Raw genomic sequence first — 288,358 nt, 5'->3', positions numbered from 1 at the left:
TTGTTTATTGTTCCAACCATGGAAAATGGGGAGGAGCTTTGTATTCACGTATTTTAGAATTTTTTGTTCTGCATCAGGTAGCACAAATAATCATTAGAATAGTCTAATTTGGTCTAATTTCTAGCTAATAATGTCAGCATGCAGGCTTACAAAAGCTTATTTATGCTCAATTTAAGACGTAAAAACTTAGTTTAAGCAATTTTTTAAGCAATTTGAGCTAGTTTTTGAAGTTTTTGGGGCGATTTTGATAATCAATAATTTCAATTTCTGCTACGAAAATTAGAAAAAAAGTTACCATTTTCTTAGTAATTTTTCTACAAATTGTGTTTTCCAATAGGACTATTTTACGATGACTGTCGAATAAGCCTTTTTTTCGTCCTCTCTTTTTATCACATCACACAGAAAAAATGTCACGTACTTGAAAAAAAAAATCAGTTTTTAAGACTATTATTGGAACATTCGGTGCTATTTGTACAGTAACCGGCTATCCTTGTCCATATTAAATCATAGTTGCGAAATTACAAAGATAAATCGTGCTCAGTCAAAAAATACCCGAATTTGGTCTAAAAAGTCGAAACATAGTTTGAGACCTAGCTCGAGACACACCACTTTTAGGATAGCAAATGAAAATTCCAATTCAATTACTCCTGCTGATAACTGAACCGGACTTTTCATTTAAAAGTCTAAAAATGGGGAGTGTCACGACTTATGTCTTGTCTGCTTGGCCTATCTTTCGACTTTCTTGGCCAAAATCAGGTCTGTTTCGACTGTGCTCAACCTATATTTCTACTTTCACGACTATGCAGTATTATGAATAAAATGAAGGTAATTCTTGCGCCATTTGAAATTGGGGAGGAACTTTGCATTCGGGTATGTTTTTTTAAGTTTTTTTTAACCACAAGTATTCATCTGAATAGGTCAAGTGATGCATCATATAAATGCTTTTCAGTGATGATTCGAATACGTTTGAATTTTTCAAAAAGTTATCTCACCGACAAAAAAGACTGGTTTGAAGTTTTCGATTTTTTTTGTCTAATTTCGAGCAAATAGAGCGAGATAGAGCTCGCAAAGTTTTGTTTTTCTTGTCGTGTTTTTTTAAAAACTTCATATATGTCTACTTTACTGTTACCATCAAGTATGCTAAAGTTTTCGGCTTTCGTTCAGAGACTTTCATTGCGCCATGCATGCAAAAACGGTACTACTTTGAGAAAATTTTGTTTTGAAGTTTTGCTCAAGTATATGGTCGGAACATTCTGTTCTATTTGCACTGCACTGCAAACGAATAGCCTTCTTGTTGAGATGTTTACCAGACTGTTTTTGAACCAGTTTGAGTGGCCATTTTCTACGAGCAGCTGCTAAGTACGAAATTTGGAGCTTTGCCTAGTGTAGGTGGTTTTTTCATCTGCTTTGTCATCTGGAATGCTGGTTCGTAGTACTATATACCCTTGCGATTATCATTTTATTTAAATAGCGTATCAAATGTTGCTCATTTTTGCCCTTTTAACGCAGATGAATTGCATATGCTTGGTATCACGATTATTCAGGGCTCAAGTTCGGCCAGTATCTGTATTACTTTTGCAAATTGAACATTTCCTGCTTGGAATGTTTAATATTCTATAGTTGCTCCGCTTTTTCGTCGGCTGAGGTTGACCATTCTTTACTTTTTTTCTGATGAAAAGAATGCTGACAAAAGTTTTCAGCTTTTCGATTGACAGCTGTTTTGATTCAGGTAATTGGGCTGCTGAAATTTTTTGGTAAGAACTTCATGTTTTTGTTTACAAAGACAATCTTCAGCTTTAAATTTATTATAGCATGTTTTTCTATCGCAAATATGCGAAGCTCTGCCTTGCTTCAATATCAGTTTTTGGTTTTACTGGGACACGGATTTTTTCTCGATAATTTCTCCTTTGCTTAGCAAACTTATTAGTTGTGCATTGACTTTCTGATAGTTATTTTTTCTTATAGTTCGTTCAGTCACCTGTTACTAACAAAACTTACTGCAGGGGTTCAAGTTCAAGCTGAAGCATAGTAACGTCAAAAGTTTTATTATTAGCTTAAAAACTTAATTTGTACGGCACTAATTTGAAAAAAAAAATCTTTGTTATGAAGTTTTGCTTAAGAATATGGTAGGAACATTTTGTTTAATTTGCTCAGCACGGCAACCAGTTATCCTTGTTGTTTAAAGGTTTATTCAGATTTTTTGAAGCGGTTTGGGTGGCAATGTTTTTTACAAGCAGCTGCGTGGTACGAAAATTGGTGAATTGCCGTTTGTGGGTGGTTTTGTTATCTTCTTTGTCATCTGGAATGCTGATTCGTAGTGATATATACATACCCTTGCGATTATCAGTTTATTTAAATAGCAAATCAAGTTTTGACTATTTTTAGCGTTATAATGCAGTTGAATTGCATATGCTTGGTATCAGGGCTCAATTTCGGTCAGTATCTGTGTTTTTTTTTGCAAATTAAACAATTCCTTTATGGAAAAGTTTAATTGTCGGACTTTTGTTTTTCTGCTTACTATTGTCGGCTGAGATTTTACAGTTTTGACTTTTCTTCTGATTTAAGTATTTGAACAATAACTGTAAACTTTTTGATTGACAGCTGAAATGATTCAGGTCATTGAGCTGCTGAAATTTCTGGTAACATCTTCAGGCTTTTGTTTACAAAGACAGTCTTTATCTTTAAAGTTCTTGTTATCTTTAAATTTCTTGTTTTTCTACCATCGCAAATATGCGAAGCTCTGAGCTCTGTTTCGCCTCTTAATCAGTTTTTGAGTTTCTCTTAACTGACTGGACCCCTGTTAATTTGTTTGGAATAAGGATGAAGTATTGACACTGTTTCTGAAATATTTTTAACTCAAATTTCTCCAGAAATTTTTAGACAAATAACAGAAAGGAATCTGCGTTTTCTGCGTTTGGACATACCTACGACTGCAAGAGCAAACTGAAAGAGTTACTTTTTCACCTGCTGTCAAAACTACGGAAATCAAAAACTCGGTTTAAATAAAAAACATAAGAGCGTATAGTTTTTTGGAACAATATTATTTGTAAGATTTAGTTTGCGATAGTGAAAGGATGTTTTCTCCTTTTTTACTATCAGTAGATTTCTTTTTATGATCCGTTTATTGTTTTCTAGGTGACTTGGAGGGATGCTACAAGAAGGGTTGATTAACCCGTAAAGCATTCTGTAATATATTGATAACAGCGGAGGTAATAAACTCAAGTAAACTCAAAATGCCATCAATATAGACTCTGGTACACGAACTTTCAAGCAAACTATTAATTGGCAAACATTGTTGTCCGCGGTCAATCTAAAACACATAATCTGGTTAATGTCACTACTTCAATCTAAATAACCTTTACTGCAAGTTCATGAATCTTTAATGCCATGTTACCAAATATGGGAAAATGTATTTGAAAAATATTGTCATAACCGGAATGAGATGCCAATGAGATATATATATAATAATGTAAATTAAAACTTATATAAAAAGGAGCTGAAAATACGAACCGATCACTGGAGAAATCTGTTAATAGAGAGAGTAATCCAATCTTCAAAATCACAATTCTTCCATCATCGAGCCGCAATTCCGAAGCCATAACTGAGCTGGCCACATCCTAAATCTAAAAGTTTAAATAGGCTTAGTTATAGTCTACAGATATAACATGGTCATAGGTATAAATTTGTGATACCCAGAACAAAACACCAAATACTAATGTTTCTCAACCAATCTCTTTACTCAAATTGTTTTAATTCAAATTTATAATTTGATTACCAATCCGGTCGAGCGGAGACGATTGATGCAGTTCCGAAGACACCAGCAATCAGAGAAGGGGCGGCTTGTTGAAAAAAAAAACTAGAGGCAGCATCGCGCACAGAAGGCACTACAACTTTGTGGAACCAGTGGCTGATTTCAAGAGGGAAACGATGTGTTGTGGTTTCAGTCTCCACGCTTTTGATGTACGTGTTTTCACGCAAGAGGGTTTCGTAAATAAATGATCTTAAATTGATACTGGTGCTTTATGAATTCTTGATCCTGGTGCCTACTGGCTGATCCTTGCGATTGCAAATCATTTATTTTTCTCGATTTATGAGCTCTCAAAACAACTGTATATTGCTATCACAGTCTAACGAAAATTATGATAAGTCTTTGGAGCACATAAATAGAGACCCATTATGTATTAAATAACCACAACTATTGCCAATCACAGGTCTCAAAAACAATAGAACTAAGTTATAAAACTGCTCTAACTTTCATTAATCATCTGACTAGCACGAATTACGCGAAATACTCTATAATGCATCTTCAAGTTAAAACATAATAGTACTACAATGTAAGTTAATACATACTACTAGTTTAATGTCAATTGCTAGTACTTAAGTTACTAGTATCTAGAACACTGATCACCTAAACTATCAAAAGCCACGTTTTTAGTCAATTGTGTGAGAACGCGGTTTTTTTATCGCAAACTGTTAGATTTGAATAATTGGAATGACAAAAAAGGAACTGATTTAAATATTATCGCTATAAATTTGAGTTAATTAAAAACAAATCATACTGAAATTAATGATTATTCATATTACTGAAAATGCTGATTGTTAATTAAAAATTGAAATTTTTTGTAATCGAATCTGGCACAAATTTTCAAAACCTATATACTTTAAAAATGGCCCACCCTCATTCAAACGTCAGTATTCGAAAATTTAGCGGTCTTTCGTCTGAAAATTGAACAGAATTTGAATCTCAAATACGAAGAGTCGTAGACGTCGCGAATGTTAATAATAACCAACGTAGCGGATACTTGCAATTGCGCTTACAAACCCACGCTTTACAGTTTTTCTTGACCCTGCCACAAGTAGTTCAGCAGCATTTTGATAACGCTTTAGTAGCTCTTCGTGACCACTTTAACCAACATAGCGGATACTTCAACCAACACCTCATTGTGTTTTATCAGTTTTTTCAAAAGTTCTTGCCAAACTTGAACGAGAAAGTAATGCCATTTTATCTGCTTTTAAGAAAAGCCACAGAAAAAATAACAGGCGAAACACATGATAAAGTTTTAAAGACATTTACTTAAAAAACCACTTGTTTACAGCGACAAAATGACACTCAGTCTGGCAAAACCAGATCAACAGTATGTCATTCTCACAGATGCTAGTTTTCACCAAGCAGGATTTGTCTTAATGGTTGAATTTTATGTTAATAAAAATAACAAAACAAATTAAACAACAAAGTCGTGTGCACCCGTTCTTTTTGGCTGACAGTAGTTTACCCAGTCACGGTTGTTTAAACAGCCTGAGACCATTTTGCGCACTATGTTTGTGGGGCACAAAAACCTGTTTTAGTCCTCACTGATAACTTGAGCCTAATAAGATTTTTTGAAGCCAACAAGATACACCCATCATTATGGACTTTTGTTGATCGACTTCTCTCTTTCAACATTGTCGTAGGGCATATACCATGCAAGGTAAATGCAGCAACAGATTCTTATCACGAATGCATACTGATCCGGCACAATCAATTGTGCTAAAATTGACGGTCGAATTCCAACACGAGAAATTGAAGTTTCATCATTCGCAAAAACGCCAAATGCTTCTGTTTCATCAATTGTTGACAAAAACATGCATGAACACGAAAGAATTACTCCTGCTGCAATCATTCAAGCCATCGAAAAAACTGGAAATATGCATCTCGTTGATGAATCAACGAAACACACAAAAAAATCATGACAACACTGCCACACTTTTTGCCTATAAAATAATAAATGAAAATAAAATTCAAGCTATTGAAACAACAAACCCATTCGATTCTTTTAATGTCTCCTTAACAGGCATTTTGATTCTGCAAAATGAACAAGAAAAAGATACAACCCTCAACATTGTTTAAAAAATGGATAAAAGGTACACTTGTCTTTGATCCTACTTACGCTCGTATAAACAGAAAAAATATGCAGAACAGTTACCACGTCTAAAATTTGAAAACGATATCTTTTATCGTCATTTCTTTTCTGATACATTCAAGTCCTTTTTAATCAATTTTGTCTTCCTAAACATCTTCGACAAGAAGTTCTATACCGTATTGATAGCGCTACAACAGCTGGTCACATAGAAATTGTCCGCATCGCCGCTAAATTTCGTAAACGATTCTATTTCCCAGGGTTTACTGAATCTTTGCTTAATTATGTAGGCAACAGTTTGACATGTCTTTAAACAAAGGTTTCGCTCAATATTCGACTAACGCCGCCTTTAAAAGAATTATCTAGTCTTCAATCGTTTTCCGGCGATATGTTACAGATCGGTTTAGTCGGACCATTTTAGTCACCGGTATTTGCGTACGCACTAGCAGCTATTGATGTTCTTACGAAGTTTCTTTTTGCAATTTCTTTGAAAGGTTCTCATGCAAAAACAGCTGCTAAAGCTTAAGTATCGATATTTTTCAAGCACAGCAACTAACCAGAATCAATACTAGCAGATCTAGGAACCAATTTTACTGCCGAATTAATTCATGAACTAGCACAATTGTTGGAAATAAATCTGAAACACAACACATAAAGCATCCACAGAGTCTAGGACTTATTGAGCGATCACACGGAGCTTTAAAACGTATTTTGAAATTGAACACATCAGAACAGTGGATAGACTGGCATAAATATGCTGATTTAGCTTGCTATATCCACAACACTTCATGCTATTCTACAATAGGATGCAAACCTTCGCTATTTTTTCATGGTCAGGAGCCCATAAGACTTAAGATTCAAAAACACAACAATTCGAAAGTAAACACCAAATTTTGATTTCAATCGGGATCTTCAAGATGTAGTAAACCAGAGTTTTGCTGAAAACAAGCAAAATATAGTCACAAGTTATCATAAGAATAGAAGTTATTTTTATGAAAAAGCAAAAGCGTCATCGGTTAAACTTCACTCGTATGTTCTACTACTCAACCCGAAGCACAACAAAAAGCTCAATACCACCTTGGAATTGATTTCAAGCTTAAATGAAAATGATTGAACGTATTTAAGTTTTTTGTTTTACTCCAAGAAGTATATATTCATGCCTAAAGTTATAAAAGATCAAATAAACACAAATGCCTTAAGACTCAACAAAACAATTCTTTAAGCAGCTTTTGCGTACCGGAAACACAGGAATAGCTAAATTTCCCCTGCAAAAACAATACATAAATAACTCGACTCCGCAGGAAAAAAGCAATACTCGCCGGGCGAAACCAATGCACACTCACACTTTGGCAATCCTCGCGGGAAGCCACCCGAACGAATAAATTTTAATAGCTAGCGCGCAGAAGCCAGAGCCAAATACTGAGAAATAACTCCATTGAAAATAAAAAAAGACATAACTTGGCGTTTTTTAGTTTGCTCGAAGGTGAAACAGTTAAATTTTTTGCGCAATGTGTTAAATTCAAAATTAATTGCTTTCACTACAACGGAAAGCGGTACAAACGCCGCTCTAGGCCAATTAACATTAAATTTTTGATGAGATTTAATGAGTTCCGTAAATCGATATACAGAACTGCTGCCATAATTAGAACTCCAAGTCTTCAGAACACGTTTTGATTTTTTGCAATACTTTACGAACAGTTTTTCGAAATACACAACCACGGTTGAATATATATGGTTCAGCAAGATCTATTGCCAATAAATTACTCATTGTTGCAACAAGTATAAATCCGAGAGCATTCAGAACTGTTGTTGTCAACCTTTTCAGGCTCCAGATATACTTAATAACGTTTTCAGACATTGTTTTAAAATCTAAAACTTAATAATAAACAGAAACGCACAAATGTTTATCTTAAATTGCGCCTTGTATCTTAACATATTTTTTATTGCACCTCACTTAAAAAACAGAAAGAAAAATACAGCAAGAAGTAAATTTGAAGCTAAACACGGAACAGTTCTAGTTTATCAACCTCTACCTGATCAGAGACCTAACTTACAGAAGTTTGTATAGAACTATAGCCAGCAGCAGAATTGGCAAAATTACCAGTAGTATCATTGAACTCTCATCGTTTTTTGGTCTTTGCTCATTGGTCACAGGACAAGCACTGGCAATTTTTTCAGTGAAAGATAGAATGCCCTCTCTTGACCAGAAGAAAGTCCCCTTGGGACAGCCCAAAAGGCCCAAATTTGTCAATGTCAAATTGAAACACAATTGATTTGGACTAGAATACTCGAATAAAACTTAGCTCAAGTCTTTTTTTAAAAGTAAGTGCTGAAAAGAATACATAAAACTTGGATTTTAATGAACAAAAAAACTATACTTAAAACAAAACATCAAACAAAACTCATATACGTGTTAGAGTTCTGTCATCATTGATATTCTTAGCGTATCAAATCATCTAAAGTGAGTCACACTACAATTGTTTTACTGAAACTTTTCTATAAAATCAAAGCATGGGAATCCAATTTAGAAGCGATACATGACAGCGACGAAATGATGACAAATGGAATCATGTTCATTCGATAAACTACCATACTTATGGCCGAGAAGTTCATAAACGTCCAATTTTTGGTCCTTTTCCCATAGTTAAACTTGACAATCATAAACGAGTACAAACAATATTCAAAACATTTAGGCGAAATCTGGACTATGAAAAGCCTTTTTTGCGATCTCGACTTCTTTACGAACTTCATTAAAAACGACTCCTTCTTCAACGTAGAGTGGTTAGTACAACAGTTGGAGAATGAGAAAACCTTAGCCTAAGTCGAACTGAGCGATCTGCAGAGCGAAACAGAGGACTTCCTCAACCCAGAAAAAGGAACAGTTCAATGGACGGCCAGAACAAGCGTTGCCAGTAGCCGCCTTAGCCATGGCATCCATTGGACTTTTTGAGGAGGAGATCTCATGGGAGGAGGCAACAATTGTAGATTAGCTGGCTTTTTTGGAAGCTGTCAGGACAAGTCAAAGAAAAATGCTGAAAACATTTTACGACTCGCCGATTTTGTGGAAGAAGGCATAGCAGATGTCCACAGACTAAGAAAAGACACGAACGAAATGTTTTTCATGGTAAGCCGAGGCTTATCTGAACTGAAAAAGACTCAGGACGAAATCATTCAGATTCAAAATCAAAATTGGAAAACGGTAGAGGAACAGTTCAAGGTGTTCGAGAACCCAATATACATACTCCGAAACTGTGACCAACTTCTCTATTCTCGACAGCAGATAAACTTCAAATTTGATTGCTCATCACTCCTGGCATTGGCATATACAAATATCAAGACTTACAGATCAGCACTTTTTGCTTATAAACTGAACCTCATGACATCGATACCTATACTTGTAAAACGAGAATTGCGAATGTCACTAGTATCGAAAGAATCTCTGTCAACGATACTAAACATCGTAGCAAACGAACAAGTGAGTTCACAGGATAGATTGTCATTAGCAATCCCAACAACAGAAATACTGTCATACTATGAAGCTGAATTACTGAAGGATACAGTTGTGATTTGAGAAGCCCTTTTATTGACTTTAGTCATATCAATAGCCAGCCGTCAATCAGCCTTCACAGTCTTTCAAGCGTTTTCCGATTCCAATGCCTCAATCAGAACGAGATATTGTACTTCAATGGAAAACTGAAGCACCGTTCTTGTCCCTCTCAGAAAATGAAATGGAATCAACTCAAGTGATAAAATATCAATTGGACAAATGCATTGGATCCTCACGATACCAAATATGTCACGAAAATATGGCAACTCAGATGAGACACTCATCATGCCTATCGACATTGTATTTCAAAGGGACATTAGAAGCAATGAAAGGTTGTGAAACGGAAAAAGTTTTCCTGCCTATGAGAGAGCAGCCAGTTAATCTTGGATACGGCGATTGGCTATTATTATCATCCAACGAAGGTTATCCCTTGATCGAATCGTACATCCTCAAGTCCGAAAATACAGGAGTGCGCAAATGGAAAAGATGCCGAATCTGCATCATCACAATAAGCTGATGCCAACATTGATATGTTGAGACAAGTAAGAGAAAAATCAATCAACTACCAACATCACCAACACTTAAAGATTTAGAAGATATTGTAGTACCCATGGCCGACACAATGAAACAACTCAAACCTACTTTGTCCGACAGTTTGAAAGTTATCAACCACTAAAACAGTAATTAATGATAAGCATTTAATCATTCATAATTTCAACTGGACTCCATGTACTCTTCTTTGCATTGCATCAAATATATGCGTCAGAAAGAAGAATCGTACCACCTTTCTTGAAATCGGAGTCAGAAAAAAAATAAATTAAAACTGAAGACTGTCATGTTTTACTATGACACAAAAGGCGAAAAACCTCATCCCAAATCACCTGAACAAGACTGCTACTTCTGGCGAGCATAAATTCAGAAAACTGCTCGATGTAGCAAACATAGATTTCATCTCGGTTGATCATCATGAAATCCCCAAAAGTCGTCCTCAATCATTCGTTGTAATCAACTTATAAACTGTTGATGTAAATGATTTTTAAAATATCGAGCAGTAATTTTGAAACCTGGAAAGTGTGACTCACGTGGCTAACTTATTGCCTAATTTATCTCAAGCCTCGTTTTATGAAGTATGACACCATTCATCTTCTTCTACTACTACACCATCGAGCTTCAGCATGGCACGACTGCTGACAACCATCTTCAGAACAATCTACTTCAATTATGATGTTTTCCTCTGCTTCACGCTGGGGAAGCAAAAAGAAGCGTAGTGAAATATAATGATAACAGCGGAGATGATAAACTCAAGTAACTCAAAATGTCATCAACATAAACTCTGGTACACGAACTTTTAACCAAACTATTAATTGCCAAATATTGTTGTCCGCGTTCAATCTAAAACACATAATCTTGTTAATGTCACTACTTCAATCTAAATAACCTTTACTGCAAGTTCATGAATATTTTATGTCATGTGACCAAAATGAAAAAATGTTTTTGAAAATTAATGTCATAACCGGAATGAGATGCCAATGACTTTTAATAATGTAAAACGAAACTAGTATAAAAAGGAACCGAAAAATACGTATAGAGAAATCTGTTAATAGAGAGAGTAATTCAATCTTCAAAATCACAATTCTTCCTGCTTCGAGCCGCAAATCCAAAGCCATAATTGAGCTGGCTACATCCTACATCTGAAACTTTAGTTAGACTTAGTTATAGTCTACAGATATAACACATTCCTAATGTAGCGTTTGTAATTTAACTGATATAAAAAAATGTACCTAAAATGTTTGTCTGCATCGAAATTCAAGTTCATAGTAAAGAGAACTCCTAATTATTCTTTAGCTTGTCAAGGCATAGATTACACCCTTTGGATGATATCCATGGCTGGTGGAATTTCAAAAATTATGAAAATCGATTTTAGATTCGGCGTTCTTTTCTCTTTCAGACTATGTCTCTCGTTTTTTGGGCTGGGAATGAACTGTGGCGTCGTGTTCACTGTCAAGTTCGGCCGAGTCACTCAGAGGAAGAATGCGGCCAAGGTCATCTGCAGCATGTCTCTCTGCAACATATTCTACCTCTTATTCGTCATCATATTCGCTGTGCCCATGAGGTGAGAGTAAAACGCCTCGCTCATTTTTGAATCTACTTCTAGACCCGGCTTGATGTGTATAAGCTGAGGACAAGCCTACAAGATCCCACTTCGGTAACGGCTGGAGGGGTCCCAGTGGCTTTCTCCTTCTGAAGGTGGAACCGGCTACGGCGGGGAGGTTTTATTAAAATTTACCGGGTGTTAAAAAATAAGAGCGAGGCAACTATCCCCGTTTCGGGCTTTAATCAAAAATTATATGTAGATTTCAATCAGGGTAATTTTATCGATTCTGTCCAAAGAGATGGAAAAAATTGTATTGGTCCTTCATCTCTCGATCCTTAATCAACTAAACTGAACTCGTTTAGTTTTTTCAGTTGAAGATGAAAATTAATTCAACGTGTTAAAAAAAACGAATTTCTTGACGTGAACCCAATTTGCATTTTACTAGTTCCCGTATTTTTGCGAGCAGTTCTAAATGATTGAACTGGTATAATTTGTAGGGCTTTACCTATTTCCGTTTTTTGGTTTTTAACGATAAAAACCCACGCCAAAAGTCGGAACGTAATCATTTGAAAGTGAAATCATTTCATGTGGTTGTACTGATTTTTAAAAACCAACTTTTCTAGTTGAAATTTTATTTGCTCTTAACGGAGAGTTTCGATGGTAAAATCTGCAAGAGGGTATACCCGCTAAATCTTTAAACTAAACTTATTACTGAATAAGCTTCTGTTTGCTATTATATCGGACTTTAGTGGTCCGGGATATAAGCTCAATCATCTCTTTTCAACCCTGTGTGCACCGTAATAAAAGAAGCCGTTTCTCAAATTTTAATTCAAGTCTAAAGGAGGCGCCACTGAATTTTTAATAGGACAGATGACTGTTTAATCGCTCATTGTAAATCTAACCCGTAATCAAGAAGTCATCTTGAATTATTTTGTTGGGTAAGAGCAATAGTAGTAAGTGCAAGTTGTATTGGCTAATTTGATAATTTGAAGGACAAAAATATAAGATGTGAAGACATTTTTTCAGGTAGATTCTTGTGGTCAAAAATAATTGCAAAATTGGAAATATCCCTCCATCATTCTTTTAGCTGTCTGAATAAATATGACAATTAAGGAGTTATACTCATGAAATATATGTTCAACTTAATGGTTATACGAATGAAAATGCCTGTGCTTGGGCCTAAAATACAAGTCTCCTCCCTCATATTCCTGTTGAAAGTTTCCTTTGTTTTTTTTTGATAGACTGTTTACTTTTAAAATGTGAAAGTGTTCCCTTAGTTGGGTGCTTGTTCAGGTTTGGCCTCTCGGGGGACTGGAATTCTTTCTGCCTCATGTGTCACCTGGCCCAGGTGGGCAGCAATGCACCCAAGGCAGTCATCACAGCACACCACTTGGTCATTGCAGTCGACACCTTCTGGCTCATTAAAAAGGTAAAGTAAAAGCGTCACTGGGGAACACACAAAAAAGAAAGAAATGGTTAGAAACTAAGGAATTAGACAAAGAATCGATTACGTAGGGTGTCATTATTAGTAGATCTGTAGATCATTTTACAACTGCATGTAACTAGCTCATCTATTCGTGCTTAAGGTTGAAACAAGTAGTTCGTTGCGCTGAGGAGGAAAACGAAAAGTTTTAATGGAAGAGCGTGTCGAGCGCATGAAGTAATTGATGGGCGGGTTTTTGAAAATTTTTGGCGACTGCTTTGGAGACTTAAATCAAAAGAATCAATTTATTGAGCCCGTAATTCCTGATTAGATTATTGCAAAATGGAGCCAAATGTGTCTTTTGAAAAAATTAGGGTTGGTTCATCATAATGGATTTACTTAGAATTGTACCAGAGGGCAGTTCCTTCAACATTTTTGGCAATCAGAAGAAAGTAGTAGCAAAACTCTCTTTTCCTCGGCACTCCCTTGAGTAGATTACTTGATATATCTGTTCCAGACGTTTCATTCACCATCTTTTCTGTGATCATTTTGGACTCCGAAGTCCCCACGTAATTTCTTATTAAAATATTCTTGCACTCAAGGATGATGGATAATAAACATATTTCGTTTATTATCCTTTCGATTTGCAAGGGTGTTGCAATCACGTAAACAGCTTTAATCGCGCACTTGAAAATGTTACACGTGTTGCAACTTCATAAATAATTTAAATTCAACGTTCGAAATGACAAAGTCTTGTGGTTCGCATCCGGTCAGGACCTGTTTTTTTGCAAACTAGAAACTGTCTGGTTTTTTGGACTATCGTCCGTCTGTTTATTTTTGTTGACTTAATTCCCGTAGCCCGACCGAGTTTTTCTTGGAAGATTCAGCTTTCTTCAAAGTTTCTGATTGCCATTTCTAAAATTCCATTGTGTTGTGGAGCAAAAGGAGTTGTGGTTTTATTTAATGAAAAAAATTTTAATAAAGATTTTTCAGATGAAAAAGATTTTAGAAAAAAATATACTCCGTCGATTTCAGAATTGTTACACATGCGATTATTACACTTGCGAATGCAAATGTATTGTAATAGGTAGATAGATTTTTTTCTGTAAACAACTTTCACAAATTTTCAATTTGCTTTATTATTAAATCTTAACAACTTCCAGGTTCCTTCGCACTTGGATTAGAGGTAACGCCGTCGCCTTTGCACCATGAGCTCCTGGGTGCGTTTTTGGGTCCAATCGAATTTACAGGTTCCGTGAATTTTGTGTGCATGAGCGGCTACGCCCAAACAATTTTTACACAAAAAATACTGGTTCTCGGAAATATTATTTTTTTTTTGGTTTGTTGAGTATTTTTCGGACTTTTCTCTTTTTATCCTGCAATATCTAATATCATAGGTTTAATCGACTCAAGAGGTTGTTTCGAAACAAGAGATCTTATATAGCTACACCCAATTTCTTTTAGAAAGAAGTTATGACCTTCAAACAAGTCAAAGTTTTGAAACTTTGGCCATTTTTTGGAAACTTTTTGACTTAGCTCGAAAACTACCTTCCCAATTCTGAGGTGCAATCGAGAAAGTTTTCCAGTGTTTAATGGAGAAACCCGCTTTGATGAAGCTTTTTTACTTCAGCGACCCGACCTGATTTTTGCAAAAAAAGTTGTGGATTTCAGAAGTCAAGTTTTTGAATTTTTGACCATTATAAAGTTTTTGAGTTCTCTTAAAATGTACCCTATCAAATCTGAGATTAAAAATTTAATCCTAAGAACTGGTCGCGAGAATTTTTCCTGTAGAAGAAGTGATTTTTTAAGTGTTTTTTGAAGAAAAATGTTATGTCCCTGGGAAAATCCAACGTCTCAAAAGTTTTCACTTCTCACTTATTTTAGCAAAGAAACGTCTAAGGTTTTGAGCAGAGCCTTATTTTCAAAATGACGCATTTTGTCCCGCATTAGTGTAACATACAAAAAGTATCAAATCAGTACCTCCAGCTTTAGTTCTTTTTGAGACATACCAAAATTTTGGTTCACCTCGATTTTTAGACTAATGTTCGTTTTTATTGAAATCGTGTACCAGCTCTTTTTTCCGTGAGCAACTTTGTTCATAGAACTCTTATCATCTGGACTCATTTTGCTGGACACTAAACGCTACAGATACATTTTTGAACTATACGAAATTAATCTCTCCTAAAATTATCTGTTAATATTGGTTATAATTTGCCAACTCGATTTATGAAAATTTTTTTCTTTTTTGTTTTTCTTCTTTCTTTTTTGGCTTGGTTGGTTTCAGCCTATTTTCTATCGGCATTGTGGCCTCATAATGCTTTATATTGTTCGACGAGCGAAAAAGTTATTTTCGTGAGCATGTATGTGTTTTGAGTGTGAGTGGGATATTTTTTATATTTTTTTCTGCTTTTTATTTCGGCTTCAATGGTTTCGTTTTTTTTATATCGGCTTAGTGGCCTACTTTTGCGGAATTTGTTCAGCGATTATGTGTGTATGTGTGTGTTGAGGGCGAGGGGGACTTTTTTGTTGGTCGTGAATAAGTTTTTGTTGGTCTTCTTGAATTTTTGCGGCTTTTGTTTTTTTTTGTCTTTTTTGAGTTAATGTGTTTCGGCCTACATTATATCAGTTTAGTTGCGTCATTTTGCTTCATTCGACGAGTTGGTTGTGTTTGTGTATGTGTGTGTTATGAGGGCGAGGGTGACTGAACAGACCTAACTCATTAGTCCTAATTTATTTTTGATTTTTTTGGCTTTTCTTTGTTTTCTTTTTTTGGCTTAAGAGGTTTCGGCCGATATTATATCGGTTTAGTGGCCTCAAATTGTTCCATTTTATGCGCAAGTAGTAATTGTGCGCGTGTGTGTTTTTGGGTGAGGGGCGCTCATAGCATTTTTTAAATGTTTTTTTTTTGGTTGAAAGGGTTTCTGCTAAGGCATTTTCGGCTTTGTTTCCGATTGATAAGTTTTTTCTTACTTTTTTATACATTATTGCTTTGGGACGGTTTTGGTTCAAAACTAGTCTTATTTATTTTGATAGATCTAGTATTTCGACATTTTCTAGGATTTTTTTTCCGACTAAGCTGCCTTCTTGTTTTTGTATCGCAAGTGGTGCGAAGCTCCGCTTCACCTCTGTAAAATGCTAGCGATTAGAAATTGTCATCAAATCAGAACATTTTTCAGTTCGGACTTTTTTCTTTCAACTAACTTGTCCAACAGAATCACTGAATCATTTTCTCAAATCTGCACATTCGGCAGCCAGAAGACATATTTCGATCATGTCTGCATATCAAATATCCGTTCTGTGCAATCTTTTTTTGGGTTGGTTTTATTTTTATCAGACCACCGGCTCCTTATAATTTCCTTTGTTTCCTTTTTCTTGTTTTTTTGTTTACTCGGCATTTTGTTTTACAGCTCACATTGCGTCATTGGATGAGCGAAACAAGTTTCTTATGCGCATGAGTCTTTTGAATTGGGTATTTTTCATTTTGAAAAAGTAATTACGTTTTTATGAAAACATTTTTTTTTTACTCAAAGGTTGTCTGCTGAAAAATTGTCGGCTTTTTTTGGTAGATCTAGCTTTTCTCGACACTTCGAAGCAGCTTCCGTCTCAATTTATTTATACTTATTTGTCTTTTTTTGTTTGTACAGGATGTATGTTTTCCAAAAGAAAAAGTGTCTTTGTATTTAAATAACGGAATGAAAAAAGCAATCTAAGCAAATCATGGCCGAACATTGTGTTCAAGATTTTGCCATAAGCTTTCAGCAGGCTAGGATAACTATTATTATGTTTTAAGTATTTGATACGTGCATGTGCCGAAGTGAAATCGATTGTTGTCCATGGATTGGTTTAGTATGGAATGAGTAAGTACGAGGGTTCTTTAAAGATATTTTTTGAGCTCATTAGTTTTTGCTAATGCTGCTTTGTTTTTCTGTGACGCAAATAATGCACGCCGTTAAATTGGAATATTTTGCTTTCGAAAAATATCAAAACTGACATGAAGGAACTCATTAATTTTTCTTGTGGTTTTTATCCTTTGTGCTAAGAATTCAAGTGAATATTTATGCGGATGAATTGCAAGCGCAGGTTTTTGTTCTGGTGCTTGCTTTATAAGTGTTTTCAAGGGAACTTCAAGGTTGAGCGAAATTGAGCAATTATTTCAGTTGCACTGATTATCTGTCCGCTCACAGACAGCAAGTCATCAATAGATGAAAGTCTCCCTTGTTTCACGTGTTTTTAAATTGGCCTGGGATGTTTTTGCTCCGACCTCGTGACAAAGTTACTAGAGGTAACGATTAATTCGATGGTTTTCTGCCGATTTTAGGTATTCAAGGAAACGCAAGGGTCAATTGCGTTTTAAGCCGCGTGTGGTGTAATTCGGAATCAAATTCGGAAAAACTGGTCTGAATATCCGGTCACTTTTTTTAAAAGTAATGAACGTATTTTATTTTAACTTGTTATTAAAAAGTTCCGAAGTTTAACCCTTCGCTTCCTCTTCCCTCAAAAGTCAGTCAAACAAAATAAGCATTTTTTGATTTGTTTTTTTTTTGCTCTGCAAAATATGGTCGGAAAAGAAAAACCGATCGCTGTAAAAAGAGCATAGAATGTTCAGAGGCAAAAAATTTTAGAAAGTTTTGACCAAAAACTAGCGTTTTTTTGGCGCTTTCCCCTCTTCAAAATTAATATATATATATATTAGCGCCGATGGCGCCTTAAGAAAAGATTTTGGCCAAAAATAGATGTCATAAAATAATACCAAAGGGGGACCCTTTGGTTGGTGAGAGGGTCGAATCCCGGAGGGGGAGGGCTCCCGCCCCCCTAAATCCGCCCTCCTTGGATCATTTCAATGGTTTTGAGAACTCAATTTCAAGTTTGCTAGATTAAAGCACAGCGCAGAAATTTTTCGGCCTGTGAAAATGCAGTCTTGAAATTCTGATGACGTCTTTCAAGAAAACGCCAAAAGCTAGCAAGGAACATAGTATTCAACGCTACCATGACCTGTTGTTATTTCCATCTTCAGTGATCAAACGGCGTTTCGGTCTTTCTTTTCTGATTCCTTTAGTCGAAGTTTTTCGAAGATTTGCTTAACACGAAACTTACGCATGTTAACAAAACTGAAAAGAAAGAGAGCTACGAGGTAATTACATGATGACTTAAAAAAAACTAGCTATAAAATTAACGCTTAAAGAAATGTGATTTTAAGACGCGTCTTATTTGCTCTAATTTTAAAATCGATTCAAGATCCAGTGGAAGATTTTTCCTTCGCGACTGATCAAGCCTGATAGTTTTCAATTTGTAATAGCTGCCCTGTTTTTAACTTTTCAACAGGGGACACCCGCACTCAGCAAAAAGAGAAAATAATCGATTATATTACAATTATAATTGTACTTTTATCAAAATTATAATTAATTATAAGCGCCAAATTTAGATGTTTAAACGATTTATATTACATTATAATGATAACATTTTTCGTGACAGTATAGTAAATTTTAATCAATTATAATTGATTATAATTTTTCTGAAAATCTCTATGATTTTATAATCTCTTATAATTTCTTGTAATATCATAAACTCTTACAATAAATTGTAATATTATATAGATTATAATCCTTTTTTTGTCAAAAATTTCTAAAACTGAGATGTCTTGTCAGTCACTCTTTGGTTCATATGAACACAAAGTTTTACCACGAAACATAAGTTTCATAGAGATCCCTCCATATTAGTTGAAAGAATCCCGTGGTATGTGAAATATAACTCCTCCATATAAATCATGAAACTAAAGCAGTGTGCTGATATTTTGTTGGTCAAAAAAAATTGAAATGTGCATCATGAAACAGCTATAATCAAGAAGAAAAAAATTGCTATAAATTTTATCTGATTTGAAAACTTTCCCATTTTTTACTTAAACCAACGTCTACGAAAAGCATCAAATATAAGCAGTTCAGGTGGAATGTCGAAGACAAAACGGGCAAACAAAAGGGATTATTAACATTTATTATCGATTAAAATGAATATTTTCTGCAAAACAAATAAATTAGAAAATTGGATAAAAATAATTGAATATAATGTATTATAATTGATTATATTCAATTTCAAAAATAGAGGTTATAATCGATTATTAATTGATTATTAACACTTGAAACAGGATGCGGGCACTAATTTAGAATAGAGTTGTTGTCAGAGAGATTTGAGTCTCTATCGCTATTCAAATGAGGCTCGCATCAGTCGAGGTCGTCAAAACGTCTTGTAAACAACATTCGTTCTGCATCTGGTCTTGAAATTTTTTTGAGTTTGTGAAAATTTCGATGACCTGTTTACCTCTGGTACTGTTCTAATTGGATGCTCTGGAGGTTATCTCTGGATGTTTGCTCCGATTTCGGATGAGTACTCTCATTGGTTCTCCGAATTTCAAGTTTTCATCACGGGTGCTGGTTGCTTATCGATCCCTTATCTGCCCTATGCCCTTTATCCTCTGTTAACCACTGCGGAAACATCTATTTTCTCAGATCGCAGGATTTTGTATATGTAAGATTGATGATTATCGCCACGGATTTTGTATATTTGCTCTAAGTGCCAGCTAACGACTAATCGAGAAGTTTATATAGGTTGAAGCATAAGTCCGAATCTAACACAGAGCAGGAGTATTCTTGATGCTGCTTGACGAAAAAAGTCATACCATAGAAGAAATCAATGGCCACGGTCATGGTGATTTTTGGATTGAAACTTAGCTTTTCTCGCCGGTAATTGTGATTTTGACAAAACTTTGGTATACTTAGCTTTAAAGTCTTACGTCTTAAATAGCGGAACAAGTCTAGGGTTGTTTAGCAATAACTTGTTCATTGCCTTCTACCTGTCAAACCTTATTAATTGGCTAAAGTTCGAAACAACCAAATTTAAGTTTAAAATTCTAACTGGTTAGATTTTCCTAGGCTAACAGGACTTATGTTTCAGTTAAGGGATCAGATTTTAAGCCCTGGGGTTCACCTATTTCTCCGGTATAATTTTGATTTACAGGAAACACCAGGGCTAATAGGTTGTTTCAAATAAGACTACCCTTGCCATTTGAAGCCGTGTATAACTCGGTATTCTTAACTTTTGAAATTTAACTGGTTCCATGAAGTCGAAATATAAAAACCATTGCAGACATCGCAACTTTGGATAAGGTAAAACCTAGCTTGGAAAGTTACGATTCTACAGAACACGAAAGGAATTACGACGAATTTCAATACTGACTCGAACCTTCAAAAAGGAAAAGGAACTAAGACTTCCGAACAATAAACAAGTAGAACAAGACTGTTCGTAAATTAAGGCAAAGCCCTGAATGTTCCGACTGCCACTTAATTTTGGGGACAAGAAAAATTTGAAACACTTAATTTTGGACAATATCAAAGATCAAGTGTGAAAGTTTGAGTCGTCCGGAATTAGTACGACCGATTAGCTAGCCTAAATTTGGAACGATTTTGTTGTGCGGGATATTTCGCCACGCATAAATAATTCGCGTTAAGTTTTTCGCATTACGAAAAAAAGTCTTCAAAGCGCGCATAAATAAGTCCAGAAGGTGGCCTAGAACTTTGCAAAAAATGAAAAATGATTGGATGCAAAATATCTTTTGACATTTGATTTTCAGGCGTCGATATCTTTAATGGGGTAAAAAAAAATTTGCTTAAAATCTTTATTTTGATCCCTGAAAGTTGCGATTGTTTTATTTTATTATATTAGAGCCCTTCTAGTCGTGATTTGACCCATTTTTATGGGGGGGTTTAAAAACTACCAATTAACAATTTGGGATAATTAACGCGCGATATATTTTGTACAAAAGACGCGATAGCGGAGACACAACCAGTCTAATAGTTCGTTCAGTTCTGACTTTCCAAGAAAACGGATTATTTATGCTTGGTGGTTTTTTTTTTATTCTGTCAATTTTCGGCGTTCGAAATTGTTTTTAACAAAAGCGTTTGATGCCCCATTAAAGATATCGAATCATATGTCAAAAATATTTTACCTCCGATTATTTTTTGTAAGGTTTTGTGAGTTTGAAAGTTGCCAATTTGGCCATGCTCTGGGTTAATTTTGCGCACTTTGAAGATTTTATCTATAATCCTGAAAGGGTAATGCGAAATATTTATGGGTGGCGAATTTTCTCTTACAAAAAAATGGTTCCATTTTAAATTGTGGCTAGCTAATTGGTCGTTACACTTACGTACGATTTAAATTTTCACAATTGATGTTTGATTTGGTCCAAAACCTATGTTTCAAAATTTTTTTTTCCAAAAAATTATTCGATTTGGATTAAGCTGCAGTCGGAACATTCAGGGTTTTGCCCTGATATACGACGGCTCTTTTTACACCCAAGTTTTTTCTTGTTTAAAGCTGCAAATGATTTTATCATGAGATACTGTTAAATCAAGGACGACTATCACTGCGAGAGTAACTCGGGACTTTACTACAGTCACGAGAAAAATCATGAACTTATTATTTTTACCATTGCGATAAGCAGGGGTATTGCAATTGGGTACTAGACTCTTTTCCCGTAGACAAATTTGTCCACAGGATGACTGAAATTTGGTCATCTTCGAATGTATCTGTATTTCTACTCAAGATGCACGTCTAACAGCTGTAATTCAAAAGCTGGCGTCACTGACTACAGGGATAAATGTTTTACAGCTGAAAAGATCTTCCGATTTAAGTTGATTTTTTGTCGGCGTTTTTGATTTCGACCCAATTTTTGTCGACTTACTTGCCGGGTAATCAATTCTGTAGTTTTATGGTAGATTTTTTGATAGTTTTTTTTTTCGTTTTCGTGAGGGTAATTATGGTTAATGGTTTTCTAGTTTTTATAGGCGCCAAAATTTTGTTATAGAAATAAAGCTTCTGTGAATTTGCTGCTAGAATTTTTTTTGCAAATAAATTTTCAGTTTCTTTTCGGATGCATGGTTTCTGATGTTTTTTTTTTAATTCTAAATTAGCGTGAAATTTGTTTTGCTTTCAATTAGTTGGATGTGTTTTAGGTTTAAGCAATTTTTATTAGAAACTGATTCAAGTTGATCGTTTCACGTTATCTTTCAATTTGTCAAAAAACGTTTTAATGTTTTCTTTTGTTGTGATCTAGCTCTGTCACCGTTGCGTATAAATTTCTCAACTGATAATTCTTGATGTAATTGCGTTACTTGTAAAGGCTTTCTGAGTTTTTTCAGATTTTCTGCCAACTCTTTTTTGTGGCAATCTAATATATATTTAAATTCGCGCTTCACTATTCTGCCATGTTGAAGTTTTTCAACGTATTTTGCATGTTTAACGAAAGAAATTTTTCACGTTTAGCTATATCGTACATTGCAATGGTTAAGAATTGTTGTTTAGGTTTCCAGTTTGATGTCAAGGGTTGTTTCTTCAACTTTGAAATTAGCAACCCAAAAATGGGATGGGATAAGGTTTCCTCAGGGATTGCGAATTTCGTCTCTTTTTCTTGCGTCCAAATCTCATTTCCTAAATCCTTGTAGTTTTCGAGATAGGTCGTTTTATGATTTTTTTCCAAAAAATTTCAAAAACTTAGATTTTAAAAAATCATTAATTTTGAGGATCTCCATCCCTGTAGTTGGAAACTGTGAAGGTGGTCTCAGGGGTTGCGTATTTTGCCTCTAAATATGACTGCCCAAATCCTTGTAGTTTATCGAGATATGACGTTTTTAAGGGTTTTGTTCAAAGTTTTTCAAAAAATATAGGTATGAAAAATTTCACAAAATTTGAAGTTTTCACCTCTATAATGAGGCTCTGTCAGGCTGGTCCCTGGATTTGCGAAGTTTGCCTGTAAATTTGACTGCTCAAATCTTTGTAGTTTTCGAGATATGATGTTTTTTGTGATTTTTGCAAACAAATTTCAAAAAAACAGTAATTCAATTTTTTTTCTCTTCATAATTTTAGGTTTCTATTTTTGTAGTTGAAGCTGTTATAGTACTCCTAGGGTATCAGGGGTTGCGAATCTTTCCTCCAAATATGACTGCTCAAATCCTTGCTGTTTTCGAGATTTGACATGTTTAATGATTTCTTTTTTTTTTCAGAAAACTTTCAAAAGTTCAAAAAAATTGAAATTATCAACCTTGTAGTATCGTACTGCAAACGTGCTCTCTGGAGCTGCAAGTTGCAAATCTTGCGTCCAAATGCGACTGCTCAAATGCTCTTAGTTTCCGAGATGTCACTTTTGTTGTCTTTTTTAAACTGATCAAAGAACTTACTTATAAATAATTTTACAAAATTTGAAGTTCTCATCTCTATACTGAGGCTCTTCCATTGTAGTTCCAGGAGTTCCAATTTTTGCCTTCAAATATGACAGCACAAAGTTGTGACATGACGTTTTAGGTAGTTGTTTCAAAAATTTTCAAAACAAATTTTTTTTGTTTCAAATTTTGAAGCTCCCAAATGAGTTGTTGGGGGTTGCCAAAGTAGTCTCAGGGATTGCAAATCTTGCCTCCAATTTTCACTTCTCAAATTTTCTAGGTATGACGTTTTTCGTGTTTTTTTTCAAAAAATTTTCAAAAACTTGGAAATTTGAAATTCCTGTCCTTGTACTTGGGGACTGTCAGAGTACTCTCAGAGGTTGCGAATCTTGGCTCCCACTGTGACTGCTCATTTTTTTGTATTGAGATTTGACGTGTCTTATGATTTCTTTTTTAAAATTCGATATTCTCAACCTTGTAGTTTTGTACTGCGAAGGTGCTCTCACGAGCTGCAAATTGCAAAATTTCCATTCAATGCGACTGCTCTTCCGTTTTCCGAGATATGTAGTTTTTAAATTACTTTTTACAGTTTTTCACTATAAAAACACCGAGTTTTTTTACTTTTTCAAATTTAAAGTAAAAAAAATTGAATAGAAAGGTCTTACAAAATTTGAAATTACCATTCCTGTAATTCGGTGCTGTCAGAGTTTACACAAAAGATGCAGATCTTAATTCCAATATCTGCGGTTTTCTATAATTTGTTAAAATATGGAAGCACCGGAGATGCGTTACACGCTTAATGTATGTAATTTTTGCATTCATGTTTTTGAAATATGGTATTTCCATTTTTTTCTCATTTTGATCTTGTAGTATAGCAGATAGGGCCTTTATCCGCGATTGCTTTTTTTGGTTATGCCGATATTTGATTGCAAGAATTAATGAAAAGCTCTAAGTACACTTAGGAATTATCGTATTTCAATTTTTTGACCGAAGTGTTCTCTTATCGTTTTCATCTATTGGTTGTCAGAAAGAACTTGATAAAATTATGATCAAATCCTTCTTCTGCTTTGAAGGTAATTGACTTCTTTAACAATTGCATTAATTTTTTTTCGGCTTTTTGAGCATCCGATTTCTCCAACAAATTTCATCCATGTTTTTTCAGGTTTCGTCTAAGACACATTATCTTTGTAGCTTTATTGGGTATCAAAAGTCGTCAGATGATCAGCTTCGCCTCTGTGTCAAATATTTTGTGTCGTTTGAGAAGACAACGTTTGATTGTTTTTTGAAATATTTTCAGGTTGATTGTGTAAAAGTGCAAAGCGTAAAAGTTCAAAGTTATAAAACCTAATTCAAAATTTTTAATGGCGTTTTTTTCGGATAAATCAGACGCTAATAATTTTTTTGTTTCTCTTTCCATGATGGTAGAATTGGATACTGAGGCTCTTCCATTGTAGGGTCAAACAAGGCTTCGAATCGGCGCGGTTTACTAGGTTGCGCCATATTTCACATCAGCTCAGTGGCCCCATTTGGAATTGTTTGATGAGCTAAGAAGGGATAGAAAAACGGTTGTTTTAATGATTGTTAATTCAACTGTGTTAAATTCCAGACTCTGATTTAGAGGTCAAAGTACACAAGACATACTCTTATACTGATTGACCAGCGTGTACCTGCTAGCACTTTCTGGTGATAGAACAAACTCTCATGGGTAAAAATTGAATATGACGGACCCAATTGTTCTCTCCGCTTGATCCGTATCGATTTGTTGGTCACTAGTGAGCTTGACTGGCGACTTTCTCAGTTCTCGGGTGTAGGTTAAGTCGGACCGTTCCTCCCAGTTTGAATGTTGAGAGTAAGCGACTTTCTTGAGCTCAGAATCGTTTTCGTCTAAACAAGAGCATTTTTGTTTTAGAACGTTTTTTCAATCCAAATTGTTTTAATTCGGTTTTTCGGTCAAGTTACGTGAGACGGTATTCGCCTCCCTGTCGTGATGCGCTTCAAATAGGGTTCACTTGGTTGGCGCATTTGTCAAGTCGAGAATCGTAACGCACCTAACGCCTTGTTGACTATTATTAGCTCTAGCGATTTATGCTCCTTTTCACGAAATTTTTAATACTGCCGATCGTTCTACCCACCGGTGAGTAAATGAGCTCGATCCCTTCAGTGCTACAAAAACTTTTAATTTTGTTAAATGTTGAGCTTGACCCTTGGTCTTCATGGATTCTCCGAGGCACACTCTGTTGATAAATGTTTTTCCAAGATTTTGAAAACCTTATCCGACGTGTTCGTTGTTTTGACCATGACGATACTTTTTCTGCACTTTCAAGTAGCTAATTGGATCCCAGAAATCTAATTGTATCCACTCATTAGGTTCACTAGGTTCAGGGACTTTTTCAGCCTCTCCCTTGGGTAGCAACGTTTTGAAGCTCTTACCCGCATCCGTGCATGCCGACAGTATGTCGATTTTTCCGCCAGACTGCGGTTTGAATAGGGATACCATACGTCTCGAGCTGCTTCGAACTTGTTTCTCTTTCCATGATGGTAGAATTGGATACTGAGGCTCTTCCATTGTAGTTCCAGGAGTTCCAATTTTTGCCTTCAAATATGACAGCACAAAGTTGTGACATGACGTTTTATGTGGTTGTTTCAAAAATTTTCAAAACAAATTTTTTTTGTTTCAAATTTTGAAGCTCCCAAATGAGTTGTTGGGGGTTGCCAAAGTAGTCTCAGGGATTGCAAATCTTGCCTCCAATTTTCACTTCTCAAATTTTCTAGGTATGACGTTTTTCGTGATTTTTTCAAAAAAATTTCAAAAACTTGGAAATTTGAAATTCCTGTCCTTGTACTTGGGGACTGTCAGAGTACTCTCAGAGGTTGCGAATCTTGGCTCCCACTGTGACTGCTCATTTTTTTGTATTGAGATTTGACGTGCCTTATGATTTCTTTTTTAAAATTCGAGATACTCAACCTTGTAGTTTAGCTCTAGCGATTTATGCTCCTTTTCACGAAATTTTTAATACTGCCGATCGTTCTTCCCACCGAGTACCTGCCTCAGCGATCATTTACCGGTGAGTAAATGAGCTCGATCCCTTCAGTGCTACAAAAACTTTTAATTTTGTTAAATGTTGAGCTTGACCCTTGGTCTTCATGGATTCTCCGAGGCACACTCTGTTGATAAATGTTTTTCCAAGATTTTGAAAACCTTATCCGACGTGTTCGTTGTTTTGACCATGACGATACTTTTTCTGCACTTTCAAGTAGCTAATTGGATCCCAGAAATCTAATTGTACCCACTCATTAGGTTCACTAGGTTCAGGGACTTTTTCAGCCTCTCCCTTGGGTAGCAACGTTTTGAAGCTCTTACCCGCATCCGTGCACGCCGACAGTATGTCGCTTTTTCCGCCAGACTGCGGTTTGAATAGGGATACCATACGTCTCGAGCTGCTTCGAACTTGTTTCTCTTTCCATGATGGTAGAATTGGATCCTCCATTCTACCGGCACTCGCAGGGGTAGTGCAAATAGTAGTCGTCAATCCAGCCGTACACAGTCGTCTCTTAGGGAGAGATCGTTTGCTTTATTGGGTATCAAAAGTCGTCAGATGATCAGCTTCGCCTCTGTGTCAAATATTTTGTGTCGTTTGAGAAGACAACGTTTGATTGTTTTTTGAAATATTTTCAGGTTGATTGTGTAAAAGTGCAAAGCGTAAAAGTTCAAAGTTATAAAACCTAATTCAAAATTTTTAATGGCGTTTTTTTCGGATAAATCAAACGCTAATAATTTTTTTGTTGCTTTACTGGCCGCTTCGAATTGGCGTGGTTTACTAGGTTGCGCCATATTTCACATCAGCTCAGTGGCCCCATTTTGAATTGCTTGATGAGCTAAGAAGGGATAGAAAAACGGTTGTTTTAATGATTGTTAATTCAACTGTGTTAAATTCCAGACTCTGATTTAGAGGTCAAAGTACACAAGACAGACTCTTATACTGATTGACCAGCGTGTACCTGCTAGCACTTTCTGGTGATAGAACAAACTCTCATGGGTATAAATTGAATATGACGGACCCAATTGTTCTCTCCGCTTGGTCCGTATCGATTTGTTGGTCACTAGTGAGCTTGACTGGCGACTTTCTCAGTTCTCGGGCGTAGGTTACGCTGGACCGTTCCTCCCAGTTTGAATGTTGAGAGTAAGCGACTTTCTTGAGCTCAGAATCGTTTTCGTCTAAACAAGAGCATTTTTGTTTTAGAACGTTTTTTCAATCCAAATTGTTTTAATTCGGTTTTTCGGTCAAGTTACGTGAGACGGTATTCGCCTCCCTGTCGTGATGCGCTTCAAATAGGGTTCACTTGGTTGGCGCATTTGTCAAGTCGAGAATCGTAACGCACCTAACGCCTTGTTGACTATTATTAGCTCTAGCGATTTATGCTCCTTTTCACGAAATGTTTAATACTGCCGATCGTTCTACCCACCGAGTACCTGCCTCAGCGATCATTTACCGGTGAGTAAATGAGCTCGATCCCTTCAGTGCTACAAAAACTTTTAATTTTGTTAAATGTTGAGCTTGACCCTTGGTCTTCATGGATTCTCCGAGGCACACTCTGTTGATAAATGTTTTTCCAAGATTTTGAAAACCTTATCCGACGTGTTCGTTGTTTTGACCATGACGATACTTTTTCTGCACTTTCAAGTAGCTAATTGGATCCCAGAAATCTAATTGTACCCACTCATTAGGTTCACTAGGTTCAGGGACTTTTTCAGCCTCTCCCTTGGGTAGCAACGTTTTGAAGCTCTTACCCGCATCCGTGCACGCCGACAGTATGTCGCTTTTTCCGCCAGACTGCGGTTTGAATAGGGATACCATACGTCTCGAGCTGCTTCGAACTTGTTTCTCTTTCCATGATGGTAGAATTGGATCCTCCATTCTACCGGCACTCGCAGGGGTAGTGCAAATAGTAGTCGTCAATCCAGCCGTACACAGTCGTCTCTTAGGGAGAGATAGTTTGCTTTATTGGGTATCAAAAGTCGTCAGATGATCAGCTTCGCCTCTGTGTCAAATATTTTGTGTCGTTTGAGAAGACAACGTTTGATTGTTTTTTGAAATATTTTCAGGTTGATTGTGTAAAAGTGCAAAGCGTAAAAGTTCAAAGTTATAAAACCTAATTCAAAATTTTTAATGGCGTTTTTTTCGGATAAATCAAACGCTAATAATTTTTTTGTTGCTTTACTGGCCGCTTCGAATTGGCGTGGTTTACTAGGTTGCGCCATATTTCACATCAGCTCAGTGGCCCCATTTTGAATTGCTTGATGAGCTAAGAAGGGATAGAAAAACGGTTGTTTTAATGATTGTTAATTCAACTGTGTTAAATTCCAGACTCTGATTTAGAGGTCAAAGTACACAAGACAGACTCTTATACTGATTGACCAGCGTGTACCTGCTAGCACTTTCTGGTGATAGAACAAACTCTCATGGGTATAAATTGAATATGACGGACCCAATTGTTCTCTCCGCTTGGTCCGTATCGATTTGTTGGTCACTAGTGAGCTTGACTGGCGACTTTCTCAGTTCTCGGGCGTAGGTTACGCCGGACCGTTCCTCCCAGTTTGAATGTTGAGAGTAAGCGACTTTCTTGAGCTCAGAATCGTTTTCGTCTAAACAAGAGCATTTTTGTTTTAGAACGTTTTTTCAATCCAAATTGTTTTAATTCGGTTTTTCGGTCAAGTTACGTGAGACGGTATTCGCCTCCCTGTCGTGATGCGCTTCAAATAGGGTTCACTTGGTTGGCGCATTTGTCAAGTCGAGAATCGTAACGCACCTAACGCCTTGTTGACTATTATTAGCTCTAGCGATTTATGCTCCTTTTCACGAAATGTTTAATACTGCCGATCGTTCTACCCACCGAGTACCTGCCTCAGCGATCATTTACCGGTGAGTAAATGAGCTCGATCCCTTCAGTGCTACAAAAACTTTTAATTTTGTTAAATGTTGAGCTTGACCCTTGGTCTTCATGGATTCTCCGAGGCACACTCTGTTGATAAATGTTTTTCCAAGATTTTGAAAACCTTATCCGACGTGTTCGTTGTTTTGACCATGACGATACTTTTTCTGCACTTTCAAGTAGCTAATTGGATCCCAGAAATCTAATTGTACCCACTCATTAGGTTCACTAGGTTCAGGGACTTTTTCAGCCTCTCCCTTGGGTAGCAACGTTTTGAAGCTCTTACCCGCATCCGTGCACGCCGACAGTATGTCGCTTTTTCCGCCAGACTGCGGTTTGAATAGGGATACCATACGTCTCGAGCTGCTTCGAACTTGTTTCTCTTTCCATGATGGTAGAATTGGATCCTCCATTCTACCGGCACTCGCAGGGGTAGTGCAAATAGTAGTCGTCAATCCAGCCGTACACAGTCGTCTCTTAGGGAGAGATAGTTTGCTTTATTGGGTATCAAAAGTCGTCAGATGATCAGCTTCGCCTCTGTGTCAAATATTTTGTGTCGTTTGAGAAGACAACGTTTGATTGTTTTTTGAAATATTTTCAGGTTGATTGTGTAAAAGTGCAAAGCGTAAAAGTTCAAAGTTATAAAACCTAATTCAAAATTTTTAATGGCGTTTTTTTCGGATAAATCAAACGCTAATAATTTTTTTGTTGCTTTACTGGCCGCTTCGAATTGGCGTGGTTTACTAGGTTGCGCCATATTTCACATCAGCTCAGTGGCCCCATTTTGAATTGCTTGATGAGCTAAGAAGGGATAGAAAAACGGTTGTTTTAATGATTGTTAATTCAACTGTGTTAAATTCCAGACTCTGATTTAGAGGTCAAAGTACACAAGACAGACTCTTATACTGATTGACCAGCGTGTACCTGCTAGCACTTTCTGGTGATAGAACAAACTCTCATGGGTATAAATTGAATATGACGGACCCAATTGTTCTCTCCGCTTGGTCCGTATCGATTTGTTGGTCACTAGTGAGCTTGACTGGCGACTTTCTCAGTTCTCGGGCGTAGGTTACGCCGGACCGTTCCTCCCAGTTTGAATGTTGAGAGTAAGCGACTTTCTTGAGCTCAGAATCGTTTTCGTCTAAACAAGAGCATTTTTGTTTTAGAACGTTTTTTCAATCCAAATTGTTTTAATTCGGTTTTTCGGTCAAGTTACGTGAGACGGTATTCGCCTCCCTGTCGTGATGCGCTTCAAATAGGGTTCACTTGGTTGGCGCATTTGTCAAGTCGAGAATCGTAACGCACCTAACGCCTTGTTGACTATTATTAGCTCTAGCGATTTATGCTCCTTTTCACGAAATGTTTAATACTGCCGATCGTTCTACCCACCGAGTACCTGCCTCAGCGATCATTTACCGGTGAGTAAATGAGCTCGATCCCTTCAGTGCTACAAAAACTTTTAATTTTGTTAAATGTTGAGCTTGACCCTTGGTCTTCATGGATTCTCCGAGGCACACTCTGTTGATAAATGTTTTTCCAAGATTTTGAAAACCTTATCCGACGTGTTCGTTGTTTTGACCATGACGATACTTTTTCTGCACTTTCAAGTAGCTAATTGGATCCCAGAAATCTAATTGTATCCACTCATTAGGTTCACTAGGTTCAGGGAATTTTTCAGCCTCTCCCTTGGGTAGCAACGTTTTGAAGCTCTTACCCGCATCCGTGCACGCCGACAGTATGTCGCTTTTTCCGCCAGACTGCGGTTTTAATAGGGATACCATACGTCTCGAGCTGCTTCGAACTTGTTTCTCTTTCCATGATGGTAGAATTGGATCCTCCATTCTACCGGCACTCGCAGGGGTAGTGCAAATAGTAGTCGTCAATCCAGCCGTACAAAGTCGTCTCTTAGGGAGAGATAGTTTGCTTTATTGGGTATCAAAAGTCGTCAGATGATCAGCTTCGCCTCTGTGTCAAATATTTTGTGTCGTTTGAGAAGACAACGTTTGATTGTTTTTTGAAATATTTTCAGGTTGATTGTGTAAAAGTGCAAAGCGTAAAAGTTCAAAGTTATAAAACCTAATTCAAATTTTTTAATGGCGTTTTTTTCGGATAAATCAGACGCTAATAATTTTTTTGTTGCTTTACTGATGGCTTCGAATTGGCGCGGTTTACTAGGTTGCGCCATATTTCACATCAGCTCAGTGGCCCCATTTGGAATTGTTTGATGAGCTAAGAAGGGATAGAAAAACGGTTGTTTTAATGATTGTTAATTCAACTGTGTTAAATTCCAGACTCTGATTTAGAGGTCAAAGTACACAAGACAGACTCTTATACTGATTGACCAGAGTGTACCTGCTAGCACTTTCTGGTGATAGAACAAACTCTCATGGGTATAAATTGAATATGACGGACCCAATTGTTCTCTCCGCTTGATCCGTATCGATTTGTTGGTCACTAGTGAGCTTGACTGGCGACTTTCTCAGTTCTCGGGCGTAGGTTAAGTCGGACCGTTCCTCCCAGTTTGAATGTTGAGAGTAAGCGACTTTCTTGAGCTCAGAATCGTTTTCGTCTAAACAAGAGCATTTTTGTTTTAGAACGTTTTTTCAATCCAAATTTTTTTAATTCGGTTTTTCGGTCAAGTTACGTGAGACGGTATTCGCCTCCCTGTCGTGATGCGCTTCAAATAGGGTTCACTTGGTTGGCGCATTTGTCAAGTCGAGAATCGTAACGCACCTAACGCCTTGTTGACTAATATTAGCTCTAGCGATTTATGCTCCTTTTCACGAAATTTTTAATACTGCCGATCGTTCTTCCCACCGAGTACCTGCCTCAGCGATCATTTACCGGTGAGTAAATGAGCTCGATCCCTTCAGTGCTACAAAAACTTTTAATTTTGTTAAATGTTGAGCTTCACCCTTGGTCTTCATGGATTCTCCGAGGCACACTCTGTTGATGAATGTTTTTCCAAGATTTTGAAAACCTTATCCGACGTGTTCGTTGTTTTGACCATGACGATACTGGGCCCAATTTTTCCCTACTTTGGTCAGCTCCTCTTTTAGGTTGATTTTCTTCTGTAGTGCCTCTCGTATATTAAGTAGAATAATTTCTGCCGGTATGTTGGAAAAGTTATATTCCAGGTTGATTATATCAGGTAATGAGGTGGCTTTTTGATAACTTTTTAATCGCGATGAATAATTGGCATAACTCGCTGGTTTGGGTTTTTTGCCGGGAATAGCTCGCTAGAGAATTTTTATTGTGTTGATAGAACGATTTTCTTTTCGAGTCGCGTGTATTTTCGTTATGGCTTCAATTTCTGATTGTGACTTCATCGCTGCTATAAAAATTAGGGTCTAGGCTTATCGGGAATTTAATATTTGAAATAAAATTTCAATCACCGAGAATGAGCAATCAGAACTTTCATCCACTTTTATTTTATTTTATTTTTCTTTTTATATATATAACCGTCTTCCAGGTCAACGATATATTGCGCACACTATTTATACCTTAGATTTAGTTGATTTATGCGGTATGCAAATTAGTCAATTTTGATTGGCTGGTTGTCTCGCGCATGACTTTCCACCCTCAACTGTTGATGTGATCGAGCATGTTTGTCGTTCTTGATTCTGATTGGCTGAGCCCCGTTCATTTGTTTAGAACCAATTTCTAGCGTTTTTCGAGACATAATACAATAGACAAGGGATTGATTTTCTAGGTCAAAACCAAGGTTTTTTCTGATTGCGCAAATTTTGATTGCCGTGAAAAGACCATCATTTTGGCTAATTGGTTTCGAGGAGATCGCTCGGTTATCTCAGCAAATCATCGGCGAAAACAATTTTTGTTCCTGATTCGTGTTCTATAACAAAATCGAATGGTATCAATCTGTTTAGCCATCTTGTTAATCTTGAAAAAAGGGTTTTGTTCTTTTTATTTTTTCCGTTTATTATTAAAATTAAGGCTGTATGATCTGTGATAACTGTAAATGGTCTTCCGAGGAATTAGTTTCTGAAATCTTCAGCTTCCACGCGACTGCTAAAATTTCCAAATTGTTCGTTGAATATGTTTTTTAACTGCGTTTAAGAATCGCGAGGCGAATGAGATTGGTCGCCACCCCTGGGGTCATTTGTTCTCTCTTTTGGCCAGTTACCTGAGTCAACGGAAACAGTTTGTCACAATCAATGGCGTATCTTCAAACTATGTATACATCAGTAGTGGCGTTCCACAGGGCTCTATTCTAGGCCCTCTTTTATTTCTAATCTACGTGCTCGATCTCACTGTTGGTCTTTTGAATACGCCATATATGTTTGCCGATGACTCCAAGATCTTCTCAGCTGTCCCAAGAGCAACTTACTGGAACCTGCAGCATGATCTTAACTTATTGTATGCTTGGTCAAATTCCAATAGCTTGCCATTCAATCTGGATAAATGTCAAATTGTAATTTTTACCAATCATCAAGAGCAACTATCATTTTGGGAATACGACCTTGAGTCAAAGTTCATGTGAAAAGGACCTGGGCATCTACATCAGTAGCAGCTTGTCATGGAGTGAACACATTACTTCAAAATGCACAAAAGCGAATAAAATTCTAAAGATGATTCAACGAAACAGTGCCTCCAGTCTTTCTGTTAACTCAAAACTACAGTTATACAAATCCATGGTTGTACCCATTATTACCTATGCATCACAAATTTGTTGTCCTAAAAAAACTGAGATGAAAGTGATAGAAAGTGTTCAGAGGCGTGCATCAAACTGGATACTTGGTTTAAAGACAAAAGTTATTATCAAAGTCTTGACTTTCTAAGTCTTCTTCCTTTGAGTTTATATATGCAATTGAATGATCTGCTGTTCCTATCGAAAGTTTTAATGAGTAAATACGACTTAGATTGGACAAATTAATTGTCGTGTACGTTCAACAATCCTTATCCTGCTCGCAACGCCCCACTATTCAATGTTGAGAACACACGTCTATTGAAAACTTCCAAAAACTTATGGCATCGAACACCGAAATTGGCCAACCGTCTTCAACATTGGGTAAACTTCAACCAACCTGAAGCGCTGAAGCAAAGACTCCTCAAACTTTTTTGGGCCTACTTCAAAGAACGTTTCGATGTAATGACTACATGTACCTGGAGAATAGCTTGCTTATGCTCTGCGTGTAGAGAAAGTCATGTTGATTTAAACTCTTTAGTTTGCTGACTTTCGGGGTTCGGGTCCCTTCATTTTGTAAATTCATAATAATAATAATAATCATAATAATAATAATAATAATAATAATAATAATAATATCGTTTTCCTTATTTTTCGAATGATGCGAAAGCTGGCTAGTAAATTGCTGTTTGAGAAGCTTAACTGAGCCTTCAATTTAATTTCGTTGAAAAGCTTACTCAATGCTCAATTGAGTAAATAGTTTTTGTTTAGTCAGTAGGTGCACATGATGGTTCTTGAAAGGGCTGACGAGCTCAGTCGATGTTTAATTGTGTCTGCTATTCTCGACACTACTAGTCGTTTTCAGACATTTCATATGTAATGTATTTGCTGTGCTGATTTTAAATTGACTGAAAGTTTTCTGGCTAAAGTGTCTCGCCTTAAATATCGATCTTAATGATCTGCAAAAGCTAAATGACATGGAAGCATACGAATTTCAATAATTGGATTTATAAATATAATTGAGATATAAATGACTGAACAACTGTCTAAAGTACCAAAAAAAGGGGAAAGGAGTTGTGCGAAAAGCAAATTGCTAAAAAAGCTATAGCAAATAAACAGAACTTAACTAACACGAAAAGATGATATAATCACATTGCAAATCAAAATTTTTTATAAGTGATTAAGTAATAGTTTCAATAGGCAAATAATTTATAGGTGGCGAATTGTCGCGCTTTATATATTATAATTATAATTAGTCACCGGCCTGCTCAGTGCAGGACCAACCGTGGGGGAGGGGGAGATGTCATCCATTTCGCAGCAGCAGGTCCCATCTTGAGGAGGCGGATGACACTGGGACCCCTCCAGCCGTGACCGAAGCGGGATTCAAACGCATGACCCTCGTGTTGAGAGACATATGCCTAACCCACTCGACCACGGCTGCTTAATTGTCGCGCTTTCATAATTGTTCCAAATGGATATCAGGCAAACGCAATTGCCCATTTAAATCCCATTTACCTATCAAAATTTAGTTCTTGATTATTGATATAGGCTTGATATTTTAAAATTTGATTTACCAAAAACTATTCGAAACCAGGCAAGGGGCAGTCGACCATTCACAATTTTGCCCTGATTTACGAGCAGTCTTGTTTCTGCCTAGTAATTGATGCCAGCGTTTTTGCCGTGAAAGCGTTTGTTGATCATGGATTAATTTTTGAAACAGATATTGCTAATTTTTATGATATATTGGATCTAATTACACGAGCGTAGCGCAGTGTGATAGTACTATGCTATTTTGTTACTAACTCAAATCGCAATTTTAAGCATTACTTTTAGTGACACTATTGAATTAGTAGACTGCATTAGCAGTTATAATAACATGTGCTTCTTAAATTCATCAATTGCACCAGAAAAGCTATTTATTTTATACCCATTTCAGAAATTTTCTACCTCAGTATATTTCGTGAGATTTTCAAAAGGCTTAATTCATAATTTAATAGATGCATAGTTGTTGTAGTGGCCCCTAGTTAATTACATTCCAAATTATTACATGCAAAATTTGAGTTTTTGTGCATTTTAAAGCTTTTGTTCATGTGAATATTTGCCGCTTTCTCGCTCGTGTTTGGGAAGTTGCAGCTTCGCCTCTGCGTTAAAAATTTGTATTGCTGCTTTGCTTTTCTGAGTGGCAAAAGTGTCCAGCTTCACGTTTTTGTGATTCAACAGTTCCCATATGCTCCCTTATTCAATTGCTAAAATGAAATAGAATAAGTATATGGGAGATATTTTTTTAATAGAACCAAATCTGCAGCGATGAAATTCTGTGTCAATTGTGGGATACATTTTGTGTAAATTGGTTAAGTTGAGCATAGCAAATGAGACGACAATCAGATGAGCCGCGACCCCAAACGGCGCATTTACAAAACTGCGATCATTAGAAAATAGACGCTTATTGTTCCAACTTTTGTAAAAAAAAAAAAAAAGTAACGGAATATTTGTGCTCGGGTGGTTTTTCTCCAGACTTGTTAACCAGCTTTTTCTGACGGATTTTTTTTATCATTCAAACGGTAGTGTTGTCTTGAGCTTAAATTTGAAAAGATATTGTCACCTGTGGTCGTTTTTTGTAAACGTTATGGGGGTTTAAAGATTGCCATTTTGGACAATTTGGGACAATTAACGCGCGATATATTTCGCCGCTCTATTAACGCGTAAGCGGAGATTTAATACGTCCAGAAATTGATCCAAATTGGTTGAAAAAATTTTTTGGTCGTAATTGATTTGTTACTAGGAGCTATATCTATCACTTCGTACTTTATATTGCGTGTGGGGGATGATTTTCACAAAAAAATCTCAAATTAAAAAATTCGTTTCATTGTTTTACACTCAAGATTTTCATGTTATTACTGCTCCATAGACCTTTAAAGGTATTCGGAAACTTCAGAGCTTTGCCCTGATACTAGCAGTCTTGTTTTTGTTTGGTGTTGTTATCGCGTGTGAAAAGTCTTGATTTGAATCAAAGAAACGGTTATAGAAGTTATCATCATATTCGGATTTGATGTTTTTTGTATTGTTAATATAATTAGTTTTGATCAGCTTGGAGATGGTAAAAATTTGTAATTGTTCAATTTTTTCTGAATAAAGAATTTTTTTGAGGTTGACCAAGGCCATGGTGGTAAGATAGACAAACAAAGTCGTCATTGATTGCTCAGTTGTGCTCAAATTGAACAAAACATCAGCCTGTTTTGTAGTCGCGTATTAATACATCTGAAGTCTTAACACAGGCGAAATACAAACTAATGGGTACCCACATGTCAAATTACATGACCAAAAGCATCAGCAGTATAATATATTTGAAACACTTGAAGCGAAGTTTGCCATCATTTGCGACACAAAAAACAGCTGCTATTTAAAATATATCTTCAACTGGTAAGCCCGCAACAAGCATCAGATCTTAAAAAGCGGTAATTAGTTAAAGAAATGGGACGTAATCTGATGGTATATCAAAATAGGATAAAATATGTCAATTTTTTCATGTGCGAAATCCTGTCGTTGAACAAAATCTCGTTGCTCCCAGTTTACATATGACTTTAAGAAATAGTGGCTGACTTTGAAGATATGAATTCGCAACTTTCTGCAACTATGTCAATGATTTCATATTCGATTTTTTTAATTTTAGTTGCTGAAGCGAGTTATTTCACTTCTGGTTGATGTTGTCATAAAATGTATACGGACCCTGAAAAACAGAAATATTGGCCAATTTTTAGTGATATAAGTAATTTGCGCTTATATAGACCTTTTTGAGGCAGGTTGATTAGTTTTTATAAAGAAGCATCCTCAATTTACTTTAAGTAGCTCCTCACACTGAGAAACAAATAAAAGAAAGTGTCACAGAATGGTCTCAGGGACTGTCTTTCCAAGGAAAATCTATCAATTTATTTGCTAGTAATTATTGGGCTGTCTAAAAGGTACGCTGATGTTTTGTGCCTTAGTGTTTGGTTTTAATGAAATTTGTTATCGATTTAACAGTAATAAATGCTGGTATGACACCATGTGTTGTGACATTTTATGATAAATAAAAATAGAATGTTTTGTTTTGATTACGCTTCCTAATTGAGTTCCTAAATTTGATAGCTTTATAGACTAATGCAAATATTTTCTCCGATTCATTTTGCCCTTTTCAATTATTCCTTTTTAGCTATTTTAGTAACTGTTTTATGTTTTGCAACTACATTTGTTCATTTTTGATGTTTTGTAGTTTTATGGCTTCATCTTGGGGGCATTGTTATGATACTGAGAACTGACCCAAAAGTGGCGTTATGTTCCCGAGGAGTTTAACTAAGGGATATATGTCTTAAAAAGGTTGAAAGGGACATACTAGGTTTCTTCTCCAAGAACTTAGTCCGAAAAACAATTACAGTTTTTCTTCAGTATTTTGTTTCAATGCGATTGGTGGCGATGGCATTGATTTGTGTAGTGTTTTAAACAATTTCGGTACAGTAACGATGATTAATATAAATAAAAAAAATCGATAGTTTTCTGTTAGTATCCGAAGCACCAGATATTGCAATAGTATCATGTCAATCGATGAATAGAATAAATTGACATCATCGGTTCTGCCGATTCAGAACTCCAGATTCCTTAGAACCGGCATCAATTAATGGTTTACTGTTAATTTAGATGTAGTTTATTTCTGATTGGTGATTGTGTCTTCTCTGTTTAGCCGTTCGAGTATGCCAATCTGAGCATATTGCACATGAGGCAGTATCTTTGGATGTCGTGGGTGGTCCCGGGACTCTATGTGCTGGTGTTCGACTCCCTCACCCTCTGTTTCTACGAGACACTCTCGCTCAACAAATGCACTCCGAGAGCCGACCAGTTAGTAGCCTCTTTATTGCTTGTGCTTTAAAAATATCATACTTTTAAAATCATGCGCTTAAAAATCATCAATTTAAAAGTCATACTTAATAGAGTTATACATAATTTAGTTTTGCGTTATACTTGATTTTATACTTCATTTGGTTTTACTTAATTCATTGTTTAATGTTTAAAAAATTAGTTCAAATTATTTTTGGGCAAATTTTTTGCATGTTGAATTTTGGTGCTTGAACAAAAGCGCGGGAGATTTTTTTTAAAATGTCATAGTTAAATTCAAATTTGGAGCTTGGTTTTTCCTAAATTTATTAAGTCCTCCCTATTTATTTTGTAAATGATTTGAATGAAAGAGTCCAGTTCTTTACAACCCCCCACCCCACACCACCTCGCACGAGCTTCAAATTTATGATGTAACGAGTGGTTTTACATGGTTAATTATGCTTACAAATTAAGCTTGGAATCGCCTAATTAGTCAGTGTGTCTAATTTTTGATAGCAACCTGACATTAAGAACAAAAATTATGGTAGAAAAATTTTGCTGGTCGGGGTGCCAAGAAGCCCTTACGTCTTAAAAAAATGAGGTAATACCGTCATTGGCAAATTCTTAGCTTCTGCGTATGAATGGAAGACTTTTTGAAAGAGGCGCTTGCATTGAGCAATTATCACAAGTAAATGCACCTATCCAACTGATATGATAACATTGTTTCGTCTCTAAATGCTTAATCTTTAAAAAACTCAACGGTTTCTAAAGATTTAAAATCAACAGTTGAAGTGTGAAAAACTGGATGATAATCTACATTGGTTTGCTCTCATGATGTTATCTCGGCTTAAGAGTACTTGCCATTTTTATATCTGACATTTAATTGACTATGGATTTGAGTTTTTAATCACTAGGTTTGGGGAAATCCGATAATGTCACGATAATGCGAATGAGAACGAAAAAATTTTAAAAGTAGCAAGTGGTGTTTTTGGATAACGTTTACTTCAGAACTATGTGAAATAATCAGTTAATCACATTCTGATAACGATAATTTGAAGATGCAATAATCGATCACCTGACGGGAAAATGTCTACAATTATCACACTAGCGTACTGACGCTAATAATGTTTGATTTAGAATAAAATATATTGCCATCACTGTAGATCGGTGCTATCAGGCTTAGTTTCAAATTTTGAACTAGTTTACTCGCCACCTAGAAAGTGTTTCTATAATCACATTCACATCGCATACGATGAAAAATGGATTTTAATATTAAAAATGTAATTATAATATTAATTACCCGAGAGATAAGCAGAAGGGTTTTGCACTCATGTGCTAGACTTTTTTCCCGTAAATAACTTTGTTCATAGGATTCATTTCATCTTCTGGACTCCTTCATCTTCTGATATGCTCAATTGGTGGAAATTCGAATTCAACTACAATAATTTAAGTAGTAATTAGGTAAAGCCTGTTTCAGGTTGTAGTTATTTTTTCAAAAAATTCTCATTTTTTTCGGGTTCAATCAGGGGCGGATCTAGGATTTTCTCGAGGGGGGGGCGGATTTTCAAAAATTTTTACCAATTTTTTTTTCAGGTCGATCAGATTGATTTTCCGAGCTCTGCCAAAGCGGTAAAAAGACCCTGTTTTGGCCAAATTTTCTGCGCCGCAGGGAATTTTTTGAAAAAACAGGACAAAAAAAGCCGTTTTTGGGCACTTTTTGGAAAATTTTGACAAAAAAACGCGTTTTTTTTTGCGCGCGCTCCCCCTCAAAATTAGTATATATTGGCGCCAAAGGCGCCTTTAGAAAAATTTTAGGGTCGATCGGCCAAAATTGGATTTCTTAAAAAGTACCAAAGGGGGGACCCTTTGGGTTGGCAGGGGTTCGAATCCCTGAGGGGGGGGGGGGGCGTCCGCCCCCGTCCCCCCTAAATCCGCCCCTGGGTTCAATATATTCTCATTTATTTTTCGTTTCTTTAAATATTTAAACAATTTCAGTTTATATGGTATCGGCTCATTCAACTTATAGTGCATAATTTCGAGGGCAAATATATTAGCATGCGATTATGTGTTTAGTTTGGAATGGTCGTCAAAGGATTTCTAAACTTATTACCCTTTGCAAGGAATTGCAATCGGGTACTAGACTTTTTTTCCGTAAATAATTCTGTTCACAGAATGGTCAAAGTTAGTAATGGTAAATTTAGGCTCAGTTCATAATTAATTCATATTTTTTGCGTCTCCGGCACAATTGGTGTGGAAGTAGCGGATACGCTTGGGACGGCAAATGTCTTGGGTTGGAATCTGACAGGGCCTGTTTTTCTTTTTCAAACGGGAAATATTCCGTTTCAAAAAAAATGTCGGCGTATTTTTTGTCTGCTTATGTTTTGTCGGCTTTTTGCCACATCCTAGAGTTATGTTTTTCACTGTACGCAAGTTCTATTTAGTTGCTTTTTAAATTTTGATTTTTTTCTGCATTTTTAATTGTACCATCCTTGACTTCGTACTATTTGTTTGTTTTTAACTGTTGTTTGTTTATAACTTTTTCTGCTGAAATTATTTTATCTTGTTTTGTATGGGCTTAGTGACCTGGTTTTTTGAGGTTTTAGGGAAAACGTATTTTTTTGCTCCGCTCTGGATTGCTCAAAATGTTCAAATTTTTCATAGAATTTATAGTTTTTCATGACAACAATTTTTTTTCGTGTTTTTTTGTTTATTTGTTCTTTTCCTTCTTGTTCTGCTTGATAGGTTTCGATCCTTTATAAATCGGCTTAAGTGCCTCATATTGCGTCTTATGAGATGCAAAAAAGTTTTGATGTGTGTGTGTGTGTTTTGAGGGTGAGGAGGACTAATTAACTGTTTATTATTCATAATTTTTTGAGATTCTTTCCGGCTTTTTTGTAATTTTTTTCCGGCTTAATAGGTTTCGGCTTATTTTAAATCGGCTTATTGATCTCATATTTATTCGTTTGACGGGCAAATAATGTTTTGGGTGTTTGTGTTTTGAGGGTGAAGGTGACTTAATAATTCATTTTGATAGATCTATTTTTTTCGACATATTTTTCATGACAAAATAAGAAAGCCACATGACTTAGCGGCTTTCTTATTTTGTATCGCAACTGGTGCAAAGCTCAGCTTCGCCTCTGTGTGAGTTTTTTATGACAACAGTTTCGCTTTCGGTGCAAATAGTTTTCGATCCAAAAACTGTTGCCGTTCGGTTATGAACTTCTTTCTATACAACCTTGAAGTTTTTGTAGCTGTAACTTTTTAGAATTTTTTCAACTTAATTTTTTTAACTTAATTTTCAAGGTAATTTCAACTTAATTTTTAGAAATTTTTTTAAGTTATTTTTCAAAGAAAATTTTATTGATTTTGATACGAAGGTATTGATAGGAAACAATTGATTTACCATTTAGAGCACTACGATCAGAATTTAAACTGATGAAAATGCTTTGATCCACATGATTTAATAGAGCAACGTTTTATTCTGTTATGTGAAGCTGTTTTTTGCAACTGGGCTTTTCAACCTAAAAAGGAGGAGGAGGAGGGGCATTAGTTAACTGGTAATCAGCTGCATATTTTAAGTATCATCAAAAGGCAATCAGGCTTAGTTTCAAATTTTGAACTAGTTTACTCGCCACCTAGAAAGTGTTTCTATAATCACATTCACATCGCATACGATGAAAAATGGATTTTAATATTAAAAATGTAATTATAATATTAATTACCCGAGAGATAAGCAGAAGGGTTTTGCACTCATGTGCTAGACTTTTTTCCCGTAAATAACTTTGTTCATAGGATTCATTTCATCTTCTGGACTCCTTCATCTTCTGATATGCTCAATTGGTGGAAATTCGAATTCAACTACAATAATTTAAGTAGTAATTAGGTAAAGCCTGTTTCAGGTTGTAGTTATTTTTTCAAAAAATTCTCATTTTTTTCGGGTTCAATCAGGGGCGGATCTAGGATTTTCTCGAGGGGGGGGCGGATTTTCAAAAATTTTTACCAATTTTTTTTTCAGGTCGATCAGATTGATTTTCCGAGCTCTGCCAAAGCGGTAAAAAGACCCTGTTTTGGCCAAATTTTCTGCGCCGCAGGGAATTTTTTGAAAAAACAGGACAAAAAAAGCCGTTTTTGGGCACTTTTTGGAAAATTTTGACAAAAAAACGCGTTTTTTTTTGCGCGCGCTCCCCCTCAAAATTAGTATATATTGGCGCCAAAGGCGCCTTTAGAAAAATTTTAGGGTCGATCGGCCAAAATTGGATTTCTTAAAAAGTACCAAAGGGGGGACCCTTTGGGTTGGCAGGGGTTCGAATCCCTGAGGGGGGGGGGGCGTCCGCCCCCGTCCCCCCTAAATCCGCCCCTGGGTTCAATATATTCTCATTTATTTTTCGTTTCTTTAAATATTTAAACAATTTCAGTTTATATGGTATCGGCTCATTCAACTTATAGTGCATAATTTCGAGGGCAAATATATTAGCATGCGATTATGTGTTTAGTTTGGAATGGTCGTCAAAGGATTTCTAAACTTATTACCCTTTGCAAGGAATTGCAATCGGGTACTAGACTTTTTTTCCGTAAATAATTCTGTTCACAGAATGGTCAAAGTTAGTAATGGTAAATTTAGGCTCAGTTCATAATTAATTCATATTTTTTGCGTCTCCGGCACAATTGGTGTGGAAGTAGCGGATACGCTTGGGACGGCAAATGTCTTGGGTTGGAATCTGACAGGGCCTGTTTTTCTTTTTCAAACGGGAAATATTCCGTTTCAAAAAAAATGTCGGCGTATTTTTTGTCTGCTTATGTTTTGTCGGCTTTTTGCCACATCCTAGAGTTATGTTTTTCACTGTACGCAAGTTCTATTTAGTTGCTTTTTAAATTTTGATTTTTTTCTGCATTTTTAATTGTACCATCCTTGACTTCGTACTATTTGTTTGTTTTTAACTGTTGTTTGTTTATAACTTTTTCTGCTGAAATTATTTTATCTTGTTTTGTATGGGCTTAGTGACCTGGTTTTTTGAGGTTTTAGGGAAAACGTATTTTTTTGCTCCGCTCTGGATTGCTCAAAATGTTCAAATTTTTCATAGAATTTATAGTTTTTCATGACAACAATTTTTTTTCGTGTTTTTTTGTTTATTTGTTCTTTTCCTTCTTGTTCTGCTTGATAGGTTTCGATCCTTTATAAATCGGCTTAAGTGCCTCATATTGCGTCTTATGAGATGCAAAAAAGTTTTGATGTGTGTGTGTGTGTGTTTTGAGGGTGAGGAGGACTAATTAACTGTTTATTATTCATAATTTTTTGAGATTCTTTCCGGCTTTTTTGTAATTTTTTTCCGGCTTAATAGGTTTCGGCTTATTTTAAATCGGCTTATTGATCTCATATTTATTCGTTTGACGGGCAAATAATGTTTTGGGTGTTTGTGTTTTGAGGGTGAAGGTGACTTAATAATTCATTTTGATAGATCTATTTTTTTCGACATATTTTTCATGACAAAATAAGAAAGCCACATGACTTAGCGGCTTTCTTATTTTGTATCGCAACTGGTGCAAAGCTCAGCTTCGCCTCTGTGTGAGTTTTTTATGACAACAGTTTCGCTTTCGGTGCAAATAGTTTTCGATCCAAAAACTGTTGCCGTTCGGTTATGAACTTCTTTCTATACAACCTTGAAGTTTTTGTAGCTGTAACTTTTTAGAATTTTTTCAACTTAATTTTTTTAACTTAATTTTCAAGGTAATTTCAACTTAATTTTTAGAAATTTTTTTAAGTTATTTTTCAAAGAAAATTTTATTGATTTTGATACGAAGGTATTGATAGGAAACAATTGATTTACCATTTAGAGCACTACGATCAGAATTTAAACTGATGAAAATGCTTTGATCCACATGATTTAATAGAGCAACGTTTTATTCTGTTATGTGAAGCTGTTTTTTGCAACTGGGCTTTTCAACCTAAAAAGGAGGAGGAGGAGGGGCATTAGTTAACTGGTAATCAGCTGCATATTTTAAGTATCATCAAAAGGCAATTATGTATTCATAGACATCGGTTATATCAAATCGAGTGCCCTTTCCTGTTCCGCTTCCTTGATTGCTCCTACCACCGTCCGCATTTCCTGAATGGGACCACTCATTGAGTCGTTTGACCGGAAACAGGCGGTCAAAACAAATATCAGACGTCTTTTATTATAACAACAACAACAACATGTGTTGCTAAGTGAAAAATAGCAGCACTTAAGAGGTTATTTTAAAAAAAACAAACCTGACTGATACTCTTAATCATCAGTGTATTTTCATCAGATGGCCTGATATTGAATTAAAATTGAGAGCATATTTTTTTGAGTCTTAAAGTCTTCAGCCTCAATACAAATGATTATGCCTCTCTCTCGGTTGTAGAAAAAGTCAAGGGAAATCTCTATCATTGACAAAGAGTTTTTAAACTGAAAAAGGATACTGTGTATGGTAATTGAATGAGTAGTTGTGTGCTTTGCAGTTCACCCTTCACTAATTGTTTCACTTGGAAAAGGAAATTTTATTGAAAGCTCAATACGTAGGAGTGACATACTTTGTTATTAGTCTAACCTCTTGATCGACCCGCCGTGATTTCATTATCCATTGAGGGAGAAAATCTAGGCGCCTGTGCCTTAATTGATGACAAAAGTAGCCTGAAGGTCATTCTTCTTTGAAGTTATAATTTATAACTGTCTGCCTGCCTACCAACGCGTGACATTTCTTGTGCTGAATAAATCATGAAGTAGATACCGTCCTATTCGTTCTTCATTCATAAAGCTACACTTGCAAATCGCACTAATCCGAAGATTTGGATATCCCAGTTTTGTGGGAGGGGATTGAAAAAAAGTCATTTACTCTGATGTAACTAAAGCTGCTATTGAAATATTCTGTAGCATATTCTATAAAATATGCGAATAGGAGGCGTTATCTTAAACAGCTAGTTGCACTAGGTGATCCAATATTAGAATTGCTTATGCACTCAACAAAATATAATTTTTAAGTTTATTGATTGTTCCAACTTTCGAAGAAAAAAAATTGTGCTCGAAAAAATTTCGAACAAGAAACGAACAAATTTCGATTTCTAACTGATTTCTAACTACAATTTTTTACGGAATTGTTTTATACAGTTTGGAAATCATTGATGTTCTGAGCACAAAATTTAAAAAAATGTTTTACCTGCGAAATTGTATGTCAAGTTAAGGGGTTTGGATTTGGCATAATTAATTGGCGCAAAATCTCATTTTCTATCAACTCGTGGTGAAAATCAGCGAACGAATCCGGCTCAGAAACCATCCCTAATTGAGGCAAGCAAATGGATTTAAATGTTCAGTTAACATTTTTTAAGAGTCGATGAACGTCTTGAAGACTTTTATATAGGTCGGATGATTTTTTGCTTTTATTTCAGAAAAGTATTCAAATTTACTTTCTAGTTCCGAAAGTGAATTTAAATTTACAGATTTTCCATCGATATAAAACGTTCACCTATTGACCCACTTTTTTTAAATTGGGTTATTTTTATCAAAACAAGTTTTACCATAAATTGTTCAAGAAGTTGAAAGAACATTTTTTGCTTTGAAATTTATTGTGAATTTTTTAGAAGTGATTTATTGCATAAATTTACTCGTGCAGTTAGCCAGGGTACTGCATTGAGTACTATTTTTTTGCCGCTGACACGTGACTTGCTTCATTAGTATATCAAAAACTACAGCTTCTAGTTTTACCTGTCTAGCGTGAAAATTACGTCGATGCTTGGTTCTGCTAAAGGCTGGGATCGATACCGGCCAGTTTTTTTTTTAGGAAAAGTCTTAAATGCTCTAACAATTAGAGACAGTGCAGACAAATATTAATGCTTTTATGAATGCCCCTAGTTTTATGTGCACTTTTTAAGTTCAATTCAAATCCACTTGCTAAAAGGTAGGCAAAATTCGCTCTCCAATTACAAAAGAGGAAATGGCGAAAAACGCATTTTTCCTGAAATTCAAAGAGTCTTAATGCCAGATTTTTTTCCTTACAACATCGAATTTGAAGTTCTAACTATCTGTTGGCTATGCTTCACAATTTGAGTTTTGTCAGAATAATTTAATTGTCAGAATAATGTTTGGCTGCTTTTTTTTTTGATTTTTTCCAAAGCGTGGACTCAACGTCTGTTTTCATTCACCGAGCTTGCAAGCATTGTGTTTTATTACGATCCATTTTCTAATCCATTTTGCTAAATTTTGGTAGTAAAACGTTTTGGCTCACTTTGTGTGTTTTTATTATTCACTTTTGCTGCATAGCCTTAGCATTTTATTCAGGGTTGGCTTGTTAATTAACACCATGTTAATTAACACTGTTTTTTAACGTTTTTTAACGTTAAAAAACATCGAGGTTTTAACTTTTTTAACATTTTATATTTAAACGAAGTAGTTTTTGCAATACAGCTCCAAAACATTTGCTCGGAATTGGCTTTTGTTTGTTTTCTCAGAAACGCCGAATTGATCACATGCACATCCAATCAAATAGTTGTTCGTTGCAAGCTGAGAATTATACTGCAACCAACTGAGAATTAAATGGCGGCTGAACAGCTGCATTCGGTTATGTGCATTTGTGCGTTCGGTTATGCCTATCAGTATCTTTTTATTAGCTTTTGCTCGATGCGTTTCATTGGTTGGCACTGTTTACCGATTTCATGCGTACCTGGTTGAGATGAAAGGTGGTTAGACGCATAATCTCCAGGTCCGCTATTCGATTCCGGCAGATGGCACTTTTTCGTTTTCTGCGTTTTTCGTTCAAAAATTGAAGTAATGAGTGTTTTTTTTTCAGATTTTCCTGTGGAGTAAAAAGTTTACCCATGGATCCAATTTTCTCAAAATAAAAATTCCAATCAAATTCAATTCATGAAACTTAAAGAACTTGTTCGTGATCTTTTTTCTCCGAGTTTCGAACGTTGAAAATTGTTCAAGTTTTTTCGATCAACTGTTTTTTTATTTACTGATTTTTATACCCTGTAACAACTATTGCCTTTTTCTTATTTGTGTTTGCGAAATGCAGCTTCGAGAAGATGTAAATTTTTACTATAATTGAAAGTTATTTCAATTTTCTGCTGTTATTGGTAAAATAACTTGCATTTTTTTCTGTTATACTTTTATTCTGCTCAATTTTTTCGGCTTATGTTAAATCGGCTTAACCGCCCTATGTTGTTTCATTCAAGAGGCTCTTATGATATTTATTATATAATTATAGGTTCTTGTGTGCTTCCTTGGAGTGGGAGCGTGTCAAAATTTTCGCGTTAAAACTTTGGGGGTTGGGGTTAGAGTGGCTTCGTCCTTTCCAGCGGTCGAAACAAATTTATGGGGAAATTTTAGAATAATTTTTGAAGATTTAATTACCGCTTAGTAAATGTGGTGCTTTGTTAGGAAGGGTAGGACAAATTTTGAAGCTCTAAGTTTTTAAACAATGGGAGGGAATTTTTTTGGGAAAAGAAGTTTTTCTAAAAGTAAAATTTTGTTTTCTGGTGAACGCGCGTCTACTCAAGCCAACTGTTGACGGAAGGCAAATTACGCTCTTCAATTACGCAAGCCGAATCGGCGCTGAATTGATTTAAGATTTGTAGGTTTCTCAGCGGAATAAAAAGATTTACCTATTCATCCAGTTTTCTCAATATGGGTGAATTTTTCTCAAAAATTGAATCAGATTTTGTGTTTGAAATTTCAAAATTTTAAGGGCCTATGTTTTTGCTCCGCCCATTGAAATAGGGGAGGAATTTTGGCTTCAGATATGTTTTAATTTTTTTGGTGCTCAGCCCGTCAAATCAGGTACTCCAAATAATCATTGGAATGGGTTGAGTGAATCGACCTTTTACTGGCACTTTTAGTTGCGAATAGAGCGACAATTTTTTGAAGTGTCGAGAAAAACCGTTTGTATTAAGTCTTTGTTTAATTTCAAAGGAGCAAACCGACCTAGTATGTCTTTTATAATTAATAGGCTCATAGTCGTCTGACTTATATGATTCAGTTTAGACCAGAAAAAAAACTTTTTAGCGCCTTCGTGCAAATTTTTCATCGAAAACAATTTAGCAAAAAAATTTAGGAACCTTTCACTTTTCGAGGAAAACTGGTTTCAAATAAACTCAATTTAGTATTTTTTCGATTGTTCCTAAATTCAAGGCTTTCTTGAGAACCTTTCATAAAACCACAAATAATACACAACACTATTCAGAAAAAAAAATGAGAAACTGTTTTTTTTGTGGTCGGAAATTTGTGCTACCTGTCGTTGTTTTCTTTATAATTCACACGTTTAGTTTTTCACATAGTTTTTTGTTTTAATTGACATTTTTTCACCTGTCTGTTGGTTATGTTCAATTAATTGTCTGTCGTTGTTTTCTTTATAATTCACACGTTTAGTTTTAACATAGTTTTAATTGACATTTTTCCAACTGTCTGTTGGTTATGTTCAATTAATTTGTTCAATAAAATGTAGAATTTTTGATGAAAAAACTTCATTTGCAATTTCATATAAAGTTAAAAACTTAGTGTCTTTACCGATTTGTAATTTTTTTACTGATTCGTTGTTTAGTGGCCATTTATTTGTGCTGTAAACAATGTGCGACTTCACTCGTTTCTGCTATTTCACTCGTTAGAAAAAAATATAATCGGTTTGCAAGATTTTATTACTGTTTTTTTTTTTATGATTCCATGAGCTTAAAACTAATGCGGAAAACAAGAAGTTACTGTTTAATTACATATCTAGTTATACAATTTCCTCGCGCTATGTTGAAACTTTGTTTGACAATAATTTAAGTAGCGATTTTAAAATCGTATGAAGTGAAAAAGACGTAATTCAAAGATAATAAAACTTCAGTTTTCTAAATCGTATGAAGTGAAAAAATAAAAACGTTGTTCAAATATATTGAAACAAACTCTCAGTTCGTAGGTGAGTAATTTTCCAATTTTTTTATGACTGTTTTTATTGCGTGATTTGTTTTGTTTGTGTGTAGACACTACTCGATGGTACCTGACCTGGTGAACATCCTGGTCAACTTCGCCCTCTACTCCCTCGCACTAGGCTACATCATGTTCCTCTACGCCCAAGTATTCAGTGAGGCACTTGGTTAGTGCTATCACATCATCCCTCATAAGCCATGCCATGCCTGTGTTTGTGTATTAAAGTTTTTCCAAGAGTAGAAAGCTTCTGGACATAAAAACAATATGATAGATAACAAAAAAATAGTTTTGTTTTGGAAACCATTCCTTTGAATACTGAGTAAAATGAGAGGTTAGCTGTTTCTCAAATTTTCAAGGCATCTAGGTCTTCAACTATGTTATATCGAAAATAAATAGAAACTTGGATTTATTCTGAGCTGGCTGGATGCAGCCTAATTTTTTATAAATCCTTAGACATGAAACATGACCCTAGAAGTTTTGCCGCTTTGAACCGAAGCAGCAAAGACACTTTGAACTGAAGTTTTGAAATTGGTTCACTAAATTAGTATAAAGCAAGTGCAATTGATAGGTTTTCTTCAGGCCGTTCGACTATCGACACCCATATTACCCCTTTATCAGTTCATTGACTTAATCTGTCCAAACTTTACTGTTTTTGTTTATCAATTTGTGGCGGAAATTCAATTATCTCCTCTGCTGTTTATACTTGCAGTCCAGTGTAATATTGGATCAAAGAAGTTAAGCTTGAAAGAATCACATAAATATTCACTGCATTGCCTTCTTAGTTGACTTTTATTTTCCTGTTTGATCGGTGCAGCTACAAAACCAGAAATCGATTTGGTAATCTTGATGCCGCAGTGGTAGCGCATTGGTCCGTAAAACGAAAAGAAGGATTTTGCGCCGAATACTAATAAGACGGCCTTTAAGTGATGGCCGGAAACCATTTTTGGCGATACGGTTTGATGTGAACCTGAATGTAAATACCATGCTAGCATCATTTGTCGTGACCGATAAGGGTTTCAACTCACACTACGAACAAAAGAAGTCCCATTTCGTAGATTAAGCGATATAAAAACGCATTTTTCATGTAAAGAGATTAATTTTCTGCTTCATGCGCTGTCGTTGTAGCTTGATTCATGTCTCATGAAACATCGATCATCAATCGCCAGTAATAGTCTGCCCTAATCAAAGTATGGTGTTTGATGTAGGTGCTCTTCTAATTGAGATGTAGTAATTGAGTAATAGTTATCCACTGGATCGTTTAGGTCGAATGCGGAGACGCCATTTCCCCCATGGTGAAAGACGGGCATCTTTGACCTCCGACTGCGCAATTGCGTGTATGGAGACTTACAAACAGGAGGTACGTGTTTTTAGAAGTATTTTACTTCGCGCAAAATGCTAAACAAATCTCTATAAAATGGTGTTTCTCAGATGATTACTCCCCACATCAAATAGATCACGTAAAATTTTTCGACCCTTCAAACCGTTTGTTGCCCCGTGTGAATTCTGATGGGCTTGAAATTTAACGGTGAGTAAAAAAAACATCCGTAAGTTGTCTCCGTAAGATCTGCTTGCTCTGGAAAATTCTGTTGTGTAGGCAGATATTATTCTGTGTGAAGAAGTGAAATTAATACACCTGGTGAAAGCTCAATAAATGTTAATCTCAGCTAGTTGATTATGTGTAAAAGAAGGAAATGGTTTTCTTTTATAAAGGCCTTGATGATTTTTCGTTTTTTTTATCAGAAAAAAAGTATGAAAAAGCTTGAATAACTACAGAAGTGCATTCATTAATTTTGCGATAAGCAAGGTTGTTGCATCCAGGTACTAAGTTTTTTTCCGGTAAACAACTTTTGTTCAAGAGGTTTTGCACGTGAAAATGTTACACGCGTTTCAGCTTGCTTTATAATGAATTCAAATTTAATAACTATCTGGCGTAGCGGTATCAGGTACACTTGAGACGACAAAGGCTTGTGTTGTGATTCGAATGCTGTCAGAACCGATTTATTTTTTTTTGAATTTGTTCCCGTTGCACGGACTCGTTTTTAAAATTCAACTTCCTTCTAAATTCTGAAGGCTATTAATAGAAATAATTGATTTACAAAATAATTGACAGAAATAATTGATTTACAAACAAATTTACAGAAATAATTGATTTAAATTTTTGTTGCGGTAAGTTTGTTGCATTTGAAAAATATATCTAATAAAAAAATACATATTTTAAAAAAATGTTTTTTTCTCTGAAAATTTTGGCTTTGTCGATTAAAGAGCACAGATTTTTCTTTTACGATGCAAATTTGGCGTTCAATTGTCTTCTTTAGTATGTTATTTTTGGAATACAAATATTCCAGACAAATTGATAAAGATATGGAAATGTTGCTAGTTCTAGGCCTTCTCGACACTCATATTTTCACAAACGCAAATTTTCCGACCAAGCAGCTTGCGTCTCATATTCTGTCTGCTAGATTGTGCTTATTTGTGTTCCATCGCAAGGTTTTCTGCTTCATAGTTGTCGACTTAATCGCTTTCGGATTAATGTTGATTTTTGTCGTGTTCCTGGTTTTTGGCCTAGTTACCGTCGGTGCAATTCATGTATTTTTCAATTATTTTTTTTGTACTGTCTCTTTCCGTTTTTTTGTTCAGCATAGATTTTATTTTGATTTCCGATTTTCTATATTTTGTCTGATTTTCTATATTTTGTCTGATTGTATATATTTTTTCAATTTAACGGTTTCAGCTCATGTTTTATGGCATTGTGGGTTATATTGCGTTGTTTCCGAGTAAAAAAAAAATTTCATCGACAAAATCATGAAATATTACACTTGAGAGAGCAAGTGTCTTAAATGAAATCGGGAACAAGACTTCCAGTGAACAACTTTTCTTACTTGTATTGACTTTTCTTTATCTTGATTTTTGATTGGACCTTCACAACCTCCAGGTTCCTTCCCACTGGTCTAGAGTTAACGCCGTCGCCCTTGTGCCCTAAGGTCTGGGGTGTGACTCTCGGCCGGACCTTGTTTTTTTCAGTGTATATGCAATTCAAAAAAAATCGGTAAAAAGTGAATTGTTAGACTTCCACTTTTCTGCTAAAGTTTTTTCAGCATAGTTGCCATATCACAAATCTTGTTTGCCCTGTAAACAACTTTCAATGCTAGCGCAAAATTTGTTTTTTGTAGGTTCAGGGAGGTTGAAGTTTTTTTAAGTCAATTGGTTTTTTAAGTCAATTGGTTTTAGCAAGTCTATATAAAAGTTACCATTTTATCTAGACCAGCAAAGTATAAGAATGGTTCAATCTCCCAGGATTGAAATGAAAAAATTAGCACACCATAATCCGCCATTAAGAAATAAACTAAACTTGGATTCATATTTCAGGCTGAAGAGGAAATCTGACTGCTTTTTGTAAATTTTGAGCTCAGCTGTGGCTTAAATTTAGTCTGTCTCTTATAGTTAGTAAACTCGTTCATTATGACAAGTGTAGAATTGAACATGACATAGGTACGGGTCGAACAAGGAAATTCACCCAAATTTAACACAGGGTCAGCCCGAACAAATTTCTTCTGTGGTGCGGATATGTTTCAACTAACTACAATCCAAAATTGCTTTATTGTCAAATTTTTTGTTGAAAGAGTATCAATCTGAGCGTTTTTTGGCTCGTTTCAGTTAAGCATCTCCCGAAATGATAAAAATTTAAAATGAAAGTTTTAATTAAAAGCTGAAGTGAATTGAACTTGAGCGAACTATTCTAATTCAAATTTGCATGGCTGAGTATTTCGATAAAATTCTCTACTTACAGAGCCATTTTTTGTTGGTTGGCTCTCGGCTATTCAGATTGCTATTCGGTAAGGCTCTTGTGTTGTTCTTTTTTTAATAAAATACTGTTAGAATATACTGAAATTATTATTCCAACTTTTGAAGAAAACGGAACTTTTATGCTTGGCGTCGTTTTTCTTCCGACTTTCGAAGAAAGTGAGGAATATATATGCGCAGGTTGTTTTTTTTTATTCAGACCCATTTTACAAAACTTCATTTTCCCTCGGGGGATCGAAGACCTATTTTTTTATTCAGACCCATTTTACCATTTTCCCTCGGGGGATCGATCTCTTGAACTTCATGAACACAGTTGGGTGTGCACACCACTATAGTAACCTGCCATGAGTCTGTCTTAAGTACTCATTTTTTACTTAACAAGTGACGAATTATCCCGCACAGGGGCGGATTTAGGGGGGGGGGGGTGGACGCCCCCCCCCCCCCTCAGGGATTCGACCCCCTGCCGACCCAAAGGGTCCCCCCTTTGATACTTTTTCAGAAATCCATTTTTGGCCGACCGACCCTAAAATTTTTCTAAAGGCGCCTTCGGCGCCAATATATACTAACTTTGAGGGGGAGCGCGCGCCAAAAAGCGCGATTTTTTTGTCAACATTTTTCAAAAAGTGCCCAAAAACGGCTTTTTTGACTGTTTTTTCAGAAATTTGCCTGCGGCGCAGAAAATTTAGCCAAAATGGGGGCAAAAAAGTGCTTTGGGAGAGCTCCAAAAATCAATTTGGTCGACCTAAAAAAAAAAAGGTCGTCAAAATTTTCGATTTTTTTTTGAAAATCCGCCCCCCCCCCTCGAGAAAATCCTAGATCCGCCCCTGATCCCGCACTTCAAAATATTGAGGCAGTTAATTGGTTTTTGATTCCATACAACGCTTAAAATTTAATTTTATTAGCTTTAAAAAATTTGCCAATTTTTATTTTAGCAAACACTATTCGAGACTCTAGTCGGAACATTCAGGCCTTCAGTCAGTTTTTTGGCGAGTTTTTGGCCCTCGATATATTAGTTTTTCACAACATGTTTTTGTGCCCCATTGAAGATATGGACTCCGTCAAATCAAATTCAAGAAGGTATCCAAAGTTTCGTAGTTTGAAAATTGCCGGTTTGGCCATGGTCTGGACTAATTTATGCTTGGCGAATTATCCCGCACAACAAAATCAATCCACATTGAATTGAGGCTGGCTAGTCGTTCGCAATTGCTTCTTATTTAGACCCATTTGGCAAAACTCTGTTCCCTCGGGGGATCGATTTCATGATCTGCATGGGCCCATTCGGGTGAGCACACCACTATATTAACCTGCCATGAGTCTGTCTAAAGTACTCGTTTTATACTTTACACGTGACGAATTGTTCGAGCTGGCCCTATGTTAATTTTTGAGTAACCTTGTTCGGCTCACACCTATGCCATGCTCATTTCTACACTTGTCATAATGAACGAGTTCAGTAAATATGAGAGAAGACTGAATTCCCATTTCCTATGTATAAGGACGGACGTGCTCAGTGCTTTCAGATTCCCAGCAGGAGACGTGGAAACACATAAGGCTTAACGACAACAGAACTGTAGATGCCTTAACGAATATAAATTTATAACTAGCGGCTCTGAAAATCTCTGTTCATGCATCAGGAGGGGAAAAACAGTCTTTGTTGACATTATCAATGTGGAACTTTTCAAATTGATAATTAAATAGATGATAATAAGTAAAATCTTTCAATTTTAAAACTTTCTTATCTTTAGTTGAAGAGCTCATGTTTTGACATACATTTGCAGATATCGTATTTACTTACAACATATCAAAGTAAATGGATTTGGCCGAGTTCACCCAGTGATCAGGTAATACTATTATAAATACTAGACTGCTCGTAAATCAGGGCAAACCGTTTAATGTTCCGACTTCCTCCTACTCCTTATTGAATAGTTTTGTGGGAGAAGAAAATGTTGAGAAATTGTAAGCTTTGGACAATATCAAAGATCAGAAGTGTAAACATTTGAGTCGTGAGAACTAAATACGAACGTTTTGCTAGCCTCAATTCAATGTGAATTGATTATGTTGGGCGGGATAATTCGCCACGCATAATTAATTCGCGATACGTTTTCAGGATTTTGAATAATAAGTTCCAGAGCATGGCCAAATCAGCAATTTTCAAAGACCTATTTTGCAAAACTCTGTTTCCTCGAGGCATCGATCTCTTGATCTGCATGGGCCCAATTGGGTGTGCACACCACTATAGTAACCTGCTACGAATCTGTCTAAAGTTTTCGTTTTTACTTATGAAGTGACGAATGATCTCGTACTTTAAAATGGTTTCAAATTGAATTGAGGCAGTTAATTGGGTTTATTAATTCTATACACGACTCAAGTCTTAACGCTGAAAATTGAACCTATCAGCCTAAAAAGTTTTGCCAATCATTAACTTACCGAAAATTTCCCAGACCAATTCAAGAGCAGTCGGAACATTCAGGCCTTTGCCTTGATACGAGCAGTCTGTTTTTAAGTCATTTTTAGAAATCGAAATCATAGTTTTCAATAGTGTTGCAAAGTTTTGGGAGTTTGAAATTTTTCTGCGCATTTTGAAGATAACCAAAATCTTGAAAGAGTATCGCGAATTATTTATGCGTGGCGAATTATCTCGCACGACAATCAATCCAAATTGAATTAAGGCTAGCTAGTCTTTCGTTTGAAGTTCTTACGACTCAACTGTTCACACTTGTGATCTTTGCTATTGTCCAAAGCTCACAGTTTTTCAATATTTTCTCCTACAAAACTATTCGATAAGGAGTAAGAGGCAGTCGGAACATCCAGGGCTTTGCCCTGATGTGCGCGCAGTCTTATCTTTTTAATAGTAGCACCCGATCTATGGGTGGACTCAATCGAAGTGATTTACTTTAATATGCAGTAAATAAACCATCTGCAAATATTTTACTTAACATGAACTCTTCAAAGATATTACAGCATATTATGATGGTTTTCGTTACAATTGAGATCAACTAAACTGAAGGCTATATTTTGTTTTCCTTCTTTATGCACTAATAGAGATTTTCATAGCCGCTAGGTCTATGTTGTCAACATATATCGCTTAAAGCATCTACCTTTCTGTTGTAGATAGCCTTTTGTAATTCCATTATCTATGAACATCAGAATTAACGTATTGAGATTGCTGACTTGGTAAGGACTTAGCCTTAAAGTAATCATTTGTTAAGAGACTCAAGCTGTTAATAAGAGCACAGTGGCTTGCGAAATTTTTTTTTTATTTAGACCAAGTTAACATCGCCTCAAGTCGCTTGGTGGAAGGATGTTAACTTGGTGTGCGAAGTTGACAATTTTCGGACCAAGTTAACATCCCCCAAAGCCGTTGGGGGAGGGGGGGGGGGAGTACCTACATATTGCATCGAGAATATTTGTGAACAAATCGAGACATGCAGTGTCGAGATATGAAAAAAATCGAGATGCAATTTAAACTGTTGCTCATCTGGTATGAAACACTTGTGAGAAGCTCGAACACAATGTTCGCATTTGAAAAAACTTTCGCGCTTACTTTTGATTGATTGTTCTCACACTGGGGACCGGGGACCGATCGTTTAGCAGACCAATATTTTGGCATCAAAAGTGAAAATGAGTCTTTTAGCAGACCAGCAAAATAAACTGATGCATGATTGGAGGGTTAGGAAATCAGACAAGCAAATCAGACTCCAATAAAACGGAATATAGACGTTAAATAACGAGCATTTTGGACCAAAAGCAAAGAAACTAATAAATTTTGTTGCTTGAAACAAACTTTCAACAACACAAAAAGAATTTATAGTCTTTCTGCATATCAAAATATTTATTATAAATAGTTTGAAAACGTTAATCCAAATATTATTAAACATTTCTGAAATGCATAAATCTATCAATTGCGACATGTTAAAAATTGATTCGCATTTAAGAAAGCTCGAACTAAAGTTAATTATAGTCAGCGAAAGTTAATTGCAGTCAGTTACAAATTTCACTTGGGAACAATACAATTTCGTCTAAATTCCCATATTTGTAGTTTTGCATTGACGTCTAAATTCATTTTCATGGTCACGTCTAATTTGCTTTTCGTCCAATTTCCTAGGCCCCGCATGATTGATTGACAGACTCAAAAAGACGCTCAGCCTTGGGTCAAGCTTCTTCAATTTAGACACTTAACTCATGATTTGTGAACAAAACTCAACTTTAAAAACACTTGTCAAATTAATGGCAAGACAAGGATTTACGCGCATAATAACACTCGTGCCGAATAGAAGCGCAGCGGAGCAGGCGGTCGCTAATTGCTAACGCTGCGTTTGGAATTAGCTTTCTGACTTGGTAATTGTTTTGAGTCTGCTAAAAGATTGTTCTGCTAAAAAACCGGTCTTTTTATTTGAAAACTAGTGCAATATTTGAATATTTGTGCAATATTTGAAGCACTCGTGCATTTTTTAAATATTGCTCTAGTGTTTACACAAGCAAAACTTGTGTGATTTTACGAACTCACTTTTTTCCAACCTAAGTCGCAAATATTAGTGCTCTTTTTGAAAGTGCTCTTTTATTGCAGTATAAGCATAAGATCAATAACCAGTGATTAAGTACAGCAAATGCTAAGGATATTAACACACACTATTGTATTAGAAATAGCAATTTAGCTTCCAGGTGTTATGGTTCTGTAGCGTAGAGGTAGACAAGGAGACCAGCAGCAAAATACGATGGTTCGAACCTCAGCAGGGTCGCACGTTTTTAATGAACTTTTTCGTATCCTAGTTAAAATGCGTCCGCTCTATAAATTGAGGCATGTTAGATGATAAATTTCTTTTCAAATTGACTGGTACTGCTAATGCGTCATAATTGGCTTGCCTCACTGAGCAATTATGTAGACTCATAATTGGCGTGAGTCACTTAAGAAATTTTGTAGACTCAGTAGCGTTGTCGGTCAAATTTTTGCTTGTGTATGCGAAGTGCAACTTCGCTTCTGGGTTGATATATTGCACTTGTTTTTCGGATATTGCACTACTGATTCAAATGTTGCACTAATATTTCAAATATGGCACGGAAACGTACTGAACACTTGTTTTAATTTCTCAAAAAACTGGATTTTCAACTGCATTTTCCAAGTTGAGCTCAAATTACGTTTCCCATTAAGACTAGTGAAAATGGCGATAACATATGGAGCTCAAATGAAGCTCTTGTTTCAAAGGCAGGTTTCATGTTCCACCGAAATGACAATTACCATTTGATGCGGTTTTCTCGAATTGGGTTTGTTAAAAAGAATCTATCGTGTATGTGTTGAAATTAAAAGACCTAGGTGGGATTCATTTTATTCTTTCGGCTTTTTCTCCTTGGATATCTTTAACTATCACCCCCTCCCCTCGGGTACCTAGTAACGAATCTCCCCCTCCCAAAAAGAAGTAAAACAACGATTAAGCATATGAGAATTTTGTACCTAGTAGCGAATCCACTTCTTTGAAAAAGGGGGAAATTTGCACTTAGTAACGAATCCACCTCGTTGAAAAAGGGGGAAATAGTAAAAGAGATTATTTTCCCCACCTCACAAAAGCATCAATTTTATGGTGTAATGAGAGGTTCTTGAAGGTTGGGTATGAAGACCAAATATGTTAATCATAGCCTAATTAGTCAGCATGCCAATTTTTGTAACAATAGGACAATGTGAACAGAGAAAATAATTAAAAAGTCGCAGATGGGTGGGGAAGGAAAAGAGCCATTTTCTCAACTGCGAAAATTGAAAAAATCATTCTTTAAACTACGTCAGTAGCATTTTCAGCTCTTTTCCACTTCCTTGCCCACAGTTCAATTTCAATTTTAAAAACTATTTCAATTTTGTAAAGTTGAAAAGAAATTGTTCACGGTGACTAAAATAATTATTTTGAGTAGATTTGTTCTTCTTACTTAACATTGTAGCATGATGCTTTTAGCCGTGAAACATGTATGGCAACTATGAAAATAAAAATTGTTGAAGTCGGGGGTAAAGAGTCACATTTTGTACTACTTGTTTGTGTTTTTGTGCTAATAATGGTAGAAACATCCGATCAGTGAAATAAATTAGGCCAAAGTGTGAATTGTTTTAAATTGCAGAGATGAAAAAATAGGTCAAAATTCAGAGTTCTACGGTTCCTATGAAAAAGGGCTTTGTTACCGAGTTTAAAATTGTCCTCGGCGAGTTTGTACAACCAAAAATCAAATTCAAGGAGCTCGCGACGTCGGGAAATGCACCTTAATAGCCGTTTTTGGACTTTTGGTTCTGACTTTCCACGAAAATGACGGAATATTTGTCCAGTGGTGGTTTTTCTCCAGACCAATTTCGGCTTTTTAACCAATCATTTTTGAAGCTTTTTATGTCAGTGGAAAGCTATGCTGCCTAGAGCTCAAATTACAATGATGTTTCACCTGCGACTAAATTTTTTGAAATTGGTGGGAGGGGGGTTGAGTTATGTCAATTTGGCCTAAGCGATATAATTAACGCGCGATATGTTTCGCCCTATTAACGCGTGAGTGGCGAATTAAATAATTCCAAATTGATTGAGGCAAACATTTGGGTCTTAACAAAACGTTATCAGACGAGAAATGTATAACTTCTGTTTTGTAAATTAAAACTGGGGTTGTTGCTTAGATGCGTTTGATCCGTGGCTTCGTAGTGCTGGTGGTGGCTGCTCTGATGACTGCATGTATCCGCAACAGCTACTACCTCGTCTGCTTCATCATTGGCTGTGACGACTCCTGCTCATCGGGTACATAACATACACAACACAATGCCTAGCACTCTCCTCAGTCGACATGCACATTTGAGAGAACTACACTTGACATCTTAATGAATTGAGATATTATTAATAGTAATGAAAGTAGTGATTAAGAGTAATGAATTAAGAGTAAGAGTTTTCTAATATTGGTCTTGCTGATTTTTTTTGTTTTTTTTCAGGAATGTCTTAAAAAGTTGATGCACTTGGGTATATATGCTTTTTTTTGTGTTCAATTGAAATTCATCTGCTGAAAGTGACGTAAAAAGCACTCTCCAATGCGAACGTGCAAATGGCGCAAAAATTCGTGAACGATTTCTAGTTTCAAAAATGGAATTTAATTTTTAGATTTTCAGCGGAATAAAAACTTTATCTGTTGATCCAGTTTTCTCGAGTTGGGTTAATGTTCTCAAAAAAGCGCCAGTCATAAATCGTTCTAGAAATTCGAAGAGTTTATAGGGGATCTATTTTTTTCTTTGAACTAAGTCAGTTTTTTTTTATTGTTTAATTGCGTTCATTACTCTTTTCCGATCTTCGATTGGCTATGTTTATGTTTTTTTACTCGTATTCCCATAGAAGGCTCGGTTAAATTTGTTCAGTATTTTAAAGAAACGGGCCGACGCTGGCGGTTTCTTAAGATAATAGATAATTTCGGTCGCTATAGAAACAACGGTGAAGGAATATTTACATCCTCATTAATGCGAAATCTTGTGAACAAATGTAATCCACGCTGTATAAAAAATGTAAGAAAAAATAGTCCACAAATTTTTGCGAACTACTGTTATCAGTGACCAGTGAAATTTTTCTTTATCTCAACTGAAGTTGACATTCACCGAACGTTTTGTGCAACCATTTGATCAAGACAAGCTCTAAACTGGTTGTATAAGTGGAATCTGAGAGTTCATTTTTTTGATTGATCGACATTTCCGCCATCTCTGACACTTATGACTGCAATAAAGCACGCAAAAAAATCGAAAGTGTGATGAAGTTTGAACTATATGAACTACCAACAAAGAGTAGACTTGAAATGAATTGTTTCAAATTGCACCGAAAACAATGCGCAGACGAAAAATCATTTAGGTTGATTCAAAATCCTTATAGTGTGATTTAAAATAGGAAGCAGGGCCTGATCATAAACTTAAAGTTGATTTAAATTGAGAGCTCTGGCTAAGTTCGAACTGTGTTAGAAAAGAGTTTGACCAAATGAGACAAAAATTTTTCTCCTAGCATTGTAACAAAAAGTGTCTTGAATGATTTAAAGGTTCGCAGGGGTTGCCGTTAGGACAGATCGTAGCTGTTTGTTTGCCATGATCTGGAGCAATGATATTTATCGGAATTTTGTATGTGTAGGCGGCAGATGGCGTGATACAGTGTTCAGCACATTCACAGGCTGCAGTCTCCTGCTAGTCACCTGCTTCACCCCCTACGCGTACTTCTATCGCAATCCACTCTTTCAGAAGGCATTCTACGATCTACTTCGCGACAAAGTCTGCAGACGGGGCAACAGGGCCAGCAGACCCCCGTCCACTAAAGCGATAGAGCTGCTGGCCAAAGCATGAGTCATATCTGATCGGAGTGTGGTGATTTTAGAGGAAGTCATTCGGGGAACTATCAATTTGATGTCATAATTCTTCTATTTGATGCAGTTTTAGATGTTCAGTTTTCGATGTTTTAATGTAAAGATTTTCCCTCTGTCTCATTGTAATAGTTCTAAAATCTTTTCCTGTTTCAGTTTTCAGCATTAAAATGTATGGGTTTGTCTTGTCGATTGATAGCAATGTTGCCGCTCTGCATTGGTTAAGTGTTTTGACCAAATTTTTAAATTTCTCTTGAGACTTGTTTCACAATTTTTGTTCGAAGAAAGTGCGGAATATCTATGCTCGGCGTGTTTTTTTATTCAGTCAATTTTCGACTTGTTAACCAAGCGTTTTTGACAGAGTTTTTCTATACCATCTGAAATATATTGTTGTCCTGAGCTCAAATTTAAAAAGATATTTTACCTGTGATTATTTTACGTCAGGTTTCGAGGATTTGAAAATTGCTGATTTGCGATACTTATTGTGCGATGTTTTGCCTTCTTATAACGCCTAAGAGGCACATTAATGCGTTCCAAATTTAATTGAGGTCATAAATTTAATTTGATTTTTTTTTGAAGATTTCATCCGTTTTTTAAAACCGACACTTCTCCATAGATTTTATAATGCATTCGGAACATTCAGGGTTTCGCCCTGATACGATCAGTCTTGTTTCTTTTTCCATGCAAAATCAGGTATTCAAATTATTATCGAACTGAGTTGAGTGATGTATCATATTAAAGCTCTTTCAATCGCCATTTGAACAATACGTGTCGAGAAAAACCGATTTGAAGTTCTTGATTTAAGTCCAATTCGGAACGAATAAAGCGAGCGAGTAGGTATAAAATAGGCTTTTAATAGACACACAATTCAAGTTAAGTCGAGCAAACTTAGCTTTTCTCTGGTAAAATTAGTTGTCTCTGAAATTTCAAAAAACAAATAGATCATCCCTTGTTTTGTATCCCTTTGTTTTAAGGTTATTGCTTGGTTTTTTTGAAGGCTTGAATGTCAGCAATAAGACTGTGAAGGAATAAAACTATCAAATTTTTCATCGGAAAAGTTATCCAGCCTAAAGTTTTTTCGTTTTTTTTTTCAGGTTAAATAAGCTGCTAAAATATTCGATTGCTTTTTTTCTTGGCTCAAAACGATTTGATATCTGAACAAGAAAATGCCATTTTTGGGCAAACAAAAACAATTGTTTCGATTAGTAGAAGATTTTTTTTTGTTTTTCCTCTATGAATTAAATTGTTTTTTCTTGTGAAATTGATATTTGTCTAATTCAGTTTTTAGAATTTTAAGTGCATCAGTGAAAATTGAAAAGCATAGGACATAATTTCAAACTTTATGCTAAAAATAATAATGTTTTCTTGGGGAAAATGTTTTCCTCATGTTACGACCACCAAAATTGGGTTTGTTTTTCGCCAAGCAAATCCAGGTTTCATAAATAAACGCGTGACATGGAGGCGAATGATATCATATTACGGCGCTTTTACTACGTAAATTTACTGGATACCAAGCGAAAACGGATTCTTTTTCAAATACCTTTTCGAAAATTTTATTTTTGTCCCTCGAAACATCAATAGCACGGCGTCCATTTCATTATATGTTTATACATTAAAACTTTTATGATAAATAGGCCATGATTTTGAAGCTAGCACTTCTCACATACAACCAAAAAATCTGAATTTTTCAAATGGATTTTGCAATTTTATGTGTCATTGAAAAATTCTGTAGTACATGCTCTGAAACATTATATTTTTTATCTTAAAAAAAATTGATCCATGAAAAGTTCGTCGTTTTGAAATGGCTTTTAGTTAAAATTGTGAAATCAGTGAAATAACGTTGAAATTGCAAGCGAATTTTCAAAATTGCGTCCACCTGTCAAAAGAGCAAACCAAAACGGTTGCGCTCTTTCAGAGCTCAGTTTTTAATAACTTTAAGCGCCTAACACTTCAGCAGCAATCTGACATGCAATTTTTTAATGGAAAGATAACATATAAAACGCCGAGAAAAAGGCAAACGCAAAGCTTCAAAGAACTGTTTCTAATAAATTTCAGATTGAAGGTCAAATTTATTTCAAAAATTTAAGACGTCCGATAATTTTGTTAAAAGCTATAAGTTTTTGGTGGCACTTATTTTTAATAGTTTGTCAGATATAGTTGAAACTTTTTTAATTGAGTGTTTTTATTAAGGGTACAAGAACGCAATCATTTTCATTTATATAGGTCGTGATAATTTTTTTGTTTTTCAGGAAAAGTCATAAATTTTGGGGTTTTTTCCACTATAACCCCCCTAACCCCTAGTCTTGTAACGAAATAATTATACCCCCGCAAACATCAAGTTTTGAATTTTAGTAGTCCTTAATTAACGAGGGGGGCTATCATGGTAAGACCCTAAAAGTTTCCTGCTCAAAATTGATTTTTCGCGGTTTGGCTTGTAAGTTTGTTTCGTTTTCTCTGTTTAACATTTATTGATTCTTTCTTCGAAATTTGAAAATGTTAAAAATTTTCATTCATTTTTTTTGGCTCCCTTGAGTTCTTTTACACTTTTCAAACTCTCTGTTGCATATGTTCAAATTTGTTAGATCGTTTTAAACCTTTTCAATTTTCTTGACAGTTTGTGAGCTTGGAGTTGCTAGCTTTTTTGTGACGATTATTAAAGCAGTTCTTGAATAAGTGCTGTTGACATTTGAGGAGCATTTATTTCAGGTGAAAATGGTAGGAGTGTTGAATTGTGCCACCTGCGGAACCTCCGACCCAAAACACCTGTTCACATGCAAGAACTGTCCATGTGCCTTTGAGTACGAAGAGCGAGTCGGGAACAACCTCGGAATTAAGTTCGATGACGAAGAACACAGAGTTTCCTTGAACATTTTTGTCTGCAGCAGGGAGTGTCAGAAGGAATTCTGGGATCAACACAAAAAAGAGCATAAATTTAAACGTGAAGCTGAGGCGCCAAGTTTTGTGAAAATTGTGGAGAAAGAACCCCAGTGGTTCGTTGACGTTTACAGGCTCCGATTGGATGATGATTATGCTTTCGGTGACTGGAACTTGCACGGAATGTACGATGCCGAATCCTTATTTGGAAAAGAACATGGACTTGAAAAGGCTATATTCATTATTAAAGATTTTATTGTGTTTGTTTTGCTTGCCGTTCACAGAGGAGAGATCACCGCGCAACCGGATGATGTGAAGTTTTGGGAGGGGTTGCAAGTTGCAGCAGAGGAATCGCTTCAATATGCCTTCGAGGAATGCGATTGCGAGAAAACATGGGGACCACGCGCTGCTCTGATTATGAGAGCGAGTGCTGATAAAATCTACGGTATATCGGCATTGCATATTGATATTTATGAAGAGGAGGAAGGTAGAAATATGAAACATAAAGTTGAGTCGCAAGTTGGTCTTATTTTTGATGACTTCGGTAAAAGCTGGTACTTCAGCATGAATTGGAAAGTATTTAACCATTTTTGGTATAAAGCCATTGCAAACAATCTTCTAAACGAGATTGGTGGTGCTAAAATATACCAGAGGATAGCAGAGACTATGGCCAAAGTAATGTATGCGCGCCAGCATGTGAAGACACCGTTGGACTTTGAACGTTGATTTTGTTTTCTTTAAAAATATTGAAGTATATATTTTGATAGTTTTACGGTTTTGTGAAATGAATGAAAATTTGATATCGAGAAAGAATTGATCTTTGAATCATATTTAGCCAAGAACATACAATTGAATTCTTAATTGTCTTGACTTAAATTTAAATTATTGTTCTTTAGTTTTTCGTTGAAGAAGCGAAGTACAGTTTTTTTGTCATGACTGTAAAGCGGAAGGTGTGCAATACAAGCTGCTTTTTACATTGATTTGGAAAATATCGAGCTATTCAAACAATTTCCCAAAATGCAAATTTTTCACTGATTAGACAAGTATTTGTTGCTTTGCCTATAAAGACATGCGTGAGTAAATTGAGATATAGACCCACGGAATGGTCATATTTCTAGTCAGAAAAATGGAATTTTGTTAGTGTTTTTGGAGAACTCTGAAATTTGATTCAATCGACTCAAAAGAAGGCCGAAATTTTTTTCATTCTTATTTCAACCACTCGTAGAGTGGGAAGGAATTAAAGCTTAGTGAGTGATGGAATTTGGCTACCTCAAAGAAAGATCATAGAACGCTGAGTTGGTTTCAAATTTGAACCCTTTCAGTCATGATTCCAATATTTGAAGAAGTTCAAACAGTTTTCTGCGCAGAGTGAAACTGCCTAGATTTTTCAATTTTTTAAGCTTTTATCGTCTATTTTTCTTGCAGTTTTTACTCTATTCAGTGGCGCCTTTTCACAATTTTCTAAAATTTTTGAAACAACTCCGCAACCATTTATACTTGCCGAACGGTAAAAGCGAAAATTGTTTGTATGATGCATTGTTGATTGATTAGATTAATTTCACAACTGTCACTGCTCTGCGGAGAACTTTATTTTTGAGCTGTATAAGTACAGATCTAAGCTAGTTCATTTGGTTGTTGGATTCGCCCTCCGCTTGCTCCCCATCCTCCTCTGACCTCACAACTGGGTTTCCATCCAGCTTCTGCAACTGAGGCAGTCTCCGCAGTGCCTCCTCCTTCCAAGTCCCATCCTCACATGCACGCTCATACAGGGGGTTGCCCACAAACAACAGATCCTACGATTTAAAAAACTAGTATGAGTTAATCAGCCGAAGTGTAATTGAACCGAAGACGAGCAAAGGATATACAACAGCCGAACGTTGTGTCATTGGTGTAGAGAGTCATGGGACTTCGAGTGTCAAAGAACGTATATTTTTTTGTTTTTGTTTTTTCAGGAAAAATTTTTTTACGCTCAAATTTGCTTTTGTGCGGCTTAACTTTTGATTTCTTTTCAAGTTCAGTTCAAATTAATTTACTAATACCGATAGCAAAAGTTCAAATGCCGCCAAAAAGTGAATGAATCTAGTTTTAAAAATTGATTTTAGTTTTCAGAATTCTCAGCGGAAATACATTAATCTATTGTTCCAGTTTTCTCGAATTGGACTAGTTTCATCAACTAAGTGCCTTAAATTCAAAGAGCCAAAAGGTGGTATATTTTTTCTTTGAAACTCGAAAGGAAACTTGATCTCCTTGAGATCGTTGACACTTTTCCAACTCATGTCTGTTGACAGTGGTGTAATTGTTAGATAATTTTTAAATCAGTAAGTTCGACCGGTTTTTCTGGTTGCTGGCTCTTTTCAATGCCCAAGAAAAAAGCTGTAAATTTAAACAAAAAAATAAAATTGGCTATTTATTAATTTTAAAATTATTGTTTATTATTCTCCATTTCTTAGTAGCATTGCTATTTGCCATAGGATTCTAGTAACTTAAACAGCACTCGGCTTGGCTCGCTCACAATACACAGAATTTACATATTCCAACAAAAAAAAACTGGAAAATCATTGACTAAAAGCTCAGAGTTTGACTAATGTATAACTTAGTAACTCCTGGAGTGAGCTGAAAATAGCGCAGTTAAGATTGTTTCCTGCATTTGTGCTCATTTTAAATTTGACACAGTCACACTTGGTTTATTTTTTTATATGCCAGTAGGCATTACAAAATTCTATCACATTGCACTAATTCATAGAATAAATCAATGAAGTCTAATAGTTACAGCTCACCCAGGAGCATCAACAGACCAAAAGCCCTGATCTTATGCCCCTGAACATCCTTATGAACATCAAAATAAGGTATTACAATCGAAGCAAAAACGTTACATTTTAAACTTAGATAGCAATATAGTTAAAACTTTATTTATTTTTGTTTTTTTTTGTCACTGCTTATTAGGGAAGGCTCCGGTCTGCGATGGGGCTTCTGAGTAATCATTATACATGAGAGTCTAAGTGCACTCTAGAATGATCAGAATGACTTTCGAGTGCTCAATTAAAGCCCCACTGTGATTTAGTCGTAAGTTTCATACCTTTGAGCACTGAAAACACCCTTCACAAACCAGAGACGGTCCTACAATTTTTTGGTAATCACTCGAAGACAATATCAATGATGTAACTCTCTAGCTCATCTTGAACATACATGTCATGTTTACTATTTATTAAACCTAATTTCTGAAAAACAGAAATATATTCGAGTAGTTGAAAACTATAAATACTACTGCTTCTAATGCGTTTATTCTAAATTTTCCCATTGTTGCGGGGTTGTACATCCAGTAATCGCGTCAGCAATGGTTCAGATGAGGGAATATTTTATAGCATTCACGCTAATAAATGGAGGTTAACACGTGTTTTTATGCTATTCGATTAAAGGAGTCTGTTGATTTGAAGTCTTAAGTATTCAGGTCTCGTTCAACGCAATCGATCCAGAATTTTTCAGGCCTTCCTGCTCGTCTTTTCCTTTGAACTGAAACATGGTCTGTTGATTTTAGCCTATGGTCCTTTTCTTTTCGATGAACAGAGCCATACCATCGTAGCTGCGACCGCTTTTGTAGCTTGCCGAGATCATGAAGATCTGTCATTTTAATTACTGCTTCGTTGGTAACTCTGTCTTATAAGTAACTCCAGTAATTCTACGCAGATTGTTCATATCAGCAACCTTAAGAGAGCTTGATATTGCCTTCGTCTGCGCCCAGGTTTCAGAGCACCGCATCAGAAATGGCCGGAGACAAGCTCCGTAGATATGACGCCTTGTAATGAAGTCAATATGTTTATTCGGCAACAGAGGCGCAGTTTGCCTCCATTTTGTCCAGAAAGCTGCTATTCCGACTATGATGCACTTATAGCGTCACTTTCAACGGAAATCATATCACGCAATTAGCAGAAATCTTTGACAGTACTCAGAGTTTCAAACTGATTAATCCGTAGAGTAGAATTCTGATTTGAGTGATAATTGGAAGAATAATTGGATCTTGCACAAATATAATAATCATTATCTTAGGGTATTTTTCTCAGGCTCCTGCTTTTTTGTCCACCCATTGATTAAAAGAATTGCAGCGTATTGAATTAGCACCGACTCCCTTCAAACAACAAGCGCATGGATATTTTCCGGGTTTTTTGAAGAATAGACTTATCTTTGTCTCTGAAGAATAGACTTATCTTTGATACTATGCTTTGTCTTATCCTCATTGATTTTTAAATCGCGTTTTTGCAAATCTTTTTCCAAGTATTAAATTTTTCAATAGACTGGGATTCCGTTTCAGCGGATATCACAATGTCGTCTGCATATAGTAAATCCCATGGTACATGGAACGAAAGTTTCTCGTAGCCTCTACCATTAGTATTATGATTTACAATGGGCTAAGTGCAGCTCTTTGATGCTCGCCTGCGCAGTTTCCATTTAATCATTGCATCCTTGGGGACGGAGAACTCAGGTTTTTGACTCGGTGTACAGACTCATTATTAGTCGTACCAGTTTTTCGGGTACTCTGTTGCCTCAGAGCCCATGGGGTGAGTTCCCTGGGAACACAGTCGGAGGCGTTTTCGGGATCATCAAATATGTGAAGCTGTGGTTTTTTTTTGTCCCGCAATTAGTTCCTTGTATTGTTTATTGATCTACTAATGAGAAAACCAAGTTGCATGTCATCTATTTTTATCAATTGTCTCAGACGTTTTCTAATACTTGCTCGAAGTTTTCAATTGAGTGATCTAGTAATCGGATGCCACTATAGGATCCACATTCTAAGGGATCTCCTTTTCCTTTGTAAGAAGTAACAGTTTCACTTTCGATCCAGTCGGAGGTGATAAGGCCAGAGTGCCAGACTTCCTTAAGGACTTCAAAAAGTCCAACAAGTCTACAATTTCCGGCAAGTTTTATCATGTACGAAATTAGCTCTATTGGTCGTGGGCTTTTCTTAATTTTAATCTCGCTCAGTGCAAGTGCAACTTTCTGGATAGTAAATTGCTCTAATTGGCGTGCCACTGGGGGGATATCTTTCGTTTCAAACGGATTTGTTTCCTTTAAAAGATATGAGAATTAGTTTCGCCACTGCGATAGAAAATCTTGGTCACAAGTCAGGATTTTTCCATCACATTTGATTAATTTTGCTGCAAACACGTTCTTTTGATCGTTTTTCATTTGCTTGTCAAGGCGGAACATTTTATTCCGTGTCTCTGTTTTTCAGAGATCTTGACAACATTTCTGGCGGGATTGAAGCATTGAGCTAGTAGCTACTTTACTTCTGCTTCTGCTCTGTCTCCGATATCATTTCCAGACTTCTGCCAGTTTTTTCTTTTTTAATTCCTTTTGGCTTATTTTCCTTTCCACTATGTTTTTCTTTTACTCACTGGTTTTACGTTTGTTTCGCCACATACGTTTTTCGCTTCTTCTAGCATAGTTAATTTAAAAATGTCCCAGTCGCCCTGGATATGTTTGTAATCTAGCTTCCTTCTTATTGCCGCTTTGTATTTAGTTTGGGTTTCTTTTTAATTCAGTTTCCACGATTTTATTCTTCTAACTGTTTTTGAGTTATGGCGGTAATTGTGAACTTTACAATGGAAATCACTTGAAACAAGTCTGTGCTGAGTATCAAATTTGTGATACAGTTTCTCTGCTACAGTCGTGTTAGAATGAGATCAATCTGGTTGGAGTGTTCTCCAATATGAAACATACAGTAATCATCTTCGCAGCGTTTTTGAAGAAAGTGTTTTGGAAGGCTAGTTTTTGTGACTGGCAGAAATTGAGAAGTTTCTGACCTTCTGCGTTTTGAGTACCAATTCAAAATGGGCCAGTTTCGCATTCAAATTCCTGGCGCTACTCACCGAAGTATTCATTAAAGTCACCACACAGGAAAGTACATTCTTGGTCAGGTAGAGAACATTACACACAGTATGCCCTAATACAAGTCTTAGGCGCATAACGCGTTATTTACTCTACTGACTTCCAGAACAGTTTCAATAAATCGAGCATTGATGGCTATTGCAAATCCATTTGAGCCTTCTGAGTTTCCGTGCCAAAAAAACTTAAATTTGTGGTCGCCATCTCCAAAACTTCTTGTGCTGCTTTCTTTGAAATGATTTTCTTGTAGAGAGCACACCGATATCCTTCTTCTTTCTGGACTTTTGCATACCTCAAGGCATTTTTCTTTTAGTGTACCAACGTTCCACGGGCATAGTCGGAACGAATTTTTTTCTTGGGTGGGTTTTCGTCTTATACATAATAGTATGATTCATATTAGTAGTTGAAGTCGTGAGATTCTCAGCACCTCCTCCCCATTTAAGGGGCACACGGGACTGAGGGTTATTGCTTGTTTGATTTTCCGTGAGTTGTTTGCAGCGGTGCCCTTTTCAGAGCAGTTTCAGACCGAAGTCTTTAAGACGGGATGCCCTTCCTGACGTCTACCCTCCTCCTTTTTCCGCGTTTAGTACCGGCAGTTCTATCTTAAAAGCAAGACAGAATAGGCGGAGTTGAAAACTGTTGATAGTCTACGTCTTATCATTAGTTTCACCCCCGTGCCACTGGTATACTGAAATAAAATTCCCAGCGACGAGCTTCGAAGTTCCCTCTTTTTTTGAAATTATATTAGGTTCGGATTGCTGTTCACAATCATTTTGCACCCTTTCAACCTTAACACTTTCTCGATATCGCTAATTGAAAATATTGCGGCCTAATCTCGGTTGCAGTTTAAGAATTGGGGTCAAATTGCTAATAGATGTGCATCCATACACAAGCACGCCATTTTGAACTACTGGTTTAATTTTAAAAATTATTGAAATTGAAGACGTGTTTTTGATGGAAAATATATTTGATATAGTACATAAGTCCACAATATTAAGCATTTTTGATGAAACAAACTGAATACGAACTATGGAGTTGAATTTCTCAGATACATGTATACCCAAATATTTGGCAGATTGAACCTGTTCCGTTTTCGTACCGTTTATTTTTGTATAAAGGTTTTCTGTTGAGGTATTGCTGAGTTTAATAACTGTTGTTTTATCTTGGTTTAGTGTAAGACTGTTGGGTTTCAAACGTTGGTTAACATTTTCCAGATCTTGTGAAATTGAGTCAATTTTTCTACTGTTGACTTATAGCTGTATCATCGGCAAACAAAACCCCCCTTTGTACCATCACAACGTTTGGGTAAATGATTGATGTAGATTAGAAACAAAAGAGGTCCTATTACTGAGCCTTGCGGCACACCTTAATTTTTTGGTTTTCAGTTGGAAGAAAAATTACCTAATTTGCCTATTGCAATCGGTGAATTGAATTTTCACTAAAGTTTATTAGCATTGCCTCTGCATCCGTATATTTCGAGCTTTGAAAGAAGCTTCTGATGATTCAGTGTCGAACGCTTTCTGGAAGTCTAAAAAGCAGCCCGCTGGTTTAATGTTTTTCACAAAGTAAAGCTGAATACTGTCAATAACAGAAGCAAGAGCGTCAACAGAGGACATTTTTTCACGAAACTCAAACTGACATTCTGAAAGCACTTGAAATTTCATGTCACCGTTTATTATGAATGATTTTGAAACGGGTTGGAATATGATCATGATTGCTTGCCTTGAGGGCTGGAATGTCGTTGAGTCTCTGGAACTCGGACCAGTCCTTGACCTGGTTGTTGCTCATGTAGAGTATCTGCAGCTTCTTCAGCACATGTACTCCCTTCAGTTTCTCAATCAAGTTGTAGCTGATCCACAGCTCCACTAATGTCTCGCCCACTGCCTCCAGACCAGACAGAGCCTAAACAGATTCTCACAATGTTTCAACACTTTACAAAGGTTGCTGATTGGTGTGCAATCAGCGCAGTTGCGACCATGCATCTGCTCTTAAAACAAGCTCTAGAAATCATTCTGAAAGTTGTTCGCCTATCGTTGTTACTTTCTACTTGTTTTCTGCAAATTACCCTGGTAGTCCGAAGGCTCATGGGAGTAGTTTATTGCTTCAGAACTGCTCTTCAATCGTTTTTTTTTACACATTTTGAGTAATTTTCCTTGGCAATTTTAATGCTATGAGTTACGAGAGAAAGAAATTAAGCATTTCACTTGACTCCGTATTCATTAAAAAACACCCATGACAATTGTTTCTATGCAATAGTTTTTTCTGTTCGGCGTTAACGAAGACTCTAGGTCTCAGTATTTGCTGAATTTTATCTAATGCTCAAATAAATATGAAACGTACATTTTAGATTAATTTGACATGAGCAAGCATTGTTTTCGCCATTTATCAAAAAGGTAACTTCATTTTGGTTCTTTGTAATATACGAAATGAAGGAAAAACTAGGTTGGTTGTTTTTCATTTGATGAAAAATGTTCTCAAAAGAAAAATAAGATTTGAAGCTCCTGATGGTTGCCCCATTCTGATTTCTTAGCCCGTCAAATTTTTTCATTAAAATCATTTAATTTTGACCGAAAATTTGCAGGTTTTGTTCCGGATCAAGGTCTACAGTGACAGATTATCCCTGGCTATCCCAACCACTAGAAACAGTCTCCTCCTCTTCGTCCGACCCTCATTTAAAGAGGCCACAGCATGAAGGTCATCAGAGTGCAACACAAGTGACAACACTGTCCAATGGAGTGCGCGTCGCCACGCAGGCAGCAAAAGGTCAATAGTTTGTGTAAATTTTGATCAATATTCAAGCTTTACTTTGTCCGTAAAATAAGATTTGTGAATCACTTCAGATATTATGAGAGACGTTTACGAATGTATTGACTGCTGTTATCATAAAAAGATACGAAGCAAACAAAAAAAAACAAATTTTCGGTTTTTGATTTTTTTAGGGCAAAATGGTCATTTCGAATTTTGATTTTGACAAAATGGCCTTAGCTCCTTTTGATTGACAGAAAATGGTGTTCAGAGTAACATACATCAGCATGAATGTGTAACATAAATCAGCAAACAACTCAATTTAATATTTTTGCTGTTTTTGTATGCATGGCTTAATTAACCGATCAAAATAGTTTTCAGTCTTAGTATTACAGAAAGGATGAATGATTAGAAGCGAAGCGTTTTATTGGCGTTTTAATTTTGTTGCAGGAAACTTCTGTACCCTCGGGGTGGGTGTTAGTGCTGGCAGTCGTTTCGAGATGTTCTCGCCTGCTGGAGTGACTCACTTCCTGGAGAAGATGGCATTCAGCTCCACTGCCAACTTTGACTCCAAAGACCTCATTCTACAGAAACTAGCCCAGCACGGGGGTTAGTCAGCAAAATTGGCGACGGAAGATTGATTGGAATTTACATTCATATTAATGAACCAAATTTAACACACTTTGTTCAAATTTAACAAAATATTTTATGCCGAAGCCATTTAACTATATAATTCGAGTGGTTTAGTATATTTCACTTACCAGTTCGAAACCAACCACGCTACGATCATAGAGAACTTATTGTTCTCCCATTTTTTCATATACTTGAGAGCAAAAGATTCTGGTTGGCTTAAAACTTCACCTCAGATCACAGCCAAGTTAACTTTCTCATACTTTTCTTTTGCCTCCTCAAATCTACTAGTGATTCTCTGAATGTCTTCTTTCATTGTTTTAGGAATCTGCGACTGTCAGTTCTCTAGAGATGTCGCCTTCTATGCCCTCTCTGTTTCAAATAGGGGAGTGGAAACAGGTCTCGACATCCTCAGCCAAGCAGTACTGCACCCCCAAATAACAGAACAAGAAGTGGAAATGGCACGCAGTCTCGTCGATTTCGATCTACAAGTCAGTACTTTGAGATGATAATTTGTTTGAACGTGCTGCTGGGTTTGAGTTCAGGTTTAAATTGAAGGTTCTATTAGTGGTAGCTTGCACTTATGTGAGATCACGGTCTCAGCTATTCTTAACTTTATTGGCGCAGTTTTCTGTTCTGAGCTCATGCATACATGTGTGCTCCCTAGCTTTAATGTTCTGACCCAAATTATATTTGAAGGCGTTAAAGACTCCAAGTCTTTCTTGAATACCCTAGTCTCGATATTTCAGGACCACGAAGAGTCTTTAGCGAGAATGCAGCCGGATGTTCTTCTGCATGACATGATCCACAGAGCGGCTTTCAGAGGAAACACCGTGGGTCTGCCCAAGTTCTGCCCGAAAGAGAACGTGGAGAAGATGCAAAGAGATGATCTGAGAAGCTACTTGGCAACTTACATGCAACCCGAGAGAACTGTCATTGCCGGTGTTGGTAAGCTGTTTCATGCAAACGTCTCACATGTTTTGAAGAGTGTCTAGAGTTTGTATTCCTCCAGTAAAATGAAAATAGTCTATGTATTTCTTTAAAAAAGTGTCTCCTGGATGATTAAATTAGTTTATCTTTTTGGGCTTATTTCGAAATTTTTTGGAATTTCTCTTCGCTACTTGACGAAACGTTGGCTTATCCCCAAAACTTGAGTAGTTGAGCAAAAATCATGCGGCTGTGTGCTTAGGCGTGGACCACGATGAGCTGTGCAAGCTATCCGAGAAGATGTTTGTGTTTGGGGATGCCTCATTCAGAGATGCAGAGAAAGTGGAGGTAGATGAGTCATTGGCACAGTACACTGGGGGAGAGCTGAGGATCGACAAAAGACTCACACCCGTCACAGGTACAATACAAGCAATCGTTTAGCTCTTTCTTTCCTGATGCCTGTGCTTTTTTATGCTCTAAACTGGTTTTTTTTCGATGGTGAAAGAGATTATGTAGTCCCGATTTGGCTCGATCCTTTTCTTTCCTTATTTTTCCGACTTTCGAAAAAAAGACGGAAAATTTGGGCTCGGGCGGTTTTTTCTCCAGTGATATATTTTTTAACTTGTTTGGCTTGCAGTTTTAGTTATTGTTCCGATTTTTGAAGAGAGTGATAAAACCTTTATTCCCATGTCGGCTTTGTTTTCACTTTAGACCTATTTCGACTGTTTAATTAACCGTTTTTTCTGGAACTTTTCACCATCTCGAAATACATTGATGCCATGTGCTCAAACTTTCAAATGATAGTTCACGGGCTATTATTTTTCATAAAGTTATGGGGTAAAAAGGCGAGCTATATTTCCACAGGGTGCAAATTAATTCGGCTCATCACTCCAAATTGTTTTGAGGCCAGCTAATTTGCTGAGAAACTAGATGTGAATTACATTATTTTGTACTTAAAATTACATTAGTGAAAAGATTAACGCAAAAAATGGAGAAAATTTAATCGATTTTATCTAAACCAAAAACTGTTGCAGATAGTTTTAACGGAAGTCTCAACACTAAGGTTTTTGCCATGATGAAGTCTTCTTTGATTTTCAATTCTTGAAAAATATTTTGACCTGCTGTTTCTTTTAATCCTAGGCTGATGTTCAATATCAACTCGTAGAAATCCTACAGGTTCCAACCCAGGAAATTAGTCTCAAGGTCGCTCATTCTAGCCATTATTTTTTTCCGAACTGGATTTGAATTTATTTCAGTGTTCTTCATGTGTTCTCAGGTGTTTCATTAAGTGTGGAAACTTTTCGAAACTAAACTAGATTTCGTTATTCTCTTTACTCGTGATTGTTTTTTTTGCAAGCTAGAGTTGTTACATGATTGGGTTTTGTTCAAGCAGCGTATTAACACTGGCGGGCGTTGTGTTCAATTACGTGGTCAACTTTTTTCCAATCCAATAGGCAAATACAAGTGCTCATTTTGTTGTCAGTTTTTTGCATATGTTGGCAGTTTATTGGCTGTGTTCTCCACTTTAGTGACTAGTGTTTCTGTAGGATTCAGTGGCACAGTTGCATATATAAGTCTACTTTAATGCTTGGATGTGCGAGGGCTGTGCTTTAAGGTCGTTTATTTCTCAAAACCCATTAGGTTTTTTTTGTCTTTTTTCTCTCAATCGCCTTAGAGCTAATTATTGGTCTTTTTGTATGTGTTTTTTTTTTCAATTGCAGCTGCGCCACTGTGTTTGAATTTGTAAAAATTGAGAAAACGTGTTTTTTCTACTTAACCTCCTTATATTTGTTAATTCTGTCTATTTATTTGAAATACGACAGAGATTGTAACTTTTTCCTTTTTCTTCCCCTTTTTTGCTCTGTTACTTAAGCGCGCTCTCGAGTGTAGTAATATACGGTCAGTCCACAATCATAACCGCTCAGTTGCACATTTTAGTGCGAAATATTTGTGCCAATGACATCAAAGTTTAGGTTATCAGGACATGTTTATACTTTTTTGAAGGTATCGATAGCATAAGATCAAGTACAAGAAGGTTTTAAGCTGCGATTAATTTTCGTGAAGTTTTAGAGAGTTGAATTTTGGCAATCTGTCAATTTGATCGACCAAATTATTCCCGGCTGTGTGCTCTAATCTATAACAAGACTGCTCGTATCAAGTAAATTTTCACGATATTTTCTCTATCGTCAGCTTAATGTGTTTTTACGAACCTTCTTTTTTCTAACTTAACAATCCGCAAATGAAAGTGTTCATTAAAAGTGTTCATTTATCTGGAAATTTTATTGCAGCATTGAAAATTGCATAGCATCTGTTCTCTGCTTTATTTGTTGCTGGTGTTTATTCTTCTATCTTCTACGAATTAATCAGCTTCCGTGATTGGTTTGTGTGACTCTTAATCTTAAAGTTGCAGGTTCGAATCACAGATATAGCCGAATTTTTGCTAACTCGAGGCCTATTTATACTTTTTCTTATTCTAGTTTATAAAATTGCTTTTTCTCGTGTTCTGGCTAGTGTTTGCGAAGCGAAGCTTCGCCTCTGTGTGAAAAAATGGTTTTTTCTTTTTAAAATCTTCTCATACGCCCTTTGTAAGCTATAATATGATAAATTTTGCATCTACTGACTTGATATTTGGAGCAATTAACTTGCCGTAGTTTGACTTTGATAGATTTCCAACCAGACTCATTTTATTGCATTTGCTGGGCATTAATGTTGACGTTTTTTGCGCATTTTCATCCTAAATTGGATATTTGTAAACACTAATTAACGAAAAACGTAGTTGAGCTGTTATCAAAGTTATGTCAAAAATGGCAAATGATAAATCTAAATTGGTCTGAATGGAAAAAAAACTCCCCCAAGCCTGCATATTCCGACACTTTCTTCAAAAGTTGGAACAAAAAATGCTCATAGCGTTTGTGTGAGTTATAAAAGCGCGGGTAATCGATCCAAATATCAATGGACTTAGATGATCTTTGTAAATCGAATTGAAGCAAGAGTATTGGTCCCAATAATTTGCTCACTAGACTCAAATTTAAGTTCAATTTTTTGTGAAAACTTGGAGTGAGTTTCTTTCAAGGAATATTTGTGTGAGTTTTATGTGCCTTCTTAGAGCCCCTTTTTGCTCTTTTTTCGCTTGTTTGCGAACGCAGCTTTAACTTGTGTATTAACTTAGCGTTTAACAAAAATTATGATTTAACCATTTATTTTATAAGGTTTGGAGGGAGAGGACTTTGAAAGGACTTTTTTTTCAAATTGAAAAGTAACAATCTATCGCGGGGAAAAAGATACCTGAATAGTCGTTTAAGATTATGTTGATTTATATTAGGTGGTGACAACCCTCTTCCAGAGCTAGCTCACGTGGTCATTGGCCTTGAGAGCGTACCCTCTCTGCACAAGGATTATGTGCCAGCGACAGTGCTGAGTTTCGTCATGGGAGGAGGCAGTTCATTCTCAGCTGGCAAGTTCACAGTCCTTAACTCACTAATTTTCGGTCATGAATCGAAAGCTCAGAATCAAAGTAGAAATTAAATCTGGGTGCCATCAAGAAGATTTATACTCTGAATAAGATAATCAAGTGCCATGCAATTATGTTGCCATTTTGCAGTCAGAGAAGATTTCTGCATTTAATTCTTTTCTCGGTTGCGCCGTTTTTAAAAGCACCGTTTTGTGTAACTGTTATGAAAAATAATTATAAGCTGTTCGACTGTAAGTATTTTCTATTTCGGTAAAAAAAATCCGTAAAAGGTAATCGTTTTTTTGATCATTTTTGAATATCTATTTGCAAGTAAGTTTTTTAATCTTAATGAACGCCTGAGGACGTTCTTATCTTGAGTTTGCTTTTGAAATTTTTTTACAAAAACTGTTGTCCAATTTTCCTATTTTACTAAGACTGTCAATTATTCCTAAATTCAAGTTTTTCGATCAGATCCTTTTATCGCACCACGGAGAAAAAAACGACAGTAATTTGAAAAAAGATTACTTTTTGTTCTTTGTAAGGTCAGTTCATTTCTTTTGTTGAAAGGAGGGCAAACTTCGTGATCGAACAGCAGGTAAGAAATTTACCTATCGATCTAGTGTTCTCAATTGGGTCACTTCCAATCATAAGTAATCCCAATTCAAAGAACTTTGAGAGTATCTATTTTTTCTTCGAATTTCGAGTTGAGATTTTTTCAAAAAACGACGGTATTTTTTTCATCGACTCTTTTCCAGCTGTCTGTTGGCTGTGTTGTATTAAGAGACCAAGACATGGGTTTCAGCCTGATGGCTGAAATCTCTGTCTTGATTTGTTTTCAAAGTACTCAATACTATGTCAAAATTACATGCACAGAAAGATTAGGGTTAATTTACAAGTCATAAAGAGTTCCTCTATTACTTAAACCAGTTTTCTATAAGAATTCTTTTCAGTTCTGGCGAAGAACTATTTTCTCGCACTTCTATTAGCTGCCTTTTACAAGTCTTGATATCATACAATTATTGAAGCCGTCGTCATCCCTTTTTACATACATTGCATACATTGTCGATTTAATGGGTTAACATTGAGTTTTTTAGTTGAGGTGTAATATCTGGTCTTCATCTGCAAAAACCGCAATTTAACACCAGTTATACTCCCAGGCTGAACTTTTCCCGGTAGAATGGGCTAAGCTGTTGTTCCAAATATCTTTTTGATTGTCTCAATAGTCACCACGCTAGTTTTCCTTGCATCAAAACGGATGCTCAATAGCAGCAAACAGTCTTTGTCTGTGTAAAGCTCTTAGAATCAGCATGTCTACTATTCTCACTGGTTTTTCTTGTGTTTTTAAAACTTTTTCCTACACAATTTTGTTCTCCAATTTCAATTGAGCAACTTTTTTTTAAATAAGTTTTCGCACTTTTTCGTCGACGTTAATGTTACTCATCTCCAACTGAAGTAACTGCTGCTCACTTCTATCCGTTATATACTCGACAAAATTAATCAATGTACAAAACAATCAATGTCTGTATATAGTGTGTGTAATTGATTCATTTGAATTCAGGAATCAATATTGATAGTTTTTTAGTTGAAATACTTTGTTTATGATAATATACTCTTTCATTTTAAACAAGTGGAACAGTTTTGTTTCAAGTTTGATTCAAACGAGGCCAAAAAAGTAAGCTGTCGAAAATTCAATTACTCTTATTAAGGTCAACCGACTAGTCAGCTCGAAAGATGTTGCGTCAAGTAATACACTACTAACCAATCTTAATTCATCTCACGAAACCCATTTTCATTAGGAGTGTAAGTTTTCCAAGCATGCAGACTTGCTATTTTATTGGAAATAGTCAATCTCATTTATAACCTCTCGAAACACTTTTGTGTACACTAGCAAGCAGCGAATTGTATTAGTACCAAACTTTTTTTTCTAATTACACTAACCAGCAGCGTAGTGTATTAGTACGGACTTTATTTTTCCTAATCTAACTCGCAAATAAAAGTTTTCATTAAAATTATTCACTTATTTGTTGGCACTTTTGCTATAATCACGATCTCTAGCATTAGAAAATTCATTGCATCTGTTCTCTGCTTTATTTATGGATAGGGTTTGTTATTATACGTGCGTGGCTGAATGGGTAATGCGTAAGACTCACTATCTCTAGGTTGCAGTAGGTCGCAGATCGAATCCGAGACGGAAATACCGGAACAGAAAGCCGATTTTTTTCTACTTCGAGGCTTATTTCTACTTTTTCTTATTGCAGTTTATAGAGCTGCTTTTTGTGTTCTCGCTTGTGTTTGCGAAGCTAAGCTTCGCCTCCGTGTAGAAACATTGAGACTATGAAACAAGAGTGAAACAAAAGGAAGTTGATATTTGCCTAAACAGCATGAATTTATCTGCCCTAAAAAGATAGCGCAATAGACGATGTATCGGAACAGAAATTATTTTATGAAAAAGTAAACTTTTGGACACATCTCAACTTGACAGCCTTGTTTTAAAATGTTCATGCTTCAATTTACTCTAGAATACTTTTCTCAAATCTGTTCGCTTGTTCAAACCCACGTGTATTCGTATGATTTATTCAAACCCACGTGTATTCGTTCGGGGAGCGGTGGTGAAGTGGTTACGTCTCCGCCTCTCAATCGAAAGGTCGGATGTTCGAGGCCCACCATGATCCGTTCTCGTTGCTAGAGGGTGAAGAAACATTACCCAACCCAGAAAAATACCAAAAAAATTGCATGTAGTTCTTTAACAGGGGCACAACAGCGGTTCGCCGTGATGAGCTGTACAGCTCTTGTGTTGGTCCTTTCCCCCGTGGATAAATGGTCTCAATCTTAATTTACTCAAACATTTATTTTGCAAAAAAAGTTCAGAGGAGTGAATTTCAGCAAACTAAAAAGCCATGTGATAGCCAAGCAAACTAAAAAGCCAAGCTGAAGCCCAGTCTATCACATGGCTTTTTAGTTTGCTGAAATTCACTCCTCTGAACTTTTTTTGCAAAATAAATGTTTGAGTAAATTAAGATTGAGACCATTTATCCACGGGGGAAAGGACCAACACAAGAGCTGTACAGCTCATCACGGAAATCGATGAGTCACAAGTGTCATTTCATAAGATTTTTTCAAGATTTTTCTTTTTGTCGCTTATAGGAGGTCCTGGCAAAGGAATGTACTCGCGGATGTATCTGAATGTGCTGAACAGGAGACACTACGTGCAACATGCCTCAGTCATCAACTTCCCCTACCACGACTGCGGACTATTCGCACTGCAGGTGAGATAAAGAATTGTAATCAACTCATCACTCTGAGTTCCTGAATGTTGGTACTGTTGTTCGAGGTAACACTATGTGTACTAATGTGTCTCTTTGCGCTTATGTCCGCTCGCCTATTCTTCAATGAGTTCTTATTCTGGTCTTAATCTCAACTCCTAGAATGCGACCTAGTCAGTATCGAACCCGGCACTTCAATCTCAATGTCACTAACAACCATGCTATGAGGCCCTGGCAGTTCGATTTAATATTATTTTTTATAGAGAAGTGTTTAAAGGTGCGAATAACGAGGTTTACGTTAAATAAATGTTTACCGGTAGAACGGTCCATTGCATTGGATCTTAGAAGTTAACCATTTTTTTGTTCTAGGCTTAATGAGACACCTGAAAACGGGCCATGTTGGCTTAATGGTGTTCTCCCAAACGATTCCAATTTGTATTTGTAAATTTGGGGGTAGAGAAATTGGACGATAAGCAAATTAGACGGAGGCACTTGAAAGGAAATTAGACAATTTTGCAAAACTGCAATTGTGAGAAAATAGACGAAAGTGTGAGAGCGATTAAAATTGTTCGCAGACAAATTGCGTGAAAAAAAAAATATTTTCCAGACAACAATTAAATTTCGGTGGCCAAAAATTTTGCATGTCAATTATGCATAATTTATTCAATGCGAAAATCTCTTGTAATTTTCGGATTTGACATTTTATGTTCATTTTAACTAATTGTTTTGATAGGTATTGACATTTTATGTTCTTTTTGTGACTCTTAAGAAAAAATTTTGTTGGCCCTTTCCTTTTAGCAAATGCCAGATCTGTTAAAAAGTTTCGTCTAATTTCGTTTTTGTAGCATCCGTCTAATTTGCTTATCATATAATTTCCTAGGCCCCGTAAATTTTTTTATAAATAACTCTGTAACTAGATATCGTTTGGAAACAATTTATTATTATTATTTGTTTTCTAGTTACATTGTTGTTCTTTCGTGGAATAAGGGAAATATATGACATAGAGTTTAACAAAGCCTATGTTTTCTCTTGTCTATTTTGATTGGGAAAACAAAATAACGGAAACTATATAACCCTAAAACATAAGAGTCTATGTTTGTTTGGGGAAAGTTTTTAGTAGTCCCTGGATGTGATCCATTTAAAAGAGCCGACGAATTGGATAAAAACAGTGGCCTGTTTGTAGCTCTCATGTGAGCCCCAGTTCATCCGGGACACGGTGAGAGTGGGGGTGCAGGAGTGTCTGAATATGGTGGAGCAGACAGCAGAGGAGGGACAGATGGGGGAGGAGTTGGAGAGGGCCAAGAACCAACTGAAGAGCATGATGTTCTCCAACTTGGAGGTCAAACCAGTCCAGATGGAGGACATAGCCAGACAGATACTCAGCCAAGGTAAACCAACTCAACCTTACTTACATCAATTGTCAATAAATACTCATAATTACTTGCATCACACACTACTAGTTTGGATAATTTCATTTCTTTATGGGTTAAATTTAATTGAATTTAATGAAACTAATGAAATTATAAAGTAATTTTTTTGGCACAACACATCTTTTCTCACTTTGATAAATGGTGTCAAATTTCAACATCATTGAACGATAAGCTCTCGGTCTTCTCAGATGCTCTGGTCTCTTAGTGCAACTGAAGTGTATGCACCTTAAGCCTTAACATGTTGAAAAATTTAAAAAAGTTATCAGTAAGAATATGTTGATAATATCTTTACACTCAATTGTAGACTCTCGGTGATATTATTTTCGCCCTTCTTCTATTCTCTTCTCGTTCATTGTGTTGTTTTTATATATATGTTTGATGATGATATAGCATACATGATTTTGGAGAAATAAATTCTTTCTTTCTTAATTCTCGGCTAACTATCTGTTTTCAGGTTTTAAACGAGAGCCCAAAGAGATCTGTGAGATGATTGACAGTGTGACTAAAGAAGATATAGTGAGAGTTGCGGACCAGTTGATTGCATCCAAGATATCAGTGGCTGCCCTTGGACAGGTGTCAGATGTGCCAACTCAGAGAGACATCACTTATGCTTTCATAAACAATGCAAAACTGCCTGATGATAAAAAGTCCAAATTTAAATTATACTAGGCTTTTTATTCCAAACAGACCATGTCTAGGGAAGCGCTCTTTCAAATTAATAGTGATTAGGGACGTTTTTTTTAATTGCCAATTTGAAGTAATCATTTTGCGCAGATTTCATTTTTCATTTCATGTGTAGCCTCGTTATGTGACAAATAAACCTGGTTCTGCTATCAATCGGAAGTGATTTGAGGATAAATAATTGATCCAACATTTGCCGTAAAAAATTCAAATGTTATCATTTTGTACGTGACATTGCGTGTGATCATTGCGTGTGAACCTCTTGATAATTGCGTGACATTGCGTGTGCGAAGACAAAAAAATAATGGCAAAATTTTATCTTTCGTCCAAAAACACAATTTTTTTGCTTTTATCTACAATGAAGACTGGTTGGAACAATATGTAATAGTTACTCATCGACCGGCTCTTCATGGTACATCGTGAAAATGATTTTTGAGTCTTATTTCTGTGTCCTTAATTAATTCTCCCGTTAATGCCATTTTCGATTTTTTATTTGCCGTTTTTTGCATGTATCTGCGAAGTGCAGCTTCGCCGCCTCTGCGTTTACACAAGCTAGCGTAACTTTATATGGCAAATACTCATTTTTGCCCAATTCGGAAATAAAAAAGCTCATTCGGTGGCTTGTTTGCTGCAAGCACTGGCAATTTATTACCTTAAACGAAAAAACAAGACAACAACAAATTGGAACTGCTCAAAGTACCAAACCCATAAATGCCGCGCAACAGCAATTACGGATGGAGAAAACTTTATTGAAACGAGGGGTCAACATAATCACGATATTTCCACGGGCAAACCTGATGCTCGACTAGTTTTGAAAAACATCAAGGAGCTAAGCGACAGTAACACCCCAACCGTCGCAGTCGCAACCGCCATTCAGCCAATTACAGACAACATTGCCACTCAACTAGCCCTACCATCCAAAGAAAATTTAGTTCGCACCGCACAGCGAGCGCGCAAGCAACGAGAAGAAGTCTTACCAGTCTCCCCAGCAACCAGAAGTTTCGAAATACCCGAACTTTTCAAAAATTTTATAAGATTTGACAGTGGGCAAAATGATCACGAGAGGAGATCACGAGAGAGAAAGCGTAGATTAATTCTGTCGGCGCCAAAAGATCAAGGTCGAAATACAAATGGTTTTGGATTGTTTTGTATATGCACCAATATGAGTCATGTCGGTCGGATTCGTTTTCAAGTTCATATCAAAGTCTAGACTATCGGCAAGGTCATTTCTGTTCAAATCTAAAATGTTAACATTTAGCAGCGTGCATGGTAACTCATTTTGGTTCGCAAAATTTTTCGCAATTAAAGCTTTGATGTTTACCGACGATATGGTTCCGAATCTTTTTCAAGTAACTTTCACTTTGATTCTAACAATTGGTTTTAAAAAGGGGTTAAAATGTAGTGGGGTTATCTGATTTTGGAGTTATATGAGAGGGGGTTAAGAAAAAGGGGGTTACAAAACACGGGGTGATAAGCTTGGGAACCTTTAATAGCATCTGTTCTATCTATATTGATGGCTCGTGTAGACTCAATTTAATCGCCCAGATGCGAGGGTACATGCAAAAAGGAACCTCGGAGTCTCCAGATTGACGGCATGATTCAGACACATAGCAACAGTTTTTGTTTTCAAGTCCTATTTTCCCTTTTCTTATCTTAGTCCACTTGCAGCTAGTTTTCCTGTTTTCTAGCTTGTGTCTGCAATATACAGATTTGCATCTGTCTAATGCAACGTTATCAGCAGAAGCGGTGCCCAACAATACGTACGCTGTTGAGGTTATTATCGCATTCCGTTTTGAATTTGAAATTAAAAATCTTGGCGTTAAAGGTAGTTTACTCAAAATTGTGTGCAGCTACCTCAACCAGAAAAAACAATTCGTGACAATTGACAAAACTCTGTCAGAAACTTTAAACCTGCATAGTGGTGTACCGCAAGGCTCTCTCCGAGGGCTTTTGTTGTTTATCATATACATTAACATAAGCAGTGAGATGCAATCTAAAGCTTTTGGATACGCCGATGGCTATAAATATATTTCAACTAACCAAATGTCATTTCATCATGACTTGGAGACGCTCCTTAGATGATGTGATCAGAACCGTATGACCCTCAATATCGATAAATGTAATCTTATGAACTTTAATGGACAACAGAGTCTTCTGCTTAAAGAGCAACGAGTAAGCTGTCGCAAAAACCAGAAAAATCTTGGTATAATCAGGTGCGGCTTTTTGTGGCATGAAAACACAAAAAGACGCGCGCCGAGAGCAGTGAAAACGCTTTTCTTTATTAAAAAAAATATTTGTGTGTCTAACAATTAAGGGTAAGCTGAATTGTTATGTTGCATATGTAGTACCCATTCTTACATACGGTGCTCAAGAAGTCTTCCTGAACAAAACAGAAATGAAAAATCATTGAACGCATCCAGAAAAAAGCTATGCCTTGGATTTACGGATCCTCAATTACCTATCTTCAGAAGCTTCAGAAGTGCAAACTTCTTTCGCTCACAATGTACATAGAACTACACGATCTTCAACTATTCATCAAACTCATCAATGGGCAATACGATCTCGATATTTCAGAAAATGCCAAAAATGAACGAAACTCGACAAGTTTATAAAGTTTTCATTGTCAGAAAAAAAACCGACTTGCTAAATGCGATGAAAATTTTTGGTCCCGGTCAACAGTTCTTTTCAATGAAGTTACGGATTTGAACAACCTGAGTGGATTAAAACAAAGATTTATCAACATATACTGGAATTATACTAACAAATTTTACAATAAACTAGTGACATGCACTTGGCGTATATAATGCATCTGCAAACAATGCAACCCTCAAAGGAAACTCATAGATTTTTGAAACAGAGGGGCGCAAGCACTAGGGACCTGTCCCTGAAGACTCATCTAATGTTTTGACTGTGTCCTTTTAAATCAATTTTCCTTTTGTTTCTTTGTTAATTCGCAGAAACTATTAAGAAATGTTGTCGCACTTATACCGATACACGAGACAACTCGCTGCAAGTAAAAAAGTGTCATGCGATATTCATTTTTTTTACTTTTCTTAAGCGAATTCTAAAAAAAATAATCCCTTTTCTAAAACTTCGTATTTTCACAGTTTCAAGATCTTGATCGCACGCACCTAGAAGAATGTACAGAAAAAGCTCAATTATTGTAAAAATGCTGATTTTTTCTCAGCCAAAAAAATTAGACTTGTTTTAAATCATAAATTAAAACTCTTCAAGCAAAAAGACTCCAACAAATGGTCATGTCAACACGAACACATACGTTAGGTGTCCGCATATAATTATGGAGCAGTTCAGCAATTAATGCACTGATCTGTTGGACAAGTTCTGCACTGGAAAAAAATTGCTTTTGGCAAAAGTTTGACAAAAAAATTATTAATCGCTTGATCATGCATGCTAAGTTAAATAGCAATAATTGAAAACTTTTCCGAGCAGTTAACTCGAAAGCAACAAAAAATTGTGAAAAAATGGTTCACTGCGAGTTGTCATTATATTTTGGACATGATTTTGCAAGAAGCAGCAGAATGGAAAAACCTGAAGATCGAAATTCGCTAAATTCACAATTTCACTCCAAATTGTTTTCAATTTAATCAATGTAATTAAAAATATTGCTAATTGATGACAAATAAATCACAAAACAAGTAAAACAAAGCAGATTCCTAAAAACAAATTAGGGAAAGAAATCTGTAGCAAACAATAGTTGTAATAAATGGAACAATTTAAACGTAAAGCTGGAAAAAGTTAAAGCTGAACAAAGATTTAGTTTTGAATTTAAAAATTGTTTGATAGAAATACACGGGAAAATTCTTTTTGACAGATCCATTAGTTGTTTTCGAGATTATTTTTTTAATCTAATATTAGTATTGTTTTATTCTCTTTTAATTATACAAGTTATATTTGTATATTTACGTGCCGGTGTACGGTGTAATTATTGATTTTTAACTTATTATAATAACTTCTTTTTGTAGCAGCATGTATGTTTAACCTTAGCGGTTATTTTGAGTATAAGTCTTTGTGAAAAAAAAACGTGAAAGTTTTTCTCTAATCTGAGTTGAAAGCTGATCTTTTCTGATGGAGTTTTTGTTTCATTAATAATACCCAATAATTCCTTAAAGCAGTTAACATGCTCAAAATTGTCATAACTTTAAGCCTTGAAACTTTATGATTAGATAGTACTGAAATTTCGTACCACTTTTTTTTTGCTATTCCGACTTTCGATGAAAGTGACGAAATATTTGTAATTGGTGATAGTTTTCTTCAAGTATTTCTTGACTTTTTAACCAGCAGTTTTTGTTGGGATTTTTTATGCTTTCTTACTTAAATCAAAAGTAAATTAGAAAAAAAAACAAACTCAAAAAGTAAAAGTAACGCTTAAACAAAAAAAAAAGCTTTGCAAGAACAACTCAATTTCGTACTGAAATTTCGTACCACTGTTTTTTCCTATTCCGACTTTCGAGGAAAGTGACGAAATATTTGTAATTAGTGATGGTTTTCTTCAAGTATTTCTTGACTTTTTAACCAGCAGGTTTTGTTGGGATTTTTTACGCGTTCTTACTTAAATCGAAAGTAAATTTAAAAAAAAACATAAACTCAAAAAGTAAAAGTAACGCTTAAACAAAAAAACGCTCTGCAAAAACAACTCGATTCAGTGGTCCATGTCATGTATGCTTATTAATTATAAGACGCAAAATGGCAATTTTTTCAATGAATTGTTAGACATGGGTCTGTCTTCAAGATCTTGATCAAAAGGATCTTGAAGAATATTTTTAAATGATCTATCAGCGTTAAAATTGCTTATCGTTTCACCCAAAAAAAAAGACTTGTATCAGATCAAAAATCTATGCACAAAGACTCCAACAAAAGTACATATCAACACAAACTCACACTTTACATATCTTGTACCCGATTGCAATATCCTTGCTTTTTGCGAGGGTAATAAAAGGGATAAATAATATTTTTTTGATGACTTTTTCAACTTCAATCTTGAACTGAAAAAATTTATGTTGTTGATCCAATGCTCATTACCCTTGCGATAGTAAGGGTATTGCAATTGGGTACTGGACTTATTTCACATAAATAATTTAAGGCACAGAATAATCAAAATTAGAAATGGTAAATTTAGGTTCAGTTCTTAATTAATTCTAAGTACTTCGTGGCTCTGGCACACTTGGTCTGGAGGTAACGAACACGCCAGGGCCGGCCAAGGTAGGGTCCTGAGAACGATTATGACGGGATCCGAATTTTTAAGAATGGAAATATTCCGTTTCACAAAAAAATTGTCGGTTCATTATCTGTCTGCTTATGTTTTGCCAGCTTAGTTGTCATATTGTATTGTAGAATTGTTGTTTTTTTTAAGATTTGTTACATAGTTGCTTTTAGTATTCTCATTAACCTCTGATGTTGTAATTTTACTAAACTTGACTTTCTCATATTTTTTTCTCTCAAAAATTTTTTTCTGCCCAAATGATTTCGGCCTATTCTTTATCAGCTTAGTGACCTAATTTTGATTCGTAGCAAGGAAAACAAAATTTTTATGCTGACACCTGGATCGCACAAAAAGGTACAAATAAAAATTCTAGTTTAATTTTTTCATTACCATATTTTTTTGGATTGATAGGTTTTGGCCTATAATATATCGGTTTGATGGCCCTATTGCGTTGTTCAACAAGCGAAAAATTTTTCTGTGTACGTGTCTGTGTTTTGAGGGTCAAAAGGAATTATTAATTTAAGTCTTGTTAATTTTTTTTGACTGGCAGGGTTTCTGCCAAGGTATTTCTCGGATTTGCTACCGTTTGGTACTTGCTTTTCGCTCATTTCGCATTTCTTGGTCTTGGCATGTTTTTTTTTGAGAATTAGCTTTATTTTTTCAATAGATCAATTTTTTCTTAGCTAGCGGCTTTCCTGTTTTGTATCGCAAGTGGTATGAAGCTCAGCTTCACCTTTGTGTTTAAATTATAATACCGAATGCTTACGAAAACCACCGGACATGTTTTAAAAGTTTCTATAATTGATTTCAATGCATGTTGATTATCCCATTTATGAGTTCCAGTGTCATAAGTCCGATTAAATTCTTGAAAACCCTATGATACTGAAGCTGCAAAATTGATTTAGTTTAGTTAACGAGACACAGAACAAACACGCTCAATTAGCATGGCATCGAAAAATTTTTGAAAATATTTGAACTTAAATTGCAATATAGCTTAACATAGGTTGCTGGTTCTTAGCCAATTTCATAGGCTGCTGGTTATTAGACTGTAGTCAGATTTTGCTCAAACTTTCTCTTCTATATCATACTTTTTTTATGTACGCATGCTCTTAATTATTAACAAAACCTCAAAAAAAAAGATTCCCGCTTTATATAATCATAATCCTATAGATTTCGGGAACAGACTAATATGTTTTCCGTACTGACCGTTCTTTTTTGTTTTGACTTACCAGATAAATGACGTAATTTTTCTAGTCGGTAATGTCGGAGTGTTTCCTACATGATCAGTTTTATTGGCAACATCGATGCCTCAAAACGAAAAAAAATCACCTGTTGCGATTCTTAGGCAAATTAAGGATCATTAATGCCCGACGAACTGCTTTCTAAAAACGCGTTATCGCCAAATAAACCGGCTCAGAAAGCATTCTACTTTGAGTAGCGACAACCTTTTTGGTATTAGTTTTATGTTAATGAAAGCAGAACTTGTCACTTTTTTCTTGAGTTCAAAATGAAAAATATGGTAAGATTGTGGGTAGGCGCGGATCTAGGTTTTCTTGAGGAGGAAGGCAGATTCTAAAATTTTGACGACCTTTTTTTATAATAGAAGTTGAAAAGTAGTCTGCTTGACCAAACTTTTGGTCATTTCATTTCTTTTTATCCGCTGAGTAGGCGCCGAATCAATCTGCTGTGAAAAAATGAGCTAATAGCGCTGTTTAGTAATGTCTCTGTTGGGGTTCATTTAAAAAATGATAAAATTTGTAAAAAGCTCTTTAGAAAACCAACTTACACAAGTAACAGTTTTGTAATGGAACACAGAAACTTTCGTCCAGTCATGTTGGATTAAACTGTCACTTGGCATACTGTCACACAAGAGACTGACCTTGATGTTGTTGCGGCCGAGCGAGAGTATGCGGAGATGTTTGAATCCATTGAGGTTGGCTATCTTCTCAATGCAGTTGGTGGAGAGGGAGAGTTGTTCACACGTAGGGGCTAGGTAGGCCAATGAAGCATCCATCTTTTCAATAGGAGGAATCTGAACGCAGCAAAGGCCAAAGCGTTCTGAGCAACTCAAAGCGCCAAAATTTTCTGTTCAAAAAATGTTTGCTCTACTGGCTTTTATCGAGCTGTTGTAATTGAACAATACAGGTCGCAATTTCTTTTTTGCTCTTTTTATAAACGAAATATTTTCCTCGGAGACGTGAAAATTCGACAGAAATTGTTCAAGGTGCAGAAAATTTAAAACATACAGGCTTGAAAAATTTGATAAATCTTAGAAGTTTCTGAAAACAAGTAATGACTGACTCGGGGTCACTTTTTTATCAAATTGATTTTAATATGTTTAATACTGAACTAACTAAGTGAATTAAGAAAATCAAAAGCGAACATGAATTTTATTGAAGTCTAAAAGTTCAGTGCAATGCATACCTGTGCGTATAGTTTGACCCATCTGACTTCGTTTGCTTTGCACTCGTATTTTTCCTCGAATCGAGTGATTGCATCTTTAATCGTCGTCCCCTTGGAAGACATGATAAAACACAAATGACGTTGCAAAGTAGAAAAAAAGCGTAAATTACACCGTCAATAGAGTGAAATTATACAGTGTGCACTAAAGCCAGAGGCAAATGGAAAGCTTGCATAAAATATAAGGTACTTTTGTTTGTGAAAGAAGAAACAGGTGGAAAATTTTTGGTGGTTGCCGACGCATCTTCATATCAACGGAATAAAGCAGATTATTTCTTCTTCATTTTTTCTTTTCATGCTGTATTGATCCATTCATTTTATTCCTAATTTTGCAACAAATGAAACAGTCAAAAAATGAAGAGCTAGCCCTAAACAGCAAGAAATACGACAGAATCAAGATTTTTACAAATGTTCTGCTCATCTGAACGTTAAGTTTTTGAGATGCTATTTTTGAATTCCTGAAAATAGTTCTCTCAAAGGTTTCGAAGTTAACGAACGATTACAATGTAAATCCAGCGCAGAAGCATGTGAACAAATGGACTACTGGCGGCATGTGGTACGATATTAACGACACAGAAACCGTTCCGATCGTTTCCAATAATTTCCAAATTCGAGATTATTTTGTACTGATAATTATTGGAGGAAAATGGGTCCTCAGAGAGGGTAAATGCCGAAATCTGGGACTATAACTTACTAACTTTTGAAAACGCGACCAGCTATCAAATGACCGGTTGAACAATTTTGAATTGGATCATTTTTGAGGTATAGCGGGTTGCTTTTCGGTTTATTCGTAAAAAAAAGGAGCCTCAGAGTTTCTTTTCAAAATGGCCTTGGAAACTGAGAAAATATTTATATCAACTTTGCGAATAACTATGAATAAATCGTTTTTGGAGAAAACTTTTTTGGATCATAGATTTTTTAAAACAATTTCATCTACTGAGGACGATGAAGTTTTTTCAGAATAGTATAATATGGCAAGTGCAAAATTTGAAATTAGATCAGACATGTGATTTGAGCTGTAAATTTTAGAAAAAAGTGAGAAAAAAGTTTCTTAAAATTTGACAATAATTGAAAATCGTCAGTCACTATATTTAAGAATTAGATCACCAGAAATTTTTTAACGAAGTATTTTCTAAAACAAAAGCTTTGAGATTATGAAATCTATTTGAAAGAAGTTTTAAAAATTTCAAATAATATGTAGAGCACAAATTAAATAGGAAAACTTTTTCAGAAATTTTGAAATGCTTAAGTTTTGAGAAGTAACGAATAATTTGAAAATTTCAGCAGCTCACAATAATAAGAAACCGATGCACATTATATGCATCGTTGTTCTAGATCTTAGTAGTAACTTCAAGAGAACTAGATCAAAAAAGGACTTTGATGATATTCCAATCATAACTTATTGACTTACTTATTTTTTTGGTTCTAAGTTTCTAAATTTTCTATATAGTTTTCTAACATTTAGGTTACTTGAAATAATTTTTTTTTATTATTTGGATGAAAAACGTGCCAAATAATAGCGCCCATTTTTTAATAAAAATAGGGTACCAAACAATTGAATTGTTAAATGAGCTATTTAAGATTTAATTGAACAAAAAAGACATCCAAGGTAGTTCACTCATTGTGGACGAAATTTACAATTGATCTGTACAGTGGAATTAGCAAACGAAAATTTCTGGAACTCGATTCGAAATTTCTATTTTCTTTAATATTCTTCTATGAATTGTTTTTTTACTTGAATTCAAGCACTATTTTTGTTTTACTCAAAATCATGAATTCGGATAACTCGATTCGAAATTTCTATTTTCTTTAATATGCTTCTATGAACTGTTTTTTTTTTTACTTGAATTCGAGCACTATTTTTGTTTTACTCAAAATCATGAATTCGGATGTTTTCTTTTTACTTTGTACGGATATATACGCAATAACTGTTAAATGCTTTATATGCGGAGAAAAAAACGTATGAAAAAGTAGAATGTTAACAGAAAGATGCCAACAATTGGTGTTGTGGCGTATTCGTGACTTTGTAGCCGGCAGTGATGGTGCTCATGAGCCATATGATTGCTCTCGCTAGATAAGATAAAGTAAGCGCTTGCAAGATAGCCTCATTATAGTGGTTTTATCTTGAATCAATGATCTCCAGTCCAAACTTAAGTAAGTAACGTTTGAGTTAAGCCTCCGGCATGATTGAATAAAAAGTAAGGAGCAAACAAGTATAATCCAATTCAGACGGAAATTTTTTCAGTTTTTATCTTGAAATCTTGGTGCTCACTTATAAAAACGATTCAAAAATTTCTTTGCTAGTCTTCATTTTTCTTCTCTAGACTCTCTACAAACTATATAAAAAACGGATGTAAAATTTTGCAAAAAAAAATAAATCTCGTGTTTTCAATTACAATTAAAATGGCTTGGAGCACAACATAAATCCGTACAGCAACAAAAACGCCAAATCATAAGCACACAATAAAAAAGCCGACAAACAGAATTAATCCCTTTTGAAAAATAAGGCCTGATTACAACCCAGGATCTTTGCTGTCTCACGAAACATTCACATGTTTCAACTGGTTTTGTTAATTAAATTGTTTACCTGAAAAATTTCTATATTACGATTAGACAAGTTTATAAACCTATTTAAAAAAAACCTGCCCGTCAAATTCATACGTTAAATTTATTCTCATTCAAAATATTTTATATTTGAAACGTTTTTCACCTGAATTAGCTTTGATTTTTTTCCAACTGAGCTAAACAAATTGATTATTTTCTTTTGATGCAACCTCTTAAACGCTCGTCGATTTAAGAAAAATTTCCCCTGGCTGCCGTGAAAGGTGTCTGTTGGGCCTCATTTTTGGCACCAATAGTTTTTCAAGGATTTGCAGCTCCAATTTCTGATTTTACAAAAAAAAGAATTGACTATAATTGATGACTGGTGCAAAACTTGAACAACACCACCTATTTTGTTCCTAACTTAAGTAGCTCACAACTAATACTTTTGAAAACAAGATTGTAAAATATCCTGAAGGTATCATCTAGTAGAATGCCGTCAAACTAGTCGTATGCTATCCCACCCCATCCCTACCCACAAACTTTTTAACGTATTTTTTATTCTTATTCTCCGGTCTTAACAAACATTGGTATGCGAACTAATTATGCCTTAACAAACATATTTAGACTTCAAAAGTGACCGTTTAAAACCTTTTGATACACCACGGCATTGATCTTAATGCGCGGCTGGGGAAAACTTATGTGAGGTGCTTAGTTTTACTTTAAAATCCGAAGATCTCAAAGTCTAAGTTTCGAGAAATCGCGGTTATAAACCAAAATTTGCCATGACATCGCAATTCAAGTAGTTTGTTTGTATTTTTAAATTTTCTATACAGCTGCCCAACGTGGATTTTCTCCCGAATCTATGCACAAAAGATAAATTTCTGGATAAATTTGATTTTTCATAATCTTGATTTTTTTGTTGCAGTAATTTTGTTTTAAAATGTCTTTGCTCTAGTTTCACGCACTTGTTTTGAATTGATTGAAAATGACTGTAAAGCTATTTTGTAATGCAATTTGAGGGATATGTAAAAAAATAGTCATAATTGTCTACCCTCCATCCAACTTACAGATAGAGCACAAACAAAAACAAATAGAACTAAATATAACCCAGACGGAAAATGAAGCTCTGCATCACTTGCGATACATTCCAAAGAAAGCATTGAAAAAATTGGACTGTAGTAAATGAGAGGAAAACCATGAAACAAAAAGTGAGAAAAATAAGCCCATCAAAAATTTCATAAGCTCATCTCGATTTGTCTCTGTGGTAGCATAGCTGCTACGCAGTCTACAATTAAAGAGCATACGCCTGTTGAGCCGATGAATTACTGCGAAAAATTTTTGTCTTAAAAAATTTTGAAACTCTAATATCCATCCCAGTCCTCAGACGCATTATGGGGATATAAAACCGATGTAAAAATGGTCAGAATCACTTATGCCGAACAAACAGTTTGAGGGGAAAATGAAAGTTTCAAAATGGAGTTAGTAAACTTAAAATCAGTATTTTAAAAATATCAATAAAGTACGGGTACTTAAATGCAACCATTCTTTAAAAATGAGTGGTCTTTGACAAGAATATTCAGTATCACTTCCAGCAGCCTGCGCAAACTTATAGCTAACTTATAACAAAATACTAATACTAACAATACTAATACTAATACTTACAATCATAATAAAAAGCAATGGCAACGTGGAGTTTCCTTTGCATCACTTTCGATAGCTCACAAATGTAGCATGACAATCTATCTGACAGACAATGAGAGCAAGGTGAAACCCACTAAAATAATTTACATTTAAAAAAATCGGGAAAAAACTATTTCTACCAAAACTTGCATATCGTTGTCTCAATTTGTTTTGATTGAATTTCATTTTAAGAATACATGCAAAATTAGGCCGATCACCCGCAAATAACTTGTTTTGTTGATCAAACGCAGGAAAAGGTTTCGTTCATCGAATGAGACGAAATGAACCCAGTAAACCTATATGTTATGAGCCGAAAACTTTTGAGCCGAAAGAAGACAACACAAAAAAACGGGTATTATGCTGAGTATGGTGTAACAAACGGAGTGAGAATGGGGTAATAAACAATTTGAGTAATTTACAATCAAGATAAAAAACAAATATCGAAGAGAACAGGAATAAAAAATCCAGATATGCTCAAAATATCACTATCGGGGGAAGAAAAAGCTGATTTGAATGTATATTCAGTAGTGCTGTTAAATAAGTTGGTTGCAAGAAAAAATACATCTTCCAAAATGTTAGCTCTTGCCTATAGAAAACGGGACACTGGATCACTAGCATGGGTAATAATTTCCAGCAGATTCATCGTTGAAGCAAAAACTTGCAAAAAAGGTTGAAACTTTTATATCAGTTTTGAGTTAGTTTTTTTTTTCAAAACAAAAATGCAAAATAAACAGCCTGAAATTATTGCAGCTCAGTAACTTCTGTTAATGGGACTTTACAAAAGGGATTTAGACCCAAAAAAGAGATGACGTTCTTGCTCAAAAACACAATTTTCGACTGGAGTCGAGTTTCAAACATAAGTCGTCTCAAGCATAGCTGTTACCTCTAGCTCAGGCGCCAGAATGAAAGGTTGAACTTGCAATTATTACCAAACCAGTTGAAAAACTTCTACAAATGTCACGCCGGAACACCATTGCTTATCGCAAAATTGATGAGAGTTTTAATAATCAAATTATTAGCAATCATATTAATCATGCTATTTAAAAAACTTGACGATTTTAATTATAGCAACAGAAAATTATGTTTTTTTTCATAAGAAAAATTGAACTTGTTTTATATCAATTGTTAGCATTTTCTACCAGCTAGGTGTCATGCTAAATTTGCGTTCTATCGCAAGTAATGTCAAGGAAACTCCGAGTTGCCTCTGTTCTTAATTTACTACGATAATTAGTATTATTTTTAATATCATCATCCTGATTATTACGCACTTTTGACAGGCCACTGGAAGAAATTTTGGTTACGGTTTACAAATGCATTGATAGATTTTCACAGGTTCAGAACATGCCTATCTTATTTCAATTACCCGTTTCATCAAAAAAATTTTGCGGGTTGTAAGTTAATCACGCCGAAATGGAATAAGTCCAGTTTGTTTGCCAATACTACACTTTTTTTCCCGTAAAAATCATGTTCAAAGAAATTGCACGCGAAAATTTTTTATATTGTTCAATTTTCTTCAAATTAATTTCAAACACGATCTGTCCGTTTGGTACCTGAGCTATGGGTAACACCTATGCTTGCGACGAACAATACTTCAATATGTTCAATTTTTTTCTCAACTAGAATTTTTTTGGACCTAAATGCCATTTCTAAATTCCCAATAACAAGTAAATGAGCTACACTGTTTTCAAGCTAACTTTTTTTGCATTACTATTTTGCTTTTAATACTTCAGCAGTAATCAAGTTTAACTTTTGCTTGGCATAAATTGCGAGAGAGATTTTGAACATAAGAAAAAACCTTCGATCAGAACTGGAACAAAAATTTAGATACGAGTGTACCAGTTCTGCTCGAAAGGCATTTAGGTCCAGAAAAGAAAAATTCTTGTTTAGAGAAAAAAATGTCGAGCGGATTCAAGTTTGAAGGATTTGTCGTCTCAAGCATAGGTGTCACCTCTACCCCAGGTACGCGAACGCTAGGTTGAATTTGAAATTTTTATAAGCCAAAAAAAAAAACGTGTAAAAATTTCTTCGAACCTAATTTCTTGGAAATCATTATAGTACCCTATCAGAGCACCCTTGTTTATCGCAAAAGTAACTAAAATTTTTATGCAGAGGCGAAGCTGAGCTTCGCACCACTTGCGATATAAATATGAATGACAATGCAAGTCCAACGGAAAAAATCAAATTATCGTTTTGTCAATAAAAACTGCAACAATAGCCCAAAATATCTGAACAAAAAACTGCCTGCATCATTAAAAACTCCAAAGAGCTTTGAAAATGCTATCAAGAAGCCAAGTTTTCAAAAAAGTCCTTTTTGCGGAACTAAGCAGACAAAACTAAGTAGACAGACAAAAATCTAAATTAAATAAAACTTTCTATTTGCAAGAAAAACAGGTCTCAACTGGAATCGAACTCGCAGGCTTTGTCGCCTCGAGCATAGGGGTTACAGCAACTTAGTATAAAGCTGGAACATCGAGCTACTGGAACTAAGTCGACAAAATCAAACAGACGGTCGATAATCCAAAAAAAGACAAAAACTCTAGTTTGCAAATAAGGGCCCGGCTAGATTCGAACTAAAATTTTTTACCTAATCAAGCAGTTGTTCTCATTTTACATCAGATGAGCAGAAGATTGATTGAATGTGAATTTATTTTTACCGAGCGGTAACAAAGCCGAAAAAAACCTGAGCAAAAACCTTTCAAGCCAGAGAAATTCAAAAAATTCTAAAATAAACAAAAATGTTTTGTCTCTTTTCTTCTCAGAGTACATTCACGCGCACAAACTTTTATCGGACGTAACGATGCTGTAAGAGGCCCCTAAGTTGATATTAAATAAACCGATAAGAAAGACGACAAAAATGGAAAAAGTGAAGTTTTAACAAATTGAGCTGGTAAAAATACAACCAATGTGAAAAGGAAATTTCGATTCAGCCGGATTATTAAAATGCTAAAAACAACTGAAGTCAAAATTGCTTAGAGCTTAAATAAACGATTCTTAGATGTGGCAATTAAGCCGACAGAACATTAGCAGACAAATATTTGGCCGAATTTTTTTGAACCGGAACATTTCCCCTTTGAAAAAAAAACTGATTCTGGTCAGATTCGAACCCATAACCTTTGCCACCCTAGGCGTATTCGTTATGAGCAAGCTAAGTGTGCAAGAGACACCAAAAAATTTGAGTTCGATATGAAGCAAGGTACCAACAGGAGTCCAAAGAGTCCTGTGGACAAAGTTGTTCACGGGAAAAAGTCATAATTGGTATGCTTACTAATTAGGTCATAACAAGCATACTTGGTCTTTTTACTTCACTTTTCAAAGCACCCCGATATATCACAAAACTGATATTTAGGAGCAATCGGGGAATTTTATGTGCGGTGCTGAATTCTGCTTTAAGATCGCGGTTCGAAAAACCTGTAAATTAACTTGGATCGAAGCTTCAAAAAGGTTATTTTTTGTATGCTTTTTGATTCATTGACACAGCTGCCCAACGTAGTCTGTCTCGTGAATCTATGCACATAACACGAACCTCTGGATCTTTTTGGTATTAATTAATCTTGATTTTTATTGTTGCAGTAATTTTTCCGTTTTCAAATAACTTTGCAGTAGTTTCACGCTCCTCAATAAAACTGTTTGAAGATTGGGTGACGAATTAAGAAGCAAATTATTGATTGCAATTTCAGGGATATTAAAAAAATGTGGAGATAATTGTCTTACAACAATCCAACTTCGAGATAAATAAGAGCACAAAATAAACATGGTCAAAAGTACGTTTTGAAGCACTTTTCAGAAAATTTTTACCAAAAAACTGCGTTTTGTTGGTGCACGCTCCCCCTTCAAAATTAGTATATTGGGTCGCACGGGGGTCAAATCTCAGTAAAGGGGGCGTCCGCTCTTACCCCATCCCCCCCTAAATCAGCCCCCGGATACATCCCGAACCCAAAAACTACGAAGAAGCTAGGCGGTAGTGGGTAAGAGGAAATCATTAAAAAAAACAAATTCCAACTTTGAATAAGAGTCAGGAGAGAAAGTACAAAGCGGTAAATTACTTTGCTCTAAAAAAAGCAGACTCCTTTTGAGCCGAAGAACTTATGCTAAAATTTGGGCTTTATAAGATTTCGAAAGTTAAATATCCGTCCCAGCACACACTCATAAAATGCCCCCAAACCTAATATGAAGAAATTAAGCCCTTGCAACGAGAGTCAAAAGAACTTGAGCCGGAAAAAATTGAAAGTGGAGTTGGTAAATTTACAATCAACATTTAAAAAACTTCTTATAGAAGGGCAGGGGCGGATTTATGAGCGAAGGAGGGGGGGGGGGGGTGTACGCCTTTTTTCTTAGGGATTCGACCCCCTGCCGAACCAAAGGGTCCCCTCTTTGTAATATTTTAAGATATCCATTTTTGGCTGATCGATCCTAATGTTTTCTAAAGGCACCAAAATATAAAAAAATTAGATATCTTTCAATTATCTCTATCGGTTGGCGAAAAATAAAACTTAAATAATGATTCAGTAGTTCTATCAAATTTTGTTTTCAAGAAAAAAGTCTATGTTCTCAAACACTAACACTTGACAATAGGTCGCGTAACCATAGCATGGATAATATTTTCGAGCACATTAACCGACCAGTAAGTTTTGCATGAAAATTTTCTGGCTCAGTTACTACTATTATTGCGACTTTCAAAATGGCCTTTAGGTCGAAAAATTCTTGTTCAGAAAAAACCACAAGTTTCGACCAGTTTTGAATTTTAAGCTTTTGTATCAAGCATAAATGTTACCTCAACCCCACGCGCGCGATGCTAAATGAGTATGAGTTTGAAATTAACGTAACCAGAAAAGCAAATTGAAAAACGTGTGAAATTATACGAGTTATTTTTTTGAACGTAATTTTTTCGGAAAACACATTGAGAAACTGGTCGAAACACTTATGTGTAATCGGTCATGGTTAATTTAGAAGCAATAAAAAACTAAGACCGTTAACGAAAAAGTTAACGAAAAAAAATTACCGAAATAAATTTAACCGGTAATGGAAATATTTAAAAGTTAAGCGTTCAAGATAAAGGTTATTTAATTGATGAAATGATGCAGTGATTCAAGTGTTTAACATAAATAGAGCTATCTACCTTCCAGCTTGAAGGTGTTTTCTAATGGCAAGTTAGAAAAAAAAACTTGAGTAAAAGGAAAATATTGAGTTTTGTTGTAGATTTTTTTATCCGCCTGACACTATGTAATAACACATCATTAGGAACAAATAGCTTGCATGCTCATGCCAAATTTTGAGGCAGTATAATTTTGTCGTTCATGCAATAATTTTTTTTAAAAGCGGCAATTTACGCGCAATAAACACTAAAATGGCAATTTTAAAACCCCCAAAACTTAATGAAAAGACCACATTTATCTGTTTTGAGGTCAACAAAGATATTGACATTTTGCAGATGGCACAATAAAACAGTATGATAACTGCCTCAAAACGGTTCAAATTTAAGTTGAAATATATCATGCCTTTCCCGCAAAAACAAATCGTAAAAAACGTTCTTTTATTTTAATTTGATTGTTTGACAAGAACAAACGCTAGATAGACGTTCTCTACGCTTTCCCTGTGGCAGCTCAGTTCATATTTAGTGTCAATGTGATTAGTGTGATGATATGATACTTCTTGCTTCAATTTTTGAAGAATGTTAGGCATATATTTATTTGCTTAGTTATTCAGACCAACTTTCACACATCGTTTGTATGTGTTAGAATCTAAAGCTGGGTTTTCATAAACTCAGCAAGGGCGCGCTACCCCTTTTTAAACCTGACTCTATGATCAATCTAAAGTTCTCATTTAGTTTTTCGATGCTGAATTTATAATTTGACTAGTTTATGCTGGGTGAATCGTCTCGCACAAACTATTCCAGACCACTAAAAGGGTAGTCGGACCACTCAGGGTTTTGCCCCGACATACAAGCAGCCTTCTTCAAATGTATACTATTTCGAAACTAAGCTTCTTCTCTTTCCCTCCTTTTTGTACCGACCATTAAAAATGGGGAGGAACTTTGTATTCGGATGTATTAGTTTTTTTCAACACAAAAACAGCTACCACAAATAATCGTCTGACTGGGTTGATGAAATATATCATATTGAAGCACTTTCAGTCGTGATTCGAACGATATTAAAAAATTTCCAAGTGTCGAGAAAAACCTGTTTAAAATTTTTAATTTCTGTTTTAATTTTGAGCAAGTGAGCAGGCTTACATTAGCTTATTAATGTTTTATTTAATCTTTGAAAAATTAGTTTCACCCAAATGAAGTTAGCTTCATCTTAGGAATCAAAAACTTCAAAAATTAAAAAAACAATCAATATTTGTTTGTTTTTCTTGTTATTCGTCTTCAAAAATTGCTTTCCAATTTGCATATTTTACCATGACTGACGAAAATGCCTAAGCTCTCTTTTTTCGCTCAGATTCCTGTATCACACCACGCCGAAAAAACGACAAATTTGAAAAAAAAAATGTATTTTATTAAGACTGGCCGGAACATTCGGTGCTACTTGCACAGTAAGCGGCTATCCTTGTTTTTTTGTTCTTTCTTCCACGATTGGCTTATTTATTGCCGATGCGTTTTGATTTTGTTGTTATAGCAGTTAAGTTGCATACTTTGTTTTCTTGTTGCAAACCTAACTATTTCGAATTTCCGATGTTTGCGCGAAAGGTGGTCAATACATTTACTATCGATCTGCACACTGTTTAAATTATAAAACTATGACTTTGAAAAATTGATCAAAAAGTGAGCTGTATGCATTTACTGTTTGAGCAAGCATCTATCGCAGACTTTCTGCTTAACTTTCTAATAATGCTCGAAAACATATTTTCGGTATCATTTTGTTCTTGACCTTAGGTCTTTCTAACTACAAGAACTTTGAGCTATTTCAAAATTTTTCACCCGTGGCCATTGATTGTAAGGGTATAAGGGGTTTATTAAAAAAATTAGGCAAACGTGAGAAAGCTAATTTACGCGAAATGGCTAATTGATTCAAATAAAAGACACAAAATTTAAAATTTACACAGAGCGACAGAGGCAAAGCTGCACATTGCAATCACTGAACAGAGATGTACAGAAACTGAACACAAAAATGAACAAACTGAGAGACAAAGACTTTAAGAATGATTTCGTATTATAGTTCAAGCGACTTCTTTACCGTAAGCGCCTCACCGCCGACATAAATAGGTTTACCACGCGAACCATTGATAAGAAAACTACTGTGTTTGGGCTTGTATAGTTGTTACACACGCCAAAATTTCAAATAAACGGGCAATCCTAACAGGTTTCTTTTGATAAATATGCACACAGAACGATGCTACACTTCGCAAAAACCTCGGAGAAAACGTTTAAAAAGAAGCTCTATAAAGTGAAATAATAAAAAGTCGAAAACGAGCGGCAAACAGCAATAAAAAGTAGGAAACGAGTGGCAAACAGCAATAAAAAGTAGGAAACGAGCGGCAAACACAAGCCACAAAAAAGCAGAGAACAGATGCTATGATATTTCCAATGCTATAGATCAAGATGATAGCAAAATTGCCACCAAATGAGCACTTCTATTCGCGAGTTAGGATGGAAAAAAGTAGTACAATAAACTACGCTTGCTAGTGTAAGTAGTAAGGCGAAAACGGTCAGCCATCTTCACAAGCGTTTACTTGTGTAATGATTTTTCCTTAAAAAACGAGTGGGGGCAGTTGGCTCCTTTAGATGGTATCCCATTACCATTAAATACTAACTTCAACTTTACGGTGTATTGAGAGAACTTACGAAGTCAAATGGGTATTGACAGTTTGACAACGTGAAAGGTTATAAATTCAAAATTTTCGAGGTGGGTAAAAATAGAGCCGGAAGATTTTTTTAATCAATTTTTGGCTCAAAGAGCAGCAGTAACATTAGGAGCTTCAATTTCCTACGAGCCGCCTGGTTGATTACCGACCGAGATAATTTTTGCCCACGTTTGAGAAACTAACAACAACAAGCACCAATCTCATATTCGATCATTGGCACTGAAAAATAAAAATTTTCTATTCCTTTCCTTGCTACTGTCTAGAATTCGATTAGAGGCTGATTTTCGGATACATCATACCATTTTGTCGCACCAAAAAACCCTTAAGGCAGCAGAGTTCAATAATGAAAGCCCTTTCAAGTTAGATTAAAGTTAATTTGCAAAAATTTCCCAAAAATAACTCCAAGGCACACTTGGAAAAAATTATTCAATCCCATACTGAGATTCCCTCATTGTTTTTCATATGCTTCTTTTGTTTACCCGTATAAGTTTTGCGAAAAACTCTATTTCGACAAAGTACTCTAATTTAATAGTCTTTCTTTCAACTGTTTTTTTCTTCAGACTTGGACGTATAATTTTTGCGAAAAACTCTATTTCGACAAAGTACTCTAATTTAATAGTCTTTCTTTCAACTGTTTTTTTTTCTTGAGACTTGGACGTATAAGTTTTGCGAAAAACTCTATTTCGACAAAGTACTCTAATTTAATAGTCTTTCTTTCAACTGTTTTTTTCTTGAGACTTGGACGTATAAGTTTTGCGAAAAACTCTATTTCGACAAAGTACTCTAATTTAATAGTCTTTCTTTCAACTGTTTTTTTCTTCAGACTTGGACGTATAATTTTTGCGAAAAACTCTATTTCGACAAAGTACTCTAATTTAATAGTCTTTCTTTCAACTGTTTTTTTCTTGAGACTTGGACGTATAAGTTTTGCGAAAAACTCTATTTCGACAAAGTACTCTAATGAAATAGTCTTTCTTTCAACTGTTTTTTTTTCTTGAGCCTTGGACTTGAGATTATTGCAGCGAACAATAAATTTCTACTGCGGTTCAAAATTACATATGAGAACTAAAAAACGGTGATCAATTGTTCGGTTCATTTAGAGTTTTTGCGGTCTTCGTTCAAACAATCGGAAGCCCATCGTGTGCATCTTCCTTCCGTAACTAACTACAGCCAGATCATTGTTTGAAGCAACATCGGCAACAGAAACATTTACTTTACTTTTTCCTCTTTTTAAGTTTATTTTTCTGCTTCTTAATGCGATCTTTCACCAGTTTCTTGTAACTGTGCCGAAGATCATCCAACTTGTCCTTAGTTGAATCATATTCGCCCTCCTTCATTTTAGTTTCTGATTCCGACTCTTCTTCTGCGTCCAAGTTTGCAGTGACATGCAGATGACTAGTGTCGAAACTGATTGGCTCAATTGTGACTCCTAAAACACTATAATTTGTAGGACAATCACCAAAAGAAACAATATTAATTGTATTTTATAGACTACAGATATCATAGCAATAAAGTTATCAATTAAATATACTTTTTGGGATTATAATAGTAAAAATAGAAGCGAAGCGTAGCTCACAGAAAGACGTTCAATTGCATGAAAAATTTCTTAAATCGGAAGAAAACTCCATGCTTTGTTAAAGTAAGCCGACTAAACATAAAAACGATGATTCGTCAATTCAAGTTTCCAAAATTCAATTTTCACAGCTATCGAAAAAAAGGGGTCCGACCGGGATTCGAAACCGTTCTGTTAACGAACTGATCATGAAATTGACTCTCCATCTTCGGACTATCGCGCTGTATGTTATCGCACTGGAGCAAATTCTTCATTCTGATAACAAAGAACCTTAAAATAATCACAAAAAATCAACAGCGTTCCTTACCTGGTATAGAACTAAAATGAGTCTGTTCATTTTCGGCCGAACACGTGGCCAATCGCTTCAAATTGATGTGCTCAGCCTCTGCCTCTATTTTGTCCAGCTCAGCTATCTCCTTCAGCTGCAGTTGTTTCTTCTTCCTGTCGTACGCCCTCCTGTCCTGCTTCATCTTCAGTTTGATCTGGTTGGCAGCCTTCTGGCGTCTCTGGTTCTTCCGCTTGCGCATGCCCTGCACAAACTCCAGTCTTGACGCCTCATCGAACTTCACCGCTGTCTTGAAGCCCTTGACCATTTCTGGATCTGAAAAAACTAGACTGTTTAAATTTTTTATAACGCTAAAATTTTCACTTTAAAAAATTTACTGCACTGCAAAATATCTTCTTAAGACCAGATTAAAGCTTTATTTGGCGGAATATTTTATGTAAGCATAGGTTTTGATTGAACGCAGAATTTCTAGAACAATCCTGGTTGATTTATGAATTGATTGATTTGTTTTCGCTATGAGTGATGGGGGAAGGTATGAGAATAGCAGATATTGGCAAAAACCAGATCAGTCTCACGCACTTCAAAAATTTCAGACATTTTTGCATAATTATTGATAAAATATTGTCTCATTCAACTGGGTCAGGTTATCTTGCAAAAAATAGTTGGGGAATGACCTTGTGTCGATAATGCGAATACAGTTTCATCTGAGAGCCTTTTTATTGAAAATATTGGAGCTGCTTTAAATATTCCATAGAAACTTCCCGGTAATTCTTCGCTTCCAAATAATCTCGATTCAACTGCATGAACAAAAGATCAAAATTACTAATCAAATTCACATAATGAAGAGCTGTTCTATTGGAGATTAGTTTTTCAAATATGAACCAGCTTTTTTTTATCCCTTTCTGAGCCTTTATTATAATAACATTTTTAAATCAAAACAAATTATCCGTAATTTAAGAAAAATGAATTTCTGCGATAAAGTAAGCACGGCACAATTGAGGTAAACGACGGTCTTGGTAAAATCACGATTGTTAATACAAAATAAAACTATAACGGCAGTCTTTGGCTGAAATTTTGGCGTCACGGTCCCAAAATGTTATTATGGAAACGAGCTTAATATTCGAGGTTGGTCAAGTTGCAAGGCTGCTACCAAGTATGCGGCGGAATTGGTTTTGCTCTTGCCATTGATAAATCCGCATCTGCGGTAAACACTGCAGACACCTGTCGGCTAAGACATAAATCAGATTTAATTTGGAGATTTACTTATAACCAAACGAGCTCATACTTTCCAACTTAGCCCGTAACATACCACCACATACCATAACAATACAACACAATTATCTGTTGCTTCTCTAGGCAATAACAGTACATACACAATCGTGAGTAAAGGTTGATGCAAAAACCGTTATGATTATCTTAAACTCAAAAAGAAAGAAAAAAATATTGCAAAGAGCCCCCTTAATTAACCGTATAACTAACTTTTAAAAAAGTTAATATTGACTGCGCAAGGATACTGAGCTCTATATAAATGATCAAAACTAACTAATTATTTGATATTTATCTGAAATCGCAACATTTTTTTTTACCAATTTGATTGACCCTTATGTCTCAGACGACGTACAATTCCATTAATAATGGCGATACCTCCAGCGACAATTTAGACGAGAGTGGAACCTTCACATCTGGCCAATTCAGTCCTGAGAACAGTCTCAACCAGAGCATCACATCCACCACACCCATTTTGAAGAACGCGGGAGGGGCGGCCAATCTGCAGTCTATCATGGAGGAGGGAAGATCCCAAGCCTCCCATCAACCCAAAAACGGACTCTGTGTCGCACAGGGTCACCAAATAACTATTTAGCAAACTTTTGAGAAATATCTTAAGCATAGTTCCCTTCACCGATAAAAATTTTCCCGTCACCAATGCTGTCTACCGTCAGCTTAGACGACCATTTTTAATTGTTACTTTTTGAATTCTAGCAAACCCCTGGATAGTTTTTTTTACAAAACATTTGCTCAGCTTTGCTTAAACTATTTATGTTTACTAACAGGACATTAAGACTTGATGCAATTTGATTTTCCAAAAAATGATAGAAGAGCTGGAGAGCTGGTGGCGTACAATAAACTAATGTAGTATTACAAAGATTTAGAAATAAAACGAACATAGTGAACAAGCAGCCAAATTATTAAACAATTTTCAACTTAGCAATTTCGAAGAACAAAAGGATACCGTGACATGCTGCAGCTATTTTAATTTTAAGCATTTTTGAATGATACTTTTTTTTTCATAAAACTAGCTGATTTCGAGTCTATATGTGGTTTTTAATTGGGCTGGGAAATCTTTAAAATTAAATCTCATTTCAAAAAAATCGTTCAACTTTTTTTTTGCGTCATTTGCATATTGTTATTGGATAGCGTATTTCTCGGAGAGTGGATTTGAAAACTCAATTTAGCAATTGAATAAGATTTGAACTTGAATCAGAACTCAAACATCAAAAAATGAAATTCGACCATGAACAAAAACTGAATTAAAAAAACGGATAACCCATACAAACTGAATAAGTGATAATTCATTTCATTCATTAACGCTTAAAAGATACATAATTTATGGAAACCTGTCGGCAAAAATATAGAAGATTTACAATAAACGCTACTCCGAAAAGCCTTTTTAAACACGTTTTTCTTTCTGGCGCAACTCGCAAGTTTTTCAAGCTAATTGGAAACTTTAGTTTCTCGGGAAAAGGTCGCCGGTGGGCGCGCTACGCCGGCTTTTAACTTCGTATAAAGTCCTAACAACTGTTAGCATGCTCGCAACACAATGACGCGACTGCGGCGGCGAGTATATTGCGAGTTGTCTTTTGATGCGAGTTGTAGCATTACGTAGAATGCCAACGGTTAGAAATAAAACAACCAAAAGTGCCACCAAAAGGGCTTCGTAATATTAAAATACGCTCCGTTTGCGTATATACACCCACACATGCTCAAAAACATGCCTGTTGATTGACGAAAGCACAGATTTGGGGATGACCACCAATTTCAATGATCCGACCACCAATTTCAATGAGAACAAGTTATTTTTGGGGAAAAAGCCAAGCCAGTACACGGTTACAATACGCTTGCTTATAGCAAGTGTAATTATTAGTACAATTGAATTAAAGTACTTTCAATTCAGTAAATGAAAAATTCAGCTCGACTCAGTACTTTTGTTGAACAATGTTTTTTTGGCCGTTTTAACATAAATCCCTTTTTGTTCAGACCACTCTCAACATAGTGGGAATGAAACAAGGCGTAGAGTGGGTTTTTCAGCGCTTTTTTACAAGCTTAACAAAATCTCGCACAGAAACTGAAAAAAATATAGATTTCAAAAAACTCCCGCAGCGTCGAGAAAATTTGGCCGAATTTTTTTTTTGCTATTTGCTTTCAATTAATAACTGATTTTAACAAAAAAAAGCGCAACAGCGTATCTTGCTCTTCTTTTTCTCTCGTGTTTGAATATTTATGCAAAATAAGTGAAATGGCATTATTTGTTTAAAAACATGTTTAATTTGCTGGATGGTTCAAGTTAATTTTGTTTCATTTATTATTTTTTTTTGGTCATCAAAAAACGAATCGTAATTATATTTTGTCACCCTGTGCACTGTCTCGTAGACCATGATCAGGATGGAGTGGAACATGAGGAGGAAATTGAACGCGAGTTGTGGGCCAAGAAAGTTGACTTCTTGTTAAGTGTAATCGGGTTTGCAGTGGACCTGGGCAACGTATGGCGCTTCCCCTACATCTGCTATAAAAATGGCGGCGGTAAGAATGTTCCTGAAAATAAAATAAAATTAATTGATCGCAGCCAGCCAGATTACTATAAATTGCAATCGTTCATTAAAAATACATGGACTTTCTTTTTTGACACCTTCATTCTATCACTCTACCGTGAAAATGTTCAGTAAAAAATGCAATTGGTTTCTGGAAGAAACCAGATGCTCTTAGTTCACAAGCTATACACAAGCATCACACGATTCATGGTATGCAGAACACAAGAAATTTGAGAAACCGGGAAAATAGCAGTACAATAAAACACTTCTCATAGTTTATGTTAACCTACGTAATCATCGCGTATAATGTGAACAGATTTGTCCTCGTCGCAAAAGTGAATTTCAAAAGAACACATACCAAAAGAATTAAGGTCAGTTATTAACAGAAAACAGAGTCGAAGCGCATCTTCGTGCCACAACAAACAAAAAACAGTCGAAATGAAAAATCTTCAATAAATAAGGGAACCAAATGTCTCCATAAAAGAAAACTAGGGGCCCAGCTTAAGTTACCTGTTTGATATTTTTTGAATTTGCTATACTGATGCAGGATGGAATCGGTCATTTCAAAACTATAAAAATTGTTCTTTGCCCAAACCCTCCGTTTATCTAATGAAATAAGTTTTCGAGAAAGTGGAATTATACCAAAGACACAAATTTTGTCTAAAGGAAACGCCGCTTGAACCCTTTATCGCAGATTGCGACGGTAGTTTTTAAGAAAAATGAAAAAAGTTCAAAAAACGGTCAAAAATTTGACTTTCCGAAATGTATATCTCTTTTTCTCTTTTTCTGCATAAAGTAGGTCGTGGCCGCTCAATCAGAGAAGATTCCAAAACTGTCTTTCTGGATTAAGCCTCAGAATTGGCAGGATAGTTTTTGAGAAAATCCAAAAGTTTCCCAAAAACTGTCAAAGTTTCCAAATGATGACTTATTTGAAGGCCATAACTTTTTCGAGAAAAAATTGGTTGTAGCAGCGTATACACGTGACTTTCAACAATCTGTTGTTTCGATTAAACCATTGATATCAGATTTTGTAGCATGATTATCGAGAACGGTTAACAAACAAAGTTTGGACTTTTCCGAGAACCAGCTTTTAGTGTAAAAAAATTGAGCGTAGCGATTTATACAGGGAAGCTTCCCACATCCTATTCTTTGGATTGAATCCAATACCTCAAATTTTGTAGATAGTTTTGGAGAAAAGTTTCAAAAAACGGTCAAAACATCAAAAACTTGATCTTTCCGAGGGCCGTAACTTTTTGTCACAAGATTTGGGAGTAGCCGCTAATACAGTGGAGCTTCCCACAACCCTCCTATCTATTAAACCCAAAATCTCAATTTGGAACGACTGATTTTGAGCGACCGAAATTCCAAAAAAAGATCAAATAATCCCCCACAGATTTTTTTGAAGGCTGTGGACCTTGGGGTAAAAAGACAAGGAAGTTATGCAGGCACAAAACTTACCAAGCGTAAGCAAAGCAGACCATCTTTGAGCAGACACCAGTTGAGACGAAAAAAGATTTTACCAAAATATTGCAGATTAAAACTTGCAACTACCATGATACTTACCAATACAGCTCAAGAAAAATCCGTGATAGGGCACCTAATCCGACAAACGAAAGTCCGACAATTGATTTTTATAAAAAAAAACTTTCTATTTCGTAAATACTGGAAAAAAAAATCCTGCCGGGACTTGAACCCCAGACCTCCAGGCGAAGTGGAAAGGAACCTTGATTTCAATAAAATAACAAGTTCAATTTCTAGTAAATTGTTTACAGGAAAAATCTAGTTCCCGATTACAAGACAGCTCTTGCAACTGTAAGTAAGCATAATGGAAAACACCTCTAAATTTTTTCAATATTTTTGGCGTTACAAAATTCACTAAAAATCACTCGCACCATTCCGATGAATACTTGTGGTACCTAATTTTGCGAAGAAAAACTAAAATGCACCAGAATACCAATTTCCTCTCCATTTTCAATGGTCGGAACAAAAACTTCAGCAAGCCACCAGTGCATGACCAGCAAGCCACTAAAATAAAAACAAAATTGTCAAAGCTCGTTAAACAAACAAATTCTACATAAATTTTCATACGTTTTGAAATAAATTCATTTTGAAAATGAATGTTCAAAAATTGCAAACCTTAAAAAAGCAACAAACAAAAATTACGCAAAAAAATGGATACGCGAAAAATTCAATCGCATAAAAACAGACAGAAACACAATCACCACAATTAGGCAAGCTTTAGGTATGTTCCGAGTGTCCACTAACCCAACAACACGTGGTTAGACGTCAATCAACCCAAAAACAAAAAACCAAAAAAATTGTTGTCATAAGAAAATTCAACATATTTTTGGAAGTCCGAAAAATTCCATCTGAGAAAAACCGACCGAAAACACAATCAATAGCTTTAAGCAAACTTATAGTATTTTCTGAGCGTCCACTAAGCAACAACACGTGACTAGACGCCAATTAAACGAAAATCAAATTTCAAAAAAAAATTGCTGATATAAAAAAATGAGCGAAATATGAACAAAAATTTGAGTTAGAACAAAAACTTCAAAAAGACCGCACAGCGAACTTTTATTTTTTATTAACATCAAAAAATTCTTGGTACCGAATAACTTTCGCCACAAAAGGAAAAAATCAATTTCAAGCATAAAAGAAAACGCTCAAAACAAAAAAATCAGCGCTCTGGGACGAAAAAAAAGATTTTTGCCAGGCCGAAGCAGATCTCCGGATAACTTGCAATGCAAAATAAAGAGCAGACATTAGCTGAAGCGAAACCTGTAAAATTGATATAAAAAAATGAAAATAACGAAAATCTAGATCTACCAAATATTTCCTATTTGTCTTGAATAGAATTCATAATTTTAGAAAGAAAAACATGACAAAAAAATTGAAAGTTACATTTGCATGGAGACTGAGCATTAATGAAGCCGACAATATCTGAGCAGACACCCGTTGAGCCAAAAAAAAGTGTTTTCAAAAGAAAAAAAAATTACCCCAATCATCATAAACCAAAAAAGCCACGTAAAAAAACGAAACAATACCGAACTGGAGTTGTTAAATTTAACACCAGCATAAAAAAATGACAACAGAGGCGAAGCTTCGCTTCTCAAACACTAGCGAGAACACGAAAAAAAGCAGCCACATGAAGTACAATGAGAAAAAGTATAAATAAGCCTCGAATAAGCAAAAATTCGGCTATGTATGATATTCGAACCTGCGACCTCGAGATTAGAAGCTCAACCACTGAAGCTTGATAGTAGACTAAAACTAGCCATAAATAAAGCAGACAACAGATCTAATGCAATTTCTAATGCTACAAAGAAATTTCCAAGCAAGTGAACACTTTTAATGAGCACTTTTATTTGCGAGTTAGCTAAGAAAAAAAGAAGGTTCGTAATAACACACTAAGCTGACGCTAAAGTGAAAAGAACAGTTATTTGAAACGCAAACATGCTTGAATTACGTCTGTTGGTTGAAAGAATTGCAGATGTGAGAAAATAATTTAGTGATTTTATTGGAGATGTTGTTTACAAGAATAGATCTATATTCCAATTGATAACGCTTGCTCATTCTTAGCACCATCATCAAATACGTAAAAATTCAGTGCTTAGTGGCGCGTAACAGATCTTTTAAAGCATGATTTTAATACTTCGTAATTTGAGATGAGAAAGCCCTAAAATGGTAGACAGCATACAACTGCCTTTCAATTATTTCACAGGCAAAATCACTTGAATCATGAAATAGAATTGTTCATGACTTGTTTAACTTGAATCATGACTTGTTTAACTTAGTTCTTTCTTTTCATTAGCATGTACTCATTTGCTGCCATCAATAGATAAATCCAGCAAAAATAATTTGAAAACATCTGACTTCACCCCATCAATGCGTCGACAATTTTGATATTCTAAGTGAAAATTAACTTAATTTTTCCAAAACCATAAAAACGTTACATCTAGGAAAGTGAATCGCGTTGGACAGTCATAATTGGAGTCCAGATATAAGCTTCCCGAGAGTACCTTGACGAAAACCACTTAGTATTGAATTTCAAACTTTGGTAAGTTTTTAATTAGGTTTTTTTGAACGTTTTGAAAAATCATAAAAAAGGGCATATCTCGGAAACTAACATGATTTAGTCAGTCAAACTTGAAAGAAAAAGTTGCGAGTACCCTGAAATTACCCCATTAAAAGGTTGGAAATAAAAATTTCGCAACGCTCATAAATCAGGTTTTCTGAGAACACTTTTCAAAAAAAAAAGAAAAAGCGTTAAGTCTTGAATACCAAAATAACTTGAACAGTCACAATCGGGAGAAAAGATTTGCCTGAGAATACCCGGGTAGCATCCAGCTATAAGGGGGTCTGATTTTTTTTTCAAAATCGTAGAAAACGTCATATCTCGAAAACTACCACAAATTGAGCAGTCAGTCATATTTGGAGGCAAAACTTGCAACCAATGAGTGTACCCTGACATCACCCAACTACAGGTTTGGAAATTTCAAATCGTTCAAGTTTGAATTTTTATATAATTTTTGAAAAAAAAAACATAAATCGTCGTAACTCGTTAAGTATAAGAATTTGGGTAATCATAATTGGAGGCCAAATTCGCAACCTCTGGGGAAACTCTCACTATGGAGTGGCTTATTTCAAAGTTGGTTAAATAATCACTAAATTAACACTAGAAAATCTAAGAAATTCTCAAGCAATGCAATATATGATATAGCTTGAACGTGATTTTTTTTTTCGTTTAACAAGCAAAAATTTTTACGTTTAAAAAGCTTAAACATGGCGAGATAGTGAAGACCGCATTTGAATATATACACAGAGGCGAAGCTTCGCTTCGCAAACACTAGCGAGAGCACGACAAAAAGCAGAAATATAAATAGGACTCGAATTAGCAAAAATTCGGCTACATTTGAGATTCAAACCTGTGACCTAAAGATTAAGCGTCTCACACCCTAACCACTCAGCCATGGAAGCTTCAAAGGCAATAGCCAAACACTAGTCACAAATAAAGCTATGCAATTTCCAATGCTACAGTAAAATTTCCAAATAAAAGAACACATTTTGTGAACACTTTTATTTGCGAGTGAGGTTCGAAAAAAAGAAGGTTTCTAAAAATAAACTAAGCTGACGCTAGTGCAAATAGATCGATAGATAGTGGAACAGAGCAAAAAAAAATCACAACTTATTGAATTTTACTAAAATTCCGCACAAAAAATTGTAACTCAATCACCTCTACCAGTGGAGCTTTATAAATGGCATTCAGGAATTTAGAAGAAATTCACAACTGATGTAAAAAATTCTTGGTACTGAATAACCTTCGCCATAACAGGAAAAAATCAATTTCAAGCATAAAAGAAAACGCTCAAAACAAAAAAAAATCAGCGCTCTGGGACGAAAAAAAAGGCCGAAAAAAAAAATTTTTGCCAGGCCGAAGCAGATCTCCGGATAACTTGCGATGCAAAATAAAGAGCATGACAATCCAGCATAAATTAGCTGAAGCGAAACCTGTAAAATTGATATAAAAAAATGAAAAAAACCGAAAATCTAGATCTACCAAATACTTCCTATTTGTCTTGAATAGAATTCATAATTTTAGAAAGAAAAATATGACAAAAAATTGAAAGTTACATTTGCATGGAGACCGAGCATTAATGAAGCCGACAATATCTGAGCAGACACCCATTGATCCAAAAAAAATGTTTTCATAAAAAATTAATTACCCCAATCATAAACTCACACCACTAAGGCAATCAGCATAAACCAAAAAAGCCACGTAAAAAAACGAAACAATACCAAACTGGAGTTATTAGATTTAACACCAGCATAAAAAATTGACACAGAGGCGAAGCTTCGCTTCTCAAGCACTAGCGAGAACACGAAAAAAAGCAGCCACATGAAGTACAATGAGAAAAAGTATAAATAAGCCTCGAATAAGCAAAAATTCGGCTATGTATGATATTCGAACCTGCGACCTCGAGATTAGAAGCTCAACCACTGAAGCTTGATAGTAGACTAAAACTAGCCATAAATAAAGCAGACAACAGATCTAATGCAATTTCTAATGCTACAAAGAAATTTCCAAGCAAGTGAACACTTTTAATGAGCACTTTTATTTGCGAGTTGGCTAAGAAAAAAAGAAGGTTCGTAATAACACACTAAGCTGACGCTAAAGTGAAAAGAACAGTTATTTGAAACGCAAACATGCTTGAATTACGTCTGTTGGTTGAAAGAATTGCAGATGTGAGAAAATAATTTAGTGATTTTATTGGACATGTTGTTTACAAGAATAGATCTATATTCCAATTGATAACGCTTGCTCATTCTTAGCACAATCATCAAAAACGTAAAAATTCAGTGCTTAGTGGCGCGTAACAGATCGTTTGAAGCCTGTGTTTAACATCTTCGTAATTTGAGATGAGAAAGCCCTAAAATGGTCGACAGCATACAACTGCCTTTCTATATTCAATTATTTCACAGGCAAAATCACTTGAATCATGAAATAGAATTGTTCATGACTTGTTTAACTTGAATCATGACTTGTTTAACTTAGTTCTTTCTTTTCATTAGCATGTACTCATTTGCTGCCATCAATAGATAAATCCAGCAAAAATAATTTGAAAACTTCTGACTTCACCCCATCAATGCGTCGACTATTTTGATATTCTAAGTGAAAATTAACTTATTTTTTCCAAAACCATAAAAACGTTACATCTAGGAGAGTGAATCGCGTTGGACAGTCATAATTGGAGTCCAGATATAAGCTTCCCGAGAGTACCTAGACGAAAACCACTTAGTATTGAATTTCAAACTTTGGTAAGTTTTTAATTAGGTTTTTTTGAACGTTTTGAAAAATCAAAAAAAAGGGCACATCTCGGAAACTAACATGATTTAGTCAGTCAAAATTGAAAGAAAAAGTTGCGAGTACCCTGAAATTACCCCATTAAAAGGTTGGAAATAAAAATTTCGCAACGCTTATAAATCAGGTTTTCTGAAAACACTTTTTCAAAAAAAAAAGAAAAAGCGTTAAGTCTTGAATACCAAAATAACTTGAACAGTCACAATCGGAGAGAAGATTTGCAAACCCTGAGACTACCCGGGTAGCATCCAGCTATAAGGGGGTCTGAATTTTTTTTCAAAATCGTAGAAAACGTCATATCTCAAAAACTACCACAAATTGAGCAGTCAGTCATATTTGGAGGCAAAACTTGCAACCAATGAGTGTACCCTGACATCACCCAACTACAGGTTTGGAAATTTCAAATCGTTCAAGTTTGAATTTTGATATAATTTTTGAAAAAAATCACATAAATCGTCGTAACTCGTTAAGTATAAGAATTTGGGTAATCAAAATTGGAGGCCAAATTCGCAACCTCTGGGGAAACTTTCACTATGGAGTGGCTTACTTCAAAGTTGGTTAAATAATCACTAAATTAACACTAGAAAATCTAAGTAATTCTCAAGCATTGCAATATATGATATAGCTTGAACGTGATTTTTTTTTTTCGTTTAACAAGCAAACATTTTTACGTTTAAAAAGCTTAAACATGGCGAGATAGTGAAGACCGCATTTGAATATATACACAGAGGCGAAGCTTCGCTCCGCAAACACTAGCGAGAGCACGACAAAAAGCAGAAATATAAATAGGACTCGAATTAGCAAAAATTCGGCTACATCTGAGATTCAAACCTGTGACCTAAAGATTAAGCGTCTCGCACCCTAACCACGGAAGCTTCAAAGGCAATAGCCAAACACTAGTCACAAATAAAGCTATGCAATTTCCAATGCTACAGTAAAATTTCCAAATAAAAGAACACATTTTGTGAACACTTTTATTTGCGAGTGAGGTTCGAAAAAAGAAGGTTTCTAAAAATAAACTAAGCTGACGCTAGTGCAAATAGATCGATAGATAGTGGAACAGAGCAAAAAAAATCACAACTTATTGAATTTTACTAAAATTCCGCACAAAATATTGTAACTCAATCACCTCTACCAGTGGAGCTTTATAAATGGCATTCAGGAATTTAGAAGAAATTCACAACTGATGCCAACTGATGTAAAAAATTCTTGGTACCGAATAACCTTTGCCATAACAGGAAAAAATCAATTTCAAGCATAAAAGAAAGCGCTCAAAACAAAAAAAAATCAGCGCTCTGAGACGAAAAAAAAGGCCGAAAAAAAAATTTTTGCCAGGCCGAAGCAGATCTCCGGATAACTTGCGATGCAAAATTAAGAGCATGACAATCCAGCATAAATTAGCTGAAGCGAAACCTGTAAAATTGATATAAAAAAATGAAAAAACCGAAAATCTAGATCTACCAAATACTTCCTATTTGTCTTGAATAGAATTCATAATTTTAGAAAGAAAAACATGACAAAAAATTGAAAGTTACATTTGCATGGAGACCGAGCATTAATGAAGCCGACAATATCTGAGCAGACACCCATTGATCCAAAAAAAGTGTTTTCATAAAAAATTAATTACCCCAATCATAAACTCACACCACTAAGGCAATCAGCATAAACCAAAAAAGCCACGTAAAAAAAAACGAAACAATACCAAACTGGAGTTATTAGATTTAACACCAGCATAAAAAATTGACACAGAGGCGAAGCTTCGCTTCTCAAGCACTAGCGAGAACACGAAAAAAAGCAGCCACATGAAGTACAATGAGAAAAAGTATAAATAAGCCTCGAATAAGCAAAAATTCGGCTATGTATGATATTCGAACCTGCGACCTCGAGATTAGAAGCTCAACCACTGAAGCTTGATAGTAGACTAAAACTAGCCATAAATAAAGCAGACAACAGATGTAATGCAATTTCTAATGCTACAAAGAAATTTCCAAGCAAGTGAACACTTTTAATGAGCACTTTTATTTGCGAGTTAGCTAAGAAAAAAAGAAGGTTCGTAATAACACACTAAGCTGCCGCTAAAGTGAAAAGAACAGTTATTTGAAACGCAAACATGCTTGAATTACGTCTGTTGGTTGAAAGAATTGCAGATGTGAGAAAATAATTTAGTGATTTTATTGGACATGTTGTTTACAAGAATAGATCTATATTCCAATTGATAACGCTTGCTCATTCTTAGCACCATCATCAAATACGTAAAAATTCAGTGGTTAGTAGCGCGTAACAGATCTTTTGAAGCCTGTAATTAACATCTTCGTAATTTGAGATGAGAAAGCCCTAATATGGTCGACAGCATACAACTGCCTTTCTATATTCAATTATTTCACAGGCAAAATCACTTGAATCATGAAAAAGAATTGTTCATGACTTGTTTAACTTGAATCATGACTTGTTTAACTTAGTTCTTTCTTTTCATTAGCATGTACTCATTTGCTGCCATCAATAGATAAATCCAGCAAAAATAATTTGAAAACATCTGACTTCACCCCATCAATGCGTCGACAATTTTGATATTCTAAGTGAAAATTAACTTAACTTTTCCAAAACCATAAAAACGTTACATCTAGGAGAGTGAATCGCGTTGGACAGTCATAATTGGAGTCCAGATATAAGCTTCCCGAGAGTACCTTGACGAAAACCACTTAGTATTGAATTTCAAAATTGGTGAGTTTTTAATTAGGTTTTTTTGAACGTTTTGAAAAATCAAAAAAGGGGCATATCTCGGAAACTAACATGATTTAGTCAGTCAAACTTGAAAGAAAAAGTTGCGAGTACCCTGAAATTTCCCCATTAAAAGGTTGGAAATAAAAATTTCGCAACGCTTATAAATCAGGTTTTCTGAAAACACTTTTTCAAAAAAAAAAAGAAAAAGCGTTAGGTCTTGAATACCAAAATAACTTGAACAGTCACAATCGGAGAAAAGATTTGCAAACTCTGAGACTACCCGGGTAGCATCCAGCTATAAGGGGGTCTGAATTTTTTTTCAAAATCGTAGAAAACGTCATATCTCGAAAACTACCACAAATTGAGCAGTCAGTCATATTTGGAGGCAAAACTTGCAACCAATGAGTGTACCCTGACATCACCCAACTACAGGTTTGGAAATTTCAAATCGTTCAAGTTTTAATTTTTATATAATTTTTGAAAAAATCACATAAATCGTTAAGTATAAGAATTTGGGTAATCATAATTGGAGGCCAAATTCGCAACCTCTGGGGAAACTCTCACTATGGAGTGGCTTATTTCAAAGTTGGTTAAATAATCACTAAATTAACACTAGAAAATCTAAGAAATTCTCAAGCATTGCAATATATGATATAGCTTGAACGTGATTTTTTTTTTCGTTTAACAAGCAAAAATTTTTACGTTTAAAAAGCTTAAACATGGCGAGATAGTGAAGACCGCATTTGAATATATACACAGAGGCGAAGCTTCGCTCCGCAAACACTAGCGAGAGCACGACAAAAAGCAGAAATATAAATAGGACTCGAATTAGCAAAAATTCGGCTACATCTGAGATTCAAACCTGTGACCTAGAGATTAAGCGTCTCACACCCTAACCACTCAGCCATGGAAGCTTCAAAGGCAATAGCCAAACACTAGTCACAAATAAAGCTATGCAATTTCCAATGCTACAGTAAAATTTCCAAATAAAAGAACACATTTTGTGAACACTTTTAATTGCGAGTGAGGTTCGAAAAAAGAAGGTTTCTAAAAATAAACTAAGCTGACGCTAGTGCAAATAGATCGATAGATAGTGGAACAGAGCAACAAAATCACAACTTATTGAATTTTACTAAAATTCCGCACAAAATATTGTAACTCAACCACCTCTACCAGTGGAGCTTTATAAATGGCATTCAGGAATTTAGAAGAAATCTGAGAAAGCTGATAGTCGGAAAAAACAGAAAGTTTCTAATTTGAAAACTCTACGACAGATGCGCTGGCTGAAATATAGCAAGAGTAGTATCTAGTGCCCGGTAGTTAAATAAGAATTTCTATGAAATTGAGCATGACAGCAGCAGCATAAGTGATTCAACGGATTTTGTTAAACTAGTTGTTAACCTTAAAAAAATGCTTTACTCCGATTTGATAACACTCGCAAAACGCATGCGTTATAAAGGAAAACTAAGCATCAGCAAAATCTTGTGAATAAAGTTGTTCATGGGGAAAGGTGTAGTATCGGTTGCAGCACCCTTGCTTATCGCAAGTATAATAAAAAATCTATCATATCATTCAATGATTCTGTTGGACAAGTTATCAACTCGAAAAAGGTCTTCTTCACTCTTACTTTAACTGCTGTAAGTTTTTGAGCAGCGTTTTCTCGACACTGAGAAAACTTTCCATTTTTTCAAATATTACTACGAATGGCAGGGATTAACATGATATATCACTCGATTCCACCTGACGCGCATCTGAGGTATCTGATTTTGCAAAGGAGAAAGAAAACGAAAATTAAATTATAGCGGAAACAAAGTTCCTCCCCACTATCAGTGGTTGGAACAACAATTCAAATCTTTCAAAATTAAGCTAACTCAACCTCTTAGACATTTTACAGCATTTCTAACAGCTATAACGATTGAAGCCTTTATATGCTGCATCTACTGATATAAGAAGCTGTTTCAAAAATGTATTCATCTACTATAAGCTCTCACTAAATATCAATTGGGTGCCGTACTTGTGGGGAAACTTCAAGGGAGAACAATAACAACTGAACAAAAGGATAAGGATAGATATTCATTTGGCCTCGTCGTTTGATTTAATCTGTAACCTCTCTAGTTGAGGTAAGCAATGCTCCAAGCGAGCGCAGAGGCGAACAGACACCATAGCAAGTAAGGTACAAGTAAAAGACCAGCAATTTTGTCAATGATGTAGAATTCTCTGATCGTCCAAATCACCAAACCAATAAGCACTGTGCATATAACTGCGGCCTAAAAAGTCGTCACGTCACTTCGCCTTAAGACAAAATTGTCGGGGTTGAAAAATTAAACGAAAGTTTAATCATGTATGATTCGAACTTACCAGAACAAAATTTTGTAGTCCGAAAAACGCTGGTGTGAATGTCAAGTTCACGAGCAACTGGACTCCATAGAGTACCAATGCACAAACCACTTTACTCTCATCTTTCATTTGCACAACACGAAACGACGCGTATCCCATCATAGCGTAGATCACAGTCCACACTGGGCCAAAGAGCCATGAGGGCGGATTGAAAAACGGTTTGTTGATGTCATCATACCAGTCCCCAGGAGCAAATGCAATCCCAACTGCCGACCCCAATAAAATGGGAAGTGCAATCAAGCCTATGGCCAACAACCACTTTTTCAATTGCATTTCTGCAAACAGTTTTTACCTGAGAGAAAGGAATAGATTAAAAGAGAGAAACTAGATACTGTAAAAGTCAGCAAAAATAGTCAACCATGAAAGAGCAGAAGTAATTATAAGACTACGCGCTGTTGTTCACCGATAAATTCCTGAGCTAAGATGCACTTAATTCATAGTACGAATCCATGTTGCTGTTTTTATGCCAACAATGAGGAAAAAGTTTCTCAGCACGTCACGAAGGCGCAAAGCGAAACCGTGCATTATTTCCTGTCATTGAAAATATCAACTTATGTTTTCTGTCACGCCAGCAGCGGCAGTTACTAATTTCTTTCAGAGCAAAACTGCTTAGTAAAACAGCCTTTGATACCACGAAGTTGTATCAAGCTCAGGTGCAATTAGAAAGAGTTCAACTGCATTTAAAAACCTGAGCAACAGTTTATAGAGAAAAGCAATTAACGTGAGTGAAATCATGCTGCAAACATATTTTTTTCTTTTTTTCCTTTTTTGTAGGTAATCAGAAGGTCAAAAGTATCATAGTAACCGAGGTTACAGTCAGGAGTCCCTTCATCACGTATTCCAGTCAAAATCCTTGGAATTTTCTAGATATGGAAGTGATAATGATAAAAGAAGATGACAAGTGTTTAAGTCCTTTTCAATTAAAGTCGACTGGCAATAAACGCACCTTCGGTGCTTCGAAATTTTTCGACAACTCATGAAAAACCGCATATATTGGAAACAACATCTGCAAACTTTTAGTGTACTCTGACTGCACCCAATTACAGGGTTGGTAATTTCGAAATTTTAAATTTTTTTAAATTCCCATTTTCAAAGCGTCATTTCCAAAACTTAAAGGGCCTCTGGAGAAATTTGGAAGCCAGATTTGCAACCACTGAGAGTCCCTGAGAGCACCCTACTATAGGGTTAGGAATCCAAAATTTTGTTAAATTTTTTAAACCTAAGTTTCCCGAAAAAAAAATGAAAAATCGTCTTATCTCGAAAACTAAAAGGATTTGAGTATTCATTTTAAGAGGCAAGAGTTGAGACGCATGGATGTACACTGACAATAAGATAGTGTCTTCATCAAGTTAGTAGTTTCAATTTTTTTGAATTTTTTTGTAGATAAGTTCCTAGAGAAATTTTGAAAAAATCGAAAATCTTCACATCTCGGAAACTTAAAGCTTTGAGCAGTCGCGTTTAGCAGTCGCATGTGGCAAGATTTGCAACTCTTTAGAGTACCCTGACAACACCGAACTATAGAGTTGGGAAATTCAAATTATGAAAAATAATTAATTTAAACTTTCTGTGGTAAAAACGGCAGATCAATGTAAAATAAATTCCAGAAACGTTTTCGATATAAAAGTCATCATCAGCCAATCTAAAAAACAAAGCACCTGTAAAACCGTAATGGAAATGGATGTGTAGAAATTACAAAAAAAATGTATAAAAACTAACACTAAAAAGAATATAAGAACAGCGTCAGTTAAGACCCGAGTTAGTCATTTGACTAAAACAAACGGACTTAAAAAACCTCACAACTTGACTGTGAGGTACCGCTGCCGGTATTCCTCATGCGTGTTGAGGGCAGGTCTTCTCCTCGAAATATAAAGCTCTCCTAAGGTCAAAATTTTATTCGTGTCTAAGCATCTGTCTAAAATTCTCGCCTCAACTGCAGCCGTGTCTGCTCCGCATTCCTTTAGATGACTACCCACCGGGACAGAGTCCCTAAGGTGTTCAATTTTTCGGGTGATCAGGTATCGGACGGTCTGTCCAACATAGCAGGAATAGCATCCTGGACAACATATCTCATAAACCACCCTACTCGTCAAATACCTAGGGAGCCTTTTCGCGAAAATATCAGACACTTTTCCTCGATACTGGAGCCGGATAACTGGTTTCTCGATACTTTCAGGCTTTATTGAATTGGTTGTTGCTTGTGTGGTCGTGTCCTGGTTTTCCTTGATTTTAAGAAGAGAATCTGTCACTATGGTTTCATGAAAAGCCGAAGAAAACTGATTTGCTTCCCAATCATTTTTTGCTTTCCTCAAACCTTTATCAAAGGCCTCCCAAGTAGAAAAGGAGTGATCAATTCTGTGCAAGGTGCCCTGAACAATGTTTCTCTTGTATTTTGTTGGCGCACAGGCGTGAAACCCAAAGGCGAGTCCAGTGTCTGTAGGTTTGCTGTACCATTCTGGGCTGATAGTACGGCCGGACTGTCTAATAAGCATTTCGAGAAAAGGAAGCGTCCCAGTGAGCTGTAATTCTATTGTGAGCTCCAAATTTGGATGTAGCGTATTCACATATGATAACAAGCGATCAATCTCAGCAATCTTGACCGAACGCAGGATGTCATCTACGTACCTGCCAAAAATTTTTGCTTTAGGTCTGGACGTTACTGCACCGCAACCACAATTCCAATAATTATCATCCATACCTTTGAGCTGGCGGATGGTTAAATTGGTGCATTTAAGATGAAACCATCGGTCACAGTCATCACAGCAAATAGAAAAACCTTCATCTAGGACCTCCAACATGCACGTGCCACAGGGATAGCTGTCTTGTGAACCATTGCTGTGGAAGTTATCAGGTGGTTGTCTGCTGATTCTCTCTTCGAAACTTTTCATCAAGATATTGGCAAGAATGACTGCTAAAGGAGAACCCATCGCTACCCCATCAGTTTGGGATGTACCATCTGCCATCACACATAAAATTAACGTCTGTAACCGCCATTCTCATGAGATCTTTAAAAGTTTCTTTATCAACAGGAGGAAGTTACTCCGAATTATAGAGAATATCTGCTGCTAACTCGATTGACTCTAGGACAGGGACGTTGGTATATAGGCTCTTGACGTCGAGAGAAACAATAACTTCGTCTTCCTCTAAACTCACCTCCATCAAGTCACGTTTGATATTGATAGTAGACGTCTCTATTTTGGCTTCTCAATTTTATCAAACCATTTACTCAACTGGTTGGTAAGATTCTCATAACAGCTACCCGGGAGAGACAGAACTGGACGGAGAGGTGTTTTCTGTTTATTTACTTTCGCCAGGCCATACAGTCTCGCCGGCTGAGCACCCGTAGATCTGCATTTACTGTATAAATCGGATGAGATCTTCCCCGCACGAACTAGTGACATGAGGTTTCTATTGAACGTTGACTCAATCGCAATTAAAACATCCTTCTTTCTAGAATCATCGAAAGGCTTGAACTGTTCTCCATTCAGAACTTCTAAGAGTCGTTCGCTATAATCTCCGGCAGACATCAAACAGTAGCCAGCACCCTTATTAAAAGGGACAGCCTTCAAGTTGTTCTTTTTGAGATAAGAGGTAACCATTTTTACTGCGCGGTCAGGCCTCTGTCTCTTCATCTGCTTGAGATAACCAACAGTCAACGCGTTTACTTCGTTCATAGCATCAGTATTTGAGTCATCATTTTTCATTTGAGCCAGTACTTTTTCGATATCTGCCAAAAAATGCATCTCATTGAATTGGTCCAGAACAGGGTGCTTGGGACCTAATGAAAGCAGATCAATAACAAACTTCGGTGGCTTCAAATCACCCATAATTTTGACAGTATTTCCCACAGATCTCAAGGGTTTTTCCTGTTTGGCAGCCAGTGCCATAAGTTTTTTGTTGTGTCTATCATGAATAGTAAGGCGTTCCGCTCTGGTGTCCCTACGCGAATGCCAAGCAACAGAGAGAAGTAAATAATCTGGGCATTTTTCTTTCAGAAGTTGTCGGGCGTTGCGTAACTGGTCCGATCTCATGATCATTGTCCGGTGTGCTTCCGACACCTCTCGTCGTAGTAGTCTTCTTTGAAAGTTATGGACCATTGTTGCCTCAAAGCAACCATTTTCAGGAATACGAAACTTGAGGAAGCGGGGAATTAAGTCATTGCTCAGACACTTTTTCAAAAATAAAATACGTTGTTGACAATTTGTCGCTTTTAACAAAGCCGCTGTGTAATCCAAATAAATCTTCCAAATCCCGTCTTGCTGTAATATTTTCTTCAAAAAATTAAAAGGGATAACACACATTGATATGTAGACAGTGGTAAAAACGGCAGATCAATGTAAAATATATTCCAGAAACGTTTTCGTCATAAAAGTCATCATCAGCCAATCTAAAAAACAAAGCACCTGTAAAACCGGACTGGAAATGGATGTGTAGAAATTACAAAAAATTTAGAAAAACTAACATTAAAAAGAATATAAAAATAGCGTCAGTTAAGACCCGTGTTAGTCATGTGACTAAAACAAACGGACTTAAAAATCTTAAATTTTTAAAAAATCACAAAAAAACGTCACATCTCGATAAAACTACAAAAAATTGAGCAGTGATATTTGGAGGCAAGATTCGCAATCCTTGAGAGTACTTTGACAGGACCTAATTACAGGGTTGCGAATTTCAGATTTTTAATGATTAATAATATTTTAAGTTTTCTGAAAGTTTTTGAAAAAACCATATAAAACGTCAGATCTCAAAAACTACAAAAAATTGAGCAGTCATATTTGGAGGCAAGACTAGCAATCTTTGAATTACTCTGAGAGGACCCAACAACAGGGTTGGGAATTTAAAATTTTGCGAAAAAAAATTAATTTAAGTTTTCTGTAAATTTTTGAAAAATTCACAAAAAACCACATATCTCGAAAACTACAAGGATTTGAACAGTCATATTTGGAGGCAAGATTTTTAACTCCTTAGAGTACTCCGATAGCACCCAACTACAGGGTTGGGAACTTCAAGTTTTGTGAATCATTTTGTTATTTGAAATTTCTGAAATTTTTTTGAAAAAGTCTTAAGAATCGTCTTATCTCGTTAACTAAAACGATTCGGGCATTCAAAATTGGAGGTCAAATTTGCAACCCCTAATTCGATATTGGACTGCTTAATTTAAACTCGGTAAAATAACCACTAAAATCAAATTGGAAAATCGAAAAAATTCTTAACCATTGCAATATACGATATAGCTTAAACATACAAAAATAATACGTTGAAAATGCTTAAACATGGCGAGATAGTGATGCCCTCATTTAAATACATAATAGATACGTGTTACGTTTCTTCAATAAGAACACGCAAATCGGCACGAGAAAATATAATACACAAATGTTACAAATAAAAAATTTCGTCGAAATTTATTTTTTCATTTATTGTTCCGAGTACGCAAGCGGCGTTCGCAATCTGTATTGCCAGGGGGATTCTCTGTTTTAAAAAGCTGCCTGCTCTGGGTTCCTCAGTGCATATGCTTAGGTTCTTACAAAGCTTGCTCAAAAAAAACCTGTGCTGGGGCCGGCCGCGCCCTCAATTTCAAAAGCTTAGCTGTTGAAAAAGATATCCATCATCTACAAGATCTTTATACTTGTCATTTTTTCGCTCTTCAGCTTCAACGGCAGCCGTACCAGGGTCACAAACATACCCGGAATTAATCCTACAAGGAGCTAAGGAGTCTACTACCGTTACATCCCACAAAAGCTGCTTACCAACAGCCCATGGAACGAGCGTCAAACCGTCTGGTCGCTTCTGATCGGTCTTGTAGATGTGTCGTGGTTCTAAAACAGACGGAATGTGAGTAGAAGATAAACTCTGCTTTACAAGGGCATTCAGGTTTGAATTCCTAGAAAATCTTCTTGCAATTTTGAGGCAAGAAAGGCCATGCCAACCATCCTCGGTAACGTCTTTTCCGCACACGCATTTATGCCGTTCGCATATTTTTGAGCCTAATCGAAGTCCAATCGCAATTCTGAGTTGTTGGTTTGACAGTTTTTACCTTAAATTTTTGCACGGGCTGAAGTTCAACCATTGGGAGCCAAACCTATCTTGGAACCTAATGAATCTTTTTACGTCCGTTGGTTTGAGTCGTAAAATCAAGTCTGCAATTTCGCTGTCAAAAGTTGGCTCCGTCCAATTTTTTTTGGATTTCATTTTCCGGAGCCATTTCAATTTCTCCAAGTTCAAAACCGATTAAGCGCATCATCATAGATTCCATCCACATGCTCCAAACCAAAAATTTTGCTCAAGGCATCTTTTTCTCCTACTGCTGAGGCTAAGAAAGCGGATAAAGCGAGAAGACGAGCGGAAGAAACGCCCAAGCCACCTTTGGCGGCCGGGAGAGCTGCTTGTAAAAACTGGTTATCATCCAATTTCATGTTAGTGACCTTGCATAACGAATTTCTTAGTAAATTGTCGTAGCGTTCTAAAAAATCTATTTGCAAAAAACAAGGTCTCGTACGCAAAAATTATAGGAGTTTTGGCATGCTAAAGCATTTTTTCAGGAGCTAAAAACCATAATGGGCGTCTAGTTTGTCAGTGTTATCCGATATTTTTTCAAGCTCGTTTATTTTTTCGTCGATCAATTCTTTTCGGCAAAGTTCGCCGATTGGAGATCCTAAAATGAGGAGTTCTTCTTTTGTTTTTATTTTTATTTTGGGGCAAATTTTTCGAAATTTTGTTAAAATTGAATTATACTGTGTACTAGTAGTCGGTCCCAAAAAACAAAGTTCGCACTTCTCAGTGTTCAAGAGGAGGCCGTAAAATTGTTCCAATTTCAGAATGTTTTTAAGGTTCCGGAGTACTACCTTATAGTCGTCGGCTAAATTTCCGTCATCTAAATACCAAATTTTAATTTTCGACTCCAACTGTTTGACTGTGTATGAATTGTTTCCGCGAAAAGGGGTGGGGCTTCAGGATCACCCTGCTGAGTTCCGTCTTCTGACATTAGGACAGAGCTTCCGTAAAAAAGGAAACTAGGTTTACCATACGAGCAATGGATGTAATTATAAAATTCGGGGCGATTTGAATAAACATGATTCAGCATTGTTTCTCTATTTAGAGAGTAAAAGGCAAACTTAAAATCTAGTTTTAAAAAAACAGTGGATTGTCGTCGCGTTCAATTAGGTTTCGAAACGAGTGTGCAGCTATTTCTGCTCCTCGTTTGGTACCGCATCCTACCTGTACGTTTCCGAAAAAATTTTGTCGCTCGGAGAGGGCCTTGCTTCCAGCGCATTTAGACGCAATACGTCTCAGCGTGTTGCCCATGGCAATCAGTCTCAACCCTCCGTCTACTTTATGAGGGCGATAAGCTTTGCGCCAAAAACGGAAGGTCTTAGGGGTTTGGGTATTTTGCCATCTCCAATGAGGTTTATCAGCTTAGTTAGCGATTTCAGAAAATTAAGTCTTGCAGTGCCATTCGACTTACTAACAAGATCTTTAAAAAATTGAGGATTTATTTTATCAGGACCTGCTACTGATCCGTATGGAAATGACATTATCGCTTTGTATAGGTCGAAATCGGTTATGAAAAAACTATCCAAATTTTCTGGGTTTGGCGCTGCAAATTTGGCTCGCTGAGGGTGCTTAGACAACTATTTTTGATAGTTATCACATGAAAAAGGAGCAATTTTGTCATCCGAAGCCGCAAGCCTTATTCCTCCCTTTACATTTCCTTCATCGAGCTTACTACTTATTAGCTTCATTCTCTGCTCGAGGTCACTCAGAGGCGGGCTTGAAACTTGGGGATGGGGTTTTGGAAGTGACACGTCATTTGCTCGAATTTTTTTATTTATCAAAGAGCTCATGCTTGTGGTCTGTATGCGTCCCCTTCTTTTCGGTTGCTCCAAAAAAATAAGAACGACGTTAGAAATTTTAGCCAATTTGTAAAATCTTCTACATTGTAGACGATGTCATTTTTTTTGTCCGACATACTTTCCGCCAAGGGAACACGCGAGTCTTTTGGTACTCTCTTGAGTACTCGGACATTTAAGATGGCTGTTTTAACATAAATGTCTAGCACCAAATCATTACCTATTGTTGCTTTATAAACATATTTTACATCAACGCATAAAGGACACTGAAACCATTGGGTTTTCTTAGAGTCGCTAAGAGAAATATTTACACAACTGATATGATACAAGAACAACAATCACATCTGATCCAATAACATCTGATCCAACTAGAACAACAATCACATCTGATCCAATTTATCAGTCCTGAAGGTTTTAAGCAATCTCTGCTTGTACACTCTTTGTTGTTTTTCCTCATCTTGACGCAGCATAAAGGTAAAAAAAAGGATTTTGATTGGAAGTTAGGGGTCTGAACTAACCCATGATAAGCGGTTAGTGGGAATTTTATAAACGATGTTTGAGAACGGATGGATTGTTTCAAACAGAGCCGAAGCAAAACAATAGTCTGAAATCTTCCACATTTTTCAAAAATTTTAAGGGAATTCAAGGGTAGGCTCAATCCAACCATTCTCAAACATCGTTTATATCAAAAAATAAAGAACAGATAAAATCTTGATTTGAAACAATTCGATTATGGTAGGTGTCAATTTTCATACAGAACGCCAAACAGAGCACCAAACGCTTTATACCATTTGCATTACCGCGATTACACAATATTGCTAGGTGGCATACAGAAACAAAAGGATGTAACATTCGCCCGGAAGTACATATCGACGGAAAATAAAGCTAGGTTCTAAGACGACTGGCCAACATCTAAACAGAGCTCTACATGCTTTTCACCGTCTTTACCAAAGCCAGTTCTTTTGGTGGTCTTTCTAACATCGGGTCGACAAAAACATTACTGTTCTCCGGCTTCAACCAGAACGCTCAAGTTTACTGGTTTACATGCAAAATTAGTGAGCTCAAGGCTGGGTCTCAGTATCCCCAGACCACGAGGTCACTCCTAAAAACAGGGCTGCTACAACTCGGAACGGTCTCTGCTAACTCTGCTATTCTTCGATTCTGATCTTCGGTTTTTTCGTAGTTATCTCCGTCGCAACTATTGTTGTTCTGATTTTCTTCTGTTTTTTTTCCAAAATGGCGGTTTTTGCCGTTTCTCCGAAGTGCGACTTCTCAGTTCGCGTTTTTAAATTTTCAAAATACCAGAATATCTTGACTTTCACCGTTTGACTAATCGTCACTAATCTCTCAAAACTGTCAATTCGGAAGGTTTGCTGCTAACTATTCGAAAATTCCGAATCTGCATTTTTGTCCATTCTGGTCGAATGTCACATACTGCCCAGACAGCCCGGTCAATGTCCCCATTGAATTTCGTAATGTTCGTAAAATTGGTACAGTGTCATCGAACAGAATTTACAAAATACACGAAGTTACTTTTATCCGCGTCATATCGGCTCACTGCAGAATATAAATGGCATCATACTACACTACTATATCCTTCCAAATTCTTTCACTAATCTGCACTTTCGAGGATATGACCTAAGATAAAACATTTTTTTTGACTTCCAATTTTTTCTCCTAGGTTTTAAAAGGTGTTAGTTTGCAGGACAGTCCTTCCACCCAACAAGCTAAAATTATCCTACTATGCTCCTTCCCTTCGGAAATTTTGGTTGTTTTTGGTCCTAAATATTGAAACTAAGGAACTCTGTGGTTAGAAAGAACAATGAAAGAATCTGCCTTTTCGAGAGATTACCCAAGCCTTTCATGTCACCACCAAGTGATCAGTTGTCCTAGTTGATTAGAAACAATCATGCAGGCCAGAATACTCAAATATACTCTTTACTCAAGCCTTTCTAAATAAATAGTAAGTGTCTCTAAAGCCACTAACTAAAATCAAAATACAAACTTATAAATGCACAAACTCTTTAATGTTCAAAACTCAAGCAAAATGTTTTCTTTCAGTTTTCAATTACAACTTGGTTGCTTAGTTTCTCACTTGAGTTTTTGTCACACATACAAAATGATTCTGTTTTAACTTCTTCTTTTTCGTCACTTCTCTGTTTCCTTTTTTTTTCATCGTTTAGAAGTTCTTAAACTTCTAAATTCTTCTAATTTTTTTAATTTTCTTTCTTTTCGCATCTTGTTTTTCGGCCATTTGTCAATGCTCTATCTCCTCCTCCTGCGACATTGACTCTGCACTCTCAGTCTCTAGGTCTTGAAACACATCGGTAGCTATTCTGACGCTGTTGGAAGTAGTCCTCCAACACTTCTGCTCTTTTCCCTTTGTTTACAACAAGGTAGGGTATCCATGTTAGATTCTCTGTTCCTGCAGAAGCTGTTGTGAAGACACAACGTCACGTTTCTCTATAAATCTTCCTTCAACATCTCTTCCTTCTCTCTTCCATTACGTTCACTTGTCCTGAAAATTCTCTTTACGGCGGTGGTCACTGCATTCCGATGATTCACGAATTTTTACACGAAAGCTCCTGCCCAATGTCCAGCTGATATACACTGTACACTCTGCCGTGCTTCGACATATGCTTCTTGGCATACTCATACAACCATGCAGTCATGTTGGCTCTAAGCCATGGCATCAGTCGTCTCCTTGCCCATTTCTTTTTCACTTTCATCGGAATGTTCAGGATGTTGCACATTGTCTCAAAAAAATCTAATTCTTTTAGACAATCCAATACGTGCAATTGTTCTCGCGTTGGTGCTTCCTGTCTATTGTTCTCCTTCACGTGAGCTTTCGGCCATCGTATCGCCATCATAACTCCCACTATCACGATTGTTATGGGCCGTGATGAGTCTGGTAAACCCATGGAGAGCAGCTCTCCAGAGTCCCAGATCAACACGAGATTACTACGTTCGGGGTACCACCATGTTTGCAGCAAGCAATGGCAAGGAAACTCGTCATGTGTCAACATGATGCTCCTCCAGTTACGATTTCCCGAAGCTTCCAGTAGTGGTTCCACTTCCATCATCACTCGGTGGACTTCATCATTCTCGTCTACTGTGTTGTAATTCGTAACGGTTGATCCTTTCTGTTTTTGTCTTTCAAAGTCACTGAAGTTCCCACTGACGTGTCCCATGAACTTCCTTCCCGGTATTGATTCTAACTCCTTCTTAGTTCTCTCCGGTACTGCCGAGAATATCTTGCACAGTAATTCACAAGATTCTTCCGACATTCTTGCTAGTCTTACACACTTTGGCACTGAGAAGGCTTGATCCACGATCGTTCTCGTACTTTTTACATCCACAGCCACGAAATGCACTGGGTATCTGCTCATACACATGGGAGCTAATGTCGATCCCACCAAATATTGCGCTCTTGATGGTCTGCAATAAATTTCACTGTGTCTGATGTTCATTGCCGCCTCGATCGCTTCTCTCCATTTTCCTATGTGCTTCTGTTCAGTCTGCAAAACTCCTGGGAACAATTTCACACTGATGGCCGTGACCATCTCATGTTTCTGTTTTAGATTCAATAGTGACTCTAAAGAACCAAACAGACTGTAGAATCCTAGTGCAGTCACTAGATTCACCGCGGTTCCTCCATGGCAATCTGCGATCAATTCAGTTTCCGTCTTCGCTTTCATCACAAAGTTCCCAAACAATATTGTCAACTGTTTGTGTTGTTTCTCCAGGGTTTTCACGCAAACTAGACTTCCACAAACGTGACCTTCCAGTCCACAGACGTCTGCCAGACAGCTACCAGGTTTAGCCCAGTCTTCTGGTCCCCAGCCAGGCAACTCCACTTTGTCTTCCCCGTTGCTCTTAGAGGCTGTTGTCATCGCGTTATAGACGATATTAAGACATACCGTCATTACTTCTTTGACTACTGTTTAATCGTAATCAAAGAAGTGATGGCGTATGTCTTCACTGAGAAACGGGTTGTAAGCTATCCCTATGACTCCGGACACGTAACTGTATGACTTCTCGATGATTGGATTTCGGCAGTGCTCCCATAGATCCCTTAGTGAGCCTCAGCTCCTTGTTTGAGAATCTCCTGATTTCGTCTATTTTCCTCATGGGCTCTAGTTCTACAGGTTCTTTCATGTTCACCCTCATTGGTTTACTTTGATGTATATCCAGCAGTGCTAGCAAGAGTAAGGCTTTCGCTCCTTCATCGATTTCTCTCAGCATCTTGACACAGGTGTTCAAGGCTGGCACTGAAATTTGCTCTATCATGAATCGAATGAAACAGAGAGCGTCTCTTCGCTTCGCGCACGCTACTGCCATTCCCTCCTGGATTATCAGATCCCTCATGCTCGTCATCAGGAAGACCTTTTCTTCTTTCGATCTCTTCCTTTCTTCTGAATCAATTCTTCGCGAGTCATTCCGATCATGCACCAGGCGAACCTCAGTTGTAATTCAGTCCTCACGTAAGGTACTGCTATCAGAGCGTGTATCCTCGGTGTAGTCCTCACCTCTTCCTCAAAGTATCCTAACACTACAGCTTTCCACGGAAGGCTCACCAATTGTTCGATCGTTCAGCCTGCATCTCAGACGACGCTAGAGTTCCGTATGCTTTCTGCTTGAGGGTCGTGCCCTGCATCATTGTCTCCAGATAAACTTCCATGGCACTCTTGTCCTCCAGCGCCATTAAGTGTCTTCTGGCCGAGTTTCTGTACTCCAACATCTCCATGTATCCACCGGCGGGTTCATCTATTGATACAGTCTCTGACAGTGTCAGTCGGTTATATTCCACTGGGACCAGTTGACTTCCCTTTCCGTGGTTCATGGGAGACGGTTTGAAGTCTTTCATGGTACTCTCTCCACATTGGCTGAGTATTTCTATTTCTAACGTTGCTTCAGTCAGAGTTAGGTCACTCCGTTTGGATTTACAACCCGTTGATTTTATTCCTGCCATGAGAATGGGCGGCACCATTGCGACATCCGTTAACATTTTGTCTGTGCCAGGCAATCGATCATCACCTTGTCCCAAATCTATGACTTCTCCGACTCGTTTCCTTTTCGCTGAGTTGACAGCTTTTATCGATATTTCCGAATCCACCTTCGTCTTTCCCGCTCTCCTCGGTATCACTTTACTGCCTAGTTTCATCTTCATCTCATTGATCTTATCAATCACCAACTTCGATCGCATCGTTGCTTTCCTAGTTCTCGACAGATATACAACTTCTCCTTTATCCTCTTGCGGTGTCATCTTGATAGGAGAGTTTGCTTCACTTTCGTCAGTGGCTGAGTCGATCAACAACTCACTCAATCTCCCTTCACACTCGTCGAGTCGTCAAGGACTTCCCGCATCAGTGGTCGGTTGAGACCTACTTTCAAAATGGACTGGGTTCCGTAGCTCTGAACTACCGTCCAGACTTCTTCCTTGAAGGTCACTATGTCCAATCTACATCCCATCCTATTCCCATGGTCTCGATGATGTACCTTCCACTCTTCTTTGGGTAATGTTCTCAAGAAGGGTACTCTGGCAGCGCCTTCTATCCTTCTTCTCCTTGATGATTCCATGAGGAATCTTTGTTCATTGTCTTTAGAATTGCCCGGAGAGCTGCTCTCCGGCAAATTCCGTTTCATTTCCGCAAAAACTGACGGAGGTTCCAGTGTCGAAGTATCTTCGTTTGCTGGTTCAGTCGTTTCCAATGCGTCTGCGTTGTTTTCAAAGTCACTGAGGAAATTGAAATCCAGGCTGGATATTCCTCCTGTCGATGCTTTATCGTCCTCCTTCTCTGCTTGATCGGGATCCTCTTGCATAGACTCGTCCGATCGACGGCTTCCTCCCTGCCCATCATCTCCTCCTGGTGTATCTCTCGAATTTGAGTGTCCTTGCCTTTCAGTTTTGGCCCCTTCCGGAAATTTCGGTATGATTAGCCTGCCGGCTGATTCATCTTCCTCATCTCTATGGGCCACTTTGATTTCCTCATAGCCGAAGGGTGCCAGGAAGGTTCTCGTCTGCAATGTTCCTCCCACTGTTAACCCCTGTTTCACACTGTTCAAAATCAGGGAGGCCTCAGGTAATTCGGCTCTGCCTCTCATCCTCATAGGCGCTAGGTTTAATTCCGTCCATTCCGTGTCATACGCTCCAGCCTTCGGAGTCGCGGCATTGCCAATGCGCCTCCTCGTGGTTTGATCTGTATAAGCAAATCGTGTATACTGTAACACTGCGGCATTCCTGCCCACAAAAAACGGATCCATCGTTTCCGAGAATTTTGCTACCCTCCTTTCATTGGTCGCAAATACTCTCACCCTAGGAATTTGCACTACGGAGACTGCTCCGAGCAACATCCTTCTTATCAGAGGGAATTCAGGGATTTCATCTGACAGTTTCTCGTAATCACCGCAGTCTTTCGTCTCTTCTCTCACTTTATGGTATGCTGTAGTGAGACGAGGAATTCTTGTTATCTCACCATTCGTCTTGTCATAGGGCCTTAGATTCCAGAGCTTCGGAAATACCTCAATATGCCCCCTCTCTACTTTTCCCATACAATCACGGAAGTGACCGTCAAAATTGACGACCATCATCTCTGGCTCTGCTATCTTTCCAAACAACAGATCTTCGCTCATGAGTTCCCTCGATACATGCTGCTTACACCAGTTTAGCACACTCCCGTCCACTGCTGATATGAGGTTCAGGTGCAGCACCGACCTCCTATACGCTTCCACCTTAACATCAGGGAACGCAAACTTGACTGCTGGTCCATAGATCACTGTCACAAACTCCGTGGCTCCTCTGATCAACGCTAAGGGATCGGTCCTCATAGCTAAGCTTAGATCAGTTAGCAGGGACATGCCCTCCACATGTCGTTTCACGTCTTCCTCCCTCTCAATCGTCTCATCCTCTCCTGTTCCAAAGCGATTCTGATGCAGGAGGTACTGGATAAGAGTATGTCTCAGATCTCTTATTTGTTCTACGAATCCGTGGCTTTCTTCACATCGAATCTCCTCACATTCTCTCTCATCTGCTCTGGGTAACGTGTCAGGTTCATCAGTCCTTCCAAGTTTCCATGTGTTATTGCAATCAATGTTAGAAGTCCATCCAACCGCAAGTTCTGAACTCCTTCGGTGAGCAGTACTACCGGTCCTTTCACGAAATGTTCTGCTCCAAAAGTCACGAACAAGGCTAGTAGTTCAACGATTGATACTTCCACGACTGCTTGGAGGACTTCTTTTATCAAGTATCGAGAGAGTTTTGAGTAGACTTTTGCCAAGAAGGACGCGGTCCATCCGGCTCCCAGCCCTTCCAGCATGCTGTCAGTCCTTTCAAAGCCTTCGTCTCCCTTCACCTTCTGAGTCCAGAAAGTTTCCAGGGTAACTTGGCACACTCTGTTTACAAACTCGGCTGCCTTCTCTTCGGCATTTTCCGCCAAGTTCACCTCCTTTACAAGGTAGGCATGGATCTTCCTGATCATCACTGGGCCTTGCTCAAAAGCATCAGCACCCAATGCCGCTACTCGAGGAGTTAGGTGCAGCCACTGGTTAGCTTCTGGCTCGGTTCTCAAAACCATCGCCTCCAAGTGAGCTCTGGTATCCTTGGAGTTGTTTCTTCTCTCTCCTTCCTCTTTCATGTCCATTCCTCGGAACCATAAGTCATTCGACATCGCTACAATTACTCGATGGTCGTCATCTATTCCTGGCTTCAACTTGAGCTGTCGACTGAAGTTGGACAGTTCCAACCCCAGCACCTCGTCCAACAGTAGTATGTGTAGTGAATGGTCCTTGAATCCTCTCATCGCGTTCGAGTTATCCGACCGCACCGCCGGTAGTTCGGCCCTGAGTGGTCTCAGATTCTCCATCTCTATCTCGCGATTTGGGGCCGATATGATTACATCATCTTTCCCTTCCGAGAGCAAAGCCACCATCGCATACACGAACTTTAGTCCATCCGGGAGACGTGCACACCCCGGAGACAGCGCGAACACGGCTCTCAGTGTCATCTTGGTGAAGGAACCTTCTTTCAGGGTATCCACTACTTCACCCATCGACTCGAGTATGTCTTTTAACGCTGGCCAGAAAACCCCTACTGTGTAAATGGTCAATGATGCCAGCAAACACACTTGTGATTGGGTTCATCTCTGTCTGTCTTTGTACCCCGATCGCCATTGACACGGATTGCATAACGACCGCTGCCAACATTATAACGTCCGGCCAAAACAGAGACTTGGAAGTGTGTACGAAGTCTGAATACGCTACTATCAAAATCTTGGCATTCCTCATTTCCGCCTTGTCATACGCGGCAAAGATGGTCTCATCTTTCTTTATCGCTTTCAACCCGTCGTATCTTTGGACATCACCCTCCTGATTCACTTGTTTCCGTTATACTCTTTCTTTCATATGACCTGGGGGTGTTTTCAGCTGCTTAAACATCTTCACATGTTGTCCAATCGGCGTCCTCGTTGTCAGAAATCTTCCAGGTCCCTCTTCTCGATTTCCTTCATAGTGATTCAGTTTCACGTCTTGTAATGGTCTTGCATTCACTGGGACCATTGTGTTATTAAAGGGCGGTCCCTCTCGACTGGTGCTCGTCGTCTCAGATCTCGTATCCGATTTAGAGGTGCTGGTCGCTTCCGCTGTCGAGTTGACAGGCCCTAATTTTCGTCTAGGATTAATGGTCTTCCTCATGGGCGCTTCTCCCAATCGATCTCGTACATCCGTTCTGTGCCCAGTTTCGCTGGAACTTTGCGACTTATAGATGGTCACGGCTGGGACCGCTCCCAAGCGTGTTTCCAGGTTAGGAGGCACAAAGGTGGTAATTGTCGGTTCTTTGGATGCTTCCTCTTCCTTCAGCACTCCCGTGTCAAAGAGTTCTACTTCCAATTTATCCAATCGCTCTTGGTAGGCTCTGTTCAACCAAGCCTGTCCTTCTATGCTATCAAAGTGGATGCCGTCAGTGGTCAGCCTGGCCTGATCCATAACCCTCAGCTCATGTTCGATATCCATAAGGATCATCCTTCCGGCATTCTGACTCCCAAGATTCCTCAGGATATGTTCTACCTGATTATTCCTTCGTTGTGCCTTCTCCCTGCTGCAGTCAATGTCCTCGTGCTCATTGGCACAGTGCAAACGGTCAGAACCGCGCAGTTGAACTTTTGCCAGAGGGTAGTAAATCATTGATTCCCATAGTGCTTCTTCCTCATCTGAGCCTCTCGAGATATTATTTGTCCCATCTAGGATCGTTACATTAGGGATTCTCCCTGGGTTCATCAACTCCACCATCCGAAATAACTGGGCTATCGTCGCGCCTCCGAAAGCCATCACTGTGGTGATCTAGGAGGTCCTCAAGTTTGAGAGCACTCTGACCAAGCTGTATCCCAGTATCAGATGTGATGTCCCCAGTGGTGGTTGCTACAGTTAGTCAGTCGCAGTACAATAGTCGAACTTGTATTTTTAAAGAAAGAGTTTTCCCTGCTTGGTGCTGCACCAAACAGACAAAACTTGAAGGCAGTAATTTTCTCAAGTGGGCGTCTATTGCACCCACCGAGTCTCCTGTTACCTATCTGCCTTCGGACTGCCCGAGCTAGATCTACTAAAATCCTCAGGGCAGTCACTTTTCTCAAAAAAACGTTTTGGATTTCAATCCGCACCAATGAGTTACACACTCTTTTTTAGTTTAGACTTAGTGTCGCGAATATCCGAGTTTAGACCTGTTTTGTTTTGGTCGGGTCTTTTTTGAGAGGCAAGTTACCAGTGCCGTCACTGGTTCCTAGCCTGTGTCTTAATAACATAATACCTCTCACTATTGTCTTTTCTTCTGTTTACCTAAGTCCTTAAACAAAAGTAATACCCCTCCCGGTTGACAAAAAACAGTACCCCTCCGGATTGGCAAAATTGAGACCCCTCCGGATTGGGACCCCTCTGGTTTAGCAAATGTAAGATCCCTCCGGATGGGACCCCTCCGGTTTTGGGAAAACAGGACCCCTCCGGATTGAGACCCCTCCGAATTAGGAAAAATTTGGACCCCTCCGGATTGGGACGCCTCCGGTTTTGTAAAAATAGCTTTTCCGAGACTTCCTTGATTTCCTACATATACCCCTCCGGATACGTTCTCCGATGCTATTGTGCTGTTTGTATCAACTAGGAAGGTTATGTGGTCCTTCCTTAGACCTTTCCGGATTGAAGTTAAGCCTGTTATTTGACAATTCACGCTAACGGTGAAGGGTCTTATCGCTAGCCTAATTTTGGCTGGATCAAGGTTTTCTGGTGCCTTTAGCCTTCCCTCTTCTTCTAGAACAGCGTAAAATTGCCTTATTCAACCGTTTCTACCCTTTGGTAGGGGTGTAAGGGCTTTCCAAAAACAAATTTTATAAAACGTGAGGGTTCTACCCTCCCGAATTGGTGAATTTGTTTAAAACAACCTCAAAAAATTTTCACGCTTTTTTTTGGATAATTTTTGTTCCTATTAGTAAGCTCAGCTAATTTCTGATCTAATGGTACCAAGATCAGCTCGATTTGTCCAGTCGTTCCAAAGTTATTAACCAAAACGTCTTTTCTCTAAATTCAAAAATTTTCTCAATTATAGGTTCCGTCTTTTTCAGCAATTCTGTTCTTTTCGACCTAAAAATTATTGATCTGAAATCAAAAGGCCTATACTCTTCTAGTTCGATGCAAAAAAATCCGATCTGAAACGCTTTAGTTGAAAAAATTTGCGAAAAACTATGCTACTTGGACCCCTCCGAATTGATGAATCCACTGAATCAAACAAGTTAAGTTCGATTTCTCTGTAGTCTGGAAAGCTTTCAGGAAACTGGTCTTAAAAACTGTAGATTCACTAGTGGAAATTGTCCGAACAACTATTTCTACTGTCCTAACTCAAAAATTTCAAAAAATTTTTTGATTATATTGTGTTCCGTTTTCTCAAAAATCGCGAAAATTCGGTTTTTGGTACCAAAATAGTTCCAACCACTTCTGAACTGAACTCAACCGGTTCTACCTATTACCGATGTAACTCACTAATTTAGTGCTTTTTTTCGTTTCAAAAAATATCGAAAATTCAAAAATCGCGATTTATGGGGGATCAAAATATCGCTGTTTTTACCCTAAAAACCGGTCCGCTTACTGTGTTTTTCACTGAAAAACGATATAGTAGTATTAATATAGGCTATATAAGTAATCATATTAGTAATAATATACCCCTCCGGGTTTGTTCAATATCCGAATTAAGGTGCTTAACTCGGATTTTCGCAGTTCGGTGAAGGGTCACTACAGTGCAGCACTGTCGAGATTCCCCCACAGATTACTATCTTATTTTTTGTACCAAAAGGGATACAAAACTTATTAACGATACCCAACAGTCGACTGTCGTTGTTGTTGAGCCCCTTCTTGTTGCTCTTTGTTCTGCTTGCCGGATTAGTTTTCTCCAAAGACCCTTCCGGATTGAGCGCAAATCAGCAGACACTTCCGGATTGAGCGCAAATTAGCATTAACGTGCTTAAATACTCAAATAACCCTGCAGTACAAGCCTCAAAAACGGGCTACAAAATTAATCGTAACAATCCTGATCGATATAAAAGCCTGTAACAAGAATATATCTAACAACAACAAACGGGAGGGTCGGATCACATCTTGTCTGGGGGGATAATTTCTACTGATTTTTTATACTTCTTTACTGTTTTTGGTTTTTTCGGATATTTTTTATATTTTTTGTTTTTCTTGGGTACTATACTACTTTCTGTTTGGTTTGATATATATCTTTAAGTGTTTTTGGTCACAAACCTCTCAGGGAACGAGGGGACGGCCAATCCCCCCACCCTTTCTGGAACGTGAATTTTCGGTCTTAACTAGGTTAAAAAGCTATTCACGGTAATTCGGAAGACTTCCGCGTTCCGAACTACCCTTCCATCCCGGCGGTTGAGGCCTATTAAGGGCGTTATTATGAGCATCCGTTCGGCGCGGAGTGCTCGTTAACGGTTCTGCCGGTCATGATGTTAAAAAAGAATAAGACCCAGGAGCGCCATAAAAACATCAATGTAACATTCGCCCGGAAGTACATATCGACGGAAAATAAACCTAGGTTCAAAGACGAAAGGCAATGTCTAAACATAGCTCTACATGCTTTTCACCGTCTCTACCAAAGCCAGTTGTTTTGGTGGTCTTTCTAACATCGGGTCGACAAAAACGTTACTGTTCTCCGGCTTCGACCACAACGCTCAAATTAACTTGTTTACATGCAAAATTAGTGAGCTCATGGCTGGGTCTCAGTATCCCCAGACCACGAGGTCACTCCTAAAAACAGGGCTACTACTATTTATTATATTACTATTGTTTTTGTTCAGTAGATAAAAATCATCATCTCCATCGAAGATGGATCAACCCTTTCCCCCAACTCCTAGCTTCTCATCGTCGTAAAATGAATTCAGATGTTAAATAAATTCAATTCAGGACACAATAGGGAAGCTAAAAGGAGGTTATATAAAACAGTTGTAGTTCAAATCCCGAGACCCCTCCGGATTCCTGAATCCGGGGAAATAACAACCTTATCTTCTTTCCGGAAGGCTGTTTTTCTACCCTTCACCGTTGATGTGAACGGCTTTGCAACGATTGCAGCGACACAATCGTTGCAACTCGGAACGGTCTCTGCTAACTCTGATATTCTTCGAGTCTGATCTTCGATTTTCTCGTAGTTTTCTTCGTCGCAACTATTGTTGTTCTGATTTTTTTCTGTTTTTTTTTTCCAAAATGGCGGTTTTCGCCATTTCTCCGAAGTGCGACTTCTAAGTTCGAATTTTTAAAATTTCAAAGTACCAGAATATCTTGACCTTCACCGTTTGACTAATCACCCAATAACGTCACTAATCTCTCAAAACTGTCAATTCGGAAGGTTAGCTGCTAACTATTCGAAATCGCCGAATCTGCATTTTTGTCCATTCTGGTCGAATGTCACAGGAAGCCACTACGTTACAAAGTCAAGAATTCCAAGAATACGTATTCTAAATAGGTATTAGGTATTCTAACACCGAGGTTGAATACGTATTCAGAGAAAAAATTTCAATCAGCAGCTGAGCAGACAAAAATTAGAGTAAAAACTTGCGTGAACACAATAAGGATAAAACTGACACGCACAAAAGTGTGAGAACATTTTTTTGCGAACAAAACAAGCTTAAATTGCACGACTAACCATTTGTAACAATTTGTTACCTTACATTTTACGAATAAAGTGTTTGAGACTTTTGATGATTTTTGATCATTCTGTAAATAAATTACACTGGCGTGCCCGACTCCAATAATGAATTGGCTCGCAAAAAAAATAGTTGATGCTCTTATCAAGCCATCCAAGCAAATAAACTTAGAAGAACTTCAAGTTAGGCTATATCTATAAGAATATTAAAATGTTAATTCAAACGTTTTCGCACAATTTGTGCATCATCAGGATAAAAACTTTTTTTACAATATTTACAAAACGATCAAAGATCTGAAAAATGAGAAACACATCTAAAAAGGCTCTAAAACTTTTTAACCAATCAAATTTAAACAACTGTAATTACTTAATAAATTACGTAATCATGAATCACATTTTCCTGTAAATTTTTGAGATTTTTCATTATTATTATTTTTTTATATATATTTTTATTTTTTTAAGCTATATCGTAAATCGGTTTAAAAATCTTTGCGGTACATAAAACGAACTGTTGTGATAAACTAAATGAATAGTTTGAGATTGGAATGTCAATGAAAACGAGAAATGGATCTGTGGGAGCTCAGGCAACAACATCAGACGACGAAGATCATTGTCTCACTTAAGTACAAGAAAGGGGGTGGTGAGAACTGGATTCAATGCGATATCTGTGATGGCTGGTTTCACAATGCATGCTCCGGTCTTCCTGTGGATCTTATCCCAAGATAAGACTTAGGTTGTTGCTCTTTCACTGCCTGATTTGTTTCAATAAAAAAGCTTCACTTCCCTATGTTGAAGAAATTATAAATACAATCACGGAAAAAGTTCCTGCGATCATTGAAAAGGCAATAACCGAGCCATTTAAAGGCGACGCTGTCGTTAAATCAATGCCTACCAATCCAAAAACTGAGCCAATTTCTGTTAATTATCCTAGCAGTAAAAATTTGGAAATTAAATTGGACGGTATACTAGAGTTAACAAAAGAGCCTGGTCAGCACTCCTGGGTTAAAAGGATGAAACATGATGAGAAACATCTGGAAACCACATTGGAAACATTTGATGAATGGGACAAAAGTAGTCTGGCAACTGATTTTTGTTGGAATTGAGAATTGACAGGGTCACAGGAATTGGAAATTGGAATTGGGGTCAATTCCAGTTTCGGGAATGGGAATTGGAATTGAATTTTTGGCTGGAATTGACATAGAATCAAAAATTGATAGAAGTAAAACTGATATCTTGAAAAATGACTCGGTCTAAATCTTAATAAAGGTAAAAATGCTTGAATACGAACTTAATCTACATGATCAATCGTACTATTATAATATAATAATCGATACAATCAATACACAGCAGATACAATCAATACGCAACAAACTATGTTAGAAATAAATATTAAAAATTCTAAATTATAATAAATATTGTGGCAACGGAAAATAGCCAGGAATTGAAATTGATTTTTAGACTCTCCAGGAATTGGAATTGGAATTGAATTAAAAGGAATTGGAATTGACCCCCCGGAATTGGAACCTGAATTGAACTCCCTGGGGGCATGATACTAACAAATATTCCCTGCGAAGAACTGAAAATCAGAAGTTTAAAGTTGTATCACAATGATATTGAGGTTCCTCTCGAAACGTGACTATCAAATCCTTCTATTTCAAAAAATGTTTTCTAAGCAAGCTTTTAAAGCTATGAAACTTTGAGAAATGTCAAGTTTTTTCAAAAAACGACGAAGTTCGCAAAATTTTTTTCGATGCCTGCAAATCATGCTATGAAACGTTGAACTTTTGCAGGTTATTTCATGAACTTAATCAGTTCGCAGAAAATTTTTTGAATCAAACTTTTCGAGTTATAAGACTTTGAATTATTTCAATTTATTTCAGAGATTGAATCAGTTCTCGATAAACTTTAAGTTTTCTAAGCAAGCTATTCAGTCTATGAAACTTTAAATTTTTCCAGGTTGTTTCTTGGACTAAATCGGTTCACGAAAATTTTAAAGTTCTTGCAAGCAAGCTAATAGAGCTATACAACTTCAAAATACTTCAAATTATTTCATAAACCGAGGCAGTACGCAAAAAGCTATCAATTTTCTGAGCGAGATTGAAAAATTTGAAATTTTCAACTTATTTTGAGGACCGAATCGGTTCGCGAAAATTTTTTAATTTCGGAAGAAGCTTTTAATGCTATGAAAATACTTCGTAGATTGAATCGGTTCCCAATAATTTTACATGTTTCAATACAAGCTTTCAAAGCAAAGAAGTTTTGATTTATTACAAGTTATTTCCTAGACTGAAATAGTTCACGAAAACGTTTCAGTGTTTTAAAGCAAGCTATGAAGTTTTGAAATAATTCAATTTTTTCGTGGACCAAATCGGTTCGCAAAAAGCTTCTGTTTTGCTGAAGAAGCTTTTAAAGCTATGAAACTTGAAATTATTAAAATTTTTTTATAGACTGAATTGATACGCGAAAAATTTAAGGTCTTCTAAGCTTGCCTTAAAAGCTGTAAAACTTGGAAACATTTCGAACTATTTCTTGGACCGAATTGAATTGCGAAAAATTTCGGTTTTTCTAAGCAAACTTTTGAAGCTATGAGTTTGTGAAATATTTCAAATTTTTTTCATAGATTGAATCGGTTTGTGAGAAGTTAGTTTTTCTCAGCAAGCTTTCGAAGCTATGAAAATAAGATATTTTACAAGTTTCTTCAAAGTCTGAATCAAATCGCGAAAACCCTAAATTTTTTGAAGCATTGTAGTCAAATTATGAAACTCAGGTTTTTTCTAAAAGTTTCAAGTTTCACCAAAGAAAGCTTTTAAAGCTATCAAACTTTGAAATAATTCAAGTTATTTCTTGGACTGAATCAATTCGCCGAAAGGTTCAGTTTTTCTGAAGAAGCTTTTAATACTATAAGATTTTGAAAAAAATTACAAAATTTTTTATAGACTGAATTGGTTCGCGAAAAATTTAAAATTCTTGTAAGCAAGCTAATAGAGCTATACATTTTTAAAATACTTCATAAAGTTATTTCATAAACCGAGGCAGCACGCAAAAAGCTATCAATTTTCTAAGCAAGCTAAAAAAATTGAAAATTTCAACTCACTTCGTAGATCGAATCTGTTCGCAAAAGTTTTAAGTTTTTCTCAGCAAGCTGATAGAGCTATGCAACTTCGATACACTTCAAGTTATTTTATAAAACGAGCCAGAACGCAAAAAGCTATAAGTTTCCTAAACAAGCTTAAAAAAATGAAACTATTCAATTTATTTCGCAGATCGAATCTAATCGCAAAAAAAAGATTTTTCTTAGCAAGTTTGAAAATATGCAACTTTGAAATGTCAAGTTTTTTCAAAAGCCAATTAGTTCGCAAACATTTTTTCGAAACAAGTTTTTCAAGCTATGAATTTTCGAAATATTTCAAGTTTCTTCATGGATCGAATCAGTTCGCGAAACGCTTTAAGTTTTCGAAGCAAACTATTCAAGCTATGAAACTGTGAAATATTGCAACTGAATTTGTGGAATAAATCGGTTTGCCAAAAACTTGAAGGTTTTTTATTGAGCTTTTAAAGCTATGCAACGTCGAAATATTTCAAGTTAATGCATAAAAAGAATCGGTTCACGAATTTTTTCAATAGAAGCGTTTAAAGCTATGAAGTTTTCATTTATTACAAGTTATTTCATAGACCGAATCGGTTCAGGAAAACTTTTCAGTTTTTTGAGCCAGCTAAAAAATTTTAAAAGAATTCAATTTTTTTGAGGACCGAGTTTTTTGAGACCAATTTTTTTGAAGACAAATTTTGAAGACCAATTTTTTTGAGGACCGAATCGCCAAAAACTCAGTTTTTCGGAAGAAGCTTATAATGCTATGAAAATAATTCATACTTTGAACTGATTCGCAATAATTTTGAATGTTTCAATACAAGCGTTCAAAGCAAAGAAGGTTTGATTTATTGCAATTATTTCTTAGACTGAATCGGTTCACAAAAACTTTTCAGTTTTTTGAAGCAAGCTATGAAGCTTTGAAATATTTCAATTTATTTCGTAGACCGCATCGGTTTGCGAAAATCTTCTGTTTTGGTGCAGAAGCTTTTAAAGCTATGAATTTTTGCAAAATTACAAAATTTTTCGTAGATTGAATTGGTTCGCAAAATTTCAAATTTCCTGTAAGCAAGCTAATAGAGCTATACAATTTTAAAATACTTCAAGTTTTTTCATAAACCGAGGCAGTGCACAGAAAGCTATCAATTTTCTGAGCGAGATAAAAAAAAATTGAGAAGTTCAACTTATTCCGAGGACCGAATCAAATCGCGAAAATTTTTGTTTTTCGGAAGAAGCTTTCAATGCTATGAAAATACTTCATAGATTGAATCGGTTTGCAATAATTTTAAAAGTTTCAATACAAGCTTTCAATACAAGAAGTTTTGATTTATTACAAATTATTTCTTAGACTGAATCGATTCACGAAAACGTTTCAGTTTTTGAAGCAAGCTATGAAGTTTTGAAATATTTCAATTTATTTCGTGGACCGCATCGGTTCGCCAAAAAATCTTCTGTTTTGCTGCAGAAGCTTTTCAAACTATGAGTTTTGCAAAATTACAAAATTTTTCATAGACTGAATCGGTTCGCGAAAAACTTAAACTTCTTGTAAGCAAGCTAATAGAGCTATACAACTTTAAAATACTTCAAGTTATTTCATAAACCGAGGCAGTACGCAAAAAGTTATCAATTTTATGAGCAAGCTAAAAAAAATTGAAAATTTTAACTTATTCCGTAGATCGAATCTGTTCGCAAAAAGTTTAAGTTTTTCTCAGCAAGCTGATAAAGCTATCCAAATTTGATATACTTCAAGTTGTTTCAAAAAAAGAGTCAGTATGCAAAAAGCTATAAGTTTTTCCACTAGTTAAAAAAATGAAACTTTTCAATTTATTTCGCAGATCGCATCTGTTCGCAAATCATAAACTTTTTCTAAGCAAGTTTGAAATAATGCAATTTTGAATTATGTCAAGTTTTTTTAAAAACCAACTCAGTTCGCAAAATTTTTTTCGAAGCAAGCTTTTCAAGCTATGAAACTTTGAAATATTGCAACTGATTTTGTGGACAGAAGATTTTATTTTCAATATTCATAAATGATCTGCCAGAGCGAGTTCTCTCTTCGATTTGCTATATGTTCGCTGATAATTTAAAACTTCTTTCAATTTCATCTACGATCAATTTTCAAAATGATATTGATAATGTTTATCAATGGTCTGTCGGAAAAGGTCTGATACTCCATCCAGATAAAACAAAACTTATTTGCAACACGCCACACGAGTAATTTTTTAACAGTCTAGTTATTGAACGTGTACCTTCTATAAAAGACCTTGGCTTATTTGTAACACCAAATCTCTCCTGGACTGAACACAATAATATTAAATCTGGTAAAGCTCTGCTTGCTTCTTCAGTTTACAACGCAATATCCCATATAACACTCCAATGATAAAAAAACTTCAACTCTATATATCATGTGTCAGAAGTACTCTTCTTTTAATTTCATCCATATGGCAACCAAACATTGCTTCTCTTCGAAAACTGGAAAATGTACAACGCAAAGCAATAAAGTGGATTTATGGATTAAATGAATACAAAATATCTATTGCGTCTACTAAACTTTTACCTATCTGCTATCAGGTTATCTACTCGGATCTTATTTTATTCTGAAACATCTTACAAAACAGTTAGGATATCAAAGTTGATGATTATGTAAATTTTTTTCCTAGACCTGGCAGTCGCGCAGCACACAGGACTTTGTTCGATGTTCCGAAAGTGTGCAGAACTTCAACATGAGGGACATATTGTATCCTGACAACAGCTAATGCCAAAATCCTGTCAGCAAAATATGGGATTGATCATCGCCAGGAGAAACCCGCCAGTGCACAGAGAAAACTCCTTTTGACTTCTTTTTAAATTTTTTGATATCAGATTTCAACCCTGAAAACTCATGTACCTTTTTTCATCAATTGTCGCTGTTTAACCTGTAGATCTTAATGCTCATACTTGTAATTTTGCCGCCTATATAAGGAATAAAGTCTTTTAGTAGTAGTAGTAGTAGTAGTAGTAGTAGTAAAAGTGGTAGTAGTAGTAGTAGTAGTAGTAGTAGTAGTAGTAGTAGTAGTAGTAGTAGAACAGTTTGCCGAACAGTTGAAATTTTTCTTAGCCAGCTATTCAAGCTAAAAAAAAGTTGTGAAATATTTAAAGTTGTTTCATACAGCGAATCAAATTTTGCAAAAAACAAAGTTAAGTTTTTCTAGACAACCTATTGAAGCAAAAAGATTCCCGTTGTTTTATAGAGCAAATCACCTGGCAAAATTTAAAATTTTTTTGGTAAGCTATTCAAGCTATGAAAGGAAATAAATCAAGTTATTTCACAAAGCGAATTGGTTCGCAAAAGATTCAAGTTCTTCTTTGCAAGCTATTCAAAACAATACCAACTTTTAAACATTTCCAAGTTATTAAATAGATTGATTTGGTTCTTGAAAAAATAAGTTTTTCTAAGCTAACTATCAAGCTATGATACCTTGAATTATTTCCAATTATTTCATTCATAGATTGAAAAAATTTGCAAAAAATTTACTTTTTAAGCAAGCTGCTTAAGCTATGGAACTTTCAATAATTCAAGTTAGTTCGAAAAGTGAACCGGATGGCAAAATGTTTTTCTGTTGAAGCCTTTAAAGTGATTTCCGGGTTTTTTCCTAATTTATAGTTAATTTTTTTGCGCGACCGACGGAGCAAAAAATTTCGAAAACATCCAAGCTATTTCTTAGACCGAATCGTTTTTGCCACATTTTTATTTGTTTTCCAGAGCAATTTAAGCAAAGAATTTTTGACATATTTGAAGATATTCATGAAAAACAAACGATTCACGAAAAATTCATTAAAAGCAAGTAATTCGACATTTTAAAAATTACGACATTTTGAAAACGTACGGAGTCATTTCAAGCACTAACTCGGTTTGCAAAAGCCTAAGTTTTTTCTGAACACGCTAATAAAGGCATGCAACCTTGAAAAACGTTTAGCAGTCGCATGTGGCAAGATTTGCAACTCTTTAGAGTACCCTGACAACACCGAACTATAGAGTTGGGAAATTCAAATTATGAAAAATAATTAATTTAAACTTTCTGTGGTAAAAACGGCAGATCAATGTAAAATAAATTCCAGAAACGTTTTCGATATAAAAGTCATCATCAGCCAATCTAAAAAACAAAGCACCTGTAAAACCGTAATGGAAATGGATGTGTAGAAATTACAAAAAAAATGTATAAAAACTAACACTAAAAAGAATATAAGAACAGCGTCAGTTTCGATTAGTTTCGTGGACTGAATCAGTTTGCCAAAAAATGTTTTCTAAGCAAGCATTTAAAGCTATGAAACTTTGAGAAATGTCAAGTTTTTTCAAAAAACGATGAAGTTCGCAAATTTTTTTTTGAAGCCTGCAAATCAAGCTATGAAACTTTGAACTTTTGCAGAAAATTTCGTGAACTAAATCAGTTCGCAGAAAATTTTTCGAATCAAACTCTTCGAGTAATAAGACTTTGAAATATTTCAATTTGTTTCAGAGATTGAATCAGTTCTCGACAAACTTTAAGTTTTCTAAGCAAGCTATTCAATCTCTGAAACTTTAAATTTTTCCAGGTTGTTTCTTGGACTAAATCGGTTCACGAAAAGTTTAAAGTTCTTGTAAGCAAGCTAATAGAGCTATACAACTTTAAAATACTTCAAGTTATTTCATAAACAGAGGCAGTAGGCAAAAAGCTATCAATTTTCTGAGCGAGATAAAAAAAATTGAAAATATCAACTTATTTCGAGGACCAAATCGGTTCGCAAAAATTTTTTTTTTCGGAAGAAGCTTTTAATGCTATGAAAATACTTCGTAGATTGAATCGGTTCCCAATAATTTTACATGTTTCAATACAAGCTTTCAAAGCAAAGAAGTTTTGATTTATTACAAGTTATTTCCTAGACTGAAATAGTTCACGAAAACGTTTCAGTGTTTTAAAGCAAGCTATGAAGTTTTGAAATAATTCAATTTTTTCGTGGACCAAATCGGTTCGCGAAAAGCTTCTGTTTTGCTGAAGAAACTTTCTAAAGCTATGAAATTTGAAATTATTAAAAAAATTTTATAGACTGAATTGATACGCAAAAAATTTAAGGTTTTCTAAGCATGCCTTTAAAGCTGTAAAACTTGGAAACATTTCGAACTATTTCTTGGGCCAAATCAAATTGCGAAAAGTTTCAGTTTTTCTAAGCAAACTTTTGAAGCTACGAGTTCGTGAATTATTTCAATTTTTTGATAGATTGAATCGGTTTGTGAGAAGTTAGTTTTTCTCAACAAGCTTTGGAAGCTATGAAAATGTTAAATTTTACAAGTTTCTTCAAAGACTGAATCAATTCGCGAAAACTTTAAGTTTTTTAAAGCAATGTAGTCAAATTATGAAACTCAGGTTTTTCTAAAAATTTCAAGTATTATCAAAGCATTTAAAGCTATCAAACTATGAACTTTTAAAGCTATACAACTTTGAAAATTTTCAAAATATTGCATAGAATGAATCGGTTCACGAAAAGTATAAATTTTTCAATGGAAGCTCTTAAAGCTATGAAATTTTCATTTACTACAAGTTATTCCATAGACTGAATTCGTTCAGGAAAACTTATCAATTTTTTAAGATAAAAATTTTTTGAAATAATTCAATTCTTTTCGAGGACCGAATCGGTTCGCGAAAATTTTTGTTTTGCGGAAGAAAGTTTTAATGCTATGAAAATACTTTGAATCGGTTCGCAATAATTTTAAATATTTCAATACAAGCTTTCAAAGCAAAGAAATTTTTATCAAATTTATCAAAGAAAGCATTTAAAGCTATCAAACTATGAAAAAACTCAAGTTATTTCTTGGACCGAATCAATTAGTCGAAAGTTTCAGTTTTTCCGAAGAAGCTTTTAAAGCTATAAGATTTTGAAAAAATTACAAAATTTTTTATAGACTGAATCGGTTCGCGAAAAATTTAAAATTCTTGTAAGCCAGCTAATAGAGCTATACAATTTTCAAATACTTCATAAAGTTATTTCATAAACCGAGGCAGCACGCAAAAAGCTATCAATATTCTGAGCGAGATTGAAAATTTTGAAAATTTCAACTTATTTTGAGGACCAAATCGGTTCGCGAAAATTTTTGTTTTTCGGAAGAAGCTTTTAATGCTACGAAAATACTTCATAGATTGAATCGGTTCGCAATAATTTTACATGTTTCAATACAAGCTTTCAAAGCAAAGAAGTTTTGATTTATTACAAGTTACCTCCTAGAAATGGTTCACAAAAACGTATCAGTGTTTTTGAAGCAAGCTATGAAGTTTTGAAATAATTCAATTCATTTCTTGGACCGAATCGGTTCGCGAAAAGCTTCTGTTTTGCTGAAGAAACTTTCTAAAGCTATGAATTTTGAAATTATTAACAAATTTTTTATAGACTGAATTGATACGCAAAAAATTTAAGGTTTTCTAAGCATGCCTTTAAAGCTGTAAAACTTGGAAACATTTCGAACTATTTCTTGGACCAAATCAAATTGCGAAAAGTTTCAGTTTTTCTAAGCAAACTTTTGAAGCTATGAGTTTGTGAATTATTTCAACTTTTTGATAGATTGAATCGGTTTTTGAGAAGTTAGTTTTTCTCAGCAAGCTTTCGAAGCTATGAAAATGTGGATTTTTACAAGTTTCTTCAAAGACTGAATCAATTGGCGAAAACCTTAAGTTTTTTGAAGCAATGCAGTCAAATTATGAAACTCAAGTTTTTCTAAAAATTTCAAGTCTTATCAAAGCATTTAAAGCTATCAAACTATGAACTTTTAAAGCTATGCAACTTTGAAAATTTTCAAGTTATTGCATAGAATGAATCGGTTCACCAAAAGAATAAATTTTTCAATGGAAGCTCTTAAAGCTATGAAATTTTCGTTTACTACAACTTATTCCATAGACTGAATTCGTTCAGGAAAACTTTTCAATTTTTTAAGATAAAAATTTTTTGAAATAATTCAATTCTTTTCGAGGACCGAATCGGTTCGCGAAAATTTTTGTTTTTCGGAAGAAAGTTTTAATGCTATGAAAATACTTTGAATCGGTTCGCAATAATTTTAAATATTTCAATACAAGCTTTCAAAGCAAAGAAGTTTTTATCAAATTTATCAAAGAAAGCATTTAAAGCTATCAAACTATGAAATAACTCAAATTATTTCTTGGACCGAATCAATTCGTCGAAAGTTTCAGTTTTTCTGAAGAAGCTTTTAAAGCTATAAGATTTTGAAAAAATTACAAAATTTTTCATAGACTGAATCTGTTCGCGAAAAATTTAAAATTCTTGTAAGCAAGCTAATAGAGCTATACAATTTTAAAATACTTCATAAATTTAATTCATAAACCGAGGCAGCACGCAAAAAGCTATCAATTTTCTAAGCAAGCTAAAAAAAAAATTGAAAATTTCAACTCACTTCGTAGATCGAATCTGTTCGCATAAATTTGAAGTTTATCTCAGCAAGCTGATAGAGCTATGCAACTTCGATACACTTCAAGTTATTTTATAAAACGAGCCAGAACGCAAAAAGCTATAAGTTTCCTAAACAAGCTTAAAAAAATGAAACTATTCAATTTATTTCGCAGATCGAATCTGTTCGCAAAAAAAAAGATTTTGAAAATATGCAACTTTGAAATGTCAAGTTTTTTCAAAAGCCAATTAGTTCGCAAACATTTTTTCGAAACAAACTTTTCAAGCTATGAAACTTCGAAATATTTCAAGTTATTTCATGGATAGAATCAGTTCGCGAAACGCTTTAAATTTTCGAAGCAAGCTATTCAAGCTATGAAACTGTGAAATATTGCAACTGATTTTGTGGACTAAATCGGATTGCCAAAGTTTTTCTATTGAGCTTTTAAAGCTATACAACTTCAAAATACTTCAAATTATTTCATAAACCGAGGCAGTACGCAAAAAGCTATCAATATTCTGAGCGAGATTGAAAAATTTGAAAATTTCAACTTATTTTGAGGACCGAATCGGTTCGCGAAAATTTTTGTTTTTTTGGAAGAAGCTTTTAATGCTACGAAAATACTTCATAGATTGAATCGGTTCGCAATAGTTTTACATGTTTCAATACAAGCTTTCAAAGCAAAGAAGTTTTGGTTTATTGCAAGTTATTTCCTAGACTGAAATAGTTCACAAAAACGTTTCAGTGTTTTAAAGCAAGCTATGAAGTTTTGAAATAATTCAATTTATTTCGTGGACCAAATTGGTTCGCAAAAAGCTTCTGTTTTGCTGAAGAAGCTTTTAAAGCTATAAAATTTGAAATTATTAAAATTTTTTTATAGACTGAATTGATACGCGAAAAATTTAAGGTCTTCTAAGCTTGCCTTAAAAGCTGTAAAACTTGGAAACATTTCGAACTATTTCTTGGACCGAATTGAATTGCGAAAAATTTCGGTTTTTCTAAGCAAACTTTTGAAGCTATGAGTTTGTGAAATATTTCAAATTTTTTTCATAGATTGAATCGGTTTGTGAGAAGTTAATTTTTCTCAGCAAGCTTTCGAAGCTATGAAAATAAGATATTTTACAAGTTTCTTCAAAGTCTGAATCAAATCGCGAAAACCCTAAATTTTTTGAAGCATTGTAGTCAAATTATGAAACTCAGGTTTTTTCTAAAAGTTTCAAGTTTCACCAAAGAAAGCTTTTAAAGCTATCAAACTTTGAAATAATTCAAGTTATTTCTTGGACCGAATCAATTCGCCGAAAGGTTCAGTTTTTCTGAAGAAGCTTTTAATACTATAAGATTTTGAAAAAAATTACAACATTTTTTATAGACTGAATTGGTTCGCGAAAAATTTAAAATTCTTGTAAGCAAGCTAATAGAGCTATACATTTTTAAAATACTTCATAAAGTTATTTCATAAACCGAGGCAGCACGCAAAAAGCTATCAATTTTCTAAGCAAGCTAAAAAAAATTGAAAATTTCAACTCACTTCGTAGATCGAATCTGTTCGCAAAAATTTTAAGTTTTTCTCAGCAAGCTGATAGAGCTATGCAACTTCAATATACTTCAAGTTGTTTCATAAAACGAGCCAGAATGCGAAAAGCTATAAGTTTTCTAAACAAGCTTAAAAAATGAAACCATTCAATTTATTTCGCAGATCGAATCTGTTCGCAAAAGTAATATTTTTCTTAGCAAGTTTGAAAATATGCAACTTTGAAATATGTCAAGTTTTTTCAAAAGCCAATTAGTTCGCAAACTTTTTTTCGAAACAAGTTTTTCAAGCTATGAATTTTCGAAATATTTCAAGTTATTTCATGGATCGAATCAGTTCGCGAAACGCTTTAAGTTTTCGAAGCAAACTATTCAAGCTATGAAACTGTGAAATATTGCAACTGATTTTGTGGAATAAATCGGTTTGCCAAAAACTTGAAGAATTTTTGACATAATTGAAGATATTCATTAAAAACAAACGATTCACGAAAAATTCATTTAAGCAAGTAATTCGACATTTTAAAAACTACGACATTTTGAAAACGTACGGAGTCATTTCAAGCACTAACTTGGTTTGCAAAAAGCCTAAGTTTTTTCTGAACACGCTAATAAAGGCATGCAACCTTGAAAAACTATGCAACAAAATAGTTTATAAACCAATTCAGTACGCGAAAAGCTCTAAGTTGTCTAAGCAAGCTTAAAAAAATTTGAATTCTTTCAACTTTTTTCGTAGATCGAATCTGTTCGCAAAAAGTAAAAGCTTTGCTAAGCTATGTTGAAAGCTATGAAACCTTAAAAAACTGCAATTAATTTCGTGGACTGAATCAGTTTGCCAAAAAATGTTTTCTAAGCAAGCATTTAAAACTATGAAACTTTGAGAAATGTCAAGTTTTTTCAAAAAACGATGAAGTTCGCAAAATTTTTTTCGAAGCCTGCAAATCAAGCTATGAAACTTTGAACTTTTGCAGAATATTTCGTGAACTAAATCAGTTCGCAGAAAATTTTTCGAATCAAACTTTTCGAGTAATAAGACTTTGAAATATTTCAATTTATTTCAGAGATTGAATCAGTTCTCGACAAACTTTAGATTTTCTAAGCAAGCTTTTCAATCTATGAAACTTCAAAATTTCCAGGTAATTTTGTGGACTAAACTGGTTCACGAAAAGTTTAAAGTTCTTGTAAGCAAGCTAATAGAGCTATACAACTTTAAAATACTTCAAGTTAATTCATAAACAGAGGCAGTACGCAAAAAGCTATCAATTTTCTGAGCGAGATAAAAACAATTTGAAAAAATCAACTTATTTCGAGGACCAAATGGATTCGCGAAAAATTTTGTTTTTCGGAAGAAGCTTTTAATGCTATGAAAATACTTCCTTCATAGATTGAATCGGTTCGCAATAATTTTAAATGTTTCACGCTTTCAAAGCAAAGAAGTTTTGATTTATTACAAGTTATTTCCTAGAAATGGTTCACAAAAACGTATCAGTGTTTTTGAAGCAAGCCATGAAGTTTTGAAATAATTCAATTCATTTTGTGGACCGAATCGGTTTGCAAAAAGCTGCTGTTTTGCTGAAAACGCTTTTAAAGCTATGAAATTTGAAATTATTAAAAACTTTTTATAGACTGAATTGATACGCAAAAAGTTTCAGTTTTTCTAAGCAAACTTTTGAAGCTATGAGTTTATGAATTATTTCAATTTTTCGATAGATTGAATCGGTTTTTGAGAAGTTAGTTTTTCTCAGCAAGCTTTCGAAGCTATGAAAATGTGAATTTTTACAAGTTTCTTCAAAGACTGAATCAATTCGCGAAAACCTTAAGTTTTTTGAAGCAATGGAGTCAAATTATGAAACTCAGGTTTTTCTAAAAATTTCAAGTTTGATCAAAGCATTTAAAGCTATCAAACTATGAACTTTTAAAGCTATGCAACATTGAAATTTTTCAAGTTATTGCATAGAATGAATCGGTTCACGAAAAGAATAAATTTTTCAATGGAAGCTCTTAAAGCTATGAAATTTTCATTTACTACAAGTTATTCCATAGACTGAATTGGTTCAGGAAAACTTTTCAATTTTTTAAGCTAAAAAATTTTGAAATAATTCAATTTTTTTTCGAGGACCGAATTGGTTCGCAAAAATTTTTGTTTTTCGGAAGAAAGTTTTAATGCTATGAAAATACTTCATAGATTGAATCGGTTCGCAATATTTTTAAATATTTCAATACAAGCTTTCAAACAAAGAAGTTTATATTTATTACAAGTTATTTCAGATGCTGAATTGGTTCACAAAAACGTTTCAGTTTTTTGAAGCAAGCAATGAAGTTTTGAAATATTTCAATTTATTTCGTGGACCGCATCGGTTCGCCAAAAAATCTTCTGTTTTGCTGCAGAAGCTTTTAAAACTATGAATTTTGCAAAATTACAAAATTTTTCATAGACTGAATCGGTTCGCGAAAAATTTAAACTTCTTGTAAGCAAGCTAATAGAGCTATACAACTTTAAAATACTTCAAGTTATTTCATAAACCGAGGCAGTACGCAAAAAGTTATCAATTTTATGAGCAAGCTAAAAAAAAATTGAAAATTTTAACTTATTCCGTAGATCGAATCTGTTCGCAAAAAGTTTAAGTTTTTCTCAGCAAGCTGATAAAGCTATCCAAATTTGATATACTTCAAGTTGTTTCAAAAAAAGAGTCAGTATGCAAAAATCTATAAGTTTTTCCACTAGTTAAAAAAATGAAACTTTTCAATTTATTTCGCAGATCGCATCTGTTCGCAAAACATAAACTTTTTCTAAGCAAGTTTGAAATAATGCAATTTTGAATTATGTCAAGTTTTTTAAAAACCAACTCAGTTCGCAAAAACTTTTTCGAAGCAAGCTTTTCAAGCTATGAAACTTTGAAATATTGCAACTGATTTTGTGGACTAAATCGGTTTGTCAAAAATTTTAAGTTTTTCTATCAAGCTTTTAAAGTTATGCAATTTTGAAAATTTTCAATTTATTGCATAGAATGAATCGGTTCACGAAAAAAATAAATTTTTCAATGGAAGCTCTTAAAGCTATGAAATTTTCCTTTACTACAAGTTATTCTATAGACTGAATTGGTTCAGGAAAACTTTTCAATTTTTTAAGCTAAAAAATTTTTGAAATAATTCAATTCTTTTCGTGGACCGAATCGGTTCGCAAAAATTTTTGTTTTTCGGAAGAAAGTTTTAATGCTATGAAAATACTTCATAGATTGAATCGGTTCGCAATAATTTTAAATATTTCAAAACAAGCTTTCAAAGCAAAGAAGTTTTTTTTTATTACAAGTTATTTCAGATGCTGAATTTGTTCACAAAAATGTTTCAGTTTTTTGAAGCAAGCTATGAAATTTTGAAATATTTCAATTTATTTCGAGGGCCGCATCGGTTTGCCAAAAAATCTTCTGTTTTGCTGCAGAAGCTTTTAAAGCTATGAATTTTTGCAAAATTACAAAATTTTTCATAGACTGAATCGGTTCGCGAAAAATTTAAACTTCTTGTAAGCAAGCTAATAGAGCTATACAACTTTAAAATACTTCAAGTTATTTCATAAACCGAGGCAGTACGCAAAAATTTATCAATTTTCTGAGCAAGCTAAAAAAAATTGAAAATCTTAACTTATTATGAAGATCGAATCTGTTCGCAAAAAATTTAAGTTTTTCTCAGCAAGCTGATAGAGCTATCCAATTTTGATATACTTCAAGTTGTTTCAAAAAAGAGTCAGTACGCAAAAAGCTATAAGTTTTCTCAACAAGTTGAAAAAATGAAAATTTTCAATTTATTTCGCAGATCGCATCTGTTCGCAAAAACATAAAAATTTTCTAAGCAAGTTTGAAATAATGCAATTTTGAATTATGTCAAGTTTTTTTAAAAACCAACTCAGTTCGCAAAAATTTTTTCGAAGCAAGTTTTTCAAGCTATGAAACTTTGAAATATTGCAACTGATTTTGTGGACTAAACCGGTTTGTCAAAAACTTTAAGTTTTTCTATCAAGCTTTTAAAGCTGTGCAACTTTGAAAATTTTCAATTTATTGCATAGAATGAATCGGTTCACGAAAAGAATAAATTTTTCAATGGAAGCTCTTAAAGCTATGAAATTTTCATTTGTTACAAGTTATTCCATAGACTGAATTGGTTCAAGAAAACTTTTCAATTTTTTAAGCTAAAAAAATTTTGAAATAATTCAATTCTTTTCGAGGACCGAATCGGTTTGCAAAAGTTTTTGTTTTTCGGAATAAGCTTTTAATTTTATGAAAATAATTCATAGATTGAATCGGTTTGCAATAATTTTAATTGTTTCAATACAAGCTTTCAAAGCAAAGAAGTTTTAGTTTATTTACAAGTTATTTCATATACTGAATTGGTTCACGGAAATGTTTCAGTTTTTTGAAGCAAGCTATGAAGTTTTGAAATAATTCAATTTATTTCCTGGACCAAACCGGTTCGCGAAAAGCTTTTGTTTTGCTGAAGAAGCTTTTAAGGCTATGAAATTTTGAGTTATTAAATTTTTTTTATAGACTGAATTGGTACGCGAAAAATTTATGCTTTTGTAAGCATGCCTTTAAAGCTGTAAAACTTGGAAACATTTCGAACTGTTTCTTGGACCGATTCGGTTTGCGAAAAGTTTCAGTTTTTCTAAGCAAACTTTTGAAGCTATAAGTTTGTGACTTATTTCAAGTTATTTCATAGATTGAATCGGTTTGTGAGAAATTAAATTTTCTCAGTAAGCTTTCGCAGCTATAAAATTGTGAAATTTTACAAGTTTCTTCAAAGACAGAATCAATTCGCGAAAACCTTTAGTTTTTTGAAGCAATGTAGTCAAACTATGAAACTCAGGTTTTTCCCAAATCTTTCAGGTTTTATCAAAGAAAGCGTTTAGAGCTATCAAACTATGAAAAAATTCAAATTATCTCTTGGACCGATTGAATTCGCCAAAAATTTCAGTTTTTCTGAAGAAGCTTTTAAAGCTACAAAATTTTGCAAAATTACTATTTTTTTTCAAAGACAGAATCGGTTTGCAAAAAATTTCGTTTCTCAGCATGGAGGTTGCCGTTTTTAGGTGATTCATTCCAGACTGAACTTTGACAGCTCCAGATAGAAATGAAATAAATTTTTGGACAATTTAGGTAGCTAACGTCTAGCCTTGAAGTTCGATCGCTGGTTTATCTTCTGATGATTGCTCTGAATGCTGTTTAAACGTTACGCTCGATAGTCTTTTAAACATTGTCTCCTACTTAAGCATTGTGTTCAGTTAAACCTTGCGTCCATAGCGCATTGGGAGTTATATTTATTTTATAAGATTACATTTTTACACCACAAGATGCACTAAAATTATGCGAACACGTTAAGCTTGCAATTTAAACGTAATCGATGAAACGTTTTCATTCCGCACGACATTTTTATCAAACAATTTTTTTAATTCATGTATTTTTAAATACAATAAATTTTTTTAAACATTTCTTCTTTTCTCTATGGAAATATCGTCTGTGTGCCATTCCTCCGGACTGGCACAGTAGAAATCGTTGATGCATGTGAAAAATGACGTTCAAGGCGTTAATATTGTGATGAAAAGGAGGCTAAGAGTGTTCTTATATTAAAAATTTCTAAGTTTTGATTTGAGCTAGAACAGATCTGAGAAACGCAAGAAAAGGCCAATTTGACCAAAAAATAGCACACACAACGAGACACACAACTGGATTTACAAGACAGAAATCAGTCGGAAGAAAATTAGAGAGAATCGAAGCCACTGTGCCAGTCTGTCATATTTGGAAGTTTGGCCTTGATTTGGAAGTTTGACCCTAATTTTGGGGACAAAAGTAATTTTTCAAAAAATCGCATCGACCTTGTCATGCTCAAGTTTTTTGTAACAACTGAAAATCAGAAACAAATCAAATCAGAAGACTCAAATTGCCGGAAAGTAGATAAAAAGTCATTCTAAACTAATATTGCGTTCCACAGAAGCGATTTCACAGAAGCTCATCAGTTCGAGTAGTAGAGCTGTCTTATTCCTGACAGAGACATTTGGAAGTTCCAACAAGAGTACCATTGCTGGGCAAGAGAGAACCTTGACTGGGCAAGCAGACGAGTGAAGCTGTCCGATGGTCCAAAAGAATAAATTACTCGAAATAACTAGTTCTAGAGTTGCATCCCTATATGAGTATCTAATTTACATTTATTGAGTGCATTTTATGTGATTATGTTTATATAAATCGGGTTTTAGTTCGATCCATCTGAAAAAGATCAAAGGTCCGCTGTCTAAAAAACTTACATTATACTTCAACTTCCAGCACTGTTTTAATAGTGTTCGCGTGCTTAAGGTATTTTCGGTTTTTAGAGGCCGAGCCATGGGGACGTTCTCGTTTCTAGAGTGGGGGTATTTTGGTAGTAGCCTTTAAGCTGTAACACGATTGATAGTCTCATGTCTTACGCGTATTGGTTCCGACTGATTGAGATATAAAAGCACTTATTTTTCTTAATCTCATCTGTGACATAAATATGCGACTGTTACACTCTCATAGTGATATCACGACACGATAAGGCGCTTACCTGAAGAAGATGGAACAAAAAGAAGGTCCAGTGTCATATCCGGAACGGATCCTAACCCTGCCGTGCCACGAAATTGGAAAGAAAACGACGTTATCTACGGGAGAACACGGATATAGAGGTTCGGTACCCAGAGATCGTGAGAAACTTTAAAAACACATTTAAGCTTCTGTAATGCCATGAATGATTTAATTAACTCCATTATTGTTTAATATTTTAGAGCATGAGTAGTTAGAGTAGAGGAAAATTTAACCCATCTCCAATAGATTCAGTATATAACTGTCACTAAAATCTTATCTAATTATGGTTTTCTAGCCGTGTAATCACGTAGTCTGGGGATCCAAGACCCAGCTATATGGTTGTTTTTGCATAAAAAAGGAAAGCTGATCAAAAATCGTTTGGCTGATGGCCTGAAAACAGTTAATTTTTGATTAGACTTTCACAGACCGGAAAATTAACGGGCTAAATCTAGGCTGTTGAAAACGAGCACAATTAAAGTAACTGACGTCAGCCAAACGTCAATAGGTACTTTTTCTACGCTCAGTCACTGTGTAATGTCTGGGCGAAACTTACACTGAGGTAATTGTATGTTTTTTTGTTTGTTTTCGAGAAAACTCTAAAGTGAAGTTAGTTAAGTTACTTTCTGCTTTCAGTTTAAGAGAGAGAGAGAGAGAGAGAGAGAGAGAGAAAGAATTTCATATTATCCAGCTTTTTGCGTTTTTTTCAATATTTGCAAAGTAAAAGAAACTAATGAGTGTATCACTGTGATTGATCGTTATCGATCTTTCTCAGCAGTCTAAATTTTCAATTATTTGTTGAAAGATATTATGATCGATAAAATTATTATTTTGCGAAAGTTCAGTATTGAAGAGGAAGAACACTTCAAATACTGTATAAAAGTCTAAGAAACAATATTGAGTGTAATAAAAATTAGTTCAAAATTCAGATTAGGTGCTTAAATAGTATATAGTAAAATGAAATATACAATCAATTAAAATGCGAGTACAATAATATGGAATAAAAACATCACATTAAGACTTAAAAAAACTTACAAATTAAACAAAAATTAAAATCAATTGAATCTTGTAAACATCGGAAAAAGAACTGGTGACATTTACAAGTCACTTCATGAAAACGGAACGCAAGCTATGCATTTGTGAGCGTACATGCTCGATTAGATATCAGTTCATTCTGAAGAGAATTTTTGTAGAGTAGCCGTTGAACAGTGAGTTTTAAAAAATATAAATCTGTTTATTGCGATCAATATTTCTGTAATTTGCTGTCGGTAATTTTATTGCTTTCGTAAATTTTTGTCTCGTATGGTTAGTTACTGCTATAGATAAGTAGCACATTTCGTTTCAATTCTGTTTTCATTTCCGACAAAAATCTTTTTTACCCAGTGCGGTAAATGGTTTCAAAAGAATCTGAAAAATATGCTTTTCACTGCCAAGTTCAACTGCTTTTCTAGAGACAGCAATCACTTCGCAATGATTTGTGGCAAAAACACTTCTGCGTGTGTTATGTGAGATGAAAGTAAACAGTGAAGCAAGACAACCAAAGCTACTGAAGGCAATTGTGTTCAATTGTATTTCAAAATACATTTCAATGATAATCGAATTTGGTACAGTATGTACCCATTTCGATTGGTCTCGAATTCTTGAGCCATATGTACCAAATTTTATGGTCTCGAATTCTTGAGCCATTTTTTGCAAAAAATTCTTTGTTCGAGTTAGAAATGAAAGATTAGAATCTAGAATCAAACCTAAGTTTGTGCATTCAGAGTTTTTCTTTACAATGATTGACAAGACGGTATGATTTTACATTCTGATTACCATTTTTTGACACAAAATATAAATTCTGATCTCGACGCTTCTAGATTTAACAGATACTCAGCAAAAAAGGAAGCGAGATCGTAAAAAGATTTTTATTCGCCTCAGAGCATTACATAAAAACACAGATAAAGCAGGCACGATTCAATTTCCCTACATACTGTACCAAATTCGATTATCATTGAAATGTATTTTGAAATACAACGGACACAAAATTGTTCCTAGCGGCACACCTCTTTTTGACTTCAATCCAAACCCAAAATTTTTTTCACCTTGAATCTTTAAACGCGTTCATTCAAAACTATTTGAATAGAAGTATTAGTTGTTGTTGAAGAACCAAGAAAACGTAATTTTCCATTACAATATTAGAAGATCCAATAAAGCTGCAAGAACACCTTTAGTGAAATCGATTTCTTTTCGAATACTTCCAGTTGCGTATAGAAGCGCATCTTGTGCGGAACGTTTTTCGAGGAAACCAATTAAAAAACAAGTCATAGTTTGATGTTTTTCTATGTGGTCTGTCATTTAATTTTGGGTCATCTTTTTTGAATAAGGGAGTTTCATTTTCGGATTTTTTTCATTTCAGTGCAAAATTACTTTCATCTATGCAGACATTAAAAACATATGTTGAAACTGAATGGGGCACAATTATCGATTGGCCATCAATTATTGCCCTAAAACAAACAACACAAGGTCCTAGAGGTTTTCGGATAATTAGTTCCCGAAGTCTATCATAAAATTGCTTCACTGTTAAGTGCTGAAAATTAAGTTTTGGTAATACAAAAGTTCCTGGATTACATAACTGAGCTTTATCAGAGCCAAAAAAACTCACCTAAATTTGAAAAAACGTATACAAAGTGATTGGATTTTTAAAAGTGTGGTGTGATCATTTCATTGAATGAGATACCTAGAGCATTATTTCTGTAATTGATGGAACCGGATCCTCGAATTTGTTTAAAACATCATCATTTTTGCTAGATTGTGCTGAGAAATGAATAGCATCGATGCGAATCTTTTTCTTCTTTATCTTTCCCCGTTCTGGCTACTTCGTCACGACAATAACAATATTTTTGCCATTTTTCTTTTTAATTTTTTTTTTCGCTACGCTAGAAGTGATTTTTGTTTCTGTTTCAGTTTTTTTTTATTCTGAATCGAACCAATCCGTTTTTGCTTTAAAATTACAAGTAAATTTCTTTTTGGTAGGGGGATGTTTCTGAAGAGCAACATTTACTAAATTTAACAGCATTGAATACATGTTTCGTGCGCCTGTTCCTTGATATAGTTAAAGCCAAGGAAAGTTGGATACATTTTGTCAAACTCCAATTTTTGCTATTTATCTTCTTGAAAAAAAAATAATTTTTTGGCATGTTTTTTCACAATTGATTTTTGTCAAAATAAATTAAGCAAAACAACATTTTTTGAGGCGTATCATAGCAAAATTTATTTCCGTTGTTACAAAGTTGTCAAATAGATAAACAGTACGGGTTTTCGCCGAAGCACTATGTCGGATTGCATCATTTGATCACAAGAAAATTGGATTCTATTTGTTTTTTCTCCGACTTGTTTAAGTAATTAACAGGATTATCGCCCAATGAAAATATTTGGTTAAAAACAGAAAAAACATTATCATTTACCGCAGGAAGTTGCTCAAGAAACTCAAAATATCTTGATCTGTTTTGGTTATAACAAAAATAAATAACATTATTTCCTTACTGGCAACAATGAAAATAGGTTTGCAATCAGCCCATAATGAATCAAAAACTTCGCTATTAAACAAGTTTATGTCGACCCTCAGTTTCGGGGCCTATTTAATTTGTATATATAATGAAAGTCCTTTGCCTTTTTCTCATCATCGGTTGTCTTCATATCTAAACATCACATTTGTATGAGGTTCAAGGTTTCAAAAAGAAACATCATCTTCTTTCGTCAGCCGACTTTCAAAAATCTGTGGAACTGTTTTTTCACCCATGTCATGAAGAATTTATAAATCCTGCATGCGCTTTCGGATGATAATTTGAAAATTTAAAAGACAAATTTCAAACTGTTTGCTTTTTCGAATTGTATATTAGACCAACTTTGTTAATTGTTTGGGACCTGGATTATGAATTAGTTTCTACGTCCACGCTTCCTTTCGAGTACCAACGCAAAAAAGAAAACATAATACAACGGATTTTTGTTCCACCCAACTCGTTTTTCATTGCTTACCAAAAACTTTTTGCGGCTTAAGTTACCCAATAAATTTTAGTCATTACAAAAAGTTTTGTGTTTACGAACTTTTTAAAAACACACAAAACTAATGAACACATTTTGTGTGCTTATAGAATTTTGTCTTTTAATAAATATTTTAAAACAAGTATACTCACACAAAATTTATAAACACAAAAAAGTTATTGAACATATTATATTGTTTGTTGAGCCAGCAATACAACGTATTGAGCGAATTAAATGCCCAATTGTTGTTGCGATTTATTTTTTAACATTTCGCTGCCTTGCAATGTTAATTGATGGAAGAGACATTTGCAATCGAATGTATTGCTTAGGAGATACTGTACTGCTTAGGAGTACTGCTTAGGAGATTTCTTGAGATTATATTATCTTTTCTTTGTTTGAATGAAAAGGTCAAAAAAAAATTCTTTTTGCCTCGATGATTTGTAATTGTTTTTTGCAAATAATGTTAGTTTTCTGATGTTTTGGTATCACTTTGCTTAGAGACGGATTTAACGAGTGTTATTGTGTATTTACTGATATATAAAGAAATTTAAGAATCTAAAAAATAATTTTTTTGTGTTGTGAAAAAACTTTATCGCTCGTCAAATAAGAGAAGGCATTTCCCCTTTGTCTAGGTAACAACCTAGTTGTGAAAAATTGTAGTTCAAAGTTTTCGTCAATTTGAAATTCTTCGTTAATGGCTTTCTAAAAAACAGTTTGAAGAAAAATGACTTTTCTGATTTAGTTTGAGTTTCTTGGCTCCTATATACTTTTCCATTTTTTACTGAATGTCATTTTCCATCTCATAATTCCTTGAAAAGTCTCTGATTTTGACAGATTGCATACCTCAAAATTAAAAACCCTGTCATCTCATCAGAAGGTTTTTGTTTCTTGAACAATTCCCAGACAGGCTTGAAACTTCCGATAATGAGTTTTGGTATTTACAATTTCATCTTTGGATTTTAAAAATGTCGGCAATCTAAGCTCAGCTATTTGCAATATCATTGATTGATCCATTCAAATTAGAAGATTGAGGTTGAAGATGTTTGTAATAGTTTTTAAAAGAGGTCTTTCCGAACGGTTGGTTGCAGTCAGAGCACAAGCTGGATACTGGATATCGGTTTTTCAGAAGAACCTCAACATGTGTAACATTCGCCCAAATACTACATAGCGACGGAGCGTAGAAAAAGAACCTATTGACGACTGGCCGGCGTCAGTTACCTTGTTTCTACTCGTGTTTCGCCGTCTAGTTTCAGCCAGTTAGTTTTCTGGTCTGTTTAGGGCTTAGTAAAAAGTTACCATTTTTAGGCCCTCTGTAAAACGACTTTTGATCAGCTTTCGTTACATGCGGAGATAACCACATAGCTGGGTCTCGGATACCCAGACTACGTGCTCACCATTAGAAACAGGGCTCGAAAATCATAATTTACTGTGTTTTTAGTGACAGTTATATGTTAAATCCATTGAAGATGGATTGACCTTTTCCTCTTTCTAGCTACTCATGCTCTGATATACAAAATAAGATTGGAGTATATTCAGCTATTCAGGGCATTACAGCAGCTAAAAAGTGTATATTACAGTTAACTAATTCTCTGGGCACCGGGCCTCCGATTCCGTTCTCTTCCTGAGATAACGCTCTTATCTCCTCAATATCGTGGCAAGTGAGTGTACGGATCCGCTCCGGTTGTCCTACTGAAGCCTCCTTTATTTCTATCTGCTTCAGTTACGTGCCTTATCGTGCGTGATCACCACGATAAGAGACTCCATATTCTCTTTTGTTTTTCTTGACTTGATCTTCGAAGTTCTCGTCCGTTGTTGTTTTTCTTCCGATTCTGGTCAAAATGGCCGTTTTCTACATTTCGAGAAAAAAATCTGTTGAAAATCTAAAATATTCTGGACCTCCTTAAAAGTTCCAGAATATTCTGAACCTACTTTTCATCACGAATTCGTCTTTAATGTCACTAACGTCACCACTCCGGGTTATCTTCAAGTGATGATCAAGTTTTCTATAATAACTTACAGATCGCATTAGAAAATGAAATTTATCTATGTCAACTCAACTCACTGCCTGTCATAAATGGCATCGTACTACATTTCACTGCTTTCTAACATTTTCACAAAATCTGCACTATGAGGAATGTTCGAGGTAAATTTTTTTTTCGACTTCTTACATCATTTCCCAGTAAAATTTCTTCTTGCTCTCGCTCAATTAAAAAGGTTTGAGACGTGGCACGACCACACACCCGTTGAAATTAACTTAGTGTCAAAACAAGAAACTGAGGAATCATTCTTTAAGGAATCAACTTAAAATAATCATTCCTTTATGTCGTTGCCCTCAATATTAAAAACAAGGAACTCTGTGGCTAGGTAAGGCAATGAGGTACTCAACCTTTTTGAGCTAGCGTACCAAACCCTACCAGGTTGCCACAAAGCGAAGATGTGTCCTACACAAGTTAAAAACTTCAATCAGGTTTCGATAGGTAAAAATAATCTTCTAAGGTCTATATAGATGATAAATCATGAAGCAAAATTTTCTAACAGTATCAAACTCTGGTCTGGTCAGAAGTAGAAAAAAGACAATAATCAAGTTTCAATAATCAATCTTGGTTGCTTAGTTCAAGTTTTTGCACACTACAACAAATAATTTTTCTATCTCTCCTCCCTTCTACTTCGTGTTCCGTCTTCAATCTTCACTCCATTGTTTCTTGTTCTTGCTCTCCTGTTTCACTGTCTTCCAGAACCTTCTGTAGCATGTCGACAGAGCTGCGGGCCGTGCCCCATTTTTCCTGCTCCAGTAATCTTTGATTGCAACAAGGCAGTAAATCCACGTTTAACTTCTGCTCCCTATTCCTGCAGAAGCTGTTATGCAAACACAGGCTCACGTTTCGCTCTAGCTAAGCTGGTACGACCTCTTTCTTCTATTGTTCAGTGGCACAAGGCGCTCCAGCTACACGTTTCACAGCGGTAATGACGCGGCGTTCCTAACCGTCAGGAAAAACCTCATATAGGCTCCCGGTCCTAATTTTAACTGGAAGGATTGAAAGGCCTCCGTGTTCCTGGACAAATGACGCTTCGCACGTTCATAAATCCACGACGTCATAACCGCACGGAACCAAGGCATCAACCTCTGCCTCACCCATATCCTCTCAATGGCTTTTGGTTTCCTCAGAACCTTGCAGGTGTTCCTGAAAAGATCCAAGCTGTTGTCGAAATTTACGCTGCTTAGTTGCTTAGGCGTCGGCAGTGTCATCTCCTGTTCGCTCCTCTCTGTGTTGGCTTAAAACCTCCTCACCACCATCATGGCACTAATTACCAAGATCAATAACTGCTGGATTTGGTCAGGCAATCCCGTAGAGAAAATTTTGTCCACGTCCCACTCTGACATCAAGTTTACGCGTTTGGTGTACCATAACGTCTGAGCCAGGCAGTGATAAGCATGCTCCCCATGGGACATCAAAATGTTGCTCCAGGTCCGGTATTCTGAAGCTTCTAGCAACGGTTCCACTTCTGTCATGATCTGATGCATTTCGTCCTTCTCATCTTTTGTGGGGTCTTCTCTTCTGGAATTCACTCACATTACACTCACTCAATTTCATGAAATTTTCACCCACTACTTCTTGCAACTCGCCTTCTGATCTCTTCCGAACGGCCCGAATGATCTTTGGTAACAAATCATGCGACCTCTCGGACATTCCGGCCAACCTCACGCATTTCGGTACCGAGAAGAGTTGATCGATCATCACCTGTTGTGTCCTCGCATCCAACACCACCATACGCGTTAGAAAATTAATGTTGCAGTATGGTGCGGAGCTTGAACCCACCAGTTATTTCGAGCCAGTAGGTTTATGATATGCCTCACTATCTTTCAGATTTATCTCGTTTTCCAGAGCTTCTCGCCCGCCTCCAATTTCCTGCTCCGTCTGTAACGCTCCACGGAAAAATTCCACCTTCAAGTACGTAACCACCCCTTGGGCATGCTCCAAGCGTTCCAATGACTCAATCGAGCTGGTCATGCTGTAAAATCCCAAAGCGGCAATCAGGTTCACTTCCGTTACTCCATAGCCATCCGCAATTAACTCCATCTCATTTTTGTCCGACATACTCAATCTTCCATTTTAATTCGGCTAGTTGGTGGTGTTGTTCAATCAGCGTTTTCAAGCAATGATCAGTCCCACACAAGTTTCCTTCCATCCCACAGCTGGAGCCATTAAGTGCTCTGCTTCATCCAATCGGGGCACTTGATCCGTGGTTGTTCTGGCATCCGGCTTCACTATCTTCAGAGCCAATATATGGTGTATCACGGCTAAATCATGCAGACTTCCGTCATCATCCAAATCAAGTGCGACGTCCGCCGTCATATCCTATATCAAACCGGCGTTCGGGTGCGGGCACCATGAAAGCATCATGAGCTCCCACATGGTTACTAAGCTGGTTCTGAAGAGGCCGTCCTATGAATCATGTTCAAAGCTCACCTGCCCTTTCAACTCCCGAACCGAGGGTTCAACCACTCGTTTCTCTAAAATGATTCCCAGTCTTCGCTGTTCAACTGTTAACATGCCGATTTCTTTCACTCTTTCGGCCCAGAAATTGAGGATTATGACCTGTTCGAAATCAAAATACGCATCCCTTGCTTGCTCGTCCACAAAAGGTTATACACCATTCCGGGTATGCCTGACATGTACTGAAATGATTCCAGTTTGCTCAAGGTTGCGTAGTCTTTTGGGTCTTTCGTCTCTCAATTGATTCACGACTCACTCTGAGTTGCTTATTAGAGTATCTCCTTCTCTCATCCAGTCTCAGGTAGCTCTCCACATCATTAGACTCCATGGTTGGTATTTGTAGCGCCATATCCTGATATAACTCCAGCAGAGCCCTCAGAAAAATCCGTTCACGAGCAACTACCCCTTGCCGAATGGCTTTTATACTTTCTTGCAACACAGGAGTGGGGATGCGATCAACCACGAATCTCACAAAACGAAGGGCATATTTTGTTTAGCCCACGCTATCGCAGATTCGTCTCTGCTGATCAAGACTCGCAGGGCTTCCATCAGTTTGCCCCCTTCTCCTTCGATCTCGAATATTTACTAGCCTCATATCCGTATTCCGATCTTTTAGTTCCCATCAGGCATCATGCTAATCGTACTTGCATTGCATATCGATCCTCACGGATGGGTATGCCCGATACGTCGCCACCGTTGAACGTGCGTTTATGGTCTTGTCGAAGTACCTCTGAAGGGCGACCCTCCAGAAAATTTTTAGAAGCTGTTGCAGTCCATTTTCATTTGCCTCCGATTGCATTACAGTGGCGTACTCCTTTCGTTTCAGATTGGAGTTCTCCGTCAACTCTTGTAGATATTCTTGCATTGCTCTCTTTTCACTCCAAGCCATCAATTACTTTCTCTCCGAGTTTCTCGCCTTGAGCATCTCCAAATAGCAGGATCACCCATGTGGATTAAGTCAGGTACTGTAACCCTTCTGTACTCGACCACGTCGAGTTGTCCGTCCAGCTTCATTCGTGCCTTGTTCGTTCGCGAGGGTTTATAGTCATCAAGCCCACCAGACCCACACTGGCTGACGACTTCCATTACAGGTTTCGTGTCTGCCAAGGTTCGTGTGCTTTTTCTCGATTTTGAGGCTGTTCAGATCAAGCAGGCCAATAACATAGGTGGTATCAGGTTTTCTTTCTCTCCCCACCCAGGGCAAGACACTTTTGCTAAAGAGGTCACTACTATATTCGCTTTTGACTTTATTACCCTTTGCATTTTAATCGTTTCACTCTTTTGCCCCCTAATTTGTCTTTCAATCTCTTCAGCCCTTTCTTGGCTCGCCTGACGGGTTGCTTTTTCCTGATCTGGTAATCATCGGCACTGTCCTCCGTGACTGACTTGGTCAGACCGTCAGACTCTGTGGAGCTCATTAGTTTCCCTAGAACTTCGCGCATAATGGGTTGATTCAACCCCACTTTCATTACGAACTGCGTCCCGTACCTACGTATCACGTCCCAAGTCCTCTCCATAAAAGCCACTCGGTTCCAAGTTACTCCCGTTTTCCGTTCCAGTTCGCTTTGGTATCTCTCCCATTCCTCCTCTGGCAACGTGCCCAGGAAAGATACGCTCATAGTCTCTCATAGTCGACAGAGCTGCGGGCCGTGCCCCATTTTTCCTGCTCCAGTAATCTTTGATTGCAACAAGGCAGTAAATCCACGTTTAACTTCTGCTCCCTATTCCTGCAGAAGCTGTTATGCAAACACAGGCTCACGTTTCGCTCTAGCTAAGCTGGTACGACCTCTTTCTTCTATTGTTCAGTGGCACAAGGCGCTCCATCTACACGTTTCACAGCGGTAATGACGCGGCGTTCCTAACCGTCAGGAAAAACCTCATATAGGCTCCCGGTCCTAATTTTAACTGGAAGGATTGAAAGGCCTCCGTGTTCCTGGACAAATGACGCTTCGCACGTTCATAAATCCACGACGTCATAACCGCACGGAACCAAGGCATCAACCTCTGCCTCACCCATATCCTCTCAATGGCTTTTGGTTTCCTCAGAACCTTGCAGGTGTTCCTGAAAAGATCCAAGCTGTTGTCGAAATTTACGCTGCTTAGTTGCTTAGGCGTCGGCAGTGTCATCTCCTGTTCGCTCCTCTCTGTGTTGGCTTAAAACCTCCTCACCACCATCATGGCACTAATTACCAAGATCAATAACTGCTGGATTTGGTCAGGCAATCCCGTAGAGAAAATTTTGTCCACGTCCCACTCTGACATCAAGTTTACGCGTTTGGTGTACCATAACGTCTGAGCCAGGCAGTGATAAGCATGCTCCCCATGGGACATCAAAATGTTGCTCCAGGTCCGGTATTCTGAAGCTTCTAGCAACGGTTCCACTTCTGTCATGATCTGATGCATTTCGTCCTTCTCATCTTTTGTGGGGTCTTCTCTTCTGGAATTCACTCACATTACACTCACTCAATTTCATGAAATTTTCACCCACTACTTCTTGCAACTCGCCTTCTGATCTCTTCCGAACGGCCCGAATGATCTTTGGTAACAAATCATGCGACCTCTCGGACATTCCGGCCAACCTCACGCATTTCGGTACCGAGAAGAGTTGATCGATCATCACCTGTTGTGTCCTCGCATCCAACACCACTATACGCGTTAGAAAATTAATGTTGCAGTATGGTGCGGAGCTTGAACCCACCAGTTATTTCGAGCCAGTAGGTTTATGATATGCCTCACTATCTTTCAGATTTATCTCGTTTTCCAGAGCTTCTCGCCCGCCTCCAATTTCCTGCTCCGTCTGTAACGCTCCACGGAAAAATTCCACCTTCAAGTACGTAACCACCCCTTGGGCATGCTCCAAGCGTTCCAATGACTCAATCGAGCTGGTCATGCTGTAAAATCCCAAAGCGGCAATCAGGTTCACTTCCGTTACTCCATAGCCATCCGCAATTAACTCCATCTCATTTTTGTCCGACATACTCAATCTTCCATTTTAATTCGGCTAGTTGGTGGTGTTGTTCAATCAGCGTTTTCAAGCAATGATCAGTCCCACACAAGTTTCCTTCCATCCCACAGCTGGAGCCATTAAGTGCTCTGCTTCATCCAATCGGGGCACTTGATCCGTGGTTGTTCTGGCATCCGGCTTCACTATCTTCAGAGCCAATATATGGTGTATCACGGCTAAATCATGCAGACTTCCGTCATCATCCAAATCAAGTGCGACGTCCGCCGTCATATCCTATATCAAACCGGCGTTCGGGTGCGGGCACCATGAAAGCATCATGAGCTCCCACATGGTTACTAAGCTGGTTCTGAAGAGGCCGTCCTATGAATCATGTTCAAAGCTCACCTGCCCTTTCAACTCCCGAACCGAGGGTTCAACCACTCGTTTCTCTAAAATGATTCCCAGTCTTCGCTGTTCAACTGTCAACATGCCGATTTCTTTCACTCTTTCGGCCCAGAAATTGAGGATTATGACCTGTTCGAAATCAAAATACGCATCCCTTGCTTGCTCGTCCACAAAAGGTTATACACCATTCCGGGTATGCCTGACATGTACTGAAATGATTCCAGTTTGCTCAAGGTTGCGTAGTCTTTTGGGTCTTTGGTCTCTCAATTGATTCACGACTCACTCTGAGTTGCTTATTAGAGTATCTCCTTCTCTCATCCAGTCTCAGGTAGCTCTCCACATCATTAGACTCCATGGTTGGTATTTGTAGCGCCATATCCTGATATAACTCCAGCAGAGCCCTCAGAAAAATCCGTTCACGATCAACTACCCCTTGCCGAATGGCTTTTATACTTTCTTGCAACACAGGAGTGGGGATGCGATCAACCACGAATCTCACAAAACGAAGGGCATATTTTGTTTAGCCCACGCTATCGCAGATTCGTCTCTGCTGATCAAGACTCGCAGGGCTTCCATCAGTTTGCCCCCTTCTCCTTCGATCTCGAATATTTACTAGCCTCATATCCGTATTCCGATCTTTTAGTTCCCATCAGGCATCATGCTAATCGTACTTGCATTGCATATCGATCCTCACGGATGGGTATGCCCGATACGTCGCCACCGTTGAACGTGCGTTTATGGTCTTGTCGAAGTACCTCTGAAGGGCGACCCTCCAGAAAATTTTTAGCAGCTGTTGCAGTCCATTTTCATTTGCCTCCGATTGCATTACAGTGGCGTACTCCTTTCGTTTCAGATTGGAGTTCTCCGTCAACTCTTGTAGATATTCTTGCATTGCTCTCTTTTCACTCCAAGCCATCAATTACTTTCTCTCCGAGTTTCTCGCCTTGAGCATCTCCAAATAGCAGGATCACCCATGTGGATTAAGTCAGGTACTGTAACCCTTCTGTACTCGACCACGTCGAGTTGTCCGTCCAGCTTCATTCGTGCCTTGTTCGTTCGCGAGGGCTTATAGTCATCAAGCCCACCAGACCCACACTGGCTGACGACTTCCATTACAGGTTTCGTGTCTGCCAAGGTTCGTGTGCTTTTTCTCGATTTCGAGGCTGTTCAGATCAAGCAGGCCAATAACATAGGTGGTATCAGGTTTTCTTTCTCTCCCCACCCAGGGCAAGACACTTTTGCTAAAGAGGTCACTACTATATTCGCTTTTGACTTTATTACCCTTTGCATTTTAATCGTTTCACTCTTTTGCCCCCTAATTTGTCTTTCAATCTCTTCAGCCCTTTCTTGGCTCGCCTGACGGGTTGCTTTTTCCTGATCTGGTAATCATCGGCACTGTCCTCCGTGACTGACTTGGTCAGACCGTCAGACTCTGTGGAGCTCATTAGTTTCCCTAGAACTTCGCGCATAATGGGTTGATTCAACCCCACTTTCATTACGAACTGCGTCCCGTACCTACGTATCACGTCCCAAGTCCTCTCCATAAAAGCCACTCGGTTCCAAGTTACTCCCGTTTTCCGTTCCAGTTCGCTTTGGTATCTCTCCCATTCCTCCTCTGGCAACGTGCCCAGGAAGGATACGCTCATAGTCTCATTAATTCTTCTTCTCCTGGATGACTCCCCTCTTCGAGTTCTTCCCGTTTTTGTGCATCTCCTCTCCGAGAGTCCAATGCTAGGCCTACTTTTTAGGGGACATAAATGAAGATAGCGTCATCAACAATCGATGCCCATCGACTTCCCATTTGATACTCCAGCAAGTTCCTCTCCAACGCGCCTAAATCTAGTCCGTTCGTTTTCTCTTCTTTCCCTTCCATTAGATCGTCGTCCCCTCCGGTGCATCATCATCATTTTCATCTGGTTTCGATCCAGTCCCGAAGGGCCCTGGCGCATATCCATGCCCAAGTCGGGCCAAGAAGGCACAATCAGGTCTCCTGCATGGTAAAATAAGTCATCGTTCATCAGGAATTTCACCGAAACATCGCCATGTGGCGCCAGCTCGTCCACCGTCATGTAGATGCCTCCTCTATACTCCCTTGACAATTCAAACAACACCACTTTTCCCCTCCTGGTAACTTCAGTCTGGACCAATCAAGAGCTGGTGCGTACACGTTATTCCACACATCAGAGGAAACCCAGAGTTTCCTGGAGGGTGGGGCTTTGATCTTCTTTTGGCCCCAAGCATCAGGAAGACTGAATATTAAACGTATGCATCGCCGCAACATTTCAATTGATGAAGCTCGGATAAATCCCATCAATTCACTTTCTCATTCTCTATTCTGCGAGGATGCAAAGGGCAATGAAAGGAGACGTGACTCCAAGCAGCATCCCCCTTATCGGCGGGTACCGAGGGCATTGGTCCGGTAGTGGCATAGACCCTGCAATGGACACGTGCTGATTCTCCTGTGCATACCCTTCAAGCAAGGCGGGAACTCGCATCGCCTCTCCCAAAACCTTCACTACTGGTCGCAGATTCCAGATCTTAGGGTTAAACTGGATATGGAGAAGGCCTTCACCGCGCATTCGACACTTAAGGTTATTGTTGAAGTCTATAAAAATCCATCCCGACTCTGCTATTCTTCCAAACAACCTGTCGCCCTTGGCACGCCCTCTCAGCTCCTTTTGTTCCACCCAATTCAACACAGAACAATCCACTACTGAGACTAGGTTGACCACTACTGAGATAATACTGAATTCCTGTACGCTTTCACCTTTACGTCAGAAAAAACAAGCGAGATCATCGGTCCATACACTAATTTGATGGATTCTCTCAATTCAAAGACGAGAGCCAGCGAATCAATCCGCATCATCTCGGCCAGATCTGTTAGCAGAGGCATGCCGCAATGCTTCTTGCACTCACTTGTTCCCGTTGCGACCTTTCCTCTGTCGTGATACTCCTGTTCTGTTGTAGGTAATACTGGACCAAGAGCATTCTCTAATCTTTCATCTTCCGATAGGAAGCGGTTTCCAACTGCAAATTGAGCTCTGTGTTCGTCCCCTGTATTTGCTCAGGGTAACGCAGGAGCACGCACAGGTCGTCCAATCGACCGTATGTCATCGTGAGTAGGGTGAGGAGCCCATCTAACCTCAGGTCGGCTAGCGCTTGAGTGAAGAGATTCGCTGGTCACTTCACGAATTTTTCATGGCCAAACGTCACATACAATGCCCACACTAGGCCGATCGACAGTTTCTTGATATCTTTCACGAAGCTCGCGAACACGTTCCTGGAGGGCCCCGGATAGAGGGTGGACAAGAAGAATGGCGTCCATACCACTCCCATTCCTCCCAGGATTGCGTCAGATCATTTATATTGTGCTTTTGTGGCTGAAACGTCAGCCTGGTACTTGCCATTGACACCGTGTTTACACTGCATCATTTATAGCACCATGCGTCTAGCTAGCTTCCTCTCGTTCAACAAGTTCTTCAGGTACACGTGTAATTCCTTAATTACTGCTGGAGCATGTTCAAAAGCGTCTTCTCCCAATATACACACTCTCGGTGACAATTACAGCCATGAGTTGGTGTGCGGCTTTGTCTTCAAGGCCAGTGCCCATGAGGTCTTCTTCTGATGATGTCAGATTTCTTCTAACCATTCTTTCCTGTGCATTCTTTACGTGATCCACTTGCCTGAACCAGAGGTCATTTGCCACATGTTGTACCAATTTGTTGTCGTCATCCAGTCCTGGTCTCATTTTCAACAACCTGGCGAAGTTGGACAGTTCCAAAACCAGGACTTCATTCAGCACCACACGAGTTGTGCTATGCTCCTTGGATCCCTGGATGGCGTTCGAGATGCCCGCCCAGAAAGCAAGAAGTTCAGAGCGAAGAGGATAGTAGTTTCTGTGATCGACAGATCTGTTCGGCGCGGGAATGATTACGTTGAATTGTCCTTATGTTAGCGTGGTAACCATCTTGTACACAAACTGCAATGGTCCCGGCAGTGCAACAAATCCTGATGATAACACAAAAACAATATTCCCCACATACTAGTCAGATGCACCACGAAAACAGTCTCCACCTCAGTCATGGCCGAAAGGAGCACCATGGTTGCTTGTCCCATGACCTCATTGCTGTGAACTGATCCATCCGTGAGTCGAGTCAATAATTCTCTGCTTTGTAGGAGATCATTCGAGCCAGCTATTATCATTACTTGTGGATCCATACTGACAGTCAGGTTCACGTTTATCGCCATGCCCACTGCTTGCCCACAATCCAGTTTGGAAGCCGTTAGGAAAGTCACGTCCGGCCAAAAGAGAGAGCGAGGCGTGTAGAGGTTGTCCGAACTAGCCATTATCAGATACTTAGCACTCTTGAAATCGAGGGGGTCATAGGCAGCAAACGTACTATCACCCATTGGTGTCTACAGTCCTTTATCGTCCCCTTCCACCGAGGTCGCTCGTGGATAATCTCTCGAATATTCACCAGGCAATTGTCGATACATTTTATGGTGTTTACTGTTGGGCTTATTTTCGGCCATGAAGTTGCCCTTCCGGAGAGGTATTGTCAACTCTCTGGCCCCTCGACGGACGTCCGTCAGGGATCGGGTATTCATGGGTCCGAGGGTATTGTCCTGAGGCAACCCATCGAGACCCACAAACCTGAGCAAGGTACCGGAGCTGAACTGCTCCTGCTCTGCCTATAGCCAGTCCACGCCCGATACCGGTAAAATCCCGACACCTGGGGCCATCTCCGTTTATCATTCTTCTAGCGTCTGATCGTCATGTCAACGTTTTCATATTCAAACTCGCTAACATGTCAGCCTTGTAATGTCTCCATGCGCTGGGATCTGGACGGTTCCAGAGCAACACACTGGTTGATCCAATTCCCTCTCCGATGGTTGCCTTCGAAAAGGGGGAGCAGTCCCTAGCCTTTCTCTCACGTCTGAGCTAGGAGCCGCGGGAGCAGCACCACTCACTTCTGTTGCCAGAGGCCCAAAGCGACTGGCGAGTGGCTCTGGCACATTGCCCCTCACTCTACCTCCGCCAGTTGAACTGGTTCGAGGCAAGGATTCGGTCGTCCTAAGTTCTTCTTCTATCTCCTCGATATTTGTCTGGAAGACGTCATCGGGTCACGTTGCCATTCTTGAAATCAGCCACTGGCGTACCCACTTCCGGATTCTGCGGGATCGTCTTATAATTTTTATTTCATTTAGTTCAAAAGTCAAACCAATAGAGGTTCCCACCTCCTCTCTGGGGTAACTGGAGCCCTTGAAATGTCGTTAGTGCCCAGCATTATCATCAACGTGTCCAACTGATCCTCGTTCTGGAATTCTTTCATTTCAATGGCTTCGGCCACGGAGGCCACTCCAAAAGATAAAACCGTGGTCTGATCACTCACAAAGATCTCGTTCAGATCAGTCGTCAAGCTATCCCACATTACAGCTATCAGATGACAACTCCCTGAAGGAAATGCTTAATTGCTATAGGCTGGGTTCCAGTTCATCCCGTTCAGGCAAGCTCGAGGGTACTCTGCGGCCACTTGCAGGAAGAAATTGCGAACCGCAAGATTCTTACTGATATCCATCACACGAGACCTCAAGGCAGTCTCGCAACGTGTCGGGCCCGCTGACACAATAGCCCGTGATGTTCACTCTGAGTTACTTGACGAGCGGTCCGTGCGTTGGGAAGGGACGGCCTTAGCCAGTGCCCGTCCGCTGGTCCTATTGCTTTCGTTCATCGGTGCTCTGGCTAGTTGATTAAACGATTCTTGGAATTGAGGAGCCATATAGGTATCGAGGGGTCAGGTTTAGTATTCCTAGAACTCGATGCAGATTGCGACGCCTGCGGAGGGGCCACGGGCTCCCTGGAGGTGCACAGTTCCTGTGCCTCCATCCTGGAATGCATGGTCGCTAAAACCTTGTCCATGTACAATTCCCTCAGGTGCTTTATTTCCTCCTCCTTGAGGCTTATCTGCAGTTCATCATGTCTCTTCTTCCACTCGTCTCGTTCCCGGGCTATTGCCTTATATTAATCCAATTTGGCTTGCAACTCCTGCCAATACTTCTCCTTCTTGTCCAAGGTCTCAATAGTTTCGGAAGTCTGAATCTCTGTCTCGCTCATTTTGACTTTTCGGTGGAGGAGCCGCTGTTGGGGAATCTGCCGAATGTGATGGGACCAGCCCGTCACGTGATCGCTTCGCTCCAATGAGAGACTGCGTAGGACGAACAGGTAGGGGCATCTCCCCTGACCTGTGATCCCTTTGCTTGCCAAGACCTGGCTCACGAGCTAATTCGTGACCAGGCTTTTCCAACAGGCCAACATCAATACTACTTCCTTGGGGCGGCCCCACGGCCTTCTCTTCCCATTGCATTGAGGAGTGCGTCTGTGAACATCGCCTGCTCCGGGTCTTCTAGAGCCAAATTACAATCCACCAAGCGTTGATATATCTCGTCTAGAGTCGTTCCTAGGCTCGCTGAGATGAAATCCATGAGGTCGTTCGTGTCACTCATGTTCTTTTTGTGTCATTCGTTTTCTTTCAATTCCAATTCTTTCGACTTATTCGATTGTTGATACCAGTATCACGTTCTAAAAAACAAGTCGCAATTTAGAATCATTACGAGCTATTCCATCTCCACGACAAAATGTCATTCATATCTTTTAAAAGCAGTAAGTTGAAGTTCTCTTTTGTTCTTAGTTTAAAAGCTAGCACCAAGGTGGGTCTTGTCAATGTAATGTAATTGAACGCTGTCACTTTTCGCGCCTGAAGTGATCCAGGTTACCATAACATAAACATCATTAAAAAACATATTCCGATAAGATAAGATACAAGTATCATGCATCAACATTATTTCATAACAACCTAGTACCTAATAAAAATCCAAAAACCTAATCCTAATGCCTAAGAAGTAAACCTAATAAAAACTAATTAGCACTGAACGTGGCTCTAGCATCTGCTCAGGTAATTTTTTTAAAGTAAGTAGACCTCTATGTTTGTTTTCGAAAAAAAAATTAAATGTACTAGGGTATATAGCTCTCTCTCGAAAGCAATTTTCCTCATTGGTATTATAGACTGGTAAAGATAGAGAAAAGAGGTCACTCCCCTCTCAACCAGGAAGTCCCTGAGTCAAGTTAAAGCCAGCACTAAGCTCTCGGGGTTCACGTGTTGCCTATCAGTGGCCTCAGTTACCAGGAAGCACAAATATTTCCTTGGTATCAGTGATGCAACAAGGGGCAGCGCTATCGTCCCTCCCACACCAGGCCTCTGTTTCCTTTAAAACTCGATATTTTTGTACTCTCTTTTAAAGTTGACCGCTAGTGCTGTTTTAAAACGTACATCCGCGGTTATTGCTATAGCGCACGTACGTTCCGTGAGTACGAAATCACTGTCTGTGACAATGATGTTGGCTGAGTAATGATTTGGTAGATCAAAATAAGATTCAAATATTCGTCCAAAAGCCGGTTTCTTAGCGTTTTTGACCTCTGTTTCCAATTCTCCTGTTTCTCTAGCGCAATTTTAATTTTTTCATCATAAGATTTTCGGTGTGGGTGAGGCCTACACCCACTCCCCGGACAGAAATAGCCATCGACGTCCACCTCGGTCGCCCAGGATCGAGCAGACCGAGATTGGATTCCGGAACCCATAGGCGACCATTAGAGCGACCCAGTTGGACTCGGTGTTGTCGTGACTGATGTATTTGATGCTAATCTGATCGACATCCTGAATAGTCAAGATTGTCTCCATGGGATCTGTAGGTAGACCATGGAGCCATTCGAGTACTAGCAAAAAGTCAACTCTTGGTTAATCATCTGTTCTACCTCAGGTTCGAACTCCACTTCCGGTTCCGAGCGATCGTCGATCCAGTCCTGTTCTATATTATTGACCACGTCGATCTCTTGTGTGAACACTATTTTGTTCAAGCCCACTATCGTGTCGGCCACGTTGCTCAAGACAATTCTGTCTATGGAAAATCCTCATCATACGGGTTGTTTTTCTTTTTATTCTTTACCCTCTTGCCCTGGCGCGTCTCCATGGTGAAGGGAAAGTCAGGCTCTACTCTTTTATCAACTGCGGTCTGCTCTGGGTGGTCCCAGTCTTCCTCGACATATGGTATGGTCTCATCATCAACCTCCATTCGCTCGGTTAACTTCAGGTCAAGTGGTAGACCAGAGTCATCTATCACCTCATGCACGTCGTTTTTGTCGCGTGTGCCTCTCTCATTCACCTCGAAGGAAGGGTCAACTATCAAGTAGCCCTCCTCATACATGTCAGCCGGAATGCACCAGTTCTCCGATGAGGCACTGTTCGGCGTTATGTTTTCATAGTGAGCTGCCCGTCAGGTGCTCAACCAAAAAAAAACGTCTACCTTGGTGCACTTCAGTTATTTGAAATGTACCACGCCATTTTTCCAGCAATTGTTTCGTTCCATTTGGTGGAACCACCTCCTGGAACACCCAAACATAGTACCTGACTGAGAAGGCTTTTGCATCCGCAGTCTTTTTGTTGAACATTCTTTTCTGTCTGATTTGAGCTTGTTGCGTGTTCCTCCTGCACAGATATTTAAGTTCCTGTTGCCTCCTAATCACATCATGCACGTATGTTTGTGGTGCTGTTTTCCTTTCTTCTTACTCAGGATAGAAGAACGTTAATTAAAGAGCTTCTCGTGGCCCGTTAACATCATTTGTGGGCTTATTTCCGTAGTGGAGTGTTCAGTTATATGATAAGCGCCTATTACTTGCGGCAAGTGCTTATCCCAGTCATCTATATATCGTGAGCAATAAACCCTCAACATGGACAGTAGTGTACAATTTTGCCTCTCAACTAGGCAATTCGTTTGTGGGTGATAAGTGGTCGAGTGAGCCTATGCCACTTGCGACCTCTTCATTGACTTCTTTATGAGATCACCGACGAATGCTTTACCACTGTCTGATTGGAATGTGGTTGGGCAGCCGTGTCTTGCTATCCATACATTTATCAAGTGGTCAAACGTTTCCTCCGCTGATGCTGTCATGCAGGGAGCTACATCTGCGTATTTTGTAAATTGATCGATCACACCAGCATTTGGTTGTAGCCTGTGGTCGTCATGCTTATTTTCTAATAATCGATTTGCACCTTTCATTGAAACGTGATGACTCTATTGATCGAAGGGGAAATCTCAACTTCCTGGGATCCTTTACTTGCTGACAATCATGCAGATATCCACTTTTCACAGGTTTTCTTCAGTCCAGACCATTCAAACTTTTCTGTATCCGGTTATACACTTTGTCCACGCCTTGGTGGCCCATCTGATTGTGTGAGTAATTCAGTTTGATACAGCTGTTGAAGTACTATCGAATTGTACTTGTACAGATTTTTTCTTCTTCTTGCATGCGGAAATAATCGAGTCGGACGTTTTGACACTGCTATCAATTCGAGTTCATCTGCGGCATTATCGACTACAGTGCCCTTCTCATCGGAAATATATCTGTCCCTGTCTGGGTCTTGATGCGTTTCTCTATCCAGCCCGCGCTAAGTCCATTCTACTAGCTAGGAAGGAATTGCAATCTCCGAGACGTCGGAATTGAAAGTATTCTCCGATTCATCCTCCCAGGACTGAGGTTTCGAGTCATCAATCAAGCTGACGGCGTCTGCACCGTCGTCTTCTGATTTGTTTATGATGTTTCTCGACTGCCCGGACAAAATTCTGTCCCTTTGGTCTCTCTGACATTGACTCCGCAGACAAGTCATCCTGGTCGGCTTCGAAAGTGCATGACTCCCCGGACAATGTTTCATCCCCAGATGAACAGTCCGAGCACGGCTCGTACTCCTCCTTCGCATCAGTGAAGTGAATCCTTGTTGTAACGCTGGACTTTGCTTTGACACTGAATTCTTGAGTAGTTTGAGTACCGGTTGCTTCATGACGTTCCACATTCGAAGTCCTCAAATTTAAATCTTTCCGTATCGAGTTCACTAGTTGGTTCACTTCGCATGACATCCGGTTCTACGTTCACCGTCTTATTTAGCAGGGCTATGCTGTTGATGCAGAGCCTGGTAAGTTCCTGCTGCACAAGGTTTGATCGAACAAGCAAATCCAACGGAACCGGATCACTTTTTGCCAACACGTTTATCTCAGCGGCTGTTTCCACAGGAAATTGGAATGTCCTGGTATGGGGTGTCCTGACTTCTCAAGCCATCTGGTGGGTGGCACTGTGTCATAGGTGTCTTTACCCAGAAATGAAAAATCATCATTTATTTCTGCCTGGTTAGCTTGCTGCTCCACTATTTGCTTAGGCTGTCAGCATTCTGGTGCCTATCGCGTTTCCGGTGCTCAATAATCATCTGATAGTCGTCCAGACGAACAATCCAGCGACCGATATAGCTTTGGTCGAACAAATAAGTCTATAGGCAGGCCAAAGCTCGACTGTCTACGCGCAAATTAAAGGGGACACTCCCTAAGTAGGCTCTGTACTTTTCAACAAAGATAATCACCTTAAACATCTACACTTTTGGTGCGCCGTATTTCATTTAATTGTCGCTCAGGACTTTACTCCCGTAAGCTATCGGTCGGAGAACAGTCCTCCCGTTCCACTCTTGTTCCTGGTGAAGTATGCCCGATATCGCAACTACTGATGCGTCTGTGTCTAGCCCAAACAGCAAGTTCTCTGTGGACATAACGAGGACCGGAGCCTCGCAAAATTTGCTCTTGATGTTCTCAAAAACGAATTGAGCCTCGCCAGTCCAGCTGAATTTGTTACACTTATTCCCCATCAATTGTTGCATAGGAAACATCTTATCAGCACAGCTTTTGATAATCTCTCGGTAGTAATTAGCGAATCCGAGAAAGCTCATCAGTTGCGTGTCAGTGTTCGATGCCTTCCAGGTCTGTGCCGCTTCAACCGCTTCAGGATCTGGTCGGACCCCCTGCTTATCTACAAGGCGACCCAGATACTTGATTGAGTCTCTCAGGATCTCGCACTTGTAGATTTTACATTTCAGGCCGGCCTGTTCATGCAAGTAAAGACTTCAACCAGTCTCTCTATGTGGTCCTCTAGGGCTGGTGTTGCGATCACCACATCATCAAAGTAACACATGATGAGTTTCCCATACATTTTAGTGACATTCGTGAGTGCCTGGGCTCTTAATCGCTGAAATGTAGATGTCGGATTGCACAGTCCAAATGGCATCTTTTTCCACTAGAACAGTCCCAGTTCATACGCGAAGCCCGTTTTCTCTCGATCTTGAGGGGCACTTGGCAGAAGCGGAGCCCAAATCCAACGTCGTGAAGAGTTTTGCGTCTCCCAACTTTGAGAGGCTTTCATCGATGTGGAGGGTTGAGGATACGTCCTTTATCGAAACCGCTTTCAAGTAACGGAAATCAAAACAAAACCTAACTTGCCCCCTTTCTTTTTAGCCATGACTACGACACAAGCTAACAGGGAGTTCGGCGGCTGAATCATTTCATAATCCAATAACATCTCGATATTTTTCCTGTATGCTTCTGACTTGTGTGGGGTCATTCTCCTAGCTCCCTCCTTTTGAGGTAACGAACCTTCTTCTTTTTCCATCTCATATTCTACAAAATTGCATGCAACCTATGTCAACCTTGCGCTTCGATTAAACGTCTGCGTTCCAATTCAACCACGCTCTGCGGGAGTCCAGTTCTTTATCCGATATTTTGCACTTTGGGTATTCTATCTCAGGTAGAACTGTTTTATTTGCCGCTATTTGTGTTTCTGTTGGTCTCTCAGGAAAAGCCGAGCAACTGGATAGCCCATCATCTGTTTCTGATTTCATTGAAAACACTTTTTTAAAAGACTTTAAATCATTTATCCTCTTTAATATGCACTTTTGATTGACCTTTAATGGACATTCAGTTACTTTATAACTCTTGAAGTTCTCCACACTCTGATATTCGGTGTTTAGAGGCCATGCATAGTCAAGCTACTTCCCTGGTTTTATTGTCACCGTTGTTGCCCCTGTGTTCAAGAACACACTCACACACAGTCCGTTCTGAGTGAATGAGAAGCTTCTCACTAAAATAGCTGAGCTCTTATTGTTTGGGTTGGGTACCAGACACACCTGCCTGTTATTGCTAATTTCATTCAAGTTCCTCATTCCTAAACGTTGATACTACAGCCTGATTTGGTTTCAACGTCACTTTCCGATCTAGGAAAATTGGTACCTTTGCTTGGTTAATCAAGATTTTTTAAACATGTTTCTTATCATACTTCCTCTCTGGGTCTTTAATTCTTATCAACCCGTCATTGAGGTCAATCGTGACGTCAAAGTAGCCCACAAAATCTCTTCCTTGGTTGAGCTGGTCGGAATCGTCTGGGTTTTCGACATCCAGACATTCATCCAAGGATGCCTTCCTCCTAGGTGCAGTGAGATGATCGGATTCCGTCCTGCCACATAGATTGCGCCCTGGTTGGCCGCTGCCAGTCTGATATTAGTCAGTATCAGATCCGACCTGTCAAAGCCCATGTCAGTCCAGGTGCTTACAGGCATGACACTGACCACTGCTCCGGTTTCTAGCAGTCCTTTCACGGAGAGTTGACTGCCCTGCACATCCACTACGTCCGCAGCTAGATCGGCTTCACAGCCTATGCCTACTGCATCTGGTTCAAGTATGGCGTTTTGTTCGATTCGTCGCACGTTAAGCTCTTCTAGACCGATATAGGTCCGGTCTACTTGGTCACTTGCATTGAACAATTGAGATTTCGGGTAAATTTTTATGCCGTCCACATTCATCAGAATTGGGTATGAGCCATAGACATCGATGTAATGTCCATCTACTCTCATCAGTCTCGGTCGACCTATTGAGATTAATGCTCTCACGGCCTCAGAATCGAACTTTGGATCTTTCTCTCTCAAGTAGTCCGCATACATATCCAGGTGTACTAGCGTGGTATCAGACGGTTCACTCAAGTTCTTCACCACCTGATGACCTGTGACCGATATGATTGACATTATTTTTATCCGCTCTCTTGTCACGCCAAAGGCCTTCCTTGAGATGATGTTGAACTTCAGACCCCGTTTCTTGGATTCCTGGTTGTCCTCGTTTTTCGCTGTCTTCTCGACACAGCTCTGTATTTTCCAATTCAGACCTTACCCATTGTTCGACTTCCTTCATGGCCAACTCTTGCTGAACATTATGTACTGCGGTCCGGGCCGCTATGACATAATCTATCTTGAGCGCACTGGCCGACTCAGCCTCCAGCTGAGACCTTCACCTTCTTAGTCGTGAATATGCTTTGTGTCACCTCTTTTTTTCGCGTCTCGGCTTCGTTCATTAGACGTGCTTGGCTAGCCTTGCACCCTGAAAGTTCCTCTTTATGGCAGGGATGCTTCGCATCCACCACTGCATCCCAGAACTGAAGGCGGTCCAATTTCCTTCCAAATTTTAAAAGATGCATCTCGATCCATACTTCATTATGAGCCCTCTCAAATGTTCTTCGTGGTTTTTGTCGGTTGCGTCATTGTAGTCAAGAAAGTAACCTATCGCCTTCCTGTTTTGCTTATAAGTCGAACAAGCTGAAACGTGTGGTCCGACGAACAACAATTAGCACATGACCGTCTTTTATCCATGTCATCATGGGTGTATGCCAACTGGAGTTCGCGCCAGTGTTCGTTCCGCTGTAGTTGCAGTAATTGATGTCCAAGGATTTTGCGTCCTCGGTTTTTTGAGCAAGTACACGCGCGACTTCAAGTGCAAGTCATTGTTGTGGGCATTTGTTCCAGCGATAGGATGAAATGAGTGTCAACATGGTTTTTAGCTCATCACTTTTTACCATGATTTTTGAGGCAATAGCCAAGTTCTGCTCTGATATCCTCTCGTCAGGGTTGCTTCTCCTTCTGAGTAACTCGAGGTCATCCAAAAACTTGTCTATGGATTCATCTTCTCTTCAACGCCTCCCTTCATTTTTCACCATAGCTTGATGCCCCTGTACACCCAAGCCGAAACGACTTAGCAAGATGTCGAATATTTTGCGAGCACTGTCTCGTTCATTAGTCCTTTTCGTCATTACACAGCTTAGGGCCGTGCCCTCTAGGTTGCTTGTCAGTGCGCTGCATTCCTGCTTCTTGGAAAGATTCTCTTCCTCAAATTGTAACTTCATCACCTCTATCCAGCCATCTGATTCGTCCTAGTATGATATCGGCTTTTTGAGCGTCCTTCTTGACCTCTCTCCTCTCTCGGTTGACTTCGAGAGTTTGGTGATGAATGTTTCAAGAGATCTATTCAAAGGCTCAAACATTAAAGCGAGATCGTTGTGTCCTGCGAGACGGTAGTCAGAACTGGCACTGATCTGACTTGTGGCATTGTCCGTAACCTTGCCCCCGAAGTGGCATCCGCTTCTGGCGGGGCCGGATTTGTCCAACCCGCCCTCAACGGGGCTGCCCTGGGTCTCTCCCTATAGTTAGACTCGAAACTCGCTCTTGATCTCGGTTGGGCCCCTGTTCTGGCCTGAGTCCTCCATTGGAGCGGGACGCTTCTCCCGGCTGCCAACGCTCAAGATCTCGTCAAACCACCGCATCATCAGGTCAACTTTGGCATCTAACCTTTTCTCTAGGCTAGTCATCATATGAGCATATGTGTTGTCATGATCGTTCAAGAATCGCTCAATCTCTCTCGTCATTCTAATGTCTCTATCTTCTGGCTCCTTGGTTGCTAGAGCCAAGCTCTCCGCCAGGCACTGATCGGTGTTCCGAATCAACTGGGCCTGATCAGTTCTCGCTTGTGAATTTACGTCCGTCAGCTCGTCTTTCAATCTTTCATGGACTTGCTGAGCCTTTTCTTCAACTCGATCTATCCCTTGGTCATTTTTAGTCGCAGTTATTCAAGGCCTGTCATTACACCGACAAACATGTCACTCACATCGCGAGCCATTCCCAGCACTGGGGTGTAAAACCCAATCATGATGAGATCAACTGAGGTTGTAGCTTGATGCTTGATGACGCACCACCATTCCTTCGGCCCATCGACATCATCAGCCTGTCGAATGTCGAGGATGCTTCCACCGTTATCCCATCAGACATCGGCCTGGATGGCGAGTTCGAAACGCTTTCTTGCTCTTCTAATGCCTCGGGCTCGGTGTGCAGTCCACATCCGTAGCACCAGCCCCTCATGATCATAGCTAGAAGACAATACATCAGTTCGGAGCGACGTCATGCGTTCATCGTATGAAGTCATGGAACTTTTCATGGCTTTTGATTTCGCTTGCTCCTCCCATGGACTTATGCTAGACATCATCGCATTCTTGCCCTGTTTTACTAGAGAGGGTTGTTCCTTTCTCCACCAGTTGCTCTTCGTCTCCGATCCGGACGTCCCCTTGAACGAATGTTCTTCTCGCGCTTCAACCTCGGAACGCTCCGAGGTCTCTTGAGCTTTCTCAACTTCTTCCCGCTCAAGGTCCTCGACTGGCTCCTCCAGGTCCGCGTGATGAAGGTGGTCGGGTCGGGTCATCGTTTGCTCTCGTTCCTCGAAGGGGTTCGTTGATGACACGTTCACCGGCCCGGCATCAGCACTTCGCCCTTCATCACCATCGAGGTTTTTGTCGCTTCCCAGTTTCATTCAGCTCACTGAAAGATCAGCTTGACCTTTACTCGTTGCTTCACCAGCAAAGACGTCGGAAACGCTGCTAATCGAGGATTGGTTACGGCGTGGTTTAAACTTCCGCGTGCTTCCTGTGCTCAGCCTGGGAATCTTATCTGTTTCTCCTAACGAGTTTCTAGGTTGCATGTTTAGCGATAGAAAAAACAAATTTTGTGTAAATTGACGACAATGCACAAGTGCCTCAAAAAACTTGAGCAAACTTGCTCAATTCCTACGCGCTCAATTTCTTCAATATCAAAAATATCCTTTCAATCTCTTAGAGATGCTATTAGTAACTTAGCCAAAGTTACACAGAGGGCCTGCCTAGTGTTAAGTTATTACTAACTCCACTCAGTTACCTAGTATAACAGTACACAAAACACAATTGATAATCAGATAAGAATATCCTATAGGTGACAGTGATCTTTTGTTCAGTATCACTTCACCGCCACAGAGGTATCAAGTCACTGCTTGGCTAAAAACCAAACAATTCTTTATAAAAGAGCAGTGATGGTTTCAGTAACAGACAAATCGAACTTAAAGAAAAAGACTTCCTTCGATTGGAACACTACAAATGAACAAAGCCCAGCAACTGTCTTCTCAAGTGAGTGTGTCCTGCCTAGTACACTCACTGATGTCTTCTTTTATGTGTCCCGTGGTTGCCCGAGCTGTCCTACTAAGTCGCTCAAGGCAACCTCTGGTGGAAAATTTCTAGAGTCTAAGAAAAAATTCTCCCACACTCGGACAGTTCCAAGTGCACAAGATTAGCGAACAATTTTCTCTTCTCAAGTGAGTGTTTCTTGCCTAATAAAAACACCGGGGCCTTCTTTTATATAATGCCGGATTGCCCGAGCTTTCCTTTTAAGTAGCTCAAGGCAACCACACAACCAAAATAATAGTCAAAAAAAATTTTGTTCGGATTCTTCTGATGAACCCGATCTAGAATCCAAAGTTGACCGCAACTTACCGGTCAACTGGGCTCATATTTTTCCAATATATACACCTCGGGAGCAGTTGAGTTTCTATTTTGACCTTAAATGGATATCTAAGATGTTCAACTTGTCCCGGAGGGTACCTCCAAATTTTCACTAAATCAAAAATAAAAATCAAAAAAAATTTTGTTCGGAAACTTCTGATGAACCCGATCTAGAATTCAAGTTGACCGCAAATTATCGGGTCAACTGGGCTCCTATTTTCCCAATATATACACCTCGGGAGCAGTTGAGCTTCTATTTTGACCATAAAGGAATATCCAAGATGTTCAACTTGTCCCGGAGGGTACCTCCAAATTTTTACTAAGAAGCGTTCTTAAGGGGCTTAAAACACCTCGACGGGTTGCTTCGGAGGGTCATTAGAGCACTTAGCTTACTCCGGAGGGTTACTTCGGAGGGTACCTTAAATACCTAAGTAATTTCAGAGGTTCCCTTCCACTAAAATCACTAAGGAGGGTCAATAAGAGGCTCAGTACGCTCCGGAGCGTTGCTTCGGAGGGTTCCCTCAAAATTCTAAGTTTTTCAAGTCTCTCTAAGAGGGGTGTCCAGCTAGTCTCAACAAGAGACAAAACAAGCTAAATTCACTCATGGTTTTATTTTAACTGTCTCGGAGGGTTGCGTGAAAAATTTCTGCAAAGGAGGGTTGCTAAGGGGCTTAGCTATCTCTGGAGGGTTGCTTCGGAGGCTTCGCCAAAAATGATGAAAAAGGATAATTTCACCGCTGTAAAGCCTCCAATTGCAGTCTAACTTACCTAAAACTAGATTGGCTGACTGGGTCAACCTTCCCAATAGGATTAAAAGGTGAGTTTATAAAAGTTTCTGCCGATCGGAGGGTTCCCTAAAAATTGGACCCTCCGAACCAACTATTTAAAAAAAATTTTTCCTGAAGTTATCAACCCAAAAACGATTGTGGTGAAGGAAAACCATACAAAACGTCGATTTATGGTACCAAAAACATTCCGATCGGTTAGCTAGTCTTTGCGAAATCACCAAAAATGTGTTCGTTAAGTTGGCCATTTTCACCACCTATATAGATTCTCAGAGACTTTTTTCGCAATTGTTACTGAAAGTGCCTAAAAAACTTAAAACGAGAGCTGTAGCCCTGTATGACACTAGATTAACGCAAAAAACCAGACCAAAATCCTCTTCCTACATTTAAGTCTTTAGCTCTATCCACGGAACATTCGGAAAGTTACTCTCTCCTAGCACGCTCCTAAGGCAAACATTTTGGTCGCTTTAACTCTAAAAGCTCAAAAACTCGATCCTCAAAACATTTCGATCAAAATTGGAAAATTACCAAAATTTTGATCGAAAACAATTTGTTTTCGCCAACTTCTACGTGCGATTTCTTTAGTTAGGTAGATCAAACTATGTAGTAGCTCACTGCAAAGAAGCTTTTTACTGTTCGGAGAACTCGGTTATCCAAAATTCTGGGGTTTAACAGTTTGGTCGAAAATTGGTGTTTTTCGACAAAATTGTGGTGGTTCTCGGGTCTAAATGGGAGATAAGCAATTTATAGTAAGGATAATAATCTGTTAGTAGTCGCTAATTAATATTACTATACTCTCCTTTATATCAAAATACCCGAATTAAGACCCTTAACTCGGAAATTCGCAATCGATGAAATCTTTGATCAATTGTGCCAATTGTGCCCCCCACCACTTAAGTTTTAATGAAATAAAACCCGAACGACACTAAAATTGTATCAACGATACCCAACAATCGTTGTGGATGTTGTCCCTGATGACCCATGTTGAATCTGGAACAAGTCTGTCAGCTTGCCACTCTACCCTCCGGTCGCCGGCAAAATTATCATTAACGTGCTTAAACACTCAAACAACACTCAAGGAAGGGTACCTAACCCACCACCAAAAACGATCGACCCTTCGATCAGAATTTATATAAATCAATTTGAAACAACAACAAACGGGAAGATCAGATCACAACTCGTCCGGAAACAATAAATAAACTGTCATTTTATGTTTTTTTTTTTACAGTTTTTGGTCTTTTTTGGATTTTTCATAGTTTTTTTTACTTTTCTGTTTTCAAGTAAATTTTTTTTGGCTTTTTTTGGCTTTATACTAATTTTGTTCGGTTTTACGCTTGTCTTTGAAATTTTTTGGTTCCAAAGCCTTGGGATAATTGGGCTCATGACTTCCCACTTAACCCTCCGGCAAAAGGAATTTTTGGTCTTAACTAAGTTAAAAACTTAACAGGACCAGGCGGAGGGTCGGTACATACGCCTAGTACAACAAAGAACATTAAGGCCTCTAACTCGGGTATACGCCCGGAGCGGAGAGTTCGTCGCTGAAACGTTTGCTGACCCTGAGGGTTTTATGCTTTTAACAGGCCCACCTTGGAGCGCCATAAAAATGTCTATGTAACGTTCGCCCAAAAAATACATAGTGACGGAGCGTAGAAAAAGCACCTATTGGCAACTGGCCGGCGTCAATTACCTAAATTATACTCGTTTTTCACCATCTAGGCCTAGTCAGTTCATTTTCTGGTCTGCTTAGGGCTAAGTAAAAAGGTACTATTTTTAGGCCATCAGTCAAACGACTTTGATCAGCTTTCATTACAGGCGAAGATAACCACATAGCTGGGTCTCGGATCCCCAGACTACATGATTATCATTAAAAACACGAATCGAACATCCTATTTTACTATGTTTTTACTGAAAGCTATGTACTAAATCCATTGCAGATGGATTGACCCTTTCCTCTTCCTAGCTCCTCATGATCTAAAATAACAAACAATGTTGGGGTTAATTCAAATGTTCAGGGCATCGAAGTAGCTAAAAAGTCAGTTTTTTTTACAGTCTCTCCGCATATATCAGTCTCCAGGCACCGGGCCTCTAATTCCGTGCTTCTCTGGAGGTAGCTTCAATGTCTCTTTAATTTCGTGGCACGGTAGGGTACCGTTCTACTCAGGATACTCACTGAAGTCTCTTTTCGTGTGATCTTTTTCCGCTAAGTGTCTTATCGTGTCTCTTTAGAACGAAAAACAGTCGATAGAAAACATGAGAGTAACAAGAAGTTACTCTCATGTTTTCTATCGACTGTTTTTCGTTCTATATCCAGTTGTGTGTTTTTTCGTCTGTTTTCTGCCAAGTATGGCCATTTTCTGTATTTTTCGGAAATCAAGGCCAAACTTCCATATCAAGGTCAAACTTCCAAATCAAGTTCTAACTTGCAAATATGACCGTCTCGCACATAACTGAATTTCAAATCAATGCAGGTCACTAGGTAATTTGGTTGACTCTGATCTCCAACAGTAATCAGAAGGTCGAAAGTATCATAGTAACCGAGGTTACAGTCAGCAGTACCTTCATCACGTTTTCCAGTCTAAATCCTTGGAATTTTCTAGAGATGGAAGTGTTAATGATAGAAAGGAGATGATAAAAAAAGTGTAGAAACAAAATGAATCTGATCTGTTGTTTAGATCATAGAATCCTTTGATTTAACGTTTGTTTTTCAGGTGCTTTTCTTTTACCTTACTCAATATGCTTCCTATTTGGAGGACTGCCTTTATTTTTTATGGAGCTGGCCCTCGGTCAGTATTATCGGACAGGATGCATCACCCTATGGAACAAACTATGCCCAGCCATGAAAGGTAAAAATTTAAGTTTAGAAATATATACTGGGCGACATTGAAAACGTATCTTCAAGTTTTTTGCTAATTCTTTTTCACATTTCAGCCGCTAAGTTTCATTTTAATCTGTTCTATATTGTAATTTCCTTGTAGGCTTGAAAAAAGTTACGCCTTAAATTTACCAGGAAAACCCATTTTTGATCCGAAGGAAAAAGGTACGTTGATTGCTTATCCTTCAGTTTTTTTTACTTTATTGACCTTAAAATGGCGAGGATTTTAGTTAAGGTACCTTAATTAGTTAAGGTACCTAATTTAGTTCCATGAAATGAATCAGATAAAACAAAGGTAATATTTTTTCTTTTTTAAGCCCATTTTAAAAAAATTTGCTATCAGAAAAAGCATGTTTGCTTGAAAATTTCAACTTAGAGTTTTTTTGCATCATCGAAATTTTGCTGTTGCTTTTTCAATGTCACCTAGTATACATGATAATAGTTTGAATTTTTTTGAATGCTGTTTTGTTTGTTCAGGACTGGGCTTCGCGATTATTTTTATAAATATGTACATGAGCTTTTTCTACAATACTGTTATTGCAACAGCCTTTTATTATCTGTATTCATCATTCACCCTTACTTTACCCTGGGTCTCATGTGGAAATCCATGGAACGATGAAAACTGTCTAGCTATTGGACAAACTGCAAAAGCAAATCAGACCTTTACAGAAACGCCAGCCAGTCAATACTACACGTACGTCGATTGAATTTGTTCTTGATAGAAGGTTCTGAGTTTTGGTTCAAAACCAATTCTCCCTCGCACCCAAAAACTTCTTCAATCTCAAAATAGTAAACAGTGGAATCCTTATGCTCATACATATTTGTTTTAGGAGGTATGTACTGGAGAACTATAAAGCAGCGGGTCTCCATGACATGGGAGGTCTGAAATGGGAACTTTCAGTATGTCTGATGTTCGTGTTCATCGTTGTTTATTTCTCTCTGTGGAAGGGAATCAAAGGATCAGGAAAGGTAGTGGACAGTTTTGAATATTTTGAACGGCTATAGGTTTTGAACGCCTAACAATTTGTTGGTCGACTAATTATATCATGAAAAAATGCGAAGTGAAAATATAAAACTTTAAATTCGGAAGCTGGACAAAGCTATAATTTCTTCTGCTTTTGCGTCGATTTAAACTAGCTAAAATGACTTGGGTTTCCCTTATGAGATTAAAAGAAGAAGCCCTGTTACTTAATTGGAATTTAGAAGAAACGACCCTTTTCTGATATATAGATTGTCGAGTTTCTTGAAAAAAAAATGAATGAGCGTGTAGTGACTGAACAGAAAAATGGCGCGTAAATCGTGAACGATTTTTTGCTTTGAGAATGGATTTTAATTTTCAAAATTGTCAAAGAAATGAAAATTTGACACATTGATCCAGTTTTCTTCATTCGGGTCATTATCGACAAATATGAATCATAAATGATTCTTGAAATTCAAAGAACTTAAAGTCCATAATTTTTTATTTGAATTTCGTAGTCTATTTAATTTTTGTTTCCCTGAGTTCATTGGCACTTTTTCAACCGCTGTTGGCTAGAATTGTAGTTTTTCAGACGTGGTTGTTTTGTTAGAATGCCAATTTAATTTCTAATTTCTATGTATTGCTGAATGTAAATTCATACCTGCCACTTGTGCTAATATATAACCTTCAGTCTCATTTGCTATTTTTTGGTTTGTTTTGCTGTTTTTGTTTACAGATTTAAAGTTGTTTTACTTAAAAATTCAAGGAGTGCTCTGCGCATTTGGTGCAGTGGTAACACGCATGTTTGAGACGACAAACCCCAGAATTCGATTTCAGTCGGGATCTGCTTTTTTGTGGAAACTGAAAAATTGCGAGTATTTTAGGCTTTCGTGTCTGCTAATTTTAGTCAGCATAGGCCCCGAAGAAAAGTTCGGTTACTTTTTTTTGTAAAGTTTTAAAAGCTCTCTGTAAGTTTTCTTTTTGTGTAGGTAATTTTGTTCCGGAGAGTCTTTTTTGCAATTTTTATAACGTAACAAAAAAAAACGATTTTTTCAAAGTTTTTTTTTCAATTTTTGATTTGTCTGTTTATTTGCTGGTAATCATGTGTATTCAGTTTAGTATCGCTTCGGTTTTGTGTCAATTTTTAAAGTATTTTCTTGCAGGTTTTTTCGAACCGAATAAAAATTTCTTTGTTTATTATCTGAATGAAAGAAAAGCAGCGCTCAGGAATAAAAGTTTAGCGCCGAACGAGATTAGTTCCATCTGGATTTTTTTTTTAGTTTTCAGACTGAAAAAGAATTTTGCCTAGCAATCCAGTTTTTTCTTATTGGATTAGTTAAACAAACAAGTGAAACCTAAGTTGAAAAATGAATAATTAGAAAAAAAAATCATTTTTTTTGTGGTTCGAGTTTATTGACAGGTTTCCAACTGTCTGTTCGCTATTTGTTTAGTTTGTAATGTTAACTGTTGTCGAAAGATTCTCTTTTGCTTGCACAGTGACCGTTTTTTTTGTGAAAAACGTATATTTTTGGCCTCTAATTTTCGGCTCGGGCGTTTTATGCTGGACGGCATCAAAAACGCAACAGCGAAATTTCAATGAGTCACAAAACCTATTATTTTTGAGAGTTTTCAAAAGCCATATGCTTCTTCAGACAAATAGCAAGTGTTCGACGACTCGCCTAGAAAATGATTCTTTAAAGAAAGTTTTTGAGCGAAGTTAAGGTAAAAAATTGCTGGTTTTACCTCTATCATCTGAAAGAAATAGCTTTAGTGCCTTGTTTCAGTCACACTTCTGGAAAAAAACTCGTCTTTATATGACCAATAAATTTTTTATGGTCAATAAACTGAAAGTTAAGCCAATAACTTCTTTTTCTGCATCAAAACTGAGTTTTCAAGCATTCTAGCAAAATCACAATCATGCAAGATAAGCCTGCGAAATGTGATTACCATTGCGATAAGCAAAAGTATTGCAACCGGGTACTAGACTTTTCCCCTTAAATAACTTTGTTCACAGAATAGTAATTATTTACACAGTTTGAAATGTTAAATTTACAAATATGTAGTTTATGCAGCGTGCTTGTTTTGCCTGTACATTGCATTGTAGCGGGTAGCTGCAAATGTTTTGTGATATTTTTTACTGAAAATATATCGGCTGTTTTTTAAGCTTATTAAGTGTCGGCTTTCATTCTGTCGGCTTATTTGCCTATTGTTTTTTCAAATTTGTTTCCAGTCGTTTCTTCAATTCATTTTAACTTCGATAAGGTATGTTTGGCAAATTGAAATCACTTCTCCGACCTTCTTCGGAAAACGTTAGAAAAAATTATGAAACAGTTTTCGAATATTTTGTCTAGTTTTTTCTCTTTTCAATAATTTTTTTTCGGATTTTGTCCTCGATACTTTTTGATCGGCCTGATGTTCTTATCGTATTCTTTTTGGCAAAGGTAATTAAAGTCATGACTTTATTCGCAGTTTTCTTGGTGTAATTTTCAATCAATTTTTTAGTCCCTTGATTTTTATTTTACTTCTAATGCTTTCTAGCCTCTGTTTTTTTGCAGATCGAATAATTCTTTTTGTAGGAAACCCGGTTTTACGAGGCCTTAAGTGCTATCAAATCACAAACTACCTGTAAGTTTTTAATTCATTTTTTGTTCATAATTTATATATTTTTTTTATTTAAAATAACAAATTTGCTTTTTTGCGCTTTTTATTTCTAGTACACGTTATGTTTTTTTCCTCTTTCTATATAGTGTGTTTTTTCTCATTTGCTGTTCAAGTTTAGGCAGGCTATTCTGATTTAGGTGTTCCGTTTTTATTCCTAACAAAACTTGCTGATAGCGAAAAAATTGAAATGGACAACTGTTTTTTCGCCAGCCTTTTTTTGGATATTTGTTTTAGTTTGTTTGGACTTAGTTCAGAGCAACTTTTCGTCTGATTCCTTGTGATGTCTGAGAGTTTTTGCGTGCTAATCTGCTAATCGATTTATCCCCGTCTTTTCAACGTAGTTACCGCTCGGTAACTTTTTATGCTAGTTCAATGCTCGATGTTTTATTCCACCACAGGTCTTCATCAAAATGAGTTTCCTTTTCAGACAAATACATAAAAATTTGGGTTGTTTTTTTTAGCGTTTTTTCAATTTTTTCACGATTTGATGGCTTTATGTATCGCAAGTGGTGCAAAGCTCAGCTTCGCCTCTGTCAAATTTTCTTCAAAGGCGTTAGCTTATTAAAATCCAGTTTCTTCAACAATTTTTTTTGTTAAAATTGTATTTAGAAAGTTTTTGATGATGCGTTTTCAATGTCGCACAGTGTACTTTAATGCCTTTCTTAATAGGTCAGTGCAACTGTTTAAGGTTGTTTGGATTACGGCAACTGCGCCTTATATCATTCTGTTTTGTCTGCTAATTCGAGGTCTGACGCTACCTGGTGCAATGATGGGAGTCAAGTACTACTTAACTCCAGTGCCCGAGAAAATTCTAGAAATTACGGTAAATATTGCACATGAAATATATAAAATTAGTTGAAAATGCCTTCTAGATATTCTAAACGGTATTTTCATTAAAAAGTAATTTGTGTCGTCAATAGGTGTGGAAAGAGGCGGCACAGCAAATCTTTTTTTCCTTGGGACCCGGTTTTGGCGTCCTCCTGGCTCTAGCCAGTTACAACCCCTTCCACAACAACTGCTACCGAGACGCCATTGTGACTTCAGTTATCAACTGCCTCACCAGTTTTTTGGCTGGATTCGTCATTTTCTCCGTTCTCGGATATCTGGCAGTCAAGCAGGGAAAGAACATAGAAAATGTGGCCAAAGAAGGTCTGTTGCATCTGAATGATTTTTGCAGTTTTGGAAAAACAGCTAACATTCTGAGAACAATAGATAGTTTCTCAGTGATGTATGAGGTGTGTGATCAGAACAAGAGTCGCCAAGAACCGATAACAACCGTTGAAACATGAAATTGCAATGTTTTTCACGGGCGTTCGTTTCGCATATTGTGTAAGAGTCATGAATGTTGTGAATACTCTTATATAATAGGTCTTTGTGCTTTTTTTGTTTTTTTTTTTCAGGAAAAAGTCTTTGATTTTAATTTTTGCGGTTTAGTTTTTGATTGCTTTTTAAGTTCAGTTCATTTCCTTTGTTAAAAGGAAGGTGAACTCCATCATGGAACAGCGAAAGTGTAAAGGGCACAAAAAATGTGATCGACTTCTAATTTCAAATTTAATTTTCAGATTTTTCAGCGAAGTTAAAGTTATACTTACTGATCAGGTTTTCTCATATTGGGTTAATTGTATCAAAAAGTAGCAATCATATCTACCAATTGCCCGAGAAAATGAAAGAGCTTTAAGGCAATATATTTGTTTCTTTGAAATTTGATATTTTTTCAAAAAACAAGTCAGCATTTTTTTCTCTTGCGTTCATGACTCTTTTCAAAGTGTCTGTTGGCTATGTTTTTCTTTTCAGGCTCTGGTTTGGTGTTCGAAGTGTACCCGGAGGCAATAGCTAATATGCCCTGGTCCACCCTGTGGGCACTTGTGTTCTTCTTCATGCTGATCACACTCGGCCTCGACAGCACAGTTAGTAGTTAACTCGACGAATGAACAGCCAACCTCAGTTTGTAGCCTGAGAGATTTATACTTTCGTTTCCATCTTGTAAGTGATCACTTTTGTTTTCATCATGCATAAAACTTGTGTTTAACGTAAACATTCCTGGAGAAGTGTGAAAAATATATATCAAGTTTGTCATGATGTGCGAAAATTGTAGAAGAAAAGTTAAACAAATGGTTACAACATTTATCTATGTTAAAAATCAAATCTCGATGTCCAGAATCACAGGCTGCCCTGGCGGAAATGTGACAGTATTTTGGCTGTTTAGTTTGGTGGTCTGGAGTCGATCATCACTGCACTGAGTGACCAGTTCCCCAACGTGCTAGGCAAGCACAGGGAGTGTTTTGTTCTAGTCCTCATCACCTGCTGCTTCTTCGGGGCACTCCCAACCACCACCAGAGTAAGTTCAGTCCGCATGAATGAACAGGGCTGCGACAAAAACGACATCGCTTATGTATAAACTAGCGAAACTAGTTTAATTCTACAGTGAGTCCTAAAGAAACTAAAGTATTTATTTAATCTCTTTGTTTGCTCTAAAAGTTTGCACATTTTCCAATGTACAAGTAGCTGAGATAATGGTATCTGAAATGTGTGTGTATTACAATTAACAAAAAATACATAGTAAAGATAATCGTATTCTTAAAAAGTGTTTATTTAGGGAGGAATGTTCATGGAGCGCATCTATGCGGAATATGGGACTGCCAACCCGATGATTATTGTCGTACTATTGGAAACATTGACTGTTTGCTATTGCTACGGTTAGAGCTGAGTCTTGGCTACTTTTGTTGCCCTTTGATTTTTCTACTTCATACTCGAAGATAACGAATGATTAGAAACTCTCTCAAATTTGTAATTCAAAATATTTTGTGTTCTGATGTAGGATTCAAACGTCTGCGAGATGATATCACAGAGATGATTGGGATGACTCCTGGCCATTACTGGGTATTGTGTTGGGCATTCTTGGGACCAGCTTTTCTAGTCGTGAGTATCTTCTTCATCATAAGCTAAATAGGTGACTCGAGTCAATAGCATTGAATGTGAACAAATAGTTTTCTTAGCAATACTTAGCATAATAGTAATGCGTTCTTTTTAAGAGCGTCAGATCGTGTATTCGATCTCCTGACCTAACATTGATAGTGTGTGAGCTCTCACTTACCACCAGCTTCAGGTCTACCACAGCCTGACCGATTCAGGATTCAGGCTGCAATAGTGTTACCACGTGAAAGTTCTAGTTGCATAAAACGGCCAAAGTGGTTCTAAGCGCAAAAAAAACTTCGGTCATAAAAATCAGTGTGGAATGTGGAGAGTTAAAACAATTGGACATCTTTAGACGGGTCTTTAAGCCTGCTGATAGTTCCTCTGCGATTCGCTGAAACCACGTTTGTTTTTATTTACAAAAGCGAAGCGTAGTGTATTATTACGAATTTTTTTTCCTAAACTAAGTCGTTCGGTGGCAAACTAAGTACTCATTGGGTGGCACTTTTGGTATTTTCAATTTAATCATAATTAAGTTTATTTAAGCATAAACAATTTAATGGTATATGTTGCTGCTTTTTTTGGCTAGTGCTAGCTCTTGTTTGAAAAAAAAACATGTGTTCCTGAAAATATATGGGATTTGCTGTTTTTTTTTTGCGACGCTTTCGAAATTGCTTCGCACTCTTCGCAGAAGTTTGATTTTTTTCCTAAAAATACTTAAAACGTTTCAAAAATGGTACCAATGGAGAAAACGGCTTCTCTTTTAAGTTCGTGCATATTTCGCTAGTATCTTTTCATTTTACCGCACGTTCTACGGCCTCTGAAAGTTTCATTAGAGCAATTTTTGGCCTATTTGTTTTGAAACTTTTCATTTTCTCAAAGATTAAATGCACCAATCTGAGAGGAAGGTCACAATCAAAAGAACCAAGTATAGGGTTTTCGCTTGCACAAGCGACTATTCCTTAAATTTTGGTAGAAAAATTATGACCTCTCGAAAACTGCACTGACAAATCGGAGATTAAGGGTTTAACCGAAAAAAAATATGTTATGCGAATCTTTAACACTGCATGTGACTACGCCTTGCGTTTTGAAAGAAATATGGCCTTAGAAAGTGTCCAATTGTTGGTAATTTTGGCCGTTCACAAACTAGCCTGCTGATTCTGAGGTTGATTTTCATGACGAACATGGTGCTTAGATTTTCCCCGCGTAGTCTGTTTTACCCTGTTTTTCTGTAGAAAAGCTGATGTGGACTTTGGAAAAATTCCTATGCAAATTTTTGTTCCTTTTTGTAGAAATTTTGTTACGTTTCTCGAAAACTGCTTGCTAAATTTGATATTAAGGGCTTAATCTAAAAATGTTGGTGCGGAAGTCTTCATCTAAAAACTAGGTCGCTGGTGTTTGCGGAGCGCAGCTTCTCCTCCGTGTATTATTATTATTAGTATTACTTTGTCTGTTTGGACGATCTTTTAAACTGCAGTTGTTGTGCTGACCAACTTAATCAATAAACAAGTTCGAGAGCGAAAATTGAAATTAACGTTAACCTTACAAGTTCAGTTTTTGTTGCAGTTTTGTATATGATATAGCTAATGGTTGGGCTTTGTTCAGATAATAACGTGTTTCTCCATCCGAGACTTGAGTTTCCTCTCCCAACAGCCGGACAGCATGGAGGTGTACCCCTGGTGGTCGGACATCGTTGCATACTGCATCTTCTTCTCTTCGCTTATCTGGATACCTGGATACATGATATTCTGTTTCTTCACCACACCTGCACCCACCATCTCACAGGTAACTCATTCACGCCATTTAAGTTTTAGCTCCTCAATTGTTTTTGGTGTTTTCGAATTTTGTGACAGCTGGAGATAATAATTACTTGAATGGGAATTAAGTCGACAAAATTTCGAGGTCATTTTTTCTCCGTAAGAAGTTGAGCTTGTTTATTCTTGCAACTTAAAAACTTCCAGGGTCCTTCCCTCTTGATCAAGAGGTAACGCAGATAACTTTGCACCCTTAGGTCTTGGGTTTGAGTCACGTCGGAATTTTTTTCCAGCATGCATGAGAATGCTTTTTTTTCTGTGAAAAATTTAATTGTCAGACTTTCTTTTGTCTGCTTATGTTTTTCAGCTTAGTTGGCACATCGCGGATGTCGATGCTCCTTGCGGTGTAAGAAATTTGCATTTTGATTGCAAGTGCGTTGATTTAATCCTTTAATCTGTAATTTTTCTATCCCTGAGATTTTTTCGCTTAAAATCTGTATTCGGCCTAAATAGTTTCGGCGATGTTTTGTCGGTTTAGTCAGTTAATTTTGTGCTGTTCGTAAGACAGCACTTTATTACTATTATTTTAAGATAATTCAAGTATGTTGTGGTGTCAAAATTTTGAAAAATCTAAAACTTATTCGCTCAACATTTTACAACAATATCTTGTGGCGTTTTATAAGAGTAATGAACGTAGTAAGTGCTCTTATATAGGTCATGGTAATTTTATAGGTCAGTGTTTTATTTTCCTGAAGTTTTAAAAAAATTTTACGAGCAAATTCGATTTTTTGCGGTTTGACTTTTGATTTAATTTTGTTTACTTCATTTCCTTTTTTAAAAGACCACTCCCGAACAGCGAAAGTGTGAAAGTCGCGAAAAACGTTATTACTTCTAATTTCGAACTTGAAATTTAATCATCAAATTTTGCAGCGATTAATTGTTTTTATCAAAAAAAGCCTTGCGTTCATTTGTGCATTCTTGCGTTCATCGCTCTTGTCCAACTGTCAGTTGGCTAGTTTTTTTTGTTTCCGGATCAATGGACATCTATCCACGAATTGTCGGCTTAGTGGCTGCTCGGTTATTAATCAACGCTCATTTGATGGCGGTTGCGTTTCCCGACTGTTTTTCTGGAATTGATAATTTTCATTTTACCATAAAAAAGTTTGTCTTAAAAACTCTCGTGTCATTTTTTATTCTGTAGCTTGCAGTGTTAGAGTTGCGTTTTATTACACTTGAGATCAGCTTAGTTTATTATTACGAACCGCCTTTTTTCTAACCTAACTCTTAGTTAAAGGTGTTCGCTTATTTGGAAATTTCACTGAAGCATTGGAAATTGCATAGTATCTTTCTCTCCTTTATTTGTTGCTGGTGTTTGGCATCTATTAAGCTTCCGTGGCTGAGTGGTTAGTGTGTGGGCCTCTTAATCTCCAGGTTGCAGGTTCGAACCTGAGAGGTATGTCAGTTTTACTAATTCGAGGCTTTTTTCTATTTTTTTGAGCTTTATAGAGCGACTCTGTGTCGAAATTGATGAAAAGCTCTACTTCGCCTGTGTTAGAAACGTTCAAAATCAGATTCACGCGCGTGATAATCCTTTTCACCCTTGCATTAACTCGGCTAGATTGAACTCATTGAAGCGCTTCAGAGCTGAATAGATATGATTTATTTGCTATGAATAAAGTGATGCATTTAGCGAGGTGGACTGATTAACTTTTCATAAGTCATGTCTTGTTGATTTTTTTTCGGGTTGAAGGGTTTCTGACAGGGCACACTATCTACGATGTTTATTTCACATTCTATTGTCTTCACATGTTTTTGTTTCATAAGTAGCCTTATTTTTTTGATAGATCTATTTTTTTCACTTTTTCGATTTTTTTTTGAATTTTTTTCTTGTTTTGTATCGCAAGTGGTGTGAAGCTCAGCTTCGCCTCTGTGAACAATGTTGATGGTGTTTTTTTTTATTTTTAGAAAATACAGAAGATGTTTCAAGCTGTCCCTGTCAGACGCAGGGTAGAACGGAAACCCGACGGGCAGCCTGATTCAGCAGGCGTTGGAGGATTGAATCCAGGTGGGACCAATGCTACTGCAGGGATTGAAAGCACACCAACGAGTGAACATTTTGTTGCGGGATCAAAGTTCACAGAGCATGATAAACAAGTAGTGAGCAGTGTTTGAACATATTTGGGACAAAGGTCGTCAGCCTGAGGGCGCCAGTGGCGGAAAGATGAAAAGCAATTAAAACAAAGGAACAAAAGATTTTTATCTGATAATTTATTTAATCCAATTTGAATAAGACCGAGTAATTTGTGGAATATTTGATAAGGACATAATGCACCTTCCCCAGGGAAGACCTTCAGTTTCGTAGGATAAAAAATTGTACCAACCAATTACTCAGTTCTCCCTTGCTCCATTACCTTATTCTAATTCTCGCATTCTTTTAGATTGTAAACTAAAAAATAGACCGAACTATAATCCTACTACTTCTGCTACTGTTATTGCGTATCTTTTGTACTTCCATAGATTAGCTGTAGGGCTCACTATTGATCAAGGTTGTTCCGTCTTGGAGCCGGAAATTGTAAATTTCAACGGATTTATATTTAATTGACCTGAAGTTTTGACGTATAGATGAGGTGATTTATATTATTAATTATATAGACATAGAATGAAAATACTAGTAGGTGACGTGTAAATTTGTAAATCTGTAAATGTACTCTGAAACCCTATTATGTAAACTGTATTTTATTGAACACTTAAATATAGCTCCTATTTGAATTTTTATTATTCTTCAATTGATTTTTCCGTGAAAAATAATGGAAGTTCCAGAATTTACGACAGTTTCACAGCGCGATCGATGAAGGGCTATTATTGTTTGCGTGTGAGGTGGGGGGGGGCTTTTGTTAATGAATGGCGAATAAGTGTTACCGGGGACTCATTAACTCGGCTAGATTGAACTCATTGAAGCGCTTCAGAGTTGAATAGATTTGATTTATTAGCGATGAATAAAGTGATGCATTTCGGGGGTGTTCTTGCCTGACCGGTGGCGTTGTAGTGAAGTTAGTTAGAGCTTATTTGCATCACTATCAGATGCCGTTCGGATTTATAAGGCCCCCCTAACCCTTTTTGATGGTGAATTAGAAAACATAAACGCTAACCAGGAAATGATTTCAAATGCATTAACTACACACACGTTTCTGCTTTCTCTCTTTATGGGGCGAAATTATTCCACTTTTGTCCTATACCCTTAGCCGCTGCAGCGAAAAATGCAGTTTTAACCGTTGAATGGGCGCCTCTCATTTGCGGAGAAAAGTGTCCTGAAAAAACAAATTTAATCAACCGCCGTAGCGAATCGAATAAATCTGAATGGTAACTGCTGCAAACATCTTAATCAACTCTTAAATATCTGAGATTTAATTTATGTCGTACAGTTGACGATGAAAAAATATCAGCATCTTCAATTGCTGCAGACTAGTTGATAGCGTACAACCCAACAGCATTATTCAGTTCTAGATTAACAGTCAATTCAGACATAAAATTTTCTTTGCAAATTAAAAATTCCATCTTAATAACCCAAGAAGCAACGTGAACAAACAGTAAGCCGTTCATTCTCTACGAAGGTAAGCGTCTTAATCATTGCTATTAAGTAGATTAGATATGCTATTTTGGCTACCGAAATTTGTGAAATAGCGAGATCGATTTATTGAAAAAAAATTACCGCAGACCATTTTCTACTTGTCATTCGATCCAGCTCATTTCCTTACTTTCTTGAACCATTGTTTGCTAAGTTCAGCGCAAGATGAAAACAGCTTTAATCAAACATTTGCGGCGCAAGTGTTGCTCAAATTAATAAGATTTTTCCTGTATATAGAAGTTGAAATAACAAATCATTTCCATCAGCATACTTTACGTTTCCTGTGGACTTCGGTCTACCAATTCATTTTCTTCCTAGAAGCTCGCTGCTTTCTTACTGTATTAATGATTATAGCAGACCATATTACATCGCTATAGAAGAAGCAAAAAACAATAACGGCTGCAAATTATTGACCTGCCCGCTGATTTCGACTGGGCTTTTGTGTTGCGGGGGACACCTTTTGATTTTGGGAGGCTTTTTTGGCGATTATCAACTTTCACCTTGGAATTAGTACAGTCTTCAAAGTGGCGTCAACATCAGGTGGCGGTGGATTCTGGGGTGGATTGCTGCAACTTGCCAAAGTCGTTAGTACCATTTCAATGGCTTCTATCATATAAAAAGATGTTGAAGTCTAATTGACTTCTATAAATCAGTTTTTCTCATTTTTTTTTATCGAATTGCTTTTATTGCGTCATCTAATTGCGTTTAAACGAGCGAAGGAGAAAAAACCCGGTTCAGAAACAGACGACAAAAAACCATCATAGTACAAATCAATTTGCAAAAAGTTAGTTTTCCTATGCATACTATTCAAGCAATGAAACTCTGAAATATTTCAAAATGTTTCATAGAGCGAAAAAGCGTGCGAAAAGTTAAATTTTTACTGAGCTAGGTCTTCAAGCTATGAAAGTTTGAAATAATTCAAGTTGTTTCATAGACCGCAAATCGGTTTGCGAGAGGTTTTTTCCAAGCAAGCTATGAAAGTTTGAAATAATTCAAGTTATTTCATAGACCGCAAATCGGTTTGCGAGAGGTTTTTTCCAAGCAAGCTATTCAAGCTATGAAAGTTTCAAATATTTCAAGTTTTCTCTTAGACTGAAATGTTGTGCAAAAAGTTAATTTTTCCAAGCGAGCTAAGTGAGCGAGGAACTTCGAAATAATCCAAGGAGTATCTTAGACCGATTCGTTTCGCGAAAAGTTATAATTTTCTTATGCAAGCTATTCAAGCAAAGGAAGTTCGAAAAATTTCTAGTAGTATCATAGAGCAAATCAGTTTGCAAAATAGTTTATTCAAGCAAGCTATTCAAGCAATGAACTTTTGAAACATTTCAATTTATTTCCTAGATTGAATTGGTTTGCGAAAAGTTTTCAAGTTAGTTTATAGACTGATTCCATTCGCTAAAAGTTGAAGTTGTTCTAAGCAAGCTATTCGAGCTCTGAAACTTCAAATTATTTCAAGTTATTTCATAGACCGCAAATCGGTTTGCTAAAAGTTAGGTTTTCTGAGCATAGTGGTTGCAGTTTGATTCGTTTCAATCTGAAATCAATCCTTAACTGCAAAATCTTGGACAATAGGTGGGCAGGTATTTTCTAGCCTAGCAATTGAAACGAGTTTCTGACTTTTGTCAAAAAAAAAATTTAAGAATATTCCAGACCTTAGAATATTCGATGGTTGCTCTGAATAGCTCTTAAGCCTTCTTTTATGTTGTGCTCGGTGGTTTTTCTTAATCATTGCATCATATGACTACGAAAAACATGTCATTTCATTAATATATAGATAGACTGGAACCATCATGGAATAAATTATGAAGGTCTCAACAAATTAATTTCTCCTTTGGACGTAATCAGACCACTGAACTTTTCAAAATCGATTTATTACGCAATCGTGGCTGACGTCAAAAAGAAAATGTTGAAAGAAAATTTTCACTTTTTGCTCTAACAATTTATAAAAAAAAACATTACTTAGCAAAAATGCGACGAATATTTCAGCAGAGTTTGTGCAATAAAAACCATGCATTTTTGCTCTTCGACCAAAATTGAAAATTTTATTTCAGTATTTAAATGCTTTACCGGAGACTTCTGGCAATCGAAGCGTTTAACTTTAATTGTTGGAAAAATCAAACACTTTTTATGCTTGCGAATAGCAAGCTTTATCAAATCGGATTACAGGTTTTTTTCAGGTTAACACTTGAATCATTTGATAGCTTGATTTAGAAAAAAAAATGATTGCCACGTTACATAATTTTCTTGTGCTGTAAGCAAGTTTCCTTGTAGTTGCAATTGTTATGATTTACTCTGTGATGTAAATTTACTACCCCTGACTTAGCATGTTTTCTTTATCGGTTTCGTTTAATTGAAAGAGTTATTTGGCATCAATGGTTTTGGCTTTGTTTTATTGTCTTAGTGACAGAATTTTATGTAGTTTGATGGAAAACATATTTTTTACGTCCCTCAGGAATCACAAAGGATGAAATTTTCAATATTGCAAAAGGTTAAAGCTCAAAGTTTTTCCCGACAGCAATTTGTTTTCGGCTCAACGAGAGTTTTACCGGCCTAGTTGACGCTCGCATTTTGTACCTGAATACTTAGTTCACCCCTATGATTGTGTTGCGGGAAGTGTTTTTTTTGTCAAATTGAACATGAAGTTTATGAAATTTATTTCTTCGACTTTTAATTTTTTTTCGACTTGAGGGCTATCGTTTTATTTTTTGTCTGCTGTTTTGCCGTATCTCAAGTGTTGCGAAGTTCCGCGTCGCTTCTGTGTGAAATGTTTTGTATCAAATCCTAACCGTTAGTTGAAGACTCAAGCGAAGCGTCTTGCAGACCTGTTCTTGAGAAGTTTCTGGTGCGGAACTTTCAGAGAAGACCCCATAGTATTCCAGTGCATTCAGCAACTTGACTAAAGATTAATTTGAGAAAACGCTCTCATAAACGTACCGCACTGATATATTGTGTAGCCATTTGATTGTAGTCATCTGAAAAATGTCTGGATTTTGTGCAAAGCGAGGCAGTTCTGCAGATAGAATTTATGCGTATTTCAATTGGGCCTATAGTCGTCTTTTATCGAAGCCTTCTTTTACTGTTGCGAGTATGTGTAAGTTAGACGTGCTAGTTTTTTTAAGCCTATGGGTTGACTTATTTTTGAAGCTGTTTGTTTTCTGATCAACCGGAGTTTGGCGCTTGTGTTATATAAAAGTTCATTTTCTCCATTAAAATTGCACTTTCATTGGCAAAGTTTTTGTGCAAAATTGTTTTGCGTTTTTATGAAGTCGCAGAAGTTATAATGTTCAATTAAAGCACCTCAATAAAGCCTAATGTTTACTATAAAATCTTGCGTTAGAGCTTTAGTTGTCAGAAGTCTGGCCTGCTGGTCGAATCTTATGCTTGTTCTCGGCAGGTTGCGGGATTGATTCCCGGAGCGGAACGCTTAAGTTTGGTTTCTATTAGTCTTCAATTGTTCCGATTTTCGATACGAAAGTGACGGAATATTTGTGCTTGGGGTGCGTTATTTTTTTCTTCAGACAAATTTCGACTTTTTAACTAGCCATTTTTGACAGAATTTTATTATATCATTGAAAAGTTATTGTTGTCCTGAGCTCAAATTTGAAAAGATATTTCACCTGTGATCATTTTTGGTGAAGTTATGAGGGTTTAAAGATTGCCAATTCGGACAATTTGGGACAATTAACGCGCGATATATTTCGCTCTATTAATGCGTAAGCGGAGATTTAATCCGTCTTTGAAATCGTTCCAAATTGGTTGAAAGAAACTTATTTGCCATAATTGTTTTGTTACAATGAGCAAAATCTATTCTTTTAAACTTTATATGGCGTGTGGGGGTGATGATTTCATAAAAAAAATTTCAAATTTTAGAAAAAAAGGATTTCAATTTTTTTTATAATACTTAATTTTTTTATGTTACTACTGCTCGATAAACCTGAAAAGGCAGCCGGAACAATCAGGGCTTTGCCCTGATACGAGCAGTCTTGTTTTTTTTTTGTAAATTATAGCTCCATTTCGCTGTTTTTAGCGCGTGTTGTCGAGTGCAGATTTGTTTCAGTGTAAAGCTTCGATTTTTTTTTCATGAACTCACACTTGTGTATCAGAATTGCAACTTCGCCTCATTTATACTGACGATTCATATAAACAAGACTGCTCGTATCAGGGCGAAGCCCTGAATGTTCCGACTGGTTTTTAAGGTTTATGGATCAGCAGTAATAGCATAAAAAAATGAAATGAAATAAAATAAAATGAATTTTTTTTCAAAAATTTGAAGTTTTTTATGAAAGTCATCCCCCCACACGCCATATAAAGTACAAAAGGATATATTTTGTTCCTTGCAACAAATCAATTATGGCAAATAAGCTTCGTTCAACCAATTTGGAACGATTTATAAGACGGATTAAATCTCCGCTTGCGCGTTAATAGCGCGAATTATATCGCGCGTTAATTGTCCCAAATTGGTCAAAATGGCCAAAATGGCAATCTTTAAACCCTCATAACTTTACGAAAAATGATCACAGGTGAAATATCTTTTCAAATTTAAGCTCAGGATAACAATACCTTTTGAATGATATTAAAAAATTCCGTCAAAGATGGCTTGTTAAAAAGCCGAAATTTGTCTGCAGAAAAAAAACCCACCCCGAGCACAAATATTCCGTTACTTTCGTATCGAAAGTCGGAACAATAATTGTTCCCATTGTAGTTTGTTCCAGTAAATTTTGTATTTTCTACAAAAATGAATCGCATTTTGCCTATCTTTGGTTTTTTTGGATTTATGTAGTTTTCTGTCGCAGTAGCTGCCCTTCGGCCATTGCTTCTCAATGTTTGTTATGGCTGTTTATGAACATCATCCGGGACCAATTTTTTTAGATGTAGTTTTATCGACTTATTTGTAAATTGTTCAAAAAATTGACTTCTTTTTTTCCATTCAATATCTTGTTCTGCAAGTTTTATTTGTATCGCAAGTAATGCGAAGCTCCGCTGTGCCTCCGTGTCTAGATTTAGGTTTGAGAAATCATTAAGTTTCTCTAAAAATATGTTTGAGGATTATTAATTCCACCCCAATATGTTTGAGGATCTTTAGTTCCAAACAAACACTAAATTCTCCTATGATTCTCTAAACAGATCGAAAAAGGTATACATAACACATAAGATCTGAAGAATTATACTGTCTGACAAACATATATTTTTAACTTAAATTAATTGAACTTAAGTTCAACATATTTCGCCGTATGTAACGAGTTGGGTCCTTCCTAAATTGATTTAAATTTTTGTTTTGTGTGCTTATTTAAATCAGATACATTTTTCAATGGAATATTTTTGGCAAAGAAGAACGTTTTTTTTTTGAATTATAGTTTTATCAATTATCGGACTATGCGCTGATTGAACTTAAGTTCACTTTCTTGATTTTCTTCTGAACACTTTGCTAGAGATAATGTCTATGCATGGAACGATAAAGATCTTGGGTCTAAATCCGGTCAGATTCTATTTTCGAGCTAAATTTTTTTCTAATGGTTATTTGCCCAATTGGGTTAGCTTGAAGAAAAAAGGCCCAGCTTGAAAAATTATTGATATTGGAAAAACTTTGAAGATCTGTAATTTATGAAACTGAGAAGTTGAAAAAAGTCCTTTTTTTGATATCACTGACGCGTTGTAACTGTTTGCTATAATGACATAATGTTTGTGGAATTTTTTGAAAAACTTCCTGTTGTTACTTTATGAAATTTTTTAAACTAGTAATGTTTATGAATTTTAGACTTGAACTATATCAACAGAAACTAAATTTAAATGAGTTTCGGAAGCGCTTCAAATTGGCATTAGAATTGAAGCGTAGTATAGAAAGCTTGCCTTTTTCTTTAACGGGTTGAGTCAATTATTCAGAGTTAATTAAGACTGATTGCCTGCATTATTTCGACTTTTTTTGCTAATGAAGCATAACGCCGATGTTGTTGGCGCGTAACTTTAGACATTTTTAAGTATAATTTACACTTAAAAAGGCAAATTCACAAAATATAATTTGCGTACCAAATGGTTGGGCTCAGCAGACTGTAACTAAATATTTATGCATATGTGTTCGAGCGGTAACAGTGTGATAAAAAACGTAAAAACTAAAAAATGTTTTTTTCTAGCTATAGTTTTTCATCACAACTGTAGGTACCAGCTAGATGGCTTATGAATTCCAGTGTTTCAAAACTGGGATCGCCGATACCGAAGCTGAAATTGGTACCGATAATGGAAATTTTTTCCGTTTTGAGCCTCATTGACTAAAAGTTCAATTTTTTGTTCTCGTTTTCGATAGTTTTGTTTTTGCTCCTACTTTCGAAGAAAAGGTGGAATTTTTGTGCGCGGAAAGTTTTGTTCTATCCGGACAAAACTCGACTCTCTGAATAATTAAGAACCAATTTTTTCTGTTGTCTGAAATTTGGACTTTGAAACGGGCGGGCGGGTCTAGAGTTTTTTCAAAGGAGGCTGATTTCAAAAAAAGGTGAAGATTTTGTTGATCTTTTTTTTAGGTCAATCAATTTGATTTTCGAGCAGTCCATCGGCGTTTTTAGTCCTTACTGGGAAAATTTGACCAAAAAAATTGCGTTTTTTCTGCGCGCTCTTTTAAAAATTCTCTTAGGTATTTTTTCTACCACATTAATTTTTGGTTTGACCAAGTTTTTCGCGCACAAAAAACGCGGTTTTTTAAAATCAAAACTTCTCAAAAAGTGCTCTCAACTGCCGTACAACAAGCATAATTACCCTTGCAATTAGCAAGCGTTATCAAACCGGAATATAGACTTTTTTCGGGTGACAAACTAGTTTAACATAATCACTTGAATCATTTTACCTCATATGAAATCAAAAGTCAGACGTTAGTTCGCGCATATGGCGTAGATCTAAAGCAGCTGCTTATAAAGACAAAATTCAATAAAGACAGGCCGGATGGAGGTGAATCCGGCCATGGTCTGTTTTTTTTTTCAGCGGAAAATTGTCCGTTGGTCACAAAATCTTAGTCGGACTTCTGTTTGTCTGCTTTTTTCTCTGCTTTGTTACTGCAACCCCAAATTTTCCTAAAATTTGGGCATTTTTTTACTCAAAATAAGAATTATTTGAGCGTATTCATTAAACGTTTTTAGAAGTTGTTTTATTTAAAAATTCAAGAAATGTTCTGTGCAATTGGTGCAGTGCTAACTTTCATGCTTTAGACGACAAATCCTAGAAGTTCGATTCCAGTCGGGACCTGTTTTTTTGTGGTAACTGAATATTTTTGAATATTTCAGACGATTTTTTGAAGGTTTTTGTAAAATTTGTATAATTGTTGTATACAGGTTTATCTTTTCATTTGCTGGTAATCGTAGTCATTCATTTTTGTATCGCAAATGGCGTGAAGCTCCGCTTGGCTTCTTTGTAAAAATATTCATAGAGGTATTTGTGAAACAGACTCATTTTGATAATTAACGAGCAATTTTTTTGAAATACTCGTTCTTTTACGCGTATGTGAAGCGTAGCTTTGTTTCTGTCTTAGCCGAATTGATCCCGTCATTAATTGAAAAGCCAACGTTTTTTGATTTTTACTTCCAAAAAAAAACAGGTTTATTTGAATAGATTTTCATTTCAATCATATTTTTTCACTTATATAAACCAAATGTTCAATGTAAATAACGTAGCGATGTATTGGTTCAGTTAATGTGTTGTACTAACGGTAACATATTTTTTTACTTTAATTAAGTAGCTCTCAATTATTTAATGAGGATTAATGAAAATTCTAGCTTTTGGCTCACTGATTTACTGCATATATAAAAACTAAAATAGCAGATAGTATAAATATAGCTGTTTATTGATTTGGAGTCGATGAACTTAGTTCAGATTCTTTTATATGTTGCGATGATTTTTTCGTTTTGTTTGTTCAGGCTCAACTTTACTTTTTGAGGTTTGATTTTTAGTTTCTTTTTAAGTTTAGTATGGTTCCTTTGTTAAAAAGAAGGCAAGCTCCAGTATACAACATCGAAAGTATAAAGGTCTCTTAAAACGTGATTGAAATCTAGCTTCGAAAATGGAATATAATTATCCGTTTTCCCAGCAAAATTTAAGTTATACATATTATTCCAGTTTTCTCAAATTGAGTTGATATTATCAAAGAAGTGTCAATCATAAATTTTTTTAAAAAACCAAAGAGCTCTAAAGCGAACTTTTGAGATTTGAAAAAAATTAGTATTTTTTCTTTTAACTTGCGTTCATTGAATTTTTCCGACTGTCTGTTGGCTATGTTTTGACAGTCGTAAGTACTTCGGTTTTTCATCTGACAGTTTTGTTTTACAGGTGCAACTAGTGTTATATTACGAAGTTGCTTTCAGAAACAGCAAATAGCAAACTTCAATTAAATTTTTTAACAGGAGCGATTTTACTAAGAAAATACTCGTCTAAAATATACCCGTCCAATTAAGTCGCTTCAGTTCCTGCTTGCCGTTGGCAATTCCTTAATGAAGGTTGGTAGCAATGGTTTGTTCACTGCTTATTTTTTGTGTTCGTTTGATTTTTGGGAGCTTTTTTGCTGGTTTCCCTTAAGCTAAGATTTGTAACGAAACTAAGCGGCCGACCAAAGAGTAACCTGACCATTAAAATATGGTCGCGTCAATTTTGAAAACACTTCATAACTTACAATTATAACGGATTGGTTGAAATCATGAGCAGAGATCTAAAATTGTCTTGATCTAAAATCGCAATTTTACCAATCGCAATTTACGCGACTTGAGTAGCATTGAGACAAAAACAGGTTATGACGTTTTTACCACAGTTTTTACTTTATATTTGTGGCTATTTTGGGGCCCAAGATCAATTTGGAAACATGGATTTTTTGAAAATCAAAAGGTGAGCATTAATCTCCGATACCAAAGTTTTTAGCTCTCGAATCAGCAAAAAAAATCCAATTGCATCTTGGATGCAAAAACTCAAACTCTGTCGGTTTTCATAAAAAACTATACTTTTTTTTCTGACAGTGGTTAATACGCTCCTTTCGTTTTAATAAAATCAAAAAATGATGAATAATCCAGCCGAATTTAGATGAAAACTAAAAAATCCTAAGCATACAAACAGTCAGTTAACTTGGACCTTAAAACAATCAGTTAATTTGGACCTTAAAATGTATAAAAATTTAGGTGATATTTGCATTGACTTCAAGTATTTCTAAAAGTCAACTAAACGTTTTTTCTATTCAATTTGTGTAAACGTGAAATAAGCAAAATGGGGACCAAAAATAAGCTTACTTCTATGATATCATTTAAATGATTAATTAATTTTTGTTTAAAATGAGTTCAAAGCACAAGCCAATTTTCAAATAAAATTATAGCTGAATCTCCAAGACAAAGCAAGTCTAAACAGTCAATCAATCTGACTTACATCATGTTGAGAAAAACACCGTTGTTTTTGGAACTCAGAAGCACCCATAGGGCCTTCCACAGGAAATTTTGACAATATACATTTTTGTTTTACCAAACCCGCTTTTCAAATCACCGCTTTCAAACTTTAATCAATATTTGAAGTAGCAAGAAGCTAAAATAGCAAAATTTTTAGAAAAAAAATCTTTTTTCTTATCCAACCACATATAATAGAATCAATTTTAGAAACAGAAATGAAAATGCTCGAGTACGATTGTCTGAAATCGAATGAGTCGCGAAAATATAGTCATCTGCTAACACACTTTAAAAAATTTCTAGTCCGAAAAGCTACAGAATTGAAAGAATTGCTTCCAACAAACCTAAACCAGGCTTAAAAAAGACTAAAGCAAAACAAAATTTCTTCAAACGGAAACTGGGCCCAAAAATGACCAGAAAAATATGAGCGAAAATCGTAGGGAAGTTTCAGGTAAGTTTCATGATGAGCAGTTTTTGTCTGAATGCAAGCCGATTCGCGTAACGTGCTACTAAATTTTGAAGCTCAAAATTTGCTGTGAAAATACCATTACTGGGAGTTACAGCTGGGGCGGATCTAGAAATTTCTTGAGGGGGAGGGCGGGTTGCGAAAAATTTTCACAAAAACATTGATTTAATTACTATAAAAAAAAAATAAACAAAATTAAACAAAATTGAGTCTTCGATTTTTTGCGGCAAATCTGTCAATGACTTCTTCAATTTTGATTTCTACATCTTAATGGATGTAAATCAGCGCCAATTTTGAGAGTCGGTCCTCCTTCATATCGGAGCGGAAGTAACTTTTTAGTACTTTTATGCTCGACAAAGAGCGCTCAGCTGTGCACACCGCAACTGGGAGGGTAGCACCAATCTGGAGCAAATGGAAAATAACACTCTGACAGGAGCTTTGAAGGTTTCTGGGGTATCGGTGTACCTTGGCAAGCGCAACTTGTTTTTCCAAACTTCGAGATTGCTGGGGAATTCACCATCTGGAAGTACTCCTTTGTCGTATAACTGGACCAGATCATCAAAGTTTTCCCCTTTTGCATTCTTCTCTGTTATCCAACGGGGTAGCAGCTTGCACACTTAAACACACGAAGAAGCTGCTCCAGTGAAACGTTCCTTGAGATCCGTCAGGGCAAAGTCAAGAAAGGGCTGGTAAATGGTCTGTCTGAAGTGATCATAGGCCAATATTGCTACGGGATGTCTGTCTCTTTGGTCCTCTATTCAATAAAGCGAAGCTTTGCTGAATCAGAATAGGCTTTTTGTAGTGGTCATTGCCTTCACCGTTGCGCCATTGTTGAAAGATTTGAAGAAGTTCCGAAAGTGATCCATCGACTGAGGCAATTCCAGCAAAGTTACCTGAAGAGCAATGCTGGTAGTTTTAGTCGCTACCAGCAGCTGCTTCATAGTCATCAGGGCAATCAGGAACTCTGACTGCATCATGCTAGTCAGATAAGCAGAGCAGTCTGGAGCACAGCTTTAGCCAGGTCAATTTATGATGTCTTCTAGTGCAACTGCAATGGAAGGCTTCAGTTGGATAAAAGTCAGAACAGCATCGTATCGTTCAACCCATAGAGCTTCAGACGTTCTTGGAATTGTAGTCTTGCTAGCTTCGGGCTGCATTTCCGTTTGTTCTAACGGAAAGCATTAGAACGCTTTGCAGAACCGCGAAGTAGGTTGATGATTCGACATATTAAAGCAAAAGCACGGTCTATCGGAAAAATTTTCGATGAATTGACCTGGGTCAGGTTAAAGCAATATGCAGCACAGTGCACATACACGCCAGCAGGGTGATGCTACTTGATGATTGCTCGAACTCCACCACGAACCCCAGACATTGTTGCAGCTCCGTCGTAGCTCTGGCCAATCAGATGGGCTTCTCCAAGTCCAGTTTCTAAGACACGTGCTAGGATGATTTTAGCTATCGCATTTACCCTTGTTTCGACTGTGTCAACGAAACCCAGAAACTGTTCTCGGATCTCAGCGACATCTCAATATCTGATCGATTTTGAGACCTGTTCCGTTCTTGAGATGTCGGTTGTCTCATTGGCAATGATAGTAGTTGGAGGCCTTGACTCTGGAAACAATCTGCTCTAGAAAGATATTCCAAACAATGTCGAGATTGATTCTGAGATTGATAGCTGATGTAGGATGCATTTCGTCTGCACGTTTCAAAATGCTCAGCAAGTACTTGATCGCCACTTGCTGCCCTGAACTGGAGAAGTTTCCAGATCTGACTTCAATTTGCTCAGAGTTGGTTGTAACCACAGTTACCCCATCATCTCGGTGGCCACAGAAAAGCAAACCCAGGCGGGCACTGAAGATTATTGTGCTGACGATTGGTGCCAGAAACTTGCTGAGAGATGTAGAAACTTGCGGAGATGTATAACTAATTGATGATGGAAGAGAGTCATTTTTTAGAGCCTTGAAAGTCCAAGTTTGGGCGTCTCAGGAGTGGTTGGCCCAGGGTTCTCAGGCTCAGGAGTGGTTACAGTGGATGATGGTGGTGACTTCTTGGGGCCACTGTTAAAGAAGGCTTTGAGCCTCTTGAAGCCAGAAGCCTTGGAGTCCTTGGGAGCAGTCCGCTTTGACATCTGGAAGGTTGGAGTTGAAGTCCAATGTCCAGTTCAGAGTGCAGTGTGAAGTCCAATGAAGAAGATATTAAAATGAGCTAGGTAGTTTTGAACGGGGTATATATACTGCGAATGAGGCAGGTTGACTGGTACTTGTTAGCAGGTACCTTCCTCGAGTCATAAAGTGAGTTCAATTTGAGGCCTCCTGGAATTAACGCCTTGAATTTTTACTTTGAAATTTTACTCTATATAAAGACCAAAGACACCGGCACCGAAGGCGCTCCTCAAAAATAATTAAATAAAATGTCCAAAGGGGACCCTTTGGTATTTGTTAGGGTCAAACTCCTGAGGGCGGGGGGTCGTCCCCCTTCCCCTTAATCCGCCCATGAGTTACAGTGTTATAGTAAAAAAACATTTTCATTCGTATGTTTGCCCAATAAGAGGCAACCAATGTTTCCCTACCGGATGTTTCGCGTTTCAAATAATAACACATCGAATAATGGTTGATAAATTTTTGTCGTTCAACCAAACAAAATGAAGTCGAGTTTGGCTTCTACAAAACTTAGTAAAAACAAATTGTTAATCAATAATAAACTAGGAAAGCAATAAATATATACAAGAAAACGAAAGTGTTACGTTACATTCTGATGCAAGTATCACTTTTTCATCCATATTGTAAATTTCAGTTTTCAAAACAATGTTGCAAAAAAAATCACAAAGAGTTTAAAATCCAAGTGTAACGCTAAATCTTATCGCTTGACCAAAATTATAATAACTTTTGATTCCAAAGTTTGCTTGCACGTTCCAATTGGTTTTTGTTTGCTATGGTGCTAATTTTTCCGAGCAAGCTTTTTGTGGGCTTTCGGGTGCCACTACTAGCAATGCTTAGTCTCGCCCATGACGGAGAAGCGCTCTTCCAACTTTTTTAAAAAGGTTTTTCTTCTTTTTACGCGAATGCAGCGTAAGGTGAAAGTAAGATGCAACTTTGTTCCAACCATATTCTCACATAAAAACTCTACATTTGGTGGCGCGTTTCATTTAGTAGGATACATTAGCATAATAAAACATGTGCTTTGGCATTTGATTAAAAACAAGGCAAAACAGTTGAAGCTTTTTGAATTTATCAATTGAGCAGGAAAAAGCTGCTTGTTTCATACAACAAAATAATAAAATAATAATTACACATGCGATAGCAAGTGTCTTGAAATCGGGAACTAGTTTTTTTTTCAAGAAATTGAATTTTTTTATTATTGAAAATTTGTAGCTTCCAGTTTTTTTCTCACTTTGCCTGGAAGTAACGTGCTTGCTTTTGCACCATAATGTCCAATTCGAGTCTCGGAAGGACCTGGTTTTTTTCAGTATGTATGCAATTGAACCTTTTTTCAGGTAAAAGTTGAATTGTAGGACTTACGTTTGTAGTTGCAATCGCAAAACTTGACTATTGTAGTTTCAGGAATAACTTGAAACTCTAAAGATTTTTTTCGGCTCAACTTGTGTCTGCTGCTCAAAAATTATCGGCTTTCTCTCCGGTTTGTAAGTTTAGTTCAGTTATTTATTGTCAAATCTGAGATTAATGATGCAGTCGAAAGAACGAGTTGTGGGATGTTCCTTAGCATATACGTGTACGCTAAATTTTTTCTTATACAAAAAATTTTGGCCACCGGAAAAGTATAACAGTTTTTTGAAACTTTTAGTTTTCTCGAAAACCAACGTTTCAAATCTGAGTTTCTGGGTTCAATCGAAACGCACAATTCATCGGGAAATTTGATTTGTTTTACTCTAATTTTATTACATTCCTAAATTTTAATGCAAAAATTGAGTTTTTGTGCATTTTAAAGCTTTTGTGCATCCGATATTTTGCCGCTTTCTAGCTCGTATTTGCAAAGTTATAGTAAGCTTTGGTTCCTACAAAATTGGACGGAATAGGTAAAAATATTTTTTTTCCCAAAAAATGTATTCGTTGAAGCTCGCGCGCTCTTTCAAAATTGTATATATTGGTGTAAAAGCTGTTTTATGAAAACTGTACGGTTGATGTAATAAAAATGGATGAAGTTGAATAGTTCGAATGGGGGTATCTTTGGGTGGCGCTGAGTTCCAATAACTAACACTGCTTCTCTCAACAGATGTAGCTGATTGATCAGCTCGTTAGACATGTTTTTTTTCTCCTTGCTGAATCTGTAATTTTAGCCTGTAATTGTCTTAGTTTGAGCTTGGATTTCATACTTTCAAAAAGAAGTAACCCATTCAAATGACGCTACTTCAAATAGGCTCCTTTTTCGCCCCATTTTTGCTGACTTTTCGAGTGCTTTCACTTTAGGCCTTTGCCACCCTTCTCATGACTAATCTCTCTATTGATTGCGCGCTTGATCAAATGAGCACCAATAAGTCTTTCTTTTTCATGACCTAATCAGCGCCATTTGGGGTTTATTTCTATACAAAATACTGATCGCAAGCAACTCCGCTCTTTTTATCGGTTCATTTTACCCAGTCAGAGATAGTTAATATATCCAGATCAAAAGATTATTGATCAAAAATCCTTCGCCGGCGGTCTTTTTCTTCAGAGGTTGGTAAGCAAAGGAAAATATTCTAGACCCTGGCAGTAAGCGTGGATGTTGAAAAGGTTCTAATTTCCTTAATCATTTCATCTATTGATGATGTTGAAACGCAAAAATTTCAATCTCATGAGCGAACAAAGCAAACTTTTTTGGAGAATATCGGAGCTTTCAATTAATTCTTTGAATTGTTTTTTTTTGTTTGAAAAATCGTTGTTTCATACATAGTGGAATCGGTCTTGCCTTGTTTGGGTACATTAAAGACTTATTAGCTCACTGAAGGCGTATTAACTAGAATATTAGCCTGTCATTGTGCAAAAATGGAAGAAGCTACTTGTTACTAGTACGGCTATTGTTGCATAAAGGTGAGCTTGAAGCGGTATACTACGTTTGCTTCGCCTGCGTTTGCATGGTGTTCATTCGCCTGCGATTTTCGAGTGCGAGGAAAAATATAAGACTGCGCGTTAACCGAACAATTAAAGGGCCCTCGTGTGAATAGAAGGAGTAAATTTAGGAGGGAAAAACCACTTATGGAAACCCTTGCTTTTCACCTCGAATTAGAAGCCGCACTTAGAGAGAGTCTGGCCTGTTTAATTTAATTTAATGCACAAAGTCTCGCGAGTATTGATTTGAAGGTATTGGGCTGCCTTTTGAAAGCAAAGATTTATGCTAATGGCTGCAAAAGGCTCTGCGGTTCCGCGCCAGGGGTTTGACGGGTGTCGATAAAGTGCATTAACTTGGTAGCTGTTAATCCCACACGCCCGACAGAGATGAAAGACCACATGTGACTCGCAACCAGATTTTGGAATTTTATTTGGTTTTTTATTTATACATGCAAAAGCTAATCTTTTCATTTAAAATTGTTTCTCTGAATTTGTTTCCAGTGTGCAAATTTGCGATAGCAAGCTTTCTATAATCGAGCGCTAGTTTCTTTTCCTGACAAAAACTTTCATGAAAACAAACTCATACCCTACTAGCTCTACTGGGGTGCTCTTTTCTTCTCAAGTCTGGCTGAAAAAAAATAAGTATTGGTGAAAAAACAAGGACAGGTAAACATTATTTGTGCAGTCTTTTTGCTTGAAAACTTTGCCAGTAGCGGATTTAGGACGTTCGTCGCCCTAAAATATTTCTAAAAGCGCCTTGGGCACCAATAATTACTTCTTTTGAGGGGGAACCGCGTGCCAAAAAACCGCAATTTTTTGGTCAAAAATTTCCAAAAAATGCCTGAAAACGCCTTTTTGGAGCGTTTTTTTTTTAATTTAGCCTAAAGTTTTGGACAAAATGGTATTTTTACTGCTTCGGGAGACCGGGAAAAATCAATTTGCTCGATCTAAAAAAAGTCGACACAATTTTGACATTTTTTTGACCGTGGCTATTGCCTTAGCTAGAGATTTGAGTTCCTTATCTTACAGATGATTTTTTTTTGCTTCTGTAAAAGGCATGGAAACTTGATATAAGACACAAAAGGCTTTGAAAGGCATGAAAGTTTCAGTTTTTCAAAACTACTGAAAATTTATTTTCAGTTTTTTCATTTTTTTTTTGTATTGCTTCTTCTGTTTTTGAAAAGACGTGAAGGAAATATGGCGTAGGGTATTTTTTGTCACTTTATTTCGGGAACCTGAAAAAACTTTGGAGAGGACTAAATGTGGTATCAGCTTGAAGACCTATTAGTCACTATTCAGATTGCAAAAAAAATCAAAAACGTTTCCTCAGTGTCGAGAAAATTGGTCTGTTTATATCCGTATTTCAAACCAGTTTTTACGGATGATTGAGTGAAAAAAAAAATGATTTTTTTTTGCTGCATTTTTTGTTAACTCAGTTAAAGCCAGCCCACTAAACTTTTAAAAAAATGGAAAATAATTGTATTGTTTTTAATGAAAAAAGTTGCTTTGTTTCGAAGTGGTTTTTATTCTCAGGGTCAAACATTTTATATTTGCCTAGGAACCAGATGATTTAAAAGTGTAATTACTACGAATGAAGTTTCAAGGTTTTAAAAAATTAGATTTAGACAACAGACAAATCAAAATGCTTTTTTCTAAAATTTTTCAGTGATTGCAGCTCCTCAGTTTTAATTGATTTTTTCAGTTGTTTTTTCTTTAAAAACAGTTCTTAATTTCGCTTTCAAAAAAAGCAAGTAACACAATTTTCCTACTTTCCATAAAATATAGGTTTTTTAACGTTGCATAAAATTTGCAAAGAACATTGATGTATAAACTTTTCTACATACATTTTGTAGAGTGAGTTTGATTTCAGTATTATGTATTGCTGAAATTGCTTTGATAACTTCGATTTTAGTATAACTGAATATGCAAAAAAAAATAATTTTTGATGAAATTTATAACTTATTTTATAACTCAATTTATTTTAATTATTTTATAACTCAATTTTTGAATGTTTTCAGCCAGTTTTTTTTTTAAATGTTTCAACCCCTACGATTAACCTCTATTTATCAGTAACCTAAAGTTGAATTATTGGTAAACGTGATTGCATACAGAACTTTTTGTGCAAAAATATAAAGGGTTGAAGTTTTTAAAATTAATCTACTTATAGCTTTATATTTTGGATATTGAGAAAAACGCACAATTATCTGTACTGAAAATTGTACGGAGATTTATCATTAACTTTTTTGTTTTGCAATTGAGTGAAAACGCTACTTTGTTTCTGTATCATTTTCATAGCTTCAATTTTCTCAATAAGCAATTGATTCCGAACTTAATTCAGATCAAACTTCTAATAACTTTAAGATATTCTAAGTTTTTTTGAATTTTTTGAATTTTTTTGTAATAATCATTAGTGAACGAGTGATCTTTGAAAACTAATGGCGTCTTCAGCTGTTGCTTTATGATAAATTTCAGCATTTAAAACTTGGAGTATTTTAAAAAAAAACTGGAAAAGCAGAATTGAACTGATCATCTTTTTTATATCTTATCACTAGGTGCTTCTGTTTTTTGCTGCGACCGCGTGACAAAGAGCCGGGAGGAAGGTTGGCGCAAATTGTTTTTGGTCCGCTCTGTTCTAAGTACCTTAAGGAAAACTTGTAGTGTCCTAAGTCGAGTATCACCTTAAAGCCTTGTCAATCAGCCATTATTTACATACCAAATAAATTTTACTCGTTGTCTAGAAAGACTGCTTTTCAGACTAATTTAAGCAGATGATTGAATGGGACAGTATTTTTTAAAATCGAACTCTCCTTCATTGTAGAGGTTAATTTAGTTACAGTCACCTCTCATTTTTGATGATTTTTGTGCGGTTGTTTAGTTTTATACTTTTTATGAACAAAATTTGGGAAAAAAACGAACATAAAACTGAAAACTTTTTCTTTTCGTTTTTAAAAAAATTGAGAAAATAAAAACCACGATTTTTTCACATTTTTTTTTGTGAAAAACCACGCGTTTTTTATCTAATTGCTTTTTTAGGATATTTTTGTGCAAATTATAAGTGCTACCGACAATTTTTCTATTTTCGTTATTTATTTGTCATTGATCGTCGTGTTAATTTGAATTGTAACTTATGAATTCGTTCTCTCATCTTATGGATCTTAGTTCTGATATTAGAAGAAGCTGATAAAAATTGACTCAAACTTACATGATATCCCTGGTTATGTGTTTTTTAAATCTAAAACTATGGTTATTGGAAGCTGAATACCATTGCAATCAGCAAGAGTATTTCAACCAGGTACTAAATTTTTTTACTGAATGCTCAATTTAGAAAAATAGGCAAGTTTTTTGATGTACCACAAACATCCACCTACGTACTGCCTATTTAGCATTCGTTATTCTTAGGTTATTTTTGCAAGGTTTTTGTTTACTTTTGTCGATAATGTTTCGGATGCTTTTAAGCTTATTGGGTGTCGGCTGTAGTTCTGTCGGCTTATTTACTTACTGTGTTTTCTAATTATATATGGTCAACTCTTTACTTGACTAAATTGTGAGAACATTTATTAGAAAGTTTAATTTCATTTTTTCTCACTTTTTTTTTTAAAAAAAAATAATTTACTTTTTGGAATTTTCGAAGAGTTGTTTTTTTTCCTTTTGCACAGAGGTTACTGTGCTCGAAATTGTATTTGATATTTTTTGAATACCATTCTGTATCTGTGTTTTTTTCCTGCTTTGTCGCAAACCTTTGAAATCTAAGATTTTTTTCTGAGAAACTTTCTACACTTGCGATTAGCAGGCATTATCAACTTGGAATATAGATTTTTTGGATTAATTTAGTTAACTGAAAAATTTTGCCTATATTAATTTCTACTTATTTAGCTTCTCCGGCTTAAGTGCTCTAGAGGTAACAACTACGACTGGGAGGGCAACAGTCCTAGGTTGGATTCTGTGCAAATTAGGTTTCTTCTTAACCAACTAAATTACAGTTTTTGTTTTCTCCATCTCGTTTTAAAAAAATTTTGGTTTGTTTTTAATTCTCTTATGTTTTGTCTGCCTACTTGTTGAGTCATGTTTTTTTTTTGCGGCTGAGGCATTTTTTTTGCGCTGCTAGTAGTTTTTACTGTACTTAAAAGCGCTTTTACTTAATTCGGTAATTTTTATATTTATACTTTTGGTTTTTTTATAATATCTTTTTTTTGTTGGCTTAAACCTTTGTTTTGCCTAAAACTTTTGTAGTACTGGTATTTTCAATTATTTTTCTAGTTAGTTGGTTTCCTATAGTATGCTGCGGACTAGGTTGCGAAGCAGTTCTTGTATGGTTTTGAAAGTCACGCGAAGCTCCGCTTCTATATTTTGCCGGTTTCCATTTTTCAATTTTTTTTTGCTTTTTTGTGTGCTGCAATCAACTCTTCTCTGGCCAAATCCGCAAAATTCAGCAAGCGGTGAAAAATAACATGAGCAGCTTCTCTGCTTTCAACAATTAAGGCGTAGATTTTTAACAAAATTTTTGAGTTTTTGAGCTAGCTTCGTTTTGATCAAAGCCATGCGTTCAAGATCTGTTAGTTTGTCTGTGACCCAAATCGGAAGCATCGGCAAAAATTTTCATATTATTTTTTTCGGAAAGTGTAAGTGTTCACTGATTTCTAATTTTTTCGATCTGAAAACTTTTTCAATATTTTTCAAGTGAAACTTTCAATTATTTCAATACTTTCCAATCTTTGTTATCAGTAACTCAGAAATAACTTTATTAAAACGTGGTTTTAAAAAATTGATGGCTTTTTCAACACATGCGGAAGATTTTACCTAAAAGTCAGCTCAACTTAACATTTTCTATTGCCTTGATGGGCTGGGAAAGTGGATGATTTCGTTACTGTTGGTTCAATATTGGTATATGATGAACCATGGATTAGCTTTTTATTGAGGTGGAGGAGTTCCTAAATATTGCCTACCAGCTCAGGGAACGAAAGTAGTTTTAACTAAATTCTAACCAAGTCGCAATATAACGTAAGAGGTTAAGTGCGTTTTGTGGTATTTAGGTCAAAAAAGTCCCGCGGCTCAACGCTGAATATTTTTTCACCCGCCGCTTTAAGAGCAAACCCAAGTGCAGTGTGTCAGATTCGCTGCAAAAGTTAATCCATATTCATAACCACAGGGTCAAAATGATGCATCAGCAGTAGCGTGCCGAAGGAGGGATTGCGACCGCCCCCCCCCCCCCCTCAATTCTGGTTGCCAAATTTTTCCAAAGGGTCCCCCTTTGGTATAATTTTACGACATCCATTTTTTGCTAAGCAACCTAAAAATTGTTCTAAAGGCGCTTTCGGCGTCAATATGAACAGTTTTGAGGGGGGAGCGCGCGCCGAAAAAACGCAATTATTTTGGTCAAAATTTGCCAAAAAGTGCCGAAAACGCTTTTTTTGGCCTGTTTCTCGAAAAATTTGCCTTCGACGCAGAACTTTTTTTGAAAAATAGGCTCCCTATATATTTTCGAAGAACTCGGAAAAACACATTGGTCGATCAAAAAAAAAAATCCGCAAAATTCCAAAAAACCGCCTCCTAAAAAAATTTCTGCGCGCCACTGTGCATCAGGATTTATTTCAGATTTACTGTTCGGACTTTCGATACGAAAGTAACGGAATATTTGTGCTCGGGTGGATTTTTTTTCTTCAGACAAATTTTGACTTTCTTTTTAACTAGCCATTTTTGACAGAATTTTTTTTATCATTCAAAAGGTATTGTTGTCCTGAGCTTAAATTTGAAAAAAAATTTCACCTGTGATTATTTTTCGTAAAGTTATGGGAGTTTAAAGATTGCCATTTTGGCCAATTTGGGACAATTAACGCGCGATATATTTCACGCTATTAACGCGTAAGCGGAGATTTAATACGTCTTAGAAATCGTTCCAAATTGGTTGAACGAAACTTATTTGCCATAATTGGTTAGTTACAATGAGCGAAATCTATTCTTTTGTGCTTTATGTGGCGTGTGGGGGGATGATTTCATTTAAAAAAAATCAAATTTTAGAATTTTTTTTCAATTTTTTTATTACATTTTTTTATGTTATTACTGCCCCATAAACCTTAAAAGCCACTCGGAACATTCAGGGCTTCGCCCTGATACGAGCAGTCTTGTTTATTTTAAACTAGTTAATGCAAAATCATTGTTCCGACTTTCGATACGAAAATAACGGAATATTTGTGCACGGGGTGGGTTTTTTTTCTTCAGACAAATTTCTACTTTTTAACTAGCCACTCTTGACAAAATTTTTTCATATCATTCAAAAGCTATTGTTGTCTTGAGCTTAAATTTGAAAAGATATTTCACCTGGGATCATTTTTCGTAAAGTTATGAGGGTTTAAAGATTGCAATTTTGGCCATTTTGACCAATTTGGGAAAATTAACGCGCTATATAATTCGCGCTATTAACGCGTCAGCGGAGATTTAATCGGTCTTAGAAATCGTTCCAAATTGGTTGAAATAAGCTTATTTGCCATAATTGATTTGTTACAAGGAGCGCAATTTATTGTTTTGTACTTTATATGGCTTGTGGGGGGATGATTTTCATAGAAAAATTTTCAAATTTTAGAAAAGTTTTTAATTTTATTTTATTTCATTCTTATTTTTTTATGTTGTTCATGTTATTACTGCTCCTTAAACGTTAAAAAGCAGTCAGAATTTTCAGGGCTTAGCCCTGATACGGGCAGTCTTGTTACATTTAGTTTGACTGACAAACTTGAAAATTAGATTTACTTAATGGATAAATCTGGCTTTGTTATTTGCAAAGATCATGTCTTTGATATATAGTGGGAGGCACAGGAAATAGAAGTCAGCAAAATTGCAATTCAAAAATTTCTCAACACAGATTGACAGAGAGAGTTTAATAGCCGCGCTTCTTCAGTTTTACAGCCTTTTTAACTTGAAAAGTGATCACATCATAGCTTAGGTCGTATTTTGCAAGTGTTAATAAAGTAAGTTATTTTTTATTATCTATGGCGTATATTATTCTTCGCAGGAGTTGGTCTTAACCGGCTTCTAGAAATTGTTGGTTTCTATGATTATCTGATTTCAAATCAAGAGTTCTATGTGATGTTCAAACAAGACTACTCGTATCAGGGCGAAGCCCTGAATGTTCCTACTGCCTTTTAAGGTCTATGGAGCAATAATAACATTTAAAAAATTAATGTAATAAAACAAAATGAAAATTTTTTTTTCCAAAATTTTTTTGTGAAAATCATCCCCCCACGCGCCATAAAAAGTACAAAGGGATAGATTTCGCTCCTTGTAACAAATCAATTATGGCAAATAAGCTTCTTTCAACCAATTTAGAACGATTTCTGAGACGGACTAACTCTCCGCTAACGCGTTAATAGCGCGAAATCTATCGCGCGTTAATTGTCACAAATTGGCCAAAATGGCTAACTTTACGAAAAATGATCACAGGTGAAATGTCTTTTCAAATTTGAGCTCAATGCAACCATGTGTTTCGATCCATACGTCGCAAAAATTCCGTCAAAAATGGCTAGTTAAAAAGTCAAAAAGTCAAAAAAACTCACACCGAGCACAAATATTCCGTTCCTTTCGTATCGAAAGTCGGAACAATAAGATTCCATTAAGTTAGATTTCAAATGAAAGAAAACTTTTAAAATGGCAAGAATTTGTTCCACTTGATGAGTTGATTCAAGATTGGTTATTTGAATATGAGACTTGACAGCGGAATAATCTAACTAACTATTGATTTTCTATGGCTTCTCAAATTAGGTTAGTTTAATCGAAAAAAGTCAATCTAGAATTTTTGAAGTAAAGTTAGCCGTTCTCTCTTTGTTGGCTGTTTAATTTTTCAAGTCAATTCAGTTTTCTATGTGTTTTAATAAGCGACCACAGCAGCCGAATTTGTCTGACGAGTAATCGGTCTTTCTTTTTCCAACACCACTCAATTTTTGGCACAGATTTCGCAGATGCTATATCCGGATTCATAACACCATCAGCATCAGCATCTATCACTTTTATTGAACTAATATTTGTTTCTGTCTGTTTATAATAGCTCTCAAGGTATTTGTGGCACAATTTTTAAGGCAGACATTTTAACGATTAAGTTGAGTAATGGATTCCTTTTGAGCAATGAATTTCCAGATGTTTTTAATTGAGCTATCTAAAAGAGCTTTCACGTCAGCGATTGAAGTTTTTCATGCGAATGGTTGTTGTTTTTGCTTCAAATGTACTAGCGGTGTTGACGTAGAAACCAAGTTTGCAGATCTTTTTTAAAGAAAAACTGCTAAACAATTGTTGTGTCCTAAAATTAGTCGTATTTTTTTCGAATGTTTGTCGTCAACCTTGTTCTTTTTTGCGACCAGAACATTAGAAAACTAAGTAATGAGTTCTGTTTCTATTTTTTTCTTAAGCTACGGTGACATATTTCACAACAAACATGTTTTCTATTTTAACTAAGTTTATATCAGACTAGCATGTTTTTGGGGAAAAAAATTGGAATAGTTTCTTTGAGAAATTGAACTTCCCTGCAGTCGGTTTTTTCATTAGGTCACAAAGAAATGTTTCATCGGCAAGATGAGGACCGCGCTCCTATACAAAATGGGGTTCTTCGAACAAAAAAATGGAAAGTTTGAATGAAAAGTTTTGCCGAATTTGACTGCAGCCAGGCCATCCATCAAAAAGAAACGATAAGGGTAAATTTCTACTTGAATTTTGATATCATGTCATCAATCTTTTTCAAAGTTTATGAAAATACTCCGTCATAAATTGTCAAGTAAACGGTCGGAGTTTGTCTGGAAAAAGCTGCTCTGAGCTCCGACATTTTTTGAAAGTCGAAATAACAGGAAAGTCAATTTGGTCGACCAAAAAAACTTCGACAAATTTTTCAATTTTTTTTTGAAAAACTGGCCCGCCCCCCTCGAGAAAATCCTAGATCCACCCCTGGTTACTTTTTTCCTTTTTTCAAAACTTCAGCAAAGTTTTTTACCGAAGTTTTCTTGAACCACCGCAACAGGGAGCCGGAATTTCAAGGCTCATTACGAGGCCAAATTGTGCACTGGAAAGGCGCTCAATTTTGTTTTCTGCATGTTCCTGGATTCCAGAGACAAGTCTTAATTATGTTCAAAAATGTAAATGGATTCCACTTACAAAATTTCCGTGGATTCCGCGTACAAATAGTTGTAACGTAATTTTTGTCGACACATTAGTTTCGTTGCGGATTCCGCAACGAGTGAATATAGGTAGTTGTTCCGGATTCCACAAATGTAAGCGGATTCCGCAACTTTATGTAGATTCCGCAAACTTATGCGGATTCCGCTTACAATTTTCGGATTCCGCTTACACTTTGCGGAATCTGATTACAATTTGCGACTTCCGCCTACAGTTGTGGATTCTACGGCGACTTCAGTTTATTAAGCACATATACTATCATTTGTTTATGGATTCCACAAACTGTTTCGGGTTTCGCAAATTTTGTTGCGGATTTCACGGGATTTTGTTGTGGACTTCGCAAAGTTGCCTGTTTTTTGAACAATTTTGAGCAACAGAGTGTTTTAGTTATTTTTCCGTGGAATTCAAAGCAGCAAAGAATATCAAAGAAAAATAGCAATGTTGCGGATTCCGGATCAATTCTGTTGTTGGCCTGTTGCTGAATCCGCTTTCAAATCACAAATGCACAATTTGGCCTCGTATTGCTTTGTCTTGATACGAGTAGTCACGTTTCCGTTTTAATTTGATTAATCAAGTTTAGATTCCTGCCTTCAGCTAATTTCTAATATAAATTCTTTTAACAATTTTCTTTTTATTTTCGGATTATGGATTGTTTTTTTTTCTGGAGAAGTGTAATGGGATTAGTTCATAAAGATAAACATGTATACGCTCTTCGCTCGCGGATGGTTGACAATACCTTTTTTGACGTTTAAGTACCAATTTCTATCTCTGGAAATCTGATTTAGAGAATTTACCCAAAACCGGGGTTTTATTGAGGTTGAAGAGTTCAAATAGTTGAGAAGTGAAACGGATTTTTTCCGTAAGTTAAGAAACTATAAGTTTATTCCTCATTTTGTTAAGATAGGCAATTAGTTAAGACGAATCTAAAAAAATGAAAATTAGCCATATTAAAAAATTGTGGAAATATTTGAGTTGAAAATTCGCGTTGTGTTTTTAGATGCTATTAGAAAATAGAGTAAATGATTTCGCACAATGCTCTAAAAACGTGAAACAACATCATGTTAACTATTCTATCGTAAGGCTCCGAGGAAATCTTTGCTGATTGCCTTTTAAGTCTCTGAGAAACGTCTAATTCTGTGTGAGCAATTTCATGTGCATTAATGTGATTTGGTTCTCTCTTACTTTCCTAATGCAATTTGGGGTTACAAAATTTACCTTGTTTGCATTTAATTCCCATTTCCATTGAAAATTTAATCTGGGCCAAATGAATTTTTCTTCATTTTCACTAGCTTTCAATAGTTACCAGGACTAGGATAAAAACCACTAATGAGAAAGATGGTCGCAGTGGTAGTTACTGTCAACTAAAGACTCAAATTAAGTGTTTACAAGAAGTCACTTTGATGAAGAAAAGGGGTCGTGTAACAGATTACCCAGAACATCAGATAATCAGTGTCTTAGACTAACACGAAGACGGTATATCAATCAGGCCTCGTAGGCAATTTTCCTTGTGATTGATGTCAAGCGTGAAATTACATCCTGGTTTACAATTTGTATCAAATTACCGAAAAAGCAAAGGATGAAATAAGAAGACATAGAAGCTCTTTATTACCAACATATACCCCCGAGATGGAAAATCATACGGTTCAGGGCTTATAAACCTTAAATGTTTTCAAGTCGGTCTCGGAAGCATAAAAACTAGCTAAAGCAGGATAATCGCTGTCAAAACAAAAATTCAGAACCCCCGTGATCGATAAGCTTAATCGGTTGATATCACAAGTAGTACATAATGGACCAACCTTGAGCAAATATCGTCGCAAAAAATGCAATTTGCATCGTTTTTTTGGTGGGGAAAGACGGAGAGATGGATACTGACTAACAGGTTTATACATAGCATCAGTTAAACAAAATGAATAGATTTTTTTCTATATTGATTTGTTCTTGATTGGAGTGGTAGGCCAAAAATGTAACAGCCAGCAAAGTACGATGGGACTGCTCGTGTATCAGGGCAAAGCCTTGATTGTTCCTACTGCCCTCTTTTGTCGGCCACAAGCTTTTTGGTTAGAAAAACCTTATAAAATTAACAAACAGAGAAGTTTTATTAAAAAAAAAATTTTATTTAAATTTCGCCTCAATTTATGTAAAAACAAAACATTTTTAACGTTTGGTAAATTATCAAAAAGAGCAACTTCTGAGGCGCGCAAATTGGATAAAATTAGTTTGCCGCTTACTCTTCTATAAAAGGGAACATCCCGTTTTATTATCAATTTAAAACATATTTGACAAAACATATATTCATAATCAATTTTAGTTTTGAGAAAAAAGACCGTAGGTAAAATAGCTTTTTACATTTATGCAAACAACGTGACAAAACAACGTTATCTTACAGAGGGATTTATTATTTTTTGATACGCTTGCGATTAGCAAGCTTTATCAAGTCGGATTATAGACTTTTTTCGGGTTAACAACTTGTTTAAAAGAATCACTTGAATATATTGGTATCTTGTTTCATAATGAATTCAAACTTTTAAGTGTCTCTGGCACTTTTATTCGGTTGGTAATGAATACTAATTACGGCAAACTAATTTTACGCCTGGGATGCCAAAGGTCCTGGGCTCAAAATTGAACGGATATGTTCTGTTTCCAAACGAAAAGTAGTCCGTTTCAAAAAAAAAAATATTCGGCTTACTATTGTCAGCTGATCTTTTATTGGCTTAGTTGCCATTTTGTAGAATGTTTGTCTTTACTTTTCTTACATTAGAGCCGCTTTTAGAGTTCTGATTTACCTCTGCTGTTTGTAATTTTACTAAATTTGACTTCGTACATATTTACATACTTTTTTTGTTTAAAAACTTTTTCTGCCCAAATGATTTCGGCCTATTCGAGTCGTTTCAACGGACAAAAATTTTTTATGCTCACCTTTGGATCGCACAAGCTGCCACAATTCATGAAAGGAATATGATTCAAGTTTTTCATGATAACAAATTTTTTCCAGATTTTTTTTTGGTTTAATAGGTTTCTTCCTCTATTTAATCGGCTCAATGGCCTCACATTGCTTCATTTGAGGAGCAAACAAAAAGTTTTGAGGGTGAGGTGGACCTATTAGCCTTTCAAAAATCTGAAGTCTTGCTGATTTTTTTCGGCTTAAAGGTTTCCTGAAAAAGTTTTTTTGGCTTTGTTAGCGCCTGGTACATTATCTCCCAATGCTTATTACACATTCTATTATCTTGCCAGGTTTTTGTTTTAAATAAGTTTTATTCAGTTTAATAGATCTAAATCTTTTTTACCTTTTCGATTTTTTTTTCAATTTTTTTCTTGTTTCGTATCGCAAATGGTGCGAAGCTCAGCTTCACCTCTCTGCCAAAAATTGTTCCCTAATTAAAGCTGAAGCAATCTATAATTAAACTTGCAAAACTGCAAAACTTTGAAGCATGCTTGAAACATTTTTTGAAAATGTACAAAAAAAAATCGAGAGAATTGAATGATTTTAGATTTTTTAACGCCCACTAGCTATTTTAAGTAAATAGTGATATTCTTAGCGTCCGGTAATTTATTAATAACGCCAAATAATTTGCCTCAATTAAATTTGGAACAAAATATTAGCGGAGCAACCAGCCGCTTACGTTCTAATAGCTCGAAACATCTCCCTCATTAATTGTCACAAATTAGCCAAATATGCAATTTTTAAACCACGATAATTTTTCAAAAGACTATTACACTAATCACAGGTAGGATTTTAACTTAGACTTTGAACTTGACTCAAAATTGCTATTGAGAGCTATAACTTTGCTGCATTCTGATTGGTTGAAAAATCGACGAATAAATTTACTATGAAGAAAAATCGGAACAATGTGAAATTTCTCTAAAATTTGATTAATGTTGTTTTTTTCTGAAAAAAAAGTTGGAATGAAATGTGAAGTCGGGATTGATTGCGTGCGTTAACGTACATCGAATGGGCACTAAAATCAACGACACTCTGACAACTGTGAATAAATTAAAACTGTGATCAAGCAACCACTGGGAACGATTTAGTTTCGACGGAGCTGGTAACAGTTGACAGCTAAGAATATTTTGTAGAAAAAGTCATAAGTATTAGCCTGTTGAGATAAATTGTTGAGACAAAATGAGATGAATTTTTTCACCAAATTGCAGCAAATAAAAATTTAATTTGCCAAAACCTTTCAATATATCTTTCAATTGCCAGAAAAAGCAGACAATTTGACTTCATTTTCACATCAGCTTAGGTCTTGCTATATTTTAACTATTCCTTATATGTTACAATGCTTGAGTTTACTTTGTGCGAGAGTGGGAATAACAAATAATAATGATCAAAGAGTTTTTTTATAATTATATCGAAATCAAAAGATAGGAAGACCAATTTGGCGATGCGTTTATTTACCATGTAAAGTAAGGGCCTTACATACTAAAAGAAAACTTCTCCTGGCTTAGATTTTGGTGCACAAAAAAACAAAAAAGCAATAAGCGACATTTATTTGCCATTAAAAGAATGAATGAGTCCTTCTCTAGAAACGCAACAAATGGCAACCTCGGTTACAAGTAGCAACCTAGAAACTTCACTAACATTTTTCTGTAATTTTTTGAAATCCAAGCAAAACTAAATTTTAACCGAACAGTTTTATTGAACATATACAAACAAGTTTCTGTCTTGAAAATAGAAATATTATGAATATTATCATGATTTTCACTTATGAAAACACCGAGTTTTTTGTTGCAGTTTTAAATTGGAAGAAGCAAAAACAAAGTTAATTTTTTGCCGCAGTTTTTGCAAAGGACCCGGGTTGACCTACATAAACTGAAAATGCTTATCTTACAAATCCATTCATCAAATGTATGGAAAAATGCTCTTCAAACAATTTTCATAAAATTTCAAGAAATCATTGAAAAAAGATTCCAACTAATTTCTGCGGCTATTTGAACCAAATAAAACAGTCTGGTGATGAAAAAAAAACTATGTTTCTTTTGTTCTTTTGTTGAAAACAAAAATTTATCATACAATTTCTATATATGTAAATTGTATGACTAGCATTTTTTTGATGGCGACTGAAGTAAAATTGAAAATGCCCCAAAGTTTTTTTTTGTTTTTTTTTCCATCGCAAACAAATTTTGTATTCAAACAAACATTTTCCAAAAAAAATTTTGCATGCAAATTTTAATTTTTTGTCTGCATAACTTAGTCCTGCATACACAAAAATTGATTTTTTTTTCGTTTCTCTGGATAACTTTTTCAAACTGGCTAAATACTCTTATTTCTCTTGTATGGCATGTTTTATATATGCCTTGACCAATGTCTGATAATTTGAAAATTCTAACTTCAAAAATAATCATCTTTGAAACTTTTGCCAAAATTTAAAAATTTGATGCGTTCAGTACATTATTTGGGAGAATAACTCTTACACTATTTAAGTCGTTTCCAATTCATTGTAAATGGCAGAAGATTAACCCTTTGGTGACTCTAGTTTTGAGTAAACCTCTGAGATATAAAATTAAAAACAAAAATTTTGGTTTATGAAAAAATGTTTGTCCTACAATTTCCATATGTAGAAAATGCTTATCTTAGAGTTTTCTTAGAATTTTCTGTATCTATGGAATTGTACGACATTGTATGATAAGCTTTGTTCGTTTTTGAAAATTGTAGGTTAACATATTTGGTCAACCCGGGGAGTAAGATCATCAGGGTACAATCGATATAAAATCCCTGTAATTATATGTGTTTTTACCTAAGTAATTTTAAATGCGCTGTTTTTCCACGTCCCATCATTGTTTTATCTGCGTACAATAGATCGATTTAAGCTGCAATTATATCAATATCCCATCAATGTGTTATCCTTGCACATCATGTTTTTGAAATTGCATTCATAATTGATGTAAATATCATGCGCATACTTACAACATATTTAATCTATGTATTATAACTGCTTGCCTTTTAACTTAGCAAAACACTAAAACAAAATGGGTAAATGTTGATTTTTGATGCCACTTGAACCCATATACTAAGAGTTTGGTTGAGGGCAGTCAAAGCTTTGAGTTTAAGTTGCATTGCAATTCAGAAATTTATCCTAGATCTTAAATATGTTGCATCCATGAATCAGTCATGTTGCAGTGCCACTTTAACGATGTTCATCCATGTTTCATCTATGAAAGCTGGAAGAAAATTACATTGATGCTGCCTTGGTGAAACATGAGTGCAGTAAGGACGTCAACTTTATGATTAATCAATGAAACACAGATTCAAGTTACATTGTATGTCATATCTTCTGATCATATATGCATCGCAGATGCAAATGACATATTTGTTTCAGTGAAAAATTCTGACTGAAAGAAAGATCTCATTTCTAGGATTCATCAGAGAAACATAGATGAAATTTATATTGATTTGGGGTTGCGCGCATAACAATGAATTGTAAAAGATTTAAAAATTGATGCACTGGTAATTATTTGAATGTACATCAGTGCAATCAAAAACAAATAAAACTTCGAGTTATTTTTAAGTGGTTGCTTTTTTCAATAATTGTACAGTACAGTTCACAATTTTAAATCAATGTTGTTATAATCTTCCGGGCGCGGGTGAAAATTTCTTTTCTGATTATCAACAGGACCAGTCCAAAGTTGTGGATTTTTGCAGCAGTAACTTCATCGGACTCCACATGACACTGCGAAGCCTACAAGCATCAATTTTGCCTTGAAGTTATACAAGCGCTCTAAAACCCTCATAACTCCTGGAAATTTTCTCGTGTGAAGCGTATATAGGTTTCGGCGTTAAGTATAGGGCGTTAGGGTTTTTGCTGATTGCAGTTCTGATCACTTCTTTGAATCCTTTAAAAATTGAATAGCTAAGGACTATTAATGATTGCAATTAGAAACATCTCAAATTTTTGTTGGAAGCAAAACTCTTTCGCGCTTGAGACTCATCACACAGTTTTGCATGCAACAATAGCTTGTTTTTTCTTTTTTTTTCATTATTTAAAACAACAATGATTTGACATCAATTTATTCGAACTTTGATACATTGATGTCACATTTTGAAAACATTCGTTATTATTTTTTAAAATAGGACAGCAATGTATCAAAACTAGAATAAAATTGATGTCAAATCATTGCTTTCGTTTTAAATAACAGAAATTAAAAGAAAAAACATAGTTAAAACAGATAATCCATGCGTTTGGACTGATATATCCCTAAAACGTGTCAAAACAATGCATTAAGAATTATACATATCTGAATTTCAATGTAACTTCAATCTGGGATGATCTTTTCTCTAAATATAGGATGATCTCACCCCATGATCGTAATATGGTGTGCTTCAGCTGAGGTATTTACTGAAAATATGCTCACTAAGATTACTGCATACTTGGTAGAAACCGGTCATAGAGCTTAAATAATGGAAAATTCAAGCGCAACTGTTCGAATGCTTGAAGCTTTACGCAATTATTCCAATTGCGTAAAGCTTCAATAAAAACTTGAATTAGTTGCCTTTGAACTTCAATTTTTATCACTGTTGTAACCCTTCACCCTTCACATTCGATGCTTCAAGGGACTTTTATGATGCTTCAAAACACTAAAGATTTCTGATAAATCAATTCAAACTCTGGTTCCTAAAAGTTCTCTATTGCCTGTAGCTCATAGTTGTTTGTTTGATGATGAACTTCCATTGATCACTGGCTCTTAGTTGTCACTTGTTCCTAATTTTGCAGCATCTTCTTCGTCAAGATCCCCTCAAGTGCTCAAGAGTTACCCAGAGAAGACGCTTACTTGGTTTTAACTTGGAATTATTAGCCAATCATAGTAGATATTTGAACCACACGAACTGGTGTTAGGGGGATGAGATGTTAAACTGATTCCAACTGGTTTTACTCGCTTTTACTTTCAATGTTTTTCCAGGCCTTTTAAAAAAAGTTTGATCAAGAGCATTTTTAAGGAAAATGTGCACTCAAATTGATATCTGTAGGGCGTCTATTTATAAATTCCGCCATAAGTTAACTTCTAAATTTCTTATCAAACTCTGAAAGAGGCAAGTTTTTTTCTCTTCTCATCTCATCCACTGAGCAACAGGAAGGCTAGCTAGATGACCTTAATAAAAACAGGAGTGAGAAGTATTTTTAAGGTTTTCCCTCTGAATATCTTAATTCGGTGACGAGAGATAAGAATGACTTGATGGTAGAAATTTTGCAGAACCGTCATCGATTTATGCAAAAGTGTGCACCATTGTGTGAGAACGAACTAACTTTCAATCGACTTGTTTAAGCGTGGTGAAAAAAGAGGGAAAATTACCACCTCCAGGCGGGCTTACTGCACAATAAGGCAACCCGCGTTATGAATGACGAATGGGCTGTCAGTCAGAACATACCTTTGTTTCTCTAAAAAAATGTTCATTGTTTAAAATAGCTAATTGCAAAAAACTTCCTGAAATAAAAAAATAAAAAACTAATGACACAATTCAATCTTTTCTGTTAGAAGTTTTGTTGAAATTTTGTGAATCACATCCAGCTGTTTCTCATATAAATTTATCTCATAGTAATTAAAGCATAGAATAAAAACCCGTTAAGACCCAAGTCTTTACCGGTTTTAGCTCCCATCCACTATCATTTGACCCAAAATTGAATCCTTTATTTGGTGCTGAAGAATATGACCCTAAAAGATTACATGTAACTCCTTCAAATTTAATTGCCGTTCTCAAAGAAGATGTGCCAAGGGCTTTCATCTTTTGGAAACATCTCTCGTGACTTCATTTAGGACGTCATTGTATATGATAATGACCTGATAAATGGTATAAATTAAACAAAGCTGAAATTTATGGACAAATAAAATAAAACGGTCTTATGGAAAAAAGGACTCTAAAATACTATATCTATGTGCCCTGATTAAATAAAACTCACACCAAAGGCAAAGGCAAGACTAGAAATAAACTATTAAAAACCAGAAATAGCCGATAACGAACAGAGTTCAAATTTTCACCCAGATTGTAAATATTTCAAACAAAAGTTGAATCTTGTGAAAAACTTGGTGAATCGATCTCTAATCCAGGTAGCTTATAGATTCAATTCAGGCTGAAGTCACTGTGGATCGACACATAGTCTTAGTCTATTCTTCGACAGACAAAAAAAACTATTGAACTTAGAGTTAAACGGTTATTTAAAAAAAACGTGTTTTAGGAAATTGTAGATACGAGAGTGAGACCAAGTAGAAAAACTGATTTTCTCAAGGATAATTTACATATCTTCCCTTTAATTTACATATCTACAAAAGTATTGAACAAAAAATCAAAACAACGAAAGTGCAAAATTCGGATCAAGTTAACATCCTGCCAATTCTCGGATCTGATTGGCTGAAAACTCCTAACTTAGACCAAGTCAACCTCCTCCTCCCAAAAGGATTGGGGGGGATTTTTAGCTTGGTCTCAAATTTCTGTACATAAAAAAAACAATTGGATTGTTTTTGTTTCTGCTAGGTAGATAAATGTAGTATATAGGTATTTTAAATAAATCAGTAATTGCTGGAGATCAAAAAAGCTAATTTCGGGTTGAAATTCTTCTCTTGACTTCTTGTTCCGACCATTGAAAATGGGGAGGAACTTTGTATTCGGGTGTGTTTTAGTTTTTTTTCTTTTTGTTTTCGACGCAAAATCAGGTACCACAAATAATTATCAGACTGGGTTGACTGATATATCATATTAAAGCCCTCTCAGTCGCAATTTGAACAAAGTTTAAAAACTTACAAAAGTTTTCCCAGTTCGGAAAAAAACCAAAAACCGATTTGAAAGTTTTGATTTTTGGTCTAATTTTAAACTAACATGGCGTGAGCGTGTAGGCTTACAAGCTGAATTATAAGTAATTTAACATCCTAAAACTTAATTTTAAGCATGTAAAACTAGTTTTTGGAGTTTTTTAGTTTCGTTTTTGACACCAAAAACTCAAAAATTTTCTGCAATTTTTTAAACGTTTTTCTTGTCATTTCTCTACAAATTTTTTTGTCCAGTTTGCGTATAATACTAATACTGTCTAATATGCTTAAATTATATCCTTAAGTCAGATCTTTATATCACACCAAGCAGAAAAAACTACACTAATTTGGAAAAACCTTTCTAACTACCGTAGTTTGAAAATTATCTTTTCATGTCAGATGCTTTTATCACACCAAGCAGAAAAACTACACTAAATTGGAAAAAAAAAAGTTTCTAAAAACCGTAGTTCTAAACTGTACTTTCTAAACCATAGACTATCTATGGTCGGAACATTCTGTGCTACTTGCACAGTAACCGTCTATCCTTGTTTTTTTGCGAACCGAAAATTTCAGAACATTTTGAAGTTATCGGTAGTTGCAATTGGAAGTTATGACATTTACAATTAGTGCGTGTTATCAATAAACCTGGATTTTTTTCAGATGAACAACTACTAAACAGGATAATTTAAAAAAATAATGGTTTAGATTCCACAGCACGCAATTGTTTTTGTAATACAGTGCTGATTTAAATTAACCGGAAACAACGAAAAACATTTGAAATTTTAAACACATTTTTCTCAAAATGGGCTAAGACTAGACCACAAAAACAGATGCTGCTTATAATATCACCAGAATTAATATGGTGCATTTTATTTTTCGAAATTCACAGCCAAAATTTCCCCCAAAATTGGGTATTTTTGTCCTTTTTTATTTAATCAAAAACTACGCTGGAACTACCGAGTTAATTGAAGAAAAAATTATATTAAGAGACGCTTCTTACACAATCCAACAAATATATAAAAAAATAAAACCTTTAACAATCTGTGCGTTTATGCTTTTGATTGATAAACAGAAAATGTCATTTTTACTATATAAAAATCAAAATCCTTGCATAAAATCAAATTTCGAACATTTTGTGCTAATTTTTGGATTCTTTTTACCTTTCTAAAAATTTGTCAGGCTGTGCAAGAGGGTTTTTGCATCAATTAACTTGGTAATTTCAGTGCAATTCCTGTTTTACTAAAAAAAGGCAAATTGACTCATTTTTGGAGCAAGACTTTGGCTGCGAATTTCTAAAAACAAATTACATCATATTAATTCTGGTGAAATTCTAAGCAATTTTCGATCTCATCATTTTTTGTCTTATCTTAGCCTTAAATGTAATTTGTCTTAACTTTTGCACTTTTCTGAATGAAACAACTTGAAATCATAGCTTTATCAGATTACAAACTTTTACAAAACCTATTTTTTGTTTTTGACTAATGATCTTTTGCTTGGGATCAAATGGTTATTGAATTATGAGTGTTTTAGAGAATGGCTGGCTCGTACTTATCTTGAATGGTTTTAAAGACTTAGAAAAAATAGAAAATGGTGCAGTTCTGTGTTCTGGCATATCTTAATCTCAAACCTATGGTAAGTGATGAGATTCATTTTGATAAAAGATCATTGGTGATCCTTGTGGTAATAACTGACTTGGTTAAAATTATTGCCCCCATTTTTGTCAGTTTTTGAGTTTTTGTATCTATTAAATGATATAAAATCTAATTTTGATGACAACTATCGATACAAGGTTAGAAAGAGTTTTAAAAATCAGAAGCACATGAAAATAGGCTGCCATTTTCCCAGAATTTCCCCGAATTTGGTTTTTTTTTCTAAATCAGATTGGAGTAATATCAAACTTGCCTGGTAACCGATGAGTATGCTATTAAAATTGCTTTCTTGCTGGCTGCATACCATTATACTATTATAAAATTGAGAAAAAAAATATGTTATACTGAAGTTTGTACTTTTTACTAAGTCTCAGCAGCGAAACAAGCTATAGCTGATTGGCGAAGTTTCTTGTTGATATTAAAATGTCAAGAGTGTAAGGACTGTGTGTGATGACTTTTTCATGTTGTTTTAGCAAAACTCCCACTGTGGCAGCATCCACTTCACCATCAAGTATGACTTCCAAAGCCAGACTCTGGTGGTGCAGATCATCGAGGCCAAGGACCTGCTGGCCAAGGACTGGACGTAAGATCATCTAGACATACTGTTAGACATCACTCGTGGTCAGGGTCGCTTTCTAAATAGAAAGAAAAGAAAAATGCGCCGACTAAAGGTCTTAGCTTTTGCCAAATTATAGAACTAAACAAAAAATGTTTGTGCTTTTTTGGGCTTTGGATTGAGTATCTACAAAAATTAATTAGATAAGTTTCAAGCCCGCGCTGTGTGTTTGTTTAGAGGCACCAGTGATCCTTATGTGAAGCTGTATCTGCTGCCAGACACGAAGAAGAAACTGAAGACGAAGACCATTATGAAGAACCTGAACCCCACCTGGAGCGAAACACTCAAGTTCCAAGGTTTAAACTGCTATTTGATTGCTTTTTATGCAGGGAAAAAGTACTAGATACAATTCGCCTCTTCTACCGAAGCAAACAGGGTTTCGAGAAAAAGTTAAATAACTATCGGCTTTCAATTACTTAAAAACCTCGAAGCCTTGTTACAGAAAACAAAAATGAACTTGGAGTAGGTTTTTCCATAAAATACTTGTTAGAACCCAATCAGTGTACTAAAAAATAGGGTTTATTTTTGCTAACATCTAATTTTTCCGCGTTTTAACCAATTAATTGTTCCGGCTGATTTTGACTACTTAAAAAAGCTCACAGAGCTCCACGTGGTATCGCTTTCTACTCGTGATTCGGTTCCTACGAAAATTGAAAAAATTGTCAGTGCCTAGAAAAACTCAAATTTGTTTATTTGAATAGGTTAAGAATTTTCCCTTGAATCATACGTACGACTGATTAGTTTGATGTAAAGGGGGGTTTGTCTCCTTTTTTGGTGCAATGACAGCTATTGCTAGTTTTCTTTGTTTTGATATTTTTGTTTCTGTTATTAAAATCGATTTCGCTTGCAAGGCTACCCATACGACAAGATACAGAAGCGCACTCTGCACATTAAAGTCATGGACTACGACAAGATGTCATCTGATGATCCTATCGGGGAAGTAAACATCCCCCTAGGGGAGATAGATCTCAATCACCAACACAACATCTGGAGGGACCTCAACCCCATCTCAAAGGTCAGACTCCACATACGCCACATATTCCACATAAGTCATGCCTTCAAAATTTACTTGTCGCGCAGAACCTCTTCAAAAAAAGGTATGTTTTGTGTTTTCACGCAATTCAATCAGAAACATGCTCCGTTTTTTGATAGCCTGCCGCTTATCTTGATTTTACCTCTCGGTATCCAAGTACACTTAGATACCGCAGTCGAATCAAAATAGGGGCGGACTAAAAAAATGAAAAGACAACCAAATTGTTTTGCATGAAGACCCAAAAGGTCCCTTCTACAATAGTTTCTGCCCCACAAGTAAGTGTTAATATCATGAGCTGATATTTTGGGCATTTTTCTTGCGAACGACCACAAAAACGCATTTTTGCTGCCTCTATACATTAAAGCTACTCAGTATTGGCAACGAAGTCGGAAAAATTTCGAGTTTGAAGGCCATTTTAAAGGAAACCAAATCAGTGGTGGTCCGAAGAATTTGCAAGGGGAAAATTCTCGACAAGAATGAAAATCTCGACAAATATTGACAAAAATCAGCCAACAAGAAAAACATAGAAGTTTGAGGGCTAGTCGAGCCGATATTGATATGGTAAAGTAATACTCTTAGAGTGCATGGGAGTCAAATTCGCAAAAAAGAGTACACCATCCCCTCCCCTTCGCCCAAACACCCCCCCCCCCCCCCCCAAAAAAAAAAACGTGCTACTGAACAACAGAATCAATAATGGCAAAATATGTATCAAATATCAACATACTCCTAAAAACTCAATTGATGTGATCTCACAATAAACTGAAGGCACTGTATTAAATGATTGTGACATGATTAAACAATAGAAAATATTCTTCGACTGATATTTGAGAAAGAAATCGTTTATGGGCGTGATCAAACCTCAACCGACATTTTTTCTATCAAATTAGGAAATAAAATTGGGGAACGAAGATTTTAATACGGATATATGCCCTCGGTAATTACCCGAATTTTGACTTAGATTTGAGTTAACTATCTCTTCAAAATATCTCCTTTTTGACGAGCAAATAGCATCGAAACAATATTGTCAGGAGCTCTGAATAAAAATACTACTTCACTGCATCATGAAAAATCTATATAATCAGCATGAAGGTTTACAGTTTAAATGATGATTACGTGAAGTCATATATTTGATGTTTGATTGGATTTTGGGTGTTGAAATTTAAGAAAGGGGAAAAGGAGGGGTAGTTAGTTTTTTTTAAACGAAGTGCGTGTCCTCAGAGTTCGTTCGTTCGGACAGTTTATCATCACTAACTAGTTCAACATGTCTGTAAATTAACTGTGCAATAATTGTTAGTTAAGACCATGTGCATAATTGCAGGAAGAAAAGGTAAGAACAACTGCCACTCATGATAACTTTTAGACCAGCTCCTGATTGAGTTCTGATGGGCATCAATAATTTACCCTTTTCAATTATCGGTACCCTAAGTTATTATTAACCAATATTTGTCAATTTTTAACTGCTTGCCTACTTGGTGAATATTTTCTATTGAATTAAATATGCACTTGTGAATTGTGATCATGTTAGTATAGCACAAAAATTCACCCACACTGTTTTCATTTAATCTGTAACTTCAAAGGAGTTTTCTGATATTTTTGACTTGTGGTAAATAATTTTATCAAGTGAAAAACTAATTTTACTCAATTAGTTTGGTCCAGTTTAGTGAACTAGTTTATTTTTAATTTGGGTGTAAAAAGAACAACCCTTTTTCATTAAAAAAAAATAACTCTCCTGGTAATTTTTCAGACTTACGGCAAGAATAAGGCATTTTTTCATTTAACTAATTCTAAAGTCATCACTTGAACTTATCTTATAAGAGGCCAATGCAATTATACTGATTACTTTTCGACCGAAAATTTTACTGACATAGGAAAAAAGGCGGATAGTATTCTGTTTTTAGATTAGCACTAAAGGTCACGATTTGTGAAAAATATCAACCTTGTTGGTTAAAATTGCTCTCATTTCTTTTGTTTTTTAGTTGCGTATCAGTTGAATAAATTAATTTTTAGTTCTTAGATGGCCAATTTTGTTTTCATTCATGATTTTGTTTTATAGATATAAAAACTCCATGCTTTTGTACCAATAGATTTGATGATTTCTATAAAAAACAATACTGTCAGAGCTATATAAGATAGCGTAGAAAAGGCTTGGGGAGGACAATGATTGTTGATTTTTGGCTTCCCTTTTGATGTTTGATTGATATATTTCCTCTGAAAGGGATATTTTTAAACTTTTGTGCTGCATGAAAGGTAGTTTTTTGCTATTGTGATTTAGCGGTGCAGTTTTCCAACTTAATTCTCAAGAAATCTATTGTATGAAAAAAACGTACTTATTAGAAAAGTCGGTCTGATTGTAAAGAGAAAGGTTTAGGTACCAATTATCAGTTCCGTTATTCGTAATTTTTACCTCTTCGACCATTGAAATTGATAGGACTCGTCGACTCTTTGTGTTGGCCTTTTTGATCACAAATTGATCACAATAAAGACCCTGTTTGCCCAAATTTTCAGCACCATCGGCGAATTTTCTGCACCGTCAGCGAAAGTGTGCGCTTTTTCTTGGCGCGCGCTCCCCCTTTAAAATTAGTGCATGTAGGAGCACAATTACCCGAATTGGTGAGCAAAACACGGTTGTCTTAAAATAGTTCTTTAGGAGGTCAGAGGGTCGAATTCTTGAAGAAGGGGTGCCCCCTAAATCCGCTACTGGTGGCATCATACATGTGATTTTAAAAAATTAAAAGTTGCATTGTTTATGAAAGCCAAACTGAATTAACTGCTCATTTTTTCTCACTTTCGTTTCCCTTGGGTGTGATGTGTATGAAGAATAGCCTTTTGAGAATGACCTTCAATGTCATAAAAACAAATGGAGAGTCAAACTCCCTCACTAAAATTAATAAGGGCCCAAATATAATACACCACATCTGCAACGAGATTCATAAAGCAACTTTTTATCCATCATTTTTATAATATTGAAGGACTGAACAGATATTTTTTCATTCATTTTCTCGGCCTCTGATGTCTGAATCTATCATAAGAAAAAGAAGAAGACGAATTAAAACTTAAGTAGCCCACCTTAGGAGGACTATTTCTAGTGCTACGGTAGTTTTCCTGCACAATAGCTGATAGCTGGATTAAAAATTGCTTCAAATTTTTGACTAGCTAATTAGTTTTTTGGACTTGTGAACAAAAACCCCAAATTTTATGGAAAATTTAAACAGTAGTGAACATGTAAAATAGTGAATTATCATCGGCTGAAAAATAATCCTTTAAACCAAACAAAAGCAAGCAATGCTCTAATTTAAAAGGGGATGTTCATTCCGTCTCGTTTTTTTTCTCAATCGCGGGTAACGATTTAAGAAAAATAGAATTTTCAAGTTATGTACGCAATTAATGCTAAAAAACGAGCAAATTAGAGAATGAGACAACCAATTGCCATATTCATGGAGTCGACTTTCACTAACTGGTATGCGGCTGACAAATTGAAGGAAACACCAAAAATCCGGTTCATCGGGTGCTCTCAATCAAACCTATTCCATTACGGACTGCATCTCCTTAATGAAACCTGAGCTCAACTCAAGTTTCTTCCTTTAGTGACCGACAATAAATTAAAAAATTCAAAGTATTTTTTTGGTTTTGCCGTAAATAGGTAATGTAAGTAAAATCAGCGGCGGAGGCTGGTCTCGGCCACACCGCAATTTTTCCAATTCTCCGACAAAAACACTTTGCAGTTGACGCTGCGAGTGAGGGAAATTTATTTTTATTTGTTGAGAAGTAAATCAATTTTGCTTCACCAAAGAGCAAGAGGGAACTATGAAAACCCTGTTCTGTCAAAACTTTCTGAACCGCTTGAAAGTTTTTGAACAAAAAAACAGGCTATTTTAAAACATTTTTGGAAGGGTTTGACTGAAAAAACAACGTTTTTTGACGCGTTTTGAGTTTTTTTTCAGAAAATTTTCCTTCATAAAAAGTAAATAGGTTGCCTTCAGAAATATGTAGGCTAGCTTAATCGACGAAAAATGAATGTCGTTAAATAGTTCATTTCATTTATGATTTCGACCTGAACTCTCAAGTTTGAGCTCTAAGCATCATTATAAATAGGGTAGTATAAAGAACTCCGTCTGCAAATGATTTTTCGAGACAAGGGCTGGTTTTACGAGAGGAGCGCGGTAGCATACGCTTTTTCTTCTTTAAGGATTCGACCTCCTGTCGATTTAAAGGGTCCCCCCTTTGGTACATATTTAAAACATTAATTTTTGGCTGACTGAACCCAAAAAAACTCAAAGTGCTTTTGTGCCAAATATGCTAACTTCGCTGAAGGAGCGCGCACCAAAACAGCGCAACTTTTTGGACAAATTTTTCCAAAAATTGATTAAAATTATTTTTCCGGGCTGCTGTTTCGAAAATTCACCTGAGGCGCAGAAATTCTGGTCAGAATAGGGTCTTTATAATAACTTGGGAGAGCTCAGAAAATCAATTTGGTCGACCTAAAAATAGTCCTCCGAGATCCGCCCCTGTTTCGAGACTCAAGACTTGTCTGCAGAAACAAAGCATGCTGAGCTAAAAATTCAAATCCCAAATATTGAGACATTAATGAGATACATTTGAAAACACTTCAAGTTTTTTTAAGAAAAATTGTCTTGCAGTTTGCTAATTTAAATTAAGATTTAAAAGAGTCACAAAAATTCTGTTAACTCGCTTTAGTTAATGACGAGCTTCTCGCTGTATTTTTTGCAGGATACTTAGTGTTAATCAAATCTCACTTCAATATCTTAAAAATATGTCGCGCGCATCAGCTAGTGGTGAAAAATCCAAGAAGAACTGTTTACCAATTTACACACTTTCAGTGGTTTCAAATACAAAACACAAAGCTACTCGTATGCAGGCAAAGCACTGATTCTCAAATTGCAAAGCTTCAAAAAATTCTGTTCGAATTTTTTCATACTGTTCAAATTATTAAAAATCTGTAATTCAAATTATAAAACTTTACAGCACATATTTTTTTTCAGTCTCGGTTGCAAATTGATAAATTTGATCAATATTATTTTTAAAATGTCAACTACAATCCTTGTCAACTACAGAATGATATGTTTCTCATTTGCTACCGCATTGAAAGACCAACTATTTTGCCTTAATTGAACAAGACTGCTCGTATCAAGGCAAAGTCCTGAAAGTACCGACTACCCAATAGTTGGTCTCTAACATTTTGTGATATATGAAATATTGACAGACTACAAATTTTAGGCAGTTAATATCAAAGTGTTAAAATTTGAGTCGTTTATGGAATTAATAAGACCAATTAGCTTGCCTTAATTCAATTTGGAACGAATATGAGTGCGGATTATTTGTCACGCATAAATCATTCGTGTATTGAAACAAACTTTCAAAATATTATTCCAGCAGCAAAGCCGAACTTTAGCCTAGTGCAGGCATACTCGCTTGGCAATCCCATGTTTTGCGGATCGATGCCCATACGCAGCCAATTTTCAAAAAATTGGTCACAATAAAAAAATCACCCCGGGCATATATATTTTCACTTTCTTCGTAAGTCTGAACAATAATGAAAGATTCAAACACCGATATGGTCAAAGCGCGCTTTCTACCAGATCGGTAACAACACGGCATTAGCAACAAGTTAAGCCTGCTTAAAATCTTTCATTATTGAACAAAGGCGATACTATTGGTCTTCTACTTGATATGTGGGAAAATATTCTCAAAAAACAAGACATTTCAAGAATTTTATTCATCAATTTTTTTTTAATTTGCAACCCCGAGTGCTATTTAATACATGCTGTAAAGTTTTATAATTTGAATAACCGATTTGTAATAAATTAGATTTGGACACAATAACAGTGTCTGAAATGCAATTTGAAAAATTAGCAAGGATGTTATTTGAAGTCGAAAATTGTCTGCTGGAGAAAAAATTACGCAAGCGTAACTTTTTTTTCGGATTTTCCAACAAATATAAGAAGTTAAGGAAAACGTTTTTTTTTAAATCTTCAAATCGTTTTTTTTCTCATAAAACTTCAAATCAAAAGTTGCATATTTTTTAGATAGCAAAAAGATAATTTTATCCCTGCTTTGATTTTTAGAATTTGATGCAATGTGTTTATTTGCAAATTAGTTACTGCTTTTGTGACCAAATCTAACGTATTGCAAATTGGTAATTCAAAATATGAAACTTTACTGCAGGTTTTAAGTATAAATCTCGGTTGCAAATTGATAAACTTGATCAATATTATTTTTGAAATGCCTTGTTTGAAAATATCCCGCCACAAACATTGTAAACTACAGAATGATATGTTTCTCACTTGGTAAGGCGCTGAAAGACCAATTATTTTTCTTGATTCAGTAATGACTGATTCAAATTGCGGAATAGTCAGAGCGCATTTTTTACCAGATTGCTAACAACGCGACATCAGCGGCAAATTAAGCTGGTTTAGAATCTTTCATTTTTGAACAAATTTGAATAGTCGCTCAAAGCGTTACCAAGTGAGAAACATATCATTCTGTACTTGATCAAAGATTCTAATTCGGCCGAACTTGCCACTAATGCTGCGTCCTTAGCGAACTGGTGAAAGCACGCTTTAACTATACCGCAGTAAGAAGTCCCAGCTTACCAAATTTGTCCCAACTCAAAACCCATGTTTTAATGAGAAAATGCATCAATATTTTTTTCAAAATTTTTCAAAAATATATTTTTTTCAAAATTTAAAAAACTCCGTCAAAATTACTATTTGAAAAGTCGAATGTCCTCTAGAGAAGCGACCACTCAAGCGTATATTTCCGTTTTTTGGGACTTTGAAACAATTATAAGAACTTTAAGAGTACCAAATCTTCAAATCATTTTTAGAAACTTGAAATCAGGAACTTCATATCTTTTTGATGGCAAAATTTAATTTTACAATCGCTTCCAGTCATAAATTCTGAATGTCTCTATTTGCAATTCAGACATTACTTTTGTGACCACATCTTAGTTTACATTTGCTTTACTTTCAGCTAAGGTATTAAAAAAGTACTGTCTACCATTACATAGTTATTGTAACTAATCTGTCTGCCATTAATCCATGAATAGTTTTTGAAATGATTCTTTTCTTGCCATACCTAATATCAAGAAAAACTTTTTAAAAAATTCAAAGAACAAAAACAATGGTCCTTCCAGTCATAAATGGTCCTTCCAGTCATAAATTCTGAATGTCTCTATTTGCAATTCAGACATTACTTTTGTGACCAAATCTTAGTTTACATTTGCTTTACTTTCAGCTAAGATATTAAAAAAGTACTGTCTACCATTACATAGTTATTGTAACTAATCTGTCTGCCATTAGTCCATGAATAGTTTTTGAAATGATTCTTTTCTTGTCATACCTAATATCAAGAAAAACTTTTTAAAAAATTCAAAGAACAAAAACAATGGTCCTTCCAGTCATAAATGGTCCTTCCAGTCATAAATTCTGAATGTCTTTATTTGCAATTCTGAGATTATTTTTGTGACCAAATCTTAGTTTACATTTGCTTTACTTTCAGCTAAGGTATTAAAAAAATACTGTCTACCATTACATAGTTATTGTAACTAATCTGTGTGCCATTAATCCATGAATAGTTTTTGAAATCATTCTTTTCTTGCCATACCAATTATCAAGAAAAACTTTTTACAAAATTCAAAGAATAAAAACAATGGTTTTTGTTCAAAAATAGTTTCACGATCAAAAATATATATAGGAGATGGAGGACAAAAACTTTAGTGCCAAGACTTATAACCTTTACATTTTTAATCCCTCAAAAACATACAAAAAACTTTAATATTCAGTTGGAATACGCGCAATGCCCCTCTGTGATACAGAAATTAGTAAATCAAAAAAACTGTTTTATCACCAGGAGTTTGCATGGGTGCGAACATTATAAAATGTGAAAAAGGTTTCATTGTATTACTCAAATTTTTATGATATGAGCATAGGTTATTCTATATATTAAAATAAATGCAGATAATTTGTCCTACAAATGGATTTCGAAAAATGTTATGCACTCTTGACAATCAAGGAATTTACCTATATCATGAACCATTTCTGAGAATATCCGGCAATTTTGCAAAAAATTTTCGAACAAAACGATTTTTTGAGATAATTTTTGAGTGGTAGAGTAATGATTTAAATCATCCGGAAAAATGAACAAAATTTGAAATTTCAAACTCGTTTTTCTCAAATAGGGCTACGATTAGACAAAAAGTGAAGACAAAAAGTGTTTCGGCTTTAATGCTAGTTTAATGCTTTTTTAATTAATCAAAGTTTTTGCTGAAACTACTTTGTTAATAGATGAGAAAATTATATCACAAGAAGCCTCTATATCACAGAAAACCTTAATTTTAGGCAGCTTTAATCAAAAAACAAAATGATTTTATTTAGTCCACGCAATTGATTCTAAATATCTAATGAAATTGAACTGCAACGAAAATTTAATCTGATCTAAATTTTAAAAATTTACATTTTTCAGTACACACACTTACAAGCACACGTGAAATTTTTTTAAAAAGCTCCGAAAACAAGGAGTTTTGTTTGGCTCAAAATTTTTTAAGTCCAGTTTTCATGCAAGTTTTAAAATAGATCTCGTTACTCTAATTTCAACACGAAATTTTCTCATAAGTTGCGCTTCCATTTCAATTTTTGGCTTCTTGCCTCCTAAACCCTTTCCGCATTTTGTAGGTCAAAGAAACTACAAAAATTTTATTTGATACTTGATAACAGATCATATTATAGTCTTTGATTTCATGTCTAATTGAAAAGTTTTATTTGTTTTTTTTAAATTTTAAATTTTCATAGTTTCATTTGCCCAAGAATTTTACTAACACTCGTTAAAGGCGGCCTAATTTGAAATGAAAACAAAAAAATTTAGTCAAAAAGTATGCATGCGTTCAGTTTTTGTCATTTTTTGTAGGTATCCGACCAAATTGAAACGTTTTGGATTATGTCTTGCGCTCAATGTTTTATCTGACATTGAGCAAAAATTTACTTATTTGGTTCAGCTTATTAGAAGAATACTGAACGCTTCCATAAACGCTCGCACACGAGAGATTTGTGGTCTTCTTCACTAAACGAGCTAAAATGATAATTTTTTTAATTGATTTTCTGTTTATGCAGTTGAATCTAATTGGTTAATTTGGATCTTGTTAACTATTTCCTCCCTATTTTCAAAAATTCAACTTTGGCGGCAATTTTTTCAAAAGCTTAAAATAATTTTCAGAAAGTTTATATATTTAAAATTTCTCAAGTGGGTATTATAAAAGTAGTGAGTTATACAAATACGAACGCGCAAAAATGATAACTATTGACATGCATAGGGGGCTAAATAGTTAATAAGGTCCAAAAGGGTGGGAAATAGTTAAAAAGATCCGTTAAATTAAACCAATTAAATTCAGGTAGCATTATTAGGCATTTCAAACAAAATTTCCAGCAGATTAAGTTTCGAAATATTGTCCGAAATTATCGAAAATGTGAAAATTCAGTATAAAGATTTCAGCAGAACAAAATCTTTGGGACAAATTTATCATCCTCCACCTCAAGTCGTTTGCCCAAGGCGATTTATTAGCCAATCATAATCGATTGTTTTACATACAGCGCTTAGCAAGTTTAGTTTAAATTAAGCGCTGGGGTGGAGGATCTTAACTTGGTCTATTTGGGGAGGAGGATGTTAACTTGATCCAACTTTTGTATTTGTGGTCATTAGGCTAACATTTTTATCTGCTTAAATTCTAATCAATATGTCCAAATGTTGTTGAAATTTGATCGGTTACTTAGCAAATGAAATCAATATCAGTTTAATTTCACATAAAACTGATTTTGAGCTTTTTGGTGCATAAGAGTCGAGATTTGTAATAATAATAGCATACAGGAGAGCTCGTTTTCAAGATGAATGTTTTACACCAAAAATTCTTAAAACTGGGTTTTAACGACGTTCTCTCAGGTTTGAAAGTAAGCTAGAATTTTTTCTGTTTTACGGCCCAAAACTCATTGTTTTGCTATTTTGAAAAATGATAATAATGCTTGATTTTGACTAGATTAAATTGAAAATGCGATGAAAATTTAGCTTAAGTGCAAAAAATATTAGCGCTTTCAGCGTTTTGGTAATTTTGGGCCGCATAACAGAAAAAAACCCGTAGGCTATATTTTTTCAATAGCATTTTTAATTATGAGCCTTGAGATATTTGTGTTTTGACTTTCGATACAAAGTAACATAATATTTGTGCTCGGCGTGCGTTTTTTTCTTCAGACAAATTTCGACTTTTAAACTAACCATTTTTGACGGAATTTTTTAATGTCATTCGAAAGGCATTGGTGTCCTGAGCTTAAATTTGAAAAGCCATTTCACCTTTAATCATTTTTCGTTAAGTTATGGGGGTTTAAAGATTGCCATTTTGGCTAATTTGGGACAATTAACGCGCGATATACTTACGCTATTAACGCGTAAGCCGAGATTTAATCCGTCTTAGAAATCGTTCTAATTTGATTGAAAGAAGATTTTTTTGCCATAACTGATTTGTTACAAGGAGCGAAATCTATCTTTTTGTACTTTCTATGGCGTGTGGGATGATGATTTTCATAAAAAAACTCAAATTTTAGAGAAAAAAAATTCCATTTTATTTTTTCTAAATATTTTTTTTAATGTTATTACTGCTCCATAAGCCTTAAAAGGCAGTCGGAAAATTCAGGGCCTGAACGAGCCTGATTTCTCTTATTATTATCATGAATGAAAAAAGAGCTTTTTTTCTTTGTTTACTAGACTAGTTACTAATATTTGCCCATTGATAGAACTAATAAACTAACTTAAAAATGATTCTTTTTTGTATTTGCGATTTCATTATCACTAATAGTGTCATCTCGCAGTTTTCTAAGTGAGTGGGCGGTGAAACTGTTTAGTTTAGTGTTGGTGAAAAACCTGACTGGCTGGGATCGTTAAATGGAAATTCGTTGTTTTGAACTGATAGTATGTCTTAATGTCTCAAACTGTTTTCATGGGGAATCATTTAATGACAGAAGGACCGAATGCGCAAAATGTATCAACCAATCAGAGTTCAAGAACTAGCTTACTCTCTTGCATATTTCCTTTGAGTTTTCGAATACTGGATTCTGATCGGCTGACTAATTTTCGGCCAATCGGTCTTTCTGGGACGAGGGATTCCCCTATACTTTCATTTCCCGTTGTGCATCACTAACTATGCACTGCAGAGTCATTGTTGTCGTGTGGTGTTGTGTCCCACTTGATAACTGCTTTGGCCACTGCTCCTTATTCAGACTGTAACCACCCACCGTGTGATGAAAGAATAAGTCACCGAATGAATCATGACATCAGTTGCATAGCGGACTGTTCTCAAATAAATGTACAATTTGAACGAATCCTGTGATCATATTGACAAAGTGTGTTTTAATCCAAAAAATGTTATCGCAAATCGGCTAAAACTAGTTTTCTTTGAAAAAACAATTCAAGATTATGAAAGTTTAAGGAAATTGAGTACGCATTTTCATTTTCTTTATCATTTTGTATTGACCATTTCAAAAGTACATACGGTTCTTTTACTGATTAAAAAAAATTGACTTCTATAAAAGACTAATTGAATGGTCAATATTGTATCTTGTAACAAAATTTCAGGGATTGGGATAGCTAAGAAGACCTATACTGATGTAAACTTGCATACTTAGATCGGTAGCGCAGTGAAAATGACCTTTATCGATACTATCTATGATTTTCTAATACTTCTGCAGAACAGTCCGTCTCTCTTTTAATGCATTATGTTTACAATAATCTGAAGTGAGGCCTGTGTGGCTGGTGTGTTTGCAGGAGAAGATGAAGAGGGGTGAGATCTTGTTGACTCTGGCGTACAACCCTGTCACAGGCATCCTCAGTGCAACAGTGGTCAAGTGTAAGGACCTCAAGCCCATGGACCTCAGTGGATACTCAGGTACACTCGATCCATACTCAAAAAGAGAATACAACAAATAAAGATACTTGAACAACTTGAGTGCTTCTCATCTCAAAAAATCAATGTTGCAATCAGAACGAAGCGAAGCGACTCTAAATCAAAAAGAGGATCACGCAACGTTTACATAAATGCTTGCAAACGGAACTTGTGAAATAGCAAGGTCTTTGAATGTTTCAGCTGGGCCATACCAATCAAAACACTGCGATAATTTCGAAAACCTTGACAAACCCCACCCGTCCTAATATCTAGATAGCCACTTTTTTGGAACAATTCTCCTTTGCATAAAATTGACTCAGTCAAACAGAACTCTCCCCAGCACAGAAGTCTACCCTTGTGCTAGCTCCGACAGCACATTTGCTAAATTAATTATGACTTTTAAAATACTGTTTATCTTTTCTTTTCAGTTTATCTGTATTCATCGTAGGCGTCTAGTCGGCATTTGCTGTTGCCCTTTGTCTAATTTCTCCTTTCATAAATTAATGGTGTCAATAGTTCTTCACTTTTCTTTATTTATGATTTAGAGAAATAAATTTTTTCTTTCCTTTCTTTACCCTTCAGCTTTGCATGTAATTTAGACTCTATTGAGTGTGGGTGTGTTTAGATCCCTACGTGAAAATCTACCTGATGTATCAAGACAGGCGGGTGGAGAAGGTGAAGACTACGTGTAAGCCAGTTACTCTGAACCCCTCCTTCGATGAATCCTTCACCTTCAGAGTGCCCCCCTCCAAAATGGAGGACACCCAGCTCACAGTCACAGTCATGGATAGGGACCAGTTCAAGTGGAACGAAAAAATAGGTACACATGCGAGCCGGGCTTTATTTGATTCCCTTCTTATTTCGAACTTACCTTAAGATAATGTTTTCCTTTTGCCATTTACAATGTGCTTACTTGTTGATTTGTTTTCTTTTGTTGATCCGACCCTTTCGCGAATTCAAAAACGGCGGTGTATCGACAAGCATAAAGCTCGACTATCTTTAAAGATTTTAAACGTATCGATTAGCATAAAACCAAAACTTGGGTCATAAAAGTCAAATTGGGTTTATTTAGTTCTTCCCCCCCTAGGGTACCTAGTAACGAAATGCCACCCCTATAACAAAAAATTCAACGCCTAAGCATTTGTAAATTTTGTACCTAGTATCAAAACCCTCTCCTTTTGAAAGGGGGATAATTAGTGATATCCGTCAGTTTTTGAGTTTTTGTCAAATTTTTTAAATCATTATACACAGGTGCGAGGATTTAGGGATAGAGGCGTACTTTGAATGTTTTTGAGCGGTGAACGCGCTATAAAAAAGTGCCCATTTTGACCTGTTCTTTGAAAAAAATGCCTGCCGCGCAGAAAATTTGGTAAAAATAGAGTTTTTATAATGATATTCGAGAACTCGGAAAATCATTTTGGTCAAAATAAAAAAATTTCAACAAAGTTTTTGAAAATCACCCCCCCCCCCCTCACTAGAGAAAATCACTAGATTTCCTCCCACCCGTCCCTGATTATACACAAAAAATACCTATATCACAGTTCTTCTTACGCCTTTCACAATTTTTACAGCGCTTAGATCTCGGTTCAAGCCATAACAGGTTGGGGTGTGACTGATCAAAACTTTTGTTATATTTAATAATTTCATTTGCTTGTTGGTTGCTTAATTTATCCAATTTTATTGAGCTAATAAGTTTTCAATTTCTCAGAAATGCAAGGTTCAAATTCAAAGTATTGTTATTGTATTTTTGGGAAATAAAGCTATCAAAATTATGCTAGTCGATGCATTTTCAGATTTTCAAGCTATTATGCTAGGCGAGCTTTATGCTAGTCGAGCGGTCACCGTCAAAAACAACTTTAAACCGTACAAGAACTTCACGTTACTATTAGGCAACCGTACAAGAACTTACTGAAACTATTAGGCAAAGTCTTGAGAAAAGAATGCCCTTCAGAATTCATAAATTATTTTGACAATTATACTGGAACTATCAAGATTAGGACAAAGAGACTGAAAAATCAAAAACTTGTCATTGATTGCAAAAAAAAAACATTCAAAAATTTTACTTTGGGCTATGATAAGAAGACGTTTCAATTTTATGTCCTTTTATAGCTCAGATTTTCCAAATTTTTTTTAACAAAACCCTAGTCACACATTTAGACAGGTTCAACCACATGTTTTGACTTAATTATTTTTGAGATATGAACTAACCAACAAAATTACAAATAGACTTCAAACTATGCCGCATATTTTGCTCTGTTCGTAATTTTTACTTAACTAAAATCTTAATTATACTTATAAAGGATATAATGTATATCTAAACGAAATAATGTTTTTTTTTCAATTAAAATTTACTTTGAAAATACTTTAATCAATGCAATGACATCTAGAAAAAGAATATAGCTTAATCTGGTTTGTGTAAATTATGGAGTGGAAATTTAAATTTGGGTATAAAACTTGGAAGATTTAAAAAAAATGAAAATGTTTATACAAAAGTCTAAAACGGTAGGAGCCTAAAAACAGAAATTTTGTGTCTAATGGCGATCTACCAAAATGATCTGCATTTTGTAAAGAAAATATATAAAAATAGATGAAATGTTAAATATGTTTTGGAAACAATTCATTGTTATCATGATTAAAAATGGCGTAGCCTGGAGTATTTTTTCTCCAGATTTTCACTTTGTCAAAGCCTGCTCGTAGTTGGCAATCGTAATTGTGGTATCAAATCATATTTAAGCTAAAACAACAGCAATTTGGATTTCAAAAGTTTAATAAAATTGATTGTATTTATCAACATGTTTCCGTTTTTCAGATTAAATGACACAATTTAAACGGTTGACAAAATATGAGATTGAACTCAATTTAACGATTCTGTTTTTAAGATATTTTTATTTCTAATGTTTTAGCTCTCAGTTGGCATATTTTGACCTAAATCGGCCTTTACTGAAAAAACTTAGAAAAAACTTTAGTAAATGAAAAAAAAAAGTTGTCAAAAAAAATCATTCCTAACAACAATTGCTGCGATAGGACAGTTTGTGCGCAAAAGCCAACTCTCTTTGTTCAGTGTTGGTTATATTATTGAAGCGAGTATCAGTTAGTTCGAAAAATCATTTTGGTCGACCTAAAAAGTTCGACAAAATTTTAAAAATCAGCTTTAAGAAAACCCAGATCCGCCCTTGAACCGATAATTAGGCTTAAGAGACCAAACATAGCCAAACAATGACGGTTGTAAGACTTTCTCGAGGAAGGGGGACGGATTTTCAAAAAAAAAAATTCGAACAATTTGTCGATTTTTTTTTCTGAGCTCTTCCAAAAACTATGAGACCCCATTTTAATCAAATTTTCTGCGCCGCTTGAAAAACTTTTTTTGAAAAACTTGAACAAAAAATCGCTTTTGGTGCGCGCTCTCCCCTCAAAGTTAGTATATATTGGCGCGGTAGGTAGGTGCCTTTAGGTTGTTCAGCCAGCCAAAAATGGATATCTCAATAATTTTGTTCTTGGATCAGATTTTTTCCTGTTTTGCATCACATTTCTAAGGCACATTGATGCTTCATTTAAGTTGCGCAGCATGAGTTCAGGTTAAATAGTTTGAGAAAAGATTTATAAAAAGCAGCGCTGTCTTTGCATTTTCTGTTGCAAAACAATCTGGCTAGCAGGAAGTTCTTACACGATATTCCCAGCAGTTTAAATTTCAGATAGCGTTTTCTAGATAATTTTGAAGACGAGTTTTCGAGACAGTTGACAAAATTTTTATAATACAGGCAAGAAAAGAGAAGCGGTTGAATTTTTTGACAAAATTATTAAGGCAAACTCATTCAGTATTATCAGAGCAATCCCTGCTCCCCCGCTACCTCATCCAATAATTGGATGGTGGTATGTTCTGTAATTTTTGTGCGATTCATTTCCTATTTTAATAACAATTACATTTATTGCAGGTTTCTAATAATAATCAATCAATTAGGCCAAAAAGACGACGCATGTCAATTAGGCCAAAGACTCGAATAGCCGAAAAAAAAGTTCTCATTTTCCGGGTAGCCGATAGTTTTTTGAAAAGCAGCAGGAAGCAATTAAAAACAAGGATAACCGGTTGGTGCGCAATCAATAGCACAAAAATTTTCGACCACAAAAAAAACATATATATTTTTAGCAAATTATGATGTTTTTTGTCTGTTGGGCTATGAGCGGATCTGATTAAAAGCCTAAAAATTAGTTACATTCGATAATAAAAATAAACAAGACTGCTCGTATCAGGGCGAATCCCTGAATGTTCCGACTGCCTTTTAAGTTTTATGGAGCAGTAATAACAAAAAAAATTAAATGTAATAAAATAAAACGAAAATTAAAAAAAAAAATCATCCCCCCACACGTCATAATAAGTACTACATGATAAACTTTGCTCCTATTAACAAATCAATTATGGCATATAAGCTGCCTTGAACCAATTTGGAACAATTTCTAAGACGGATTAAATCTCGCTTACGCGTAAATAGCGCGAATTTATATCGCGCGTTAATTGTCCCAAATTGGTCAAAATGGGCAAAATGGCAATCTTTAAACCCTCAAAACTTCACAAAAAATAATCAGAGGTGAAATATCTTTTCAAATTTAAGCTCAGGACATCAAAACCTTTCGAATGATATAAAAAAATTCTGTCAAAAATGTCTAATTAAAAAGTCGAAATTTGTCTGAAGAAAAAAAACCCCACCCCGAGCACAAATATTCCGTTACTTTCCTATCGAAAGTCGGAACAAAAATGCTTGTTTGACAACAGTTTTTGTTAAAATGTCTCAATAACTACATATGGGCATACATACATACATAATCATGAATTTATGAATGCACTTAAGTCTTTATGCAATTTTTGAGTTCAATTCAAATTCATTTGCTAAAAATTAGGTAAGTTGCGCTTTCCAAATACGAACGTGAAAATGGCGCAAAAAACGAGAATGTCTGATTGGTTCCAAATTGGATTTTGACTTTTAGATTCTGCAGCGGAATCAAAATTTTACCTAATGATCCAGTTTTCTCAAATTGAGTCAGTTTCTTCAAATAGGAATAAATTGTTCTCGAAATTGAAATTTTTCTAGGTCATGTATATTTCGTTATTACTTTGAAATTCGAAAGTTGGAAATCGTTCAAAAAAAAACAATAGTTTTTTTTCTGTATCCTGGTTTTCATCGATTCTTTCCAACTTTCTGTTGGCTATGTTTTGTTGTTTTAAATTTCAACAAAATTCGAATATTGTTCTTTCTCATGTTTGTCCTTCGTGGTCTGTTTTTAACTTAAATGACTGCAAGGGCTTTAATATGATGTATTATTCGATCCTTTTCAACAATTTTTTGTTGTGCCTGGTGTTGCGTGGAAACAAAAACAAAAGAAAACAAGACTGCTCGTATCAGGGCGAAGCCCTGAATGTTCCGACTGCCTTTTAATGTTTAATAAAATGTAATAAAAATGAAAAAAAAATTCTAAAATTTGAAATTTTTTATGAAAATCATCCCCCCACACGCCTTATAAAGTTTAAAAGGATAGATTTCGCTCCTTGTAACAAATCAATTATGGCAAATAAGCTTCTTCCAACTAATTTGGAACGATTTCTAAGACGGAATAAATCTCCGCTTACGCGTTAATAGCGCGAATTATATCGCGTGTTAATTGTCCAAAATTGGTCAAAATGGCCAAAATGGCAATCTTTAAACCCTCATAACTTCACGAAAAATGATCACAGGTGAAATATTTTTTCAAATTTAAGCTCAGGACAACAATAGCTTTCGAATGATATAAAAAAATTCATATATTTCCGTCAAAAATGGCTAGTTAAAAAGTCAAAATTTGTCTGAAGAAAAAAACCCACCCCAAGCACAAATATTCCGTTACTTTCGTATCGAAAGTCGGAACAAAATTTAAAACATACCCGAATACAAAGTAACTATTGAGTATGCGACTTAGGAAAGTAACGATCGCGCTTGCTCCGCTGCTCTTTCATTCGGTATGAGAAGTATAGTGCGCGTGAATGATTGTTTGCCACCGTTAGTCTCACAATTTAGCTAATTTTACGGCTATTTCAATTTTTGTCTACCCGGTTATTTGACTCTGATGATACAAATTCAATTTTAAATTGTTGTTGCAGGCCGTTATAGCTCATTTAGGTTGAATTGGACTGCAAACTTTTCAAGTCTTCTACCCAATCGCAGTTTAACGGTAAAATTTTGATATAGCAGGCGGCAGCCAAACTTTTAGCAGAAAAGTCTCAAAACAATTTGAAGTGCATGCAATAACGTCTGCTCATAAAGCGCTCTGAGATCGAACCGTGTGCTAGCCAATCAAATTCCTTTAGGGTTCAAACTGTAACCTTGTGTAAACTAAAACATCCTCAAGGTAAACCTTTTATATTAACCAAATACCTTTTATTTTTCTAGGAGCGGTCATTTTGGGCAAAAAGTCTGGTCAAAATGAGATGGACCACTGGCGAGAGATGCTCTCCAAACGTCGTCAACCAATCACGAAGTGGCACTATCTCAAATCTGATTCGTCAGACGTATAGCCAAGCAAATTATCTCATATTGCCCAAAATTTGAAATCCTTGAAATTGGAACCAAAGCAATTGTATCATGTCAATTCATAGGAGCCTAATTGACAGTTCAGTCAACGACCAACAGGCGTATATATAATTTTAATAATCGAGAATTAGCTTTCATATGATCGATTTATGTTTGCCGATAGAATTCAGTTTGTAACGTAGTTGTATTGGAAAATTTCGATTTGGGTCAAAGTTCTGCGAAGGGAAAGTTGTTGCAAATATTATTATAAATTTTGCTGAATTTATGTATTCTAGAAACCTATTTCTTATTTACAACAGTCTATGACCCAGAATTTACTGCCCTGATAATTCTTTATTGCTTTCATTATCATTTCTTCAATAGCAAGAGATAAAAAATAACTGTGTCAAAAACGAAACGTGTTTATGCTAACCTCTAAACTCTTAAAACATGGTTTTGATTAGAAAAAAGCTCTTCGATAATTCAGTTAATCGATTCTTCATTGTAAGGTAGAAAACAAATTAGAAGTTTAAAAGCAAGCTAATTTGTTACATTTTTCCACTACGAAAAGGCATGTCATGCGTATTATCATTATCACAAATAGGTTATTGCTTTCAGAAAAACAGTGGGGGATCATTTGGTATTGTACCAATTTTGCGATTCCGCCACTTTTTTCGGTTTCATCGGGTAAGGCTCAAGCTGCAAGAATGCGGAAAACCATTTTCAAAACAAAGGGTTATGGAAACTAATGGGAAAATAAAGCTAAAAACTACGTCACTGGCAAGAAAAAACAGAAAAACTCATCATTATTGCTCTTTGCAGCAGTCAAAACAAAAAACTCTCCGAAATTGGCGCATAGTTTTTTGTAAGAAGGCAATTAATTGCTTCGAGGTCTGCGAGATAAAAAAAAAGAAAAATTGGAAAGTTTTTATACGAATAGGGCGGTTCTTATACCAAATCTCATAGTCGAGCCGCAGGTCAAAATTGCATCGTTAAGTCTTGAGTTGCACGCTCTGGGACTCAAAGTCTTAATCAATTAAGTCTAGAGTTACACGCTTTGGGATTCAAAATTTTAATTAAAGATCTAAGGTAAGGATTAGGACTATTTATCCACGGGGGAAAGGACCAACACAAGAGCTGTACAGCTCATCACGGCCAATAAGAACTACATAAAAGTTTGAGAAGCGATACCGCGTTATTTCACTGGCTTACCATGTAAAAACACAATTATAGAGAAGCCTGAAAGTTGGTTTATATCGAAAAAAAACACAGACTGATAAATTAATTTCGTAGTAAAGTAACAATCAAAAAGCCAAGTAAAAAAGAAGTGGTTTAACTTACCTAAAAGGGAAAATTACAATTTACTAAGGATTTTTCTTCATTTATGGCGGTGTTTTGAAGCCTGCCCGTCATAAATTTTTGTTCGCGGCGGTGAAAACTATAAACTGAAGCTTAAACCTGCCGCAGGTCACGCTGGTTTGTGATTGCCTGTATGAAATTACAAGATTTTGTTTCTAATTATTACACGATCTCGATATATCGAAACCCTCTTAAAGCATTTTAAGATTTTCTCCCGGGGTCGAGATCCTCGATTTATGTCCAGAATGTCGCGACCAAATTTTGAGATTTCCAGATTTGTGCAATCAGTTTCGACATTTCTAGACATTCACCATGGGTTTGTCGCGAAGTTTTGCGACCGGAAACATCAGTCGCTTATGTTGCTATCAAGAGGAGAAGACAGAAACCGACAGACAACAGCGCAAGCAACTTGCGAAAGAAAAAAAAGTCGTGAACGTATTTGTATTTCCAAAATCTTTGTATATGACTTCATGCATTTTATTTCTTGCAGGCTCAAGTTTTTGTTTTCGCACGACTCAAAATTTCACACTTTGATTTTGTCTAAAAGTTATAGATTTTTAACTTTTTTCCCCAAAAACTATTCGATATGAATAAAGGAACAGTCGGAACATTCAGAGCTTTGCCTTGATAGACGAGCAGTCTTGTTCAGTTAGAAATTTGACGGGTTTCCAAATAATTATCTGAAAATTATTGATGACCTGAGCACAACTTCAAAAAAATTTGTTACAGGTGACATTGTTATTGCAAAAAACCTTTTTGGGATAATTAACGAGCGATATAATTTGTGCTATTAAAGTCCAAGCCTCGATTCGATCCAGCCAAGAACTTGTTCCAAATTTTATTGAGGCATGCTAGTTATTCAAATTTATACATAACTATATGATAAATGTAAATTTTTGTACTTCACATAAAAGTTAGTGGCAGGTTTTTCTATTTTCTTTTAAAAATTCAATTATTTTGTTTTATTCGAACTTATAGACATTTAAAGACAGTCGGAGTTTTCAAGGCGTAGCTTTGATACAAGCAGTCTTGTTTGTTCCAAATTTTATTGAGGCATGCTAGTTATTCGAACTAATACAGAACTATATGCTAAATATAACTTTTTGTACTTCACATAAAAGTTAGTGGCCGGGGTTTCTATTTTCTTTTTAAAATTCTATTAATTTGTTTTAAACGAACTTATAGACATTTAAGGACAGTCGGAGTTTTCAAGGCGTAGCTTTGATACAAGCAGTCTTGTTTGTTCCAAATTTTATTGAGGCATGCTAGTTATTCGAACTAATACATAACTATATGCTAAATATAAATTTTTGTACTTCACATAAAAGTTAGTGGCCGTGTTTTCTATTTGTTCCGACTTTCGATACGAAAGTAACGGAATATTTGTGCTCGGGGTGGGTTTTTTTTCTTCAGACAAACTTCGACTTTTTAACTAGCCATTTTTGACGGAATTTTTAAATATCATTCGAAAGCCATTGTTGTCCTGAGCTTAAATTTGAAAAGATATTTCACCTGTGATCACTTTGCGTGAAGTTATGAGGGTTTAAAGATTGCCATTTTGTTCAATTTGGGACAACTAAAGCGCAATATAATTCGCGCTATTAATCCGTCTTATAAATCGTTCCAAATTGGTTGAACGAAGCTTATTTGCCATAATTGATTTGTTACAAGGAACGAAATCTGTCTTTTTCTACTTTATATGGCGTGTGGGGGATGATTTTCATAAAAAATTTCAAATTAAAAAAAAAAGATTTTCATTTTATTTTATTTCTTTTATTTTTTTATGTTATTACTGCTGCTCCATAAACCTTAAAAGGCAGTCGGAACATTCAGGGCTTTGCCCTGATACGAGCAGTCTTGCTTCTTTTTAAAATTCAATTAATTTGTTTTAATCGAACTTATAGACATTAAGGGACAGTCGGAGTTTTCAAGAGGTAGCCTTGATACAAGCAGTCTTGTTTGTATTTAAATCAGCTGAAATTGGTGTCATCAATGACAAAACGCAGCCCTATAATTACTGTGAATGAAATTAAAATGCTGTTTTTAGCTGCTGGACTTTAAGTTTTTTCAACTCTTACACAAGAATTGGGAATTGCACAGTGACGGAATTAGGTTACACCAAGCTATAAAAAATGAATTGTTGTTTAAAATTGTTTGTGCTCATAATTTTCAATTCAAATTTGGAAAAAAATTCCAATTCAAATATTTAGACATTTTATTTCAGATATTTAGACATTTTCAATTCAAATATTCAGATATTTTAAAATAGTTTTCAGTTTTTGAATCGTTTACATTCACTGCCAAGCTAAAAACAGATAGTTGCATGTGTTAAAGCGATTTTTAGACGACTTATGAAGTACCTCAAAACAATAAAGGTCCACTTAAATGATAGCTAGCTTGCTGTTTACGCGTTGGTCATGACATATTACTATAAGCAGAGCACTCAAAAACTAATTCCAACTGGGCCACTAAAAAGGTTATTCAAGAACGGCTTTAATGGTCTGAAAAATGGGAGTAAAAATGATTTTTCGATTAAGTTTTTTAAAAATTTGTAAAAAAAAAACACGGAAACATTTGCATTCTCAAATGCTATATTGGAATTCAATAGTTGCACAAAGAAGAAAATAAAATTTCGCAATTATAAATTTTCTCCAGTTTAACTTCGGTGAGTTACGACCTACATAGTTTTTGTCGAATCATTGCTTGTTGGTTCTTCAATTTTACACTTTATAAGTTTGTTCAAATTGTCTGAGTAACCAGGAATTATAAAAGTACGCTTTTTCATTGTTCCTCTTTTTGAATAAAATGGTATAAAACTTATACTCGGTGATTAATTTCATGTTTGGTTTCAAATTTGTTTTTGAACTCATTGCTTCTATCGTCTGAAGTGTATTATCAATCCCTCAATCTATTCATTTCTTCAGAAACCAAAACACAACGCACATAAGTTTCTGTCATTTTCTTCGGCTTTTTCTAATTTTTGCTTTTTAGTTCCGACTTTCGAATACATCGAGGAATGTATATCTTAAGGTTTCTGAAATTTTTTATTCATACAAAATTTTCAACGTTTGAGAGCTTGGGGAACTATTCTGGAAATTTCTTTTTCTCATTGGGTTGCTTGCCTTTGACTAACTGCGGTTGCAAAACTTCATTATACTTTTTCATTGTTTCAATACGCGACTTCTTATATTCGAAAAAACCATTACTCATAGTATTCCAAACTGCATTGAGGCGAATTAATTTTGCCATTTTAATACTGCATATGATCCAAATTTTAGCACTTAAAATTTAAGGTTGACCGTCCAAAGCTTATAGTATATCAAAATTTTGTTCACCAAAAACTATTCGAGGCTAGTCTGATGGCAGTCTAATCATTTAAGGTTTATCCTCGAAAATGCGCAGTCTTGTTTTTTCGACTTTTAAGAGAAAGATTTGAGGTGAATTAAATTGGTCATATTAATTCAGTGAATGACTCCCAATTTAACACTTTTTAATTGGTAAGGGCGGTCCAAAGAGTATGGTTTCAAAAAAATTTGTTTTCCGAAAACTATTTGATAGCAAGGAAAGGAACAGTCAAAAAATTCAGGGCTCTGCAGTCATGTAGTATACAGATTTACTCAGCAGTTTGTTGTTCAAGTTTTCATACTAGCATATTGTAGGGAATCCGAAGTGTTTCCAGGGATAAGTCAAGGTTAAAAACTGAACTTATTTGAAAATTTATGATGTCTAAGAACTGACATCATTAATTAGCGACAATGATTCTAAGACAAACGACTTGTTGAGGGTAAAAAATCGTTGTAAACAATTTTCAAGGTTATTTGACAAGCATATAGAAAGAAAGCTGAGACGATTCATACTCTTGCTTAGCTAATATTAGCGATATTGAAGTTTAACACGGGAAAATCCGGGACAATCAAAAAAACTTTCAATCTCCGGAAACCAGTTGGCAATTACTCAATACTAACTGAATCTAAACTTAAGTATTTTTATGTCTTTTTACTAACTTTTGTAAATTACTGTGACTACTTCAAGGTAAATGATGTCGAGATGTAATTGAAATTTTGAAACTTGGATTGGTTTAATTCCAACTTAGCAGTTGCAAGGACTCTGGCAGTGATACTCGCGTCATACTACAGTGCTGATTTAAATTAACCGGACAAAACGAGCTAAACTTGAAATTTAAAACGCGTTTCTCTCAAATTGGGTTGAGTTTAGCTGAAAACCTACGAAGACAAAACTTGCTTAAAATTTTAGCAGAAATATTATGGTGTAATTTGTTATGCGAAAATCGGGTCCAAAATTTTACCCCAAAAATGGGTCATTTTGGCTTTTCTTAGTTAATCAAAAATTACGCCAAAAATACCCAGTCGATCACAGACATAATTATATCAAAGTGAGCCCCTTACGTAGCCCAACAAACTTTAAGCAGGGTATATTCTCCTGTTTTTTCATAATTTTGCCTGCGTTTGACTGAGTTAGGAGTGCTCATAAAATCAATTTGGTCAACCTAAAAAAAGGCCGACAAAATCTTCGAAAGTTGTTTGAAAATCCGCCCCCCTTCCCCGAGAAAGTCCTAGATCCGCCCCTGCTTATTGCTTAAACTTACATTAAAGTTGATTTTGACTGTTTTTTCATGCAGAATAGCTAAATTATATCCATAATAATTGATTTTTGTGAGATAAACTTTTGATAGAAAAGAAGATTATAATCTATTATAATAGAATATAAGAGATTTTCGGAAAAACTATAAGCAATTATAATTGATTATAATTTACTAAAATGTCATTAAAAATGTTATCATTATAATCGATTATAAATCGATAAACATCTAAAATTGACGCTTATTCTTAATTATAATTTTTGCTAAAAATACGATTTGTAGAAACGGTGATTCTACTGTATTACATGCTATGTAACCTGAGCGTAAGATTGATTCGTCATTAAGTTAAGCAGTAGAGCAAACAAAGGGCAAAGTTCGAATTAGTTCAATCTTCGAAGATATCGTCCCTCCTATGCCAGAAACAAAATTTGACAAAATTGGCAACCCCCCCAAATCGTAACTAAGAAAGCTAATGTTATAAAATTCAGAGGAGCGATACTAGAGGTGATTTGACCTGGGCATAGAAAAAACGGGACCCCTCAGACCCTTGGGGGGCAAGTGATAATGGTCCCCGGAAGTGTAAATTGCCCTATCAGAACTCGGAAACTAGCGGCGGTGTTGGACTCAAATTCTAGTATGTTGTAGTCCTAGTTAAGGGGAGCTTAAGTTTGGAAACCCAGACCCCTCAGACCCCCAACTTCCGGTTTTATGCCCTAAGTAAACAAACCCACCCCTAAACTCCGGAAGCCGTTTCTCGGCTTCCATTGATTGCAGGGAGCTGAAACTTGGAAGGATAATAGGTAGTGGCAAGATACATCTTGTAGTATAATTTGAAACAAATCCGGCGGTTGGACCGGAAGCTGTTAGCACTTGGAAAAACACCCCCTTAGACCGGAAATAGGCAATTTACGCGAAATAATGAGCGAGGGCATATCGATTTTATTGCGGCAATGGACATAGATACGGGCCCCGAAAAAAGACCCCTCGCGAATGAAAACCCTCCGGTGACTCCTTCCGGTGTTAATAGCCTTTTCCCGGAAAAAGTGATAATGGACCTTTGAAATGGTATAACTTGTGAAGTATTATTGGGATATGAATGAAACTTGGTAGTTAGGACCCCCATGGGTGACCTTAAATTGACCTTTGGGCATCTTGACCCCAAAATTGCATGGAAAACCCCGAGATTAACACCGGAAAGTGGAGTATTTACCAACCAAACCCCTAGAAATGAGAATGGGTCACCTTGCTAAAAATTGGGGGGAAAACTTATATATTGGGAACTAGAGCAGAATCTGATAGAGATGTAGATTTTACATTGCAACCTTGGAATAGAGGATTTAATTTAAAGTGGACTTGGTAAACATTGGGCTCAATTTAGCTTGGCGAATTTGCTATTAATAGAATATGAGTCATGGTAAAAGAAAAGTAGTCCCAGAGGAAAGTGGTAGTAAAAGAGGCATAGCATGAGAGTTAAGTTTCCTAAATAGTCTGCATGGACGGGATATTTACTTGGCTCTCCGGAGGTGACTTTTTGGTTTAATTTGACCCCTAATAGACGAACTACGTTACCCTGATAGCTAGAAGGTCGGGATTGGAATAGAGTACAGAGAAAAATTTTAGATGCCTAAAATGAATCAGCTACCAATGAAAAGGGTCTCCCCCTGCCCTTGGGAGGTCAAAACGTTAACGGGATAATTAAAAAAAAAGACCTCGGGAGGATTACTGAGTAAATATAGCATGGTTTGGAGGTTGAGTTGAACTCGAGAGCTGAAGTTCACAGAGTTCAGGAATTGGTTGATTAGAATCGTATGACATTTGTTTGCTTGGTCAAATTGTGACAACTACCGCATACCGGGTATCTAATAAGGTTGAAAAGATTGATAAAAGAAACCGAAGTTGGCACGTGGCAGAGTTGACAGGAGGAGGGATACAGTCTTAAACATGTTCGGACGGGTGATTTGGTGGATTTCAGGATTGATAGGGAATGGCGTGACTTAACTGAAACTAGTGTAAAAAAATAAGGAATTGGAGGGTACCGGAGAGCCTGTAAGAGTCAGAAGAATAATTGCGAGCGAATCGAATAGTTGGTTCTCAGTTAGTTAGAGAACAATTTGGGCTACAAGCTAAGAGAGTCGCTTGATTCTCAAAGTAAAGTGAGAACGAGTTGGAAGACTTGTTAATGTGAATGTAGATTAGTTAGTGAATGTTAGTTAGGCTATCTAGAGGATAGTGGAATCGTTGTTGAACGATTGATATTGAAAGAAGTTCTCGAGGAGAACGTTTGTTAGTAGTGAGGTGTTAATTGAACTGCAGGAGGCAGTTAGTTTAAGTAATAGTAATCGCGAATCCCTTTATTTAATTGAATGATTAATTTATATTTCAGCCAATTATAGGCTACTCTGTATTTGGTTATATTCTTTTCTTAATTCATTCTTATTATTGGAAACGTTGTTGCGATCGATTATTGATTGACGGGTAAGATACAGTCGGAAGAGCACGAATCACGGGGCGAGCAACACTGTACAGTACAGAGCAGCCAACCACCAAATCAATCCTTTTGGGATTGTGAACAGTACTGGGAATCGGTTGCCCCGCTGACCTCAGTACCAAAGAGAACATATTGCGGCGGTGTGAAATAGCGAGCAAGACCGGCCTAGAGATTTTGTGAATTCCCCCACGTTTACACGGTTATAATTAAAATATAATCTATTATTTTCTTTTTCTACTAAGTGCGGGTAGGGTTAATATATAATGATTTCTAGTTCCAACCATGTATCAAAGTAGAAATGTAGAAACCAGTTTTATATGCGCGATCTTATGAAATGCATATTTTATACAGAATCAGTTTTCACATTTAACACATGCTTGGGGAGGGAATTCTATGGTAGGTCACTTAGGGGGGAGAAAGAATTGCTTGTTTGATCCAAAAAATCAAAAATCCACCACGCATAATTCTGTTTCCACAAAAATTCAAAAAATGTATCTCCGTCCAGACAATTTAATTTTTTGTGACACTGACTTTCATCTCGCACAATTTTGATTTGAGTTTTCAAGTAGTAGCAAATTTAACTAATTCATATATTTCTGCCGTAATTTGGTAATTAATGTTATCTTTTAAAAACCATAATCAACTTGAAATAGCGAAAAAAGCTGTCTAATTTATGTTGCTTTAAAGAAATTTCCTTTTGATTTTTTAAAAATGGAACGATACCCTTATTGACTTTTGAATACACATAACCAAAAGTGAACGAAGACTAAGATTTCTGAAATGGGGAATGTATTGACCTCCTGTTCAATTTCCTTGGTGAAATAGTTCGGCAAAAGACCTGCCAGACCATTGCAATATTCCTCTGCACGCTCATAGTTCATCCGCCCAGCGGCTAAATGAACAGCTCTAAAACCTAGATTGTTTGGCCCAGCAGCCTTCAATATATATGGGTCCAAACAAGCTCCTCCAATCTCTGTCAGGGAAGGCTCATTTGGGTCACATCGGCAGAGGAACCCCCCAATGACTGAGTCATCGCATTGTTGGGTCCAATGGCAAGGATTGTCGACATTCGGACATTGCTCTCCACCTTTCAGGGTTATGTGGAAAACCACGTCTCTTGAATAAGAATTTAATGAGAAAAATGGTTTCAGATCTTTCCAAAATGTCCATTCATACCCTCAAACCCGGTTATTGAGCGGTGCTCTTGTATAGTGCCCAAATATACGCTTATAGCAAAACCTGTGGTTCATGAACTATTAAATTTAAAAAATTCAATTAAAAACTAACTCGCACTTTTTCTTTGACCTTCCAAACACTTCACACATTTTCACATCTTCGAAATGTTCAATTTTCACATGAGTAACATCAGAATTGTCCAAAATCAGCCCACAAAAATTTCCTTTGGTGCAATACATGTGGGAATGTGCCTTGATCATCGATGCTCTGTAGTGACAGATAGACTCGGATACTCCTGTATAGTACATAGTGAGGAGTTGTTTGCCGAACTGTTTCGGCACTCGGATCTCACAGTTGAACAGACTGTTGAGACAATCGGATTCAAACTGTAATGCTGATATGACATGACAGTAGAAAAAAATCAGAAATAATAGAACATGAACTAGATTTGCAAAAAACTGAACCATTCTGATCTTATGACAAAGGACCCGGGTTGACCAAAACTTCTAATCATACAATTTCCATTTATGAAAAACTTCTTGTCATACAATTCCATACAATGCCATACGTACAGAACATTGTATGAAATCTCTATGATAAACATTTTTCCATATATGAAAATTGTATGATAGGTGTTTTTCCATAAACCAAAAATTTTGATTTTTTTCTTTCTAAATTTTGTTTCTGAAAAATTTTCGGTTGCGTTTGCGACCGATCATCAGTGACAAAGACCTTGGTTACTCAAAACACCAAAAGTTGGACGGTCTTGCATTTACAATGCATAGCTAGCGACCTGAATTAGGCTGTTTTTCACAATTGATATAACAAAAGTAACGAACTTTTATTTTTTGGCAAAATTTTTTAATGATGATTATTTTAAATTTTTGAATTTTCAAGTTATCAGGACTCCAATTTTATCGTATCCAGGACTACGTTATGCACACAAAATAATAAATTTTGCATGCAAAAAATTTTTTTCGAAAAATGTTTTTTTGCGTACGAAATTCGATTTGCGGTTGAAAAAAAAAAAACAAAAAAAATTTGGGCCAAATTTTCAAAAAATTGCCAGTCATACAATTTCCATATATGGGAATTGTATGATAAGCATTTTTTTCAAAAAACGAGAACCTCAGTTTTTTATCACCAGACTGTTTTAAAAGAATCAAACAGCCACAGAAATAAGTTTATACCAGTTTTCAACCATTTTTAGAAATTGTATGAAAATTGTATGACAAGCATTTTTCCACACACTTGATGTATGGAATTGTATGATAACCATTTTCGGTGTATGGAGGTCAACCCGGGGAAGGAGAATGAGTTTTTATGGAAAGGTTTCCAGATGAATCCATGTCCGATGCACTGCGGAAGCCATTTCTGTCACTAGATGTTTCGAACTACTCTGCGTGATATAAAATATAATTATTCCCCAAACTGTAGTGCAATTTGTATTTGCCATTAAAAAATTCATTTGTTTTGAGGAAATTAAGGAAGTAAAGAAGTGGAAAGACACAAGTCAAGATTTTTCAACTGCTCCTCTAATACGAAATGAAAAATAAAGCATAATATAATCTCACCCAGAAAAAAGTTTTGATCAAAATGGGCAATGATATTTGTTAAAAATTGTAATTTGGAAGTTTTTGTTTTTCTTGAAAATAATGAATTAATGGAATAAATGTCTAGGAGAGCTTTTGACGACTTAGTTTTCAAATAACATGATATTGACTTTCCAGTTTTAGAGTGGCCAAGCTGGGAAAAAAGCAATGATGCCTATTAGCAAATTTATACGCACAGTTTATTGCTTCCTATTGGAAAAAAAGCGCGTAAAAAGGTTCAAACAAGATAAAATCTCAGATTAAATTTCCTTTTTTTTCAACACGAGTCTTTTGTCTTTCCAGAGTCTTTTTTATTGCAAGAACAAAATTTCTAAAATAGAAAAAAACACCTTTTTGTTGATTATGTTCTCGTAGATATTTTCTGCAGAACTTCTATCGAATAGCCAGTATCTCAATACGCCTTTGAAGGAAAAAAAAATTGCTAGCAGCGTTTGTCAAATTGAGAAAACATGATAAAATATCGGTAAAAAATCTTTCGATTTCTCGTATTAAAAAATCATTCGATTTCTCGTATTGAAACGCACTCAGGCATGATTTAAGATTTAAGACTTGTTTGGAAAAAGTATAAGTTTACATGCTTTTGTAGACATGGCTTATGATTTTTTTCTAATGATTGCAGCAGGCTGCAAGACCATTTTTTCATAGAAAGAATTACAATATTTTCACTTGCTTTGAAAAAAATTTGGTTTCGTAAAGTTTTAACAATTTTTAAATCTCGCAATACTTTAGGTAACCTTCCAAGTCTGTTAAAAATTACTAATATCAATTTTCTTCTCTTTATTCTCACAAGATATCAAAAATCTTTCCAGATAATTCTTGTTGAGATAACTTATCTTCCATTGAACCCCACTCAGTTATGATTTGAGGTTTAAATCTCAGAAAAAAGAAGCTTAAGTGCTTTTTTAGCATAGATAGAATTTTTAATCATTTCAATAAGACACAAGTACATAATTTTTGTTGGAAAAATTTTGTTCTTAAATCTTACAAATCGAACATTTTGTAGGATTTCTAAAAAATCATAAAAGCTAAGTTTTTGAGTTCGAATAAGGGAAGGAGTGCAAAAGCAAGTGCGCACATCAATTACTAGTTTTAAAGATCATTAGCATCAAACAAATTAGCCGATAAGAAATAATTTCAAGAGAAATTATTTCGGCTAATATAGCTTGTTCTTTGTGTAAATAAAACTAATTTCATGTTTTTTTTTGCTGCAACAAAATCTAAGTGCAGCAGTGTGCCAAAGATGAGAGGAGATGGACCGGCCTCCCTCAGTTCTGGCTGTCAAATCTTTCCGAAGGGTTCCCCTTTGGTATTTGTTACGCGAGTTTCCAATTTCGGCGCCAACATAACTAAATTTGAGAGGTGAGTGCTCGCCGAAAAAACATTGTTTTGTCCAACATATTTTAAAAGTTCTCAAATTGTCGTTTTTACCCTGTTTTTTCAAAAATTTGCCAGCTGCGCAGAAACTTTATGCTTGCTAAACAGGGTCCTCATAGTGTTTTCGGAGATCTCGGCAAATCAAAATGATCGACCTAAAAAAAAGGTTTCGTTTTTTTTTTCAATAATAAACTCTAATCTGGGAAATTCCAACCGAAACACCTGGTGCAAAAGGTGTTAGTTGTGTTCCATGTTGCTACTAAAACATTTAACTCTCTTAAATTGACATGATTAAATATATATTTCTAGTTTGACTTTTCGCATTCAGGTTCAGTGGATGAAGATGAGGACGAAAAAATAGCAAATTAAAAACTTTGTGTTCTAGCCGTGTGGTCTAGTGTTCTGGTTTACAGTGCTGGTTTGAATTATTAGGGGAAACGAAAAAGTCTAGAAATTAAAACGCCTACTTTTACCTCAAAACGGATCATTTTTGAATTTATTAGTCAATCAGAAAATACGCCAAAACTACGTACGTCAAATTCTAACAAAACTATCTCATTTTGAACCTCTTACGCAACAAAAAAAATTCAAGTGGATGAAACATAAATAAAAATGATGTTTTATAGAGTAAAAAGGATTCTTTTGGTCTATCTAACAAAAATAAATTAAATTATACAATTTTTTAGATATTGTGCCAGCATTGGAGTTCCATGAACAAAAATCGATCATAATTGAATTTCCTTGTCAGTGTCCACAAAAGTGAAATTAAATCGATTATAATCATTTAAAAATGGATCATAATATTGCTATTTTTCGAGGCAACAAAATCCTTTTATCATCCATTATAATCAATTTTTTTTCACTTTTGTGGACACTGACTATGAAACTAAATTATAATCGATTTTTTGCCACTTTACAGAGATGCGAATTTCAACGCACATAATGTCTTTTCCAAGTTTTAAACTAAAATTGGTTACGTTGTTACGTTGGTTAATTGTTGTTCAATTTAATTACTAATAACAATTTTCTTCTCTTTATTCTCACAAGATATCTAAAATCTTTCCAGATAATTTTTGTTGAGATAACTTATCTTCCATTGAACCCCACTCAGTTATGATTTGAGGCTTAAATCTCAGAAAAAAGAAGCTGAAGTGCTTTTTTAGCATAGATAGAATTTTTAATGATTTCAAAAAGACACAAGTACATAATTTTTATTGGAAAAATTTTGTTCTTAAATCTTACAAATCGAACATTTTGTAGGAATTCTAAAAAATCATAAAAGCTAAGTTTTTGAGTTCCAATAAGGGAAGGAGTGCAAAAGCAAGTTCGCACATCAATTACTAGTTTTAAAGATCATTAGCATCAAACAAATTAGCCGATAAAAAATAATTTCAAGAGAAAAAGAAAACTTTTCAATAATATTTGTTCCGAATGGAATCAGTTTCTCTGACAATAATTTTTTAGCATAGATAGAATTTTTAATGATTTCAATAAAACACAAGTACATAATTTTTGTTGGAAAAATTTTGTTCTTAAATCTTACAAATCGAACATTTTGTAGGATTTCTAAAAAATCATAAAAGCTAAGTTTTTGAGTTCGAATAAGGGAAGGAGTGCAAAAGCAAGTGCGCACATCAATTACTAGTTTTAAAGATCATTAGCATCAAACAAATTAGCCGATAAGAAATAATTTCAAGAGAAATTATTTCGGCTAATATAGCTTGTTCTTTGTGTAAATAAAACTAATTTCATGTTTTTTTTTGCTGCAACAAAATCTAAGTGCAGCAGTGTGCCAAAGATGAGGGGAGATGGACCGGCCTCCCTCAATTCTGGCTGTCAAATCTTTCCGAAGGGTTCCCCTTTGGTATTTGTTACGCGAGTTTCCAATTTCGGCGCCAACATAACTAAATTTGAGAGGTGAGTGCTCGCCGAAAAAACATTGTTTTGTCCAACATATTTTAAAAGTTCTCAAATTGTCGTTTTTACCCTGTTTTTTCAAAAATTTGCCAGCTGCGCAGAAACTTTATGCTTGCTAAACAGGGTCCTCATACTGTTTTCGGAGATCTCGGCAAATCAAAATGATCGACCTAAAAAAAAGGTTTCGTTTTTTTTTTCAATAATAAACTCTAATCTGGGAAATTCCAATCGAAACACCTGGTGCAAAAGGTGTTAGTTGTGTTCCATGTTGCTACTAAAACATTTAACTCTCTTAAATTGACATGATTAAATATATATTTCTAGTTTGACTTTTCGCATTCAGGTTCAGTGGATGAAGATGAGGACGAAAAAATAGCAAATTAAAAACTTTGTGTTCTAGCCGTGTGGTCTAGTGTTCTGGTTTACAGTGCTGGTTTGAATTATTAGGGGAAACGAAAAAGTCTAGAAATTAAAACGCCTACTTTTACCTCAAAACGGATCATTTTTGAATTTATTAGTCAATCAGAAAATACGCCAAAACTACGTACGTCAAATTCTAACAAAACTATCTCATTTTGAACCTCTTACGCAACAAAAAAAATTCAAGTGGATGAAACATAAATAAAAATGATGTTTTATAGAGTAAAAAGGATTCTTTTGGTCTATCTAACAAAAATAAATTAAATTATACAATTTTTTAGATATTGTGCCAGCATTGGAGTTCCATGAACAAAAAATCGATCATAATTGAATTTCCTTGTCAGTGTCCACAAAAGTGAAATTAAATCGATTATAATCATTTAAAAATGGATCATAATATTGCTATTTTTCGAGGCAACAAAATCCTTTTATCATCCATTATAATCAATTTTTTTTCACTTTTGTGGACACTGACTATGAAACTAAATTATAATCGATTTTTTGCCACTTTACAGAGATGCGAATTTCAACGCACATAATGTCTTTTCCAAGTTTTAAACTAAAATTGGTTACGTTGTTACGTTGGTTAATTGTTGTTCAATTTAATTACTAATAACAATTTTCTTCTCTTTATTCTCACAAGATATCTAAAATCTTTCCAGATAATTTTTGTTGAGATAACTTATCTTCCATTGAACCCCACTCAGTTATGATTTGAGGCCTAAATCTCAGAAAAAAGAAGCTGAAGTGCTTTTTTAGCATAGATAGAATTTTTAATGATTTCAAAAAGACACAAGTACATAATTTTTATTGGAAAAATTTTGTTCTTAAATCTTACAAATCGAACATTTTGTAGGAATTCTAAAAAATCATAAAAGCAAAGTTTTTGAGTTCCAATAAGGGAAGGAGTGCAAAAGCAAGTTCGCACATCAATTACTAGTTTTAAAGATCATTAGCATCAAACAAATTAGCCGATAAAAAATAATTTCAAGAGAAAAAGAAAACTTTTCAATAATATTTGTTCCGAATGGAATCAGTTTCTCTGACAATAATTTTTTAGCATAGATAGAATTTTTAATGATTTCAATAAAACACAAGTACATAATTTTTGTTGGAAAAATTTTGTTCTTAAATCTTACAAATCGAACATTTTGTAGGATTTCTAAAAAATCATAAAAGCTAAGTTTTTGAGTTCGAATAAGGGAAGGAGTGCAAAAGCAAGTGCGCACATCAATTACTAGTTTTAAAGATCATTAGCAACAAACAAAATAGCCGATAAGAAATAATTTCAAGAGAAATTATTTCGGCTAATATAGCTTGTTCTTTGTGTAAATAAAACTAATTTCATGTTTTTTTTTGCTGCAACAAAATCTAAGTGCAGCAGTGTGCCAAAGATGAGGGGAGATGGACCGGCCTCCCTCAATTCTGGCTGTCAAATCTTTCCGAAGGGTTCCCCTTTGGTATTTGTTACGCGAGTTTCCAATTTCGGCGCCAACATAACTAAATTTGAGAGGTGAGTGCTCGCCGAAAAAACATTGTTTTGTCCAACATATTTTAAAAGTTCTCAAATTGTCGTTTTTACCCTGTTTTTTCAAAAATTTGCCAGCTGCGCAGAAACTTTATGCTTGCTAAACAGGGTCCTCATACTGTTTTCGGAGATCTCGGCAAATCAAAATGATCGACCTAAAAAAAAGGTTTCGTTTTTTTTTCAATAATAAACTCTAATCTGGGAAATTCCAACCAAAACACCTGGTGCAAAAGGTGTTAGTTGTGTTCCATGCTGCTACTAAAACATTCAACTCTCTTAAATTGACATGATTAAATATATATTTCTAGTTTGACTTTTCGCATTCAGGTTCAGTGGATGAAGATGAGGACGAAAAAATAGCAAATTAAAAACTTTGTGTTCTAGCCGTGTGGTCTAGTGTTCTGGTTTACAGTGCTGGTTTGAATTATTAGGGGAAACGAAAAAGTCTAGAAATTAAAACGCCTACTTTTACCTCAAAACGGATCATTTTTGAATTTATTAGTCAATCAGAAAATACGCCAAAACTACGTATGGCAAATTCTAACAAAACTATCTCATTTTGAACCTCTTACGCAACAAAAAAAATTCAAGTGGATGAAACATAAATAAAAATGATGTTTTATAGAGTAAAAAGGATTCTTTTGGTCTATCTAACAAAAATAAATTAAATTATACAATTTTTTAGATATTGTGCCAGCATTGGAGTTCCATGAACAAAAATCGATCATAATTGAATTTCCTTGTCAGTGTCCACAAAAGTGAAATTAAATCGATTATAATCATTTAAAAATGGATCATAATATTGCTATTTTTCGAGGCAAAAAATCCTTTTATCACCCATTATAATCAATTTTTTTTCACTTTTGTGGACACTGACTATGAAACTAAATTATAATCGATTTTTTGCCACTTTACAGAGATGCGAATTTCAACGCACATAATGTCTTTTCCAAGTTTTAAACTAAAATTGGTTACGTTGTTACGTTGGTTACTTGTTGTTCAATTTAATTACTAATAACAATTTTCTTCTCTTTATTCTCACAAGATATCTAAAATCTTTCCAGATAATTTTTGTTGAGATAATTTATCTTCCATTGAACCCCACTCAGTTATAATTTGAGGCTTAAATCTCAGAAAAAAGAAGCTGAAGTGCTTTTTTAGCATAGATAGAATTTTTAATGATTTCAAAAAGACACAAGTACATAATTTTTGTTGGAAAAATTTTGTTCTTAAATCTTACAAATCGAACATTTTGTAGGAATTCTAAAAAATCATAAAAGCTAAGTTTTTGAGTTCCAATAAGGGAAGGAGTGCAAAAGCAAGTTCGCACATCAATTACTAGTTTTAAAGATCATTAGCATCAAACAAATTAGCCGATAAAAAATAATTTCAAGAGAAAAAGAAAACTTTTCAATATTATTTGTTCCGAATGGAATCAGTTTCTCTGACAATAATTTTTCATTGAGAGAATGCTGAGAAGCGTTTTTGTTTTTTTGCCTCTCAACAATTCAAATGCAGTTATTCCATGGTTTTCAGCAGTTTGCTTCTATTAGATAAAAAATAGCTTGTTCTTTGTGTAAATAAAACTAATTTCATGTTTTTTTTTGCTGCAACAAAATCTAAGTGCAGTAGTGTGCCAAAGATGAGGGGAGATGGACAGGCCTCCCTCAATTCTGGCTGTCAAATTTTTCCGAAGGCTTCTCCTTTGGTATTTTTTACGCGAGTTTCCAATTTCGGCGCCAACATAACTAAATTTGAGAGGTGAGTGCTCGCCGAAAAAACATTGTTTTGTCCAACATATTTTAAAAGTTCTCAAATTGTCGTTGTTTTTACCCTGTTTTTTCAAAAATTTGCCAGCTGAGCAGAAACTATATGCTTGCTAAACAGGGTCCTTATAGTGTTTTCGGAGATCTCGGCAAATCAAAATGATCGACATAGAAAAAAGGTTTCGTTTTTTTTTCAATATTAAACTCTAATCTGGGAAATTCCAACTGAAACACCTGGTGCAAAAGGTGTTAGTTGTGTTCCATGCTGCTACTAAAATACTTAACTCTCTTAAATTGACATGATTAAATATATATTTCTAGTTTAACTTTTCGCATTGAGGTTCAGTGGATGAAGATGAGGACGAAAAAATAGCAAATTAAAAACGTTGTGTTCTAGCCGTGTGGTCTAGTGTTCTGGCTTACAGTGCTGGTTTGAAATATTAGGGGAAACGAGAAAGTCTAGAAATTAAAACGCCTGCTTTTACCCCAAAACTGATCAATTTTGAATTTATTAGTCAATCAGAAAATACGCCAAAACTACATACGTCAAATTCTAACAAAACTATCTCATTTTGAACCTCTTACGCAACAAAAAAAATTCAAGTGGATGAAACATAAATAAAAATGATGTTTTATAGAGTAAAAAGGATTCTTTTGGTCTATCTAACAAAAATAAATTAAAATACACAATTTTTTAGATATTGTGCCCGCATTGGAGTTCCATGAACAAAAATCGATCATAATTGAATTTCCTTGTCAGTGTCCACAAAAGTGAAATCAAATCAATTATAATCATTTAAAAATGGATCATAATATTGCTATTTTTCGAGGCAACAAAATCCTTTTATCATCCATTATAATCAATTTTTTTTCACTTTTGTGGACACTGGCTATGAAACTAAATTATAATCGATTTTTTGCCACTTCACTGAGATGCGAATTTCAACGCACATAATGTCTTTTCCAAGTTTTAAACTAAAATTGGTTCCGTTGTTACGTTGGTTACTTGTTGTTCAATTTAATTTTTTTCTACCTAACTTGGATATTTTTGTTACTTTTTTATGTTACTCAACATAACCCCCCCTAGCGTTTGCCCAGTTACAACAAACCCAACCCGCCCCCACGTAGGTTCAGGTAGGGGAAAGGTGTGTTAAGGTGGGGGGGGGTTCAGTGGGGGAAGGGTTAGTGGGTTCAAGTGGGGGAGGGGTGGGTTCAGGTGGGGGGAGGGGTTCAGGTGGGGGGGGGGGGGTTCAGATGGAGGAGGGTGTGGGTTCAGGTGGGGAATGGGTTGGGTTCAGGTGGGGGAGGGGCTGGGTTCAGGTGGGGGGTGTTTAGGTGGGGGGTTGTTCAGTTGGGGGGATTGTTCAGGTGGGGGAGGGGATGTTCAGGTGGGGGGTGGGGGTTCAGTGGGGAGAGGGAAGCAAAGGGGCAAACATTAGGGGGATTGAAGGGGATCAAAGGGAAAACGTTCTCGGAGGGGGGGATAGAGCTCAACGGAATTTTTTGCTATTTGAGATAAGGTTTTGAAATGGATTTGGTCGTACACTTGCTTTGCAAAGTTTCTTCATCACGCATTTGATAAATCCATTTTAATTTGATTTCCTACTTATTATAAAATCCATTATAATGGATTCGAAATGAACTATAATGCATTTTGTTTTGGCAAGAAAAAACGGATTTAAATCCATTTCAGTCCAATTTTGTTGTCTGAACGTAACATGAGAATTGATTATATTTACAACATTTTAGACCGCGAAACTCCATTATAATCGATTTGTTTTCACTTTTCTTAAATGCGGGTGTCCTTCTTAAATTGTTTTGTGCGGCGCAACAAACTCACTAGGATATATTTTCTTTATTATTTGACATGCTATTTTTGGCGTAAAAATTGAATTTCCATTTTAGAGGTAAAACTTTGGGCCCGAATTTTGTGAAAGATATTATATGCACTTCAATAATTCTGCTAAAATCTTAAGATTTTTTTAAAGTCAAGTCAAATTGAGAAAAACGCGAATTAAGTTTCAAGTTTCATGGGTTATGTCTGGATAGTTTTAATCAAGTCGCAAACAGCTCAAAAATTTTGAAGCTATAACCTCAAACTTTTTGTTTGTGAAGCTGATAAGCTTAAATACTTTTTATGGCGCGGAAAAACAACAGAAAAAATAATCGAAAAATTTATCGATCTGGCGTCAATAAATGGTCTTTTTCGTTTTGCGATGCAGACCTTAAAAAATTTTCAACAATATTCAGTGGTAACATAATTGCTCATGATGAAATTGTGCACAGATTGTAAGGGTCATATTTCCAAAACAAGACTTCTCTTATATCAGGGCAAAGCCCTGAATGTTTCGGCTGTTAGTTAATCTATATCGAATAGATTTTGGGCAAATTAAATATTGAAAAGTTAAACATTTCGGACAATGTCAAAGTTGGAGTCGTACGAAATTATCACTACCGATCAGTTAGCCTCAATTAAATTTGGAACTATTTTGTTCTGAGGGATAATTCGCCAAGTATTCATTACTCGCGTTACGTTTTCAGCATTATGAATAAAATCTTTAAAGTGCGCATAAGATAGTTCAGAGGATGGCCAAGCTTGAAACTCCCATTTTACATAAAATATCTTTTCACATTTGATTTCATAGAGTCGACATCTTCAATAGATTTAAAATAAGAAAAAAACTATTGATTTCCATCGCCGAAAATTGAGTGAATAAAAAAAACCACACCAAGCATAAATATTCCAGTTTTTCTTTAAAGTCGAAACAATAATTGCTGGAATAGTCTTTTAGTTGGCTTATTTTGATCCTCAGTGCAAAATAACGCATATATAATTTTTGAAAACCAGTTATATGTCTTTTTTGAATGCCAGATCTTTTTCATTTATTTTATCTGTCGTTTTTCCGCGGCATAAAAAACAGATCACGCTCATCGATAAGTTGAGCTCATAAATAAAATTATTTGTGTTGTCTGCGAGAAAATTTCCATTACAAGAACACCTCTGAAACTAATTATGACACGCCTTCAAAACTAAATTTCTCAAAAATTGATCCAAATAAAAACTTCATTGATAAGAGAAATGACTCTTTCTAGCATCTGTTCATCTCTTGAAAAAATTTTGAGGACAAAGCCAACTCAAATAAATTTTTTTTATTGTTTTAATGAAGATCAAATCAGTTACAATTGAAGCTCATATGAAATAGCGCAGATTGTCCCTCTCTTCCGGGGTTTATGGAAAAGATTAAAATCAGCACTGAGCTTATATCTGATTTTTAAATTCTTAAGTGCAAAATAAAAAATAAATAATCTAAAGATTCAAAGGCTTTCCATGCGTGTTGAAATCTAACTCAAAAATTCTGTTTTGTTTTGATGCGTTCGAAAGTCTATTTTGTCCGCCGTTTTTGTTGACATTTTTGCATTATTCATGGACCATGTTTGGACATCATTACACATACGACACTGAGAATACTGGCGACAGTGAAGAATATACACCCGATGATGATGTCGAGTACTTTGGCAATGAGCTGCCACTCGGCTATCACTGACGACTGTTTCTGCTTGTTGTGTTGTCGCTTGTCGAACTCATATCGGTATGAGTCGAACTTTCCGAGTATATTGAGCAGACGTTTCAGCTGCAGCTCGGAGGGCGTAGATGCATCTCCCATCTTCCTACTGTTAACCAAACGTCGAAAATCGCTATTGTAATTAGAGAAAAAACATTTTGATGTTTTTTTTTCAAACTCATCAAACGTGATCATTTTAATATTACACATAAATATAGTTTCAATTTAAGTTGCTAATATTATTTTTCCAGTGTTTCGTCTCTCCACAATCACCAATATAGGCCGGAGTGCATTTAGGTTTTTCTTTGGAGAGGGGCTGATTTTCAAAAACAAAATAGAAAAATTGATTGACTATTGTTTTTGAGGTCGATCAAGTTGATTTTCAAAACAGAGCTTTCTCAAAAAAATTTTGTTAGATGCCACAGTCAATTTTTTTTTAAAAGCAGTCCAAAAAGTCTTTCGTCACGCGCTCCCCGTCAAAGTCAGTATAAAAGCGCCAAAGGCGCCCTTAAAAATTTTAGTATCGGTCCGCCGAAGATGCGTGTTGTTTAAAAGTACCTAGAAATAGTGAGCAGAAAGAGGTGTCATCCCCTCTCCCCTAGATCCGCCCCTGAACATAGGCACAATATAAATAAGGTTTCGAGAAAATATTATTCAAATATCTGCAAAGAAAAGAACTATTATCCTATGTGCAATAAAAGGAAAATTTAGAAACTTCATAACAATTATTGATAATTATTGATTGACAATTATTGTTAATTATTGATAATGAACCATTATTACAGCTCATATGCATCATGAAATAATACTTGCTTGATGTTGAGCAAGGCTGGTTTTGGGGATGCGATCTCGTTGGTCATGACACTGACATTGCCCTGTCCCTTGTCCCCACAGTCCGCCAGGTCTCCCGGCAGAGTATGACGGAGGAACTTTATCTTTAGGATGAGTTGCATGGTGCGGAACACACAGGTGCGCAGCCAAAGGGGGGCTCGACTCGTGTCCGAGTACTTGAAGTGCATCGTCAACGTCAGAGCTGTCTGAAATCGAACAATTATCTATCTTTAAAGCTATGATTAGTCACACTGTCACACTATAAGTCATAAGATTGTCTGCTGACACTTTTCAAAAACCACAGTAAAAGTTTTAGTGTGTTAATATGAATATAATTTTTTTGTTCTAAAAACATTAAAAAGCTCAAAAAAAAAGCTGAGACCCTAAGCTTTTAGCGTTTCAAACATTAAAATCTTCGGCGACTGAAAAAGTTTTTTTTCTGGTTAATTTTTTGATTTTTGAAGATTAAAAAACGGCTTGGGGTTTTCATATCCGCATAGCACAACAGGTTAGAAAGTTGAAATTTAGATGGAATCTGAACATGTTTTTTGTGCTTCTGGAAAAACTATACAGTTTGGCTTCGCAATGCGACTGCTTATGACATAATAAAACATTTTTGCTTTCCATCTAGGACACTTTTTTCAGATAATCGTTTAGTATCATCTTCAGTAAGTTTTGTTTTATTTAATTTCGTTTTCATCACTTGACTTGGGGCATCTGCTCGCAGACCATGTTGGATGTGAGGTGTGCACCACTCACCTGAAAGAGGGAGGAGGCGATGAGGAAGATGCACATGAGGTAGTAGTAGCCGATGTAGGGGTAGTGTTTGCTGGTGTTGGGGATGTTGTTGGCCACAGTGAGCAGGTTAATGTAGAAGGAGAGCATCATGGACATGCTGAAGGTGATCTTCTCACTTGAGCTGTTCGGCAGCAGAAACACGAACATCGACACCAGACTAACCACACAGCATCACGCACTTCCACTTCCGCCAAAATAATTGCTGTTAACATCCTAAGTTTGACAGGTTGCAATAGTCAAGTTTTTTTGCCTTCTTATGTCAAATGGATTTGAGGTAGTATTGAGATCTTTCCGATTGTTAAATAAACGCATTGTAATTATCTTAAAAATTAGCTAGGAATGGTTTTTCACTGAAGGAAGTTAAATCTGGTGATTTTTGAGAAATGCATAGTTTGTTGAATAAAAAATGTTTTTATTTTCAGTCAAAACTTCCTACTTTCAAGCCTAGTGTTTAAAAATTAGAAAGCTGAAAAGAAAGTTTTATGAGAAAGCCATACAGAACATCTTTGATGTATTGTATGGCATTCAAAATTGGCGGAAGAATGCAAGTGCCTGATGAGGATGGTGGGCACGACTATGATGATGACGTAGAAGCGGGGCTTGCGGGCGAAGTAGACCTCGAAGTAGATGCCATTCTTCTGTTGCACCTGGTTGGTCACGTGGTCATGGATGGGGATCCACTTGTTTCGGGGAGTGGTGCCCACCAGACTCCACTCGGGGTGCTCTATTAAGTTTACTCCTGTTGAGATGGCCTGAAATATCATTCAGTTCACATGTATCTCATTTTTTTAGAAGGAACAAGTTTGCAGATAAGCATGGTGTGAGGATGAAGATATTAAGATATAGTTTTGAAAGTTCATACTTGGTTTGATGCAATTATGATGCAGGAGGTTTGCAAAAATGTCACTTTGAGCTTTGTTTGTTCTCTTAATTTTATCCTTGCGAAGTATTTATTTTTTTCATAAGTAACCAACAATAAAATGACTTGAGTGACCGTGCATGAGTGACTCTGCGTTTTAAATGCTCCCTCGAAGATATGAGATTGGAAAATAATGCAAAAAAATGTTTATCTGAAGTTCAATTATCTTTTTTTACAAATTTCAAATTAAGTATTATTGGGAATGTCGAAATGCAATTCGTTGATTAAGCTTATGGGATCTTCTGGAATACAATTTACCTCGTTAGAAGTCGCTATGGACACTTTCTGAGAAAATATATAACATATCGAACTTGATGTGGCACCTTACTGCAAGACCAGCCACAGGTTTTCAAGTTGCAACTCTAATGTTTACGGCGTACTGTTTAACTAAATTAACCCATGAAAACTACAAATGCTATTTTCTACAGTGCTTCATTGTGTTACGCATACCAATTTTTGCTCCTCGCGACTTTTCTAAAAAAAATGAACTAATTTGAATTTTCTCCGAGAACCAGACACAATCAGGTCTTCTTTGCTCTTCAAGATAATTTCGCAAAATCTGTTTCTGGTACAAGTATCTTCTGGCAATTTTGTCTCAAGTTTGAAACATGGAAGCTCGATTAAACTTTTGTTCCATCTTTCACTTTTGGGTGGTCATACTAAGCTGAAACTATTCAGAACAATTTTTTTTCTCAAAACCTAGGAAAGATAACAATACTTTTTCTTTGTTGAAAAATGAATACTATAGATGAAGCTAAAAAAACAGTCATGGCATGAAATTGTTCCTCTTATTGGCAAATTTTCAGTGGCGATATTTTTTATCAGGGGAGGATCTAGGATTTTCTCGAGGGGGGGGGGGCGGATTTTCAAAAAATGTTCCAAAATTTTGACGACCTTTTTCTTTTTTAGGTCGACCAAATTGATTTTTCGAGCTCTCCCAAAACACTGTTTTGACCCTATTTTGGCTAAATTTTCTGCGCCGCAGGCAAAGTGTTGAAAAAACAGTCAAAAAAGCCGTTTTTGGGGACTTTTTGAACAATTATGACAAAAAAATCGCGTTTTTTTTTAGCGCGCGCTCCCCCTCAAAGTTAGTATATATTGGCGCCTAAGGCGCCTTTAGAAAAATTTTAGCGTCGGGCGGCCAAAAATGGATTTCTGAAAAAGTATCAAAGGGGGGACCCTTTGGGTCGGCAGGGGGTCGAATCCCTGAGGGGGGAGCGTCCGCCCCCCCCCCCCCGCCTCCCCTTAAATCCGCCCCTGTTTATTATTGAAGTAGTTTCTTGAAAGCTATAAAGTGCTGTTTTAACTTATAAGTTATCCAGAAAAACAAATAAAACTGAAAATTTAGATTTTTTTTGTATTTTGGGGGGGGGGGGGTGAAGTTGGGACAAAAAAGGATAGTCTCAAAAATTATTAAAAGATTTGAACAAAATTTACGGGGTATAACATTAAATCGCTGGCTATAACCATCTGAAAATGGGTCCGAGTATTTGTAATGTTTGCATTTTGAAATGAGTGTTTTTACAATACAAAGTGGCAACTTTTAGTTTGAAAGCAAACTCAAAGAAATGCAACTGATCGTTTCAAGGCGAAGTCTTGAATAATTTGACTGCTATTTAACGCTGATTAAAAAATTTGGGTACATAAATAATAAAATCATTAAAAAAATAATTCAAAAAAAATCGTTCTTTTCCTCCTCCAGCTCCTCCCACGCGCAACGTAAGGTACAAAGCGATTAAGTTTTATTATGGCATCGTCTTATTTTTAACCGAATGGCATCAATTCAATTCAGAATAGTTTTTTGTCGCAAATACTTTAGTCGGCCGAAACATCAAATTTTAATTCGACCAAATTGACAAAAATGGCAACTTTTGAGATTCCATAACTGTACAAAAATGATCGAAAGTGCAATATAATTTAACAAGCCTGCTCGTATCAAAGCAAAACCCTGAATATTCCGAAAGCCCTTTAATTGTTTTCGAACAGTTCTTGATAAATTAAGTTTGCGAAAACTATGAATTTTCAGCTGATAATATCAAATATTAAGTTTTGCGTGTGGAAAAATGGTTGGGCCCATGCAGATCAAGGAATCAAGGGAGTAAAGAATAAAAAAAAACCATTCCGAGCGTACATACTCCTCATTTTCTTGAAAAGTCGAACAAAGAACTTTGGGCGCAGAGCATCAATAGTTTTCAGATATATTGAAAAGGTTTCCGCTAAAAATGGCTGGTTAAAAAATTGTCTATAAAAGAAAAACACCGAGAGCAAAAAAAAATAGTTTTTTTTTCAAAATTCAGTTAAATCAGCCATTTTCCAGGCATTCAATCCTTATGAAACGTTTGTTAGCAAACAAAATTATCATACCACTCTAAGTTGAATGGCGCCAAACTAAGTAATAGGTCCAACAAATTGATACTAGACGCCGAATGTGTCGCTTTTTGTACTGGGGAGAAAAATTTAAAATTGAACGAACTTAATTTTTCATTTTCTTTCTTTTTTTTCAGGGCCTCGTCATAATAGCAAGAGTTTTGATTTCTGATAACACTGTGCCTTCTCTCAATGTCTTTAAAATTGTTAGATGAAAACGATATAAGAAGGAGTAAAACTAAGATGGGAGCAGGAAGTCAGGTGATGCATAAATAGAACTGACCCCCATTGAGATCTTTATATCCCTGTCGAAGTGGTTGAAGGATCCGATGGCGAACATGCATGTCTGGGTGTCCCAGGGGAAGTTCCTCGTGTTCATCTCACACTGAACAGACACACTCATCGGCTTGAACCACGACACCATGCCCTTAACACGTCACACACAAAGTATTGCCTAAAGTTCGCGCAAAATTCTAAAAGCTGGTTACGAAAAATGTCGCCGAAAGTTCGCTCAATTACCGAAAGTTGGACGCCAAAATGGTCGCATGAAAAATGTCACCTAAATGTCTTCAAGTTGTACATGCAAAAGTTTTTGGTGTTCCTGCTAAATTTTGGCGTTTTGATTGTTTCTAATTCTTGCCTAAAAAAGCTACCTTGCCTTGGAAAATCCTAGTAGCAGTTTAACTTACTACTTTAAAAAAAGCCCAGAAAATCAGTTTGTTCGGATGAAAAGTTCGAAAATGTCAGTACTTTGTTTTCTGAAGTTTTCATATGAAACAGAAGCCCTAGTACTCCTGGTGGAGAAGTGTATCTTACATTATAAGTGACTGCAGCCAGTATCTGAGTGACGTCCTCAATGATGGGATTCTTGTCCTGCCTATTGGCAATGACGATGTCCGGAACCCAGATCCTGTTGGGGTTCACGAAGATGGCTGGAAACCATTAAAAAATAAATAGAATTAATAGCAAAAAAAAATTAGGAGGGCTTTCTAGTTGAACAATTCTTTGGTTCTCTTTCGAAATTAGATGTTTCCAGGTCAACCGTGATCCAAGATTGTTTCTTTTGAGGTGAGGCACAAAAATAAGCGGCCCAGAAAACTGAGCAAAAACCATTGCATCAGTTTTCCGTAATGAGCTGAACAACCCGCCCATTAATGCTCTCCCTCGCCAATAAACAATCTTAATATATGCTGAATAAAGCTGCTCCTGCCTGATCAAAATTTGTACAAACCGTCAAAAAATTCTATAAACTTCAAAGCATTCGAAAATGCGTTGGGAATATAGCTAATTATTTCAATTGCTAGGTAACCAAATGCAAATTACCTCTCATCGTTTTTATACTTAGCTTCAGTAGCGTGCAGAGGGAGGAGGGCGGAGAGAGGGGTCTTCTTTTGGTATTTTTGGCCCCCTTTGGTATAGTTTTATGACGTCCATTTTTCGCTGAACAACTTAAAAATTTTTTCTGAAGGTGCCTTGGGCCTCAAAATGACTAATTTTGAGGGGGAGAGCGTGCGCCAAAAAAGAACGCAATTTCTTAGTCAAAAAGTGCCTAAAAGCGCCTTTTTTGGCCTGTTTTTTTTTGGAAAAATTGTCTGCGGCGCTGAACGT

At 36.2% G+C, this 288,358-nt stretch overlaps 7 protein-coding genes across 11 annotated transcripts in view; 4 read left to right on the top strand and 3 right to left on the bottom strand.

The window, feature by feature from the left end:
- The window catches only part of LOC134844869 (uncharacterized), a 75,670-nt gene extending 13,722 nt beyond the window's left edge, over nucleotides 1-61,948 (top strand). Inside the window, exons 1-8 of one of the 4 annotated variants that reach the window (XM_063861697.1) lie at nucleotides 3,439-3,960; nucleotides 11,393-11,557; nucleotides 12,833-12,968; nucleotides 38,458-38,612; nucleotides 49,564-49,676; nucleotides 50,773-50,867; nucleotides 59,943-60,060; nucleotides 61,417-61,948. In XM_063861697.1, coding sequence (XP_063717767.1) covers nucleotides 11,421-11,557; nucleotides 12,833-12,968; nucleotides 38,458-38,612; nucleotides 49,564-49,676; nucleotides 50,773-50,867; nucleotides 59,943-60,060; nucleotides 61,417-61,625 — 963 coding nt within the window. In that variant the 5' untranslated portion in view covers nucleotides 3,439-3,960; nucleotides 11,393-11,420 and the 3' untranslated portion in view covers nucleotides 61,626-61,948. Of the gene's footprint in view, nucleotides 1-3,438; nucleotides 3,961-11,392; nucleotides 11,558-12,832; nucleotides 12,969-38,457; nucleotides 38,613-49,563; nucleotides 49,677-50,772; nucleotides 50,868-52,876; nucleotides 52,927-54,828; nucleotides 54,945-59,942; nucleotides 60,061-61,416 lie in introns of those variants that run through there. The other 3 variants (XM_063861690.1, XM_063861704.1, XM_063861711.1) reach the window with 3 other exon arrangements.
- A 3,982-nt stretch (nucleotides 61,949-65,930) lies between these two features.
- On the bottom strand, nucleotides 65,931-91,500 carry LOC134856762 (dynein axonemal light chain 1-like). The gene is made up of 4 exons (XM_063873031.1): nucleotides 91,169-91,500; nucleotides 90,624-90,776; nucleotides 72,119-72,298; nucleotides 65,931-66,309 (listed from the first exon to the last, which is right to left on the bottom strand). The coding sequence occupies exons 1-4, from the start codon at nucleotides 91,268-91,270 to the stop codon at nucleotides 66,136-66,138; spliced, it is 609 nt and encodes a 202-aa protein (XP_063729101.1). The 5' UTR covers nucleotides 91,271-91,500; the 3' UTR covers nucleotides 65,931-66,135.
- Nucleotides 72,741-83,673, top strand: LOC134856761 (mitochondrial-processing peptidase subunit alpha-like). The gene is made up of 10 exons (XM_063873030.1): nucleotides 72,741-72,789; nucleotides 72,978-73,159; nucleotides 73,592-73,750; nucleotides 74,096-74,262; nucleotides 74,521-74,719; nucleotides 74,961-75,116; nucleotides 78,021-78,152; nucleotides 81,294-81,415; nucleotides 82,596-82,800; nucleotides 83,297-83,673. The coding sequence occupies exons 1-10, from the start codon at nucleotides 72,755-72,757 to the stop codon at nucleotides 83,509-83,511; spliced, it is 1,572 nt and encodes a 523-aa protein (XP_063729100.1). The 5' UTR covers nucleotides 72,741-72,754; the 3' UTR covers nucleotides 83,512-83,673.
- Nucleotides 91,501-104,174: 12,674 nt separating the features above from the next.
- On the bottom strand, nucleotides 104,175-105,398 carry LOC134844841 (uncharacterized). Its single transcript, XM_063861660.1, has 2 exons — nucleotides 105,109-105,398; nucleotides 104,175-104,657 (listed from the first exon to the last, which is right to left on the bottom strand). The coding sequence occupies exons 1-2, from the start codon at nucleotides 105,392-105,394 to the stop codon at nucleotides 104,443-104,445; spliced, it is 501 nt and encodes a 166-aa protein (XP_063717730.1). The 5' UTR covers nucleotides 105,395-105,398; the 3' UTR covers nucleotides 104,175-104,442.
- Nucleotides 105,399-105,495: 97 nt separating this feature from the next.
- LOC134844828 (sodium-dependent serotonin transporter-like) lies at nucleotides 105,496-203,635 on the top strand. Of its 2 annotated transcripts, XM_063861654.1 has the most exons (14): nucleotides 105,496-106,466; nucleotides 106,749-106,928; nucleotides 108,736-108,885; nucleotides 192,400-192,534; nucleotides 193,041-193,257; nucleotides 193,394-193,532; nucleotides 196,871-197,005; nucleotides 197,103-197,331; nucleotides 197,977-198,089; nucleotides 198,389-198,520; nucleotides 198,779-198,878; nucleotides 199,001-199,101; nucleotides 200,701-200,880; nucleotides 202,815-203,635. In XM_063861654.1, the coding sequence occupies exons 2-14, from the start codon at nucleotides 106,868-106,870 to the stop codon at nucleotides 203,019-203,021; spliced, it is 1,899 nt and encodes a 632-aa protein (XP_063717724.1). In that variant the 5' UTR covers nucleotides 105,496-106,466; nucleotides 106,749-106,867; the 3' UTR covers nucleotides 203,022-203,635. The 2 variants fall into 2 exon arrangements, with proteins under 2 accessions (XP_063717724.1, XP_063717716.1); XM_063861646.1 differs by having other exon boundaries at nucleotides 105,496-106,928.
- A 115-nt stretch (nucleotides 203,636-203,750) lies between these two features.
- On the top strand, nucleotides 203,751-260,303 carry LOC134857451 (synaptotagmin-7-like). The gene is made up of 8 exons (XM_063873732.1): nucleotides 203,751-203,786; nucleotides 204,948-205,058; nucleotides 240,382-240,491; nucleotides 240,702-240,820; nucleotides 241,376-241,539; nucleotides 253,378-253,498; nucleotides 254,121-254,315; nucleotides 259,912-260,303. The coding sequence occupies exons 1-8, from the start codon at nucleotides 203,751-203,753 to the stop codon at nucleotides 260,034-260,036; spliced, it is 981 nt and encodes a 326-aa protein (XP_063729802.1). The 3' UTR covers nucleotides 260,037-260,303.
- Nucleotides 260,304-281,407: 21,104 nt separating this feature from the next.
- Nucleotides 281,408-288,358, bottom strand: part of LOC134856760 (neuronal acetylcholine receptor subunit alpha-3-like) — a 16,615-nt gene continuing 9,664 nt past the window's right edge. Inside the window, exons 4-9 of the mRNA XM_063873029.1 lie at nucleotides 287,567-287,682; nucleotides 287,034-287,177; nucleotides 284,017-284,216; nucleotides 283,426-283,621; nucleotides 282,649-282,872; nucleotides 281,408-281,944 (exon numbers count right to left, since the gene is read on the bottom strand). Coding sequence (XP_063729099.1) covers nucleotides 281,695-281,944; nucleotides 282,649-282,872; nucleotides 283,426-283,621; nucleotides 284,017-284,216; nucleotides 287,034-287,177; nucleotides 287,567-287,682 — 1,130 coding nt within the window. The 3' untranslated portion in view covers nucleotides 281,408-281,694. The remainder of the gene's footprint in view (nucleotides 281,945-282,648; nucleotides 282,873-283,425; nucleotides 283,622-284,016; nucleotides 284,217-287,033; nucleotides 287,178-287,566; nucleotides 287,683-288,358) is intronic.

Source organism: Symsagittifera roscoffensis, chromosome 1 (genome assembly GCF_963678635.1).
Source record: "Symsagittifera roscoffensis chromosome 1, txSymRosc1.1, whole genome shotgun sequence".
Lineage (NCBI taxonomy): Eukaryota > Metazoa > Xenacoelomorpha > Acoela > Convolutidae > Symsagittifera > Symsagittifera roscoffensis.
The sequence above is the reverse complement of the archived record's forward strand: the minus strand, read 5'-3'. Positions and strand labels throughout refer to the sequence as shown.

Bases quoted from the DNA above. Each gene is read 5' to 3' on its own strand.
- LOC134857451 (XM_063873732.1), top strand. From the start codon at position 203,751: ATGGCGAATAAGTGTTACCGGGGACTCATTAACTCG. The intron at 241,540-253,377 runs GTCAGACTCCAC...GTGTGTTTGCAG, and splicing joins ACCTCAACCCCATCTCAAAG to GAGAAGATGAAGAGGGGTGA. The intron at 253,499-254,120 runs GTACACTCGATC...GGGTGTGTTTAG, and splicing joins GGACCTCAGTGGATACTCAG to ATCCCTACGTGAAAATCTAC.
- LOC134844828 (XM_063861646.1), top strand. From the start codon at position 106,691: ATGTCTCAGACGACGTACAATTCCATTAATAATGGCGATACCTCCAGC. The intron at 197,332-197,976 runs GTCTGTTGCATC...TTTTCTTTTCAG, and splicing joins AGAAAATGTGGCCAAAGAAG to GCTCTGGTTTGGTGTTCGAA. The intron at 198,521-198,778 runs GTAAGTTCAGTC...GTGTTTATTTAG, and splicing joins CACTCCCAACCACCACCAGA to GGAGGAATGTTCATGGAGCG.
- LOC134856762 (XM_063873031.1), bottom strand. From the start codon at position 91,270: ATGTCTTCCAAGGGGACGACGATTAAAGATGCAATCACTCGATTCGAG. The intron at 72,299-90,623 runs GTCAGTCTCTTG...GAATCTGTTTAG, and splicing joins TCGGCCGCAACAACATCAAG to GCTCTGTCTGGTCTGGAGGC. The intron at 66,310-72,118 runs GCAAGCAATCAT...TTTAAATCGTAG, and splicing joins ACGACATTCCAGCCCTCAAG to GATCTGTTGTTTGTGGGCAA.
- LOC134856761 (XM_063873030.1), top strand. From the start codon at position 72,755: ATGAGCAAGCATTGTTTTCGCCATTTATCAAAAAG. The intron at 73,160-73,591 runs GTCAATAGTTTG...ATTTTGTTGCAG, and splicing joins CGCCACGCAGGCAGCAAAAG to GAAACTTCTGTACCCTCGGG. The intron at 75,117-78,020 runs GTACAATACAAG...GATTTATATTAG, and splicing joins AAGACTCACACCCGTCACAG to GTGGTGACAACCCTCTTCCA.
- LOC134844841 (XM_063861660.1), bottom strand. From the start codon at position 105,394: ATGGTCAAGGGCTTCAAGACAGCGGTGAAGTTCGATGAGGCGTCAAGA. The intron at 104,658-105,108 runs GTAAGGAACGCT...ATAGTGTTTTAG, and splicing joins TCATTTTAGTTCTATACCAG to GAGTCACAATTGAGCCAATC.